This window comes from Zonotrichia leucophrys, chromosome 12 (genome assembly GCF_028769735.1).
Source record: "Zonotrichia leucophrys gambelii isolate GWCS_2022_RI chromosome 12, RI_Zleu_2.0, whole genome shotgun sequence".
Lineage (NCBI taxonomy): Eukaryota > Metazoa > Chordata > Aves > Passeriformes > Passerellidae > Zonotrichia > Zonotrichia leucophrys.
The window spans coordinates 14,838,939-15,063,008 of NC_088182.1; the positions used below are offsets into that span (position 1 = coordinate 14,838,939).

At 44.1% G+C, this 224,070-nt stretch overlaps 11 protein-coding genes and 4 non-coding genes across 32 annotated transcripts; 9 read left to right on the forward strand and 6 right to left on the reverse strand.

Annotated features, from left to right (window-relative positions):
• Positions 1-1,287: 1,287 nt before the first annotated feature.
• On the forward strand, positions 1,288-52,551 carry STAB1 (stabilin 1). 3 transcript variants are annotated; one of them, XM_064724418.1, is made up of 70 exons: positions 1,288-1,316; positions 2,398-2,533; positions 7,909-8,045; positions 9,497-9,612; positions 10,704-10,789; positions 11,817-11,886; positions 12,693-12,788; positions 13,240-13,356; positions 14,092-14,288; positions 14,475-14,608; positions 16,275-16,402; positions 16,616-16,707; positions 17,621-17,743; positions 19,216-19,362; positions 19,953-20,015; positions 20,615-20,728; positions 21,116-21,169; positions 21,984-22,064; positions 22,350-22,508; positions 23,394-23,456; positions 24,779-24,880; positions 25,774-25,860; positions 26,180-26,291; positions 26,796-26,979; positions 27,162-27,255; positions 28,142-28,300; positions 29,128-29,223; positions 29,594-29,689; positions 30,290-30,337; positions 31,207-31,337; positions 31,714-31,822; positions 32,068-32,145; positions 32,519-32,620; positions 33,082-33,189; positions 33,666-33,797; positions 33,976-34,104; positions 34,754-34,810; positions 35,614-35,709; positions 36,779-36,974; positions 37,448-37,543; positions 38,521-38,566; positions 39,213-39,292; positions 39,379-39,504; positions 39,974-40,047; positions 40,387-40,461; positions 41,045-41,164; positions 42,107-42,154; positions 42,275-42,358; positions 42,961-43,107; positions 43,247-43,381; positions 43,956-44,015; positions 44,116-44,292; positions 44,764-44,850; positions 45,316-45,462; positions 45,632-45,697; positions 46,195-46,423; positions 47,047-47,196; positions 47,768-47,872; positions 48,320-48,427; positions 48,583-48,776; positions 49,305-49,449; positions 49,853-49,986; positions 50,280-50,445; positions 50,649-50,755; positions 50,967-51,086; positions 51,270-51,422; positions 51,543-51,662; positions 51,851-51,991; positions 52,181-52,348; positions 52,442-52,551. In XM_064724418.1, the coding sequence occupies exons 2-70, from the start codon at positions 2,453-2,455 to the stop codon at positions 52,490-52,492; spliced, it is 7,833 nt and encodes a 2,610-aa protein (XP_064580488.1). In that variant the 5' UTR covers positions 1,288-1,316; positions 2,398-2,452; the 3' UTR covers positions 52,493-52,551. The 3 variants fall into 3 exon arrangements, with proteins under 3 accessions (XP_064580488.1, XP_064580490.1, XP_064580489.1); XM_064724420.1 differs by having other exon boundaries at positions 43,959-44,015; XM_064724419.1 differs by lacking the exon at positions 1,288-1,316 and adding an exon at positions 1,371-1,388.
• Positions 52,552-54,732: 2,181 nt separating this feature from the next.
• NT5DC2 (5'-nucleotidase domain containing 2) lies at positions 54,733-80,387 on the reverse strand. Its single transcript, XM_064724421.1, has 14 exons — positions 80,021-80,387; positions 72,838-73,022; positions 72,043-72,117; positions 70,199-70,254; positions 68,401-68,494; positions 64,782-64,910; positions 61,706-61,766; positions 61,358-61,460; positions 60,778-60,879; positions 59,483-59,564; positions 56,385-56,471; positions 55,831-55,971; positions 55,535-55,599; positions 54,733-55,077 (listed from the first exon to the last, which is right to left on the reverse strand). The coding sequence occupies exons 1-14, from the start codon at positions 80,262-80,264 to the stop codon at positions 54,816-54,818; spliced, it is 1,686 nt and encodes a 561-aa protein (XP_064580491.1). The 5' UTR covers positions 80,265-80,387; the 3' UTR covers positions 54,733-54,815.
• Positions 80,388-80,481: 94 nt separating this feature from the next.
• Positions 80,482-82,406, forward strand: LOC135453196 (ubiquinol-cytochrome c reductase complex assembly factor 5). The gene is made up of 3 exons (XM_064723986.1): positions 80,482-80,562; positions 80,786-80,970; positions 82,073-82,406. The coding sequence occupies exons 2-3, from the start codon at positions 80,820-80,822 to the stop codon at positions 82,147-82,149; spliced, it is 228 nt and encodes a 75-aa protein (XP_064580056.1). The 5' UTR covers positions 80,482-80,562; positions 80,786-80,819; the 3' UTR covers positions 82,150-82,406.
• A 3,516-nt stretch (positions 82,407-85,922) lies between these two features.
• PBRM1 (polybromo 1) lies at positions 85,923-142,873 on the reverse strand. Of its 16 annotated transcripts, none has more exons than XM_064724349.1 (32): positions 142,738-142,873; positions 140,313-140,435; positions 139,171-139,323; positions 138,339-138,436; positions 137,644-137,791; positions 135,260-135,400; positions 134,512-134,628; positions 134,041-134,109; positions 133,195-133,293; positions 132,686-132,771; positions 130,066-130,164; positions 128,450-128,541; positions 124,890-125,106; positions 119,319-119,460; positions 118,751-118,848; positions 115,759-116,035; positions 115,012-115,117; positions 113,206-113,848; positions 112,154-112,365; positions 111,194-111,379; positions 109,806-109,963; positions 109,011-109,277; positions 107,486-107,631; positions 107,038-107,195; positions 106,188-106,371; positions 104,816-105,026; positions 102,228-102,429; positions 98,306-98,464; positions 94,494-94,649; positions 92,194-92,264; positions 90,203-90,419; positions 85,923-89,038 (listed from the first exon to the last, which is right to left on the reverse strand). In XM_064724349.1, exons 2-32 carry the CDS (start codon positions 140,349-140,351, stop codon positions 88,866-88,868), a joined length of 5,124 nt encoding a protein of 1,707 aa, XP_064580419.1. In that variant the 5' UTR covers positions 140,352-140,435; positions 142,738-142,873; the 3' UTR covers positions 85,923-88,865. The 16 variants fall into 16 exon arrangements, with proteins under 16 accessions (XP_064580419.1, XP_064580417.1, XP_064580416.1 ...); XM_064724347.1 differs by having other exon boundaries at positions 139,171-139,326; XM_064724346.1 differs by having other exon boundaries at positions 140,304-140,435.
• GNL3 (G protein nucleolar 3) lies at positions 142,856-150,235 on the forward strand. Its single transcript, XM_064724363.1, has 15 exons — positions 142,856-142,991; positions 143,218-143,276; positions 143,373-143,510; positions 144,130-144,243; positions 144,408-144,491; positions 144,731-144,866; positions 145,327-145,430; positions 145,691-145,826; positions 146,288-146,375; positions 146,760-146,943; positions 147,891-148,033; positions 148,693-148,829; positions 149,304-149,536; positions 149,718-149,799; positions 149,889-150,235. Exons 1-15 carry the CDS (start codon positions 142,979-142,981, stop codon positions 149,975-149,977), a joined length of 1,740 nt encoding a protein of 579 aa, XP_064580433.1. The 5' UTR covers positions 142,856-142,978; the 3' UTR covers positions 149,978-150,235.
• Positions 144,921-144,993, forward strand: LOC135453467 (small nucleolar RNA SNORD19). The gene has a single exon (XR_010441865.1). It is a non-coding gene; the product is annotated as a small nucleolar RNA SNORD19 (small nucleolar RNA).
• LOC135453468 (small nucleolar RNA SNORD19) lies at positions 146,119-146,189 on the forward strand. Its single transcript, XR_010441866.1, has one exon. It is a non-coding gene; the product is annotated as a small nucleolar RNA SNORD19 (small nucleolar RNA).
• Positions 146,618-146,693, forward strand: LOC135453470 (small nucleolar RNA SNORD69). Its single transcript, XR_010441868.1, has one exon. It is a non-coding gene; the product is annotated as a small nucleolar RNA SNORD69 (small nucleolar RNA).
• On the forward strand, positions 147,198-147,274 carry LOC135453469 (small nucleolar RNA SNORD19). Its single transcript, XR_010441867.1, has one exon. It is a non-coding gene; the product is annotated as a small nucleolar RNA SNORD19 (small nucleolar RNA).
• A 1,169-nt stretch (positions 150,236-151,404) lies between the features above and the next one.
• Positions 151,405-158,130, reverse strand: GLT8D1 (glycosyltransferase 8 domain containing 1). Its single transcript, XM_064724463.1, has 10 exons — positions 157,978-158,130; positions 156,357-156,412; positions 156,156-156,254; positions 155,503-155,719; positions 154,780-154,897; positions 154,164-154,248; positions 153,839-153,951; positions 153,157-153,323; positions 152,910-153,022; positions 151,405-152,270 (listed from the first exon to the last, which is right to left on the reverse strand). The coding sequence occupies exons 2-10, from the start codon at positions 156,370-156,372 to the stop codon at positions 152,080-152,082; spliced, it is 1,119 nt and encodes a 372-aa protein (XP_064580533.1). The 5' UTR covers positions 156,373-156,412; positions 157,978-158,130; the 3' UTR covers positions 151,405-152,079.
• A 21-nt stretch (positions 158,131-158,151) lies between these two features.
• SPCS1 (signal peptidase complex subunit 1) lies at positions 158,152-160,955 on the forward strand. The gene is made up of 4 exons (XM_064724464.1): positions 158,152-158,361; positions 159,413-159,472; positions 159,783-159,869; positions 160,770-160,955. The coding sequence occupies exons 1-4, from the start codon at positions 158,326-158,328 to the stop codon at positions 160,890-160,892; spliced, it is 306 nt and encodes a 101-aa protein (XP_064580534.1). The 5' UTR covers positions 158,152-158,325; the 3' UTR covers positions 160,893-160,955.
• Positions 160,956-161,519: 564 nt separating this feature from the next.
• NEK4 (NIMA related kinase 4) lies at positions 161,520-174,935 on the reverse strand. Its single transcript, XM_064724462.1, has 16 exons — positions 174,748-174,935; positions 172,022-172,288; positions 170,870-171,067; positions 169,926-170,033; positions 169,110-169,264; positions 168,341-168,482; positions 167,076-167,501; positions 166,622-166,675; positions 166,265-166,405; positions 165,362-165,487; positions 164,963-165,026; positions 164,460-164,566; positions 164,271-164,359; positions 163,447-163,649; positions 163,182-163,315; positions 161,520-162,502 (listed from the first exon to the last, which is right to left on the reverse strand). The coding sequence occupies exons 1-16, from the start codon at positions 174,838-174,840 to the stop codon at positions 162,410-162,412; spliced, it is 2,400 nt and encodes a 799-aa protein (XP_064580532.1). The 5' UTR covers positions 174,841-174,935; the 3' UTR covers positions 161,520-162,409.
• Positions 174,936-176,015: 1,080 nt separating this feature from the next.
• On the forward strand, positions 176,016-196,010 carry LOC135453414 (inter-alpha-trypsin inhibitor heavy chain H3-like). The gene is made up of 22 exons (XM_064724447.1): positions 176,016-176,118; positions 180,034-180,057; positions 181,190-181,356; positions 182,365-182,469; positions 182,894-183,056; positions 183,712-183,822; positions 184,289-184,414; positions 184,824-184,940; positions 185,692-185,860; positions 186,179-186,304; positions 186,547-186,728; positions 187,719-187,904; positions 188,210-188,349; positions 188,747-188,921; positions 190,890-190,950; positions 191,411-191,434; positions 192,314-192,364; positions 192,738-192,851; positions 193,424-193,628; positions 194,706-194,878; positions 195,361-195,472; positions 195,571-196,010. Exons 1-22 carry the CDS (start codon positions 176,029-176,031, stop codon positions 195,698-195,700), a joined length of 2,751 nt encoding a protein of 916 aa, XP_064580517.1. The 5' UTR covers positions 176,016-176,028; the 3' UTR covers positions 195,701-196,010.
• Positions 196,011-198,530: 2,520 nt separating this feature from the next.
• On the reverse strand, positions 198,531-215,808 carry ITIH4 (inter-alpha-trypsin inhibitor heavy chain 4). Its single transcript, XM_064723849.1, has 23 exons — positions 215,710-215,808; positions 213,612-213,772; positions 213,106-213,210; positions 212,023-212,185; positions 211,813-211,923; positions 211,600-211,728; positions 210,614-210,730; positions 209,870-210,038; positions 208,759-208,875; positions 207,107-207,288; positions 206,528-206,710; positions 205,810-205,949; positions 205,056-205,204; positions 204,604-204,636; positions 204,207-204,254; positions 203,935-203,967; positions 203,445-203,498; positions 203,117-203,155; positions 202,531-202,644; positions 201,721-201,895; positions 200,196-200,350; positions 199,370-199,472; positions 198,531-198,885 (listed from the first exon to the last, which is right to left on the reverse strand). The coding sequence occupies exons 1-23, from the start codon at positions 215,782-215,784 to the stop codon at positions 198,810-198,812; spliced, it is 2,631 nt and encodes an 876-aa protein (XP_064579919.1). The 5' UTR covers positions 215,785-215,808; the 3' UTR covers positions 198,531-198,809.
• A 2,788-nt stretch (positions 215,809-218,596) lies between these two features.
• On the reverse strand, positions 218,597-222,307 carry MUSTN1 (musculoskeletal, embryonic nuclear protein 1). The gene is made up of 3 exons (XM_064724104.1): positions 221,951-222,307; positions 219,137-219,257; positions 218,597-218,939 (listed from the first exon to the last, which is right to left on the reverse strand). Exons 1-3 carry the CDS (start codon positions 221,957-221,959, stop codon positions 218,833-218,835), a joined length of 237 nt encoding a protein of 78 aa, XP_064580174.1. The 5' UTR covers positions 221,960-222,307; the 3' UTR covers positions 218,597-218,832.
• Positions 222,308-224,070: the final 1,763 nt, after the last annotated feature.

A 224,070-nucleotide genomic window follows, 5' to 3' on the forward strand; every position in this document is an offset into this window, starting at 1 on the left:
AGAACAGATTACTGAGTGGAACAGTAATTTGGGTTTGTTTGGCTCATTTTTGCTTCCTGTGCTGTTTCTCTGCTGGTGTTGCCATCTTTGATGACACTGCCAGCTGGAACTGCTGCTGAGAGCACTTTGGCTTCTGTGCACTGAACATTACTAATGGCTCTTGGCCACCTATTAATTTAGAGGTGGTCAGTGATTCACCTTCTTACTAATTTCCAGAATCATGAAGATCCAGAAGTGTTGCAGATTTTGGTGTTCCAGCTCCAGCAGCGGTGGTGAGCAAAGTTTCCATTCTCTCAGAGCAGCTCATAGGCAGTGGCTGAAACAGAGAGTGCTTATGCTGCTTGGTCAGGAAAGCAGGGTCTAATGACAGATGACCTTTTGATTTTTCAGTTTATTCTTTGCTGTTGTACAATGGCACTACTCACTGTTTGCATTTTTAGCCTGTATATTGCTTTTGTATTGCTAGTCTTTAATTGAGGTAAGGTCAGATAAGGAAGCTGGCTGTGAACCTTTTGATGTTGCTGTGAATCTGATTTATTTAATTCAGACAGGAATTTCAGCAAGCATTTCTCTCCCTTCCTGGTTTCCCTGCAGTAGGTCAGATACAGTGATGATAAGCAGCAGTGGAAAGCCCTGGAATTAGTCTTGGTGTGTTTTTCTTGCCCTGTACCATTTTCAGCGCTGAGCCATTAAAGAATCCACTGCACCTTCCAGTGCCCCTGGGTGAGCTATTTTCACCTTAAAAACTTATCAGCTATTTGTGGATGCTGGCTTAAACTTAATCCCTGTGTCATCCAGCCAGTTCTTGGAAAACCCAACAATCTTCACCATCCTCCTGGGGCAGCATGGAGCAGAGGAGCAGCCTCATTCTTGTGTTTCCATGGCCAGCTCAGGGCCGTGACTGCAAGCCAAGAAAACACTGTACAGCTTTCATTCTCTCATTCAAACGAGAGTGTCCCCACTGCCCATTTGTGACTTTCCCATCGCACCAGAAGTGGCTGAGCCATGGTGCCTCTGCCTCATTTTGAAGACCTTCAGGGTACCAAATGGTTTCCAGAGCAGTGTGAGCCCTCTGACCCTGACAGGGTGGCACCAGCCGGCAGTGACAGTCCCAGGGCTGCAGTTGTCCTGTGGCAGGACAAGGGGGCTGAGCTGTTGGGTTGAGCTGTGGGCTGGTGCTGCTCACATGGGTTGCAGTGGATGGTTGTGCCTTATCTGCTTCCTGTTAGTGCAGGATATATAGCAGGGCTGGCTGTTCATCATGCTGCCTTTCCCTGTAGGATGAAGGCAGAAGTGAAGCACAGCTAACGGCAGCAGTAAGTACAGCGCTTCCTGTGCGCCTCGTGCGTTACAGCATGTGTGGCTTTGGGGGATGCAGGGGCAAAAAGGTATTAATGCTCTCATTATTATGTAAACACAAAAATGGTTCCATGTCCTGGTTTCATTTAAGCACCTTCATGTGCTATTAATGGCTAGAAAATATGAAGGTGCCTCATCGCTTAGTGAGATTTGTTGCTAACAGAAGCAGTCCTTAGACTGCTCAGGATAATGGGCTCTCTTGGCAGGGCAGGGAGACAAAGAACATGGAAAATCTGTCAATAACCAATTCTTTGTAAAATTCAAAAGGAGAACGTAAATTGCAGACTGTACCTCATGTTAGTGTGTATTTTTTTTTAATCCTGTTTTGGGACTTTCCTGTTCTGAGTGCTATGGAAATGCACCTTGGATTCATCAAGCTGTCAGCAGAGTATTTGGAAATTATAAATTTTGCCATTGCTGCCATAGCATCAGCTTTTCTTGCTGAGAAGTCAACTATTTAAAATAAAAATATCGAAGCCTGCCCAAAGTGCTTGATTGATTGATTGATTGATTGATGAAATGTGCTCCATTCCTGTTCTGAAGCACAGCCTGTCACTCACATTGCTTTGTTCTTGCAATACTTTGGCATAGGCAGTGCTCAGCTCTACCTTCACTTGAGGTGTTATGAACATATTCACATCAGTGGCAAAAGGAAATTAACTTACCCTTCATGAATTTATGGTATTTAAGTTTGCCCATTGCATTTGCCTTCTGTTAAGCATACAGTTAACCTCTTTTCATTCCAATTAGTTGAAAACTAAGGATTTCCTTCCTTCTGTTTTGAACTGATATGTAAGAGGAAATCCGTAGATGTTCCTGTTTTGAGTAAACCTTTTACTAAGGAGTTCTGCTTGTGCATTTAAAAAAAGAATGGAAAGAAAAAGCTTATGTTGATTCAGAAATCACACTAGAAGTAGCAGATCCATTTCTGAAGGCTTTGCAGCCAAAAAGCACAGTGCAAAAATGCTCTCTCCCTGTTTACTTTTAACCTCTGGTTTGTCTTGGATCTGATTCTTAGTAGGCGGTGTTATCTTACAGAAATTGCAGCCTCTCTCGCCACCCCTTTTGTGTAAAGGGTCCTGCCTGTAAAAGCATGAAAATGCATCCTCCTGGATTGCTGTTTTTCTTCTTAGCAGCATGCTTCAGTCCCACAGCTGACTGCCAGAGTCAGAAGGTAAGTCTGCGGGTCTTTGTTTAAATGGTCATTGAAAAGTTCTTCATATTTGGATGGTAGCATGTTAGGAAATAGTCCTCTCCACAACTCTTTTTTTTCATTTACATTTAGTTAGGTGTAGAATAAAATCAGTAAAAACTGTAGGGCTGTGAGGTATCTTCTCTGTAGTCCAAGCTCAGGAACTAAAAATAAGGTTGAAGGGAGCTGCTTGAGTTTTAAATCAGATTAAATTCATGTCTGTGTTCAGCACTGAACTTGAAAGAAGCAGCATCAGAGGGAAATGCTCGGCATCTTTGTCTTCTGCTAGTTTCAGTATGTGGGACAGGAACTTTGTATCCATCAGGACAGATCCATAAGTTTCCCAGGAGAATTTTACTTAAAAATAACTTTTACAGTTCTCGTCAATTTGTCCCTTTGCAACAGTTTGTTTCAAGTATATTTCCCAAAAGCTCCTCAGTAAGGATTGTTGAATACTTTCCATTTTATTTCAATTTTGTTGATTTTCTTTTGATTCCTTCCCCTCTGTTCTTGTGTTTAGCAGCAGCACGTAGGAGAATGTGTGATACCTTTGTAGATCTGTTCTCTAGACTCTGTGGTGAGGCAGCCCAGTTCCTGTGGGCTGGAATTCACACTAATTCACTTTATATTGTCTCCTGCCATCCCCTTCCTCGTGTCCTGCTGTTGGAGGAGTGAACTGGCTGCTAAGCCCAGAGTGTGGGGGGCATTTGGAAATTCCCTGGGGAGGAGAAACACCCTGTGTAGGATTGTCTTGTCTTGAATGACACAGCAGGGCCTTGTGGGGAATGGACACAACTGTGAGTCTTAAGGACTTGATTTAGAAAAAGCCAGAAGACTGGAAAGGTGCTTCAGTGTCAGACCTTTGGGTGGAAGCTTCTGTATAGACTCTTTCATGAAAGGGCCATAAATGAATGCTAGGAAGGCTTGTAGGATCATGATGGTGACTTGAGCACAAACATGAAGTGTTTCTAGGGGTGGATTTCACCTGTCTGGAGACGTGGGTTCCAGGCAGATGGATTTCAGGTTGTGTCCAGAGGCATGGGCTTGTGTCTTCAGCTGCTGTAAGGGGAAATGTAGATCTCTATGCATGGACACACTTTGTTTATCTCTGCAATCACTGAGGAGTCTGGCTTGGCATGAAACAGTTACATTATTAGGTATGAGTACCCACTTACAGAGAAGTTAAACATTTTGAATCACCTCTGGAGCAGTTTACTTAACCCAGGAATAACTCCCTTTCAGAGTTTTTTCCTCAAAAATTCCCTTTTTATGGAGAAAGAAGCGAAGCATTTGCAAGGTTATAATAGGAGATAAGGAAAAATGAGGATCTAATGAAGCTTTCTCTGGCAGTTTAGAAAACCCATTGGATCTGATTGGAATAAAAGTGCTGTGATTCCACAGGAGGCTTTTCTTGGCTCACAGGGGCCATTGAGAGAGGAGAGATTGTGTGCTACCTGTTTATCACTGATGTGACCTCAGGACTCAGCTTTAATGGTTCAAACATGACAGTGACTCTTATTCTGATTTGGTTTTTCCCATACTTCTTGCTATGGGTTGGGGAAGATGCAGCAGATGTGAGAACCACAGGAGTTTTTCTGCTGGGAGGAGGCCAATCCCAGGCTGTGCTTGAGGAGGAATGGAGGCAGGTGGGAAATGAGGAGAGGGGTCTGAGCATCCCCATGTTCCCAGTGCTCTGCAGCTGACGTGCTGGGAAACCCAGGGCAACAGTAAATCTCACGTTTTGTGATTTCTGAGCTTGACTCTTCATCTTCGCACTACAAAGTGTCTTCCTTGAACAAGTGTGAAGAGTTTGTGTGTCCAGGAGCTGCTGCTCTGTTCAGCTCCAGTGTTATTGAGAGCTGCTTGGGGAGGTTCATGGCTATAATGACTCGAGCATGTGTCTACAGCTCTGTTTTGTAAAGGACAAATGCCCTGGAAACTTGGTGATTCATTAGATAATGGCTATTTCCAGAACTGGCTCCCAGGATTGTTGGAGCCGAGCATTGACGTCCAAATATGTTTTTCTTTCTTCCTTGAGATTTTTACCATGCAGAAGGATTTGTGTTATGGTTTGGGAGGCAAAGATAAAGAGTGAAAATGAGAGGAATGAAACTAGCCCTTACGAAATACTTCCCAGCTTATTCTCCTGAGGTGGAGTACGAGAAATGAGCACTTGAGAAGTGAGGGACATCTGTTCAGAGAGGAGGGAAGGAAACATTGCAGCATCCAGAAGCTTCTCTGGGTCTCAGCTGAGTGCAGAGAACAGCGGTAGCTCTTGCACAAGCATTTGAGTACAGGGAGAGAGCACAGCACAGCCTGGAAGAGAGAGGCACCCTGGCTCTTAACTTCTTTTGGTTACAGCTGAATGTCTTCTGCTTTAAAATTTTTCATTTTGGAGATGTTTGAGAGCATCAGTCCTCCTTTCCTGTTCCTTTGTACACAAACTGTGAGTCCAGGCTCACAACATCACCTGATCAGAACAGTGACTGTCTCCAGGCAGCACTGCTGCATCACAGGGACAGATATTCCCTCTTGTCACTTCCTTTCCAGTGGTTTTGCACTTAGGAACCAGTCAAAGATAAGCCCAAGGGAGCAGTTCATCTTTGTTTTCCATGAGGCTGTGCCCCAGGAGCCACTTCTGACTCAAACTTCTGTCTGTCTTTCATCCTTTCCAGAATTTGAGTATCCAGACTGTTGCATTTATGTCCCTTGATTCCATCTTCTGCTTTTCTAAGAAGAAAAACTCTCCAGAAAATGACTGCTTCATCAGTTCTGTCACTCAGATTAGAAGGGAAATATTTTTTTTAATACTTTTCCACTCAGCTGTTTTCTTCCTCTTTCCTCCTGCCTGTTGCTGCTGACACAAGCATATTTCCTTATAAAAAGGGGAAGGTCTTACTGGAAAGCTGCCTAAGCTTATCTAGTGTCCCAGTAGGGTGGGGGGGATTCCACAATAACTGTCTTGTCTTAGAGGTCTGCAAGTAATTAAACATGCCAACAGGGAGGACTGGTAGACATCCATCTCTCCCACTCTTCATTTCCATTGAGAAATGGAGCCACACTGATGGAGAAAAGAGAAGGGAAATAGAATAATGTAAGAATAACATGGTGTCTTCCTGCACCACCATGACAGAGAACACATCCCATGGCCCAACTGTGTCTGATGCCTGAAAGTACATATGAAATAGAAGGTTGGAGAATTTTAATTTAGTGTTTTGTGCTCTATGTTTAGTGGTCTTTTTGATACAGATAGGGTGGCTCACATACCTGGTAGAGGTTTGTGGCATAATTCTAACTCACGGGAAGGAGCCCACATTTGTATTTCTTGCTCAGGCATCTTCCCATTCCTTTTTCTGAGGCATTGTCTCAGGAAAGGCTAATGCTGGGATTTGGTGGAACCAAAAGGGCTGGAGCTGTCCGTTCTGTGGGATCCATGAGCCTGGCTTCAACTGGCTCCTTTCAAAAGCCCAGCTTTAATCTGGAGTCCTCATTTAAGATCCAGTCAGATGGTGACCCCATCAATGGCACTGCTGATCTTTAGAGGCAGAGTACTCTGGAGGCAGCACCTTGTTTGTTCATCCATATTGTTTGTTTTCTTCTCTGCTTTGCTCCATGAAAAATGGGAAATCTGCCCGCTCTGTGCATAAGGAACAGCAAAGCTGATCTCTGTTCTGCTGGATAATATCAGTAAAGCTGGTGCTCACAGGAGAGATGGAGTTGGTGGATCTCAGATTGGTTTTGAGCTCTTTATACTACAAGGGAGTCCTTGACATAAAAGATTCCTAGGGATTCTGCTGCCAGGGGAACTGGAGGTTGCTGTATGGTAGGAAAGCCTCAGAAGCACAACTAGAAGTTAATATCCATGGGAAGGGCAACCACAGCCACAGAAATAATTTCCTTCACTGGGCAGCATTCTTGCATGTATGGCTGCAGAAGGTGGATCCATAAACATGAGCAAAAGCTCAACAGCTCCAGTCAGAGGGAAGGAGTCGGGAAATATTCCAGGAACATGTCCCTGTGGACCTGGGACTTGAGGGTTATCTCTCAGGAGGTTTTCCTGACAGGGTCTGCTGCCTATCATCTGGGAGGGCCTTCCTGAGCTCTTGATAACTGATGGGAAGCCATGGGCTTCCTCCCTTGCCTTGAGGCAAATGTATGTATTTAGGCTTAAGTTCAGAGGAAGCAAAGCTGAGATTGCTGATGGGAATCCAAAACAAGGAGTTCTGGGGACAGGAGGGCTGCTGCATTAGCAGCATTGTTCAGGAATGGCTTTAAAATTCCAGATCAAGGCCTCTCCCAAAATTTGATATAATGTTTTTATTTTTAGAAAATACAATGCCTGTAGAGGCACAGTTGAGATGAGCTCTGGGTTTTTTCCAGTCAATGACCTTCTGGAGCATACACAGCTCATGCCTCTCAGCTTCTCTCTGTCATCAGCAGTGGCAAATACTGTCTTTTTTCAAAATTACCAATGAGGTTTCCATGCAGTTGCTTGCTTCCAGAAGTTTAGAAATTCAAGGAAATGCTTTTGGAGCAAAATCACAAGTTTTAATGACAGGTTGGCATGTGATGATGATCATTCACTCTTGAGGCTGTACTTTGTCTTCTGTGTTTCTCTTGGAAAAGCAAGGTTGTGCAGGGGTGCAGGAAAGCCCTGTGAGGAAAACTAAACCCCTAAAGTCATTCTGGTTGGGTGGAAGGACTTAGTGATTTATTCACCAGCCATATGATATATCCAAGTGTCCTACCTGATCTTCATGCCAATGTTTATGGAGTCCTTCTCACTTGGGGTCAAAGCATTGAGGTGTTCAGAGGGATGCAGAGCACCTTTCCTTTTCATCCACCTTTCTGTGCCTCCTCACAGACAGTTGCCATGAGAAATATTTCTGTGAGCAGCTCCTGGCTCTGGGAAATAGACTGCACTAACACAGTCAGCTCTGCAGGTCCATGGAACAGCAATGAACTGGACTTTATCAGTGGCATGGAAAAGATAAATGCTGTGTTGCCTTTTAATTCAGCGTCTTCTGGCAAGGGCTATTAATTTAGAGCTTGTCCTCACACACCAGTACTACATGTTTGTAAAAGATCAGCTGAAATTAGCAGTGCAGAGTTGTGGTTATTTTAGAAATGGTTAGAAACTTTGCTGTGGGTCATAGGGGAAGATAAGATAGCTGTGATCTGCCCTGTTGCTTCTAGCTGAGATCCAGTGGACCCAAGCATGCAGCACCTTGACAGGAGGGTTTAGTGATATCTAACTCATGGTGCAACTTGATAAAGATATTACAAGATTGGCAAGATAAGTGCCTGGGATAACAATTTAATCTGGGGCTATTTCCCTGCTGTTTTTTCTTTTTAAGTTAAAATCCATGCGGTGCAATATCAAGACGATGTTCACCATGAATACAGCGTGTACTTCTTGTGCTGCAGTGCCTAAAATGTTGTGTCCAAGAGGCTGGTCAAGGACCACCCAAAGACCAGGGCTGGGGGACTGCAGGTAAGGCCTGTTTCCTAACTGTGTGATGCTTTTGGTGCAGCCCTGCTATGCAGGGAGTAGTGTGCTCCTCAGGAGAACACACACGTGGGTTTGAGCTGTAAAGGTCCATGGAGTTCTGTTTCAGATGGGTTTATGGCCCCTATTATTGTTGCTTTTGTCTCTCTGCAAATCCCACAGACTTTTGGCTGGGCAGGTTCTATATACACAGAACAAATTAAATGACAATAACCTCTTAACTTGCCCCAAATAACCTGAGTTTGTTAATCCTGCTGTATAGCAATTTAACAGAGGTCTGTCTAGCATAAAAACCTGTTTCAGACCCAGAATTCCTTAGTGGCTTATTAAGAAAAAAAATTAATGATAGTTCCCCTTGTATATCCTCCCAGCTTCCAGCAATAATCCTCTGAACTTTTAACCTTCCTACTTCACTTTATGACAATTGCTTGTTCATGTGTTCCTTGCTCATACTCTGTTGAGTTTGGCAGGTAGGAAAAGGATGAAGGAAAACTGAATTTACTAGGAGGCTTTTGTAAAATGAAACACTATAGATTATTGTTTGTGTATGTATTCAGCAGTGAATGTTAACTGTTAATATAAAGCCCCATTGTCTGCTCTTTCTCTGATTCCCTCAAAATACTTTAAAAATAGTGGTGGCAGTTTTGCAGTTTATAGCAGTTTTTGCGCACACACAGGAGTCAGATGAAGCCAAAGCAGCAATGCTATTGAGACAATTTCCAAGTTCCTTTTGGGAAGGATGTGGTGCCAAAAATAAAATGAAGTGTAAGAATAATGTGAGTCTATGCAGCTTTTCTGAGTGTTATCTACTCTTGTGGTGGTTGTTGGATGGACCCAAGAATAGTTTTGTACTGTGTACGTGCAGAACAGGAGGCACTGCCACCAAGGACTCACCCTGTGTGTGGAGGGGGGGATGATGGGTTCAAAAGAAGATGCTTCCTTGAGGGATTTAAGGCATTTGTCCAAGATTTATTAGAGAATCTGTGAATAATATGGCTATTAAATCTAAATTTACTGCATTTTGATCTGGAATCTTCAGTAAAAGACATAAAAGGATGAGTCCTGAAAGGAGATTTTGTTCTTTCAAACTTATTTTAGATGTGAAGTTGAATGGTGAGTCACCCTGGACATCCTACCTTTTTTTTCTGTGCTGTTTAACCCTTCAGCACCCAAGGTTTCCATCCTGATGCAAGATCCTGTCTCATGCCCAGTCCATGACAGGTTTCTTCTAACCAATCTCTGAGGCTTGAATCAATGGGCCTCTTTAAAAGAGACATAACTGGAGTGAAAGCTCTTGTGTGTGTGCATAGAACAGGGATGAGGGCCCTGCCTTCCCTTCAGAGCTCAGGGCACTGCAGTGGGATTGCCTAGAAACCCTCAGGTAGGTCTGTGCTGGGTTTGTGGTATAATCATAATCTTGGATTATTCTTTTTAAGATACTCTGTCAAGTTAGGAGAAAATACCCTTTCCCTGCCAGGGTGCCATCGCATATGTAATAAGGAAATTGAGGAGAAAAAGTGCTGTCCAGGATTCTGGGGTACAGAGTGCTATGGTAAGTTTTGGGGTTTTTTACAACAACCTTCAGCTGTTGAACAGGTCAAACCAGTTTTAATAGAGGCATTAAATATATATTGAGGTTATTAATTTTCATTATTCTTTGAACACTCACAAGGTCTCCATTATTTGTCTGGGAGCATATCTGTCTGTTCAGCACATTATCTCTTTGCTCCAGATTAGTCGAATCCCCTTACATTTAACACATAACATAACCTCCTGTGGTGGAACTTCCTTTTGTCTCTTCTATAAAAATAAACTTTTGGAAAGGGATGTTTTTGTTCCTCTTTGCAAAAGTTTCCAAAGGAAGAGGAAGATCTTTCTGATATCCCTCTTGTCTGCAGCGCGTGTGCCACGTGTGCTGCTCTATAGTCTGGAGTCAGTCAGCTGTTCAGCCACAGAAAGTACTTAGCAATTCCAACCCAAGGTGAAAATAACAATCCCAGAACTCCCACTCAGATTTATGCCAAGTAATGAGAATTTGTTTTGTCTTGTCTCAAAAATCCAAAATCGAGACCTACTAAGCTGAACACTTCTCACGTGTTTGACTGACAGAATATGGAAAGGCCCCCTCCAGTTCTGCAGAAAATGGGAGACTGTTTGAGTGCTTGAGCCTGTTCTCATACTAGCTTTGAATAAGCAACTAGTTTAATCAGGGAAATTACAGATTTCAGAATTATCAGAAATAATCCTCAGAATCTGGAGGTACCCCACTCTAAAGATGTGGAGACCCTGTTTTTCTGGGCACTCTTCCAGCTCTCCATGAAGTCAAGGAGAGCTGAAAATGCTCAGTGTCTTTGCAAAGCAGGCTCCTGTCTGTTCCTAGCTCCAGAACTGCCCTCACCTCTCAGTGCTGCTGGCAGCAGTGGCCCAACCTCAAAAAATGTTTCAGTGCCTTTGTTGAAATTTAGTTATGGCTTGTTGGGGCTTTCCTTAGACCTTTCACCTGTGGGCCAGTGTTAGGCATGCTGGATAATTTGCTGGTGAATTGACCTTTGTTTTGTACAGCTGGAATACCTGGGGCAGGAGGAGATGGGAAGGTGCTGGTTGTTCAATTTAATCTCATCTGTCCTGTCTCTTACCTGCTAGAGTGTCCAGGTGGCTCTGAAAATCCCTGCAATGGCCATGGGACATGTTTGGATGGTATACAGCAGAATGGGACCTGCATCTGCAAGGTGAGGGCATGATTTTCTCTGAGGGTGATGTGCTTTGTCGGAGGGAGTTGTTTGTGGGGTGTCTGTGCAGGAGCTCTGGGTGGAGGCTGCCCTTCTGCCTGGAAGGCATTTGCAGCTCCTCTCATCCCAGCATCAGTGTCTGTGGTTTTCCTGCAGCATTGCTGTTGTCAGCAATAGTGCTAAAACACTGTTGGTGATGGTGTGGAGCTGGGAAGAATCTCAAGGGTGAAATAAGGAAAGAATTGCATTAATTTAACCCCTGATCAGTTGAAATAATTGTATCTGTCCATGGCTGCAAGAAGCCCTGAAACGCTTGGCTGTTAATGAACTGTATCCAGGTAGGCAGACTCCCTCTCTCAGGAAAAACAGGAGAGATGAGAAAGAATTTAGGGCAGATATTTTTTTCTTTTTTCTTTACTACTCCAGACTTAGTACAAGCAAAGTATAAACAATTGAATTGAACGGAATTGAGCAGTGCTTCTAAAATGCATATGGTAATGAATCAGTGTTAGACTTGAAACTTTCCCTGATGAACTGTATATTTTTACAGCATTCTTAATTAACAGCTCAAATCCTACCTCTTGGACCCGTGTTTGAGAAAAGTTGATTTTGGATTTAACTCAAAGACACCTTATATCAACTAAAATGTATGCTGAAAGTCCCTGAGCCCTGTAAAATCAGTGTAAAAAATCCCACTGGTATCAGTGACCTCCAGATTCCTTTTTCAGACAGATATCAGAAGCCAGCTGGAACTTTCCTGTCTGTCTGTAATTAGGACATTATTTGCTCAGTGCCCAGCAGAGTTTCCTGCCATTTGCATGCCCTCTGTGTGTCAGCTTACACTGGGATCTCCTTCGCCACGGGGGCTGTTTAGTACTGGAGCACTGAGCAGATCAGTTTTCTTCTTTGTGTTGCTTCAGATATCACAGAAAATCAAAAATGGGGAGAGACTTTAAACTGTAATGATGTGTGAAACAATAGAGTGATACAGAAAAATAATACCTGACACATTTTGGGGCCCTTCTAGGAGCAATACAATGGGTATGGCTGCCAGAACTGCCGGGATGAAAATCGATTTGGCCCAGACTGTCAGTCAGGTAAGAACAAGTCATTCAAGTGAAACCTCCACAAAAATAACTGAAAACAAGGAAGGAGGAGGAAGAGGTTGAGTGAGGAAGGTGCTGGAGAGGGAGAAAGTGGCAGAGAGCTGGCAGTGTTCAATAGCAGATGTCTGGGCATTTTGTCTTTCTGCACTGTCTTCTGTTTTCTGCACTGTCCCACTAAGTAAATAATCCTCAGTCTCTCACTCAAACAGTCCATTTTTCCTATTGTAAATCTCTCTCTCTCTCCCCCCTTATCCAGGCTGTCCCACTTTCCTCTCTCTTTCTAGCCAGGCCATTACCTGCATCCCTAAAACAACCCACACTCACTTCCCAACTGTTTTTCAGACTCCTATAACAGCTCCACTTGTCTCCCAGCTTTTTCCTTCCTTCCTCTATAAAAACATGATTACAGACCATGCTGCCTCTCATGTATGGCAATTTGGGAAGTGAATTATGGCAGTGCAGCCTGGCTGTTACAGGAGCCTTTTTTGTCTAGCTCCTGCTTCCTTGTGTCCACACACGTGAGATAGGTGTGACCTTGGAGGTTGTACCCATGTGTTAAAACAAACATCTGAAAAGCTGGTCTAGGTCTTGCATTCAGAGCTGCTCTTATCTCATCTTCTTGAGCTCAGGACATGCAATTTACCCTCTCAAAGCTCTGACTGGCATGGCCATATTTTAAAAGGAGCTAGTGGGTTATTGTTGGGAAATCAGGGTGCCAAATGCCAGGGCAGCTGGCCAGTGTGTTCCTGGAGCCCTGGCAGCCCAAGGGCTGAAGCTTTGTCTGACTCCCCTTGCAGAGTGTGACTGTGTGCACGGGGAATGCAACAGTGGCGTCGCTGGGAACGGGAGCTGCACGTGCCATGGAGGCTACACAGGCCCCAGGTGTGACCAAGGTAAACACACTGGTGGCTGCAGAGGGGCTGGGAGAGCAGCCCCATGATGTGGGCTAGGGTGTCCCTAAAGCGGCAGGGTGGCACTGAATAGGTTGGGAATGTAGAGGAAGGATGATTTGAGCACTGGAGATCAAGATAGAGGGAAGAGCTGGGGTCTACTCTTGGGTCTACCCACTTTGTGACAGGGGTTAAGATGTACCATCTCTGTATGCCTCTTTGCTTTCTCTGGACACCAGCTAGATCTCTTCTCTCAGCCTTGGGGGCCCTGACTACCTAGGCTGCCAGCAACTTAGAGCTGCCTGCACTGCTCATATCCTCTGGCTTTTGTGCCAGTTTGGGGTCCTCGGAATCCACATTTGCCTTCATTTCCCGATATTGTGTGAGGTGAATTATATCTCCTACCAGTGCCCCACATGCTCAAAGGGAAACTCTCTTTGCTGTGTGACTGCAGAGCTCCCCCTTTGCAAAGGTGTGACATGCGAGGCCAACAGCGAGTGCGTGGTGAGGGATGGCACAGCCCTGTGTGACTGCAAGCTGGGCTACAGAAAACAGGGCAGCACTTGCCAAGGTGAGAAACTTCTCTGTGACCCTAAATGGCCCTGTTTGGGAAAAATCCTGTCACACTGCTGTCTGCAGAGGAGTTTGGTTACTGTGAACACAATGCCTACTTCACTGCAGAGGTTTAAAACCCATTTTTTTCAGGAATACACATAACATTAAGGGCTAAGCTTTTGGCTCTCTTCTCACTTGGTCAGAAAAGTAAGAAGTGAATTGGAGTTTCAGGTTCCATCCAGCACTCACATATAATTATGCACTAAGTAGTGACAGAAGGATGTTGGTGAGTCTGAACCAGTTAAAAAGTGTGGAGTCAAAGGAGCTCTTCACTGATTTCAAATTCAAGTTTTTGAATTGGTTTCCTTAAAAGAACGTTGATAAGATGCATATGATCAGGTAGCTATGGATAGATGTTTTCACTGGCTCTTTACAGGTTTTGCTGACCAAACTGCAGTTTCATGTATTCTCAGACATGATGCAAATTCAGAACCAATCCAACCTTCCTCTGTCACTCACACTTCTGTTACTGAAGTAACATGGAAAATGTGTCATCCAAATTCCTCAGAATAAAAACCCCCAAATGTCTGCTGTCTGGAATGATTTCATTCCCTGTGAAAATTTAGAAGTTTAACAGTACAAATTCCTTATGCTCCATTCTTTCCATGCCTTACAGTGTGCTGTGCTCCATTAAGTGCTGTTTTGAAAACAGAAGTTTGGTTCTGCTCACCTCTAATCTCTTTAATTGCAGCTCAGGATCCTTGTACTCCTTCTCCGTGTTCCCCCTTTGCTGTATGTAAAGTCCTTGGACCACGTACATATGAATGTACCTGCAAAGAAGGATTTCAAGGAGACGGAAAGATTTGCCAGCCCATCAACCCTTGTGTTGACAACAATGGAGGCTGCCCAGAAAACTCCACAATTTGTGTTTACAGAGGTCCAGGAGAGGTAAGGGCAATAACAGCCAAAATTGGCCAGGGGAGATCTTCTCATGAACTGATGAATGTGTTGGTCAAATCTGCTCTCCTCACCTCAGATTATGCAAAGGGAAACCAGATAGCTCTTTTGTAGGATTACTCACAGAGTAAAAGATGGTGAATGCAGCACTGTGATCACTGTGTTTCCTTCCCTTAGGCAACGTGTGTTTGCAAGCCTGGGATGAGCAGGAGACCTCCTTCATCCGAGTGTTTGGCATTTCCCAGCGACTGCCGGCAGTACCTCTGCGACGTGACTGCCACCTGTGAAATTAACGCTCAGGGGACTCCTAGGTAAGCCACTTTGAAAACTGCAAATGAAGAAGCTTTTCCTGCAGCTAGAATGGAAACTTGGTTTGGATGAGCTGAATTTTGAAGAAACTGAGGGCGATCTCAGGACTACAGGCCAGAGTCACCCTTTGAGAAGAACCTGTTTGTAACAAACCTATTGGAAGAAGAGTTTGACATCAGTCATTGTAAATTATTGCACATGGGCCACAAAATGCTTTCAATCTGGGGTGGTAGAGTTTTCTTTGATGTGAGCTGGAGGTGTAGCTCCCCAAGCTAGTGATGGTAGAAGCTAATAATCAATCATTAAAAGGGAGATTGTGGTTGTTTGCTCACATTTGCACATATTTGATAATGAGGAATAAGACTTTGTCTCTTCTCCCAGACAGATCTGTAAGTAGTAAATATATTAGGTTTGCAGAGTGACAGAGAAGGGGTAAGTTGAGTGAGGAAACACCAGACTTCACGTGGTCCTTTGGAGCAAAACACCTACAAGTTTGCACCCATTAGATGGGAAATACTGCTGGATGGAGGATCATTTTTGTATAATGGCTTCTCAAACACCAGAGAAAACTTCCCTGAGAATTTTGTGTATTTTCAAGAAAAGGTGGAGCTTTTCTGAGACATTGAAGAGGGAAAGAGCAGTCCCATCTCCTCGATCCTTCCTTCTCCAATGCTGCTAAAACTATTAGCATCCACTTGCTCATTGTGTGCTCCAGGCCAAGACTGAAACACAGAGACTTCCCTTTCTGAAGATGTGCTATCACAGTGCAGGACAGAGTGTTCAGTGCAGTCCCTGCCTTACAGATCTGTTCCCCAGCAGCTGGCACTGAGCCCTCTGAGGCTGGACTGGAGTCAAATTCCTCCCCTGTGTCGCATGTCTTTGCATGGCTGACACAGAAAGAGCAGAGCTGATACTTGGACAAAGCCCAAACGGGAAAAAACAGCTTTGGTAGTTTCTGAGTGATGACTGCAAACCCGTGTGAACCAGGACAGAGATTTTCACATGTAGATAAGCTTTTCTGGAAAAGTCATTAACCTGTATGGGGCCCTCAGTGAGCTCCAGATGAACTGTAGCTACCTGGTGTGCTTGGGCTGGCTTCTCCCTGCAGCCAAGGGGTCACACAGGGGCTGTTTGATAGATCATCACATAGCCTGTGGGTTTTATGCATTACCTCAGATTTTCAGATGCTGAAATTACTACAACTGATTAAATATCTAATTAAAAGAGGTGCCAATAATTATATTGTGGCAATCTGTACTCTGAACTTTAGAGCAGACAACACTTATGTTGTTTGTATCTGAGAAAGATGCATCTCCATTCTCTTTGGGTAGATACAAATTGGCTTTCCGGGCAGAAATGTGAATCTTTTTTCCTGTCACTCAGTTTAGGCAGAAGTTACTCAGCATCCCTGGAAGAGTTCAAGGCCAGGTTGGGTGGGGCCCTGAGCAATCTGGTCTGGTGGAAGGTGTCCCTGCCCATGGCAGGGGAGGTTTGAACTAAATGATCTTTAAGGTTCCTTCCGACCCAAACCATTCTATGATTCTAAGATGTGGGAACTGGGATTGGTCTTCCAAGTGTAGATACTGACATGTTGTTCTACTTGGCAATTGTTGAATGTGTTGCAAACTGGTTTACAATGGTTTGTCATGTTTCATCCTTGCCTCATAGCTGTGTGTGTAAAGAAGGGGAGATTGGAGATGGGAGAAGTTGCTATAAAGATCTCTTGGGTGAGATAAATCAGCAGAATTTGCGAGGAAGGTTTATAAGGAAGCTCAACGTCGCCAAGAAAATGTTTGGTAAATGCTTTTTTATTTTGCTTGGGGGATGGAGCAAGCTGGGGACAGGGTAGCAGTGCCAAACTCCCTCTGCTTCCTTGTAAATGAATACTTGTTGCTTGCACCAGGCTGATACTGCGTAGATTGAATTGTGCTGTTAACAAGAGAAATATTTTTATTGCTGTGGTTAAACCATCACTGCCTAACTAGTTCACACTGCCCCTCTTTTTACAGCTTCTGGGTGCTCAACATTGCTGACTAAATATGGGCCCTTCACAGTCTTTGTACCATCCCTTCTTCCCATTCTTGACAGAATGGAATTCAATGTAAGTTTTCTTGATTTTAGCAAATTTTTGTCTTAAAGTTCTTTCCTGTTTCAGCTCTGCAGCCTGTAAAAACTGATTGACACAAGAGAGGAACTTTGGCATGTGCTATTTATAGAAATCATCTCTTGGGAATACTTTTCATTGTCTGGTTAAGTTGCAGCCTTATAGAGGATGTTACATCCCTCACATTATTTTTAAAAACTCTATTTCTTTCTTCAATACTGACAGAGTTTTTTTGTTTGTTTTCAATGTCAGGAAAGTCACTCTTCTGTATGACTGTTCTTAAAACTTTAAGTGGCTTTTTACTACCTGTGGGTGTGACTTTCAAAAGGGGCCAACTTTTACATCAATGTATTGGAAATTCAAACTGTGGTTAAAAATACTAACTTCTGGATCCATAGAAAATGCATCAGGAGAGGGCCCCAAGTTATCCAGTCAACCTGTTCCCCAAGGATCAGTTTCACCTAAATCAGTATGGACAGAAGATTTTTCTAAAAAGCAGCAATGATGATAAGTTCAGAGAAAAAATGAAGAAGCTAAATGTAATTTCAGCAGATTAGACCACCTGCATGGTCCAGCATAGGCAAAGATTGCACTTGGGGAGCTTTGGCAAATTTTATAATCTGGAGCATGCAAGGATAATTTTTAATTTGTCCAAGTCCAATGGGTTTCTGTCCAGAGGATTGCTCTAAAGTCACTTGCAGGTCAATCAATCTCCGTCTTGGATGTGCAGAAAAACAGGAGAGTTTTCCAGGGTGCTACTCCAGTGAATCAAAATGAAGAGGAAAGTTCAGTCTTGTATGCTAAGAATTTCTGTGAGTGTGTTAGCTGGGAGAAAGGTGGTGTTGTGGTAAATGAAGTTTTTGAAAGAACATGTAATTTTTCTTTTTTATGTGGGCTTTCCTCCCCAAAGGACACAGTTGCTGAGCAGTTGTGCAAAATGCACATTGTTCCTGGTCTGCACTTGATAGAGGACATGATAAAAGCCAAGACTATGTGGACCTTGTCAGGACATCAGCTGACATTCAGTAGCCAGGTGAGGAACCCCTGAGGGTCTGGGGCACTGTTTTCACATAGGACAGGCTGAACATGGTTTCCTTGATGGGCTTTCTTCACCAGAAAACCTTTTTCTGTGATCAAAACAAGAAGCTCCTTTGTGTAGTCTAAAGCAAGGTGATTTAAGACCAGACACCCCAAGCAACCACATCTCCTGTCTCACAGACAACCAAGAATCTGACATGTGAATGGTCTTTCCATGCTCTCTATGTGCACAATGTTCCAGAGGAGAGACCTTTTCCCTATACTGTCAGCAGCTACAATATCCGTGTGGCTGATGTGGAAGAGGCAACAAAGTCTCCCTTCAGAACTGAATGCTCCCTTGGAGTTTGTGTGCTTGGACACAGCCACATGATGAATATTTCCTCTTCTAGTTTCTCTTTTCCTCTCTATTATATTGTCCTTAGTCGTCCTAGCAAAGAAGTTTTCATTGTTGTGTTCTGACGTGGAAGGCTCTTTTTTCCTTTTCCAATTGACTCACATTTTCCGGTATCCACTGCTCTCTCTCTCCATCCTGGGCCTTTCCTGCAAACCCACAGGTGGCCAAGGGAGAGAGCCCTGTGTTTCCTCCCTGAGGATCCAGCCTTGGCCTCGAGGTCTAGGTCATAATACATCAAAAGGACAAAGCACTATTGGAGCAGGGGAATCCGAACTGAGTGTGTCAATGCTCCTTTTAAAATTCTTTCCTGTTTGTTTACTTAGGAGCTTTTTGATCTGGGAAGTCTGCACTCCCCTTCCTTTGTTTCAGACTCAGTCCTTGGTGATGTGAACTGAAGTTTAAGGCAGGGAGGAGCAATTCAAAATGCGCATGGTGAAATGAGTAGCACAGGAAAGCTGTGCTTCCCTGAACTTGAATCACAGCTGCAGACCAAGGCTTGGATGCTTACTTTGGGACACTCTCCCACACAGGCTGCAGGGCATGGATCCATACAAAGTGAAGGCACCAGACACCTGCCTTGTAATTCAGTGAGCCTGACTGCTCTGGACTTGTTATGAACACTCCTTGTAGGCACAATGAATTAATAAAAGCTGCAGTCAAAGCTGCACTGCCAGGATTGCCTCCAAATCAGCTATGCAGTGGTCAGGACATCCTTTTGTGATCCAGAGTTGTGATCAAGCCTTGCTCACACTCAAACTTCATTCTGGAGCAGGGTGTCCCAGATGAGGTCTTTTTTTACTGTATTAAGACTTGAAAGTACCACTCAGGATCAAAATATCACCCAAACTCAAGTAGGGTGGGATGCTTGTCTTACACCCAGGCCATCCCTTACATTTACTTTTTCAAGAGTAGCTCTGGCTGTGCCTTCCCCTTGCTGAGCCGTAAGGACTGGTTTATAGCTGTATCATGGTAACACAGATGAAACACAAGGAAATAAATTATCATCAATATTATTGTTATTGTTATGGTGATTACAATTATGATTATTAATTTTTATTATTATTATCACCCAGACATACATCAAATCTTTCCGGTATCAAGATCTGCCAGGGGAACTGTACAACATCTTGCAATCAAACCTCCCAGCAGCCAATGGCATCATACATATTGTCAACAGCCTCAGGAAAAAAACCAGCCCTGACAACATCAGAAACCCACAGGTACAGAAGCATTCATATTTATTTTCTTCTATGGGGCAGCAGAATAAACATTTTTTTAAAAGCAATTTTCATCATTAATCTTCCAAATCAGTGAAGCTTTCTTTTAAAGGGGAAAGGCTATTTATTTTGTCTTCATTTCTGACTAGGCCTGTTAGGTATTATTAAAATACCTTTTAAAGTAGCTAATAGTACTGCATAAGCTAGATAAAAATCTTGCAATGGTGCTTTTACAGTGCTTGGATGAGAAGAGAATTCTACTTTCATGAATAAAATCATAGCAAATGAGCTCCTCTGCTGCTGTATTTAACAGAATATGTATCTTACAGGACTAGTATTGAAAAGTATTTTTCACATAAAAATCAAACTCACATTTTCTTTAATTGGCCTGTAGTGCATTTTGAAATTATAATCAAAAAGTTGTCTGTGTGTTAAATGAGAACAAATAATCATTAGATTGTGCCCATCCCTTTGAGGATGATGGTCTCCTGTAGATCTTTACATGCAAACCACAAGCTTGGCCTTCCAGTATTTGTTCAGACCAGTATGGCATCAGCCCCAGCCATGTTTTTCCTCTTTGTATCTTCTTGCAGAAAACCATTGGTGAGATCCTTGCCTCAATGGAGATTTTCAGTAGATTTGAAACTATACTGGAGGTAAGCAAGTTTATATCTGCCCAAGAAGATATGAGGTATTGCTGCTATACAAAACCAGCTGCTCATTTGGGGGGAATTTTGAATGGCATTTAAATACATCTCAGTGCTTTGGCTTCCTTTCTGGATCTTTTATTCTGTGCCATTTTTGGTCTTTATTTTCTTATTTTACCTAAGGAAATGTAATGGAAAATATTGGAGTTTTCACATTTGTAAGGGATCTGGCACAAGAGTAAGGGTACATGCCTCTTTCCCATCTTCCCCTTGTCCCTGCAGAGTTGTTCTCCAGAGCATATTTAGTTCTTGACCACAGCTGAGTGTCTCTGTGTTTAAAGCATGCAGGGAGCATTAGACCAGAACTCCCTTGTTCATATTTGCTGTGCTCCCACCAGTGGTTTCCTTGTCCCAGCTGTGGTTCTGTGGCACTTACACTTCTGTTCTATCACACCCCTGTCCCTGGTGTCCAGTTGCCTCTTGCACATTTTGCTTTACAACAGATCTGCCTTTAATATTGAGCTGTTTAATACTTCCTCTCACTTCTGCTGGACCCCCCTCAGTAACCCATGTTAGATCCATGATGAAATCTTCTGTTGTTTTTGCAGAACTGTGGCCTGCCTGCAATACTGGATGGACCAGGCCCCTTCACTGTGTTTGTACCCAGCAATGATGCTGTGGATAAGCTGAGAGATGGAAGGCTCATTTATCTTTTCACAGAGGTGGGAGCCCATAGTACTGTAAGGCATCCTGAGCTGGCTGAGTTGCCCTGGGCTGTGCTGGACTGGCTTTGTGCAATGGATCTGGTCATTGCTGAAAGTTGTTCTTCCTGGGGGTGGCCAAACCATGTCTTTGTTTCTGTAAGGCTCTAGGAGAGAAGTGGGGACTGATGGAGCTTACAGGTTAGCCAGATTGCTTAAATCTGGTGTTTGACTTTCATTCCTCACCCAGCTTTGGGCAGGGGAAAATGAAGGAACTTATTCACCAAGTGAATTCACTGCTATAGACATTGGCATTGTCAATCTCTGATTAGAAGGAAATGTAGTTGCTTCCTCTTCCTCCTGAGCATTGAAGGGGTATCTAATTCTCATGTTCTCTTCTTTCCTTAGGGCATCAATAAGCTCCAGGAGCTGGTGAAACATCACATCTACACTTCAGCAGCGGTAAGGCAGGCAGCTCTGACCCCAGAGCTCCTTCAGAGCAACCCCTTAGCAATCCTTTTGTCTGACAGAGAGGTCTCAGTGTTGATGACTTCAGTTGGTGCTTCTGGGACTTCCCCTGGAGGAGCAGAGATGTGACTCTGCAGGATCTGATGAGGCAAAGTGTTTGCCATGAAAGGAGTTGCCAAAAGGGACAGCTGTGCTCTCTCTCCATGAAGGAACTCTTGAGTTTTCTGGAGTGTTGGTGCTCCCTAGTTGGATGGCCTTTACAATGAAAATATTGTCCAGCAGAGTTTGATGCTGTTCACAAAAATAAGAATTGTCCGGGTTCTCAGAACTCTCTACTCAAATAGTTACATTTCTAAGTACAGAAGCTGCAATTTACATTTTTTTTCTGCCTTAGAGCTTATTTTTTCAGTCAAAATATGTTCTCTATTATGCTTCTGGCTGAACTTTCATTGTTTATTGAATATGTCCTAGAAAAAACCATTATTAGTCTGACCCTACTTGCAGCTGTATTAGCAAGAGACACTGCTAGTGGGACTTGATTTCAGTAGTGCTGGACAGTTACCTAAACAAGGAATGAAAACCAAGGCAGCTGCTGTGTTTGTGGTGCTGCAAACAGTTCACACAAAGTCCTGGATTACCCTCTGACCCATTGCTTTTTTTTATGGTATTTCATGAAATGTAAACGTTAAGTCGCCTTCAGAAGTTTCTCAAGTGGCAGGAATCATGGAGGGATTCTGTAAGCTACACTGAAATTACCCTTTTCATGGTCATTTTTCATGGTACACCACCCCCTTGTGTTTTATTTCAGGTGGCAGTAGAGCAACTGATAATGATGCCACACATTGTTACAATGGCTAACCAGATACTTACCATCAACATCAGTGCAGATGTAAGTGTGAATCAAAACCCTTTGGGGCAAGCCCTTCTGTGCTAGGAGAAAGTCTGCACGTGGTTCTGAACTATGTGGTTTCAGCCAATCTCTGCTTCCTCCTCTGCTTAAAAATCTAGTCTTAAATGAGGTCATTGAATTAATTTGCTTCTTATCCAATCTGTAACTCCACTAGGAGTCTTGACCATTTGTGTGGTTTCCCTTGATGCTGTGAACCATCTGCTTCCCACATTGGCTTTATGTATTTGATCCTGTCTAATGGGCTAAAATTGTGTTCTACATCAGGGAAGAATTCTGATGGATGAATCAGGGATCCCCTTAAAAATGCGAGACATTGTGGCTTCAAATGGTATTATTCATACTTTGGATGGCATCTTCATCCCTCCTTCAATCATTCCCATTTTGCCTCACAGATGCAATGAAGAGCAACATAAGATTGTGATGGTAAGTCAGCTCCTTCCATTCTCATGCCCAAGCACAGCTGGTGCTTGCTGTGCACCCTACACTCACCTGGAGGGCCAAAAGCAAGCTGTGCAAACTGCATTTGGGAAACGTGGTCTGTCTGAGAGTTCCCCTGGTGTGAACTTTGGCAGCGCTGTCAGTGTTTCTTCTGCTTGCACTTGGCACTGCTTTCCTGCTAATGAGCACATGTTCCTTGTAGGTTGTTGTTCTTTCTGTGCCCCCATCCAGCCTTGGATTCCAAAGTACAAAATTTGCCTTTTCCTTTATGTGATCTTCTTCCCACTAGAGTTGCTGATTCAGCTGACAGTGCTTTGTTCCCATCTCTGTCCCACTGGTGTCCTGTAGCCTGGACAGGAAGCAGGCATTCAGCAGCAGGACCTACAAATGCTGTGCAGTATTCTCACACAAACTGTTTCATAGACCTTAGCTGAGGTGCTTGCTCCCCAGTTTGATCATTGGTAGCTTACTGAGGAAAGAAAATGAGACCCTGAATTTGGATTTGGAGAGACACAGTGAATCCCAAGGAGCCAGAGTGTCCACATAACTTGCTGATTCAGCGAATCTTGCTGCTTGGATTCCCAAAGATTTCCAGCCTAGCAGGATGCCTAGTGGCAGAGAAATTCAGAGAGTGCAGATAGATCCCAGCTTCAGGCAGGTGCAAACATCTGCTTGGACACATGAAGATTTTATTTAAGTGATAAACTTGGCTCCTTTCAGAGAATGGAAACTGATAGTAGTTAAATATTTCAGATACATTTTGTGTGGTTTTGGATATATGTACTGGGAACAGTAGCTCTGTAGCATTCTTGGCATGGGAAAGGGGTTCCTTTGAGAAGATTACATTTTTGCCTCTTCTTTTCTTAACAGGGCACTTGTGTGGATTGTGAAGCACTCAACAACAGCATTTGCCCACCTGGCAGCAAGGAAATGGTAAATATTTGTAGTTATTTCTGTAATTTCTTTGCATAATAACAAACAGGCACACTGACAGTTTCTGACTCAAGCCACTTTCAAATAAATAGGGAGCAGGAAAGGCAGCCAGCAGAGAGGCTTGCTAGGGGGTCTGTATCCAAGCCTTGTGGTCCCAAACTGTTGCCCACTCACTGCTCTGTACACTCTCTTATTCTGGAGTCTGCTTGATGAATCAATGTGGAGCATGGTGAGAAATTCTGATCTAAATGAAATTGTAGACTTGCAGCTTTTAGCACTTCTACTCTGCCTCAGGCAGAGCTTTCCTGCCCACATGCAAGGTTTGCCAGCTGCTCCAGAGTCTCAGAAGAAAACCTGATTCCACAAGTACCATCCAGTACTGCCTCTGCCTATATCACAGCCAGAGAATCACAACAATCTCTCTGCTCTGCAGAGGCTGAGAAACAGTTTGTTCCTGGCCTGTGTTCCCTGTTGATTCAGAGATGAGCAGAGCTAGCTGAAGGTGGAGGAAGGAGGAGTGTTGCTGTTTGAGTTATCCCATGCTGAGGTTAGCAGAACAGCAAGTTCCAGGAAATGGCAATGGGAAGGCCAGACCCAAGATGTTGTTTGTGAAAGCCAGAGAGGTGCTCACCGCCCTTAAACTCTTGAGTGTCCTCTGAGAGGTCTGACATTCAGAGGAACTTGCTAATGCTGTCTCAGCATGGATGTCTGAAGTAGAGATCTACAAAATCACCAGTTTCTCATTTGCCTCTCTGACTGAGGCTGACAAAGTCAGAATCACCTGAGGCCCAGTTCTACCTGTGCCCAACTCCAAGACAGGTCACTGAGCATTGTTCCAATGTTATTTGCAACCCTTCCTCTTATGTCTTCCTCTCTTCATCTCACCTTTGTCTTTTTCCTTCCCTCCCTCACTGTGTAATTCTCTCCTTACTCCTTCTATTCCCCACTATTCCTCCCTCCTCCCCTGTCCCCTCTCCTATCTTCTTCCTCCCCTCTTTCCTATCCTCTATTTCTCCTCCCTGCTGCCCTTATCTCCTCCTGTCTCCTCTCCCTCCCTTCCTTCCCCTGTGCTTGCTCTCTCCCTTATCACAGATGCTATTGTTAGAACTAGAGGGCAGCACCTTGGCTCAGGCTTGGGGACTCTTGGGAGCAGGAGGAGGCCACTGTGTGCCTTGGTCCATCCTAGGCCTGCCCCAGCTGTGTGCTGCTCACCTTGACTCCCCAGTGAACTTCCCCAGCTCAGAGATAGGCACAGCTGCTCTCTGCAGCAGAAAGAGCCAAGGGGAAGGTGACAGTGCTGGTGGCTTGTTTTGTTTGTGCAGGAACCAACACTGTCCCCCAAGGAATGTGTTTACATCCATGATCCACAAGGCCTGAATGTCCTGAAGAAGGGGTGTGCCAGGTACTGCAATCAAACCATCACGGTGAGTGGTATTTAGGAACACATTCCCTCTGGGACAGCTCAGTTCTGCCCTTCCTCATTCACCAGGAGCAGCTCTGACCTGAGGCAGGGGGCTGGATGGGAGCAGAAGGAAAATGTCCCCAGGACATCACATAAATGAGCTACCTGCTTTTCCTTTGTCCAGGAGAGCACAGGGTACCAACCTACTGCAGATGTTAGAAGGCAGCTCAGTTAAACCTGCAACAGCTAAATAAAATAAGGAAGCCATGATTGTTAACTGGAGTGTGCCAGCTTTAGCATTTCTCCCAGAGGAAGCTGAGCACAGAGAAAGTGCTATAAGCTGTGAAGTGATTGCATCCTGTTTATGAACCACTGTCAGATGGTTCAGGAAAGTCTGTCTTAGTCAATTTATGGACCTCATGTTTGTGTGCAGATCCTGAGCTCTCGCAGTGCCAACTGTATGTAATGATTTGTGGATGTTTCATTAAATACTGCTGATTGTTTGTATTATGATTGTTCTTCCTTTGGTCAGTCATGACAAGGCCTGCTATCTAGGACTGCTCCATCCCTCCTCAGTAATGCAGTTCTGGGCAAGGATAAAGTAAAAGTGAGTGGACCAGTGCTATTAAAGAATTAAAAGTTCATAAAAAACATGCATCCCATGTGTTGAAGTCACAGAGTAAGCAGAAAATAATGGTTTGTTCTGAGAAGAATTGGCTGTGAGCAGGAAAAGGTCATTGTTGAAAAATAATTTAGATGCAGGAGCTCCTAAGAAACACAGATGCTAAATACAACATTCTGTTTCCCTCCATGGCAGAGACAAGGACCAGAATTTGAGAATTATGAGCACAGGAGTACTCCAGGAAATTCTTGTTAAGTCATGTCATACCTTATCAATTTTGCTTTTTTTTTCAGCAACCTGGATGCTGCAAAGGGTTCTTTGGTCCAGACTGCATGCCATGCCCTGGGGGATTTTCCAGCCCATGCTATGGCAGGGGAAATGTAAGTGTGAAGGAACCTTCTGCATTGCAACGAGCAGGTGCATCAGTGTAGTTTGAGATAAGTACAACTCAGAGTTTGTGCTCCAGGGATAACCCCACAGAGGTGGTAGCAGAAGATCCAAGGAAAATTACATATATTTAGTGAGAATTAGGTTATGACTGTTGGGCACAGCTCTGGCTGTGTGGGATCTTGTATTACTACCACCACTCTTCAAAGTCCTGTTTGTTACTGTGTGTATCAAAGTACCTTTGGTGGATATTAATGCCTTGGCATTTCTCTGAGTTTCAATCACTTTGGTTTTTTCTTGTTTTCCTTCCAGTGTAGTGATGGCATTCAAGGGAATGGCAACTGTCTCTGCTTTGAAGGTTTCAAAGGCACAGCCTGCCACATCTGTGCAAACCCAAACAAGCATGGCGAGAACTGTGATGAAGGTTAGTAACTCTGATGGAAAGACTAAAGGAAAATTTAGAACAAAGATAATGGTGCAAATTCATATATATGGGATTCCATTCTGGCAAGACCAGCATCATGAAAGAAGTGACAGAAATGTCATCATGTGTGTCCCTTCAAACAACAGTGGAGAAAATATGTTTGATATGAGAGTGGTGATATTTCAGTGATGAAACATCAGCCTAATTTAGATCTCTCCTGTTAGGAAACAAAAGAGAGTTGACAATGACCTTGAGCTTGATAGCCTAAATTTGAGTCTGTTCTTACAGCCTATAGAAAACATAGACCCAGGCAGTCTCAGGATCTGTTCCCTGGCCAGGCTTGATTTGTGATGGATGTCTCTCAGCAGACATCCCCTCTATCAAAAAAAATAATGGAATGATTATTTGGTGCCACAAAAGATTGTGAAGGAAAGTTGGAAATCTATGACTGTGGTGGATTCTGGGCTTTCTGTACTCACTGATCTTACTGCATGTCCTTGACAGATTGTGGCTGTGTCCATGGTGTCTGTGACAACAGGCCTGGCAGTGGGGGGGTGTGTCAGTCCTGGTCCTGCAAGGAAGGCTTCACTGGGAAATTCTGTGACAAGACCTCCAGGAACTGTGGCCCCAGTGGGCTGTCCCAGTACTGCCACCAGCACGCTGTCTGCAGCCTCAATGACACAGCAAGGTCAGTCTGTGGCACATTCAGGGCACATTGCCACTGTACAGGGCTGCCACCCCTGTGGCTGTGTGTGTCTGTGTGCTTGGTGCACAGCATGCTTTGAGTGACTCAGCCAGCCTGCTAGCAATGAATCTTGCTTGCTTGAGAGACTGCTCTACCTGTGTCCCTTCTGTGTTTATACTTTTAAGGTGCATCTGCATGGATGGATATGAAGGGGATGGGTTTTCCTGCCAGCCCATCGACCTGTGCAGTCAGCCAGGACGAGGAGGTTGCTCACAGAATGTAAGTGGGGTCAGATTGAAGAGTGAGAGGCAGCTCCTCTCAATCAGAACAGGGATCCAGGGCTCCTGGGACTGTTATACATTTTGTGGGCTAATTTTTCCTGTCTGTCAGATGAGGTGGAATAACAAGTGCCTTGGCATAGTCATTGTAAAGATGTCAATCATTTGGGCTGTGCCAAAATGTGACACTCCAAGGATAGTTTGGCTGGTTCACACCAGATATTTTATCAGCTGCACAGATTAGCTGTACAGATAATTTTTTATTTGCAATGATATTCCCCTCAAGCTCTTCTAACACGTTACTTTCTCTGTAGCTTAACTGTGAGATCCAACACATATTCCCAGTAACCATCAACACTACATTTGTGTCCATGTGGTGCTTCATGTTGGAAATTACTGCCAAATGGTCAAACCTCATCATAAATTAGACCCTTCAGTTAGAGGAAGAGATTGGGCCATATGCAAGAGAATAGGATGGCACTGGGTACAAAGTAGGTCTTTTCCTGAGGGAGATCTGCCATCTATCATTGATTCCATCTCAGACATCCAGGCAGGAGATTGTGGTCCCCCTCTTCAGGGAATACTTTATTGTGTAATGGAAGAGCTTTACGCAATGATAATGAATGAACGCCCTGTGAGTTCTGAGTCACCTTAGACACAAGTGTCTACCTCTCTGAAAACACAAAATGTCTCCAGAATCACTTCATTATGAAATTTTCTATGACTTTTCTGGAGAAGATGCTTCCACCCCCAGTTCCCAGTGTTGTAATCAGAGTCGGTCAGTCAGAAATTCTCCACAGTGTGAGGAAGGAGATTTGTTGCTGTGTTTTCATTGCACTCTCTCCCTTCTGCCGGGTATAATTCCTTCTCTGTCCCTTCTTCTGAAGGCCCTGTGCACCAGTACAGGCCCTGGCACTGCCACCTGCCAGTGCAATGTGGGCTGGACTGGGGATGGCAAGGTCTGTGTGCCCATAGACAACTGCATGCTGGAGAGCAGAGGGAGCTGCCACCTGAACGCCAACTGCATCTACACCGGGCCTGGGCAGGTATGAGCAGAGCTGAGCAGCCTGGAGCTGGGGCTAACACTCCCTCAGCTGCTGTCAGGTGGCCTTGGACTGCCACAGGCAAAAACTGGGCTGGCCAGCAGCCATGCTTGCTTGTCCACTGCCAGAAACAGCAGCTGCAGCTGCAGCGTCACAGTGCACTTGCATGTGAGGTGCACTGGTGTGCTCAGGAAGTGCTTGACTCTTTGTGCAGCAAAGGGACAGGACTGCACTCTGTAACACAGCTTGACCATAGGCAACAGCTGCTGCATGGCCCTGTCCCAGACCACAGCATTGAAGAGCATGTGAGCTGTTCAGTCTGTGCAGTCTCTTAAAGGAGGAGGAGGAAGGTGCACGGGAGAGGAGACTTCTCAGGGTGCTGCTTCTCGCCCTGAGCATGGGGAGCATTGCACAAGGTGCTGAAAAAAGGTACAAAAGCTGTAGCAGATTTTAGTGAGGTGAGATGTGCAAGTACTCTCCAAGATATCTTCAAAGCAGGAAGCTTTGAAATTAATTCCTCTTTCTGCCATTCCCAAAGTCTGTGTCATTCCCTGAAAACTTGGAAATAAAGGAGGAAACCATCATCTTCAAGTGACCCCCACAGCCAAGCAATGCAGGGGATCAATGTGCTTAAGTAATCTGGCAGCTTGTGTGCTGTGATAGAGGATGATGCCCTGCTAAGGAAAAAACTCCACATTTCCAGGTCTTGAGGTACCAGGAAGAAAACTTGGGAAAATAAATTAAGGATAAGTTTTGCTGCCTTAGACATGTTTTGGATAGTAATGAGGATGCTCTGGTAAGTCTATAAAACTGAAATGTCTTTCTTGCAGAGCAAGTGTGTCTGCAAGAGGGGCTATGCTGGTGATGGCTACAGCTGTGATGCCATCAACCCCTGCCTCATGGACAATGGTGGCTGCCATGACCTGGTGAGTAGTTAAGGAGCTCTCCTCAGGCTGGCATGGCAGGGCTGGCTCACCTGCTCACTGACAGGTTTTGCAGCAGCCATGGCATTGAGAGAATTGCAAAGGTTTATGATGTCATCTTACTGGCCTGCACTGATGTGCTCCAAAGATGGATCCTCAGATTTTTGTGGGTCCACACAACCAAAGCAGTCAGCCAGGCTTGGCTGCATGAGGGGAACACTCAGTGCCGCCATAAAGGCAGCAGGGGGAAGGAGTTTGTGTGTGCTACTCTAGCCCAGCCCTTGGAAAGCCAGAATTCAATTCTGAGATGGGTGTAACACTACACAACCTGTGTTTGCTCTCTAATTTCTTCCTCCTTTCCTTGTATTTGCAGGCTACCTGTGTACCCCTTGGTGGAGGAGAGAGATCCTGTGTTTGCTCTGAAGGCTACTTTGGGGATGGCATGACATGCTATGGGGACATTCTAAAAGTTAGTGAACAGCAAATGTCTGAGCCTTTTTGAGACTGGAGAGAACTGGCTCTGCTCTCTCTTTGCTTTTCCCTGTTACCTGAGTTGACTCCTACAGCATCAGTGTGAAGCCCAAGTGTATTCCAAGGCCACAGGCACAGAAGTGATGCCAGCACTAATTATTGCCAGTGAAAGCATAATTTCTAAGCTGCCTCACCCCTGTGCAGGCAGCACCTGTCCTGTGCAATAAGTCATCTTTCCTTCATTGTTAGGAAAGTTTTTCAGGTCAGAGCTGTCAGGTCCATTTTTTGTCTTTAGAAATATCAAAGGCCATTGTGGATTCAATCTTTGGTCCCTAATACACATGAACTCATTGCAGATGAGTTGAAAAGAGTTTGTTTAATTGGAAATATATATTTTTAATGGCTGAAGTTTGTTTTTAGAAGTGCCCATCTCTCCTCACAATACATGGTGCCTGTAATGGTTGTGAAGTGAGAAGAATGTTGAAGTCATTGTTGCCAGATTCAATATTGCAAAGGGCTCCTCTCCCCCACCCCTAGTCCCTCAGCCCTGTACCCTGTGCTCAGCAGAGCTAACTGTTCTGTTGTTTCTATTTGAAAGGAGCTGGCCAGGAATTCCCACTTTGTAGGCTTCTACAACTGGGTTAAGGTAAGAGAAACCATGGGACACCCACATGGATAAGTTCTGTGGAAGTGAAGTCTGTGAATGAGTTTGTTAGAGGACAAGCAACTCCATTTACCTTTTTCTTTAGAGAAAACAAAGCAAAGCAAATGAGAAATGGTTACAGAGAAGGCATGTGGAAAAGCTGTGGAGTTGTGGTAGAATGAGGGTCATGAGTGTGTCTTGCAAGCTTTGTTTCTCACACAAGAGGAAGCTGGGGCTGTGTTACACCTAATTTTCATGGTTGTATCACCTGAAGTTCCTGGCCATCAAAAAACAGCACAGAAGGGGAAGCAAGGGTAGCATTAAACACTGTCTTTCAGAAGAGCACCCTTTGGGACATTAGACTGCAGGTTTGTTCCTTTTCTCATTGCTGCTTCCCTCCCTCTATGTGGGAATAAGAGAGATCCTCCAGAGACTGCACTAAGTGTGTGGAAACCCACTATGATGGACAGCCTCTAACTTGAGCTTTAGCTCACCTGACCTGCTGCACAGAAAATTGCTTTTGCCAGCAGTTACCTTGGTCCCTCCCCCAGAACTGATGCTGGGCATTCAAAAAGGATTATGGATATGACTGAACGTGTTTGAAAGAAAACTGAATTGGGAAGGTAGAGCTTAAAGCAGCAGGTCTTCCCTTGGCAATGAGGTGCCAGCTGTTTTGGCCTAAGCATCTGTGGCATTTCTTGCTTGCCATGCCCAGGAGAGGCAGGCGACCCTGCTGTGCTGCTGAGCACTGCCCTGTTCCTCCACATCCCTTTTACATGGCTGTGAGGGTGGGATGGCTGCTGGGGGTATTTTGCACTGTAGATGTGGCAGTGGCGTGTCTTATTTGTTCATTTTTGTGCTTTGGACAACAGAAATCTCTCTTCAGCATCCCAGCAGGAGCCAATGTCACTGTCCTGGTGCCATCAGAGGCAGCTATCAAGAACTTGAGCAATGCTGACAAAGATTTCTGGTTGACCCCTTACACGCTGCCATTTTTAGTCAGGTAGGAGGAGCCTCCTGCCTTTGCTTTACTGGGCCAAACAACAGTAACAGAGCCATGAAATGGGTTTTTTCTTGTGCATGACCAATGAGGACATACCTTGAGATAAATATAGAAGTAAATTTAAATATCTAGCAGGTAAAAAAGTACATAGGCATTTAAAACATACCAGACCACAGACCATGGGAAGTGGGTTTATTTTTCATGTATTTGCAGAGAGATTTTCCCAGTCAGATGGCATCAGAACAATTCTCTCCATTGTTCTCACAGGCTACAGTACTTCCTGTGGGAGATGTGAATGTTGGGTGGTATGGTCTTATCTCCCTGTCATTACCAACACTTCCCTAATCTTTTCTTTATCTGATTTTGTTCCCCACAGAGCCCACTTCCTTGAAGGTGTCTTCACTGCTGAAAAGCTCAAGAAGTACGGGCCAGAATTACCCACTCTCAACCCACAGACCAGATGGCAGATAAACACCACGAGTGGCGTAAGGCTTTCTTACATAAGAAATGTACCAATCCCAAATTTAACTGCTGAGGGGCTGCTATTCCCAGTGGGGAGCCTGGGTGGGACACTGGTGCCCTCAAACGCAGGCATCGTTCACAAACCGTACCCAGATTAACCATGTGCAGCCTTGGATGAACAATTCCTAAACCAGGACAACAATGTATTTGTTTTGCACTTGCTTTGCACTTCCTGATCCTTTTGCTTCTCCCTCTGGTTCTTGTGCAGGTATTGACCATCCAGAATGCAACTGTAGTTGTGAGTGACATCCCTGCCAGCAATGGCATCATCCATGTCCTCAGCAAGGTATGTCAGTACAAGTGGCACTGGGAAATGCTGCAGTTGCAGCAGCAGGCCTGTGTAGCAGCCTCTGTTACAGGGCCAAGGAGCAACACATGTCTGGATGGTTAGGAAAGGATATAAAGGCAAAATATATGAGGTTGTCACAAGGTCCTGACAGATGTTTCCTGTGCAGCAGTGTTCAATGTTTAAAACATTTGTCTCCAGGACCAGTGGGAGGAGAGTTCCCCTCCTCTTGGCTGGTAGAAGAGTTCAGGCTATTGCAGGACTGTGCAAACTTGAGGCCTTTTAATTGCCTTTCTTGCAAGCTGGGCAGGAGTGCAGTGAGATTCCCCTCAGCCCCTTGCTCAGCCTTGCTCTGTACCTGCTTTTTCCACAGGTTTTGTTGCCGTCCCCAGCAGATATCCCCCCGAGCCCTCCTGGTCTGCAGGAGCAGCTCAGCACTGTGCCCTCCTTCAGCACATTCCAGGAGTTGCTAGAGGTAAGCACTCGAGGTGAGCACAGCTGTCACTGTCACAGCAGTCTTTGGAGCAAATGCCACCTACCCCTGTACTGGGGGACATAAATTTGGGCTGCCTGGTAAGAAAGGGAGATTTTGTGTGTCCTACATAAAGCTTTTGAGCAGCCAGAGTTGCATAATTGCAGTGAGATCTCTCGATCACTGCCATGTGTTACAGTGGAAGATGACCTGTCACTGCAGGTGCTCTGATGTCTGTACAAGGCAGAGAAAACCAGAATAAAGAGAAGGTTTTTTCATAGCTGGGAATCTGCTCTTATGTCAGCCAGGACAAGGAACAAATAATCAGATGTGTATGGCTGAGTAGAAGTTGTACATCCCATTTTCAAGCTTTTCCTCTCGCCTTTGTAATTGATCTCACGTGTGGTTTGGGTTTTAGTGAGTACAAGGGTAATTGCTAATGTTACTGTTTGGACATTTTTTAGGAGTACCAGCTCATTGGGAAAATTGAGTCCTCTGAACAATACACAATTTTTGTTCCTGGAAATAACTCCATTGAGGAGTACTGCCGTGCTGCCAATGTCACCCAGCTGGTAAGCTCACTGCTTGAGTATGTGTTGTGGTGGGTTTAGGGGCAGGTACACTGACAAATAGTAAACAAGCTCAGGGATTTCAGCATGCATAGGAGATGAATATCTGATGCTAAAAGCAGGGAGAAATGTGGCAGAGAAATGAGAGGATTTCCAGGGGTGTTGCAGCGGACCTGAAAAGAATATTTGGACCCCAAGGGCAGAGTAAATTAGTATGTGGATAGATGGCACAACATCTTCCACTTCCTGGCTGGCTGTGGCAATTTGCAGACTTCTGAAATGTTCCAAAAAATATTAATGGGTTCATCAAGTATCAGAATCATTAAGTGTGATCAGTCATCTGTTACAGAGAGTTACTAGGCTCTGTGAGCTTAATTAGCCATTTCAGGTGCTTAGGAACATGTCTTATGCCATATCTCTGACAGAATTTAATCTAGGAAGTCAAAAGACTCCAAAACTTTGTATTTTTGTGGATTTAGGACAATGAAACAGTGCAGTACCACATTATTCTGGGAGAGAAGCTCTTGCCTGCAGACTTGAGAAGTGGAGTTCATAAGAACAGCATGTTAGGGCTCTCCTACTGGCTGATGTTTTACCAAAACAGCACTCAGGTAAGGGAGGCAGGCGGTTCTGGATTGACCTATCACTTCCTAAGGCTGGTGACCCCATACTCCCATTTCTCTTTTGCACACCCTCACAATTTTACTGCTGGACTGTCTTGGAGCTGCCAAGCAATCCATGCAAAGGAGTTGAAGGTTATTGTCTCAGCTGCTATCTCCTCCTTTGCAGAAGTTTGTCAATAACATTCCTTTGGATGGGAAGTCCTTTGAGACGAGGAATGGCATCCTGATTGGGGTGTCCCAGGTGCTCCAAGTCCAGAAGAATCGCTGCACTGCCAATACCACCACTATACTGAGGGTAATGCTGATGTCCAAGGAGCTGACACCATTTCACAGGGTTCCTCCACCTGCTGAACCAAACTGATGGGTAACAGACAACCTTCCTTGGCTGCCCTCATGGATGAGGCAGTAGCTTGTGGTGTAACCCCAGATGAGCCTCATGAAATGGCACATTGTGGAGATTTGGCACCTCCTACCTGGAGATTCTGTATATCTAATGCAGCTCTTGTGCAGATCATGTTCAGCTCCCTTGCTGAGCCTCCCAAATACTCAGCTGTGGAAGGAAAATCCAGCCCAATTTTTGCATGCCATGACCACAAGCTCCCTTAGAAAATGCTCCCTACTTTGCCTGGGAGTCATGGCCAAAAGTCCAGCTTGTGGCTCATGGCAATTAAGCACTAAACCTGAAGATTGCACTTTCAGACTGCCTGCTACAGAAAAAAACCTATTTGCAGCCTTGTGTGAAGGAACCCCAGGGCTACAGAAATCCCTGAGATTCAGGAAAGGTGTGGCATATGATCTCTTCTTTGGTGTTTTGAACCACAGAGATAAAAACATCTTTGTCCCAGGCAGCAGCCTGTAGAGCAGCATTTGCAATTCAAGATTAGTGTCCTGGTGTGATGTGGGTGAGGGCACACTGGTGACTTGTCCCGTTCTCTGTGCCCTAGTCAAGGTGCGGCAAGTGCGACAAGGGGATCAAGTGTCCTGCTGGATCAGTTCTTTTGGTGAGTCTTGGATTCATGGGACAGCTCACAAAATGGTTGCAGATAATGCTTTGAGATCCTTTTATTGCTCTATAGGTGTCACCTTGATATCTGAAAAAATGTGCCCTTGAGTCCTCTGTGGCTCATCCATTGCCAAGATTTGCAAAAAAAAAGCAGAAACCAAGGGAGAGTTACACAGGCAAATCATGGACATTAATCATGAAGCTCCACCCTGAGTGGCACCAGGTTTTGCCTGAATTTCAGGAGCCGTTTCGTTTTCCCACTTAACAGGGAAGAAGAACTGTCTTTTTTAAAATTTTATTTTATTTTGTCTTTGACTATTTTGGGATTATCATCAAGGAAAGCCAATTTAAGGGCGCCTGTAGCAATTTCCCTGTCTGGAGCATTGGTTTGTTCATGCAGATGGGCTGGTTGTCCCTGCAGCTTGTTTGTGAGTGAGTGGCAAACATATCCAGAGAGGAAAATAACTAAGCATTTAATTTCCATGCTGGCTGTGAAATGCCTAGCAGCTACATGTGGCTTTTTAGGCCTTGCTGCTTTACCCTATACCCAAAAATTCCCAATTCTTTTCTTCTCAGTATGCAGACTAATGTGTACCATGGGTTTGGCAGGTAAAAAAAGACTCTGTGTGGTGACTTCACATCCAGAGATGCTTCATTGGTCTCAGCTCTGGATAGCTCAGATTTTTAGGGCTATTCCTGTCAGATACAAAGCAAGAACACTGCCATGTGCACAAAAATGTACACTATTTGTCTAAATATTATAGTGTCTCCTAAGTGTGTCTATGTTGATTATATCCTCAGGAGCCCCTTGGAAGAGGGAATCTGGCTAAATGCAGATTGCGCTCTGCGGGTGCAGGAACAACGGGCTGCCACTTCACCTGTGCAAAAGTTTCTCTGGTGAGCAAAACACCTGCCTCTGATTCATTTTGGCAAAAGCAAGATAGATGGGTGTGAGAAGCACAGCCATGGGAGTGCAGGCTGTGCTGAAATCCTGGCTGTGTTTGTGCCATGGCATAGCTGAGACTGGGGCTGTCTGGGAATCGCTCTCTGTCAGGAGGTGGAGGGCACTGGAACAACAAAAGATCTGCAGAAATGTCTGCACCGTGATGGATTGGGACCTGCTGCTTCAGTATTGTTGCTCTGGGTTTTGTCCTGCAGAGGAAGAGAAGGAGTTGAATGTTTGCAGTCTGGTTTCCTAAGGAAATGAGGCATGAGTGATGGTATTCTGCTTGTGCCTGTGCCTTCCCAAATAACTGATGACTCATTGGAGCCAAACCAAAGGGAGGGGCAGAAGGTCTCACACCTCATGTTGTGTGTGTTAGGGCCTCTACCAGTTTTGTGAAAATGGGTTGCTGGAAGAAAACACTTAAAGAGAAGATGGTGAAAGAAAGGTTTGTGTGAATTGACATCTTATAGGTGTTGCAGCATCACTTGGAAAGTTTAGAGGGAATGGGAAATTGAAAAGGGAGAAGAGGAGTTAGACTTACTGTACTCACACAGAGTTTCAGTCAGCACTTGTACCTCATTTGGCACTTTTGTATTGTTTCATTAGATGTTGTTTCTCATCATCTGTAATGTCTAACTTTGTCCTGTCATGATTTTCTTCCCTCCATGGGTAGACACAGACAGAAGTGAGAGCAGTTAAATCAGGTTTTGGAACCAAATCACCTCCTGCCAGAGCCTCTCTCTGCTCTGAGGACACAGGCAGGAGACAGGCTGGAGGGGCACAGGATATTTCAGTTACTCACCAAAGGGCCCCTGTTTCTCAAGGGCAGTGCAGACCTTTACATGAAGCTCTGGACAGCAGAACATCTCATTTCAGGCTGTTCACTCCATCCTACCTGTTCCTTCCATGTGCTGTCAGAAATTATGGCTGTCACACAGAGAGGGGAACCGAGCTGTGCCGTGTCTGTGTGCACAGGATGGCTCACCCCAGCTTGTCAGCTTGTTCCTGTTGGTTTTCCAGACGTCCGTCTGCTGCCCCGGCTACTACGGGCACATGTGTGAGATGTGCCCCGGGAAGCCGGGCCGGTGGTGCTCGGGGAACGGGGAATGCCAGGATGGGCTCCAGGGCAGCGGGGAGTGCCGGTGCCTGGAGGGCTTTCACGGCACCGCCTGCGAGATGTGTGAAGTGGGACGGTTCGGAGCCGACTGCAAATCAGGTGACGCTGATGGCTGTGACAGCTTCGCTCTGTCAAACTGCTTGTAAGGGCAGAAAGGTGGACACGTCTCAGCTCTCAGGGGGGGTGGTGGGAGAGCAGAAAGGTGCCAAGTCTCTGAGACAGGCAAATGGCTGCCAGATCTCTGAGACAGAGACAGCAGGAGTGAGCACCTGGGGCCAGCCAGAGGAGTGGCCCCATTTGGCATCCTCAAACCAAGCATGTGCTGTGCTGTGCTGCTCTTCCTGCTGCCACCCAAACTACAGCAAGCACAGGCAGGTGATGTCCTCCTGGGCTTTTTGGCCTGGCAGTGAGGGATCAAGAGCTGATACTCCTGTGACTTTTTCTTTTGATACTCTTGATGGCAGTTTGATGAGTTGGATTAGTAACAGAGCAGACGATGAAATGGCAGCAAGGCTCTGCTGGTGAGCCCTGGCTGGTTTGGTTTGACAGTGGTGTTTGTACTTCCCCTGCAGAATGTGCCTGTGACAATGGCATTTGTAACGACGGACTGCGAGGGGACGGGAGCTGTGAGTGCTTCCCGGGCTGGACGGGCCCCACCTGCCAAGAAAGTACGTGAGTGTGAGGGGCCCCTGGTGTACCAGTGGCAGAGAAATCTGAGGGATCCTATCGAGTTTTCAGAGCAGCTCTGGCTGCTCTGACCACAGAGTCACATGTACTCTGCATTCCCCCAAAACATTTGCAGACTCTGCTTTCTCATTCCTGCACACAAGCTGCATTTGCTGTGACTTCCCCAACCATACACAAGCCCTTGAGTTATTTTGGTAAACCAAGAAAAGCCTACCCCTGTTTCTACCTCCACTGAGGTTAGAGGCACCTCAAAAACAGCCCCTTGCTCTGGGAGAGAAATGAGAGCTTCCAGCCACATTGGGTTGGTCATGACTCCTGTTGCTTTCCTAAGAAGGTGTCAGGGCTTGATTTGAATTTTCAAAAGGCCCCAGTGTGTTTGCTGAGCTGCTTTTTCTGCTCACAGATTGAGTCACTCAGGTGAGCTCAGGCCGTGGTGTGCAGTCTTCAATAAATCTGTCATTGTGTGTCAAAATAATACGTTGAAGATGGATTTGGGATTTTGATTAGCATTTGGATGAGGAGAAACCTGAGCTTCTAAATACCTTGAGATTTTAAAGGTTTGCACATAAGGGTTGATTTTATTGTGAATTTAGAAATAGAAATCAAGCAGAGCTGTCCTATCTAGTGTAAATGTCAAGCATGAAAGCAGTTCATCTTTTGCTTCAAAAGGGCCAAAGCCAAATGGCTCTGTGTTCTGGGTTAACAAGGTTTCAGTCCTTGTTTTGTTCCGACCAGTGCAGAGGCCACACAGATAAAATCAAGTTGAACCATTAGCTCAGAGAGAGAACATCAAATTCACTCCCTTGCAAAGTGCTAAAACATAAATCCCATGAGATTTTCCTGCTGCCACATAGGACAAGAGAGTTAGCATCACTCCTGGTTTGCAGGCTCCTTTTCTCTAGATGGCAGAAATGGCCCAGCTGAAAATTCCAAGTTATATTTGTATTTTCTCTTGCAGGAATCAAGATTGACTTATGCAATAACACTTGCCATCAAATGGCCAAGTAAGTGCAGAAGAGGGGCTGAGTCATCCATGTGTGTTTGTGTGAGTTTTACACAGAGGTGATTCAGGCTTAGGGTTTGGCAGAGGGCTGGCAGAAGGTGCCTATTCATCAAAGATGCAGAATTGTCAGTTCCTTTCTGGGAACTCTCTTTGGACCTGAGCCACATGTAGTCTCCCCAAGGATTTTGTCTGTCCAGGCATAAATCCATTCTAAGTTCCTTCAGCATGAGTGGATGGCAGAAAGCAGAGATTCCAAGGTACTCCAAGGCTGCCCTTATTCATGGAGCAAGTCAACCAGCCATTTACAAACTCTTTCTGCCCTCCCAAGGGATGAAACGGGGCTGGAATGTCTCCCCCATGCTCCCTTTTCCATCCATTATCCTGACTCCTTTTTTAGGCAGGGACTCTGCCATCCCCCTTGCACCCTGCAGAAGCCCATGGGTGTGGTGAGGGTGCACTGTGGGAGGCCTGGGCTGGACACCAGCTCCTGCCCAGCATGACTGGAGTGTTTGGAGCTGTAAAGGAATACCTGGAATGTGCCTCCTGTGGTCTCTTGCATGTGCCAGATTTGAACAGTGCTTCCCACCAGCTGAGCAAATCGGGAGGTGTTTATCAGCCAGTGATTGTTTATCCCTGTCTTGTTTCAGCTGCCTCAACAGTTCCACAGATTCCCAACCGACCTGCATCTGCTCTGCTGGATACACAGGGAATGGGACCCACTGCACAGGTGTGTCCAGCAAACACAAGGTGAAATAAATGGCAGGAAGCTGCCAGAGGAATGATCACTCAAGCTCCTCTTGTTTTTGGTCACAGAAATAGATCCCTGCACTATTGACCACGGTGGCTGCTCCGTGCATGCTGTGTGCACCAAAGTGTCCCCAGGAGAGAGAACCTGTGCTTGCAAAGAAGGCTATGCTGGGGATGGGACACTCTGCATGGGTGAGTGCTCAGGCTGTGTTTTGGGCATAGCAGCATCAATACTGAGGGGAATTTCAGACTAAAACACCAGAGTTTTGGTCTCAGACAAAAAGATTCCTGCAAGGTTTCCTGCTCTTATGCATGTCATGGAGAGGCCCAGGGACAGAGGGTGAGGGCAGTCTCCCACAGTGGTGCTCTGGGTGAAGATGGAGCTAGGGGGAGTCCAGTCCTCTCATATTCTTTAAAGTACACGCAGACAGGCTTGGAATTTTCTGTGGCAGATATGTCACAACTCAGAGACCCATATGTGTCAGGAGTAACTTTGCAGTTGCACCCTATTCCTTTGCTATCACAAGACACTTTCCCAAGAAACTGTTCCCCAAGCTGGAAAAGTTCTCCCTGTTGTTTTCCCAAAACCTCTTTGGATCACCAGTTCCCAGCTGCCTTGAGCAGCCCTCAGCAATAACTTGACCTTTTTGTTTTGCTGCAGAAATTGATCTCTGTCTGGAAAGCAATGGGGGCTGCCACACCCATGCAGAGTGCATCAAAACAGGCCCAAAGAAGGTGAGTGTGTGAAGTGGATGTCAATGTTATCATGGAAGTTGTCACAGCTGTCACTAGAGACAGTTCTGTCCATTGCAGTGCCCTGCTTTGTGCTTACTCCTTTCCATGCAGAGAAAGTTCCTTGGAAGAGCATGAAAACATTGCTGTTTCCATGAGAGCAGATGGCTTTGCTGGCCAGAGGCTGAAGGCAGTCCTGGGTTATATTTGTTGTGGACACAAGCTTGGTTATTCATGGAGGCAGCAATGGTTGCTACACCACATGCCTCCTGTCCAGGGCAGCCCGTGTGTGTTTCCTTTATTTGGTCCAAGTTTGAGCCCAAGGCTCTGTTCTCCCTCCAGGTCGCCTGCAACTGCCTGCCTGGTTACAGTGGGGATGGTGTGAGCCACTGCAACCCCATCAACTTGTGTGAACAGGTATGTCAGCATTGGGCTGCTTCCAGAGGTGAAGGCCACAGCCTGGGAGTGTTCCTTTCTCCCAGGAGTTAACAGCAGGAACAGTGTTAGCCTGGTTGGTTGGAACTGAAGTTTGGCTTTTCCACATACTGAAGGATTTCCTTGTGTGTTTGGTCTCCATTGCCTCCTGCAGTCACTTGCAGTTGTGTCTGTCACCCAGCATTCCCTCAGGGTGGAAAGAGGGACATAGGGTTGGAGGCATGTGGGCTTTTTCCTTTGTGTCCATTTTGTGTGGGATGTGCTCAAAATCCTCAGAGTGTTCTGTGCTCATGAGCATCACTGCCATGTCAAACTGTCCCTCTGAATCAGGGGCTTTGTCATGGACCCTGTGTTCCAAAGTGAGGTGTAAAAGTCTTATTTCATGGGAGGATTTGGTGCTGGGGAGCCCTTGAGAATTTGGGTGAGGTTTATTCTAAGGCACTAAACATGGGGGAGGGATGGTTTCCTTTCACTGGGCTGGATGGAGTTTGCAGCTCCCACACGCCAGCAGCAGTTCAGGTGCTGGGAGAAGCCCCTCCAAGCAGCCTTTTTCTTTCCCTGCCAGAACAATGGAGGCTGCAGCCCCTTTGCGCTCTGTAAGTACACAGGCCCTGGCACTCGGAACTGCACCTGCTCCTGGTACAACATTGGAGATGGCTTCACCTGCCGTGGCAAAATGCATCAGGTGAGAGGCCTGTGCTGCACCTTCTGTGTCCCCTGCCCTGCAGCAAAACCACTCCCTCCTCTCAGATCTTGGGGTCACATTGACACGTGTGTGGTGTGGGAGAGGAGACAGGTGCTTTGAGCAACCTTTCCATAAATCATAGGTGTGTTTGGTGTGCCAGCTATGGGATATGGCAAAGTGACTTTGCTCCAAAGGGAAGGAGCACTCTACTGCTGTCAGCAACATTGGCCGTACCTCCAGGGGACTGCTTGCTTCATGTCATAAACAAATGGGAGTGATCCTGTTTTTTCCCAAGACAACTCACTTCTGCCCAGTGGGATGAGGGCAGGTGTCCCCTGAGGCCATGCCAGGACTTGGGGCCCAGCCTGGAGGGCAGCAGTCTGTGTCCAGTTCTCTGCCAGTACAATGGCTGTCCTTGGGCAAACTGGTGACCTTTTCAGGCAGTGGCAAATAAAGCAGTGCCCACAGCAGAGCCATGAGAAAAGAGGTGGACTGTGTGTGCCTCTGCTCTTACTGAAAGTCAATGTGGTGAGGAGAGAGAGTTTCTCTTCTAGGGTGTGTCTGCCCTCTGGACAGCATCCCAGAACTGGCAGTGGCAGCACAGTGAGATTAAAGCAGGGATTTTGTGAAGCACTCAAGGTGTCCCATGAGCACAGGGCAGTTACGCATGAGAGGTGCTGCAGGACCAGCAGCTTTCATCTTCTGGTCACTCCATCCTGCAGCACTCATGAATGGTGCAGGCAGAGCTCACTGCAGCATCCATGTCACCTGTGCCTGCAGAGCTGGGGAGGGAGGGAGGGCAGATACTGTGATGTGCCAGGAGAACTGCTGTCTCTTGGGGTGGGAGAGTGACCCAGAGTGGAAGGAGCAGGTCACTGTGCTGGTTGGGGATGAACCAGTGGAAGGGACCCTGCTAACACCAGCTGATTCCCTTTGTTTAAGGAGCTTGGAAGGATTCCGGAAGCATCCATGTTCTTTAGGATGATACAGGTTGGTGACAGCTTTGTCATTGTCTGTGTAGTAAATCCCACCTAGAGCTTTCTGCAAAGGGTCTTGCTAACTGGAACAATGTTTTCTGCTTCTCTTCCCACAAATGCTCTTCTGACACAGGCAGAAAGCATCAAAGAGCTCAGTGGGGCAGGGCCTTTCACTGTCTTCGTCCCACAGACAGACTTCATAGGAAACAGCACAGTGGTAAGTGCCCTCCCATGCCAACAAACAAACTCTGTCGGGTGTTTGACAGCTCCAGTTTGTGGCAATGTCCCCCTGGGACTGCTCCGCCCAGTGAACCAAGGCTAAGGGGCTGCACCATGGAGAGTTACACTGATGTTCTCCATCAGTGTAAAAGCAGAAGTTTGGAGGCATCCCACTGAGGAGACAACCTGGACAGGGGTGGACATATCTCCTCTTGTTGGAGATGATGTCTTGTGGGCCTCAGAAGCACTGTGCTGGATGACTGGTGTGTGGGGCCCTTGGTGCCCATGGGGCTGGTAACAACAAGGCTCCCACGCATCTGTGACTGACCCCTTACTCCTTCTCAGGAATAAGAGAATGGCAGCTTTTTGGTGTCAGTGTGATGGAATATCCTGACCCCATCACTGACTAGTCAAGCTGGTTGAAATTTCCCAAAGCTCTCAAATGGTTTTGTGCCTTCAGTGTGTTTTGGGGGGACCATGTTCCCTTCAGGGATGAGTCAGAGGGAACTCAGGCAGTCCAGGTCTCCCTCTTTGGGGCTGGGGGCCCTGTGTGCAAGGCAAAGTGCCCTAGTGTGACCTCACTGTGTTTTCTGTCTGCAGTTTGAGGAGTGGAAGAGCAGAGGCCTCCTCCGGGAGCTGCTTCGTTACCACATGGTGGGCTGCCAGAAGCTGCTCTCTAGTGACCTGGAAGGCCAGGAGTCCCTTACATCTTTATCTGGCCACAAGATAAAGATCACAGTGAATGAGGTACTTCCCTTTGCTGTCCCATTTGTCAGGATGCCACCTTTCCTGTCGTGTGAAGGCGCTGTGGCTGTGGCAGGTGGCCTGCCCGGGCCCACAGCACGGTTCTGGCTGTGCAGGCCTCAGCAGGGCCCCTCTCTCTCAGAATAGCATCACTCTCAATGAGGAAGCCACAGTGCTCACCAGTGACATCGTGGGTGTGAATGGGGTTATCCACTTCATCAACAAGATCCTCATTCCCAGTGACCTGGTGGGCCACAACATCTCAAAGCTCTCACAGGTAAGGCTGGAGCCGTGCCCTGCTCTCAGGGCTGTGCTCAGGGACAGGATCTCTCTCCCAGCAGAGCTGCCTCAGCCCAAAGCTGCCTGGGCTGCTCTTCCTCCCTGTCCCTGCCTGCCCAGGGGTTGTCTGAGGCCGCAGATTTGGCTTGTGAAGGTGACAGCATTTGTGGGATATTTGGAACATAAGGAGCCTTTTCCATCATGAGGGAACAACAGTTCTGGATGTAGGCAGGAGGATCTTGTCCCATGCCAACCATTACACTCCTTTTCCAGCACAGAGCAGGTTGCAGCATGAGTTTGCCAATGTCTCTCAGTGACTCCTTAAGCAAGCATTAGGGGCATATAGAGCCTGCATTTTACAGAATATAACACATTTTCTGTGCAGCACAACAGAGTGCTGGAATTCATCCCAGCTCCTGCCATAGCAGTGTCTATCCAGGATGAATCAGAAAAGTGGTGGCTGCTGAATGCCAGCCCTTTCCAGGCCAAACCATCAGCACGATGGTGACAGAGATAAACTTGTGTTTATGGGGAACCCTGGGTATCAGTTTCTTGCTTTCCTCCCTGTGCAGCAGAACATCACGGAGGTGGCCGAGGCCTTTGGGTACAGCATTTACAGCAAGCTGCTGCAGGTGAGCCGCTGCCCCCGCTGCCCCAGGGAGGTGCTGCGTGCCGGGGCACGGTCACGGTGGGCTCGGGGCTCCCCCCTGGTGTCGCTGTGCTGTCGGGCAGGACGCGGAGCTGCTGCCGCTGCTCGCTAACCCCGTGCACAGACCCTTCACGCTGCTCTGGCCCACGGACGCCGCCTTCAACGCCCTCCCCGAGAGCCGGCAGAAGTTCCTGTACCGCAGGGAGCACCGCGATGTGCTGGCCTCCTACCTCAAAGCACACATCATCAGGGACACCAAGGTAAACGGGACAGCACACAGCTGCCAGGGCCACACGAGGTGCCACTGTCTGCGGTGGCTGTGTCAGAGAGACCTTGCTGAATACTCTGCTGCCATAGAGCACACAGTGTATCTCTTGTCTTGAGAAGACCCAAAGCTGTTTGAGCACTACAGGCACCTACAGCATCATGGTGAACCTCTGGTGGCTGAGCTGAAACCTTCTGTCATCAGCTCCTGGGGAGCTGCAAGGCTCACAAACAGGCTCCTGTGTATAGGGATATGAGTGAGGGGAGAGTCCAGATGGGCAAAGCCAGGCTCTGCTTTTTCACACTGGCCTCTCACTGTGCAGGAACCTGTACCACCCACACCAGCTTCAGGGACTGCCACATGACACCCCTCTGAGGCTGGCCACTGACCCCTGCCCTCACCATGTCTTTACATGAACTGCCAGTTTTGTCAGTCTCTCCTTCACATTCTTCTTTTCCCCTCTTAGATTGTTGCTGGTAACATGCCCCAGGTTGAAATCGTACGATCCATGCGCGGCTCCTTCATCTCATTCAGCTGCAGCAAAGCCCACGTGGTGAGTGTCGGTGACTCCAGGCTTGGCTTCCCATGGAGCAAGTGTCCCTGGGCATGGCCATGGGGCAACTGGTGCTTCTGGCAGGGAGTGGACACAGAGCTGGGGTGCTTGCAGGCTGGAACACCCCCTTCCCTGGCTACAGCTGGGCTGTGGAGAGGCACAAGACATGGCCAGCTGGCAGGGGAGTGCACAGGTGTCTGGTACCTGTACATGAATGTCACAATGACCTGGCTGCATGGTGCCACAACCTTCAGAGAGCACGTGCTGCGTGGACAGAGGCCATCCTTAGGAGACGTGGCTGTGAAAAGTGTAAAATGGGAAGGGTGGTCAAGGACACATGCACAGAGATTTTGGAGTTCTTGGAGTGATTAAGAAGCCATGGCAGCCTAAACTGAGCCACTTTTGGGTGGTGCAGCCAGGATGTAGGATGTGCTAGAATCACAAGTTCCTTTCTTCCTGTGTTAGGGGGAGATTCTGCTGGAGAATGGTGACGCCACCATCATCCAGAGGCACATGGAGTTCAATGGGGGCATTGCCTATGGCATTGACAGATTGTTGGACCCACCGGATCTGGGATCTCGGTGTGACGACTTCACCCTGACTGAGCTGCCGGTGAGCACCTGGGATGGGCTGAATGAGGATCTGGGCCACCCATGCAGCCTGTGCCTGGGAACAGGGACCTCTGGAGGGCTTGCTGCCCTTCCTTGGCAGAGCTCTGAGCAGCCAAGAGAGGCAGCAGCACGTATTGAGTTGTTGTGAGGTTTCTTTCTCCCCTCCACAGGGATCTACAGAGAGCTGTGGACTCTGTGGCTTTGAGCCACCCTGCCCTGCTGGCTCCGTTCAACGGGTAAAGCTCACAGTTTTGTCACCAGGGAGGCCCATAGGTGACAACCCCCATGTGCCCCTCATGTTTTAGCAGCACAATGAAGACTCACCTGTGTGTGGCGAGCCCTTGGCTCAGTCACATGGTCCATGCCTTGCCCTAAGTCATGCAGGAGCTGGGCTGAAAAATATGGGGCCCAGTGGTCTTTGCTGGGTCAGTCCTGCGTGGGTGACAGTGGGGGTGGCCCTGGGTGCTTTACAGCAAAAAAGCTCAACCTGGGAGTGGCTCAGGGATCCCACGATGAGCAGCTTTGGGAGGCAGTGGCTGTACCCCATTGTCAATGCTGGCTTCTGGCACAACCCTGAGGTTCCTCTGGGGCTCCATTGTCACCAGCCAGCCCCAGCATATATCAGGATGCCTCTGTTGCTTTCCATAAAACTGAATGAGTGGCACAAGAAAAGTCAGGGTGAGTTATCAGTGACCAGTGTGGCAATGTCTGTGTTCTGCCTGTTTCCTCACAGGGGGAAACCAAGCGCTGCTACTATTATGGAAATCAGCCGCTGAGGAACGCCTTCCTGTTCCACCACAACTCTCTCCTGCGGCCGGCCTGGCCCCCGCACTCCCCGTGGGACCCCTTCAGGAGACACTTCTCTTCCAGGGGGCCTCTCAGACGAGGCTGCAGGAGGAGCTGCGTGTCCAGCCTCCGGGTCCCGCAGTGCTGTGCCAACCACTATGGCCGGGACTGCCGGGGTAAGAGCCACGCCCTGTCCCGCCCGGCCCTGTCCCCTGCGAGGAGGTGACATTGCTGGTTCAGCACACCCGACATCCACGAGAGTGCTTCCCCAGAGAAGGGTGGGCAAAACCCCAGGCGGGGAGCCCCAGCCTGTAGAGGGTGCAGGAGCAATGCCCTGAGATTATGACAAGAAGTTCCCTTTCCTTGGAGAATTTATCTTGTCTCTGCGAAGAGCCCTGGGCTGCTGGGGGTAGCTGTCAGGCATGTCACCTCTAGACATTGTCAATGCTCAACCATTCCCTGGCATCTGCCCTCTGTGCCACGGGCAGCTTTCACATCCTTGGGTGAGTCTGCTGTTAGTGTGGGGCAGAACAGCACAGACCCAGCACACCACAGCAGGGCTTCTTCCCAGGCTGGAAGCTGTGCCACATTTGTCCCTCTTGCCCCCATTCCTAAGTTTTCCTGTCATGGGATGTCCCCAGCACTCAGTGCCCAGGCTGCTGAGCTGTCTGTGGTCCGAGCACCCCGTGAGCAGCAGCTCCGGGCACCTGGTGTGGGGTTCGGGGGGTCAGGGGCAAAGGGACCCTCCAGCACAGCGTCCCTTTGTCACCAGAGCCTCACTAATGTGCGCCATTTGCAGCGTGCCCGGGAGGGCTGGAGGCGCCGTGCAACAACCGTGGGACCTGCGATGACAAAATCGGCGGCTCAGGGGTCTGCAACTGCAGCCAGGAGTTCATCGGGACGGGCTGCGAGCTGTGCGCGCCCGGCAGATACGGCCCGGAATGCCGAGGTACCGCGGCTGGGCGGGGCTGGGGCACCGAGCCGGCCGGACAGGGCAGGGCTGGCCTCGGCCCCTCGCAGCGCACGGCTGATAACGCCACAGCATCAGAACCCTCCTCGTTTGTCGAGCACAGCTGAGAGCCCCGGTTTGGGAGAAAGTATTTCACTGTGCTGTGAGCTGGGGGATGCAGAAGTTGTGATGAACTCCGTACAGAAAGAGCACCAGCTGGGTCATGCTCAGCAGGGATCTGTGCCATGTGAGACAAAAGCAAAGAGAGGGAAAAGAGAATCCTCCATCCTCCCATCCCAAACCAGACCTCCATGGGGCCTCAGGAAATGTTTCAGAGTGAGAAACACATTCCAGAAATGCCCAGGGGAGAGGACTGATGGGTACTGTGGGTGCAGAGGCTTCTCTTCCTCTGTGAAGGGCGTGTGTGACAGGGGGCCAGGACTGGCAGGAAGGGATGTGTCAGACTCCTGTGCCCACCTTCACACCTGCCCACAATGCCACATTTCTGCCACGTGGCTGTCCCAGGCCCTTTCACCAAGGCATAAATGCTGCGTTTGTCTATTCCTCACAGAGTGCAACTGTACTGAGAATGGTGTGTGCAATGGAGGCCTACACGGCGACGGCTTCTGCTTCTGTGCCGAGGGCTGGACTGGGGAGCGCTGTGAAACCAGACTGGGTGAGGGGTGCTCAGCCGTTCCCTGGGACCCACCTGCTGCTCCCTGGGACCTGCTGCCACATGGCTGCTTTCCTGGGCGCTGTTCAGAAAGAGCTCCAAAAAGGAGCTCTGGGTTGTGAGGGTCATCCCAAGATCTGCCACATGCTGTTGAATTTCACAAGGGTTGGGGTGATGAGGAAGGGGCAGATGAGAAAAGCTCTACTGGATCATGAGCAAGTCCCTGGGCTCAGAGGTGCTCCAGGCAGGGCTTGAGGTTGAGGTGAAGATCTGAGGTGTGCTCAATGGAGTAACAAACCTCTGTGTTTGGGCAAGGCATCTGCAGAAGAGAACGGGGAGTGAGAGAGGTGGGAATGTGGGGTGGGTGGCCTGAGGCAGAGGCCGGTGGTGGCAGCCGTGCCCGTGTCCCAGCCCTGCGGTCACTGTGGGCCGGGTGTGTTCTGGTTTCAGTGGTGACACCCACCTGCTCTCCCCCGTGCCACGCCCAGGCCGCCTGCCGCGCCGGGAACCTCTGCGAGTGCGACCTGCACTACGAGGGGGACGGGAGGACCTGCTCAGGTACGGGCTGGGCTGCAGGGGGGCGGACACGGGGCAGGACAGCAGGTGACCGTCTGCCGATGGCCACGTTGGGCTGATAGCCGGCAGGACAGCCAGGCTGACCCCCAGGACACCTCATGAGATGGTTTAGTTAACCCAGGATTTCCCTCCCGCAGTGATCGACATGTGCAGCCAGGACAACGGGGGCTGTGCCCGGCACGCACAGTGCTCGCAAACGGGCGTGAACGTGTCCTGCGCCTGCAGCCCCGGCTACCGAGGGGACGGCTACATCTGCGAGCCCATCGACCGCTGTGCCGACGGCAGGAACGGGGACTGCAGCGAGCACGCCCTCTGCATCAGCACCGGCCCGGTGAGCGCGGCCCCGAGGGCCGGGGACACCGTGTGCCTGGGAGAGCCACCCAGCTGGGTGCCCGGGGACAGCCCTGTGACAGTGTCCCCCCTCCTGCAGTCCCCTGCCCCTCCTCTCCGGTGCCCTCAGGGGCTGTGCTCATCCTGGGGGTGCTTACCAGGGAGGGGCTGTGCTGCTGAGACAGTTCTGGGGCTGAGGCCATTTCCCCCACTCTTCTGTCTAAGGAGCAAAAGCTGTGTCAGTTGTGTCATTCCTGGGCTGGTTTGGGGGCTCCTGGATGGTCCTTCAAGGACAATGCTGGCTATTTTTGCAGAAGAACCAAAGCTGATCACCACAGGCCAGAAGATAGGCAAGGACTCGATGTGACATTGCCTGGGTGTGGGGGTAGCACAAGGCCATGTGGCCTTTCACAGCTCTGTCTCAGCCTCATCAGGCTGTAGAGGCATTCTGAGGGCTCATCCCCACAGGGATGCAAGGATCCCCAGTGTGTTTGCGCTCACACAATTGCCCCCCTTCCCTTTGCTGCAGAACGAGCGGCGCTGCGAGTGCAAGCAGGGCTATTTTGGTGACGGGATCCAGTGCCTGGAGGTGGCCGTGCCCCCCACAGACCGGTGCCTGGAATCCAATGGGCAGTGCCACCGTGAGGCCATCTGCACTGACCTGCACTTCCACGGTGAGTGTGTGCTCAGCCCTGCTGGCCAGGGACGGTGCTCCATGGAGAGGCCACATTCCCTGATCCTCCACCTCTGGCCTGGAGCTCCCCTCAGGAGAGCTGCAGGGTGGGATGGCCAAGGGGACAGGGGCTCATCTCTGTAGCTTGGCATGGTTTTCACATTTTCCTACATGTCATATGGGGAGGGTGAGCCATGGAGCTTGTCTGCTCCATGTGACGTGGCCTCTGGTGGCAGTGGCTCCCGTGTGGGAGGTGAGAAGCTCAGAGGAAGCCTCTCCCTCACTCATGCCCTGTCCACATCCCATCCTCCTTGGCAGTGCTGCCCATGGTCACACACGTGGCTGCCCAGGGAGGTGGCTCAGTGTGCCCTGTACTGATGCTCCTGGGCTCTGGTATTTTGCAGATAAGACCATGGGTGTGTTTCACCTGCAGTCACCCCGAAAAAAGTACGACTTCACCTACGAGCAGGCTCAGGCAGCCTGTGCTGCAGAAGGCGCCTCCCTGGCCACATTCCAGCAGCTGGGAGCAGCGCTGCAGGTCAGGGCAGGGATGGCTCTGTGTCCTCGTGGGGCTGGGACAGGCCATGCATCTCCCAGGGCCAGGGGGAACATGTGGGTGGGGCCTCTCAGCCAGGCCCTGTTGCTCCATCTACATCCATGAAACAGGAGGGCTGGTGGGTCTTGCCAGGCACACTGGGATGGGACTTGTGACCATGCCCAACACTTTGGGTGCTGGGGGTATGGTGGGTGAGGTACAATGGGAATGTTCATTGGGGCAGAAAATCTGGGGCGGAGCTATTTTTAACCTAATAATTGGTTTTCCTCTTCTAGATGGGATTCCATCTGTGCTTGGTGGGTTGGCTGGACAATGGCACAGCTGGATACCCCACAGCCTACCCCAACCCCAGCTGTGGGGCCGGCCATGTGGGCATCGTGGACTACGGCTACCGAAGCAACCTGAGCGAGACCTGGGATGCGTTCTGCTACCGGGAGAAGGGTGAGGGTGCCAGCACTCCCCTGGGGACAGTCCTGTGTCAGGGCAGCAGGCAGGAACTGCCCTGGAGCGGGGCAGGCGGGCACAGCCCATGGCCTCTCCCCATGGCCATGTCCAGAGGGAATGTGATGAGGGTACCAGAAATCAAAAGGTGCTTGGTGCAGCCAGCACTGGCAATCCCATCACAGCCTGGTGTTCCTTTGCAGACGTGACCTGCAGCTGCCGTGACGGCTTTGTGGGAGATGGGTACTGGTGCAGTGGGAAACTGCCTGATGTGCTCGCAGACCAGGAACGCTTCTCCACCTTCTATTCCGTAAGCAACACTGTCCTGGTGCTGCAGGAGCAGCCAGGCAGGGAGGGAGCAGCTGGGAAGGGAGGAGTTGGGGTTTGGGCTGTCTGCAAGGCAGAGGCTACAGACACAGAGGGGGTTTCTGTCCAGGGCTGGGGGGTTCCTGGGCTGGGGAAGGGGATGGCATTGTGCTGCCAGCAATGTGCTGATGGGGAAGATCTCCCATCTCTTCCAGATGTTGCTCAACTTTGCCAATGACACAGAAGAAGGACTGGATTTTTTCATGTATTTGTCTGATGTCTCTGCTCCCAAAACTCTCTTTGCCCCTCTGAATTCTGGCTTTGCAGACAATGAGGTAAGCAAGCAGGGATGAACTGTCAGAGCCCCAGAGGAGAGGAGGTGTCAGCAAAGCTAGCATGACAGTGTGAAATAGCTTGGGGAAAGAGGAGCCTGGCCTTGGCTGGGGCTTGCACAGTAGCAGGGAAAGGGAGAGATCAGCTCATCCATTTCTCACCCCTGTGCACTGGTGCTTATTCAGACACTGACAGGAGAAGAACTGAAGCTCCACGTGTCATCCAGCAATGTCATCCTCTTCAGCTTCAACCTCACAACGGGCACCATCATCCCATCCCAGTCAGGATATGACCTCCACGTATCAGAGCTCCCAGCAAGCAACAGTACAAAGCACTCAGTAGGTTTAGCCTTGGCAGAGGGCAAAAAATGCCACAAGTTTTCATCACATCTCTTTTGAGACAGGGAATGATGGGGAGCCTTTCTGGGTAGGTGAGGTCACCTGTGTCCTGTGCTGTAGGACGCCAAGGGGCTCAATGACACGATGATTGTGGAGTGGGACATCGTAGCCTTCAATGGCATCATTCACGTGATAGCAGAGCCGCTGAGGATCCCACCGCCCCTTGTTCACCTTGGCCAGGTGAGTCTGGGGCACCAACAGGGCTGGCATCAGGCCTGGGGATGATGTGACAGAGTCATCCCAAGACCTGGCCTTGTCGTCTGCTCCTGGCACGGCTCATTTTGGGAGGGCTGCCCACGGTCCCAGTGCGGGGCGGTGCCACCGCTGTGCCGGGGCAGCGCCGTCAGGGAGCCGCTGTTTTGGCACAGGTGAACGGTGCGGGGCCGGGCGCCGTGGCCACGGGGACGTTGTCAGCGCTGTGCTTCGCGCTGGTGCTGCTCGCCGGTGCCGGCGCCGCCTACTACTGCGTGAGGAGGCGGAGGCAGCAGGGGCAGTTCGGGTACTATCAGGTACGGGGGGCGAGGGCGGTGGATGGAGCCGGGGGTCGGGTGGATCGGCCGCGGCCTGTGCGGGGCCCCGGTGGCTGCGCGGGAGCGGGCGGGCCGCCAGGGGGAGCCCGTGGGCGACAACGGGCAGGGTGTGGGCGGGGCTCTCCCGGCCCGGTGCCGCAGCCCCGCCCACCGCCGCTCCCGCCGCAGGCCGATCTCCGCGGGGACGAGGAGCACGAGGAGGAGGAAGAGGAGGAGGCGCGGCCCCGGCCGGAGCGCGCGGGCCCGCGCACCGCCAGGCCCCGCCCGCAGCGGCCGCTCGTGGCCATCCCCAACCCGCTGTACGGCGGCCACGCCCCCGACTACGAACCGCTGCACGTGAGCCACGCCCCGCCCCGAGCCCCGCCCCGCTCTCCCTCCGCCCCGCCCCGAGCCCCGCCCCGCGCTCACGCCGCGCTCTCTGCCCCGCAGGACCCGCCCCTGGTGGACACCGGCACCGACCCCCGCGGGTTCCTGCAGTGACCCCGCGCGGCCCCGACCCGACCGCACCGCACCGCGGGGAAATAAACAGCTCACTGCCACCGGCTGTGTCCGCGCCTCCCTCGCCGCCCCGGCCCCGGCCTCCCACCGCCCGCCCCGCCGGTACCGGCCGCCCCCAGCAGGTGGGCCCCTCGTGTCCCCGCCCCCGCCTGTTATAGCCCCATACGAGGAGCCCCGTTCAGCCGCTGACAGACACGTACGGCCCTCCGTGCTCACGTGCAGCATCCTCGGGGCCCGCCGGGCCTCGCTCCCGTGCCCTCCCACTGCCCCGTGGTGAGGTACGAGTCTCGTCAGTCACACCCCGAACACCCTTTGGGACACACCTTTCACCTTTCGGGGTGCCCCCGGCCTGCACTGCCGCTGTAAGGGCACCGCTGCTCCGTGCTGCTCGCCCCAGCCTCGCTGTTCAGCCCAGGCTGCCCTTGGTCGTGACCCCAGGCAGGGAAAGGAGCGGGTTAGTCAGTTAGTGACACATTCTGCAGACGTTTATTGAGCTACACACTACACACAGCACAAAGACAATGCCACATGCACCTACTACAGGTGTTTGATTAGAGCAGCCACGTTAACAGATTGTCCAAGCCACTGAGTTGAGCACAAGGCATCTTGAAAGTGTGCGACAGGCTGGCACATGGCACAAAGACAAGGCAGTGACACACAAGTGACAGACTGACAGGCCAGCCTGGCACAGCACTGGGGAGGAACAGATAGGGGAAGAGAGAGAGAGAGTGTGTGTGTGTGTGTGTGTGAGACTCACTGAGGGTTGCTGACACACACAGCACCTTTCTGAGTCACAGGTCCTGGCACAGGGTCCTCCACACTGCCCTGGTTCCCTCAGCTGCCCCCACACTGACACACCCAGCCCCTACAGCTTACAAGCTGGTGCCCAGCTCCCTCCAAACCCACAGCCCTTACCCACTCTGCAGTCACTCACTCACCTCCTCTGTGCCTGCTCACTGCCAGGCCCTTTCCTCTGTCCCCTCTCTCCTCCCTGTCACCTCAACACTGACTGCCCCTGAGCAAGCTGGCACTGTCAGCCTTGTTGCCATCTGCAAGTGGTGCAGCAGTGAGGGGAGGAGAAGGAGGATGAAGGCACTCAGTATTGCCATCCCTTCATCCTGTGGCCATCACTTCCCACACCAACCAGCTTTCTGAGGGCATGAGCTCCTGGCTCTTAGGGCCAACCAGTATCACAGTGGCACAAACTCCCAACACCTCCTTTGCACCCCACCTGCCCTCTGCCCCTCCCCAACACCCTGCATGGCCCTGGGAAATCTGAAGCCTGGACAGGACCAGCAAGGCCCTGAGCCAGTGCAGAGCCCACTTTCTGCACCTCCCATCCTAAACCAGCTCTCACCTTCCTGGGCCTCCTGCCTGTCACCTTTGTCCACTTCTATAGACTCTGGCATCACTATGAGCATCTCTTTGCTCTTCCTCCTGCTGAGGAGGCACCACAGGGCTTTGTCTGGCCACGCTCCCCACAGCACTTCACACCTGCCCCTCCTTAGGCCACATCTCAGTGAACACAGATGGAATGTCACCACCTCTGCTGCCAGCCCTACACCTTCCCTGCAGGGCTGAACACATCCCTCTGCAGCTCACAGCAGACCACACCACATCAACTGCCACAGTATTGATGTCACATGGCACCAAACCCCAAAATACCAACAGTGCACAGCCTTAAGCTTTCTCAAAAAGCAGCCATGTCCCCAAACAGTAACTCTGAGACCCTGTGACCTACTCCCACACCCGAGGCTTGCACATCCTGCCCAGTGACCCAGCAGAGTCCCCAGCAGCACAGACCAGTCTGGTGGGGAGCTGGACAGGTAATGCTGCTGCTGCTTTGCCATGTGATGCTCTCACTGATGGGCTTGAGTGCTTGCCCAGCTGGCAGCCCTGACCCTCCGTGTCCATCTGCAGAGTCACTCATGCTGCAGTCCCAGGCTATGGGGGCAGCTGTAGACCTGACACACCTTGTCACACCTCCCATGGGTTGTTGTCACCAAGCACTGGAGATGTGGAGCTCCGTGCCTGAGCCACGTGTCTGGGCACAGAGCAGGGAGGGGCAGTGTCCCACCACCAGCACTGGTCCCTCCATCTCACCTACTCCTAGAGAGGACTCCCTGCACAAGCACCCATCCTCTGTGCAGCCTGCAGTGCACTTCAGGGAAAGGGATGGAGCCAGTGAAGGGAGGAATAAACACACCATCTACACACACACGCAAGTGTCAAACGCCCTTTAGTGGTAGACAGAGGTGCTGCCGGCCCCGGCCGCGCTGCTGCTGCTGCCTGCAGTACCTGCCCTTCACCGGATGTGCACCATCTCCTCCAGGAAGGGCGTTTTCATGCAGCCCGTGCACAGCTGATCCATCCAGAGCGGCGCCTCGTGCTGCAGAGGGGTGCGCCGGGGGTAGAAGGTGAAATTCACGTCGTAGTTGAGCAGGCAGCTGATGGAAGCCATGTAGATATCAGAGAAGCGCACCAGCCGGCGGGAGAAGTACGTGGGGTTGTGGAAGGTGCGGAAGATGCTTCCAAACTGGGGGTTGAACAGGTTCTTCGTCAGAGACCTGAGAACAAAGAGATGGTGCTCTGTAGCTAAAACTGTGGTCACAGATTCTTCCCACTCCCTTAGCCCGGGGCCACTCCATTCCCTGGGCATCAGGCGATCACCCCAAGAACGGCCCTCCCGAGGATGTGGTGCAGGCCAGTCCCTGAGCAGTGAGACTGATGAATATTCAGTGCACTCGTACTCCACTGTTATGGGCAGTGTCAGGAGCTGTGGGAGCTGCAGTAGCAGACAGCCCACCAGCCTCTCCCAGCACTCCCCTTTCCCACCCTGCCTTCAAACCAGTCCAACCTCCCAGCCTGCAGCACTGCGCTGCTGCATGGCCCCCACCCAGAGGCAAGTGACACCAGGTAGGACCAGAGTCCAGCAGCTGCAGCAGCATTGTCCCCAAAGCAGGTTACAAAACAGGGCCTGGGAGCCCCCAAGAGACCTCACAAGTGAGGGGGGGAAATGCTCACCTGATCTCCTGCCGTTCCTTCATCCACTCCAGCAATACTTGCTTAGACTCTGCATCCTGATACATCTGCAAAGACAGCAGTAGAAAGCATCACATCCATCAGTCCTGCAGGCTACTCCTCAGCTCCCTGCAATTTCCACTGTAACTCACAAACCCAGAGCCCACTGCACCAGGAGGAGGATGAGATGTTTTTGAGAACCAGGCAAGATGGTACATCCCCTCATCCCCATGCTAAACCCAAAATTCAGGCTCAGAAGGCAGCACATAACCTGTCCTGCTCAGGCAGGAGCTGCCTACCTGCATTCTCTCCAGCAGCCCTGTGAGAGCCTGCTGCCAGGTCAGGGAGTGCATGTACTGCTCCGTGTTTATGATCCGGATCTCCGTCTCCAGCTCAGGAACGATGGCTCCCGTCCTCCAGCCATGACGCAGCATGAGGTCCTGGAGGTCAGGGTGAAAAAACAACCAAGAATTCAACATAAAGACTGAAAGCCAAACACAACCCTGGTTCCTAGAAAAGTGGGTTTGTTCCCATTTCTCGTTCTCAGGGGACAGCCATCCATGGCCTGTGCCAATAACAACCATCTCCTGGTCACGAGGATCAGAAGAACCTACAAAGGTGGGATCAATACAAACTGCTCTCAAATTCACACTTTACCCACACAAGGTACTTCAGGAGCCTTTTCTCCAGTGCTTGCCTCTGTCTGACAGCAGTGGGGAAGCCTGTGTGTCCTGTTGTGGGGGGACACCCAGCAGAGCCCTGAGCACTCAGAGCAGGCCCTGCCTTATCTCCAGCCCCAGCAGCCATGTGGGGTTGCTCCCAGCCCACTGGAGGGCAGAGACATTGCACTCACCGCAAGGTCACTGTACAGATGGTCCCCAAAGTAGAGCACTTTGGATCCACGCCAGCCTGTCAGCCTCAGGAAATCAAAGAGGTTGCCCTGCAAGTGACAGGAGCACAGAGTGAAACGTGGGTACGGGCCCCTTACCCCAGGCAGGTGTGAGCACTCTCATGGGATGTCAACCCCATGTGCTGCCCCACCATCTACACCCAGAGCTTTCTGTCCTTTCCCACCTCCCTTCACTTTCTTCCTATGTGAAAATTCCCCGTACATCCCTCAGATTTTTCTCTAGCCTTAAAAAAGGCAAAAATTCTTCCAAAGGGCAAGTTCTGTGGTCTAGGGCACAGCAAGTCAAGAAGACAACATGGTGTAAAAACGCAACAAAAGGAGGCAGTTTAGAGGCCAAGAAACGCCTAAATTAGAAAAGCCTGAGGATGGGCAGAAAGAACCCCTGGTTTAGAAGTTGTTGGTCTCAGGTGATAATGATTTCACCTCACAGGGTGCACCAGAGGGAAGGTGAGCACTGCCAGGCAAGGCTTCTGGAGTCAGGAGCTGTTCTACATCCCTGACCACCATCCCAACCCCAAAGATTAGCAATACCCACATGTCCACAGGAACTGTTTAACCAAGCCAAAGAGCCAGGCAGCCTGCAGAGATTCACAGCTGAGTAAAACAAACCAAACCCCAAAGCACCAGCTAAAGCACAGCAGCAAGCAGCTTTCAAGGCTTTCCAAACATCCACACATGCACAGAAGGCACTTCAGGGACTACCCTTACATCTCCACACGAGTCACGAGAACAAAACCCACTAGGAAAGGAAATGGGCCCATCAATGCCAGCAGACCAGCACATGCAGTCAGTGTGAGCCCGAGGCACTCAGCAGCAATCCCTCTGGCCAGTCTCCAGTGGCAGGAGGGAGACAGTGCCACCAGCACCAGCCTGGCCAGAAAGCCCCCAAACACAAGACAGCCCCCAGCAGCCACTGGCAGCTTGCTGAATGCACAGCTAAGGCTGCCCAGGACCAGGGTGCTGGGCCTTCTGTTCCTGCAGCATCCCTGGAGCTGAGCAGACTTCCCTTAACAGCACAGAACAGGAGCAGGCAGCCTCTGCACTTCTCAGACACAACATTGCTGCTGCTCACATGAGGCCTGCTCAGAAGCCATGGGCAGAGGAGGAGATGGAGCACAGCCTTGTAAGGAGCAGAGTCCTCTTGCTGTGCTCCAGTCACCTCAAACAGCAATGGCAGGAAACTTGTGCTTGGAGCTCCATGGAGACACAGACCTGTTCTGACACCTCCAGGTCCTGCCCTCCTTTCCCCCAATATCACAGATCTGGAGAGGGAAGGGAGTACAAACTTGGCACATACAGAAAACACCACATCTGTTGGAACAGAGGGACTAGAGAGCATCACTTCCGCTTCCCAGTCCCTAGGGCAAAACACCAATCCCTGAGGTCCCATTCATGAGATACCCACAGGAAAAAAAACACCATCCAGCCCTGCTTCAGGGGACAGGAACAGCTCAGGAGCCTCTGGCAACATCCCCAGCACAGCAAGGTCCATGGCCAGTGACACTTGCCAGAAAGGATATTGTGACACTCCAAGGAACCAAAAATCCTGGACACAGGGTGGGCTACCACCAGGATACACCCAAAGAGCCACAGCTAGGCAACAACCTTAATGCAGTCAGATAGACATGATGGTGGAGAAGAACTGGACAGGAGCCCAAAATCCTACCCAGCCCACCTTCCTCCCTCGTATTTTCCCTTTCTCAGTGCACCATTCAATTGGGTGAGCAACCTGAGGCCACAAGACACAGGTGGGTCAAGGGCAGGATTTAATGCAGCAATGAACTCCATGGGTGAGGTGTGCCCTTTCTCCTGAGGGAGCTGCTGACCCTCTGGGAATGAGCTCTGCCTGCATGTTCCCAGCTCTGAGCTCTTGGCAGAGCACGGGACACCAGCCCAGCACTTTGGCAGACCCACCAGACAGAGGTTTCCCAACAGCACTACTCAAGGACATGACCTACTCTGCTACAAAGGGTCAGGTCCCAGCTAATTGACTGAAATCTCACTAACAGCTTCTTCCCATGGGATTGGACAGCTCAAATAACCAAGAACAAACCGTCCTAAAGGCAGAGGCAGCTTGTCTCAGGGGACAGACCAGCTGCAACACCCAGGGCAGCAAGCTCACCAGAGCTGCAGCTCATCTTTGGACATGCTGGTCCTTCCAGAAGGGGAGAGTCAGGAGCCAGGCTTTGTACTCTCTTTGATGCTTTGTACCCTATTGGATCACTCCTGTTTCTTTATTCCTTATTTCTTTATTCTACACAAGTCCACCTTTTCCAACCTTATGGAGAACAGTTTGGAGTGAGGAGTGGAAGATCTCTGCATGCACAACAGGTTTCAGAGAGCTGTGCCTTTTTAGCCTCAACTACCAGAGCTGGGAGCCCCTCCAGGACAAGAGTTTCAGGACCAGAATCAGAAGAGCTGAGGGAAAGAGTGCACAGTTGGCCATGCTGGACAATGTCAGAGCAGAGCTGCAGAGCTCCCAGGGTGAAGGTTTCACTGTACATGGGGGCAGGGGACATTCACTGGCCCCTCCCACACATCCAGGGGATGTTTCCCTTCCACCCCACCTCACACAAACAGGGCAGCAGCAGGGACAACCCAGCCTGGCAGAGGTAACTCAGCACAGCTTCCCCTGGGCAGAAAAGCAAGTACCCCACACCTTAAGTGACCTGGCCCTGCTCTGCCTTTCCCATTTGTCCCTGTCCTTCCATGCCTAGTGCCAAACCCATGCTGAAAGCATTCTGGGGGACAGTGTCCTACCAGGCAGGGAGAGCTCCTGGGGACAGAGAGCACCTCCCACTGCCCACAGCCAGCACAGAGCCCAGAGCCCAACACCCTCTACCTCCACAGATGCTCTTTTCAAGGACTTCTGTGTTCTACCTTTCAAACACCAACCATGAACAAGTGTCCTACAGCAGAACCCATCATTTCCCCTCACCCTGACCAAGCAGATTCTCCTGTTTTTCCAGTGATTTCCAAAACTGCAGGTGTGCTCTAAGTCCCCACCATTTCAGACTCCTGCTTGCCCCCATTCACTTTACCTCTTTGTAGATCTTTCCCTTCTCCAGCTGGTTTATTTTGTCCCACTGCAGTGAGCCTTTATCATCCAGTTTTCTAAAAGGTCTGGGGAAAAAACAGGGGGAGATGTAAACTTCTTTTGATTTTTGTTGATTGTTACCCAGCAACCAGAACATTTGAATCACAAAACTTGTTTACCTATGTTACAACTTAAAATAAAAGCTCTATATGAGTTCTAAACGACCTTCTGGGCTTTCTGCACTATTTTCTCAGGGGAAGAGAAAGTATGAAAGGGAAATACCTTTCCAAAATACTTCCATTGACTGTAATCATTTCATGTCAAAATCCCTAACAATTCTTCTTGCTTTCACATACAGAGAGGAGGAAAATAACCATAATAACTCCTTCTGAAACGCCAAGGCCAAGAAGGCTTTGCCATGAAACACTTTGTGTGCTCTTCCAACCTGGCTATGCCCCAGCCCAACAGAGACCATGGAATGTCCTAATAGGATAAAGCAAGTCTGCAGAGAGAATGGAAAGCAGTCCCCATGCTGAGTTCACCAGGTGAACTGAGCTGTCTCTTGTTTTTCCTGAGGACTTGCCATGACATTCTCCACTCCATGAGTGCACCAGGCAGCTGTAGGTTTTATTTTCAAGAGGGCCAGATCATCATAGCTCCAAGCTGTGCTTGCAAAGCACATCACCCGCAGCCCATGAAAAAAACCTTTACCAGGCCAGCAGAGCTGATAAAGCCATTCCATAGGTTTACTCCAGCATATGCCAACAGTCTGGGTAGTGGGGGAGGAAAATACATACAAAGGAAAGAACAGACCAATCCCCTCTAAGCAGACACAAGTACCCAAAGCAAAGAAGCCAAAGAGCAAAGTAAGGACAGCAGCCTTTCTATTGGCAGCTCCTAACTGACCACAAAACTCAGCTGCCACATAAAAAGGCTTCCAGAACTGCCAGTTCCCAAACATGTATCCAATACAAACAAGATCCCAAAAAACCTCAAAAAACAAACCACACAGATACTTGCTGTGGGGAAGAGGAAAAGGAAAGATTTTGTCATACTTTCAGGACAAGAAATGGCCATCACTCATGCCAATTTTGGAAACACATTCTCTGCTTGGCTCTACACATTCTATCCACTTACTCCCAGACTGGTCAATCCTTGCCTCCTCAGAGAGTATCTGAGAGAAGGCTGAATACCTCCTGGAGGCAGACTGTGCTTAGCAGGCAGTGCTTCCTGGCAGGCCAGAGGAGCAGCTCCCTGCAGGGAGGGCCCAGGCCCGGGCAGGGTGCCCTGCACACGTACTTGCGGCGGTCGGTGAAGAAGTTGGGCTTGTCCGCCTGCACAATGACCATGTCGAATAAATCCCGCCAGTTCTTGCCAACCATGTGCTTCATTCCTTTGTCCCTAGGGGCAAAGGAGCAGAAAAGTTAACAGATCCAGTACTCTTTTTTTCACCCAACATTGCATCTTTACAACAGTGTGCCCTAAATTCACTCTTATTTCAGTAACAGAGAAGCAAACAGACTTGTGAACCCCCCAAGGCTGTCTCATTGGATGAAGTATTGATGCTGTGCTCTGTTTCAAGCTGTCACACACTTTCTTCTGCACCACTGGAAGCCCAGGGAAGTCTGTGACACATCAAACACTGCTAGAGGCAGTGTCAGCTCTCTAATGTTGTGGCCAGCCACAGCTTTGTAACTTCTCCAAAAAGTGAGATCAATGCTGTGGGTGCAACACTCACCACAAACAGTTCCCAGAGAGCTCCATGACCACTGCCACAAAACCCTGTCCCATCCAAATTCCAGGTGCTCAGAGGAGGGAGTGCCCTGCACAGCTCTTGCTGTGCCATGGTGACCCACTGATGAGCAGTAATGGTACTCACACAAAGCTAAAGGGACTGTTTGTGATGAGGAACAGCTTCTTCTTGTGGTTCACCAGGCGGTTTAGCACAGCATAGATTTCATCCCCATGCAGGATATACTGCTCTGTACCAGAATGAAACACACAGCATCCATCAGAACACTTTGGCACAAGTCATGACCACATTTCTATAAACCAAACCAAACCTAGCCCCTATACCACTAAAGATGCAAAAGTTCAGAGTTAGATCCACCCCAGGCAGACAGGCAATGATCCACCATGGTGACAAAGTGGCCTTCCTCATCCCCATCAGTTCTACCTAAAGAGGAAGAGACAAGTGAATTTGGCACCAGAGCTCTATTTAACTCACCCATATCTTTTTCAATCCATTTGTACATCACTCCTTTCACATGAACATCTCTAATTGCATCCTAAAGAAAAGAGCAGGGGGGAAAATGTTTCAGTTTTACAACATGGCATTCCTGTTTCCCAGCATGCAAACCTACTGCCACCACTGAGGCCAAGGCAGTAATGACACATCCCCTCCTTGCTGAATGAACAAAAGCTCCATCACTGCAAAGCAGGAGAGCCTGCCCAGCAAGGCTCACCAAGATGCCTGAAGAAGAACAGGGTGGCTGGCTCAGCTGATGCAGTGTAAGAGGGAAAACCTCAAACCTTATCTGTGGAAACACAAGTTCCTTCCTGCTCTTGGAAACGAGCACATGTTACCCCACTGGTTCCAAGGCAATAAGGACTGTGCCACTCCAAACCATTACTGTCCCAACACTGTACTGTCTCACACACCAGGTGGCTTTTCTTCCCCCTGTGCTTGTGGAAGCTCTGCCAGGTGTGACCCAAAGGACAGGAGTGAGGACAGGCTGAGCAGCAGCAGAGGAGAGAACCTGTGATCCCCAGGGCTCCCCACAAGCCAAGGAGGGCCACAGCTCAGAGCCCTGGGTGACCAGTGTGCACAGGCAGAACAGAAGCTCCCATAGCAGGGTGGCACCAAACACAGCTGGGAGGGAGGCAAGTTAAAACAGATGTTGTCAAGGGCATCCAAATATCCTCAATTTTCCAGGCCAGAAGCCAAGATACAGCACAGTTTTAGACACACCCAACTGAGATTCTGCACAAGTCTCCATCCAGCAAGATATGCCAGACCCACAAAACCATTTCCAGAGCAGCAACACAGTTTGCAGTGCTTGCACATGCTTGTTTGAACAGCACTGTTTTCATCCCTGACAATTCACACAGGTAAAAACTGCTGCCTTTCCCCAGGACCCTTAAATCCATATTACACCTGTGTATGCTCCTTCAGGAGCTGCCTTTTCAGACTGAGTCCCACACACCACTGATATCACTACAGTAACATTGCCACACAGTCAACTGCTCTCATGGCAGTGCTGGGGAAACCTCCTCATGACCCCAAAAAAATTTCCTTCAGAGCTGGAGAGAACCACAATTTACCACTTAAAAGGGGATGATGAAGGTGGAGGCATAACCACTTCAAAATGGAGTTTCAAGAGTTTTTTTTCCACCATGTGGATTTGAAGGGCAAAAAGGCAGAGGTCACATCTCATTGCCTTATTGGAAGGAATCTGAAAAGAGGGCAGGAGCTCTGACAAGAAAACAGCTTTCTCTTAACTAGCACTGTCACTTAAAAGCAAGCAGAACTTTGGACTTGTGCCAAAACTTTTGCAGAGAAGAAACATTTCAGTGTGCTCTTTCCCTAAACTGCTGCCCTCCAAAAAAGAAAATAAGAAAAAAAAGGGAAAACTACAATGTTTCTGCAGGTAAAATCTTGGAGCCTTGGTAGGCATCAAAAAAATGCCTTGAAGGGGAAGCAGGGTAAGCTGCACATTCTTACTCTCAAATATGAAGTGACCAAACTGGTGTGACAGGACTGCTTTAATTACATGTCAGCTTCAGCCTTTGCCATAGCCCAGGGTCTGCCCTTTTGACTCAGTGCAGTGCCTGCAGCACCCAGCCTGCTCCCAAACACACAGTGCAGTGCCTGCAGTACCACCAGGAGTTACAGCAGGGTGTCAGGCTAAGCCAGTGCTGTCCTCACAGCCGGCTATGCAAGTCCTCTGCAGGCACAGAGGGATCTCTGTGCTCGTGTTCACAAAGCATTTCTTTGCACTTGAACTTGGGTACTGCAAAGGGATAAGTTTTGCAAAAATGTTTGTTTTTCCTCACTGTACAGGAAAAAGCTAGAACTCTTCTGGTGAGAGCACGTGATGGTCCCTAGTTTCAATACAGATTCCAGGCACTGCCACAGATTTTCTGCCACAGCTCTCTTCTTTGCCTACTTTAGTTGTTCCTCAGGGATGACCACATTCTCCTCCAAAAGGACAAAGCCAGGATTAGCACTGAGCAGTCTGAGGGCTGGACCACACCAGCTGCCCTGCATAGGACATGAATCAGCTGTGGCAACCATCCCCCTGCTCTCAAGATTTCAATTAGGAACACAGCCATGTGATCTCAATAGAAGATACTTTGATCTCAAAAGAAGATACTTTGATCTCAAAAGGCCTCAGGAGTCAGCTGTATGCCCTCTTCACATTTTCCCCACCCCAAGAGAAAAAACAACACCCTTGAAACATGTTAAGGTCTTGTGGGAAATGGGCTGGCAGGTTCCTATCAAGCACCAACAGAAGGTCAGGACACACAGCTGACAGGTGGATCCTTATCACAAGGCAGCAGCACAGACTTGGAGCCCCATTTCCCTCCCAGAACTGAACAGCCAGTGGGTGAACATAAGATCCCCACAAGGTACCAATCAAAAACCCTTCTCCATGGAAAAGGGAGTGCAATAAGGAAAGTGTGTTGTCTGTTAGCATAAGTCACCCAGAGCAGCAATCTCAAGCACTTACATCTTGTCTACAGCATGAACTGAGAAGTCAAACAGCCCCAACAATGCTGATAATCCCACACAGCCCTTTCAAGTGCCACTTAACAGCTTGGAGTAAATGACACATGAAAGCTGGAGTCACCACTGGATCAGACTGTGCAGCTGCAAGGGGTACAGGATCCTCAGAGCGAGCCAGGACAGGTGTTTTACAGCAATCACTATATAAAGCAAACTGTTTGGTACACAGCTTTTCTCTTTGACAAATGAGATATCAAGGAAAACAATTTAAAAGTCTGCAGAACCAGAAAACATTTACACAAGCTTTGTGATATATTTCCCATGGAGGGACCTTCAGCCTAAGCAGCTTAGGCACTCCCACACAAGATACACCAGAAACACCAGCTCTGTAGTACAGACAGAGCCCAAACATGTTCTGAAAACACAGCTTTGAATATTCCCTGGTAAGGCTTTGATCTCAAGGGACAACAGAGCTGTCATATCAGGCTGGTCACTGCAAACCCTTGGGTTTGGGTGCTGCAGAGCTCACAGCTCTGATGGGTGTGAGCTGTGGGGCAGTTGGCATTTCACTTACAGATATGTCTTTGTAGAGATGCACCTGGTCAAACTCAATGCCATGGGTGATGAAGTAATCAATGACTGAAGAGAGCAGTGTCATTTCAGGGAGAGAAAAAATGTCCATAAACTGCTTAAGTGATGGACCCTGGAAAACAAAAAATAAAAGGGAGGTATTAGACCAAAAATACTGGAAAAAAATAGTAAAGCCAACAAACAAACTCATATCACCCAGCATCATCTGAAATATATTCCAGGCTAATAACAAGAAAAACACTAGTGTGGGAAATCCCAGTCACTCAGCAAGCAGCCCTCTCTTCTCAACCAAAACACCAACCTTGAAGAGAGAGAGAGAGGTGTCTCCTTCACATAAATATTTACACAAACCCAGCACCATTAATACCACATGGTGAAGATGGAGGAAGCAGGGAGTTGGTGCCAGATATTTTTATTTCAACCTCTGCTTCCCACCTGGACTCTTGGCATTAATAGAGGTGCCAACAGACAATGCTCTGCTACAGCAGCAGACAAGGGCCTTGCTAAAGATGCCACATTGCTCATCTTAACCAGGCTACACAGGACACCAAGCTGCTCAAACTCACATTGAGTGAGATGTCAGAAGGCAGTGTAAGAATCACTCCAACAAGCCATTTGTCAATGCCTGTGTGTCACTAGAGAAAGCCCAGAGGAAAAAGAACTGCAGCTCACCAGCAGTCAAGTGGAAATGGACAATTACATCCTGACCAAGGAATAACTCCCCTTGCATTAGGCAGAGCTGCAGCTCTCACACACATTTGCTATTGTTATTGCCTCTCAATCACAAACCTATCAGCAGGCCAAGAGCCAACTTTGGCCCCAGAGAGGCTTTCCAGTAAAATAAACTTTATTTATTCTGCAGATACCAGCTGTGCAGAGGACTGCAGTAAGTCTCCCTTGCAAGATGAAGCTGGGATCAATTTTTTCATTTTCCATTGATGAAGTTTCAGACCAGAATGGGTCAATTACTAAGGTCCTGTATATGGGAAGTAACTTGGGAAGCACAAAGACCTCCCCATGAACCTGGTCACCAGCAGTGCCCTGGCAATCCAGCTCCATCATGTCTGTGCATGGGCTTTGAGCAATCCAGGACTGAGAGCTGTAAAGCTGCAACACTGTAGGAGAGTACTGACCACTTCAGAAAGTTTGTTAGAGCTGTGTGAAACACAGACATGAAAGCAGCATCCAGAAAGCCACAGAAGGTGCAGATGATGGAAGCTGATGGGACCCTGCTGCCTAATGACAAACGTGGCCCTGTCATGGCAGGATGTGTAACAAGAGAACATCTCCCATTTAGTCTGGCTGGTCTAAAGGCAACACCTGGGGCAATAGAAATTGGGGTCAAAAGGGCAAAGGAATAACAAACAGCATTTTGCTTGAGGTGTATTACCAAAAAATGCTGCAATCAAAAGCTATGTTGGTGTGCTGAGGGTTATAAATTTTCATCCACCCAGCACAGGACAATTTCACCTACAGCAGAAGACAACACAAAGGGCCACATACCACACATGGTGGTGCTGCTTAGGATACTCACTGACACTTCTGTCCATTCTGATGTCTGCTTGCTAAGGGAATATTTCTCCCATAGCAACACCAAAAGTTTCTGTAAACAGCCTTCATCTTTTTTTCCTGTTCAGAGATTCTGGGAAAGAAGCAAGAGGGACAAAGCCAGGCAGTTCCTACTGAAATAACTAGGTAGGGGATTTAGCAGAGCAATGACCTGTCCTACCTGTCAATACCTGAATTACAGAGCAGACAGGTAAATGTTCAGTGTTAACAGCAAAGATTTACCTGGTCAACTCTGATTTAATTTCTGTGCCTTGTGTCATTTTTCTACAGGGCAAGTCCAAGCTCTCCCAGTTCCCTTTAATGGCCTTGACTTCCTTAGGCAGACATAGTGACAGGAGTTGTGACAGAAACTGGACTGTGCTTTCAGAATGTTACATGTGCTTTTTCTACAAGTCCCTTGAGATCTCCACCTTCCTTACAGGCCATCACATGCAAAGCCACACCAGCTGCTGGTGTTGGGATGCTGGCAGCTGTCACACACTCCTGCTAACAGAGATCCAGGAAAACACTTAAGGGATTTATTGAAGTATTTAAGTAAATACTTAAGTATTTACACACTTCAGCCATATCAGTGCCACTTCTCTTGTTCCCTGTTAGCAACCCTCCTGTTGCTCATCCAGCAGCATCAGCATGGCAGACTGAGGAGAACAAATCAAAGAGCCCTGCTAAAGGCTCGCTCCTCACCAGTTCACTGCACCTGCTCACACCAGCAGTCATCATAACCCTCCTTTCATCTTTCTCACTAATGTGGGAAAATATGCCCCACTGAGTGGCACAGGCTGAGCAGACATTGCTGAATGCAAATGTTATTAATTGTAAATACTTTTGTTCTCTTTGGGATCCACCTATTAGCTCATGGAGTCTATTACATTACTAGGAGAGGAGATTCACCTCTTCACAATGACTAAGCTGATGTCTCTACTTCTGTAGCCAAATTTTTCAATACCAGCTACAGGAAAGAAGAAAGCACCTGGTACATACAAAGCACAAAAAGGCACCTCAGCATAATCACCTGGTCCTACAGAAAGCCACAACTGGAAGCAGGTTTCATGTTTACAATAATTTAAAAAGAAAGATGAAATCAGCTCAAGTCTAGCAGGAGTGAGGAGAGTTGCACAGGAGGAGGCCAGTCAAGGGCAGTTTACAGACAGATCAAATTCTAAACAAAAATGTCCTATTTCAAAGCTGGAAACATCATTGAGCTATAAACAGAGTATATACTTATCCAGAAAGCAACCACTCAGATTAATTGCTCCCAAGAGAGAAAGAGAAAAATCATGCAGGGACCTTGCTGGAGACTTCACAGAGCAGACTCACAGGGGTATTACAGAGGAAGTGTGCCCTTCTCCTTCCAGCTTCCCCTAAGGCACCAGAACTGAGGCAAGAAACAAAGCAGCTCTGGGAGAAGGGATGTGAAAGGTCCTGCTTGGCCACTGTGCCTCATGAGACAGTCAAGGAAGAAAAATCTCTCCCAACTTCCTCTAGTTCAGGCAACCAGAGGATTTTTACAGCCCCTACAGACACAATGTCAGTATTTTACTATCCCTATACTCATGGACTACAGCCCTATAAATAATATCCCCTAAGCAGTTCTGAAGGAGTGTGGAGGGAGATCCTTAACATAAAGGGAAAAACACCCTACCCAAAACCAAAGAGAGAAAGGCACAGCAAGCACCCAATTGCTGCTACCCACAGAGACCTCCTCCCCAACAGCTCACTGCAAACACTGACTGCAGGCTGCAGGGGTAGCTTGGGAGCCAGATTTGGCCAAGGAACAAGCAGGGAACATCTCCCTATCACTCTTCAAAGCCATTCAGCTCTAGGCCAATAGCCCTGGTATTTAAAAATGCTTTGCAGATGTCTTTCAGATGCTAAACTGCTAAATAACCTCTGGGGCATATTCCCACTAGAAAAAAAAAAACACACTGCAGCTCGCTGGGGACCAGCCTTTCCAAGGGAGGCTGCAGTCATTGACATGTGCATACAATTCCCTCTGTGTTGCAGCTGTCCAAAGAGCTGGGGGTTTACAATACCTTGCCATAGAAGTCACTCATCTGGTACAGGGGGATGTGCTGGGTACCACCGTAGAGTTCAATCACCTCTTCATCAGGCACCGGTTTGAGCCCCCTAGACACAAAACAAAGCAGTTGGCCAATAATCACTGTCTGTGCAGTGCTACAAACAGTAGAGAAAAACAGGACAGGGCAAACAGGCTCTTTCCTAAAAGTCAAAAATTCCTCCTGCTCAAAAGAGACAGGCAGAGAGCCCAACAGCTCTAAAGATTCACATAAAATCTTTCCCAAGACATTCCTCAGATACCTCTTTTGCTCCTACAAGTTAATTGAGGGGCTTTATCCACATTCCAGCAGAGTCCAGCCAGAGGCTTCTCTCTGTCTGCTGTCAGTTTGCTGACAGGACTGCCCCACAAAATCAGCCCCACGGCCTGACTCGGGCAGCACTGGGTAACTAACTTGGTTTGGAGATGTTGCTTCCAAGAGATACATCACCTTTAATGAAAGGTGTAGGAAAAGGCTTCCTGAAAACAGGGTTTCCTTCTTATTCAGTTTTCCTAAACAGAACCAGATCTTGACTAAGACCATTCAACAGGGAAGGCTGCATTTTCAAAAACACCCAAACCAGGAGTATGGCTGATCTGTGTAGTTCATAACATCAGGTTATCTGACTGCTGCAGGTCTTGCCTCTTGCACAATTTTGATGACTCTTTGCTCAAGCAGTCAGCAACTTTCCCTTTCTCCTTTTCTACTCAGTTATGACACAGCATCTAAGAAGTTAAATGTTGCCTCAGTTGTGCACAAAAGCAAAGGAAAGTTTAGAAGTGCACTCCAAAAAAGATAGATACAAAAGGACACTAGGGAAAAGAAAAATTAAAATGTGTTTTCACTAAAAATCTCTTTATGAAGCTGAAGTAAAATATGGAGCAGTACAAACTCCTGGTCCCCTCACCCCCCAAACTGGCACTCAAAGAAGCCAATTGTCTCTGGTTATGAAACTTCCTTTTTAATATTCTTAGAGTGTTTACTGTAACTAAAGCTTAACAGCAAAAGGGCAGAGATCAAGGAAAAAAACACACCGGCTTCCATGCTCAGGAAATACAACATAGGATTTACAGGAGATTTGCTATTGATATTTATAAATTACTACTTCTCACACACCAACCCCACTCCTCTTTGGAGCAAGGTATTTTCTCAGTCTCCAGTCTCACAACTTGTAGGAGAAAAATTTGCTCTGCACTGTATCAGCCACTTATCCCAAAGCACACCCAGCTCTTTTTGGAGAAATAAAGGAAAAACAGGACAATCTGGGACTTTAAGTGAGTCCAGATTCTGATGCATTATTACTTTATTGGCATGCCTGTTTTGCTTTAAGATGTAATTTGCACATCCAGATCACTCTCCAAGGCACAGCAGAGCACTGTTGGGACAAACTCCTGCCTGGAAAAGGCCCATGTGTGGACACACACAGAAGAGCCCTTTCCTATTGGCTCTGTTTGCTCTGAGGTGTTAACCCAGCCATGCTGTAGCTGCAGCTGAAACACCAGGCAGTGTACGTGACCAGATGTGCTATTAACCTTTACAAAAAGCTCCAGGTCTTCCCACCCACACCCGGCTTGAAATGCTTGAGAAAAATTAACTCCTTGCAATTATATGCCAGGTAAGCATTTGAAGCAAGAGCAAACAGGCTGAGCCAGACAAGACTGTGCTCTGCTCAGGAAAGAAGCAAAGCAACCTATGCCATGAACATAAAGTGAGATGTAGAAATCCACTGTTGCATACATAAGCATTTAGAAAGTGATTTTCAGAACTGACAGACCTATATGCAGTCCCCAGCTGGACATAATGGAAAGCATCAATCTTCATGAGGAGACTCTGTGACAAGGGATAAATATTTACTGTTAGAACTCAGTTATTGTTAAAATTTCCACTAAAACCTTATTCAAGTTTAAAGTTCCACACAAATTTCATTCAGAAAATAAAGTTCAATATGAGCGTCCCACATCTATGCACTTTAGACAGCACTTATTCTCCAGCTACTTTTAGACACACTTATTCATACTGTGACTTTTATTGGCCTCTCTGGCAAAAGACCATCCTTCTATGAGCCAAAGTCTGTTATACCCCAATTTGTAGACAGGGATGCAGTTGAAAAACAGGGACAACAATATTTCTGTGACTCAAGACAGTCTATTCTTATCTCCCTTCAAGAAAACACACATTCCAAAGGAGCTGTGTGTGCACAAACCTATTTCCCCCCACCTTTATCTAAAGCAGAACTAAGTGGGCAAGTTTTATTTCAGAGCACAGCAGCACTCAGTCATTTTCCTCACACAAGAGCTCTCCCCTCCCCAGCAGACATTGAAGGAAAGATGTTCAGGAGCACACTAGCTGGTAACAGAGCTTTCTTTGCATTTTTACTATCAGATTCCCCTAATCATGAGCCATCCTTCTCCATCCATCACTGAAGCTGTAACACAAGTCCTTGGGATGGAAGCAGCCTCACACTAAACCCACATCACTCCACAGCTCCCACTGGAACGTGGCATTGAACTTCTTCCATCAGGATACAATATCAGTGCATCTTGTTACACTGTGGGCAGAGCTCCCAGTAATCTGTGAGGAGCGCAGGCAAATATGCTGAAAGTTGTAGACAGGCATAGCCCAGATTTCCGTGTTTTTTGCAAACTCTGATCCTGAGAAAAGAGAGTTTTCTACTTTCCACTCACTCAAAGGGTGCTTTGCTTGCCCAGGCCACTTGCCCGTGTTTCTCAGATACAGCAGCCAAAGATTCAAACAGAGAAAGAACCTTCAGTTTCCCACAGATCTACTTCTTGCTTTGTAAGGCCAGAGGCACGAGGGCTCTGCTGCCATGCTGTCTCCACAGTTAGGACAGAAGACAGAAAATCTCAATAGTTTTTTCCTTCATTCTCCTTTTTCCCTCCTGCAGGAGGATAGCACACACACTCCAGCCTGCACTGTCTGCTTCTCTGAACTCACTCAAACTCAACATACAATACAGCTTCTCCAGTGAAGCAACTTTCTGTGCTGAGCTCCCACCTGACTGCCTGGCTGCAGCAGCCAGCATGACATCACTGGGCATCAGGGAATGGGGCCAAAGCACTAAAAGGGTTAAAGCCAATGCCTGCACTCTGCTGTCTGTGTTCTTAAGAAGTATGCATCTCAAGTAGCTTGGATCTTATTCCAGGCAGTTCTATTATTCAGGGTGGGGGGTGGGGAAGGCTTCCCAAAGCATTCTCCTGGCAAGTCATTTCTATTATTAGAGTAAGACATTATGCCTCTGCTCCTGGCAAGTACTTGTAGATGCAGGACTGAGTTTTGTTGTTTCAATTTCCTGAAAGACAGAAATGATCACATAAACAAGCTCAGTTTTCTATTAATTAGCCTGTGGAAAGAATTGACTTTTAAATTGGCAAGGCTGTTTAGCAGAGGCCTTTGCTAGAATGTCCCATTCTGCTGGAGGCCAGGCTGGCACAATAGACATCTTTCTTTGGGGAAGAACCCAAGCAGTGAAGAGCCCAGCCAGCCAGACTCACTGGTCATTTGGTGACAGATGTTATTGCAAGCAGTGACATAAAGTATTTCCACTAAAAACATAACAGAAGAAAACAAAGCCAGGAGAGTGAACTTTGTACAGCTTACCTTTTGTACATCATAGTGAAGTCCCCGTATGGCAAACCCTGGAATGTAGTCGTACTTCCCAAGCCCTTCTGGATACTGGGAACACAAACAGTCATGTCATTAGAGCATAAGCACTGGATAATCAACAAAATCATTTCACCTGTTGAGCTTCTTTAGTCCTGCCTAATTTTGCCCCTTCAGCAAAGAAAGTGGATGAATGGAGCAAGACAAAGGGATCAGGATACCCCAAACTAGTTTTTCTCCTGCAAGGGACAGTAGTGAAAAAGCATCAGATTCACTGAGGCAGTGAGGACACTTCTTGTAATCTTTGCACATATTTTTAAAGATTGGCACTGCAAAGCCCCTCTAAACAGAAAGGCAGGATGAGAAAAAATGCATAAGCAGTCACCCATTGCAAACAGAGTGTCTGTTCTGGGACATGCTCTAGGGCATCATCCCATCGACCAGCACATTCCAAGTCCTGCACAGCTTCAGAGCTGGCCCATGATTTATGTTCAGCCACCACGTGCACCTCCAACCAGCAATCCTGTAGGCATTATTTCCATAGCTGAGTACAGCTGACCTGGGCTTTTTTACACTAAGGCTCCCACTCTACTTTATAAAACCTCAGGAATGTACATCATATTAAATAATAGCAAAGGAAATTAATTCTGCAATCAAAGATTGTGAAATATTAAGTTTATCTCATTAAATCAAGTAATTGACTCGTGGGCACAATGCCTGCACAAGCATGTCTGGGGCATTGCAAAGACAGCAGCAAGCTTCATTGAGTGGAAACTCTTAGCACCTCATTACCTTGAATTGTTCTATTAGGATATCTCTGGCAGTGTTGAAAATCATGGAGTGCAGTAAATTAGAATACTGTGCTAATGTGTAATCGTAGTCAAAGCCATAGATCTCCACATCTCCCAGGCTGATCTCATTGTTAGCATAGATGGCGGCGGGGTTGAGGAGATTGCAGACTCCTGGTGGAAGGAGATCTAAAACAAGGGAAAGGGGAGAAGTTAGAGAAACTGAGAGCATCACTGAAGTTTGGACTTTTTGTTCTGGACCTGACAGCAGCTGGAAATGCCACACAGCAGCAGCAAAGAGCACAGAGCTGCTGTGGAAGGCTGCTGCCGTTTGTTCACTCAAATAACGTCCCCGTGAAAAAACACACTGTAAAACCTCTGGCTGCACCTGGAGATAAAGCTCTGTAACCATCTGCACAGCCAGACCGACCTTTTGTGTCAGGAAGCCGCAAAACAATGCCCCCAGCTCTCTGGCCTACATGAAGCAAAGCAGACCCGAGGTTTTCAAGTGTCAAATTTCTGTCTCAGAGCAGCTGCAGTTTCTGCAGGCTTCAATGGGAAAGGCAGCTGTGATAAATCACCAGAAAAACACACACCCCTCACAAGCAAACAGGCTCTTGGAAAAGTCTAGATTACTCCAAATCTGAAATTTTGAGGTTTGTCTTCTGGCATTTTTTGTTTTTCACAGATGCAACCAGACTTCACAGAGAAATCCTGTGAGTACCATTAGGACTTTTAAAATTTTTGTATTAATTGGCAGGAAAAACCAAAGTACAAACAGCTACATGTAAAAAATACCCCACAGTAAGTTATGCTCCTGGAGCATGCAATGCTGATAGCAGCAAGTGATCTGCTTTCCTCTGATAAACAGCTGTGGGCACAGCTCAGTCCTCACATGAGGTTTGTCACTGCAAAGCAGAGTTACTGCTCAAGGTGCTTGGGAACAAGATTCTGCTCCCCAGAGCACTGAGCAAATGGGGTTCAGTGACGAAGCAGCTAAAGCACCTGGATATAGATCCCTTCCCAGAGGCAGTGCAGAGAGCAGAGCTTCCACTCCACTGCAATGGGAGAGGCAGAACAGATCTTCCCACAGGCTTCCCGCTCCATGAGGGCTGGCCCAAGCAAGAAAGGGCAATAAAAATAATTCTTTGTGGTAGGTTGCCTGGTCACAGCCACACTGGGGGACAGAGGGGAAGGAGATATTTCCTCCCTCCTCAAAGATGGGTCGTTTTCTCTTTGAATGATAAAAGAGCAGGCGTTTTCCAGATCCTACTCAGCAGCAGTGGGTAGGATTTTTTCTTTTCCTACCTTAACTTTTGGCATTTAGCAAGGACCCCTGTCCTGGTTCTTTAGTGCTTCCTTGCTATAAAACCAAGTTCCATCTGTGTCTAGGACAAAAAATACGTTATTAGAAAGAGATACCAGCCCTTCCCAATAAAGATTTTGTCTGGAATTATAACAGAATTTAGGCAAAAGGTTGAAGTTCTTTTGTGAGCTCTAATTCAGAGAGGTAACCAAAGAAATAGATTCAAATATTTCTAAATGTTTCTTTTGCAGGGGGAAAAAAAAAATCACTGTTACAAAACATACCCTTCCTTCTCTCCTAACTGACTTCCATTTGGCCTTCAAATACCATTCACCAGATCATGTGGCAAGGAATCACTAGAAAATAAAGCAGTGCATTAAGGCAGGAGGGCTGACTTACTGGCTACACACCAGGAACAAAAGCTCTCTGTCAGGGCTCTGCTGGTGGCAAGGTTCCTGGAAGAGGCTTAGGAGAGAGGATGCAATCCAAGTACTTTCCACTGAGATTTTAAAAGATGGGAAATGTAAATAGGATTCAGATTATCACAACTTTCCTACTTTCATCATAAATGCTCTTTGCACCATAAATAAACAGAGCTCCACTTCCTGTCCTCGCCCCCAGTCAACTTGTGGCAAGACCTTTCTCTAAGCTTACACTGGGATTTGCTGGGTGTTATTTTTCTCCCTCACAAGAAAAATGATGACACAACCTTAATCATATCTCAGGGGAAATGTGCAGGGCTTTCCTCTTCTATTAAAGCATTTTTTTCTTTCTATGACAAATGCACCCAACTCGCTGCTACAGTGTCCCTACAGAGAGATCAAGCTCTTCCAACATTCCCCTTTTGCTAATATATTCTGGACAACACATATTGATAGCCTGAGAGCATCACAAAATACCATTGCCTGAACCCCATCTCTCTTTTCACAGAAGAAAAGAGAATCTTCTAGATTCAACCACACATGCCAGCCACAACTTTTGCAAAAATATCAGGAAAAACTAAGGGAGCAGTGGGATTTTGTAACAAGGAGAGAGCAGTCTGAGCTTCACCAAGTTCTATCTGTGATAAGCAGCTACTGTGCCACAGCACAACTTATGAAGTACATTTAGACCCAGTGAGTGAAGCAATGCTCCTCCCTGCCAGCCTCAAAGTCACAGAGCCTCTCTGCTGTCCTCTGACAGCCCAGATCATTTTTCCCCACTCACATTTTGTCATTCACTTACACAGCATATTCTCTCTTACCTCCTAAGGGCTGAAAAAGGATGCACACAGCAGCCCAAATGATTTACACCCACTGCTCACCCAGAACATTCCCTACGTTCACTTCCCCAAGCACCACACATGTCCTTGTTGTGTTTCCTATTCCACATCACTCACAACTTGCAGCTTGCTCTGTCCACCCCATCATCCTACATCTTGAATTGACAGTAATTTCAAAGTCACTGCTCTTCTGGGAAGGAGAAAATCTCTGTGGTCCAATCTAGAGATTCATGATGCACGTTTGTCTCAGTGCAAATGTCCTTTTGCAGCACCCTCCTCGACAGAGCTGCAGGTCTCCATCTCCTCAAACTCGTGCAGTCTCCATGCAAGTTCCAACTACAGCAGGGAAAAGACACAACCTGGGAGCACACACAAAATCAGTTTCAATACCAGAGCCCAAACACACCTCAGGGTTACTGAGCCAGGCTTCAAGAAGCTTGCTTCAATTGTGTTTGTTTGGGGGTTTGGTTTGCTTTTTTGTGGTGCTTTGTTTGTGTGTTTTTCAAAGACATCCTCCTGGGTGGTTACCAATCCTCAGCGCTAATCAGGTCCTGGGCTGCAGGCTTGGGCGCTGCTGCTCTGCACGTAATCTGCCAGGGATCTTTGTCTCAGATTTCCTGGCAATTGTCAAATCAAAACAAACAGACACCCACCAGAAGCTCGTGAAGATGCCATTTTTCAAGAATGATAGCTTTTGCTCTTCTCCTTTGCCAGGACACCATAAAAATTGCTGGATAGATATAATAAATTAAACAAAACAACCACACAAAACAAAATGAAGGCCAGTTTTGGTTATTAAAAAAGAATAATAATGCCAACTACTCTTTGTGTCTGGGTCCTGACTAGAAAGGCAGACAGTATCAGTTAGTCACTGCCTACTCAGCACTGCACCCAGGAAGTCTGCTCTGAGGGAGAGGCAGAGTGAGCACATGGGAGGACGGTGTGGAAAAAGTTGCTCTTGCACTGGATGCAGCCCCAGGAATCTGCCTGCTTGCACAATCGGCTCCTGTCTGCAGCTCCGACTGATTTTAGGGAAGTGCTGCATGTCCACGGCACATGATGAAATTCAGCAGCAGACCACAAGAAAGCGTGTTTGATCTCTTACACCTAGGTGTAAATGCAAAGTAAACACACAACATCTCCTTCATTTTCCCGCTGTGAGAACCTGGGCAGCTGCTGAAATCAGGTGTCTCTTCCCAGGCAATAACGCCCATTGTTAGAAAGCAATAACCTCAATCCCCAACAGGAGCAGAGATGGAAACAAAGCAGGTAATTAACTGTGAGCAGACACTACAGACACCATCTGGCCCCCTCTGATGTGAAAAACGCTCCGGGCAGGAGGTGCCAAGCACGTCTCCTGCTTTTCTGAGCTCCCGGGGTGCCAAGAGCATCCTGCAGGGAATCTCCCGTTCTCTCAGCCTCAGATCCAGCCTGTTAGTGACGAATAATGCACCAACAGGGCAACTCACCCGCGTCTCACACCCTTTGTACTCCCACAAGTTCAACCCAGCAGAAATCTGCACTAATTTCTTCCTAAAACAAGCAAGGAAAAGAAGGGTACAGAGAAGCAGATGGCCATCATCCTCCACATTCTTCATGAATCAAAAAGTTTCCCTTGTTCACACTAAGTTGCTTTCTAAAGACAAACTGCCAGTTTCCTCCCTTCCAAGTACCCCTTTATCCTTTTGAAGTGTTGTTTTGTGCCATTTCCTGCAAAGCACTCCCACCAGCCAAAGCAGATAGGGTAGGAAGAGAAAAATATTATCTAAAGACCATTTAATTTCAGAGGAACCATGTTAAAAGACCTTGGATTTATGCTATTGTGCCTAAATATTTTGGGATTTCCTGCCAATGAAATCTACATTAACTAAAAGCAATATTAAAAATATAATTTCATTCTAAAATTACACTTTTAAAATATACAAAGGCACTAGAGAAATGCTAAAAGAGTTCTTCACAAGAAAAATGGGTTATATCCAAGAAAGCAAAACTGAGAAGTTTACATAACTGATCACTCTTCCAGTTCTGGCTGTTCTCACATTTAGCCATTCTCAAACTTGTCATGCAAGAAGTTTGCAGATATTGTAAAGTTCCCCAGGAAAGCTGAGTTAGTGTAGCCACTGTTTACAGATTTGGAACACCTAGGAAAAAACAGACACTTGCTTATAACCAAAGCATCACTGGCTTGGCTGTCCCGATGTTTCCTAGAGCACAGGACTTCAAAGCTGACTGAGAGAGCTTATCAGCCTTCCTTGACATTTATCACATCAGAAAACAGCAAGTCTTGCTCAACTCCATCCCACTGACTAATGTGAATGTACCTTTCCTTTTGGCAGGAGAAAAAGAAAAAAGCACAGTAAGTGCCTCAAATTTTTATCCTCAAGTTTTTGCAGGTAATGAAATTTGGTCATTAGAGTCAGTGTTGCAATAGGCAGGGGGATAATACAGAGAATGGTTTCAAGGCAGAGAGGAAGTTTTACCTCAGAGGCACACTCTGTGCTGCCACATTGTGCTGTCATTTACATCACCCCACTCCAGCCTGGCAGAGCAGAAATGTCTTTAAAGAGTTGAGAGCTCCTTGTGCCTCTCCTCTGGCCCCAAACCTGCACCACCATTGCACAGAAACTCGTCCTGCACATCCTGCCCCGTCCAGCTCAGTCAGCATTTGTGGTGCAGAAATGCAGCAGTGCTCCATGGAGCTGGAGCTAAGCAAGGGCTGGGCTGAAAACACACCATGAACTCTCCTGGCAGAGACTCACTCCAAACCAGTGACAGTCACTGACAGCACAGGACAGGGACTGCACAAAGGTGGCATTTCAGAGGGGGAAGGGGAAGGAGGCACCACAGGAGCCTGCCCAAACTCAGTGCTGGACAATACTGAGGAGCCAAGCACAGACACTCACCTCACACCAGTTAGAAACCAAGCCCAAAGGAACAGACTGATGCCACATTGTGCACCACTGCTCAGTCATCAAAGCAACAATTAAAACTTGCACCAACTCTGTCTCTTCCTGGCAAGATCTGAATAACAGCACAGTCTTGAAATTTTAGTTTGGGGAGATATTCTTTGAACAAACGAGGGCATTATTCAACATATCTGATGGCTTCTTGAAGGTTTGTGAAGAGTCTGCTCTGTGACACTTGGGCTACTTCACCTGACTTCATTTGGCATTCACTCCTGGTGATTACTGCTCCACCTCAATTAAAAACTGCATCTCTTGCATCACACCAGAGTTATGTGAACACAAACTTGACAATCTCACATAGCAAAGCAAGCATTCTGCCAAGAGACCGTGCCACAGTCTATTAGCACACATCTGCATTTATGGCTTCAGTCCCATTATGGAAAAGACAATAATGCCTTTGAGGATAGCAAGGTCCAAACAGCAATACAAGCACTGCAAATTGGAATTTCTTCCAAGCAGTGGGGCTAAAACCACAACTCAATCTTGGATGGTATCACCAAAGCCCCAGTCCTCTGTCAGCATCCTGCACTGCCTTCAACAGCGCTGGGAAAGGAGCTCCCATCCTGGAATGCAGCAGCCTGAGCACCCAATGGATCAGCAGCCAGTTCCTTTGGGTTTGTGCACCATGAAGGACTCGAGATTTGATGTCAAATCCAGCGGACTGAAAGATGGGGGAGGAGAAAATGACAGACCTTGTCGATCTCAGAACAGGGAGAAAGTTCTTCCAGATGCCTAGGGCTGACTGCTGTCCTTATCCAAGCTCTTAAGTAAACAAAAGCTAACAGAGAGTTCTGTAAGAGCAGGCACAAACTCACTGCCTAGCTCTCTACAGTGCTTACCTTCAGAATTTCAAGAATCAAGAAACCAACAGGAAAAAGTTCCTTGCCCTCATGTCATTAAAGCTATTTTTAGGAGAGTTTAATACAGTGGAGGTCTGCTGCTGCCAAAAAGACTAAAATCCTGTTTTACACACAGACAGACTTGGCGAGCAGTCTGAGTTTTCACCTCGCTTGGCAAGATTTCAAAGTACCCGACAGAGCCAGATAACTTTTTGGTGAGAGAAGCAGAATCGCACTCCTGAGCAGAAGGTGTGACACATGTGGAACACAATGAGCTGAACTGAGCTCAGGACCAGGACCCATCCCAGGAGCTGCAGCATCAGCACTCTCCAGGCTCACCCCTGCGCCAGTGGCGACTCGGATTCGTCACCCTTCACTCAGCATCGCCATCTGTTTGTCCGAATCTAACGCGATTCCGTGTGCCAGCCAAGGCAAACTGCAGAAAAAGGCAACAAGCCCTTCATTCAAGACCATTTGCCACGACAAAGCCGACAATGGCCAGTTATGAAAAGTCCCATGTACCCTGCATGTCCTGCAACGCTGAGTCCAAACGGGGATCTGCACAGAAGGAAGCCCAGGATGGGGAGAGGAAGATCGAGACCAGATTTCAATGAAATAAAACCATCCCAGAGAGCCGCGGGCCACGGAAGATGTGGATGGGGATGGCCGGGGAGAAAGGCTCCTAACCCGGCATCTGCGGCACGGGCACATCCCAGGACTGCGGGGCGGGCAGAGGCACCGAGATGCGAAGAGGAGAAAGGAGAGGGAAAAAGAGAACGTAAAGGCCGGCCCGGCAGGACGTGGCAGCCCCTTACCGTACACCAGCTTCTTCATCTCGTGGTACCTGGCCCACAGGTAGGTCTTGGTGTCCGCGCCCTCGGCCGGGACGGGCTGGCCGCCGACTCTGCCGGGGGCCGCCGGGTGCTGCTCCCGGGGCTGCCCGTGCCCTCCGTCCCCGGTGGCTTTGTGCCGGCAGCTCTGGCAGGACACAGCCACGGCGAGGAGCCGGGGGGCCGCGCCGCCGCCCCTCCGCAGCACCGCCGAGCCCAGCGCCGCCATGGCCCCGCCGGACGCCGCACACCGCCGGGGCTGTTTCGCACACAGCCGGGGCTGCTCCGCTGCGCTCCCGGCCCGCGGCGGCACCGGCGGGCGGACAATCCCCGGGGCTCGGGGCCCCGCTCCGCCCACAGGGGCCGGGCCGGGCTCGGGGGGCGGGGCCTAGCCCGCACGGCTCCGTCACTCCAGGCCCCGCCCTCTCCCCGCCCCGGCCAATCAGACGAGGCCCTGCAGGGGGAGGTCACGTGGCACTCGGCGCGTCCTTCCGTCCGGCCGCGCGCGCGGGGCCCTCGCGCGGGAGGTGAGCGGCGCGGGGTCGCGCGCGGCGGGCGCGGCCCTGATTGGCTGCGCGTTCCCGCCTCAGGGCAGGGGGCGGCGGGGCTGCCATGGCCGAGGGGGCTCGGCCGGGCCGGGGCTGCTCCTCGCCCGCCACCGGCTGCGGCCGCGCTGTGACTGCAACCGCGGTGTGACTGCGGCGCGGCCCGTTCCGCCTCTCACACGCCCCCCTCTGTTCTCTCCTGCAGCCGCGAAGGGCGAAGGCGCCGGTGCCGCCCGGCCATGCTGGTCAGCGAGAGGCTGAAGCGCCTCTTGAGGCTGGTGCCCGGGGAGCGGCGCTTTGGCTTTTACAGGTTCCTGCCCTTCTTCTTTGTGCTCGGCGGAGCCATGGAATGGTTCATGATCAACGTCCGCATCGGCAAAGAGACCTTCTGTGAGTGCGGGGCCCCATCGGCCCAACAGCAGCGCGGGCTCGGCGGGGCCCGGCCTGGGGCGCTCCGGCCGCTCCTGGGCAGACACCGCTCCTGCTCGGGCAGCATGGGGCACTGCGGGCTCTGCCTCCCCAGCAGAAACACACAAAGATCCTGGGTTTAGGTACTGAATAAAATTGAAAGAGGATACATTTAGATTGGATATTAGGGGAAAAATTCTTTCCTCTCGGGATTGCAAGGCACAGATTGCCCAGAGAAGCTGTGGCTGCCCCACCCCTGGAAGTGTCCAAGGCCAGGTTGGATGGGGCTTGGAGAAAACTGGTCCAGCAGAAAGTGTCCCTGTCCATGACAGAGGGATAACCTTTAAGGCCCCTCTCAACTCAAACCATTCTGCAATAGTTGAAAAAGACTCCTGAGGTTTGCCAGCGTTTAAGCAGAAGTGTGGCATTATGTGAAACGTGACTTCTACAATTTAAAAAATAAGAATGAAAACAGCTCAAGAGAACTTGGCTAATGGCATTTAGTTTGTGTAAGTTAAAGCATTTATTTCTAATGTGACATTCCTCCCCTTAATAAACCCTGCTAGAAATTTTTGTGTACTTCACTGAAGGGATCAGCTCAACTGTATGTGGTGTTGGGGAGCAGGGAGGCAGGAAAAATGACTGGGAAGACCATGGAGGTGGGAATATTCCTGTGTTTTGTTGATATAAAAAAGACTAAAATACTGAAGTCAGGCTGGAAGCCCTCAGGCATTGACTTCATGCCTATAATTTAATTTCCCTTCAGCTAGTTAGGGCTTTTGTGATTTTAATTACCCTCGTGGGAAAGTAGACAAGAAGCAACTGTTTCACATTGGAAACTTAGTTTTCCTAGAAAAACATTTCATTGGGACTGATGGGAAGAACTTTGGCCTATATGGGAGAGAACCTGAGCTATTTTAAGTGGTAATAAGGATTTCTGTTGGCTTGAATTTCCAATTGCCTGTCAGTCAGCATCTGCAAGAGAAGTTTGGACTGAAAAGTTTATAAAAAGAGATGACAGGATTCATGTATTTAACACCAGCTTGCACTGGGAAAACTCTAAAACAAACATCTTTTTCTGCAGATGATGTTTACCGTAGGAAACAATCTGAAAGACAGTACGAGGCAAGGATGGAGAAAGGGGAATTTTCAGAAAGCTGAAACTCTTCAAGGGGGAGCTCCTGAGTGCTTCAACTGTACAAGTGCCAAAGCCACAGCACTGCCACGTTGAAGGTGGGGGAAGATGTTGGCTCTGCAAGATGAAATGTGATCCACACATGTGTAATAGACTCAGATGGTTCTTCCATATCTGTAATATTTGTATTTAAATGAAGTGAAAATTTCGTTGTATTTGGGCCTCTGCCCCTAATTTAATGCTTGCTTAGTGCTTTTAAATAAAGTAAACTGAGTAAACAGTCTGGCTGTTGCTTTTGTTTGCTTGGTGAAACACTTGGAAAGAAACATTACAGGGTGCATCCATCTCAGCATAATGGAAATAGTAACTTTGAGTTAGTTTCTTTTGTACTTACAGGAGCTGCTCTGGCAGCTGACTTGTTTTCTTTGCAGCGTGGCACAATTGTAACTGGATAAAGAGAGCAGAGATTTGCTGCTCAGTGTTTGCCCAGCCCACAGTGTGGAGAGTGAGCCGTGTGTGGGGCTGTGCTGTGCTGCCCAGCTCTGACAGGGAGCACAGCAATGTGCAGTCCTGGCACCCCTGAGGGGTGGGAATCCTGTCCCCAGGGCATGAGAACAGGGTGGCTGCTGTGTCCCAGCAGGGTTTGCTCCTTGCACAGGGACACTGGGAGTGCTGTGGGGTCGGTGACTGGTACAGTGTAATCTTTGGGGATCCTGCTTTGATACAATTGTTTAATTTCTGGGGGTAGGGCTGCAGGCTGAAGGTGCAACAAAGAAGCCAAATCTTAAGATCAGCCTAAAACCAACCCCAAGGGAGTTCATGCACTCACAGGGGTTCCTGTGCTCCTCCTGCCAGCCTTTGTAAGCCTTCATCAACTCAGAGACAGGGGCAGCTCTGTAGAGATCAAGGTGCAGGTTCTCCACTTGCAAAACAAAGGGGAGCCTTCCTGTTGTGCCTTCCAAGGACTCAACCTGGAGGGTTAGTGCTTCTTGGGTTTTCAAGGGATAAAAGCTGACAGAATTAAAGATTGACTATGTCACTGCATATTTTGACTGAGCAGCAAGTGAGTAACTTGAGGAAAGCCTCTATTTATTCCTCTAGAATAAGAACCTTTGACTTTAGCTCCAAGGTAGAGCCCAAAACTCATGAACAAGCTCATTTTGCAGTCACAGACCATCACACTGAAGTCAACCCCGACTGTAGCAGTAAAGAATAAAGCAATAATGAAAAAGCCAGATTTTGAAAACTCCTGAGCTTTAGCTTCATGAGATTTTATTTCTTGAGCTTTTTGAAACTCTCTTGTGCTCTGTTGTCATAAAACAAGTTAAGTTTTTCAATATATGGGGTTTTTTTTCAAGCAAGAGCCCTGTGCCCTAGTTATTTCTCTGGACTCAGGAGCCTGATGTGAAAACTTCCTGAGGCTTCCCTGAAGCACTCAGAGTGTTCCACAGGCAGTGTGAGCCAAGCCCAGTTCTCACTTCAGACCTCTTGTTTTGCAGTGACTGTTTCCCTTGGCAGCTGAGAGCACCAGGCACATCTGGAAGATCTCAGGGATGTCTCCAGCCAGGTGAACAGAGGGAGGGAGGCTGCAGTCACTCACAAGATGTCTGGTGTCAGGAGTTCCGTGTCACTGATGCTGCAGGAATAAAATCCTCTGAGTGGGCATTGCACCACTTCAGGCAACACAGAGCTGTTATCACAGAATATGAAGCTTGACATTTAGAAATCTGAGCTGCAGTCTCCAATCCTCAGTGTGTTTGCTAGTGCTGACCCCTTAGCATTTTTAGATTTTGCCAGTCTCTCACTAATGCTGGAAATCAGAATAGCTGCAATTCCCCACTCTAAAATTCCAGCCCATTTCACCACAGCCAAGCAAACTCGGGGATTTAGTATCAGTTTTAAACTACAGCCCATCTTCAACAACCAAAGCCTTCATTTGGTTTTGCAGTTTTATTCCTGCTGACTTCTAACTTTGTGCTCTTTGCCTTCCCCAGTACTTTCTGACTCTCATATCCCTGTCTCCCTCCCTCCCTGCAGCTTCCCCCATCCATCTGCTGTGGCAAAGGGAACAGGGAGGAAGCAAGAGCTCTCCTTTGGCTCAGCACTCAGGCTGCTCCAGGCTGCTGGAGTGAGCCAGGGTCACAGCTTTCACTTCCAGCCCTGCCACCTCCAGGGCTGAGCACATCCCTTCCTTCTGCAGGGAATTCAGCTGTGTCCACCTGGAGCACAGCTCACACCCACCAACAGCATTTCATGTGTTCTGCAATGGCCACAGCTTCTGGGTGAGACTCAGCAAAGTAACCCTGCTGCAAGCTTTCCAAACTGTGCAAGTCAGGGCAAGATTGATACCAAGCATGGAAAAATTCAACTGAGTAAGGCAGCAGCAGTAAAAAGTCACCTGGGAACAAACAGTGATACCCACACTCAACTCAAGCAGTGCTGCTCACCACTCCAGCATTCGAGAGGGGACAACTCCACCACCAATCCAGAATGCTTCTGTGGAAAAAATGGATCTGTTGATCATTCCCCTGCAGCTGTGCACACAAGGATCTGCTGAAAAACCTGTGGTGAGCCAGGGAAGAGCTGAAAGAAGTTATGGTCAAGGAAGGGTGTTTGTGCCATCCTGCATTCCTCCCTGGCTGCAGCAGTTTTGTCTATGCTTTTCAAAAGCAGCAAAAGGAAGTAACAACCATCTGATGTATTCGGGAATCTTTCCTTGGTGTAAATCTCTTCCTGTCATCAGTGGAGGCATGCTTTCACTTTGGAGTTAATGCACATTAACTGCAGCTGCATTCTGCTCCTGGCTGTCCCCAGCTCCTTCAGAGAAAGAGGAAAAAAATCTTCCTGCCACTGGTGGGATGCATGCTACTTCTGAGGAACTTCCTGAAATCATGGATGCTGGTGCTTTATACCCAAGATGAGGGTCAAATCAGACTCACTGGCAAATGCAGTTGGCAAATTTAATATGAGGTTTCATTCATCATGAATCAAAATTTCACTGAATCAGAGCTCACACAACGTTCAGTACCCAGACATTCTGAAACTTCGATTTTGTGCACCTGTAGCTAAGAGCTCCATACATTTATGGTTGATCTTTAGTATCTCAGACTGAGCAAATAAGATGTGGAGGATGATTAGAATTAGTTTCCTCTGGGCAACTGCAACAGAAGGGTAGAAGTGTTGTGAAGCTGGCAGCCTGTATGAAAGGCAGCATTTATCCCCCAGGCTGAAAACATGGCTGTGTGTTAATTAAGTAATGCTGTGTTCTGACTGTTTAAATAGCTCTGTAAATTGTATGCCAGGCACCTTGAGAGGTTCCTGTCACTTAATTTTTCTTGAAGTTTGTACAGAAAATTTCTATCCTTGGTTCTAATTGAATTGTGTAAAAGATGCTTTTTCCATGTTACTCATCTAATTCCCTCTATTAAACAGCCACATGAAAGACAATCCTGAACCACATTAGCTTCCATATGAAATTAAAGCTTGCTGTTTATTTTCAAACCAATTAATAAGGGGGCATCTGGGACTGACTGAATCTTACCGCCTCCACTCAGCTGGTTCCCAGTGCTTCAGCTATTTTTCAAGGTTCACTGTTCAGCTCGTGATGGCTCAATTTCCAACACAACTGCTCTTATCACCTACAGGAACACCTCAAAATACACAGGTCAATAGAAAAAGGATATTTTATCCACACACAAGCACACATGTACCAAGGACTTGAGAACATCTGGATCAGCTACAGCCAGAATTACTTGAAATAAAATCCTAATAGAAATCTTAATGGAACACTCAAACCTGGTTAATCCAAAACACTTTGCAAACTATTTTTATTCAAATTAAAAAGACTCAGGTAAACAAAGTGATGGTACATACATGTTATAAACCTGGTTAGCAGCTCAGCCTTCAGCAGTACAAGATCTAATGAAAAGCCAAGCATGGATAAACCAGGTACAAAAACATATGCTGAAAAAAAGTCACCAACATCAACGTTTTGAATTTTTACACAAACAGTAAATTTTCTCATGGAAGGGAAGGACTGAGGAAGAGAACAAATAATTATTAGTTGTCTCCAACTGGTTTATGAAAATACCTGTCCTGGTTTTATCTATTTTCCACTCTCACAGAAGCCAACCATTGCCCACACATCCTTTTATTTTAATATGAAAGTTTTGTTTATGCCAGTACAATGAACGGCAGTGAAAAACAGATGAGGGGCTCAAACACCCACAAAGAGAAAAAGAGACAGACAGACATGTCTTTTTTTTTTTTTTAAACCAGAGTGAGAAAAGTTTCTTTTGCTGGTTTTGAATTCTAGACTGTAGCCATTATATCCTAAATTTCACTGCAATCGACTGAAATGCCTCCAGTATAGAGAGAAACGATTTTGAAATAAATAAGGCTTAAAATAATTGATCAGGGCCAGCCCAGTGGCTTAGTGGTAGTGCTCTGCACTGCCTTGAGGGAGGAGCCAGGTTTTGTTTGCACTTCCAATCTCTTGCTCCTGGGCCAGAAAGAGCAGTGAAAGGAGGGATTCAGCTGCTCGGCAGGAGAGAGCCAGTGCTGCACATCTGCTCATCACTGACCTTCAGATAAATTAAACATCTGAGTTATACAGGCTCCAAAGGGAGTCCCATCCAGTCCTCAAAAGAAAATAAATAAAACAATAATTTAATTAAAATTCATCCCAGGTTCTTTGGTGTAATTTTTGTTAATGCTGAGGAGTAGGAGAATCTGGTGGTGTATTAGTACAATCCATGATAGTTCCAAATAGTCAAAAACTAGGATTTTGCTGCCTGATTCACTTCAACATCCCATCTTTGTGGCTAAAACCTGCAAAACCTATAGTAACATAAACACATTTCATAGGGGTGGTCTAAGACTATTCAATTTCTACTTTATTAAATAAAATTGGAAATTTACAAAGGCCAGTAAAGAAGTTATGTACCATGGGTGTGCTATTTGTAGAGTTCAAAACTGTCATTTCCCTCTATGTTGTTTTGCTCCATTTCCTTCACATCCATTGCACATGTGACCTAAACTAACTTTAAGTGCCTATTTGTAATTACCTGGGGTATTTTGTGCAATGACTGGAAGATTGCAATAGGAGAGGGAGAAGAATTGGCCAGTAAAATTAAATCACAGTTTATACTTGCAAGGTCACTTCCCTCATGAGTATTAATTACATCAGCAAAACAAAGCCCAAGGTATCCAGTATTTGAAGGAAAATATTTAATTTAACCTTCTGCCAAATATACTTAAATGAAAATGTTCTGTACCAACAGACTTTAGAACTCATTTCCACATGATGAACATCTCTAGCATAAATGAAGTGTATCAGTAAATAATTTCATTTGGGCTGAGTTGGAGTGCCCACATTCCTGCTGACTTTTCCCAAATTCATAGAGCTTTCCCAGTTACTTAAAGCAATCCAAAAGTATTAATTCTTTTTCCAAAATTAAATAAATGAAAATATTTACCTTTAAACAAATAACTTTGTAGTCCAAAAGGTTGGTTAGTTGAGGACAGGTAAGTTTTTAGCAGAAGGCAGCCACAGCCTTGAAATTTGGCAAGAAGAGTCAATACCTACTTTACTTAGATAAAAAAAAAACCAAAAAAAAAAACCAAAAAAACCCCCAAAACAACCCCAATCCCAAACCCTTTGAAGGCTGCAATGCAAGTACTCTATTTCTCCAATGTACTGGGTATGCTGACCTTACACATACCATACAGCAGTATCTTACTTTCAAGTTAATTTAAGCATCAAATTTAACTCCAATTTGCATTGCAAAACTTTCACTAAGGTTAATGAATACACTTAAAGAAAGCATACAAAAATGTCTTACAATGCCCAATTGTGTGAATTTCAAAAAACATCACATTACTTTACTAACAGAACAACTCCACTTTTCTCCCCTAACTTACCTTCCAAGACCTGGGCTGGTTCTGAGTTCTGTGAGCCTCTTGCAGCACAGACAGAAGCTCCCAGGGAAGGGAAGGAGCTTCCCTGTCCCACTGCTGGGTGTTGGGGACATCACAGAACCCCCAGCACAGGCCATGGCAGATGAAACACTTCCCCTCTAAGGGCCTGCCAGCACAGGGGCTGTGTTACTGATTTAGGATCACAATGGCCTCGGCTACACAGTTAAATAACTGGACAGGACTGGACAACATGAGCAGTCAGGACACCCTTGTCCTGTCCACACCAGCACTTCCAGGGCTGCTGTGGCCCACCCAGCTGCCTCAGTGTTGACTTGGAATGCCAATTCTCCTTGGTGCCAAAGCACATCTTACCTTTAGCTTCTTTAAAGAGATCCTCCCTGTTCACACCCGAGCAGTTCTGCCCGAAGTGGCCAGCACACACAAGCACAGGTACACACATTCTCATAGGATGTAAACTATGACTACTTCACATTCCACTGTATCAATCTGTAAAGACTTTGTTTTCCTTTTTTTTTTTTTATATAAAAACAATGGCATCAGATTCTCAGCAATAAAGTATAAGAAAGATGAATCCTTGACTACACTCAACCAATTATGAAATCGCCTTTCAAACAAAGGAAACATATGCAAAAAATCTGTGTATTCGATAAAGTCAACTTAATATAACAAAAAGTGAAATATGCTTATTAAAAGTGTCCTTATATAAAAATGGTCTTGCAATGTACAGTAAAATGCAATACAAATTATTGTTGGTTATCTCTTGCCACCCAGCAAGCAGAGCAGCCATTGTCCTGGGCTGTGCCTACACGTTCTCCAGGTTGTAGGCCTGGCGGATGTTGAGGGTGTCGCGCAGCATCAGGTCCCGCAGGCGCCACAGCGCGTCGGCCATGGTGGTGTGGGCGCCCTTGCTCTTGAGCCAGTGCGAGGGCAGGCGGCTCTCCTGCTCCTTGGACAGGTGCACGTCCCGTCTGCGTGCTGCAAAACCAACAAGGGCTCCATTACCTCACTGTCACACCGCGTCCGCTCCGGCCAGCTACTGACCCAGCCCACGCGGCCTTACACAGACAATGCAAAGACCAGAAGCGCTCTTTTCCATGTGGGGACAAATGTCCTCTGATTACTGACTTGGGAGGAGACACCTCAGGCTCTGGTGACTCCCCAGGTGAGAAAGAGGGCATGACCTGATGGCAGGGGGAGGGGAACATGACTCTTATACCCCGGAGGAGGCTCACAAATGTCACACACATCTTTTATGAACAATCCTTTCCTTGGCATTCTTTCCTCCTGAGAAGCTGAGAGGCCTCAGGAACAAAGTGTAAACAATGATTATCTGCTGCTGTGGAATGCAACAGGTGGATCTGTGATTGGTCTCATAGACTTGTTCCTAATTAATGCCCAGCTAGCTCAGACTTTCTGTCTGAAACACAAGCCTTTGTTATCATTCTTTCTTTTTCTATTCTTAGCTAGCCTTCTGATGAAATCCTTTCTTCTATTCTTGTAGTATAGTTTTAATATAATATGTATCATAAAATAATAAATCAGCCTTCTGAAACATGGAGTCAGATCCTTGTCTTTTCCCTCATCCTCGGACCCCTGTGAACACGGTCACACACAAGCAATGGGATATAAGAGGGGATGGGCAGGGGGAAGGACTGACCAGGGAAGAAAGAGACCACCAGGGTTAACACTTAGGGGGGAAAAAAGGGGAAGACCATGAGGTCATAGGATACAAATCATGTGAACAGTGCAAATTACCGAAACACCCAGTGCAAACAACTAAGTAACTATTTAGTGCAACACAACACCTCATGGCTTATTCTAGAGAAAGGCAAATGTAACTCTACAATGTAAGGTATAACACAACACCTCATGGCTTATTCTAGAGAAAGGCAAATGTAACTCTACAATGTAAGGTATTCTACTTTTGCTCCTAGTATTTAACCCCATACCATTGAGCTTAAATCTTAGGTTTATGCAGAGCTGGTGGAATTTGCCCGTGGATAACACATATACTCTCAATCTGTTGATCTATCCTTAGGAATTAATTACATGTGTATGTTTTAATAAGCAAACAGCAGATGCATGTTGCATTTTCTATGAAAGCAAAAATAACGGGTTATGAGGAACCCAAAGCCTTACCTGCAAGGGTCTGGTCCCACTTGCTGATGCTGTTGGACTCAGCACTGAGCCCCTCAATGTATTTCAGGTAGGCTTCAGAATGGAGGAGCCTCTGTGTCTTTGGTGGCGGGGACACGAACATGGGCGTGCTGGGCTGCTGCATGACGGGCTGGCTGGCGGGGCTCTGCCCGGGGTACGGCGGCGGCGCCTGCTGGCCCGGCGGGCCCAGGATCCCGATCTGAAAGGGAAACCAGCCAGGGCTCACACCCAGGGCACTGCAGGCAACACCCCAGCCTCGGGGCAGCCTCCTGCAATGGAGCTTCAACTGAGCTCATGTGCAAAAGCCTGAGGAAATTTCCCTGGAGATGCACGGAGAAAGGAAGTGCAAACCAACCATTCATACTCAACAGACATTGTTCATATTTCTGATTTATGTAAATATACTCTCATTTGTAGCCATGTTATTTTCTGAAAAATCCCTTCCTGAGGATTTTTTCCTCCTGAGAAGTTGAGAGGCCTCAGGAACAAAATGTAAACAACGATTATCTGCTGCTGTGGAATGCAACAGGTGCATCTGTGATTGGTCCCATGTGGTTGTTTCTAATTAATGGCCAATCACAGTCCTGCTGTCCGGACTGTCTCAGTAAGTCACAAGCCTATCTTATAATTCTTTTTCTATTCTTAGCTAGCCTTCTGATGAAATCCTTTCTTCTATTCCTTTTAGTATAGCTTTAATGTAATATATATCATAAAATAATAAATCAAGCCTTCTGAAACATGGAGTCAGATCCTCGTCTCTTCCCTCATCCTAAGACCCCTGTGAAAACCGTCACACTCATTATCATCACCGTATCTCTTCTAACCTTAATTACACCTTTTATCTCCTTTTTGTTTCATTTCTTCTCCAATTTGATCTGAAATACTGTGGTCTATGAAGTGCAAAATTTAACTCTAACACATCTAATCCAAACTGATATGGATCCTTGGATAACTGGGTTATTTCCACAGAATAACTGTCAGGCAAAAATCTCAGGCAGGAAAATTGCCAGTCATACAGAAGAATTCCCACCACTGTGCTTAACCAGCAGCCCAGCAGCACTGAGAACTCTTAGGACAGACATCCTGTGGTCTGGAATAACTCACTGTCATGACATCAACACTTTACCACTTAACTTCTGGTAGTCACAGAATCACAGAATAGTTTGGGTTGAAAGAGGCCTTAAAGCTCATCCTATTCCAACCCTCTGCCATGTGCAGAGACACCTTCCCCTAGACCAGGTCACTCCAAGCCCCACCCAACCTGGCCTTAAATGACTCCAGGGGTGGGGCAGCCACAGCTACTCTGGGCACCCTGTGTCAGTGCCTCTGAATAAATAACTTCCTCCCAGCATCTAAGCTAAACATCTCCTCTTTTAGTTTAAAACTATACCCCTGCCTCCGACCACTATCTGCCCATGCATAGCCACCCTCATTCCTTTTCTTTAAAAATGATGCAAAAATTTGGTCAGTAAAATTTGGAATGTTCCAAACAGTAAACCTGCATTAATCACTGAGAAGAAACATCAGATCATCACAGTTACCCAAACTCATAAATTGTGAACTGCCAATGAACATTTGCTTCATCAGTTTGTGAAATATGAATATTTTTTACCTATTCATCAAGAGCTGATAAAATGGGCAGTGTCCTCTCTGTGTCACAAAGCATGCAAAACCTAAACTATCAGCATTTTCACACTATGCTGAAATGACTCAGTTTAGTAGCAAACTAAGACAAAACACTGCCTTGTTTATACTGAAGTTACCTCACTGGACCAACCTACTGACTGTAACAATTCCACCATCAAATACAGACATACACTCTGAGATATTAACTGGTTCTAAACACATCAGAATATTTCATTTCTGTTGTCCTTGGGAAAGCCTGTGTGCATCCCTACATGTCTGAACTGGGATGTTGCTCAAGTGACAATTCTGAGCCTTAGAGCCTCATAAACAAAACAAAAATGACTCACCTGCTGTCCAAAAGGACTTGCTCCTGGTGCTGGAGTGCCTACCATAGGGGACACATTTTGGCCTATAACACCTATATTCCAAAATATAAAATAATTAGTCTTACTTCAGAGCAGTGACAAATACCTTTTTGGTCTTCAATAGCAGAATTTATACTTTGATATCACTGCTCACAGTTATTTTAAGTAGACGTACAACATTCAAATACCCCCCTCACCCCTGATAAAAAATTTCACAAGTTTCTGAATGAAAAAAAACAAAAAGCCAACATGACAACTACCAAACATTGATATATGGCCTGTTGAATTATTTAAGTTAGAGAAATGCACACTGAATAGGTTTTGCTTTTCAGGTGTTTTTCATGTTACTTAGTGATTGCCTGACTGCATCTTTTCATTTAGAATATATTTGGCTACACAGGATCTTCCTGAAGTCCTTTCCTTTAAGAAAGGAAATGCTGATCTGCTTTAGCAACATTTAACATTTCCTTGTGTTCAGTTTTGTAAAATATTTTCACAGCAGGATAAAATTCAAGCCTTTGCCCAAATTCTGTTACTTCTCACTAATACAAACTACATACAACTTGCAGGTTAAGCTGCAATAGCCTTAAATAAGAACAAGGAATATTTGAAATCAATGTCAAAAAAAAAAAGCTGTTTTTCTCAAGCATATTGGGACTCCTCCCTCCTGCATAGAGTGCAGCACAGCTGTATCAGTCTTACATACAAAAATGTACAGATCTAAATGAGAGTCATGCAGTTCCTGACATTTGACATACAGATGCTTGGAAGTTATGTGTGCTGCTGCTTTTCTTTCTGTTTGTGCCACTTCTCATGCTCATTCATTGGAAAAGCTGCAGACTAACTGTGCTCTTCCTGAGGTTTAATTTCCATGAATTAAATGCATGATTTCTATATCAGTGATCAAAGGATGTGCCACTGGGTTTCACTCACTAAAGGGTTTTTCAAGCGCACTTTCCATTTGATCACAGCTCCCATTTAAATGTATCTGTCAGAAGTTGGGAAAAACATTGGCAACACAAGCCTTGGGATTGGTCCAAAGGGAAGGAAGGGCTCTGGAGGAGGGCACCCTTCCCAGCATCAGAGCACAGCTTCACCCTCAGCCTGCTGTGCCCAGCTCAGCACCACTCCACTCCCAGACATTGTTTCTTTGCTAATGCACATCCTGTCAGTTTTCCACACAAACATCCAGCCCACGGCAGCGGGAACAGCCCTTCAGAGGGATGCAGTGTCCTGGATTCACCTCCCACATGCTTGGCTGCTGCTGTGCTGCTCCCTCTAGGTGCCATGGCAGGGAATCCACAGCCCAGCCAAGCTGCAGGGCGGTGCTGACGGACTTCAGAAACACCAGGCAAGCAAACAAAACCTCCCCAACTCACATCATTTATGTACAGATTCATAAAATTCTTAACAGAGCTTCTGATAAACACACTTGCAAGGGGGTAGGGAGAGGCAAATGAGACCATTTTGTCCACAGCTTGTTTACTGCTGAACAGAGGGATGGCACATCTTTTTCACAGGCACATGAGTTATCAGAGGTAAAAAATGAATCAGTAGGAAACAGGAAGAGAGGCCAGACAAATGTTTTTCACCTTAATTGGGACATATTAATGGCATTAACATTGGCAAAATATTTGTTTCATTTAAGCCTCACTTTTCATCAAAAGTGTGGCAAAAATACAGTAAATGCAGAAGAAATGCTCTCAAAAATCAATTCAAGATTTTGCCACAGAGAATACTGAATTCACACGTGTTTCTAGTCACTGTTTCATTAGCAAGCTTTAAGCTGAACATTGTTTTACAGTAACACATCACTGCCCCAGTGGCCAAGGAGTCTCACATGACCAGGCTCACTTCAGTGCAGACTGACATTAACACACTGAAAAAGACTCTGGTAAGGAAAGAGAACAATAAATTTCATTTATAAGCCCACTTCAAATAAGAAAAGGATGAGTGCAGAGACACTGTTCAAATGACATAAGGATATGAACAGGCTGATTTCACCTTTTCACACTTCTGATAAACTCAAGTACAATCACCAGGGCTTTTTTGGCTGGAACAAACCTCCTGCTGGAGCAGCACCAGTTTCTCCAGCACCCTCTCCCTGAGGGTTCACTGGCCATGCTGCAGTGTCAGTGCTTTGCACACCCCTCACATTCAGCAGTGCTGCTGCTCACAAACCAAAGGCACAACCAGAACAAGCTGCAGAGAACTCCTGTAAGAATGGGTCAAACCAAGTACATGACAATGAAATAAAGAGGGAATGAGGATGAGGCTCTTACCGGGTGCTGGGATGCCTGGGATGCCTGGCATACCTGGCGGGAGTTGGTGGGGTGGGGGCACCCCTGGGTGAAGTGGCTGCATGCTGCCCATGCTAACAATGCCATCAACTGGGCCCTGCAAAGGTGGCAGCACCGGTGGATAGCCACTTATCATGCCTTGAAGGACACAACAAATTTCAAACATGCATCAATAACATGCAATATGGTCTACACAGTATGCACAGACATGCACTATCCACACACACACATAAAAAAAAGCACCTTTAGTACAGCAAGACAGTACTACAATTAGTATCTTGCAAAAAAAAAAAAAAAACCAAAACAAAAACTAAAAATAAATATGAAACACTATACTTTTGATGAATTAGTATTTAGTGTATTTGTATGCTTCTCACAGGGCAATAAATGTTGAATATTCAGATATGTTAACACAAGGAATAAATTCAGCCACAATTAAATGTTACTAATGCAAGCAGTTTTAATACAGCTTAAAGCTCTGCCATCGGCATACAGATTGCAAACACAACACTGACTGGCCAGCCCTGCTCTGTGGGCTGCTTCAGAGGCCACAAAAACCAAATCCCAGACATGTTCCTGCAGTACACATGCAAAACTGATGCACAAAAGTCCTACAACATTCACATACTTGAAACTAATGGCAGTGATGGGTGATTTTTATTAAACCATCTCCAGAATGAACTAAGGCAGTAACACAAATGTTAAACTTGGGTTTAAAGTGCTGGGCCGCAGTAAGTTACACTCATGGCATTAGATTGAAGTGAAAGGACTTAAAGGAGCACCTGCAGTCCCTCAGAGAAATTCACTGTCCATGTCTGCAAGGTGTCTTTAGAGGAAAATCAGTGACACTGCAAACACTGTATTGTGCTGCTGCTCAAAAATTTTGTTTTCTGCATGTACAGGAAGAAAACTGAGAGCTTTCTCTGGCTTTGGCTCAGATTTTCTGCTGTCCATGTAACTGCACTATGCTTGTTAGGCCCTGGAATGTTTAATTTAAATGGATGCATTGCCAGGTAAGCAAGGAAAGGGGTTGGAAAGACAATGAAAAGATGACAGAGGACAGAAGCAGGTCCAGAGAGATGAGGTTAGTTAGAAATGCAGATTTGCTGGGGCATCTACAGTCTGCTCTAAGAAACCACCAAGCCTTTGCCACACTCCCTGTAATTCACAGAAGAAACTTTCAAAACAGAGATTTCTGGAATGAGACTGGTCAAAAACCCTCATTAGTTCTGACTGAGAACAAAGCTGTAACAAGCTCAGGGTCTAAACAGGGAGAGCAGCTACAAAATAAAAGCTAAACCCATCACTTCCTCAGGATGTTATAGAAGCAAGAAACCTCTAATACCAAAAGCTTTACATGGAGAAAACAACAGGAAAATAAAGAACTAATCTCCCCTGAGACCTCATTTTCCACAGGGCACCAAGACTGATATGTGAAATATGCTGTAAGTACCTATTTCAAATATCTGGAACCTTATCTGTACCTCTTTATTACAGGGAAATCTATATTTCTAATGGAGAAAGGAAAAGAAGAAACACAACAAAAGCCTCCTTGAAGAGCTCTCACACTGTAGCTACTGCCTGGTACCTCCAGTGCACCTGAGCTGCTGACACCTCTTCAGAGCAGGTAATGCACTTCTGAAGCTTTCAAACAAACAAACAGAAAACTCTCCAAGGAATCAAACCCATATTTATCAATCATGGAAGCTTAGTTCTACATTTCCAATTAAAATACTCAACAACTGGCTAATAAAGGTGCCATCAAACCTCCATGAGAAATAACTTCTTGTAGCTCATTCCAAGCAAGAGAAATCATTTTCTTACCCCATGTATGAACTGCAAACTTTTATTTTAAACTACCAAACATGGCCAAACTATTTCCAGCTCCCACAACTGTGATTTAGGATGTCTTTGAAATTACTTGTTCTCCTGTTTTTTTATTATAGCAATATAAGATAAGTAAACTTTTGCAATACCTAAATGTAGAAGACAACCAAAGTGCTGCACACTAAGAGAAACAAACTTCAGAAGGCTTCCAGATTTCCTGGCCCCATGGGCCATAAAGAAGTTCTGTGATGGAGAAGCTCTCTGAACTAGCAATCCAAGGATGGAGGATGTCAAAGAGGTCCAAACAGAACAAGATACTTCCAAGTAGGACTTGTGAAAACCAAAAGATGAAAGATTGTGTTTTTCTAATGGGCCACAGAAGGAGAACGAGTTTAAAAGGATCTGCTCCATCATCTATTTTAAGAAAGTATTTCCCAAAGCCAAAGTGAAGACTCTTGAGTGTTGACCTGCTCAAATAAGACAACGACCTGAAACAGAGTTTTGCTGCCACAGGAAATAAGGTAGCATGTGTAGCTGGCAGAATGCACGTTTTTGGGTAAGTTTTAAGGAAGTGTTAACAGCAAGTACCACCATCCATCAGCACCTGCCTCCAAAAACTGGAAAAGTGACTCAGTGCCAAAAAACCCAAGCACCAAACTAAGAAAACACAACCACAAGAGGATGGTATTTCTATATATTCTAGATTGAAGTAAATTATTCACAAAAGAGATCAGCACTGGGAAACTCTTTTTTCCCCCTCCTTTTTCTTAATATATGCACAGATAAGTGTACACACACACACACAAACATACACCAACGGCAAACAGTTCAGAGGGAAATTACCATGAACAGAGTGAAAAAAAGCCAAAAGAAAAACACAACTCAGTGTAAATAAATGCTTTATAACCTGGAGATCATGACCAGCTAAGGAATGTGCCTTCAGTTAAACATCAATGCAGCCTATTTACTGAAAGGGGATTTAGAGATTGTGATGAAAAACGCTTCAGGCTGTCAGCTTGAAATAAGGCCACAGCCTGTGAGATGAGAAAGAAAAAGAAAAATGACAAAAGAATAAATGGAATAATTGGAATGTCTTAAGGGAAAGTTAAAAAGACCCCAAACTCAAACCCAGATACTCAAATACTCAAATACTCATTTTTATCTACTCAACACTATTTTGACCTTGACTGAAGCAATTTAATTCTTATTTTAATTAGAAACCGGGGAAGGAAAACAACCTATCAGGTCACACCTAATTAATTTTCTCACCCATGTATGGCTGATTTCCATACAAGAATCTTCAGTGGACTACATTGTCTTCAGATCTGATCCTGAAAATACTTACTCTGAGCATACTCCCTATGAAATCAAGCCGGATTACAACTGGTAAGGAGCTCAACACCCAGCAACAGGGACCTCGTGGAAGAGTTCTCCAAGCTCAGTTCTATTCTGAAAAATAACCTGATAAAACCAGCAATGTCGTCATTTTGTCTTTGTTTCTGCAACGGCTCTAGATCCTGGTCTGCTCTGCTTACCAGTGCCTAGGAGGCAATTCTACAAAGCTTTTGCTTGGATTTAAAATCTGGGTTAGACTCTGTTGGCCTCTCACCTCCCTGATCATTAAGCCCCCAACAATTTCCCTCCTGCTTTAGCCCTGCCACAGATGCTGCATGCACTAGAAGACTATTTAGCTGCTGGCCTCCTGCCACAGCAGGGCTGAAGGTGAACTCTGCAAGGCAGAGTGAATAAACACGACTGCACACCACCAGAACAGGAGCACTGCACGAGGAGGACCCTGCTTCCCTGGACACCAGGCCACTGCTGCACTAGGCACGTTCATCATGAAGAAGGACTGAAGAGTTTGAGCTTTTGCTTCCAACGTGACCCAAGAGAGTGTTTGTTCAGAGTTATGAAGGGGGGTTGATAAAGTGGATGAGGAAAAAATGGTCATAGCTCCTACGTTTTACCTGCAACGGGTGTCAACTGCTGATTGAGCATTCCCATTGGTGTTGGTGGCGGCACCACCCCCATAAGAGCCCCGACAGGAGTGCCTGCCCGGGGGGAGGAATTCTGCTGCTGTGCTGCTCGCTCTCTCTCCTGCTGCTCAGCAACTTTAGCTGCCCGCTCTGTAAAAGTATTTTAGATTTTCAGTTCTGTTTTGTAACCCAGACTTTCAAAATATTATCTGTTCATTAAAAAGGACTAGTCAGACACTGGCATAGTTTAGTCAAATATAAAGTAGAACAGATGAATCTTTTTTATACAGCATATGATTTGATTTCATGTGGCTGCAGCTAAGACTTTTAGAGAACCTTTCATGAAAAATATTCCACAAAGTTTTATCTCTTTCTAAAAAAAAATAATTAAAATAAATAAGAAAATAAATTTTTAAAAAATTAAAATAACAAATTTGATGATAATAACACCAGTGTTACCAACATGAAGCAGCAGTCCAGCACTAGGCTCGGTCCGCACTAGGACATGGGAAAACATTCCCTGTTTTGACACCACTGGCTCAGCCAAACCAGCTGCAGCCAAGGCCAGCAGCTCTTGGGTGGATCCTCTACCAGCTGCTGTGGGAACTGAAGCCCCATGTGTGCCAGGTGTGCCCTAAAGAATGCTGCAAAGAGCAGACAGCAGTGCCAGCTGGTGGCACGGTCATTTCTGGGCTCCCCATGTATTTTACTACTGATGCAGCTGAAGAGTGGTGGCAAAATAGGGGAGCACTTGTAAAGTTTCCCTAGTGCAGATTGGTCCTTAGCTTTTGGAACATAGCAAGCAGCAGTTTGACAAACCAAAAATATTTTTCTCTGCCTCTTTCTGTCATTTCCCCGTTTGGTCCCCTATGAGTTACTTGTTTTTCTGAAGATGTCTAACTCACATTGTGCTGCTCACTGGAGGTCATGTGTGTCCTTTGTACGATGAATCTGGTCATTATCTCAATCAAGTCTCTCACTGTGACTGCAAGAACAAAAGATCTACTGCAGGGTAATCTGACCAGAGGACAATTTTATATTAAGGGAAGGGCAAAGGGTCATGGGAAGAAGAAAGAAAAAAAACAAAACCCAAGCAAACAAAAAAGGAGAAATACTGAATGCCCACTCCAGGTGCTTTGGGGGCATGCAAGTTCCTGCTTCGTTTACTCTGAACGTTGTGTCTGACTGGCACAATGAGGAACAAGGAAGAATAAATGGATGCAGAATACATCTCCAGCAATTTTCAACAACAATGAATGCAGGGCCATGAGTTCTCTCTTGCAGTTGGTGAAAGATGGAAACTGCACTAAACCAGCAATCAAGGTCCTCTGTCAAACGAAGGCTAAGAAGAAGTTCATCAAGGAGATTAAGTTATGCATCCTGCCAGTGTTACTCGCCTCCTCTAGGACATTGAACATCTACCACACTTTTGATTCCTCTAGAACCTGTTTGTGCAGCTTCTAGCACTACTTCCATACACTCAAAGACCAGTTTCATTTCCAAAGGCATTTCCTTCCTTCTTCCCACTTCTGCAATTTCAGGCAGTGATGACGACGCAGAGAAACTCCTACATTTATACAGGCAACTCAGATGCAGCTGAGCACAAAATACACAAGATATTTAAAGGCAGATCCTGAAGTAAAAAAATGAGAAAATCCTTTCCAGAGCACAGCAAGCACTTTGGGAAAAGATGAAGCAGTTGTTCTGACTCTCACCTACTTTTGGCCAGCTAAAAAACAAAAAATGGTCAGACAAAAGAGGCACAAGAGACACTCTGATGAATGAGAAATTACTGCTAAGTGTTCAGCTTTATCAGACTTCAGAGTGCTGAGGTTTGAAGAAGGACCTGACATAGGACAGTACTCAAGTTTTACCTAGCCCCTTTCCATGCCCTGACTGCCACAGAAGTCACAAATGGAATAACACTGCCAAAGGGAACTGGAGGAGATATCTGAAAGTTCGGCCTAAAGCATTCACCCTAAAACTCAATAATAAACCCAAATCACACAGGCCAGGACTTGAGATAATTCAGACATTTCCAACACATCTCAAGAGACAGGGAAGAGACCTTCTGCTTTGAACAGAGTTTTTCCTTACAACAGGCTTTTCCTTCAACCCCTTTTACTTTACTTTATTTGGCCACGCAGGCACTTCCAACACAGCCTCTTCTCAACTATTGCTAGAAAACCAACTAATACCCTGAACATAAACCAAACAAAATTTTCAGTGGGTCAAAGTGGATCTAAAATGTAAACTACTTCTCACTAGAAAATGGCAGCACCCTTTTTTTCACTGAGATGTCAAACCATGCCCACTCCCTGCTCCCTGGTTCACACCCACACCAGGGAACACTTGAATTCTGACTCGTCACAGTGGAAGGAGTGGAGTTTCTCTCCTTTCACACATGGTAAGCAAACACACTTTGGACACTATGTTACCCCATCCCAACCCCTCAAAACCAAGTAAAAGTAAGTCTAGTTCAGGGCAGACACCAAGCCAGGGAAACTGCAGCTCAAACCCCAAAAGCTTTGGAAAATTTGAATAGAGAAGGAAGATTCAATGGAAGCACACAGACAGTCATTAACACGGTGGACAAACAGAGCCTTCCTGCAGAAGTGCAGGACTTCAAGCTGCTCTAAGCAAGGAAGCAGTGACATGCCAGCCATCCTCCTGCTGAAGGATGAGGCTGTAAGGAGGCATCTGCCAATAAAAAGATCACACATGCACCTAGAAGGGTGTAAAAGGAAACAACTACAGAACAAAGTAAGGCCCCAGCAGTGTCACAAGGAAAGAGCGTTACCATTTCCCTTTCCAGCATCTGCAAAGCAAACCTGCACAGAGCAAAGGGTGCTGTGCTTCCCTCCAGAGCTGCAAAGAGGTGCTACTGAAAATCAGAAAGGACTGAGGTGGCTGAGAGTGGACAGTGACAGCATGCAAGCTTCCAGCCTCAAGATCAAAGCTGCCTTTAAGTTATGAGTGTGCAGAAAACCTATCAAATCTCATTTTCAAAGTTAGAACTGAACTGGGCCATAACTTTCCCAGATGTTGAAATGTTCCTATCCAAAGGAGCATTTTTTAAAAATAAAGTTGCATCAATACAGTGGTTAATAGTGTTGACATGCTATTAACTAGAGAAGTAACTATGGATGTTAAACCCATGTGTTTGGCTTGGGTAAGGGCTGGCTGTTAAAGATCAGCTGTATTTTATTTCAATCAAATAAAAGTTAAAACACAGTGACTATTTATAAGAAGGGAGGGAAGGAATGGAAGGAAAGGAGGGAGGGAAGAAAAGGAGGAAGGCAAAGAAAGGAAAGGAGGGAAGGAACTGAGGAAAAGAAGGGAGGAAAGGGTTGAAAGATAGGTCTAAAGTATCTCATGATTATGAAATATTCCTAGGCCTACTTCAGGATACAAAATCTCTCAACAAAATGAGTTACAACAGTTGATTAATACTGTACTGAACAATAGGTCATATTTACACTACAGTACTGTTAATAATGAACTTTCCCCCACTCCCCTGTAAGCCTTTCTTACCTGCTGCTACAGCTCTCAAGAGCTTCTTCTCCAAAATACCCCTCAGTCCTTCTTTAAGGAAACATTGACAAAATATTTTTCCAACTGACTTCTAGCCCAGGAGCTCCATACCCCTTCACTTCTAATTTGTCCCCATTTTCTGGGAATTTGCTAATTTGGTTATTTGTGGCAAAGACATTTAAATTATCAGTTGTGCTCTACATAACTGAAATATGCTCTTTGCTCCTCTTCAGCCATCTCTCAGTAAGAACTTCTCTTTAAGGTACATCCAGAACACAAACATAAATATTTTCTTTTATTAAACCTGTCATCTGAACAACAGAAAGTGTTGAGAAAGAAAATAGGCAGAAAAGAGTTCAGCATCTCAGTTTTTACTTACCTTCATATTCTGCTTTCTTGTTTGCTTCCAAGTTTCTCCACTCAGTTCCTACAAGTCTGCTGAGCTCTCCAAAGGAGTAGTCTGGGTGCTGAGCTTTAATCACAGCTCTCATCTCGCTGCTAAACAAGATGTACCCACTCATGTTGATCTTCCTTTTTGATCCCTCCTTCTTGGTGCTGCCCTTAACAGACTTGGGAGTGGACTGTGAGAAAAAGCAGTTATGACCACAAGTGTACAAAAGAGAAGGCCAGAAGAGAACAAAAGGAACTGTGTCATGGCACAGATTTCCTCCATTGAGCTGTTCAGAGATGTTGCCAACACGAGTTGAGTAAAATATTTTATTTGCCACCTCACATTTTAAAAAAATGCTTCCCCACTTCCTCCTTTGCCTTTACAATCCCTACTCTCCCTCATTCCACCTTCTAAATGTTATTCTGCCTGCCAGATCTTCCTTTTCCTCCAGTGTTCACTTCTCATTACATAAGTAGCTGTTTGTTCCTGAAAAATCAAAGCCCAGTTTTGTTGATCTCCATTTACCCACACCACAGATTCCCAGCATGTTCTTATGTCGGTGAGCAACAAAAAGTCTGCTCCTTTGCTTTTCCTACTATGGATGTTCCCAGTGAGAGCTCCTTGATGTTTTCAGCCACCAAAACATGAACCTTCTATACTGAGATACAACAGCTGGAGCTCCTTTTTGAAGACCCTTCCACCTATCTTTGTCACAGACCATAATTCATTCACACTCTGACCAGCATGACCCATAAAGGTATCATCACATCAAAACCCTCTGAAGGCCTTTCTCAGACCCCAAACATTACAAATCTGTCACATCTTGAAAAGTGCCATTGTTTCCAAGTACCTGGTGGAGGCAAAAAAGGAAACAAAAATACATTCAACTGTTTCCTTCCTCTCCTGAAATTCTGACCATGTTACTGACGCCTCCTACTTGCTGCTTTGACCCCACAGTTCAACACTCTCCTCTCAGCTAAAAATAAAGCTTTAGTAACACCAAGATGCTTAAAAACTCTTGCTTGTCAATTTAAACAAGATTAACTGAGGCCCATTTAAATGTAATTCCAAACATCACTGTACTAACTTGCAATACATGCTTGAAGTTTTCATTATGAACATGAAGACTGGGGGAAGTGAAGAAAACTCCTCACAGGGTTTGGGATGATACACAGGGCAGATACAATTCCATCCTGACTTCTTGGGCAAGCCACAGAGGCACAGGGAGAGTTCTCAAACCAAAGAGAGGAAAATCTAATTATACTTTTGGCCTTTGATACATCTGCAAATAGAGAGCTACAAGTTTACCAGCTGTTTTTAACTATATAGTTCTTGCAACAGTTTTGATAACAGTAACCTAATGAAAAAGCCTTCCCATCAGTTTGGAAGGGCAAATAGGACTTGGAGAAATCATAAGAATTCCAAATTTGGTTCCTGCATTCTCTGTTCTTTTCCATCTCCCATCCACACATTTTTAAAAGAAGTCTTCTCCATTGGAGCCAGATAAATGTGCATTTACTTTCAGACTTGTTAAAAGAAGAAACCAACCAGGACCCTCTTTCATGCTTTATCTTAGCCATTGCTGAAGCAAACAATGAAACTGCACATCTTTTTTTTAAGTACTTTGACTTGATTCACAGCAAACTGCAGCAGGAAAGCATCACCCACCTATCTGCCAAGCCCCACAACACCACAGTCACTTGTCATGTCTCCTCTTGGGTGTTACAAGAGCTTCTTTGTTGGCAGAAGAAAAAAAAGTTTAAAAGTTCTGGGGTTTAACAGTTGCTAGATAAAATTCCACTTCTGCTGGAATACTCTTTAAGAATTTTCAAGTTGCTTATAAAATTCAGCATGTTCAACAAGAGCAGTGAGCAACCTTGCAAGGGAAAATGCATTTGGTGGCTGCCCACGTGGCAAAACATCCCACTCAAACCAGGCAAAAGCTTTCAACTTCAGCAACTCTTTCACAACATCCAGAGACATTTCTACCCCAGGGTGACCTCCTTTCAATGTAATGCAGCAGAAATCCACACTGCTGGCCCCAAAAGAGTCTGGAACTCCCTCCTGTTCCCAGCAGATCATTCCCATTGACTCTTAAAGACTGGCATTAAGTTGGATGTGGGAGTGTGGTGACACAGATACAGGGTTTAATCCAGTTGCCAAGAAACTTTTTTGGTTAGTTGAATTTCCAGCTAACACAGTTCCTCACTCTGCTTCCACACTCAGTTACACAAATTCCAGGCCTTGTGTAAGAAAATTTGTATTTGAATTTTATATAAAGACCTGATACTTCTGAACAAGTATCACAGAAAATCCTATTATTAGAAACAATACTAAGACATAAAAATGTACCCTGGGTTTTCCTCAACTGAATGATCTCCTTTAAAAGTATTTTAATGGAATGAAACACTATCACCTGGATATCATATTGGAGGTGCCACATTTTGTGCAATTTACTCCATGCACTTGTAAAGTATAAATCCTTTTTTTGTATATAAAATGTTACTTTCTTCATTTGGATTGGTTAAAGAATGTGGACTATCAAGGTTTAAGGGCTCCTGAAGCAAAGTCCTTACCTGGGGTGGAGTATAAGGCATTATATCCAAATCACTGGCTAAGGGGGCCTGAAGCTGAGGCATAGAAGGTGTTTCAGTCATGTCACCTTCCTCTTCTCCCATCTCCTCCATGTCCTCATCACCTCCTTCCAACTCTGCAAACTTTGCTTCCAGCTGCTGAATCTTCTTTTCCAGGAGAGGAGATGGCTCTTTCTGAGGAACTATGGGTTTTCTGGAAGGTGGAGGAGGAAGATAAAAAGCAGCTGAGAACGGACTCATACCTTACTGGAGAAAGAACTTGTTTTTTGAAGAGAAAAATCAACTTTTCTTAATTTCTGACTGAACAGTATAGAAACAAAGGTGACTTGAGACGTGCCTAAGCTTCCTTTGATAACCCTGAGCAGAACTTATTTTGTGTCTATGGCCAGTGTCCATTTAAGTCACTTGTCAGAAGGATTTTTTATGAGTAAGAAGGAGATTTCAATACAAGTACTGAATTGCCTTCTATTGTAGAAATTAACACCACAGCTTCCTTAGACTTCACATTTTACTTAAATGAGACCTCAATATTCTTATTTTATTAATATGAATGTTCACCAAAAGATTTTCCCTACTCATAATGAGGACTTAAGTTTTTTCACAATATCCAAGAGAATGTACCAATCTGATAAAGACTTTTCTTGAAGTCAGAGGAAGAAAAAGAAAACACCCATTAAGACCATAAAAAGACTGATGCTATCTGCATTTCTTCCCAAGAGTGTGGTTATCTGAAATTACACCTCAGACTTCTGTGGATGTCCTGGGTCAGGCTGGGATGGGGTTAATTCCCTGCACAGCAGCTGAGAGGTGCCTTGTGTTGGATCTGTGAGCCAACAGGGTGGATAACACATCCTGCTGTAATTAGTGTGAACAGATCAGCCTCAAGGCCCTTCCTTTTCCCCATTCTGTGCTCCAGCAGGCTGGGGCTGGGCAGTGATTTGGGAGAGGAGACAACCAGGACAGCTAAGCCAAACCAACCAAGGGGATATTCCACACTCTGACACTGTGCTGAGCAATAAAATATGGGGAGAAGGAGAGGACAGGGTACATTCAGGGTTATGGCATTTGTCTTTCCCAGTAACACCCATTACAGGTGCCAAGGCCCTGCTTTCCAGGAAACAGCTGAACATCTGCCTGCTGATGAGAAGTAGGGAATTCATTCCTTATCTTGCTCTGTTTGTGCAATGTAGCTTTGCTCCACTTTTCCAACTGTTTTTAACTTGAGCCAGGAGCTTTTCTTCCTTCTGCCCTTCAGATTCTCTCCCCTACTCCAGACCAAGAGGCTGGGTGGGGGCTTAGCTGCCAGTCCATTACAATCCAGAAGAGTGTTCCCTCATTCCCCTCACATTTTTACCTAAAATAGTATATTTCATCATCTACAACTTTCGCAGACAGTGAAAACCTCTTCAAGCCCTTGAATTTCTTCATTTGTTTGTCGCTTTCGTTGTAGCGGCTCTCGCAAAGAAAAACATCGTTTTCGGAGATTTCTGTTGGTCTGCACGAGAGGAAGTCTTTGAATGACAGAACGACACACTTTCCTGCAGAAATGAAAGAGCTGGGTAAGAAGGCAGCCACACTTGCAGGTTTTCTTTTAGAAGTGTGGAAAGTCCATTTTTTTGCCTGTCTTGTAAGTGTGGAAGATTCCTGGCACTTGGCGCAACTACGGAAAATACATCAATTGATATCACAGTAAAATAATGCCACTCACAAGAAACCTACAGCAACTTAATGCAGCCTTTGGATTGCTTTTAAGACCTAGAGAACCCACAAAATCACAAGGCCCCATGATCACTGTCAGTTACCATATTTATCACAGCAGCATAACTCCAAAACAAAGCACACAGCCATCATCTTCTGCAACAAATCAAATTCCAACCTCCTACTCCTCCTTTCAACTCTGCAGGTAATATGTGCTGGAGTTATTGCATTATTATGCAAGAATAATGGAGTTTTCTGTTCTCTGGCTGCAATGTTCACTTTCATATAATACAGGTCATTCCCTTATTGTAATAAAGCTTCCTAACAGTGAATTCTCACCACAGGTCCCACAGGTAAGAATGCATATTACAAACTCACTGAATAGTATCTCCTCCCTCCCTCAAAGAAAAAGATGTACTTGGAATCAAGCCTACACCTAGCCGTCAATCACTTCAGATTGGGTAGGAAAAGAAGATGTACATCAGATTAAGGCTGTGAATAATTACCCAAAATGCAACTCATGGGACAGGTCTCCTCCAAGTTACTCAAAAACACCTCCTTCTTGTAGAACATTTTAGTTGGCTCATGCTCAGTTTCTTCAGGATGTATAAAGATTGGACCAAAGAAATAAGCGGCTCCATCTCGCACCCACATCTTCTCAATTCTGCAAAGAAACCAAGCCAGCAACACAAATGAAAGGCCATTTCTCCCAGATGAAGCAGCAGCATATTCAGGAAGACCATCAGTGGAAGACAACTACAGAACAGCCAATTCCAACTGTACAACCAGACCAGGTTTTTATCAGGCAGCTAAAATTCCACCTCAATCTATCAACACCTTGTAACACTTCACTCACATTCTTTCCCACCTTCTTTTATACCTTTTTACAACCAGCCCCTCTTTCATCCAAGTTATTTTTACAGCTGTAAACTGCAAACAAGAAGCTGCCCCTACCTCCCTACTCGAGGCCGCACCAGCCCGTGGGATTTGATGAAGACACAGTCCCCAACCTTCAGCCACATGTCATTGTAGCAGAGCTGCTCAAAGTAATGGCAACCTGGCTCCCCATTGGACATTTCCACTGGAACATCCTCTTTGTCCTGCAGGAGAGGAAGCATTTAGACACTTGAGGAAGGAGGAAAACCAAGCACAGAAATAAAGAGATGTCAGGTACTGGTAAAAGGTTTTGCTCTATCTTTATGTTAACAATAACAGGTAAGCACTAAGCAGAGACGTGTGTGCAAAAGTTTCCTGAATTAAAACTGCAAAGCCAAAGATACCCTCCATGTCTGTCACAAGCTTTCCTACTTCACAAAGCTCTAATTTTGCTACAATAGTAATTTACAGGTCTTTTTTTTTTTGTTCTAGTTCTTCCAAGTAAACTGGCCAAGCAAAGCCTTCTCAGCTTTGATGGTTTGAAGCCCAGTAATGTGTTTGGGAAGCAAGAAGTGAATATATGGCCAAGCTAACAGACACAAATGCAATTATTCAACTCTCTTATACAATAATGTGAACACTCCAATTTGTACTGCTTACAAATTCATACCATCTGCCCTATTTAAATTTCTTACTTTTTAGTAAAAACTCAAATTGTGCCTCAGTCCATCTTTCAGCCTGGGATTCCAGAAAGCCAAGGAAACACAGGCTGTCTCACCAAGGCATGGAAGGAAAAGATCCTATGAGTTTTCATTCTCTCAGTATAATTAATTACATCTTTTGCCATGAATACATATACTAATACACACTAGGTGTCTGGCAAAAGCTGACAATGGGTATGCTGGGTACTGTGTTCTCAGATTCTATTAGAAAATGCAAAGTGGATTTTTCAGGGGGTTTTTTTAGTGATTTATGATATTTTATGAGTCTCTTATTTTTTCATGTCTCTAAATTTATTTCAGACAAAACTAATTAAATCTAACTGATTTTAATACACTTACCTAAATTTATTTGTTTTCTTACTCTAGGTACAATAAATGAACCATTTTATCCACTATGTCAGACAGAAATATTCTTAAGGATTTTGACAACAAACTACTTCATTATCAACCACAAACAGGCCACAAACATTAGAATATTATGTGTTACTTTCTGCTGCCTAGCTACTGCCTGTTTTACTGAAATGCTACACAACAAAGCATTTCAGCACTGCCATGAACTAAAATTAACTTACAGTTCTACAGGTTCTTTAGGCTTAGGGCAGGCCTTACAGTACAAGTGTAACTTTCTGGAGTGGTAAAAAAACCCAAACTAACCCCATCACAAGAAAGAGCTTGGTAACAAATATTTACACAGTTTATTATTTTCTGTCTTTTTATATTTTGATTGTGTTAATTTACAAATGTCTGTAATATAATTTATAACAAAACTATTATATTCATTTATATTTCATTGTGTCTGGATGTGGTGAAACCCAAGCCATGAGGGCTAATATTTTGTCATTCTCTATCTGTCAAATACAATCAAGGTTCCCCTTGCATACCTTTTCAAGATGAAGGATACTTTCTCCCACCTTACTGTCCTCCAGTGTTTCACTGTGCTTCTCCTCATCTACTTTGTCTGTATTGGCAAACACAGAAGCAACTCTGACCACAGGCAGGGGCACATCTCGTGGGACAAATCTGACAGAGCTCACGGGCATAGTCCACAGTTTAATCTTCTTAAAAGACTTTGTCTTCGCAGAATAGCGCGACTCACACACGTAGACGTCCTCATCTCTGAAGTTTTCAGGGCACAGTTTAAAATATTCCTGCAGATTGAAGGAAAAATATGAAATATTTCAGCAACACCCACACTCCACAGACACACAGTGAACTCCTTCTCATGGCTTCAGTTTATTCTATGCTTCTGTCAGAAGCCTTTTTGCTGAGTTCTCTTCTTCCCAGAATAACAACAAACAAGAGATCTTGTTTGGAGAAGGAGCTAATCCAGTACAGGTTGCATGGGAGAAAAGTTAGGTTTTATTCATTTCCCAATCCCAAGTACAAGCTCTGCAGCCTGAAATCACCTTCACAAGATTTCTGAACTTTGACTTGGGAAAAGGACAATTCACCAAGCCAGGGGTGATCATAATCACAAATCAAGCAGCACAGGGAACCTCCATCACCTGGGTGAACCCCATATTTCAGGAAGAAAAGAAGATCCAAACAGCCCACAGAAGCAAGTCCTATTTTATTTAGGTATAACTGGAATGTCTCTGTGTTAGAGGGCCTACAGCTCTACAGGAAATAGCAGAAAGCATGACTTGTTTTAGAAATTACTCTGAACAGTCTCTCACCTTGACAAACATGACCACACATTTGCCTAAAATTTTGCTAACAGGAACTTTACTGTAATAATCACTTTTAAAAACTTCTTTCTCCAGGAATTTTCGTGTTGCAAGATGAAAAGTTTCATTTGGTCGATAAAACCAGCAGCCATAGAGCCATTTCTCTCCTTTAAAACAGAAAACAACAAAAAAGAAAGAGAAGGGAGATAAAAAGAAAAAAAATGTAAAATTACATTTTCTAGTGCATGAGCCAAGTAAGAACAATTAGCAATTGACTTGAATCAAATAGCCATGTAGTCATTTATATTAGGAGCAATCTGCTTTTAAATAGGAAAATAATCAACTTTTCAGAAAAGGAAAACAAGTTATTTTTAAAAGCCTGACAATTGTTTTTTCTCCACTAAATCCTGACTCAGCAAAATAAAGGAGAAATTTGCTCTTATTTATAGATCTTGACTTTCTTGAAATGGCTTTGAAATCCACACAACAATCACCTGATTATTTAAAGAATCTCAGCTAACTGTTTTTCAGTTGTTAAAGAACTACTTCTTTCATTTTATGCTGTGACAAATGATGTGATAAACTCAAATTGATGACAATGATTTATAAAGAAGTTACAAACACGTACTTTTTTTCTAAATCAAAGGAAACCTGTGCCCATCTTTGGTTCAGATTTCTCAGCACAAAAACAGTGCTCTTCTGTACCTAAATTACAAGGAGTCCATGCTACTCAGAACCCCATCCCTTCAAGGCTTACAATTTGAGGGTAGGCAGAAATGAACACCAAAAAAAGCCCAAGCTCTCTCAAGAATTTTCTGTTTGCAATATCCTTTAGAAAAAAGGAACTCAGAAACAGCAACAGAAAAATACTCACTGGTTCAAACAGTTCTGCCAATAAAATAAGTAACATCTACATAGGAAAAAAAATCAAACTAGAAGCTTGTAGCATTCACATTCTCTGAAAAAATCCCTTCTCCCAGGATTTTTCTCCTAGAAAGCTGAGAAGCCTCAGAGAAAAGGAAAACAATTCTTATCTCATTCGCTTCTCCTCTGTTTTTCTCATGTGGAATGTGTTTGGAGATTGTTTCATTGGATTCTGGTGTGAGTTATTTTGACTTTTTGGCCAACTGGTGCCAAGCTGTGTCTCTGGAGAGATTCACCGGTTTTCATTATTAGCTTTTTAGCATTGAGTAAGTATCCTTTCTGTATTCTTTAGTATAGTACAGTATTCTTTAATATAATATAGTATTACAAAGTAATAAATGAGCCTTCTGAGAACATGGAGTCAGATTCATCATTTCTCCCTGCCACAGGGGTCCACGCAAATACCACAGAAGCTTAAAATTACAATAATAAAGTTTCACTGCAGTGTTTTCCTGCAGTAAGGCCATCCTTACCAGCTGAATCTTCCCACAGCCTCTCAATGCAGACAATGTGAGGCTGCAGGCTGCTCTCTGCAGGCTCCACATACACATAATCCCCCACGTGGTACATGCTGTTCTTGAAGCTGCAGTCCTGGCTGTAGGTCCGATGCAAACTCGACAGCCCAGCTGATCCAGAGGAATCTTCACTCTTTTCAGCTTCTTATTTCAAAAAGGGAAAATCAATGTTAGTGATGTCATAATTCCACATTAGCTGAGATTCTTGGTGTCAGTGCCTCACTTTGAGCCTGGAGTTACCAGGCTTTACTGCTGCTGACATCTATGAGGGAAGATCAACCATGTTAGAAAGATGATTTGTGGACAAAACTGCCAACAGCTGTGCTCCTGACTGTGGAAAGGTGCAATTGGAGAGCTTATTTATTCCTTTAAACATGGTGCACAATGGAGCACGGACAAACAACCAGGAACTGTGAAATAAAGGATCTTCAAGTTACACTTCATGCCCTACAAAACAGTGCAAGTCCACTCCTCTGCACGTCCACAGTAGCCAAAGCACAAAAGGTTTATCAAACCTCAGTTCTTCAGTAGTGTTTAAAGCATGATCATAGACAACACCATCAGTACTTGTCAGAAAGAAAATGACTAAAAGATCAATGGGAATAGTCATTGTTAAGTTTATTATCAGCAGAAAGCTGAAGTAAAAAACTACTGTTTTTTTTTATCATGTTCTTGAAATAATACTGGTATCCCAATGTATTCTGATGCAAGAGTTCACATAGGGATAGTATCTACCTACATCTCTTTCTTAAAAGCTCTCTGGCCTATGAATAAATCACTCATAACTTGAAAATAAAAGACTGGGGGACAAGCTGACTATTGAGGTCCTTTCAGCAGGCAAAGCTGCAGCAACACATTATATGTGTGGGTACATTTTTCATTTGGTACATTCAAAATATATGAAACAAAAGTAGTTACCTCTCTTCTCCTCCTCCCTTTTGAGCTTATCCTCCTCTATTTCTTTGGGCAGCTTTTCCTTCTTTTCCTTTTCTACATCATTGTGAAGATGCTTGGTGGTGTAGCTGAGAGCAGGTGACAGCAGAATCTCTCCATTTTTACACAGCTCATCTCGAATTTTAATGAAGAACTGCTGAAGTTCCACTGCATCCTCATAGATCTCTGAATCAGTCCTGTACAAAAACATGAGCAACAGAGTAAAACTACAGTTTGTGCAGGGTCAAACAGGAGCCTAAACACACCCATCAATCACCACTCTGTGATCAACTGAAAGTTTCACTCTGCCAATGGATTTCTCTGCTACTCATAAGCAGCAGCAGAGACTGGCCTGAAGCCATGAAGCATTAAGTGATGCTTCACCTGTTAGTCCACTGCCAATTTGCATTATAGTTCACCCACAACAGTATTTTGGTATACACCAGTGCTGAAATGCCAGGAAAATCAGAGGTAAGTAGCTGTGACTAAGGCTACTTGTCACTGGACCTCCACAATTTATTAACTTTTGAAAACTTGAGTAATAACAGTACTATTAACAAAACTGACTTATTTTAACTATCCATACTCCTCTTAGTAGATGTTTTAAGATCATTTTTTACCTCCTGTCTTCACAGTCAAGCTCTCACCTGCACATTCCCAAAAAGGCTACTGAATTCAAGCAAAGCACTATGAGAAGTTGCAAGTGCTCATAGTTTTCACACCATAACTCAACCAGGTGTGACTGCTCCAAAAGAATAATTCACTATTTGAACAGTCAGAGAACAGCTCTCTTTACTTTTTCAATGTCAAAAGGTGCTTCTTTGAAAGATTATTGTCAAAATTACCTCTTAGCAGAAAACTAACTTCTTCCTTGTTTTCAAATCAAAGCAAATGTTTCACTGAAGACCTGACAGAGCTTTTGAGATTTAGTTTTAAAAACACCCATATCAAGGAGAACAAACACCTTAAAAAACTTTAGTCTAAAATTAAATACAAACCTCATGATAAAGATACCTGAAAAATAAGGGTTTGCTCACCTGTTCATTCTCCGGGCCCTCTCCAGCACCTCAAACATGTTCTCCTGGAACAAGTCCAATCTTCTATAGCGATTATTTTCAACGTTTTTTCGGATAATATCAAAAGTCAGAGGAGGTTTATTTGGGAAGTTGGGATCAACAGCAGGAATCTCAGCTAAGGAGTCACTGTAGCATCTGCCCTCATCATCCTGGTGGCTCATAACGGATACAAAGAGGTTATGGATAAGTTCCTGAATCAGCAAAGTGACATTGGGCACATGAGAATCCTCATCTCCTTCTATTTCTCTCCGAGTTTCAAGCAGAACCTTGTGGAGCACCAGGGCATCTTTATAAATCAAAGACTCGGGCTCGTTGTACGTGCAAGCGTTATTGAACATCATGACAAAGTCCTCCACCATGGAGTCGATGTCCTGGTACTTATTTGCCATCATGTGGCTCCTGATCTTCTCCATGTCCACGGGCTTCTTGATGGTGACGTAGTAGTCGGGCAGCTCGGCGCGCGAGGGCAGCCGCAGGAAGATGGCGCTCAGCCGCCGCCCGCGCTTGTCCGTGTAGTTCTTCACCGCCTCGTACACCTCGTTCAGCTTCTGCTGCATCGGGGTCATGTACTTGGACTTCTTGGGAGAAATGCCACTTTTCCTACCTAACACCACAAAAACAACAAAGGAGTTATAAAATGGCAAAGCAGAGAACTTGCACGTTTCTTTGTCCAGAAAATTGTTCATGGGAGAAGCGCTCCATGGTGTGAGCCGAAGCCTCACAACACAGAGCCTGTTCCAGGCTGCAGCTTTCTTTGTTTTTCATAACTTCTATGAATTTTCTTTTTAATGTTCTTTTTGGCAAACACAGAGTATGTTGCTCCATGCTCCACCTGGCAAAGGCCTCCTCAGGCTTCAGCATGGAAAACATCTTTTCCTACCTAACATCATTAACAAACTCCTCTAAACTCATTTTGGTCTTCCAATTCTCCATGAATTTATCTCTGCAGCTGCTAAATATCCTGTCATCACAGGGTTTGGCTATCACTAAAATTAAGTATTCAAAATATGATTCCTTTATGACATGTTTATGCCAAATTAGAAAGGATTATTATAAGTAATATGCAAACTAAGGCCTCCCATGGCATTATCAGGTTGGCTTTTTGACTAATTCAGGATCTTGTTACTGCACTGCACCTGTACTCTACACCTGTGCTTTACCCAGGAGCTGCACATTTAATTTGCAAGAAGACTGTGTGCAGTTATTTTCTTTAAGGTTTTTGTGCAGTTTTATCCACCTCAGTTTGCTCAGCTCTGAACACATATAAACAGAACATAAGATTTGAGTAGTAGCAAGGCTGTAAGGGCAACAACTCAAGGAACTACACTTCCATGCTCTTCATGGCTTTCAATAATCTGCCAAACAGGGTTCACTTTTTTTAATCATCCTGTGGAAATCCCAGACATTTAACCAGCGAAATGAAGAGATTTGCTCAATTTGAGAAGCCCCTTACTTGACTGACCACATATTACACCATCTAACATTTGGATAACACTGTATGACTAAATCTTACTCCTTCCACCCATTCTCAAGTCTTTTTTCTTCACTGTAAGTTATTTTTCTTAGAAAACACTACATGCAAAAACTTAATTATATTGTAAAATACAGACATGCCATTGCTATCAAGATTTTGAAAATACAATTCTACTTTCCTTGTAAGTGTTAACAACTGTGCAGAACACATCTATGTGTAAAAGGAAGATCTGTTCACCTGTATTGTGTTGTAAGTATTGAAATGAGATAAGGCAATGGACAAGGTTGTCTTACTTAGCTTTAGTTTAGGGGATGCAACATCATCATCTTCAGCCAAGGGTCCCAGCTCTTTCCTTTTTTCCTTAAGGATCTTTTCCAGCATATGGGCATCATTGTACACCTATTAATCAGTAAAATAATCAAAATCCAACCAAAATAAAGTTTACTGTGTTTACTAGTTAAGAACTAGCTCCTAAGAAACACTTCAATGTTAGTTTGGAAAAGCAGAAAGCAAAATGGAGTATTTTATTTAAATAAATAAACCTTTCTTTTTAACTGACACAGGTAAGCAGAACTGATGCCACCCTCTAAATCAGGGAGCTACAAATGTTGAAAAAATTATTCAATTAAGATGCATCTCTATTCCAAAGACTACAAAAAGGCAAGGGGGCAGCTGTGTTATCAACTTCTTCCTCAAACCCTTCTGCTGAGCAATGAAAGATCCCTTGAACCACTCAGATTCCATCAAGGTACAAAGGACTAGAACAGTCCTGGGTCTTCAAGCCCTACCCTGATGATGAAGTGCAGCTGCTGACCAAGTTCCTTATTAGAAACAGCTGGAGGTTTCTTACCACCTCCCTGTTCCACATCATTTCTGCTGCCTGAGAAACATCACAATATAGACATGCCCAACAATATACTTTAAATGAAAACCATATCCCTTACAATAATTAATACGTGTAACAGTCGCAGTGAAGCCATCCTAAGAGCAGTTGATGCCTGCAAGACAGCAGAGAGTGTGGCTGCTGAGCCCAGCAGTACCTGGGAGCCCTCCTCGTTGTAGTGCCTGGCGTTGCGGAACATGAGCTTCATGTCCTCGATCATGGCCTCCTCCGCCGCGTACTTGTCATTGCGGATGTTGTGCTCTATCATCTTCAGGTCCATTGGCTCCAGGATGATTTTGTAGTAGTCTGGATAGTCCTTTTTGGATGGTTTAACCATGAACAGATCACAGAGCCTCCTGCCTGTGCCGGGCTCTCGAGCTTCCAGAACCGCGTTGTACAAGATCTTCATGCGCTGCTTCCGGATGTTCTTTTTACTGTCGGGTTAAGAAGAACACAAAGAAAAGAATAAATGTCAGGGGTTCCTATCCCCACTTCCAACACCAATATCGAAATGATATTATCCTCTACCTTGAAGAGACAACCAGGACCACCTAAACACACACAAGAAGTTCAACATTAAGACCAGAATTTGCAATTGACAACAGCATCACAATCAGGAGCCTGACACAGAAACAGGAAATGACTCTTCCAGATGATTGTTCTCTCATTGACCCTGAGTTCAAGTGTTCTACAAAATAAACCAACTAACTCATTTTTAAAAGTGCAAAGGCCAAAAGGAGCTCTGAGCACTTTCCAGATGCAGAGAAAACAGACCAGTCAGGATCAGGCATCTGAATCCAAGAGCTCAAGATCCAGAGTGAACAGGGTAAAAACCACCAGTCAGTGGTGGCTTTTACCCTCATGATTACTTCTGGTGAACACAGAATATCAAACACATGAGCTATTTATCTCAGAGTAATTCTGTGCATTCTTCAGTACCAAGTAAGGATACCAAGGAGGCAGTAGAAAGAATTGCTTAAATATCTGTCAATCCAAATGAAGTCAATAAAGCTCCCCAAGACTGCAAGCCCACAATGGTACATGCTATCCCCACAAATGTTACAGTCATCCTGTGTGTAGCTGTTATGGTTGTCTCAAGAAATTTGACAGCACAACCAAGACACAGCTTATCATAAAAAAGTACATGGCTCCCTGCACACATAGTACATGGCCTATAAGTAAATTAAATGAGGGAGAGGAAAATTCATTTCAATGTATAGTCTCAGCTCAGATACTGTGGCACTGAGCAATACACTCACTACAAAGCACTTGTAAACAGGCTTCCAATCTGCAATCTCCTCAAGACTTATTCAGGTAGTTATAACTTTGACTACTACATTATCTGCAAAGACAACAACCACCACAAAAAATTACCCTCAATTGCAGAATGTGCAAAATATCCCGGTACAACTTATTAGAAACCAAACTGCAACACAGATTTGGTGTGGCAAACATGATGTGGCTCTTTTCATTACACATTTAAAATAAACCTAATTCAGCATAATCTCATGCCTCAGATATCTCTTACTCCTTGGTGAGATCAGCAAAATAACTAAAGAAAACTAACAACAAAGAAAACTCAAAATATATGTTCTATATGCTAAACATTACCACTGTTGGCAAATGTTGGTTAGTTGTTCCCACTAGCAGCTGAGCAATGCCAGAACACAGACATGTTGCCAAATCCCTCATTTTCATGTGTTTCCAGGTTTTTCTCACTCATTTCAACAGATATAGGCAAAGCAAAACCAAAGCAGAAACAGAAATAAAAAGGCCTGCCAATACTCAAGATTCATGTCATGCATCTGATACATAAAAGGGGACATTCAAATAACTTTCTTCTGGGTAACTGTTATTTTCCCAACAGGATGAATTTTGCATGGGTTATTGGTTTCTTCTTCCAGCAACATTTTAGAATTCCTCTCATTGCTTCACTTCTGTGATCAGCAGCATTTATGATCTTTTCCTTGCTATCATTCAGCAAGTGAATGGATAACAAGCATCAAACTGACAACATCAAAAGCATTTTCAGGTGCTCTTCAGGCATTATTCTGATCTCCCTTGCCTACCAACATGGGGAATCCCTTGTTCCCTTTTCTCTTTTATTGTTCTCAGATGACAGGGCCTGACAGATTTTTTCCTTTTAAGCATTTCAGTAGTGTCTGGCACGAGGTGATCAAAAGCAACATGGGGTTAAAAGGACTCTGATGACAATTTGACTTGCTTGATTAGGTTAGTACTTCTTTTTGAATATGAAGATCACAAAGCTAGTGATTTTTGCAATTTGTTCCTTGATTACTTGGTTCTGTGGTCTGCCTTTCCTTTCCATTAAATTTCTTCTTCCTGGCACCCCTAGACTGCACTCCCTCCTAAACCCATGTTCATATTTTCCCTCTGAAGCTTTTTAACTAATGTACATTTCTCCATTTATTTGACTGTTCTTCAGTGACTCTCTGCTGATGCTCTAAACCATTCCCTTCCTCCCCCCCACAACTGCTGTTCCTTTGACAAAACAAGAAATAGAAATATGCAGGAAGCCAATGCTCATAAGCAACACCAAAGAAAGATGCTGAAAGATTGCAATTTTATATTGGCTGTTGCTACCACTGCAATATTATCTGAGCTGGACTTTACTTCAAATGACACCATAAGGCAGACTAGAGAAACTCCCTCTTGCTGGAGTGAAATGTATCACTAACATTAATTAAAAACCAGCTACCACCATAAAGAATACCTTCCAAAAGGCATCATTATGCTCAATAGAAGAGTCTATTGCAAATCACTGGGAATTTGGTTTATGTTATAAGATCCTAAGTCATCAACCTCTTATAATCAGTTTATCTATTTGTCAGGCTAAAATAAAACAACTCTCCCCAAAAAATCCTGAAATCTGCTGAGAAAATCACTGAGTTCAGTGCAATTACAGTGCCCATTTTACTTATTGAACTGATGTTGAAAACTGCCAACTAACAGACCAAAATTGGGAATTAATAGTCAGCAAATAGTTTTGAATTAATTAGAATCAACACTTAGTGATGTTTCAGAATTACAAATCCTTACACAAATGCTAAAAACCATGGTTTAATACTCTCTGTAACAAAAAGAGATGCAGCAATGTTATGTCCTGCAGGAACTACAGAAGCAGATACCTTTTCCTTTTTGAGCTTCCAGTATCAGATGTAGCAGAAGAAATCATGCTGTCCCCATCCTCAATGTCATCTCTCCTAGCAAGCTCCTTTTTCTTTGCCTGAAAAAAGAACAAAGACCTGAAGCCAAACTCATTGCTGGACACTTAGAGAACAGAATTAAAGAGCAGTATAGTTCTTTCTAACTGACAGAACAACTTTTGAGGAACCAACTTGAAAACAATGCCATTTCAGACTACAGCACTTATCTGGAACACTTAATGAAATTTGAAAGGTTTTAGCCTTATTCAATTAAAGGGAAACTCAAAAGCCCTACATCATCAATTTTCTCACAATTTAATTAGGTTGGGAGTCATAGTAAGGAATGAAGTGGCTGCAAGAAATCACAGAAGGCAGCAGGTGTGCTGAGGAAAAATCACTTCATGATGCTCTCCCTTCCCATACTTCCCTCTAAGCAAGAAAATACTTCTGCAAATAAAGGGCTACTTAAAAATTATTCTGGAAAAATATCCTTTAGGGAAATAAATTTACATGTCAAGTTCTATCCTTTTGCTTGTTCTCCTCCACATACCTGCATAACCTGCTGCATTTTCAGCACCCTTTTATAGATGGCAGAATTGGGGACATTGTAGCGCTTGGCATTTTCAAACATCAAATTCAGATCAGCCTCCAACTGATCTAAAGTTTCATACTCATGGTTCTTCAGCTTGGTTCTGCAAAAGAGAAATATTAGTCAGCTAATTTCACTACACAGTCCAAAACAGTCCTTTAATATCCTGATTTTCATGACAAAGCAATAGTGAAAGAGCTCTAACTACAGAAATGGGATTTACTTTTTGATTCTCTAGTAACATTTTCCACTTGTAACTAGACTAGGAAAATGTATCTTCTCAAAGAATGGCTTCAGCAATTTGGAAGTTGTGGAGCCTGAACTCCTGTTTTCATACTGGGGTGAGATGTTACAGGTGAGGCGGCAGCACAGGCTGCGGTGCCCCTGAGCCCTGACCTCAGGCCAGGCCAGCTCTGCACAGCCCCAAACGCCACCTCCCTTCCATCAATTCCACTCATCTTCTGTGAGAGCCAAAAGCAGCCAGCACCTCTCATGTTAAACCCTCCAATCTGTGCCTTCCTTTAAAAAAACACCTGGTTGTGGACTGGTGATACAGCAAAGTGCACTTCACCTGACAACACTTACAAGAGGAGTAACAACAACAACAAAGTCATTTTTCACATGCTAAACACATGAATCAACATGAGTTAATGCTCAACTTCATGTGTTTTCTTACACAATGCTGGAAGTTCTAGCCACCTTTTTCAAAACCTTCCAATACTTCATGACACACAGCAGAAAATACTAATCTGCAGCAACACAAGCCCCAAACTCTGTCACAGCTGCAACTTCCTCCTCCTCCTGCCTGCAATTCCAGCAGCCACACATCACCTTTGCACCCAGCCTGGCTTCTGCAGCACCTGGCTGAATGTGCCCCTGCCTGATGGAGCATCATCACTACCATGAAATAAATTTAATATAAAACCTTTCAGCCCCAAGCTTGCTCCTGCTTATCCACTACCCAACAACCAAGGTACTGCCATCTGATTTTAAGCAAACCATTTACATTCACAGCTGTGCTCATCAAAGGCCTGAAGCAAAAGTAAAAACCCCACTTAGACTGAATGGTTTGGAAAGTGATAACTTCCAACCAGGGACATAAGAAATGAAAAATGTACAGGCACAGAAGTGATCTGTTCTAGCCTGCAAAGAAATTCCTCTCCTACCATTCTCTGTGCTGCTGTTACCAAACAATAGGATGATTAATTAGGTAGGTTATTTACATAAGTATTTCAAACAGATTTAATTACACTCAAACTCAGCAGAACTCAAGCCTCATGACTTCTCTGGATTTAGAGGATGAAGTGCAGCTACTCACAATAAATGTTTAACAAGCCATCTCACCAATCTTGGGAAGATAGGATTTTATAAACATCAGTTTATTTCACAAAGTGAGGCTGAAACTAACCAAACTCATGGCTCTACAGAAAGCCACTGCCAACATAACACAAATCATATACTAGAAACTAAGAGAAATTTCTGTGAAAATTATTGACAGTACCTGAAAGCACGAGTAAAACTAGAAAGAATTTCCTTTTATACAAAATGACTTTTGCAAAATGAAGAAAAAAAAGTTTAAAAGTAAGGCTACAGTTTCATAAGACCACTAAGCCCAAAACAACACTGACATGACATTTAATTTGGTTGAAATCAGAATATTAATTAAAAGAACACTGTAAGCTGGCACTCAACTCCCTAAAATGCCTACTGCAAACTCATCAGTCCATCAAGGTGGAATATCTGCAAGGAGTGAAGGTGAGACATACTCTTTCCATATAACCAAAAGATCTATTTATTAGACAAACACTTAGCCTAAAACTTCCCTACTGAAAAATATTCAAACACCAGGATAAGATCAGTTATGCAACTTATTTTCTTTTATTCAGAAATGGAAGTGCTAGTCCTGCCTCTTGAGGAAAAACAACCCACTAACAAAGAATGAGTGGGAACAAGAGATGCATTTGACCAATGTCCTAGTGAAGATGACAGTCTTCTTCTAAAATATATTGGGAACCTTCTTTACTTGAACCTGTGATTTTATAAACATACAACATGCACTGAAAGTACTTCCTAAGGTAGGAAAACTGGTTACACAAACAGAAGATTTCAAAAATATACAATATTCACCAAATAATAAGTTCTATTAAGTGACAAAAGGAATGAAAGAAGTCCTAAATCTCAGATAAAGTGAAAATTTACAGTGTATTCAAAATATTACAGGCATAATTTTCTCTTCCCAATTGACTCATTTATGAATCAAGCAAACAAAAACACTGAAGTTCTCCATAAACCCTTCAAACTTTAGTCCAGGCACCAGTCTCTTATGCTTCAAAATTAGTTCCACTTTTTGATTTGCCATATTGCTAAAACTGCTTAAGTTATATGGCAAAATATCCTTGACCAGGTGATGACATTTACTATAAGCTCCACTCAAATAATTTATAACTAATCCAAAACCACCAAGAGCCACCACAAAATTCAGGAGAACCGCAACACATCACATAAATGCAAACATTTAAATTCTTGTGTCACAGAGCATTGTCCAAAAAGGATCACATTCATTAAGAAAAATTGATTTGAATTCCCCAAAAAGCAGCTATCACACAAGCCCAAGTGTGTTAGACACCTGATCCTCTCACATTTTTAAACCTCAGCTGCAGCCCCAGGAGCAGCAGACACCAGGGTGTGCTGTGAAGGTACCAATTGCAGTGCCTGTACTCCCACATGTGTTTCAGAGAGAGCTGCTGCCAGGGCATTCCCTGGCACACCTTCCTCCTCTGGGATAAAAAAGCCTGACCCACTTGCCTAGGGGATGATACTTCCCAACACTGTAAAATTTAATAAGGAACAGTGTTCTTGTAAGCCTGCCAGGATCCAGCACTTGGGAACTGAACTCATTCTCCTGCATCTTCCCCTGACTGCTCCTGTGGTTATTTGTAATTAACAGAATTTCTCTTCCCCAGCAATGCCAACTTTGCATTAGGCACTTTCACCACATGTCAATGCCATAGCTTTGACAGCATCATGCCTTTCTTTTTAAATAGGATTTTCTTGTTCTCCAGCTCTGAGCTTTGCTCTCTTTGAGGCAGAGAATTCTCATCAATGTGCTCAACACCTGCTGGGAGGGATGAAGGGACAGCCAGGGTCACCTCAGCTGTGTCACTGACTGGCCAGAGGTGAGCAGAACAAAGGGGAACACAGGAAATTTCAGCTGAACACAAATGGTTTTCACTGGGAGGGTGCTCAAACACTGGCACTGGCTGCCCTGGCAGGATGTGGAGTCTCCATGTGTGGAGACCTTCAAAACCTGACTGGGCACAGTCTGGACACGAGGCTCTGGGTGACCCTGCCACAGGGCTTGGGCAGGATGGTTTCCCCTCCAACTCAGCTGTTCTGTGATCTGGGAGCAGCAAGGCAGGAGGAAATCAGGAGACAACTAAAAGCCATCAGCATGATTACCTCCCACAGGCAGGAACAGCCCAGGATCAGCACTCAGCTCAAATGACTGAGAGGCTGGGATAGGTAACATCTCATTAAACCAAAACACACTCACTCCCTCTGGAAATCATGAATTATTTTAAAGACTTTTCCTGCTTTTAGCACACACAAACCTCCCTGAAACACATGACTAGCTGTAAAATTTCAACAGCCACACATTTCACAGCTGGCTCTGGCAGGACAGCTGAGGCAGCCAGATGCCAGAGCCCAACAGACATGAAACAGGAATGGCAGGCTTCACTCCACCTCCTTCAGCCTCTCACTGGGACACTGAACTTTCCTGTCCCCATCTGGGAACAGAGGACATGCTCTATTTATGGACATCTCAAAAAAAATCCCCAAACCATCACCACAAGAAAAGAAGGGAAAAAGCCCTACAGAAAACCAAACATCCCAAACCCCATAAACAATCTCCACCCCTAATGAGTGGCAGTTCTGAATACCAAAGACACATTAGCACTATCAGCAAAGCCACGAGGCTTCAGTTTTCCCTAAAGCCCATCAGTTAAGAGCACATATGCACGACTTAAAGGCTTCTGAGGTATAGTAAAAGTGAATATTACAAGGTAATTTAAAAGACAGCTGAATTTCTGAATTTGCAGGAAATTAGATTCTACAAACATTGTACTTTAATTTGTGAGCCTCAAACACTATTTCTAAAAAGCCTGGCTGTTCCCTTTTTTATTTTCTAAGCCCCCAGACAGTAAGTCAAGTTACTTTTTTCTACAGTTCTTCATACACTGGTATGGAATTTCTGTGCTGCTCACACAGCCAGATGCAACCTGCCTACACTGTAAGGAAAGCAGAAACGCAGCTGCCTCTCTATGGCAAGTTACTTGTTCTATAACTGATATCAAGGATAGTTTTAATGGAAAATCTCTCCCAAACAAATCTGTTTATATATAATTTGAGCCACTACTTTTAGGTAGATTCAGGCACACAATGTCAATGATTCTTCTTAATTTCACTGTTTGGTTCTTTTTTCATGAAGTACATTTTGTGCTTTGTTCAAGGCAAGACACTTTCTTTGCCACTATTACAGCTGTACTAACACATAAGAAAAAATGTTTTAAAGCCACTGATGGGAGAGATAACCAGGGTGGCAGCTTTTATTCCCCAGCACATGCAAAACACCCTCTGACAAGATAAAAAACCAAAAATCAGCTTTGTTAACTTCTGATTTAATGAAGACCCTGCTCATTCAACAATTCCATCAAGTCTGACAGAGTGCATTATGGTACAACTAAAATGTACAGACCTGTGCATCAGAGTGGGTTACAGAGGGATGAGCAGTGGGAGGGTGCAGGGCTCCCTCACTGGGGCTGAAGGATTGGCACCCCCAGGGTGTGGCTGGGGCAGGGCCTGGAGCCCCAGTGCCACTGGGCAGCACCATTAAAGCCTTGTAATGCTCCCAGGACCTGCTCACACCCATCACACTGGCTTATCCTGAGCCACCAAAGAAAGACACTGCTCACTTCACTCAGGTCTTTAATCTGACAGCTGCACTCTGGCAGCTCACAGACCTTCCATGGCTCACACATTTATAAATGCTGGCTTCAGTCCAGACCAGCCACATCATCATGAATATAATTATTCTCCACAGTTACACAGTGACCCAGACAGGAGGATTGTAATTGCAGCCATCTTCCTACAATTCACACTGAACACTTTTAACTTAAAGAATATGGCAGTAAGAGGTAATCAAGCCATCAGGTCAGGGAAAAAGAAAAATGGAGTTATGCAAAAACTTTCATCTCTGCTGCACATCTAGCCTTCAGAATTATTCATATGGCAATTTTCAGGCACATTACAAATGAAATTCAATGAAAAATAAACCAAATATCAGCCATATACCACAGCTGATCTAAAGACTGATGCAGACTGAGCAGAAACAAGCAGCAATCAGATGTATAGGAGAGATGGTGCAAACACTGCATTAGGTACCAACAACTTGGCCATAAGAGAAGATTCTGAGAATAAAAGAAACACTTGAATAGTTTCACACCAGATGTAGTTTGCATTCTGTTCTCTTACCTGATCTGCTGCAATGAAATGGGTGTTTTAATCTGCTGATAATAATCAGGATACTTTTTCTTGGAGGGCAAGTGGAAAAAGGGTTCAGAGATGAGCTGGCCCTGGTTATTACGGCAGCTTCTCACTGTGTCATAGAGCTGGTACAGGGGATTGGAGGTGTCCATGAAGGAGGTGATGCTCTCAGCCTCAGACTCTCCCTCTTCATAACGAGCAGCAGCTGCACAGAGAGGAAAGAAAACCAGGAAACTCAGCAGGACAGCTCAGAGTGGGTGTTTTGGTGGATAAAGGTGTAAAGCAGAAGGAAAGGAAAGCCCTCTCTGGCAGTCAGATTCACACCTCAGAAAATGACACAACACACATCTAATGAGCCTCAAGCTGACAAAAAAAACCCCTTTATTGCAATCCTTTACACAATATTAATCACAGCTCAATAAAAAATTGTGAAGCTTAACAGAAAAAAATGATACTAAAGCCTGATGATTCTCCTCTAACATATACAGCAAATGAAGAAGAAATAAATGTTTTACAGTGATTATACAATAAGCCTACAAAATTCATAGTAAGTGTTTAAAAATTTCATAGCAAACTTTTTTGGTTATCTTATTTCAGGATTAGGATGAATGAAAGAAAAGCTATGAAGAGCTAACACTTACTGCAGATAAAATTAGGAGAAACATTACATGAACAACAGAAACACATCAGGAAGGAGAAAACACTGGCACTGGAAACAGGATGGGAAGCAATAAATGGCCAATCCTTCTACACTTCTAAGTCACATGAACAGTGCACTTTGCACCTTGCAGACAGACATGACATAAAATCTACAAGGCTTTGCACATGCCAGAGTTAAATTATTCACCCCTTTTCCCCTCTGAGTCTGGCAGATGACACACTGAGTCACTCAGCTACACAGCTCTCCAACACCAGGTTTCCAGCTGGCATTTCCATTACTGCTCAGAGGAGGCTGCCACAGCTTCAAGCTCTCTATCCACCTTCAGTGAAGTCACACAGAAATGGTGACAAAGCCAGGGCACACTCAGAGTGTAACAACACTGCTGTCACTGCTGCTCTGCAGCCTGACACCAGATCTGCACCAGTGTGTGGGACCTGCCAGGGTCAGAGGCAAAGCTAAAACACAAGCAGGCATCAGCAGATGTGCAAACATGCACTGAGGATGTGCATTACTGACTTGGGGAGACACCCAAAATTATCCTAATGATGCCAATCAGCATCACTTAATGACCCAGCACCTACTACACCACAGCAGGAGCTGGACAGAGTAACTCAGGTAGAAACAATCACTGGAGCTACCACTGAAATCAGCTGAAGTTTCAAAAATAGATTATGGTTTAGTTTACTCAAACAGTCTGGTCTGTTTACTCAAATTGCTCAGTTCTGAGCACTCTACCAAAAGTAAGAAACAAACTGAAAAATCAGAATAACTTGTTTCTGTGAAAGAGAAAACACAAAGGGACCAGTCAAGTATTTGCTGTTCTCTGCTGTGTGTGAGCAGCAACAAAACAGTTCAATACCCTAAATAAGAAATGTACTTTCACTGTGTTGAAAGGAGGCATTCAGTAAAAAGAAATCTAAGTAAATTAGATATTAATTAGTTATTTTAAAATATACTAAAATAAAGCATTTATGTATTATAGTTTGACTGTATTTTATATTTACATAATACACAACTATGAGTAAATATATACACATTATGGTCATAGATATAACTATATTTACAATATATACAGCTGTAAATAAATATAAATAAATATACAGCCACACTTTCATTATAATGCACATGTTCTTTAAAAGTGATGTGTAAACATCATATATTCTTACCTATCTAGAAAATTGTTCTGATCTCCTAATATGAAACCTGCTCTATTAAGAGCCAAAGAAGAATGTATTACTCAGGCCAGAAGACAGAAAAATTATTATTTTTGCAATAATAATATTTTTGCTCTTATAGAGCAAACAATCTGATGCAAGACTGTACTTTCTTTAATGTGCAGCAGCACCAGGTCCCATATCCCCAGCAAGCACTGGCAGAGAGGGACAGGAGGTTGTTGCCCTTTTGTGCTGCTACCACAACTACAGTTTGCAGATAGCACAAAAACCCCACTGTCTCCTCTGTGGTCCCAGAGCACCCAAACAACAATGAAAGCTCCATGTCCAACTGAAGATGGTTGCCAGTAAAACCAAAAGCAGCATCCAGTCTTAAACCATCTCTAAATGAGACAGTAAAAACAAAACAGCCTTGTTTACAAAATTAAATACATGCCAGTAATACATAATGACCACCTAGGCCTGCCTCTGTAGACTGATAATGAGGAGCAAGGGAGCTGCTGAAGCTGCTCACAACTTTTACACTGGGGCTGGAAATGTTCTACAAGCTCCACCACACCAACACCATCTGCAGCTGTCAGGATAAACTCTGTTGGAAACTGATATTGTTCATTGCTTAGGCAACAGCTACAACCAAAGAAGCTCATAAAGATTCAGCTCTCTGCTTCAAGGAGAGAGTTCTATTAATGTTCAGTCATGCAGCCTTGTTCTCATTTATTTTAACAAGCATTAGAGGAATGAAAAGAAATGAGACAGCAGAGCAATTAATAAAAATATCACTTGGTTTAACGAAAAGCCCTTGTCACCCAGAGACTGGCAGCACAGGGCTGTCCAAGTAGTACACTGGAAGCACAGAAAATCCTAGCGGGGGACAGGTCTGCTAAAAAAAAAACATTGCCTCTTAGGTGAATGCAATAAAGATAAGGGAGCTTCAACAGCAGCAAGGCAAAAGCCTCACACACAGAGAGAGGTCTTACAAAAAATTACAATAATGTCCATAGCAAAGGTGGCACCAGAAAGTGGTTTAATCAGTGCAAGAATTTAAATCACTAAAACATAAAAAGCTACATGTTTTTATAGCATTACAACTTGAAAAAATAACAGTTAACAAACAAGCAAAACCCAGCTAATAAATATTCCCCATACCTCCCAGAAAACAGCTGCTCTGAAGCAGTAACTGAACTCTGAGCTAATCAGGAATCAAAATGCTTTTGCTTACAGCAAGAGCTAAAATTCAAAAAATTCTACATACCCATCCACTAGAAAACTGTGTGGAGTACAGCTCAATTACCAGGTAAGAAATAAATGCCCCAATAATACATATTGAACAGATGCATCTTTCAACATCATTGAAGAAATAATATAAACAAAAAATCAAACAAAGAAGCAATTCCAGCACTACCAATCTCTTTTGCTGCATGGAGCACCCAATGTCTTCTCCAGTATCTCCCCTTCTGTTCCATTTTAGAAGGAATAAAAACAGGCAACAGCTCCCTAAAGCTTGGGTAAATACACTTGGAAACATACAGAAAACTCAAAGTATGCCAGCAAGTTTGGCCTACCCTATTTCACTAGCTGTAAGACTCAAAGGAATCACACCCTGAGTACAAAATATTTTTGAAATAAATGTCTCTGAGTTTATCAGGAGCTCTACAGATTTGATCATGTGAACATTTTAATGAAAGGAATTAGAGAAACTGCATTTCAGCTCCTACCAGCCAAAGCTGCATCCTCATCGCTCTCTGATCCATATTGCAGTGCCATGGTTATTGCTGATAAACGATCCCCTTGGGCTGATCTTTTGTTGCTATGAAAGAGAAAAAGTAAAGGAATTTTTTAAAATGAAAAATAAAAAAAAAAGAGAAAATTATAATGAAAAAATAAGGAAAGGGTTATCACATTAACCATTAACAGTCACCTAAAAGTGTGTGAGCAAACAAGTCATGACTCCATAAGCAGGAACATAGCTGTGAGTAAAGAAGGCTGGAGCCTTTAACAGGAGAAATTCTTACCAAGCCATGAGTCTGTCTCTATTTTATGAGCTGGTCCATTCAACACAGTCAGAAAACTGAGCTTCAGCCTACTACCTTCTGTCCTGTTTTGTACACTTGAGTATTTGATTGATTGCAAGAGAAGGGGAATGATAAGAAGTCTCTCCCAATTAATAACTTTAGTTTTTGATCCTATTTTATTGGGATTTGTCTACAGGAAAGAATTCAACACACTAAAAGCTGTATATTCTATCTCCTCCCATTCCCTCATCCCCACATTTGGCACTTTCAGCCCACACAGTGCCTGCACATGAAGCAGCCTCCTATGCTTAGGTGGAGTAACCTGGCATCCACACTGGCTACAGTCTCATCTGGGCTTCTTCAGCACCCCTCTCTTTTGTCCCAAACCTGGAGCACAGCATTTCATACCACACTGCATTAGCTATGCCTGACATTCTCTGCCTTTTTACAATATCAGCTCTTTAGGCTACTCCAGAAATGGGCTCAGCCTTGTCCTGCAGGGGCCAAGTGAAGACTGGACAAAAGCAGATGGGCTGAGGGCATGCCTGGGCCCTGCACTCTCCCACACACCTTTCCTGCCTTTTGATACAAACACACAGGTATCATTTCCTTAGTGTGTGGGCCATCCCTCTAAAACATCCACTGAGCTCCTTTAGTCCCTGACCCTGGGTTCCATCTGCCCCTGCAGTCGTGCAGGGCAGCAGTGCTGGTGCTGGGCTGCTGCCTGATGAAGCCACTTCTGCTTCTGTCCTTGCTGTGCTTTGCCTCTTTTCACCAAAAAAGCTTCATTCACCTGGGTCATTTATATTGCAGTACCACTGATAGGGTGTGCAATCCTCACCTGGATCATGAGCACATCCACTTGTAGCCCCTCTTCCCAAAGGCCCCTGGAGCTGTAATTCACCTTCCCACTGCCAGTGCAGATCCACAAGGGCCACTCCAGCCTCAGCAGGCTGAGCCAGCCTGGCTGCTGTGCTGCTGTTCAGTGGCCCTTGGGGCCATGGGCATGAGGCACTTTCACAAAGAGATTCTGGGCCTGAGCAGCAGATCCAGGCCCAGCTGAGCAGCCCAGGTGGTTTTATCCCTTTATCCCTGTGCTGCAGTGTCAGCTGCTGTAGCCACCCCAAGGAGCACTGCCAGCATGGACTGCACACACTCCCCAGTCAGCAATAACCACACTATCAGTGTCTTATCAGCATTCATCTCATCCTAATCCAAAGCCCAGCAGCACAGCAGGTATGAGGAAGAAAATCAAACAAAATTCAGCATTTCCATACGGTGAGGACGCAGCTTTTCCTCCAAGGGCACAATTTACTTACCGATAATATTTGTTAGAAGAATTTCTCTCATCCCCAACACTGCCTTTACCCTGTGAGGAAGGACCTGTCAGCTTGGAAGCAGCCAAATTTGATGCAGTCCTTAAGGCAGGAGAGGCAAGCCAAGGAAAGGGGGGAGGAAAAAAAACAGGCCCACCTTAAACCCATGAAAAGATGCAGCAAGAAAAAAAGCTTTTTACAGAATCACTTTGATAGATCAGCCAAAAAGTTCAGAGACAGATGTTTGGAAGCTAAAAGATAAGTGAGATCCTTTCAGTGCTCCAGCATTTATGTGGATGTTGTTTATAAAGTCAGAGGAAAGTAACGTTCAGCTCAAGCATTGATAGCTGTACACACAGCTCAGCCTAAACAGCAGTGAAAGCAGCCAACAAAATGTTCCTTAGCATCCAGATAAAGCCAATCATACAGGTCCAGTCATGTTTATCAACAGCTAAAGTCACTGTCAGGTTGGCTGACAGTGCATATTATCAAACAATTCCATTTTGTCACTTTAAGGGAGGACAGTTAAATGCACCCACAAAGAGCAGTTTAGGATGGCAAAGGAGACAATGAGCTCTGCAACAAAAACCATGATTTTTGACACAGAAGCAACATATAAAGCTCATGTTAGTAGCATTATGATGATTTGAGTTTGAGCCATCAATGACAAAGAACAACAGATGCAAATTCAGAAGAAAAATATAGAAAATGCACTTGAAGTAAACTTATGAGGGAGTTTTACCCAAATCAGCAATAGGTAAAGAACTCCCCTTTAACACAATTCAACACTTAGGAATTTAAATAAGAATAATGATTCTGTGAAGCAGATTCTTGAGAAAGAAAGAAAGAAACAAAAAAAAGAATGGTTCAACAGAAAAAGCAACCAGTGAAATACACAATAGCAGTGAAAGGTTTGGTTTTCATGACACTTTTCTTATCCACATTTTTTCTGCATCCAGCCCAGTATTATTGTAGCCTGCTTCATGCATTATTTTTTCCCCCAAGTCAGAGAAACAAAGAAGGGAGCTGTCAATGATTCTGATAGATTACTTCAGGATTTGAAGGTCTGTTGAGAACACAATGCACAAGAGGAACATCTAGAATAAGGCAGCTGAGAAGTGGAAATGGGTTGGCAGTGCAAGAGAGGAATTCAGCTAACAAATATCAGTGTGATTTATCTGTCATCCCTTCTTACACAATCAGATTTTAAAGAAAAACCATTGAGTCTCAGAAAAAAATATGACACACACCCTGACATGCTGAGCTTCATCAATGGCCAACAGTGACAAAAATGAAATGCAATCACAATTCAAACAGAAAACCTCTATGCTTCTGGGTAGTTCTAGTTACTGCAAAGCAAACATATATGGATGTTCAGTGTCTGTAGAATCCAAATCTTCTGCCACTACACATATTTTTATGAAGGAGAATCATTCACCTATGTGTCAGGAATTACTCCTTAAAGAGTATTTCTGCTTTTTATTTTTATATGCTCCAGCAGTGATTCACCCAACCATGGGAAGGATGCTGATGCTAAACAAACCAACAAAAAAAAAAAACCACTTCTCAAAACACCAAGCAGTAAAAATCAACCAGGCAACTTCCACTTCTTTCACACAATAATTCTAGGCAAAGCTTCTAATACTGACACCATATACACAGAAAAAATGAAACTACCTTTAAGTTAAGTAAGGCAGTGACAGTGTTTCCAGCTGTACCATACACACCTTGGCAGGAAATGCCAACAGTGGTTTCCCAGCACCAAATACCAGTAAACAGCTCAAACAGATAAAGAAATTCCACCTTGTAAGTTTTCAAACTCCTTGAATGGCTTGCAGGACATTGCTTATTATTTTTGAGATAACTGACACAACTCACATTGACAAATAATATCTAAACCTACTCTTGAGTGTTACTTGTAAGTAAAATGTTTATATGAGAAGAAATTTAATTGCATTTCAGTTAAGAAACATTTATAATGACTGCATCACTTCTCTGTACACTATGGATTTTCACAGGAAGAAAATGCTGTTTCCTAAGTAAAATCACCCCATGAAACAAATAGAGCTATTAATTCTCATCAAGTGTTTTATACCTGCATATTCAGGGCCAAATCTCTGCTTCACTGATTAATAAATCTGGATCTTCAGGTTCCTGTGCCTCTCTTCATAGCTAAAACTGCTTTTCAAACATGAATGGATTTCCCTCTAAGTATCTTTTGCCCAAGGTTCTGTTCCTATGTTTCTGCCCCTAACTGTGAGCTCTTTGGTTTCAGTTCCTAACAAGGTTCAAGAATATCCAGCACTTTTCAATAAAAGAAAGCATCTTGTTCCTCACTATTCATTTTCTGTTATTAACTTATAAACATGTGGTGGAAATTTGCCATAACCTATTAAACATCCACTGACAGTATTTTTCATAACCAAGTACATCACAAAAATATTTCACTGTAGAAGTATTTCAAAGAAAAAAGCTTTCTTTCAAAAACTATTTTAACCAATGTACAACTTATAAAACAACACTGATTAAGTGTTCAAGCCATTATTTCCCACTACACTCTCCACAGCACAATTAAAGGAATGTCAATAGAGGTTTTCATATGAGATTATAGAATTTGCAGTACCTCATTCGGAGACTTGACTTGGCCAACTCACTGTGCTCAATCTCAGCCTTTTTCATATTAAATATCTTTTTAATTGCATTTGCATCCTGTCAATGAAAAAAGGATTTTTTGTTTAATGTTGAAAGTGAATAATATTGTAATCAGATATATCCAGCAATCGAAAACAAAAATTAAGGTGTTTTTACATTTAGATATAAAACAATTTTGCATGAGAAATGAAGCATGGAACAAAGTGTGCCTGAAATACTCCCACACAGTATTTTTACAGTGGCCTGAAAAAACTGAATAGAAGACCTGAGCAGCTTCAGGCTAGGCTCATTTTTTTGTCACGGTTGCACAATTCTACAAAAAGCAATGTAAAAAAGAAAAACGCACTAAAAGCTATTTAAAAAAAAATAAAATCAGGGTCTTGAGAGCTTTATGCTCAAGACTTATTTAAGGATCAACCAGCATAGAAAGTAGTCAAGAAAATCTGAACTCAAATCACACTATGAACAAGTGAAACTAACCTTGAATACTTGGGATCCAGGCTCATTGTAGGTTTTGGCATTCTTTGCCAGAAGATCTATGTCCTTGGCCATGGCATGAATGCTTTTATAAGTTCCATTCTATACAACAAGAAGCAGAACTGGTTAAAGTGGCAACTTTCAGACAGCATGAGAACTAAGCCAATAGTGAAAAGCAAAGGAATTCATATTCAGTTAAGGGAATGTTCATAGAAAAACAACTTATTTGTAAAGACAACAGATAAGTACCTGGAAAAAGTAAACAAAGACAGTAGCATAGATATATGCTAAGTCTTTATAAAGCTCATGAATGCTAAGATTGAAAAAACACTTAAAAGATAACAGTACCCTTATTTTGAAGAGCTCTGACAAAATGCTGTTTTAACTTTATTCTCTAGTTCAATCAGTCTATGTCCTATCCCTACTATGCAAAATGCTAGAATTACAGAACAGTATTTCAAATTATTGGAGAAGTGAGATGAAAAATGCATCAGTACAAAACATCTATTTATAGCACCAGAACAGAAGTAGGTGATGATAATGCACAACCAAGCCTCAGCACTCAATGTTTTACATGAGCAGCACTTGTCAAGGAACTGCTTTAAGCCATTAAACATCAAGGAACCCGAGATATTCTGGCTCAAAGCCAGCACTCCACAGCTCACAATGCCTGATCTTCCACCCAGCACCTTCTGCAGCACTAACCCAGCACAGAACTTTGAATCACCACAGTGTGCAGGTTTCCTAATAGCAGAGGGAAAGCTCACTGCCTTTCCTGCCACCATAAATCCTGACTTCTAACAATTCTGTTAATAAAGGCTGTACCCTGACACATTAATATGTTCATACCTGTATCCTCTGGGCAATGGTTTTAAGATCTATGGGTTCCTTTATTATTGCATAATAATCTGGATATTGCTGGAAAACAGAAAGAATTTATGTATTACTATAAACAGTCACAAAGGTTTTATTCTAACAGCTCACAGAACAAGCCATTAGATGAATTGAAGGTAAGAACAGTGTAAGCCTCAAATGAGGCAGATACAAGGAATCAATAAAGTGACATAAAAGACCAGGTCTGATTGAAAATCCATGGTGATGGTTTTCAGAATATTTATTCTGCTGGTTAAAACTTTCACCTCAAAACCAGAACATCACTGTTCTGAAACAGAGCAGTACAAACAGGTACAGGAGTTTGCCACTGATGAGGCAGAAACAGAGAGCTGCACCCTGAGTGTGGCCATCAGAGCGTGTAACATCAGCTACAGAAATGTCCAGGCTTCCAGCTTAGCACACAACCCACATTACTGAAATACTCACCACTTTAGAAGGAAGTTTCTGAAACAGTTCACTTATGAGTCGTCCTGAGGGGTTTGTGGCAACAGCTATAGCATCAAGAAGCTGCTCCAGAATTTCCTTCAGGTAACCTGGAGATGACTAATGTAAGAAACAAAAATTACAGAAAGTAAGTTTTACTAGCAGCCAGAGTGGAGGGCTTCAAGTTGTGCTGAATGTTTCAAAGGCAGAAAAAATCAGCTACAAAATACAGATGCAACTTTTGAAGACAATATTGTTTGTGCAGGAAAAGGTACACTAAAAAACTCTAATTTCAGCTTTACACTGCAGACTGTCAGACACACATCACAGTTACAGAAAATGTGCATCCCAACATCACAAACACCAGGCTAGCCCAAATTTCCTCTCATAACACTCCAGGAACAGCTGCACTGACTGAATGGGGCACCTGCTGATAACTGATGTCATTAGACACGAATGATGCTTGCAATCAACCTCAATGCTGGCATGAACTCAAGCACACTTCATATTATTCCAACTAAACCAGAACCATGCTTTACCCATATCAGAAACCCTCACAGCTTTTTTTGCTAGGCAAAAGTGAAACACACACACAATGTTGTGAAGTGATGAACTGATAAACTTGCACAAGAAATACCCTTTGGGGCATAATTTAACAATGAAAATGTTACTCAATGAATTTCACCCTCTCAGAGTCGGCTGACATCCACAGTTACAGCCTCCCTTCTACAGCTGTCATGCCCACACTTACTAATTCAGAATTTGCTTGATTGTCATGTCCTTCCTCATCATCATCATCATCCTCAGCATCACCTTTCTGAACAAATTCATTTTTTGTGCGCAAATACAGCTCCCACAGTTTGCAGGCAGCTTTATATTCAGGAGAATCTGGCTGTAAAAACAAATCAAATATTACAGTCAAAATTCAGGGCACTCTCATCTGGAGAAAATTTGTAAGTTACCAGCTGAAAGTTATTAAATATGAGCAATAGAAAACTTGGGAAATTCCTGCTTCATTTGTTCTTTGACAGAGGAGTTAAGAATCACAATAAGCACTAGAAAATATAACCTGTATCACTCAAAAGCATCCAAGCCTTTCAGAAAACTTTGCAATAAAACTTGCTGGGTTGAGGCCTGGACAAACCAACTAGATGAATCTGAGAAATCATTGGCTTTTGTTGAAGTACACCACCAGCATTTAAAACAGATTAAATTTCAGTATGCCAGAAATCTGATTTATGCCAATACTGCTGTCATTGTGTGGCACTTGAAAATGAACTTCTATAGAAGAATGCCAATAAATATCTTTGAAAGCACTGCAATGGTTTACACTCAGCATTAACTGGGCAATTCTAAAGAACCTGACAACATGCTACCACCTGGGTACACCTCTGGATACATCTTTTAGAAGAGGTAGAAGCATTAGTTAGAAAATTAACTTTTAAAAATACAGAGCTGATAGTGGCAAACAAGCACGTGCCTATTACCCACTACACAGAACAAAGAGAGCTTTTCCACCCATGTATTTTTCCTTCCCTTTCCTCTGTCATTTAGGCTCTATTTCAGGTATTCCTGCTGATAATATCACCTTATTACTGCTGATTGCATTCTTCTTACTTCACTCTCTCAACCTCTGACAGCTTGTAATACAAATGAGAAACCAACATGAGAACTGTTCTTAATCTTGCCTTATTAGGCTTAAATATTCCCAGCATATTAGACCAGATGTTGCTTATGAAGAGCAGATTTTTTAAGGGTATCCTGCTCCACAAATCTGCTTCCTTCTGTATTAATGCAAGATGCTCAGGAGTGAGAGACTTGACCAGAAATACAAAAAAACCCCAAAGGCTGCAGCTCTGCTGGAGCGCTGCCAATAAAACATCTGCTGCAACAAAGACCTTGACAATCAATCACTGTCCCTGGTTTGTCCATGCCATGGAGCTGCCTGGGGAAGGTAAAAGGTGAAAAGAAGAAGAGGTTAAGTTTGTGTGCCACAGCTCCATAAATCTCTGGAAATGCCAACATTCCTTCATCCTGCAATAATGGATACCTATTTTTAATCTAATGCAAGATCTCTATGACACAGTTAAATTTTGAGCCCATAATTCTATAGGCAAAGGCAGGACACATTCTGTAAAACCCCAGTCATTCTCTTCTGCCACCAACCCATTAATGTTGGGGTTTTCACACTGAGTGCCTTGCAAAGCTCCAGGAGTACAAAATGGATTTGGAAATATTTGTTCTTTTCCTCCTGGAAGCAGAATGTAGAAATGCATTAAGCCACAAATCTGTTTCGAGAAGCTACTACACACACTCAAGTGAAACAAACACTGCCTTTCTGGATGTCACCTGGCCACCCCAGCTGGGTTATTCAGAAGGAACTCATTTGGGTCATCTCCCAAGCCAAAGATATGTGAAAGGCAATATTAGCAGGTTTAGATTTGCTGTATCATCTCATTCACCACATTCAACTTCACTGGTTTATGGATTTAACATGGCCTTTCATTAAACAAAATTAATCCAATTTTTTCCCCACTTCCTTATGAAAACTACAATAAAACCCATTAGTATCCATAATAAAACACACACCTAGTTTGGGGGAATTGCCATGGGGGTTGTCTTGATGACATTACATTCACATCTATCATCACTGACCATGACAGTCATTGTGCCTTTTTTTTATTTTATTAAGTGGCAAATGGAAGAGAAAGATTCAACACTCCTATCATAAGTTTGCTGCGAGCACAAACTTTTCCTTCTGGGAGGAAAAAAAAAAAGAAATCTTTCTCCATTTCAAAGGTGGAGAGGGTGTTGTAAACACAGAGGATGTTGTAAAATGAGGAGGCTTCGACAGAGGAATATTTTTCTCAGTTTCTATTTCGATTTTTGCTTTTGACCTCTTTCGGAAAACGAAGATGATCCCCACATTACTTTATGATTTTCCACAGAAAAATTGTTATAGCAGGGCATTTTAGAAAGATACAGTCAACATTATGGAAATTTATGCAAATAACTGCAATACGTGCTGTTTTCAATAATACCTCAGCCTAAACTGAAAAGGTTTTGGCCAAACCAAGGCAGAATTTGAACATCTCTACTCCTCTTACAATGGATTTGAGCCTTTAGTTTGCTCACCTTATAGTAAGCCTTTGCATTGTTAAAGAGAAGCTGGAAATCAGCAGTCAGCACATTCACATCATCATATTCCTCCATCTTCAGCTTTTGTTGGATTTTCATTAAATCAATTGGCTGAGAAACCACTTCATAATAATCTGGCTGATTTCTGTTGCAATGACAAAAACAGGCATCATGTTCCAAGCAGTAAAACCCAAACCACAGCACTAAAGCTTGTGCACGTTTATGACTAAATAAACCAAAGAAAGCTCCAATACATTTCTGTTACAGCTAAAAGATGTGTGCAGTGCTCTATCAGTCAGCTCACTTCATGTACTGTTACTGTCCTCAATTTTCTGAGTTTAAGAGAAAATTCAGCCTTTTACTTAGCTACTGCATTTTCAAGGGTCACTTCTATTGACCCTCCCAAGCTGTGTCCTTAGTATTACATCCCACCACTTATATAGAATATCTTATAATCCAAGGCATGGATGTTTTAAGCAGGTAATACAAATTAATTCAGTGTATCCTTTTTTTTTCCTGAAAAAGAGCACCAATGTAAGCACATCCCACTGAATAATTAAATCAAACACTGATGTGAAATGATGGCAAATTTAGCTTAGATTTTTCACAAATTATTGCTGAAGTATTTATCAATTTCCACTTGTCCCTGATTAAATCTCAGGTTCAAGGCTTAACCAGACCTGTGGCCTCACCTTCTCTTGGGTGCCCTGATGAAGAGCTCACAGAGGAGCCTGCCCTGCTCATCTTTGTAGTCTCTGATGGTGTTGTAGAGCTCATGGCAGACAGCAATCTGAAAGGCAAGAACAATGAAATAAGGAAAAGGGAGAGAATTTTCAGGAGATAACAAAGAAAAGCCTGCTTACAAAGGGAAGGACAAGCTGCCAACCCACAGCATGCTCTAAAGTGAGAAGCAATTGGAGCACCTCACACTTTAGCAGGATACCTGACAAGTGTGCCAGGTACTGCAGGATCTCCATTTATTTTTTGAACACAAGGAGCTTTATTTCAATACTAATTCTAAGTAAAATACCCAACATGTAAATTAATTCACTGCAATTCTCTCCAGGTTACAGGCATCTACAATAACAACAGGGGTTCTTTTGCAGTTAATTAACATTAGACTGCTCATGCACAGGCATAGCAGAGGCATTGTACACTTCAGCAATCACTGCCTGTGCTATTCCCCACTCATCCCTCTGCATTTGCTATGCAGACAAAGCTCTCTACTTCTGCACATTATGATTTCAGCTCATTCTCCAATATCCTTCCATCTGCTAAAATTGTCAGCAAAAAGAGAAAAGCAGCAAAATCAAAACAGCAAAGAAAAACATGAAAGTGGTGAGCCAGGACCAAGGCAAAGCCAAAGATGAATGAGGTGCTAAACAGAGCTCAGCCAAAGCAGGAACAGTTTCAGGACCAGTGTACACGTGCAACATATGGTCATTAATTTTACAGTCCAGCATAATCCACACAGGGATACAGCATCCCCAAGAAAAAAGGTGCCATCAGTAAGAAGGTACTAACAGGATCTACAGTTGGGAGGTTGGAAAGTCTCCTCCTCTTCCTGCTGGGGCCTGGAACATTGGTGGAGTGATGGGCGTCGTCGAAGTCGCCGCCGCTGACGCTGCTGGAAGGAGAGGTAGCTCTTCGCCTCTTGGAACCCATGGAATCCAACTTCTTCTATAATGAACAGAAACCTTCTTAAAGCCCTGGCATTGCATCCACACCCTCTGCTCAGAGCTACCCACAGAGCTAGCAAAGCTTCACATGATACATTTGCCAAATGCTATTTCTGTAAACTCCAACTTGGTGGAAATTCCCAATGGTAAAGGGAAATCAAAATGCTCCTGCAGTTTTATAATCATCAATGACAGCAAGGTCAGAAACCCCCAAGCTCACACTGAACTGGCAACTCTTCACAGAATATATTCTTAAACTCCACAGTTTCATACCCCATCACATGCACAACAACTAAGCAAAAATCACTGTTCTCAACAAAAAAGCTGTACAGAGACACATGCTCAGTTCTGGTGCAAAAGCTCTTCATTCCATGTCAAACTAAAAAACCACAAAAAACAAACCAACAAAGAAAAAAAGCAACCAACCAAAACAAATTACAAATGAAAAGGGCGACAGAATACCTTGTGTTACATTCAAGTGAAAAGAAGATCTGGATCACCATGGGACCTCCCACTCCCACTTTCTGTGTGGGATGAATGGCTCAACCATGGAAAAGCAGGGAAAGCCCCCTCCTCTTTTGGCCAGTTTTGCATTTACCAACACAAGCAGTGACAAATGAATAACCACCATCCAACAACTATGGTAACTTATGGAACAAGTTGTTGGCTCTTTCCCAACTTCCAGTGACAGCATCAGAAAAGTATCTTTATTTGGGGCCATCTCAAAGGCTCAGGACAGAACAGATGCATCCATCCCTATCCCCATTTTCCAACCAAACCCAGGGACTTCTTTTAGGAGGCACTCAGATGATTGACAAGGTATGGCAGCACAATATAACTGAATTAAAGCATTTTTGTTAGAGACAGAGATAACTGCAGGCACACACGTGAGATGAATAAGGGAGGAATAATTAACAGTTAGGAAAAAGAAAAGCAAAAAGCCAAGGCAGAGGGATGGAGACACAATCAATAATTTACCAGATTTACCAGAGTAGAACCAGCACCTCGAAAAGCCAATCTCCTCATAGTGTCTGACGGGCAAGCACAGATACTGCGAGAAGGAGACACTCTAAGAGTGCCAAACCAGTAATGGTGTTAGTACAGCCACAACTGGAAGACAAGAAAAAGGAGAGAGAGAGGAAAGAAAATTCAGAGTAGGTAGATAAAGAATAAAATCAAAGAATAAAGTGGATAATTACAGTGACAGGGAAAAAAAGCAAGAAACAGAAGGCAACTTTTTTTAGCCCAGCAGAAACTCTACAAAGTAATTTTGTACACAGAATGCTAGACACTTCTGTCATTGTCACAGTAAAAATACATTTCTCTAATGTTCCTGAATATGCATTACAGATTTCACAGCCACTTGCTAGAGAATGATTCATCAAGCAGAGCAGAAAGTAAACAGAAGTGATACCTGACCTGAGAGTACAAACCAGAAAGCTGTAAGTTACAGAATGCAAAGCAGAAAAGTGCTTATAACAACATAATCTTAAGGTCAACAAACACTTAATAAACTCTAAGAAGATGCACCTCCAACACTCTTCAGAACAGATCTTTATATTCAGAAGTAAGCACTAAATATGCAGCCATACACTAAAAAAACGGTTTCAATTTCTATGCAGTCTCCAAGCCTGATTATTTTCACAGAAATTCCATGTGAAATATACAGAACCATTTTATGGCAAAATGTTTGCTTCTCTGTAGTTCTTCCAACTCCTGCCTTCAATCAAACCCCAGAGAGGTTCTCTTCCTGTTCAGCACTCTGGACATTTTCATAACATGACATGCAGAGAAGCCCTGTGGTTTATCAGCAGGCAATTCATTTTGGGAACTGACAACAGCCTCAAGCCTTGGCACTGCTTTCAACTTCCATCTGAGGGCTACAGTCTGGAGAGGCTGCACCAGGCACATGCTGGGAAACACAAGCCCTGGGTCGTGGAAGAAGGGCAGAAGGGACCACCAGAATCAATAATTCTGCTTCAACCGGGAACCCAAGAGCACACTCAGTCCAGTCCCATCCTGAAATAAAGATCTGGGAACCTCCCTGCCAGCACCTGCCTGCAGGCTGCACATCAGCTGCTGATGTCCACTGTTCCAGGCACATTGATGTGGCTCTCAGCCATACTCTGACGCTGCTGTGATCAAAATACCCTCACCACTCACACACAGCCTCCAAAACACGTTTTTCTCCTCTAATAACCATGCAAAACACTGATCTGTCTAGACAACATCACAAACACTCAGTGAGAGACCTGCTGATGTAACACTCACTGAAGGTGAGGCTCCAAAACACAAACTTCTCCCTAAACTGCCACACTCCCAAGCACAGAGAGCTCAGCTGTGCACAGAAACACAGTTTTACTGCAGAACCTCTCTCCCTGGGCTGCTTCTGCAATTGCACTGCTGGCTCACAACAGTCACACCAACAATCTCCACTGCTATCAATGAGCACCTCCAATGCAACAGGAGCTTGAGCATCTCCTCGGTAATTCCCGCACCAGCCAGAAAAATGTCACAAAACCACAGCAAGGAATTACTAATTCACAGGTACACTGATATACACAACGGAGAAAGGAAGGCTGTCTCTCTCAAAAGCTGTACAGAAGGACCACAAGTGTCACTCCAATCTCCCCACACCAACAGGTTTTACACACGTCGGACATCACATACTTAAAATAAAACATCCTAGCACTCTAGAGGTTCATTTTCTGCCTCCTGGCAAAGAGCTAAAAACCAATAGATACCACGGGTAGTATGTATTGCCATCAGGATCTCCCACGTTTCACCAGAAACACGAAACACGGTAAATTTAGCCAAGGGAACAGGGGAGGGAAACGCAGCCGGAATCTCCCCCGGTTACCAATCGCACTGAAAGCTGCCATGGGATGGGAAGAGGGGGCTGGCAGGGACCAGGCACGGTGAAAGGGCAAAGCTGGGGAAAAGCGAGAGGGACAACACAGCCACCGCTTTATCCACACCGGGACAAGGAACAAAGACACCGAATGTGTGATTGCCCCGAGGCGGCGGAGCCCCAGCCCGGGAGCTGAGGGGTTATCCCCGGCAGGAAACAAAAGGGAAGCCCTTTCCCGGCTCCGGACCGTGTCCCGGGCCCGCCCCGCGCTGCCGCCACCGCGGGCAGGACCCGCCGCTGTGCCCGGGCCCGCCCCGGGAGCGGCCGTTGTCACCCCGCGGGCCCGGCCCGGCGCCGGCACGGGGAACACGGCGGGAACGGGGCGGGAAGGAAGCGCTGAGGCGCACCCGGCCCGGCGACACGGCCCGGGGCGGGTGACAGGGGCGGGCGGCGCTCGGCGCCCCGGGCCCGGCGCGGCCGCTCCGCGCTCGGGCGGCGCCGCCACACAAAGGGAGGCAGCGGCCTTCAAGCTCCGGCCCGCGCCCCGCCCGCGCCGCTCACCCCGCCGGCTCCGCTCCGCCTCCCGCAGCCGCGGCCGACCCGGGGTGGGTGCGCGGGGTCCGCCCGGCACGGCCCGTCCCGTCCCGCCGGTACCGCCCGTCCCGACACCGCCGGTGCCGCCGCCGCCGCTGTCGCAAAGCGCGCCCGGCCGCCCAACGCGCCGAGCCCGCGCGACACCCCGGCGGGGCAGCGCCGGCGCGCTTTACGGCAGCGCCCGCCGGCGGGAGCACGTGGCGGCGCCATGAAGCGACCGAGTGAGCGCCGGGAGCGGCTCCGGGACGGGACGGGCGGGGACGGGACAGAATGGGCCTGGATGGGCGCGGGAGGCGGCCCAGCACCGGGGGGTGGCGGCCGCTCGTGGCCAAGCGAGCGGCGGCGATCGAGGGGGCGGGAATCGGGGACCGGGGGAGCGGCGGCGGGAGCTCGGTGGCGGGGATGTGCGTGTCGGTGGACGGCGCTGACGGGCGCGGTGCCTTGCAGAGCTGCGGAAGGCGAGCAAGAGGCTGAGCTGCCACAAGCGCTACAAGATCCAGAAGAAGGTGAGGCCCGGCCCCGGTGCCGCGTTTGGCCGTCCCGGGGCCGCCGCGCTGCGGTTCCGGGCCTTGGGCTGAGGAGGTTTCTTGTGCCCGCTTCAGATCAGAGAACACCACCGGAAAGTCCGGAAAGAGGCCAAGAAACGCGGACACAAAAAACCCAAGAAGGATCCCGGAATTCCCAGTGCGGCGCCGTTTAAGGAGGAGCTTCTGCGGGAAGCGGAGCAGAGAAAGCAGAGGGTAAAACACAGTTTGTGGTAAATAGAGCAAAAACCGCGACCGTCCCTCTCTTTGAGGAAGCTTTGTGTGCATAAGTGAGCACTCAGAGGAACAGTCATGGTGGATGGTCCCAGCAGACTCGTGCTTTGGAAAAATGACGTATTTATTTCCAACGTTGTACAGTGTGCAACGCTGGAAATATGAGCAAATCATAATGATTTGCTCTTTTATTTTTAACTTTTGTTTCCTCACTGTGCACGGGAACACGCTGGAAGGGTCATTTTTAATGCAGTCAGAATTCCCTGTGGTGCTGGGATACAGAAATGTCCCATTAGAGTGCTGGGAGTTAAATCATGGCATTATGGGATTACACAGAAAATCGGGATCTGCTGTCTGCAGGGTGGACTAATGTGACATTTGTCAGCTGTAGGGGAGGCTGCAGAGCTGCTCTTTTGGGATCAAGCTAATGCATGGCTGCCTCTGGGTAGGATGCAAAAAAAAAGAGTTCCCAGAGTCCTGGATAGCCAGAACTTCTAACTGAGCTGGCTCAGGAGCTTGGGTGAGCAATGGGGAGAAAGAACATTCTTCCTTACCACTTTCAAAGATGTCTTATCTGGCCTGGGGTTTTGTTTGCAATCAGCTTGAAGAACTGAAGCAAAAGCAGAAGCTCAACAGACAGAAAGAACATGAAAAGAAGAGGAAGCTGGAAGCTAAAAAGAATGCAGCCACAATCAAGGAGAAAGCAGAGGGACAGGTAGGGGTCCTGTCCTCTATGATTTTGATTTCTTGAACCTGTAGAAGTCATTCTGAAACTGAACCTTCTTAAGCAGCATGTTACAATTTCATGCTGAATGTACATACAAATATTAGGCACTAATTCTCATTTAAATAATTTCCTTTTGTTTTTATTTGCTTTAGGAATCCTCTGGCAAATCTAAAGGAAGGACTAAAAAACCGCTGAATAAAAATTCTAAGAAATCATTCTGCAGGGAACTCACAAAGGTGAAATGCTTTAACTATTTTTATATCACTATGTGAGCGTCAGCAATAAGACCACATGTTATTTTCCTTTTTTTGTATTACTGTTTAGAACACAAAGTTTGTCTGTGAGAAACTAGAACACTAAATAAGGGATTTTACAACAGAAAATATTAACAACTATTTTTCTAAGCCACAGCTATACCAGAATTGTCATCTGGTCTGTAATGTCGTGTTTAAGTCTTGTCTTTTTTCTGACCCAGGTACTTGAGGCCTCAGATGTGGTTCTGGAGGTTTTGGATGCCAGAGATCCAATGGGCTGCAGGTGTCCTCAGCTGGAGCAAGCTGTCACTTCTTCTGGAGGGAACAAAAAGCTGCTCTTGGTTCTGAACAAAATTGGTAAGAAATACAGGTTTTCTCACAGTGTTACTGGCACTGTGGTTTTTGGTAGGTGAGCTATGAAGATTTTAAAGGAATCTGACATTTCATTGAAGACATGAGATCCAACTCTGAGCTCACTAAAAAGGCTGCAAATTACCAAGTACCAGCAGCTAAGTAAAGAAAATAAAATACCAAGAGCAACAACAAGAGCAAAGGGAACTTTGTGGTAAAGTAGCCTTTGCAAGGATTGTGGGGTAGCCCTTCACAGAAGATCATTCTGTACATACAAAGTCTTCTAGCAAGACCCCAGCATTAAAAACCTAATACAGAGGCCAGAAATGTAATTGTGATGTGCTCTGCTAAGGCAGATACCCTGTGGGCCTTTGGGGAATGCACTCAGTCCTTTATATTAGAGTTCTCAGGGTATTTGTCATGATAAGGTCAATTTAAGGAGTGAAAGAACTGCTCTTCTTTCCAGATTTAGTGCCAAAGGACAACGTAGAGAAATGGTTGAATTATTTGAAGAAAGAGTTTCCAACTGTTGCTTTTAAGTCAGCAACAATGATGAAGGACAAGACTATGGTAAGAGCACTGCAGGCTGTCCCATGAAGAGGTCATGTGTTTGCAGTCATACATGTTGAAACATCTTTAAAATTCCTTTTCCCCTGGTTTAATTGCACTTCTGGGACTGATGGATGTGCCTTTACACTTTGACTGAGCTTTGCAGTACAGTGGGGGAATTCTTACCACTGCAATTACAGTAGATGAATAAATCTGTGTCCATATTTTGTCTTCCTTAATAGCTCCTGACCATGGGGTTTTTTTGCCTTTGACTCCTGTAGCAGGAACAGGTCACAAAAAGACATGCACGTGTTGATTTCTCAGAAACCTCTCAGTATTTTGGAAGCAAATGCCTTTTGAAGCTTCTCCAAGGGTATGGCAAGACCCAAGACAGAGCCATTCAGGTTGGGGTGGTAGGTAAGTGTTTGGAGAAACAGGAGGAGTTTTCTTCTCCCATAAAGCTTTGGGATCCTGTATTACTGGACTGAGTAAAACTGCTAACACCTGGTTTGCTAGTGAGCTTTCCAGGCATTGTTCTTTGATCCAAGGCTCCCAGTGTTGTAGTGCTTTAGCTACCAGGGATCCATGGTGCACTTCCACAGGGATCTGTGGGAGCCCAAGGAAGGTAGGATATGTGCTCCACTGGCACTGCCTGCCTCATGCCTGACAAAAATCCCATGGAATGCAGCACTACAAATCCTGCAAGTGTGAGAAATGAGGATACATTCTTTGTCTTATTTCTGTGAAGACTTCAGATCCAACTCTGATCTCACACTGATGCTTACCTTAGCAAAGATAACTGGTAGAAGCTGTTTTGATGGGTGTTAAAAAGCTGTTTTCTTATTTACCTTAGAAGGATTTATGTGATTTTTCCTCAGGTTTCCCTAACGTGGGAAAGAGCAGCATAATCAACAGTCTCAAAGGAAAACGTGCTTGTAATGTTGGCCTGACAAGAGGTGTTACCAAGTAAGCTCAGCCTGATCAAAGCTGTTCCTTTCCTTGTTTGTTGTGTTTCAGTTACCATGAGTTTGTGTTTCAGTCCATTAGGGGCAAAGCACACCAGTGTGGAGCTTTAAATGCACATTAAAATCTGCAAGATGAAAGGTATTGCTATGTATGATGCAAGCTCTCTCCTTGTGTATCCCTTATCTACACAAGGGATAAACTTATGTATAAGCTTGATGTTTTATTTGTTTAAATGTCTATCCTACACAAAGCACATGATGACAAAACATTGAAACTGACTGTATGAAGTACATTCAATCCAACACTGAGCTTTGTGTCTTGCATCCCTCACCATCACCAGTCCTTCACTGATTATCTGCTCACAGTGCATTTTCCTCTGAACAGGTCCATGCAAGCTGTGCACCTTGATAAGCAGACAAAGATGCTGGACAGTCCAAGTATAATTGCAGATCCTTCTAACAGTGCCCTTGCTCTGGCCTTGAGAAGTATCATAGACCCTGAAGGATCAGACTCAGCAGTTGTGCTTGAAGGAGTAAATGCCATAATAAATCACTGCAGTAAGCAGCAGGTGAGCTCCATCTTTTTTCTATGTCTCTCACTGCATCAGACTTCTCTGTAGGTTTCTTAGGCCCAGTAATGAAAGTTCATTTTGCTGTAGCTAATGCTGATAGTTTTTGAACTGCTTTCCTAAGCATTCAAAGTGGGAATGCCAAGGGTGATCCTTCATCCTTACAAGCAGAAGGCAGAACAGCATGCCACAATCCTGACAGCCAGAGTAAAGAGCATTGCTTTTAAGACCTCATCACCACACAGTCAGAGAGTGAAAAATGATGATACTGCTTGTATGCTGCCTAGGTTACAGTGAAGACCTCAGATCCAACTCTGATTTCACTCTTGTTTCAAGCAAATTAACCTAAGCCTAATTGCCTTTCAGTTCTTTGAGAAGAGTTTTCACAGACCAGTGTGCTGTCCTGTTGCAGCACATGTGTTTGAGACAGCCACAATACAGAGTATCCCCACACAACTTCAGCAAGCTTCAGCCCACACACAGTAACACCTCACCTCTTCAGAAGGCTTCAAGCATCTGCCTTTCTTGTTCTTCAGCCCAGCCTTTTATCCCCTCCTGTTGATGCCCTGCCCCTGTGTGCCCTCTGCTCCCTTTGGTGGTTGGGCAGTGCCCCTGGGCACTCCCTGGCTCATTGGTCAGTGCTGCTCACCTGCTGCTCACAGCTGTGCCCATTGGGGATAATGCTGGGCCACAGCCCCACTCCCAATCACCACAGACTGTGCACCTACACTGTGTCTGCACACCCACGAGTCTGCCTGAATGGCAGATGAGTTTGTTGATGAAGTAGGCATTTTACTTTCTAATGTTTACTCCCACGTGTGTGAGAAAAACAGCTTTTCTCTTACTCTGTCCTCACTTTTATCCAACTTTATTTGCTCTTTTATACTCCTAAAACTATGAGAAGGATGAGCATCTCTTTCTGAATGTGCCATTTTCTTTTGCCCTAGGTAATGATGCACTACAATATCCCAGATTTCAGGGACCCTGAAGAGTTTTTATCTTTACTGGCTCAGAAGAGGGGCATGCTGAAAAAGGGAGGTGTTCCTGACATAGAAAATATGGCTAAATTAGTGCTTTGTGACTGGACAGGGTATGTATGCTGTGAACTTTGCTCTCTGCTGCTCACCTTTTTCTCACTGTTAATCCAGCACAGCAGAAGCACTGAGTCCAGCAAAGTACTTAAAAAGGAGAGGCTGCTTTTTTCCCTTCCTTTCTCACATTTCACTTGGGTAAAGAGCTGGATTGTCCATCAGATTTAGAGGATGCCATCCACAGATAATTTTCTGAAGTAGTGAAGGTTACACAAGAAGAGTCAAAGCCTGTTGCACATTACTCCACAGCCAGTGTCTGTAATGGAAATGTGCTTTCCTCTCCATACCAAGTCTATGTTATCCTCTTCTGGACAGGAAAGGATATGGCAAACTTTCTGTGGAAATTCAGGGTGGTTCCTATATTCTGAGGGTAGGAATAAATGTAACTCAGATTCAGTAATTGACTGTGATTATCTCCCTTGCTGAAGTGACTCAGCTGCTTTTACAGGCAGGTGATTTGTGGTGACAAAATGCCATTGCATTTTCCTCTCAGGAGTGGGCTATCCCCTTAATACTGTTGACAACTTCAGAGTCAGATTTTAATATCTATTGAACTGCTGTTAAATAGTTATTAGTTTGAGAGCTTTGTGCTCTGGGTTTTATTTTTAAATACAGTGGTTTAATAGTTGTTTTTTAATGCTGATTTTTATTTTCTCAGAGCCAGAATAAAGTACTACTCACAACCTCCAGGATCTCAGAAACCACCACCCTATCTTACAGAACAAAAAATAGCTGAAATGCAGGAAGGCTTTAATTTAAATAACCTAGAACAAGAAAACAGCAACACTGTTCAAGGTAGGACTGTTCCTGTAATAGACTACCATTAACCATAGAGTCACAGATTGGCCTGGCTTGGAAGGGGCCTTAAAGTCCATCTTGTTCCAAACCCCCAGCTGTGGGCAGGGCCACCTTTCACTCTGACCAGATTAGTCAGAGCCCCCTCCAGCTTGGCCTTGAACATTTCTGGGAACTCTGTGCCAGGGCCTCACCATCCTCACAGGAAAGGATTCTTTCCTGCTATCTAAACTAAACTCACTTAGGTAAACTTACCTATACTCAAATCCAGGTTTTCCAGCTCTTAGCAGTTTTCTGTAAATGCCTCAGGGAAAGCTTTTCTCAGAGAATTTCCTTGTCTTGATGGCAGAACCCTGTGTGGGAGCCCTGTCTGGCAGGGAGGGGACAGAACTGCAGTGTCCCCACTTGGGGGCTGGGCATTACCTCTGTGCTGAATGACAGGGACTGAACAGACACTTGCTGTGTTTTCTGCAGCTTTAAAGCACCCCAGTCCAGCAAGCAGCATTGCTTTTCAGTCAGCTGGAATGACAAATGGGACAATAGAGGAAAATAAAGTGATAGAGGAAGGATCAAACTGGAAAAACATGGAAACAAGCAAGGAGGAGGAAGAAGAGGAAGAAGATGAAGAAGAGGAGGAAGGGGAATTCACAGAAAGTGATGATGATGATGAAGATGATATGGAAGAAGATGATGATGATGTCAAAGAGGTAAATGAGGGTTTCTGTAAGATTGGCCTTTTCTCCTGAATTAAGGAAACAACATTGTTCCGAGTCACTTGGCTCAGCTATACAGGGGGCCATCCACACTTTCCCCAGGCTCTGTTAAGTTTCATTTGCATAGGAGATTTCATTAATGATGTTGAAATAATGTCTGACCTCTGACTTGTAGGAAAGCCAAGTTCAGGTCACCAGAAAAGCAAAGCCTGGAAAACACCAAACAAATCCTACAAATCCCAAGGAGCAGAGGGCAGGTGTGTATTCAGAACCCTGGCTCAGGGATGGGCTGTGGTACCTCCAGGATTTGCGCTGGTTTCACTAAGACACGTTTGTCTCTTCTCAGGAAATGAACGTTCCAGATCACTGTCCTTCAGCTTAGACAAACCAGCAGATGAGGATGATGCCTATGATTTTAATACAGACTATGTGTAACAAACCAGGTGGGAAGCACTGTCTGGAGAGCTGCTGCTGGCTTAAAGAGCAGTCAGGAACACTGGGCTTGCAGCACAAGCTGGAGGATGCTGCAGAGCCAGAGCTGCTGCACAGACTCAGCTGTTGCTGGGTCAGATAATGTACATAATAGTGCATCTCCCTGGATAGTTCCAGATTTTATACAGGTCTAGGAAACTGTTATTCAGCTTTGTCATGAAGTTTATTTCCTATATTAAAGCCTATTTTAAAAATTCCTAATAGACTGGTAGTCTGTTCATTTTGCCTTATAAAGTACCTTTCGAGGATAAACCCTTTGTCTTTCAAAGATAACTGATAAATGTTTCATTCTAGCCACGTTCAAACAACAACTCTGTTTTCCTAGAGGATTACAAACACTTTACCCTTAGAGCATGACTTTAGACAGTGCCTTTTCAGTACATTTTTGCAAAACATCTCCTGTGCATCTGTTTTCTTCCTAAAACTGAAAAGTATGATTTCTGTGTTCTTTGATAAATAGGTGTGTTTTCCCTCAATGTCTGCTGAGGCATAGATTCTTATGGGCAGCTTAAAAAGATGTCAAGTGCATACACAAACAGGCAGTTCCTTTAAGCCTGCTAAAACCCAGCTTGCTCAGCTGAATTGCATTGGTGTCAGCTAATCAAAGTAAAATCTTTCAAAATTGATAAGTGAATTTACTTAATTACTCCTAACTGCTTCAAGGACAAGAATGGTTCTTGTTCTAATGGTTCATCAAAACCCAGGAAAAGAAACAATAGGTAACAAACCAGATCAGGGTATCCATGACAGAAACAGAACTACAGGCAGTGACTGCAATGAGAGCAGCAGTTTGAAATCCTTTTAAAGCAGAACTAAAACCATATTCACAGTCAAGGAGTCCTTTACCTCTGCTGCCCTGTGTTTCAGACCAGGCAGGCTCAGCTGTGATGAACACAAAGCCTTTTGTCTGAACATCCTCCACCAAGGGCTCTTCACAAGCCTGAGTGCAAACCTCTGTTAAATGGAGTAGTTGGCACAGTGGCTGCAGGGATATAGCAGCTGATAATAACTATCACTCAATAATACAACTAGAAAAAACAAACCAACTTACCTTAGCACAGGTGATGGGCAGCTGGCTGCAGAGGGCACAGGCTTCTCATTTGATGAGTTCTCAGATGGGGAAAGGCACACCAGGAAAAGCTATAGCAGAGTGTAGCTCACTTGATATGAGGAACTCAACAATAACAAAATTAATCTGTAATTAATACAGCCTGGTCCCCCAAATAAGCAGTTTGTACTATTTTAGAATTAGGTTGCTTTCACAAAGACCACATCAATTCACTTTGGCTTTAATCACTTGCTACTGTGCACAAAGGAAACACTTCCTATATCAAGACTGGAATTAGATTGCCATTTACCTGAGGCTGGAGTCAGCATGTTACAATTAGCTTTATTTTTGAACAAAGTTTCATCCATCACTTTCCAAAAAAATTGGTTTAGTGTTCACTGGCAGTTAAAACCATTTTGCATAGTGAAATAATACTCAAAGGATTAATCTTTCAAAAAGGATTCAATTTTGCAGAATTCTGTAAGAAAGACTTAAAGAGAAATGGTTGGGAGGATATTTCATGCAAGGAAGGGTTGTTGAGGGAATTATTTCACAGGATAACAAAACAAAACAAACAACAAAACCCAGGCAGCTCTTAATTACAGTACATTGTTGTGCAAGATTTGCTGGTGCAAGCACCAGCTGGATTTGTATCTTGTTCTTAGAAACTTTGTTTCTGTAATTGACAAAATGATCCCCCACTAGAAGACTTGTAGTAAGGAGCAGGAGAATGCAACTGAAATGACAAAACAAAAAAGTGCTCGTTTGTGGAGATCTTCCCTTGTTTTCTGGGGTGCTGCTGGAGTAGCATCGTGTGTCACACAGGTGACAGGAGCCTCCTTTGGACCTGTGCATTTCAGAACTGCACCTGAACAAGTGCATCACCTTGTGCTCCAGAAGGCAGGGTTGGCTCTGTAATACAACTTGGCTTAAAGAAAAATATTCTGCTTGGCTCCAGAAGTTCCTGAGAAAATGTCATCATTTATTCAAATGGACTCTACTTTGCTTCATAGGCCTCCGAGTGCCTGCGGATCAGGTTGAACTTGCCTGCAGGGTCAGGGAGATACCACTTCTCCCAGACTTCAGCATAGGAAGCTGTTCTTCCCCAGGGTTTGAAATGTCCATTCCAGTGGAGCAGCTTGGCAGCTTCCACAAACTGAGGAGAGTACCTTTTCCCAGCACTAGACCCTGCAATTGAAAAAGAAGCATTAGTGTTTGAAATAAAGGCAGCCAAAACACCAATGTGCAAGATGTTAATTTCAAAACAAAGGATTTAACAAAGGAAATCTTATCATTTATGGGGAAAGGAGGTAATAGGGGAAGCAGAAACAAGGGCAAAGTGAAAAACAATCAGGTGCTACTAAATGTCACTTTGATCTCTCTGTGACTATTTTCATACACTGCCTTAACTTCCAAATTCTTTAAAATCCAATTAACACCCAGATGAATTCAGCAGCCTATGTATTGTTCATCAGAAACATAACCTGAAAACGCTCTCCCAGCACTGGTGTTTCATCACTAGAACAGACATGAATGTCTGCCCTTCTCAAAAGTTTTGGAAGAAACACCTTTGATCGCATCAGATACAATATATTTGTGGAAAATTAAAAGAATTTTGAGTAAGTCAGTTCAAGAACTAACCCCCAGCAGCTTGAAAAAACTCAGGCCCACAAGCCCCAAGATGGAATTGCAAAGCTGTTTTACCTAAAGAACAAAGGACAGATTAGGGGAATAAAATCTCCTTTTGCTACATCATCATCAAGATGTCCAGGTGCAGCCCTGGAAAAACCTCCTGGGGGAGCAGCATCACAAACACTGCATACGTACCGAGGTGTCGGACGTTCCACATGGGATCAATACTGGAATGCTGCTTGTAAAACACAATTAGCAGGGGAGGTGTTGTGATGCTGCCAGCCAGAGTCTTACTGTAGAGCTCCTCTCTGGAAGTGGAAAGGATGCTGATCAGTTGATTATTCACTTGCAGCAGAGATACACACGCAGAGCCCTCTGTTCAAGAGGGAAATGCCTCCAGCAGAACCCTGAGCTGCTGGCAGCCCTAGCCTGGGGTACTTACACCACATTAAGTGCCATCCACTTCTCCAGTTGTTTAGTGATGTTCTGTAATTTCCATTCAGTCAGATTGGCAACAAAAACTCCAGGATTGAAAGAGCAGGTGTTGGCTTTCATGGCAAGCTTTCGGATGGTTTCTTTCTTGTAATCTAAAAACCCAATGTAATTGTACTGGTGGGGGGGAAAGAGAGAAGAAATTAGCTTAAAATACATGGGGAAATTCCTAAAGAAAAATTCTGCACAACTCATAGCAGACAGGTGTAAGTTGAAGTTGTTACAGTAAATATCCCTTCCTTTAAAATGAAAGAAAGCTTAAGAGGTGTAACATTTTAAAAATATGATTATGTAGACTACATTTTTTAAGGAATGCTGCATAGTCTTAATAATTCCATATAATTAATATGGTACCAGTCTCAGCTAAAGTACTTTTTATACATTCAGAAATGAAAAATTGTCCCTTCATTGTTCTCAGACTTCCTGCTGTTCCACAATGAGAACTGCTCTCATTGTAAAGCACAGCAAAAATTGCAGGTAATTTACTGTGCCTGATCAGAAACTGCAGGTCCCATTTGTAAAACTGGTTTGGGCAGGGAAAGTCACATTTAGGTTTAGGTTTCAGCATTTGGAGCATTCCCAAAAGCCTGAGATCTACAGTATTGTTATCACTGAACAAGACTAAAACTAACCTGATTGCCTGCTCCACGGACAGCAACTTTACTACTGGTTGAGTCACAGTCATCTGAAAATGCAGCTGCATGTCCAGGCTTCAATGGGGTGTTGTAAAGTTCAACAATATCACCTGGAAAATGGAAGCAAGCACAGGAAAATCAAAAGCAATCCTGACTAAGTGCCAAGTTAGGCTTTGTTCAGTCCATTGTTAGCAGATAAAGCTATTCAGTTTAACTCAATTCACTCATATTTACAAAGTTTGTACAGAAATGTTTGAGTTCTGTGAGAGATAAGATACTGACCTCAGCATAAGGCCAGTGGCAGCTAACAAAGGTCCCATACCTTGCACTATTACATCATCATCCACATAGATGACCTTCTCTGCATGAGGTACAAAGCTGGGCAAGTAGAACCTTGCAAAAGTTAACTGTGAGGAAAGCAAAGCAAGAGAAGTGGAGAATTAAATGAAAAAAATGTCCAAATAAATGTGAAATTGACTGATTTTTCTGGTACTTATCTATAGCATTAATGTCCAAGACAACATCTATAGAGGAAGTAAAATAGGCAGCAATATCCTACAATTTAAAAGTTGCATCAATTCCTGGTTTACCATGAATGTATGCATTGATAAACTAACTTTGAAACTGGTCTATATAAGAATTACTTATTTCTCCACATAGATCTGCAGCATCTCTGAGGTGTTGGCATGCTTGACATGCCAGCTGCAGTGTTTCACTGTGGCTAGCAGCAAAAAATGATCCTAGGCATGCATATGTAGATATTCAAATCCATCTCTCGCTATCCAGATACTTCATTTTACTGAAATTTAGGGATTTTATCAAGAAATTGCTTCTATGATAACAGACTTGGTTTTGATCTCCAGTTGGGTTCAAAAGCCAACATCAAAATATATTGTTATTAACTACTAATTGCAAAAAGTAATCAGCATCATCCTCACTGGTTTGAACTTGTCTGCCTTTTGGGGATCCACTTGTACTTTGCCTTCTAAGACACGAGGGTCAAAATCCAGAATCCGGTACCTCATGTTTTTCAGAGGAGGGATCCTCAGCCACATCCTGCAAGCAGGAGAGAGGCACAGATCTTGTTAATGGCACAAAATCAAGGGAAAAGCAGGAGACCCAGCTAACAGTGACACAGATCTGGATGTGGCCACTCTTTCCCTGCCCTACAAACACATCTGGGGTGTAATTGATGCTGCCATCAGTGCTGTCCTGTGTGGCCACTGGGGCAGTCCAGGGTCAGCACCTGCACACCTGGGACATGTCAAAGGTATGAGGTCACTTCTTGCTTTATCAGAAATACACATTCCTGTTAGCACAGGCCTTTCCCAAAACCATCAGTGTGGACAGAAGGGGATTAGAATAAGAGGATCAAAGAGCAATCTACAAAAATGGAGAAACACGATTGCCAGCATTTGAATTGCTTAATGAAATGTAGAAGTACCTTTTACAACAAACCCCCCACTGGTTGGACATAAGCCCATTGGAAAAGATGTTTCTTTTCCATCCCTGAAACCTGCCCAGGAGGAATGGTGGGACTCCCACAGCAGCCCTGTCAAAAAGCTGCTGGGACTGGGAGTCAGGGGAGTGCAGCTCCAGGGAAAGGCAGCTTGGCTCTCCTCTCAGAAATACAGGTGGGAATCCAGTGAAAAGATCATTACCTCAGGTGATCCACAGTATCATTCAAAGTAACAATGTGGAAAACCACGTTGGCTCTGGTGTTCTGGTAAATGCTGTTCATGGCTGCAATTGCACCTCCCAGCCTCTCATCCGAGGCTGCAATGACCACAGGAATCTCCTTGTCATTCCTCTCATCTGCCAGCCTCTGGGGAGCTGCAGGGATGAAATCTATAGGCTGGAGTCCTAAGGGACTTGGATCTGTGGAGTAAAAATGACATATGTGTTTTTATTATTATATATTATTATTACCACACTAAAATTCCCAACACTTCAATTATTTCTGTTATACTATTGGATGTCTGAGCAGAGGTTGGATTACAGTGAGCCAGTATCAAACACTCAGAGCATCAGCTTTTGAGAATGTGAGATGCTAATGAATAGAATAACACCATATTTACAGAAAACTGCACACTTTTTACCACACATATTCACACACAGTACAAGGTATTAAAAGGCTGAGCTACAGTAGTCTGCACTTGCCTTTGGTCCCCTCTGCCACACCTATAACCTCATTAACTTCCCTCTCCCATTCACCCAAACCACGTCAGAGGTTCTGTCTGGCCAGAGCAGGTGTTTTCCCACCAAATCTTAAAAATATATATATTTTTTAAAATTAAAATAAAACCCAACATACCTGACAATTCCCGTCTCAAGAAGTCACTGAGGCTTATGAAGTTATGATGAATAACTAGCAGAAATATGACAACAGCCACTATAAGGATGGAAATGTTCACTGAAAATTAAGAAGAAAAATCTTTATCAATATAACCAGAGAACAACTGAGAAACTCAGATACAAAAGATATTAAAAAAAACAGACAAGCATACACACATACCTTTCCTTAACGTCATTTTTCTGTTCTTATTTTATTAGCATAAGGTTCCTGCAAATCTGCAAGAAAAAAATACAGCAGTCACTGTCAGTGCATTCTTCCATGAGGCACAGCACACTATCACCAGGAGTGTCACAACAGCTTCAGTGTCCAAGGCAGTGAGTGTTTCCCTCTGTCAGTTTTATGACACATAAAACTATGTCACATTTTAAAAAGTGAGTATGGTCTCAGGAAGTTCCTGACTACAACCAGAGAATCACAGGATGGGTTGGGTTGGAAGGAATCTTCAAGATCACCTGGTTCCAACCCCTGCCATGGGCACAGACATCATCCCAGCTTCTCTGGGCAGCCTGTGCCAGGGCCACACCACCCTCACAGGGAAGAATTTCTCCTCAATACCTCATTTAAACCTGCCCTCTGCCAGTTGGAAGCCATTCCCCCTTGTCCTGTCATCCATGCCCTTGTCCAAAGTCCCTGGCCAGCCCCTGGAAGGGACTCTAACAGATCCATGTCCTTCTCACGTTAGGGACCCCCTCACTACAATCACATACCTAAAGAAGATCTCAGAGATAGAAAGGAGACATGCAGATCTTGCCACTTCACTGACAGAAAAAGGCCAAACTCCTTCTGCCAGTCAAAACTAATCTGAAAGATCTGGAAAATTATATATGTTTTCTTTACTGTGGCAACTACTTATTTAACTATCTGAACTGGAAAAAAACAAGTGGGAAAGAAGGCAGTACCATCATGTTATAGAAGTGGATAGAAACACAACACCAATGCAATTTCGGTGAGAAATTCAAACATGCTTGTTCATTATTTAAGGGTTGAGGTGAAATCAGAACAAGAGCTGTGTATCCTGACGTGTGAAGGAGCTGTCAAATGACACACAGAAAGCTCCTTAACAACACGCAAAACTGCAGAAATGGTGAGAGACTTGCGAAACCCCTAAATGAAAACCCCTCAGACTGTGCTGTGGCTGTTACATGTATCAGAACACTTTCCTCCCGCTGCTGCAGACACATCAGCGGAGCGCAACAAATCCCTGCCCTGAGCCCTCCGAGCACCGCCGCGCTGCTGCCACGGGGCGGGACTCGGAGCTGGGACTGGGAGCACAACGCCACGTCCCGCCGGGCGATTCCCAGCGCCGGGGTTCAGGCGGGCACGGACACGGACGGCGCCTCAGCGACACGCGGCAGCCGGGCTCGGGACAGCGACAGAACGTCCCCTGCACAGGGATGGTCACGGACCACAATAAAACCCACACCGCGCCGCTCCGCCGGCTGCCTGCAGCGCACACGGCGCTCCCCGGGCTGCTCTGCGGGCACAGCCCCGCTCCGGGGCTGGCGGGCCCGTGCCCGACTCTCCCGCACTGCCCTGGCCCCTCACGGACCGTCCGTCCGCGCCGCCACCGCGGCAGCGCGCGGGTGCCCATGGGTGCCCGCCCAGGTGCCTGACCGCCGCCAGGCACCGAACCCGCGCCGCCCCCACCCCGCCGCGATACCGGGGCCGCGGCGGCGCCCGGCAGCTCCGTGAGACGAGCCCGAGGCTGGGACGGGAGGGCGGCCCGCGAGCCGCCGAGTCAGTGCGGGTTTCCGACAGGCGGCTCCGCGGCGCCTCGCACCTGCCGGGGAGGGCGCCTCCGCCGGGGTCCTGCGGGGCGAAGCCGCCGTTGCCGAGGGGATGCGTCCCGGCGGGCTGGGGGGAGCGGGAGCGGAGCAGCCCCGGAGCGGCGGCGGCGGCGCGGAGGCGATGGCCGGGGCTGGGGGCGGCACCCCCGGCCGACGGGGCTCTGGGCGGGGCGGACGGGGCGTGTTTCCGGCCAGCTCAGCAGCCGTCTTCCGCTCCGCCGCGACCATCGCCGGTAGCAGCGGAGAGGCCGCGCCGCGCCCCGCCAACAGCAGGGCCCTACTCGGGAGCGCCGAGACGGCTGCCAAGAGGAACGGGAAGAAGCCGGAGAAGCGCCGCCGCCATGCTGAGCGTGTTCCGCTCCATCCCCACGCAGATGGTAGGGCCCGCTCGGGCCTCGGCACCGGGGCACTGCGGCGACACGGCCGGTGCGGGTTTCAGTGTCCCTGCACTCACGGTGACACGGCCGGTGCGGGTTTCAGTGTCCCTGCACGCACGGTGACACGGCCGGCGCGGGTTTCAGTGTCCCTGCACGCACGGTGACACGGCCGGCGCGGGTTTCAGTGTCCCTGCACGCACGGTGACACGGCCGGTGCGGGTTTCAGTGTCCCCTGCACGACACCCGTGTACGAGGCACGGCCAAAGGGATGCAGGATGAATCCCTGTAATTCCGGGTTTTGACCTGCGAGTTGGGACTGTCACGCTGTAAAAGGAAGCTGTGTAAGGGAAGCCCCTCTGTGCTTTCCTGCCTCTGCTGCAGGACAGAAGGCAGCGTGTGCTCCCAGAGTTTTCTAACATCATGCAAACATAGATTAATTGGGTTTGGAAGGAACCACTGGAGATCATCCAGTCCAACCCTCCAAGGCAGGGTCAGCTGGAGCAGGAATGAATCCAGGTGGATTTGGAATGTCTCCATGACCTCTCTAGGCAGCCTGTCCCAGTGCTCTGCCATCCTCAACATAAAATTCTTCCTTCTGTTGAGGTAGAACTTGGTGTGTTTTAGTTTCTGACCATTGCTCCTCATCTTGGTGCTGGGCACCACTGAAGAGAGGTTGGCACCATCCTGTTGGCACCCACCCTGGTGACATTTATCTGTCAGCCTTCTCCAGGACACAGGTGCCACTCACACCATGCCCTCTTCTGTGGTGATACAGCTTTACTTAGTGATGTTAAGGTGACTACAATGGTATTTTGAACTTGCATTACTTACCCTGATCAGACAGTGCTTGCTTCTGTTTCTAGGTGATGTGGCCAAGCCTGCAGAGGAGGTGTTTTCAGCCACTGTAAGAAAAATAATTGCAATCTGGTTTGAAAGTTGAACAAAAACGCTGAGAACCCATGGTCAGGTAGACTGTAGGATCTAACCTGAAAGAGTTAAGTGGGCAGGTCTGTGTTTTGAATGACTGACTAAGAAGTGTCTCTTTCCACAGGACTACAAGGGCCAAAAATTAGCAGAACAGATTTTTCAAGGAATCATTCTTGTCTCTGCAGTAAGTATAGTAGGCCTGTGGGTGAGAACATGAAGGACTATTTTTATTTTCTGATCTTATAAATATTTTTCTTATTGTTTGGGGTCACTAAAAACTTTAAACAAAGAGGGGCTGTCATGGATTAAAACTTTCTGCTTCCCATCTTTTACTTTCATTGTTGGCCTGCACTTTTAAAAAGGTTTGAAAGATGTACATGCTTTTGAAAAACCTGTATTTTCCTACCTAAATCTACCCCCTGCCTCTTAATCATATCATGGGAAAAGTCTTTCTTTATTTAAAGTTTGAATTTTTTTAATGTTTGTTTTTCCAGGTAATTGGTTTCATCTATGGATACATCACTGAACAGTTTGGATGGACTGTCTACATAGTTATGGCTGGATTTGCTTTATCATGTTTGGTAAGAATATTTTTCCCCAAACCAAAAAACACATGCACTGTTTAATCAGGAATAATTGCTAAATTGAGGGGCTGTCAGACTAATGTATGCTATGCAATTCAGATTTATAAATATTGTGCTTCCTTTGATCTGCATAAAATGCTTTGCAGCCCATTAAGTGCTTTTTTTTAAATGCTAGCAGAATTTTTGCAATTTAACACCACTTTTGAGTTCATTTTTCATTTCAATTAAAAGTCAGAGTTAAGTCCAGCTGACAGCATTAGTAACAGAAAGGATAGGGAGGCTTTCTGTGCAGTAGCAGCTTGGCATGATAATTTTGCAGCTGTCCCCTGCTGCCTGAGGAGACAATATGGAATTTCAGGAGTAATTACTTAACTATACATGAGAGGTGTCCCATTCCTATTGGGGCACTCCCAATAGTAAAATAGTAAATAACAGTAAAACCAATCTGGTTTTACTTGTGGTTCTTACACCTCTCAAGAGCTCAGATACAGCACAATTTGACCAATCACTACTCAGGACACCCACACACTCCACTGTTTTGAAAAGCCCCTGTAATTCTCTGGCATCATCATCATCCATCTGCTCCTTACTTACCTGTGATGCCACAAGAGGGGAGGGTCTCAGTGCACGTGGGAGCTGCTGGGAATGCTGGTGTCACCTCAGGAGTCCTTTTTACCTCAGGGTGGGTGCTGTCCTTCTCCTTGCAACAACCTGGGGTGCTTTAGTCACATACTTAAGCGTGACTTTGCAATGTAAACTGTAAATGTACATGAAACTGCAAGAGTTTTTTAAGGACTAATAGATAATGAGTTAGAGATGAAGATTTTCGTCAGGAGCTGTACAGAGCAGCCCCTGAGCACCCCGTGTCCCTGTTGTGACTGCCTCCTCTGCCCTCAGCTGACGCTGCCCCCGTGGCCCATGTACCGCCGCAATCCCCTCAAGTGGCTGCCGGTCCAGGAGTCGGGCACGGAAGAGAAGAAGGCAGCAGACAGGAAACCAAAGAGACATTCCAAAACCTAAAAATGATGGTGTCCAGGCTGTTACTTTGTTAAGTTTTGTTAAATTAATTTTCATTGAGAAATACTTCTTGGCTTAGTGTTTGGGTTTTTTCTTAGTGCTTTGTATCCATCCATGGGTACAACCAAGCTCTGCAGGGAGCACGAAGGCTGGAAATTGGGGCTGGAGGTTCAGGGGAGGCTCTGGGAACAAAACTATGGGGGGGATTAACTTCAGAAGGCTACTGGAGGTCACATCTTGAGTATTTCACGAAAAAGGAACACAGTGAATAAAATGAATTCTAGTTAAGCTGTTGCCATAGCCTAAAAGATTAATAAACAGCTGAACTTCTACTGTAATGTTTCTAACTGTGTGTAAAGCAAGTTGTCAGTAGTGCCAGGTTGTAATAAATACTGTGAAAAGGTATATACCCCACAGTTCTGAAAATAACTGTTCCAGGATTGGAGGATACAGAGAGCCAGTTTTTGTTTAAAATAAATTTCCCTGGGAAGAACAAGTAAGAATTGCTCTTGAAACATTGTAACTTGAGCTTGTAGTGTGTGAGCAGGATCCATAGGAATGGCTCTCGTCAGTAAGCTCCCTCACAGCTGCTGGAGGTTACAGTATTTCAGCTACAGGCAGGAAAAGAGACAGGTTTATAATTTTATTTTACAAATCCAATTCCATTTGACTTCTTTATTATTTAAAAAACATGTGCTTTTCCTGCAGGTATGGTACACAACAATGCCTGGGGGCTGTAGTGAGACACTCTGGATTCAAACAAAAAGAAATAAGTGTTTTATCTTTTCCCTAAGAGATTCTGCTCTTGGGCACTTACATTCCTAAAAGGAATTAGTATTTGTAAGGCAAAGGGATTTCTCCAACTGGAACCATGGTAACCATGGCTGCATTCCTTTCAAACATTTTCAGACTTACTTTATCCAGATACCAAATGCTTTCCCCACCTTGGTGACTGCCTCAGCAACAAAACACAAGAGCAAAGTCTCTCCTTACAAGCAGTACAGCTGCCCCCTTCAGCACTTGGACTTGGCAATTTACACTACCTGAGGACCTTGAGTTCCACAAAAATTAGTAATTGTTTCTTCATGCTAAATTTTCACAACTATCTGATGTAATAGATTAGAGTTTATCACATCAGAGCCTTGGCAGAGATTTTGTTACTGTATTTAGTATGAGACCATACCAAAAACCTTTTGCTATGACAAATTCAAACCAGAACATAATCTTTTTTGACACTCCTTAGCATACAAAACTTGGTATCGACCCCTATGGGAAGCAACTTTCTAAGAGAGTAAAAACTAAACTAAACTAAAGAGCAACTCAGAAGTTTCTCTTCTGAGGAAGTGATAGCCTGGTTCACATTTTAACATGAAAAATATTACTATGAACTCATAACATTTCCTGCAAGTTCACCTCCTTATTCCAGCAAAGGAGATCAGTGGATGAATGTGCTTTGTAGGCTGGTCCAGTCTATCAAAGGAGCTAGAAAACAGTTCTTTTGTCCAAGGAAAGGATTCTGGTCAGAGCTTCACATTTTCTTCAAGGAATTTGAGGTGCCGAGCCTTCGCACTGTAACTGACGTACTTGTCTCCCATGTGCTCCCGCAACTGCAGCTGTTAACACAGAAATAAACCCACATTTACTGGCACTGAAAAAAAGCAGATGCTACCTAAATATTAACAGAGAAATACCAAAGCAGTCAGCTCAAAGAAGCATGTGAAGCTTGGCAATGTGGATGAGAGAGAAGAAAAATGAACACTATTGCTGTCTAAAAGCAAGAGACTTTCAAATCCCACCCAAAAATTTAAAATGTAAGATCTTCACAGGTTACAAATCAAATACTGTCTAGGTAAGTGTAACCAAGTTTTGAATCAAAGGAGCTGAAGGTATTCCTTGTTCACCTCTATTTGGGATTGATGTTAAATTATTTCTTATTTTGGACATAAGGAGCATAAGGAAAGTAATGTGAAGGCAAACATTTGAGAGACAGAAGAAATTATTACTGGAGAAACAGCATAAAATTATTAACAGAATAAAATTATTTGCATGCCTCACACCTTCCCACAATTCTAAAGCTCTGATGGTTTCTGAGGAAGTTGGGAGTTGAATGTAGTCTACATCTAGAATCAAACTTAAGCATGAAAATTACAATATACTTAGGTCCTTGCCCACCCATGACTACATAAAGATCTTCTGGAATCAAGGTTTACCCTATCTCAATAGGATAAACAGCCTGCTCAATTATCTAGGTTTATAAAGAAATTAAACTATTTTATCATGGAAGACATTCACCTCTCTTTTCACTTCATCATCTTCTTCCATGATTCTGTACACTTTCTCAAGAAGTTTCACTCCCAATCCTTGCACCACATCAGATCTCAGGATTTCAACCATTCTCCTAATCTTGAAAGGGACCAATGACATATCTATTAAAAATAAAATACAATTTAAAAAAATCAGTGCAGTAGTAATTACTTTCAGTACAGACAATTTTCATATTCTGCAGAAGAATATGGGACAACTCTAAGTATTACCACAGAATCCCAGAGAAACAGACCTGAAGGAATCTCTTCCATTTTTAATTCCTCTGATTCATCAGGTGATTTTCCATGCAAAATCAAAGTATCTCGATACTTTCTATGAAGTTTAAACTCTGGGGCTGGGGTCGAGGTTACACTGCACTCAGAGTTCTCCTTGGAGTCCATTTTCAGTGTCCATGTCATCAGCTGCACCAAGTCATTCATTTCATTCATACTTTTCCTAGGAGAGAAGGAATAAATAATTCAGTCATCATCATAATGCAACTTCCACCCGCATTCCAGAGCTTTCAATGAGTATATTCAGGTCCTAATAAGTATTCCATGTTAAATTCCTAGTTGTGGTGCAGTTTTATCAATAGCAACATCTGTACTATTTCATTTAACAAAGGCTCAGAGCCCAGCAAAAACCCCACAATCCTACTGGCTACTGCTGACTCTGGTAATGCAGCAAATTGCATCCTTTGAAAGCTGCTTACACTGACAAAAATCAGAGATAAATTCAGCCTCGTTTACAATGGAAAGGATTCACATTGGCACCTTTTAACTTGTGCTTTTAATGCATCCTGACAGCAGATGCCCTTTGGTGCTGGAAGATTGTTTTCTGGGAAGCTGCAGTTCACAAAACCATCATACACAATCCCATGGCCCAGAAAGTTCAGCATGGGAAGTGTAGAGTTACAGAGAGACAATAATCAGTGTGGCTGTTTTCCTCTATGCATCACATACTTCTTCAATCACTCACTATGCACAGCTAAAGTGTGAAAGCCCTTTTATTTCCACTCCAAGTCAAAGTCCAGTACAGCAGTGAAAATTCTTGCACAGTATTAAACAGAATCCTTACTTCTCCTTGGAATCACCATCAGACTTGTCTGTAGAGCTTGTGGAAGAGCTTAGCTCATCATCAGACAGGCAATGGGCTTCTCTCTTTCTCTAAGGGAGGAGGGAATAAATAACAAGAATTCTAATAATTCTGAAAGTAATTCAGCAATATGGCATGTATTACTGTTCAAATACTTTTGACAAAGTTTACCTGAGAAATACTGGGATCTAAAGAGGACTGAGGAACTTTAACACAATTTTCCACATGTGACTTTGCTTCAACTGCTGCACCATTTGATGACTGTCTCACTGGAACCCCTGGATGGATGACATTTTGACAATATTTACAACTAAGCTGTGTGTATTCTGAATTAGTTTCATGCTCATGCAAGAAAAAAAATCTATCACCTAGCAGAAGGCAGGCAGAGAGGTAGGTATTTTGCTAATAGAAAACATTGAAACTTCTGTTTGAAAGTGAATATTCTACATTTTATGTACATTTCAAAGACAAATTGTCAACACAGAACACAACTGACATAACTAAAAAGCAAAAAAATACAGACATGTTAACAGAACTTTTTAATTAACACAGAACTAGCCCCTTAGTGCACTGTTCTGAAGATGGCAGTGAAGAACAGACAAGAAGTTATAATTTCTTCAGGAAAAAGTTATTTAAAATAACATAAACTGTTCACATATAAACATAAAAATTACCAGAGGGAAGCATCTCCCGAGACTGTTTCAGCCTCCTCCGTTCTCTTGCTGACAAGGGCCGCTCCTTCAAAGGAAGTTAATTTGATCTTAATTTGCAATCACCACCATGGCTTTTGTTTCCTAATCACCTATTAAGCAAAAAATCCTTTTCAAGGGTTCAGAGAGTGGGAGCTATTATTTAATGCTTAATTATTTATTACAGAATTGTCTTCAATGAGACCAATCTGAACTCTAGTAAAGGGGCTTCTGACCTCCTAGGCTCAGCAAGGCTCATCCCACACTGAGCAGGGCTTCCAAGAGGCAGGAACCTACCCAACATTTCTTTACTCACTGTGCACACACAGAGAACAAACTGCTCAGAAGGATTGAGACAAAAGCCAGACAGTTTTCATCACTAACCTTTGGAATGGCTGCTTGGCTGGGTTTGGCACTCTCTGCAGGCTCAGGGTGCTCTGCACCCCTCTGGGCTGTCTTTGGGGTCACATCAGAAGGAACAGGTAGAGGCCGAGGAGAAACTGCTCTGAACTTGACAGAAAAGTGAGCAAGAATTTTTTTTTTTATTGAAAGTTTAAGTACCCTGCAATCTAGAAGACATTCTTGCATGGTAAAGCTGGATGTCAGAATTTTGAATCCTATTGGCTTGATCCTTCCCTTTCCCCATCTCTGCTTGCATCTGTTTCCCTTCTTTCCATCCCTACATCTTATCCCCCTCCTCCCAGACTATTTTTCAGCCAATGCCTTTGCAACAACTGTCCCCACCCTCAAACAGCAAAACCCAAAGAGAAAACCAGGTTATCAATGACCAATCACCCTCTTCCATAGCCTTGTGCCTTTCCCCAAAGAAATCTCCCTGCTCAGGGTGGAGGAACTGACAGGAGCTCTATCCTGTCTGCAGGCCAAGATTTTCCTCCTACAGTTTGCACTCAGAAGCTCAGGGCAGCCATTACACATCTGTTCTAAAGCACTACTAAGCCACTACCCACCACAAGTAGCCTTATCCACAAAGGTACTGACTTGTAGTCAGAAGTCCTGATGGAATTTCCTAGGAAACATTGCAACCCAGTAAAGGCACAGCCCATCTGGCACACCCACCTCATCCCTGAAAGGTACTGGGGATTTTCAAAGATTTACTCAGGCTGCTTCTAACAGTCACCTTCAGTGATCTGAAGTCATACAGACACACATGAAACAAGAACAGCATTAAAACACCCACCCTTTTTTAGAAAATAGGTCCCACGTTTAAAGAGGAAAAACACAGGAGTCTTAAAGGAGAGAGGAGAAGTATTTTTCAAGTATCTGCACCTTCTCTGAGCAGCCTTCAGCAAGCTCTCTCTTCTGCTGCTGCTGCCATGGGAGAGAGGGTTCACTGACAGAGCTGTGAGGCTGCTTGTGCAAGGTCATTTTTCCCTGAGCATCTCCTGAAGCTCCATGACTGACATCATCCTAATAAGTAAAAGCATTTTTTAAAAAATGCAGACCTGTCACTTCCAGATTTACACATACACACTTAAAAAATAATCAAAACAGGCCCCTTTACTATTTGGATTGCAACCACCTTAACATAGCACAGGTACAAGCACAATAAATTCTTATTTGAGAGATAAAATACCTGCTGTACCAGCATCTTTAGCTACTAAACCTTCAAAGAAGGTCACTTACTTGAATTATAACAGGAACAAAGGGTGCCAGCAGCTTTTCAGTGGAATCCAAGCTCTACAACAAATGATTTCTCATTAAAAATCTCATGGTAGACCAAAATGCAATGAAAAGACAATCACCACCAATTAGCCCCCTGATCCAAATCAAAATTATTCAGGCCTATTTACAACATAGAACAAAAGTTACAAAACTATTCTTACTCTCTCTGTTCACAGCTGGGAATGCAAATTTTTTCCCTGTAAAAACAGAATTCCAATCATCTAGATAGATACAATCCCAAAACTACTTTACCATATTGCCTTTGCAAATCTGACCCCAAGGCTCCTAACAACTTAAGAATCTCAATAATTGCATCAGCAACATCCTACTTTGACAGAAAAACGTGCAGCAGCTCTCTAAATTGTAAGAGCTGGCCACTGGTTAAATCTACTTCAAATAAGCATAAATGCATTACCAGGTCAGTTTGCTTTTGGTCTTTTGATACAGGCTGCAGGAGTTTCAAAGTGTCATCCTCATCTTCTACAGAATCAACAGAAGATGGCTTTGATTCAACACTTTCAGCTTTAAAAGCCTGTCTTGCTCTTTGCTGCTGTCCATTTTCCTTAATTGGTGGGTTATTAGATGTTATCTTAGAATGGCCTGGACCATGTAAATGCTTTGCTTTATTATTCTCTGGAATACTCTCACTGCCACCCTTGTCACTGCCATGCTTCATCCTTTCAGACAGGGGGACATCAATGTTCACTCCACTGACTGTAGCTATGGAGTCTCTCAGGCTGGTCAGATCATTTTTGCTTGGTTTTCTTTCCAACTCAACAGCTGGTTTCTCTGAGGGATAAAATTTGCTGGCTTTACATTTGCTGATGCAATCTTCTTCATCCTAGGATTAGAAGAAAAACAGAAAAGTCATCTTTTGCATTTTACACACATATGAAAGAATTCTCTAAGCACTAAAGAAAATCAAGAACATACCAGGGCACATAAACTTAAAGGAAATTATGATCAATAACAAATTAGGAGCCTCAAAAAAGTCAAAATCTGCATTTTTAAAGAGATACAGATTTGCAAATGGCCAATTTCAGGTACTGGTTTATACACAGAGAATACACCTACTTTCCACCAGGACCATGAAAGCAAAGTTGTACTCACTTGGCTCTTCCCTAAGGGAGGAAAAAGCACCAAGAGTTTTTAGGATGTGCTCCACCACATATATTCAGGATTTCAACACTGAAAGCTCAAACCCAGAACAGAAGACTTTTTACAGAAAACAAAAAGCATGCACAAGATTAACCATTACAAAAGGTTTGTTGTAACCACTGGAAAGAATTTCAACAATAAAGAATTTTGGTTGTGACTATAAATAGTTTTTAAATATGTTTTTGACTGGAAAAAACTATTACCACTTGTCATGAGATATTGAAAAATTATTTGACCCCAAATACTTCCAAGAGTAATTCACATAAAACCAGGTGTTGTTTAGTTGACATCTTACAGGTCCTGCAATTAGCTTCACTGATCCACAGGTGTTTAATTACTTCCACTCTTATCTAAAAGCATTTCCTTCCCTAATATGAATTTTACACATTGCTGGGATTCAGATCTAATGTTCTCAGGGATGCTCAAGGCACTTGTTATAAAACTGAGGCTTTTATCTAGAAAAAGCAAGAAGGATTTGGGTTTTGTTGGCTTTTTTTAAGGTAAAAACCCCCCATATCTTACAACTTTGTATTTTCTGGCTTGCTCAGAGGAGTGGTTTTGGTGTGGAACATTCCTGCTGTGAGATTCATTCTTTGCTGAGATGACAGAACAAGGGTCTTTAGGTTTAGAATCCACTGTTTTCTTATGATTCCTAGCAGCTTTCCTGTGAAGAAAATGAAAGTTACTCATTCATTAACTATCAACAAGGTTTTAAAATATTTCTTTTGATTATACTAATTAAAAAAAAAAATCCACTCCACTAAAGAGTTTTCATACAAAGAGTATCAGATACTGGGATTTTTCAATAGACTGTGCACAACAATCTCATTTTCAATTCCAGAAAAGGATCATAAAAACCCAATTCAGATTCTGCCAGCAATATACACCTTTCTGCAGAGCACCAAGGTCAGTTCTATCTGGAAGCTGTAAAATAACTGACTAAACCTGACAAAGAAAAATAATTATATCAGTGTATATCAAAAGGAACTTGGTTTTTCAACACCCAGATGATAAATGGCCTCAAGAATCACATGGAAAGGTGTGTGCTTTCTACCAATTCTATATTTTTAAGCACTACAGAGTTTTATTCTGCATTTACAGAAAAAAATATTTTCCACTCTAATTCCCTCATATTTCTCAAAGAATTCAAAGAAACTGATGTTCATATGCTTTGTAGCTGCCCATAACAAAACTTACTTTATCCTCCTACAAAACCCAGGGAAAGCTGTAAAAAACAGACAACAGCAGCATGAATATTTTGCACAGAATCACTCATGTGAAAATGTCTTACGCCTTTGTGGCTTCCAAAAACAAAGCAATCTGCTGTTTGATGTATGGTTGTCTCAGGATGCTTTTCACACTTGGTCTCTCCTCAGGTTTTTTACTGAGCATAGTTTGTATTATTGCTACCAGCTGTGGGCTGTAATCCTTTGGCATGGGTGGCAGCTGTGAAAGGAAAGGGAAGCCTGATATTATTTAATATACTCATCAACAGGGGCTACTTCTAGAACATTTATGTGTGATCATTATGGTCAGATACATAAAAAAATATGTATAAAAAACAGACTTATTGTTCAAATGCTGCAAGTTACCCAATTGCCTAATGGTAAACAAAATATTGAAATTCCAAGTGTGTGGATAAGAACTGCTCCTAATTTTATTAATATGACCAGTAAAAGTTCTGTAAATAGGCTTAAAAATTTCTATAAAATAAATCCACATTCACTTCATTGTATGCCAAAGCAAGAGGACACTTAAATAAGCTAATCTTACATAACAGGAAAATGCCATCACACAGTAATTTAATTTTTATGGAATGTTTATGCAAAACCAGAAGCAAATTAATAAAGTAATCTCAGAACTTTGAAAATTACTCAGTATATTCATTAACTTAAGAGGTAACAAGAAACTTTAGCCATACCTACAAAGGAATAACTCCCTTGATCTGGTATCACATCATCCACCACCACAAAACAACAGTCTTACATATGATGGTGTACATTACATGCAAGTTTTTTTAACTCCATGCAATATTTCTGATTAGAAAAGATCATCTCAATTTCTAGATAGGAAACCCAAGCACCTATAAAATTTTAGGAGATTTTACCTTCCCTTCAATGATTCGATAAGCCAAGGAGTTCATGTCCTTGGCATTGAAGGCGTGTTTCAGTGTGGCCATCTCATAAACACAGCAGCCCAAGGCCCAGACATCAGACTGAAAAAAGGGGAAGAGAAAATGTTTGGGAACTTCTTAGTAATTGTACAAGTTTTATCTTTGGACCTAGTTACCTGCTTTCAAAGAGGCTTTTAGTGGCACTAAGTTAATTAAGCCCAAATTCCATTGCAAACTTCTGGCTTCAGTCTCACTCTTCTATTTTTAATGTTGATCAAGTCAACTATTTCCTTAAAAATATCCCCAATTTTTTCCAAAAGGAAGTGTAGAAATTAGCCATGGGAAATGTTGCTTGTTTCCTTTTTTAGTAAAATATCCATCCTAACTGTAAATGAAAAATCTTGGTTTTTCATTGGAAGAAGTTTCCCCTCAGTTCTTGCTCACTACAGACACTCATATTTATGGTGTGTTTACAGCAAGTGCTGAACTTGTTTGCTATGTTCTGTTGTATTTTAAATTCACAATAACACAGCTTATTCCTCTCATTAAAATTTCCTTTTTTTTTTTTTTAATGCTGCTGTTATTTCTAATAGAGCTTTTGAGTGTAAATCTTCCTGTCTGGTATATAATAAATTCAGAAAGTGCATCTCTAACACAGGCTGATATTTCTGTTCCCATTCTCTGTCTCTCCAGCTGTGAGAGGTACAGGCAGCCTGCTGAACACCTTGGTTGGGATAACTTAACATGTGCTCTGAATTCCTAAACACAGTTCAAGAACTAAACATTCCTACAAATCTCTCTCCCATTTTTTTGTTTGGTATTTGGGAAGATGAAAAAGACTTGGAAGCAATAAGAAACCAAAATACACAGGTAATGATTTCAGACAAACAAAGTAATGAGGCTCCTAAGAAAATAGAAATGACATTGTTATACTGTACCTTGTAGTTGTAGGGTTTGTTAGAGAAGAGTTCAGGGCTCATGTAGTACGGGGTGCCTATGAGAGTGCTGGCCATGTCATACTGGTTTTCCAACACCCTGGCTATTCCCAGGTCTCCCACTTTGATTATATTTGTTCGTGTCAGGAAAATATTCTGAGTTTTAAGATCTCTGTGCAGAATGTGCTTTTCATGTAAATACTATGAGGAAAAAAATCATATAAATAAGGTTAATCAACTTTTAACTGTAAAATCTCATTATACAAGTCAAAGGAAGAAAACACAAAAGCAGAAGAAACACAGGAATTCCTCTCAAGGTCAGGAGTGACCTGCTAAGACAATAGTGGTGAAGTAACATTAAAAGTGACTGATACAGGCAGGGGCCCAAAACTTGGCACTGCTTGAACCAAATCTCCCTGTGTGGCCTTTATAAATCAGCAGAAAAGGAAAAATAAAAATGTAAAGTTAAGACTGTAACTCACTTTCTGCTGTTTTCATTTCTTGACAATCTTAGTCCAAAAAATTTCAGGGGAAATTATGTGAGCTTTGTGTAAATAGGGAAGAAAATTAGTCATAATAAACAAAAAGCAGTACCCATAATTAGTCTATTTTTGATCATGACAGCAAACTTTAAGATAGAATTTTCTGTCCAATTTCTTATTCTTTAGTGTTAACATCTATATCTGGTCTTTATTGCTGTAACAATTGCCTTTAAAGTTTGCTAACCTCCAATTGCAAATTTAAAAGAGTAGCATAAGGCTTAATAGAAATGATGCATTGGTAGCTAAATTTACCACTAAAAACAGCAATAATAAGACTGAACACAAAATGCTTCTGAAAGAATATGGTTAGTTTTTTCCCCCAAAAACTCCATTTTGTAAATTTAATGTAAACTTTCAAACCAGAGAAGCATATCAGACAACAGTTGCAAACACCCCTGTCTATTGTGCTACATAAAATATGTCAGCAATTTCTTACTTAAAATAGTTGATTTGACTGCAATGATCCATTTTTAATGTACTAATAACCATTATAATTAGGTGCTAACCCAGCCAAACAGGAATCCAAAGGCAGCAGCTTAGCTGGAATTTTTAAATACAAAAAAAGTCAAATTAAGCTTCTATCTGGCAGTGACAAAATTCCACTTCATTGTACCTGCAGTGCCATGGCAATCTGCACAAACCACTCCACCACCCGATTCTCAGGCAGGAGTTTTCCCTTCTGCTCCTTGAGCTTGTGGTAGAGGTCTCCTCCCTCGCAGAAGCCCATGACAATGTAGAGGTGGCCATCGTCCCCCTGCCAGGACTCTCTGTAGGTGACAATGTTGGGGTGTCTCAGCTGGGACAGCAGCTGGGCCTCCTGCTCTGCTGCTCTCCTCTCGCGGCTGGAAGCACTTCTGAGGTTTAACTTTTTGATGACATACTGTAAAAGACAAGGCAAAGTGTATGGTAAGAGATGAAAGTGACTCTGCAGAAGCCCTGGGGAGCTCCCCAGACCTAAAGGAAATGCAGTATTTGAAATATCCACTGATTCATCTACATAGAGGCTGCAGTTTGGATGAAAGTTATCCAGAATTTCTTCTCTTCTACCTTTTCACCATAAAAATGGAACAGGTGTGTTCCATTCATCCACCTCAATACAACTCTGCTCAGGAATTTTGTGGTGTTTTGCTTTCTTCTAACTAATGTTCACATTTCTCTTTTTCTCCCCACTCTCACTTTAAATGTGTGTCTGTCACTCATCTTTTAAGCCTGAAGTACCTGTTTGTGCACCACAGTTACTCTCAAAAAGGCCACATCAATAGTAAACTTAAATATATATAAAGTATGCAGTCATGTGCAAACAAAAGATAAAAGTCATCTGAAACAGACAAAATGTCTTATGCTCATTCCTAAATTTCTTTTATTCTTCATTAAGATGGGTCAAGAATTTCTCAAAGCTACATACAAAAGTTGTCATCTACTTCCTTAATATGTGCTACATTTTATGTAATTCTGAGGAATTTCAGGTTTCAGCAAAAACATTAATGAAGTTGAAGATGAGACAATAAAATCCATAGAACACTTTCATCACCCACAACACCAATATTTAGGTCTGACCTGGCCCTAATCCTGATGAAAATTTTGTAGGACACCACTTCAGGGCATCAGCTTTCCACAGAACAATCATGTCATGGTTACACTTGAACCTGCTCTTATCAGAGAGATTGTAAATCAAAACTTTTAAATATTTTTACTTGCTGAATTTTAGCATCCTCAGAGATGCTTCAGTGTCTGCTCTCCAGGCTGCATCTATTAATTAGCCCAGCACATTTAATTAGTGCTGAGGAGATGGCCCTCTATACCAAGGGAACCAATTACCCAGGAAACCCACAGCACATCATGACTTTGTGTTTCAGATAGAACCTGTGATGCTGCAAAGCTTCCAGGAGTGTGTAATTGTGTACAGCATCACTTAACTTCAAAATAAAACAGAAATGCTGCAAATACTGTGGTCTGTGTGACAAGTCAACTACAACTTTGGGCATGGAAATCGTTTAAGCTTATATCAGCAGCTTTTAGAAAATATACACCAAAATGCAAAAGGAATATATATTAGCCTTACTTTAAACTTGGCATTGATTATATTTAGTTTAATGAGCATGTTTTCCCGGCAAGATTCTCTGCTGAAGTCTATTGCAATGCTCTTCCACCTTATTTGATACCAAATTGTGTATGAATTCCAATTAGGTTTGTTTTAAACACTTAAAGCTACTTGGCCTTCTCCACAAAAATCCAGCATTCAGTTAATAGCAAATATGGTTAAATAAGACACAATTTCTTTCACAGAAAATGTGGCACTGTGACAAAACTCCATCAAAAAATCCTGATCATCATTCTAGAGAAGAAAGTTTGTAAAAATTGGCAAAAGATAAAACACAGTAAAGCACTCCAAATATTTATCATGCAACTACAAACAGGAAGAAAGGCTAGTTTTAATGATCAGCAGCACCACAATGAAATCCAAGGACCTGTATCCGAGTGAAAGTGACCTCCATGCACTGTTTACTTTTGGGGTGAGGTGGGGTTAGGATCTCTTTGAGGACATTGGACTGTGCACGTGGTGATGGCCTGGAGGGAACAAGTCCTTTCCTCACTGCTACCCAAGGGTCACAGGGATTCACCTCGGGATTCCAGGCAGGGAACAAGTGCCCTTGTCCGGGAAGGACACACCTCTGCTCCCTGCTGGGCACAATCCTCCTCCAGCATCTCCAGTAAAAGCCCGGCCATAAACTCACACAGCAGTTCCTGTGGCACTGCTCTCTGAATGTTCTCCGTCCCCATTCCTCTGCCCTCTCGCATTCCCTATCGAACACCTCTGCTTTGGCCAGACTAGACAGATTATTCCAGTTCTCCAACAAAAATGCTTGTGCTTCTACTCTGACACAACCAAAACCTTCCCGGGAAGAGTCTTCTCCACAGCTTTAATAAAAGTTCTTTTAGACAAAGGAAGATAACAGAAACAGCAGCTCGGGTGGCTGCAGCCCTACCCCAACACCTGGTGATGGTCACAGCTCCACTCAGACACCAGATAATGGTCACAAAAACACCCTGACACCTGGTGATGGTCACAGCTCCACTCAGACACCAGATAATGGTCACAAAAAAACCCTGACACCTGGTGATTGTCACAGCCCCAGTCTGACACCAGCCCCACCTGCACCCCGACACGATGCCACGTCCCTGGTCGTACCCAGGGTGGGTCAGGACCAGCAGCCACAGCCGAGCCAGAGCTGGGCGCGGGTCACAGCCGAACCAGATGCTGCGGGACCCCCGCCCAGCCCAGCCCAGCCGCGCTCAGGCCGAGCCGTGCCCCTGTCCCGCGGCCCAGCCCCTCGCTACCTGCTTGCGGTCCTGGCGGTGCCGCGCCAGGCTCACCTCCCCGTAGCTGCCCTTGCCCACGGCCCGCAGGAAGCAGTAGGCAGCCAGGGGCATCCTCCCGCCGCCGGGCCCGGGCAGCGCCCGCTGCCATAGAGATGCCCGGGGCGGCCGCGGCCATGCAGCGCCCGGCGCGCAGCTGCCCGGCGCGGGCGCGGCGCCGCGGCGGCCATTTTGGAAGCGGGCGCGGCGGCCATGTTGAGAGCGGGCAGCGCGGCTGAGGCAGCGGGGCGGGCCTCGCCGCGGCCCCGGGACAGCGCTGTCCCCGCCCCGGCCCGTGTGAAGCGTGGGCTCGGTGTGCTGCTCCGGGACATCCCTGTGCCGAGCCCGGGCCAAGGACGGCCACAGTTGTGCTACAACACGCCACCTGTCATGAGCCGTGGCAGGGCGCAGCAGCTCCGCAGAGCTGTCCCGTCCCTTTGGATGGGGTGGAGAATTGGTTAAAAAATCCTCAGAGCTCCTCCTGGAGCTCTCCCGTGGCTGAGCGTGTGCAGTCGTAACACTGGCTGCAGGAAAACCAAAAAATAAAATGTTTTGCTATCACTGAGCATGTAACCCCCAGTCCTCGAAGTCTGTCTTTCATTAACGGGTGAAATGAACCAGCTAAAAAGTTTAAGAGAGAATTGATCATGGTCAAGGTAACAAACGCAGGAGATGCCCTGCAGCTGCACGGTCAGCATGCAAGATGCAAACTTGGGAGCTCAGACCTGGTTTCAGTCACTAAGATGAATAGGAACCCATGGAATGGGGAGTTTCTAGGTTAGACAGGATACATGTCAAATAACGGTACCTAAATCGGGGACCTGAGTGATACGGAGGATTACAGGGGCGCTTTTGAAATGGAGCTTAAATGGCTTTCACAGACTGCAAGCTCTGTTATGGCTGCAGTAAATTTGAGCCAGGGAAAGCCTTTAAGGAAGTATCAGAAAGATGACAGTTTTCATTTGGGAAAAAAGTGGGTCTGGGGTGGAGATTAATCTCAGTTGCCAGTACAGAAATGGCTGTGAATTTCTGTTTGGAGCTATTACATAGAAGAGACACTGCTTAAATATTCTGTAAATTCTTTAAGAGATTTTCTAACAGTATTCTGTAGATTATACTAATTCAAAATTCAGCGCCTGATTTTTCCCAAATGCCTAATGCTTAATCCCACTTCTGTCATTGGGTTATTTATTAACACTGGGTAAACAAAGCTTTATATATTTATGCATATCATTCCAATTGGAACCTCACTTTTTTTCCAAAATGGAAAAGAATCTATTGCTTTGTATTTTAGTATTGATTCCTACCTTTGCATCCTCAGACTTCTTGCTGACACATGTCAGAAACATCAAGGTAAGTAATCAACCACGTGTGGGTTGTGGGTCTCCCACTCCTCAGAGATTAACTTCTTGCAGTTTATCAGCATTTATCAGAGACTTCATACAATGCTGGCAGCAGGAGCTCTGTCTTCTCTGGTACCCCTGGACACAGGATAAAAGCTGGAACTCAGACTGGTTGATCTCTAATCAGCCTCAGTTTACAATCAGTTCTGAAGTGCCTCTCTCTTTCTTTTTAAAACATCCCTTTCCTCTGTTTTCCCTGTCATCACCACGTAATGGTGACATGTTTTAGTAAAATATTTAAATGTGTAAAGTAATCAGTGCTGCCAGAGAACCGACTTTGGCACCTGTTAAGGAATACCATGAAAAAGATGGCTCTAAGAAGCAGAAAACAGAGCTGTAACATGGCATAAAGATAAATGCCCACAGTCCAAATGACATGGTAGAGTTTTTCTCAAAAGATTTCCATGTTAGCACAACATGAGATACATCTCTCAAAGGAGCCATTCTGGTTTTGACTGGATCTCTGAGTAAGTGCTACCTGATGTTTTGCCTAATTTTCTTTGGTTTTCTTGCTGGCCACTAGCCCTCACTTCCATAAATTATTTCCCTCTCTGTCAGTGGCTGTGCACTCTGGAAAGTTACAGAGGGCAAATCTCTTTAGGGAGCATTCTGAGTTACTAGGTAGAACAGGACAAAACAATTTGTGGTTAATTGCTGTTGATGAGGTTATGATCTTTGCCAAGCCTTTTTCTTTGAAAATCAGGATAGTAACTTGCCTAACTTCTAAAAGTCAACATGAGATCTAATGCTGCAAATTGGAAATGCCATGGATTCCTATTATTTAACCATCATGTAGCCCAGATATAATGTAGCTTTTTCCTTCTGATTACTGTAGTGTCTGGAGTTCTCTATGTGTTTTACAATGTTAAAGCCTTTCTAAATGGAAGACTGCCAAAGCTCTGTGCAATGCTCCATCTATGCATGCAGAGCACTATGGAAAAGCCAGCTGATTCTCCCAGTTTTGTTCTGTACTTTATGCAAATGTGATTTGATTGAAATGGAAGAGATTGCTCTGTAGGGTGAAGGTCTCAGTGCCCATCTGTGTCTTGGCCCCTTTGAGCAAGCAGTATCCAATGCTGAAGCATGGCTGGAATTCTGGCTGTCTGGTGACTTTTAAGCTGTCAAAGCTGCTTTTAGAGCCCCAGCCAGGTAGACACAGTTGGCAGACCCAATTCTGCTGAAAATGGAACAAAAATCCTCATCAGTTCCCTGTTCCTATGAGCTGCATTATGGGCTCTTCTCTGTGGCACCCAATTGGCATCACTTGGGGTCATGGAATCTTCAGTGCTGCTGTAGATTCAGAGATAATTTTCATGCCTTGTTTTCCTATGTAGCATTTAGGGATATTTGCAAATACCTCGTTCTGCACTGTGGATTCCCAGAGGTCACTCCAAGATAACTGTACAGTCTTTGCTGAGTCTTTTAGTCCTGCTGTGGTTTAGTTTCCCAAGCTGTACAATCAGAGCTTCTTTCAGCAAGTACTGTAATCGAGTCCTGTTTTCCTTCTCTGTTTTCCTGGGAGTTCAAATTTCTTTTTTACTTTCCAATTTCCATAGATTCTTTGCACCTCTATTCTTTTCTGCTGCCACAGCAAAACAGTATTAAACAAGAAGTTTGTTGCTGTTGCACAACTGAAAAATATTAAAGTTCTAATAATTGGTGCACCTGGCAAATATGTGAAAATAATACAGAAATACTTTATCAAGTAACAATTACCCAGGGTAGAGGATGTTAATTCTCATTTTAGTCTAGAATTGCATCATCATTTTGATTGGCTTTTTGCCTATATAGCTCAGAATGACCTTGATTTAGTGATGGCTCAAGGTACACTCAAGTGAATCATTAAAAATGAAAAAACTCAGAACAAAATCACAGATTTAGAGTCACGTAATCCCCTCCCCTGCACAAACAGGGTCAGCTAGAGCAGGTAGCTGGGTGATGTCCAGCTGGATTGATTATCTCCACTGGAGATCAGCCCAAGTGCAAAGTGAGTAATGCCTTTCACAGAGAGATTTTTCTGTAGTTTCAATGGAAATTGCAGAGCACCCCTCAAAATATTTACAGAATCAAAACAGAACTACTTCAAAACCACCACTGAAGCTGTGATTCTGATAAAGAATGTGCACAACAGCAATTCTGTAAAACTCAAATGCAGGTACAGTATCTTTCAGTTTGGAAGCAGTAGTCAGAATTGCAGAATTTGTAGCTACACATATTTTTATAGGTTTATATATATATTTTTTTTGTATTTTGTATAAACTGTGTGGTAATTCCACTGTAAGGAAAAGTTTGCACCAAACAAACTGACATTTCACAGAGTTCCAGCTTTTCATTTCCCAAGGTGCATACCTCAGTTTGGGTATTGTAAGGGGAAATGACAAGCTGTAATGACAGTATGGATACAGAAAAAATATTTCCAGTATTAGAAAGGTCAGATTTGAGTTGGTGCACACTCTATACAGGCATTAAAGGAATGCATACATGCTTGTGAAAAGGAGAGATGGACACACAGAAATCATCTGGATGGCAGTAACAGTTTGAAAGATGAACCTAAAGGAATGCACACTGACATTTTTTGCCAGACTCTTACAGCAGAAGAGAAGCTTCCTCCCTCAAACTTTGCATTACCACAGATTTAATATAGTGTTTTGAAAAAAATCCCAAAATAAAGAAAAAATAACCCTCTGTATTTCAGTTTCCAGCTGGGAAAGGTACTGAAAGCCTTAAGTGTACTTGAGATGTGTGTCTGATTTGTTGTGTCCTTACCCCTGCCTTTGATGGAGCAGGTGAACACAATTCCACAAAATGTGACCCCCAGGGCTCTTGGAGCCAGATGAGATAAGGTGTTTGCAGCTGAGCTGATGGGAATTGAGTTTCACAAGCTGTTATTTTAACAGCACTCAGGAAGTTTGTTCAGTGCCTGTCCTCTCTTTCAGAACAGAGTACGAGATACTGTTGTACAGCTTCTGATATTTGCACTACTCTGGGAGCAAATATTTGAAAAAAAACCCTCCACATTTTAACTGCTTGCTTTTTTCCCCTCCATGCAGCTTTTTGTAGTGACAGCCCCTCCTATCTAATCCTGCTGAATTACCTTCCTACCTGGTCATGTTAGGATGAGAGGCTGTTGGGCTGAAATGGGAAAATTTAGGAGCCTGAAAAAAGTGTAAGGCTGCATCTGTATGATAGTTTGGATTTGTGTGCCAGGAAAAAAACTGTGCACAGTGGGTTTTTATGATTTGGTACAATTCTTATTTTTCTTTCAAAGGAAAATAAGTTTGAAAAGAAAATATGTACTGCAGGACTCAGATTTAGGAATTCTCAAGAAAAAGATGTTACTATGAGGACAAGATATTTTGGTTTTACTTGAGGTCACCATACAGCCAACCCTTACCCAAGGAAGACCTATTAAACAGATTTTAGTGTGTTCTTTAGTCTCAATGACATTTAATTATAAATGGCCCTGAGCATTTGAGCCTCCTTTCCTCTCATTCTCCCTCATGTTTCAAAGGTCTATGCGTATTTTCAGCTGGAAGAAGACACTTTTTTGTGTCTCATGAGCAACATAAAGTCAGCAACATTCAAAGTTTAACTTGCCTTTCAAAAACACTGTATTTAGGGTACACAAACATCAAATGAAAACCAAAAGATTCACCAAAGCTGGGAATGCCATAAGCAAAATAACTCCGACCCGCCTCATATCCCTTGCTTGCTTTTCCCTCAAATTTACTTCAGTTTATTAATGAAGATCTTTCTCAAACCTGGACTTTTAATTTGTGACAACTACACAGATGCTAAGAGATTTATTTCTAAATGCAGCTTTCCTACCTAATCATGATTTTTTTCCTTTCTTTTCTCTTTACAGAAGCGAAATGCTGATAATGACTTGGTGAGTAAGGTTTGGTTTTGTCTGGGCTACCAAGATTTTATAGTGACAAGAATATTCTTACTGTGTTCACAAAATGTTTCTGTGAGTCCAGTCTGAGCAAATGGATATTTCTGAGTGTGTGACAAGGAAAACTGCCCAGAGCTGCCTGTTTGGGCAGTAGGACTAACTAGACAGTTGCTTTCCAAGCTCTGATGGAAGCTCCTGGACAAGGAAAGAGAATGAACAAATGATTTTTAATCTCATTGTATTTGAATAAATACCTAAGTTCTTTTGAAGTCACCTCCATATCTCTAACAGACTTTCATTCTATGTTGGTTTTGTTTTTACTTTTATGTTGCAGCTATTGCTAAGGAAGGCAAGAGACCTCATCTCTGGGGCTGATTCCACTTGGCACTTGGATTCCCCTTCAGCAATGCTTAAATGCTTTGATTGTTTGGGGACTTTCTCAATTAATCAGCAGAAATCAGACCCATCATAAAACCTCCAAAGTTCCTTCCAGTGCTGGTTTTGCTGCCAGAAGCAGACCTTGCTGTGGAGTTCCTAATGGGAACATCTGTTGTTCCTATGCTTTCACTTAGTGTCCAGAAACCTTATACCTGAACATTCAAAGAAAATAAATATTGCATTGCCCATTTCCTTGTTTAGAAAAGACTGAGCTCCAGCTGGGAGGAAGCTGAGAATAACATAAAACGGAATTTGGAGGCATTTGAGCTATTTTAAAAGAAGAGGATTACTTACATCCCTGCTCTAGGAGTCATCCACTCCTCTGATAACCACAGTCACTAATACAGTGAGGCAGCAGTAAAGAGCTGTGCTCTTTGAATAACCATAAAAAGTCACTTACTCAGTAGAGAAAAAACCTGTTCCTATAATGGCAGTATTTTTGGTGGTAGTATTTTGTTAAAGTCTATAGTTATGACTTGTGGAATAGCACCATCATGTCAGTGAAATAGATATCCACAGAAACACAGCTGTGCTCCAGTTCTTATATTAGGTCTTTCTTTCTTTTTGCTTCGCAGTGATCAATGTACTGCTGTGGTTTCCTTTTAAAAATATGATCACAACTGATTAATACACACATAAGTGTAACAGCTAGTGCTCTTTTTGTCTTTTTTCATTTCTCAATTTACAGGTTGTCAATGGGATGGAAATCTATAGCATGAAAATTGATAGTAAAGTGACTTCCCGCTTTGCACACAATGTCATCACCAGCCGAGCTGTCAATCGTGGAAATGTGTCCAAAGAAGTTTTCTTTGATGTTGATCTCCCTAAGACAGCCTTCATTACCAACTTCAGCATGTGTGTAATCTTTACAATATTGTTAAAGAAGACTAAAAATCTGTGCTAATTCAACTGGGAGAAATAGAACCCGAGTGTTCATTTTTACTTTGCCATTTGAATAGATTTCTAAATACCTCCTGGGTAATTTTCTGGTACTATTAACTTAACATGCAAGATATGTGGAGAAAGGCAAACATTGGTACATCTGTAGAAAAGATGACTAATTTTCAATTATTTCTATTCATCATTATGAATAGAAGGGAACCTTAGGGAATGTGGGACCTTTCCTGCAGATTCATCCACCTTTTCAGAAATGCCTCTTACTTACTGTGGTATTATCAAACCAGGAAAGTTCCATTACTTCATTTCCCTGATGGCATTATAGCTTAATTTATCTCTTCATTTAAAAATCATATTTGAATGAAAGGCAGAAAGTAGAATTATTCTTTTACATTTGTACCTTTAGTTGCAATCATGTGCAGTTCTCCACCATGATGAGGCTTGATTCAGTTAAGCACATCCATCTCTGCTGATCACACCGTGCCTGCTTTATCTCCAGTGAAGAGGAGCACTAGCTTTAGGACACAAACACTCATAATGCATCTTAGAACTTCTTTGGTAGAATGAGGTGATGAGAAATGGCTGCTTAGTCCTCTAAGGAGCTCAAGGATGAAATGCTCCTCTGTAGATGATGACATCTGGACAGGTGAGTCACATCCAGAGAGTTGGTTTGCCATGAGATGAGATGAGACGGTGAAGCTGCTGAAGTGCAGGAATATGGCAGGTGTAAGTTGTGTTGCTGCAGCCCAGTTTTGATCTAATTCAAAGTAAAAATTGGTTTAGATTCTTTTGTGACACTGAGCACAGAGCTCTTCATTCCAGCTGAATTCTCTCAGGAGCCTGGCTTCAGTGAAAGGGCCCAAATCTTGACAATAGCAGGTCTCTGAAAGGTTATTTGCAAACAAATCAATAAAGGGAGAATTCCTGTCACAATCTTCCACTGAACTAGGACTTCTTCATCTGCAGGACAATTGATGGTGTCACCTATCCTGGAACTATAAAGGAAAAAGAAGCTGCAAAAAAGCAATATGAGAAGGCTGTTTCGAGAGGACAGACTGCTGGTCTTGTCAAGTAAGGATCATGTCCTGTGGCTTCCACACCATCACTCCATAGCAGACTGTGAGATTGGAAATGCTGGGTTCTGGCACTTTGCTGACATTAAGGGACAAAAGAACAATCATTAAGTTATAGTTACAGTAGCACAAATTGTAGAAAGGAAATACAGCCTCTGACTGCACAAGCACTGTCTGCAACTATGGAAAGGCTGTTCCTGCAACTTTCACTGGCTTTGTGGGGCCAATTCCTGGGATTAAGCTCAGTGGGAAACTTGAATAAATTCTACAGGTTGAGTATAATTTTGAGTATTGATTGATGATTTTTAGCAGTATATAAAAAAATCCCATCTTTGTTTTACTTCTTTTTGAAAATCATATGCCACCAACAATAAATACCATGAAAGAGGATAAAGATCTTTTTCCTACCCACTTAAATACAGAGCTTCAGGAAGAAAAACAGAAAAATTCACTGTCTCAGTCAACATTAAAGCAGCCAGTAAAGTCACTTTTGAGCTCACATACGAGGAACTGCTGAAGCGACAGTTTGGAAAATATGAAATGTTCATCAAAGTGAAACCAAAGCAGCTTGTCAAAGATTTTGAGGTAAATGGCAAACTGATCAAATTTGACTTTAATTTAAGAATTGATGGAATTCTGCATATCTGTTAAAAGTGGAGTACCATGGTCATTCCCATTGGTTCACAGGTGAGCTAAAGGCCATGATAACATTTCTGATAACTCATTTCCATGAGTCCCATGGGGACCACTTTAATGCAGGCTTTTACTTGTAAACCTGACAAATTTGCTCATCTACTGGGCACTCCAAAAGAAATCCTGAATGAAAAACTGAAAAAGCTATTGCAAAGCCTTGGAGTAATTGTATATACCCTTACAGCATAAACTCCAGCTTTCTCACTCCACTGTGAAACAACATCATCTTTAAATTCTGGGATACTGCAGCTTTTTGTGTCCATCTGCCTTGATAGGATGCTACTATCTAGCTTTCCAACAAGTCATATTTCTATTAAAGTTTACTTATTTCTAGCTTTGTTTTTAACTTCTGTGTTTGAAAGGGTCTCTGGCTGAAGATGTGTCCACCACACAAGTGTAGATTTGGACTGCTATTATGTATTACAAAAGTAAATTTCTTTATCTTTATGAAAATCCCTCTTTCACATCTGTAGTTACTGATCCTCCTGTAAATGGTTGATGTATTGTGGTTTAATTAATGACAGTAAATTTTTAATTAATATTTCAGATTGAAGTAGATATCTTTGAGCCACAGGGTATCACTGAGCTGGAAGCAGAAGGAACATTCATCACCAATGAGCTACAAAATACCATTAAAAAATCTTTTTCAGGAAAAAAGGTAAATTGATTACTGCATTCCATGATTTACTTATTATGGTTATAATTCCGAAATAATAATTTCAATGCTAGCAATGGCAGCAAGAGGAAACCTGAATACCAGTAAGATTATCTCTTATAGAAAAACTGAATTACTAACAAGTAGTTTTCCCTTATATGGGGGTAGTAGAATTACTAAAACACGCAACAGCTTTATCAGAGGTGTTGGTCAGAGTGAAGAGCTGAGCCAAGGCAGGTGGGGAAGTAATCATATGGAGAAGCCCCTGGATAGCAGCCTTCATGTGTCAGTTACCACCAATAAATTTCTAAGTACATATGGATTTGTACCATCTAGTAGCTAACTCAATAAAACAGGTTATTCCTCTGTCTGTGAAAATAAATATACCAGATTTAAAAAAATGCAGATGTGTTCTGTAGGAGATTTTCAGCTATTAAGGGTCAGATCTAAGGAAGGCTTTTCTTTTCAGGGCCATATCTCTTTCAAGCCAACCCTCGACCAGCAGCGAAAGTGTCCAAGTTGCTCAGAGTCTGTCTTGGATGGGGATTTCACTGTAAGATATGATGTGAAGAGAACAACTCCAGATAATTTGCAGGTAAGTCTAACAACTTGAAATTCTGAACTGTTGAACAGTTGAACTTGCACAGTAAAGGTCAGGGAGCAGCAAGGGCCAGCTGTTTCCTAAGGCAGCTGAGTGGGAGCGCTCAGTGGGCTCTTCAGGGGGGATCCAAAACAGTGGAGCCCATGGATAGGAACAGATACAGGTGTGACACAGCTGGAGACAGGACACTGTAGCTGCTCTCACACTGTAGCTCAGTGTCTAAAGGCCCAGTCTTGCACCTAAATGACACCCCTGGGCCCATGGATAGAGGTGAGACTGATCAAGGCCATTAAAACTTTTTAGGCTGCTCAGAGGCTAGACATTAAATGAGAGTAATATCTCCTTTATCTGTTTTACCTTTATAATGTACCAAACTTTTTGCTGGTGGTGTTTTCTTTTTCAGATTGTCAATGGCTATTTTGTACACTTCTTTGCACCAACAAATCTTCCAAAGCTGTCCAAGAATATTATTTTTGTATTGGATACTAGTGGCTCAATGTCTGGAAGAGAAATAGAACAAGTGAGTTATTACATTACTATGGAGTTCCAGTGAAAGAGCTGGAACAAGGTGCTGGGAGGGAGATGGTGCTGGAAGGGACATGATGCCTTGGAGTGCACATGTGCTGCTCAAGCTGTTACAAAGTGGCTCCATGGTGTGACCTCTCTAATGCCCAGTGCCAGATGTACTGGTTGCAGTGTTGCTGTAGAACAAAAATCTATACATTAAGCCTTTATTTACTTATAAATGTCATTAGTTCAAAACTCTAAATATCAGCATTTCCAGAGAGTGCTGTCATGTGCTTGACAGTTCCAAAATAAGCTGTGCATACAGATTATGTGCATTTTCTCTGTTCACTCTGTATCTGGGAAGCAGTAGCTCTTTTCAGAGTTATGACTGAGCTAATGTTTGGAATTTTCAGGTTTTGGTGCTGCATCAAAATATCCAGGGATGCTTGTTTATGAGCTTCTCCATTAACCTAGCTACCCATTTGCCATGCCAGCTTATCTCAGTGTAATCAACCAACTATGACGGGAAAACGGATTTTCATCTCAGCTGCAAAGATTTACCAGATGTTATTGCTGCTGACTTCCCTAGAGTTACTCTGAAATTGACACAGGGACTGGCAAGAACAGAACAAGCTCAGAATTTCTGCAATATATACTGTGTAGGAGTAAAAAATAGCCCAATGCTGAGAGATTAATGATGTCAAACCTGTAAGCACATATCTCTTGAATTTTGAATCATGTATTTAAATCTCTTTGCCTTACAGACAAAAGAAGCACTGCTAAAAATCCTAGATGACATTAAAGAAGATGACTTCTTCAATATCATATTATTTGATAGTGAAATATCTACCTGGAAAGAAACATTAATCAAGGCCAGTCCTGAGAATTTGGATGAAGCGAGGAAGTTTGTTCGGCAAATTTCTGCTCAAGGCTGTAAGTATTTGACAGGCCTTGCCAGTAGGTCATTGTGTAAGTTAATTTATTGATTGATTCTGAACACAATGCTACAGTTTGTTGGTGTTTCAGATTGCTGATGAGGCACTCCTGAAGTTCAGTTTTACTCAGAAAATGACATCTATTTCTCTTTATGTTTCTGAAGTTCAGATACTTTTCTATCTAGACTTGCCCCTGCTTGTAAATCCAAATCTTTCATTTTCTGTAATGAAATGAAATCTCTTCAGACCCCAATGGAAAATGAACCTTTACTTTGACAGCCTTTGCTAAACCTGAATTTCTTTGTCTACCTCATAGTGACAAATTTACATGGTGGTTTGATGAGAGGAATTGATATTCTGAATGCTGCTCATGAAGAAAACCTTGTGCCCAAGAGAAGCGCTTCTATAATTATCATGTTAACAGATGGTCAGCCAAATGTAGGTAAGTTTGTGTTGGATGGAATAATAAAGATAGTTCATTAACTAACAAAAGATGCTAGTTAAAAATGACCTTCATCTTTGACTTCTGGGTATTTTCATGATTTGAACACTAACAGAATCATAGTACTAAATCAAGCTTTTGGTAATGTCTCCTAAGAAATCTGAACATGCCAAGTCACATTTGATTTTGTGATCATTTTATCTATTTTGAAAACAACTCAAACATGTCCTGGTTTGATGCAGGTGTATCCAATACTCAGGAGATTGAGAAATCAGTGAAGAAGGCCATTGATGGCAGATACACCTTATACAACCTTGGCTTTGGCAGTGGTGTTGACTATGGCTTCTTGGAGAGGATGGCACTGGAGAATAAAGGGTTGGCCCGTCGGATTTACCCTGACTCTGATGCAGCTTTGCAGCTTCAGGTGAAGTAATTACCATGTACATGAGTTCAGAGGTACATTAGGTCAGATAACTATTCATGTTCTTATTTTCAAATAATCAAAATCCCAGTGTGTAATCTGACACTGAGATGCTCCAGAGTCTGCTGTGATCAGAGTATTAAAATCATAGAATAGTTTGATGTGGAAGGGACCTTTAGCTGCATTTAATTTTCCCTTTCCCTTATATAAGCAGGAAGTGCAGGGACAGTAAAAGGGACATGCAGTGGGGTATGGCAGGGAGTTTCAAACTTGGCATAGGGTGACACAACTCACAGTTCTGAAGGACACTCTGGTGGAATTGCTGCAGTCATTGCATCTCCTGCACCTCACAGATCATGTGGGTAATGTCCTGTCAAGGGGCAAAAAGAGTAACAAACCATAAAGCTCTAGATATTCTTTCTTAAGAAACTCACTGCAAGCAGGTGTATCTTACTTCACTCCTGAGGCATTTTAGAGTTGTATAAGACATGAAAACTGGTATAGGCCATACAGGGTAGTCTTTTTTTACTTCTCACATTCCAGTAGCTGCCATTCAAAGAATTCATCAAAGAATTAGATATTAGATTTCATTGCAAGCTCTGATAAAATCAAATGCCCAATCTCCTTTGATTATGTTGCCATGTCAGTCTCTGCAGAGAAGAGGTGTAGAAAATTATCTCTATCAAATAACAGGAGGCTTGGTATCCCTCTTGATTTATATTGATGGAACTCATCATCCACAGCACATTGTTCTCAAATATTCTTCCTTTCTCTTAGCAAGACTGAAGAGTTTGTATGTCCTTTCTCTTTTCAATTTTTTGTAGATTTCTAGGCTTTACACTCTGAGATTTAACTAAATGTCTAAATATTTCTTATAAAAACCCTTTTAGTTTTCATTCCTGGAATAGCAGGACGTTTCTGGTTACAGATCTACCCATGAACTAAAGAAACAATGATAGTTAAATGTTTTCTTTTTTTCTTTCAATCCTACAGGGGTTTTATGATGAGGTGTCAAATCCCATGCTCATAGATGTGGAGTTAAACTACCCAGAAAATGAAATATCAGACCTAACTACTAACAGCTTCAAGCATTTCTATGATGGGTCTGAGATTGTGGTGGCTGGGCGCTTTGTAGACAGCAACCAAAACCATTTGTCTGTGGATGTAAGAGGTGAAGGTGTAAGTATGGATTTCTTTGATTTATGTAAGCTACACAAAATCTCTGAATGCTGCTTTTGCCTCCTTTTTGATGAACAAAAATGCCATGTGAATGTGGAATACTGGGTTGTGTTCTGTAGTGTACATCTCTAAAATTCCCAGAAACAATGGAACAAAATTCCTCATACAACACTGGCAATTTTCTGGTGTAGAACCAGACCGGTTTTCAATTTCATAAGATTTTCAGGTGTGAAGGTCTTAGTTTTTGGGAAGTCCTGTCAGTCCCTGGCTACTTGTGATGCAGAGAACATTCTTACTCCCCACAGGCTCAGGATGCCCTGTCGTACACTACACAGCAAGGAGCTGAGCAGACAGCTCAGGCTTTCCAAGAACAGCAATACATATTTGGAGAGTACATTGAAAGGCTCTGGGCTTATCTTACCATTGAACAACTCTTGGAAAAACGGTAATTATAGCTGGAATTATACCTTGGCTCTGAACCCCTCACAGCCTCTGAGTCCTGCAGTTTCTAGGATGTGAAGCTGACATTCACATCCCACTGAGCTGCCAATGGAAAATCGTGAAAATCAGTGAGGGAAATCCACCACGCTATTCTCCTCCCTAGCCTCAGAATTCATGTTTCAGGTTGCAAAGGAAACAATTTTAAATTATTGTAAGTATAAAGCACAGTTTTGCCTTTCTCTTGGACAGCCAGTAGAATCAGAAGTGCTCTTAAGCTGTAACAGTTATATCTTATTGATAAATTGCCTGCAGAGAAATTACTTTACTTTAAAATATGTAATCTGACATGTGGTGAGTGATTCAGTAATCACTGATGCTGGGAGTCTCTTTCTGTATTTCAGCATTACAGCCACAGGAGAAGAAAAGGAAAACCTTACAGCTCAAGCCCTGGCTCTCTCACTAATGTACAAGTTTGTAACACCACTGACATCCATGGTGGTAACAAAACCAGAAGAAGATGAAAATGAAGAGGGGATTGCTGATAAACCCACTGAAGGTATAGACATCTTCATAATTGTACTGTATTTGAGAAGCTAAGAGTTCCTTTGATGTTGCCCTAAAGAAAGGCTTTCATGTGGGCACAGTTTTAAATATGTATCTGCAAAATCTACTTTCCAAGCCAGGCATGTGTGTGATTTATGCAAAATTACTTCTCACTGTAAAGCTCATTTCCATCAAACTATCCTTCATTACTAAATCATATGGGCAAAGCACTATAAATTTAAAATAAATGTATTTTAAACTAAATAGAAAAACTATTACAGAAAAAGACCCTGAAAACAAGAAGCATTTCTAATCTAATAATCCAGCTATATTCAGATGACTTACCATCACTTTCTCCTTTATTTTTCTACATACTTCAGCCTAGGGATAGATGTAACCTCTTTCCACATGAAAAGGGAAAATTTGCATGAGCTCTTCCTCAGGCAGGATATATCAGGCTGTAAAAAGATTGAGATTACTTATGTAAAACACAATAGTCATATATATATTGCAGAAAGAGAAGGAATTATATTGAAAACACAATCTGTCTTCAACTCCTCTGATACTTTAGCTAATTATGAACTCCTTGCTCAGTGAAATATTCTTTTTTCCTATAGTTCAGCCTCTCTGTTTAACTCCTGTGTATCAAATACACTGTTCCTCCTTCTCTTTGGCCAAGGAAAGCAGTGCTCTGTGCTCAGTGTGCCTCCCAGCCATCCTAACCTCATCTCCTTGTGTTGTTTGAGCCACCCTCATACCACAGATCTGACAGAGGCTTTCCAGTATCTTCTATCAGAATCCTTTATTTTTTCTCCAATTTTTGTTTAGAGCCCCTGAAAGTTCCTTGGAAGCTCTGTGTGGGCTCTTTGCTGCCTTCTAGATGAAAAAATTTCTCATCTCCTGATTTTGGCATAGGAACTTAAGGCATTTTAGCATAACAGATACTGGAGATTGGTGAGGTTTTTTCTGCAGCAGTAAGTCCTGAAACCAGTGAATTGCTAAGTGCCCTTCAATTCTGAATCATTCTTCAGGCACTCTGCTGATGAATTTTTGCATTATTTTTCATGACTCCTATAATGGAATACTGACATAAAACCCCTTCATAATTAATTTAACATTCAAGTCACTACACAACATAATGACTTTAAAGTTTGCAGCTGGTCTCCATAACATGGAAACCCCCAAACATGTGACAGAAATGACATCCACTCAGTCATCCTAAGTTCTTTGCTTTCCCTTTCCAGGTATTTGTAGTATAAAAGCTCTTTTCTGAACCTCTTTCAAAGGAAATCCTCTCTGTATATAGATAGTGTAGAGCAGTAATAGGAGAAAATACTCAAAGTTCTGACCCTGTGTAAGGAAAAAACCCAATTTTACTCACCCTGAAGTCTCAATTCACAAATCAGTGTACTGAATCATCCAGTCAGTATTAACAGAATCATCCAAATGCCTGGAAAACCACAAAATAATAAAACCAGTAAGGAACATTTTGCAATATAGGTATGGCACAACAGTAAAACAGTTCCAAATAGAGCTCTTGTCCCATACATAATAAATTGCAGTTCTACTGCCCCGCATAAAAGCTTTTTACTTTCAGTACATTTCTGTTTGATCTACAAATACTGAGTTTTATCACTGGGAAAATGGCATTTAAAAATACTAAAGATAGCTGGTTGAGTTTTCAAACAGTTAATTTTTTTACAATGTTTTATTAGGGTCATAATCCTTCCTGTTTAATTGAATAACTGAAACTGTGAATTTCTCTTTTTCTTCCTTTTACATCTTACCTGCCCATGGTAACAGCTGAAGGTATGTGAATTTTTCTTAAATTTACTTAATGTTTTTAATAGAAATGAATTTTCTACATTACTTATTTGATCTAGGATGCAATATTTTCATAAAGTTCAGGAGGAATGAATCAAGATCATGTTATGAATAGATATACAAGTTTTCAGATGTAAGTAGTGGTTTCAGTTCAGTTCCTGTCTCTGGTGATTGCAGCATCCCATCACCCAGAATTCAGGCCCAGCTGCTCTCCAGGGCTGCCCCCAGGGCCTCCCAGGTACCTGTGTGTAGCAATCTCATACAAAGATACCTTCATCCATGCCATGATTGCCACTTCTAAAGCACAGAGACATCCTGACAGAATTTCAGATGTAAAAAGAGCAGAAGAATAGAAAAATGTGGAACCAGGCAGGCAATTCTTCCTTCCCCTAAGTGCAGTTTAGAAGGTGGCACAGAGGTGTCAGAGAACAGCAGGCTGTCCCAGTCCCAGAGAGAGCAAACCCCAGGCTCTTGGAGATGTTACATTTGTGCTGGGAAGCAGGGTGTGCTTTCAGCCCCTTCAACACTGTTGCTTTGTAGCACTGTTAAATAAATAATTTTTATTTTGTAATATTTAGAAATTTATACATAATTACAAGATTTTTGGGTTGGTTTTGGAAGGAGGAAGGAATGAAGTCGGTGAGATTGGGTTTTGTTCTTTGTAGCCTCTAAAATAACATTTTGTTTCATTCAAACAGGGATGTTCACAGGTCCTTTGACGGGTAAGTAATTTAATTTACTTTTCTGAATGGAGCAGGATCTGCCAACTGAAATTACCACAGGCAGAGATGCTTTTTCTGGCAGTTGAACTGGACTTTGACAAATACTACCAAATTCTGCTCACTACTGAAAAAACACTTAAAGATTGAACAATAGGAGGTGACAGAGCTTCAGCTAAATAGTTTATAGGGAGTAAATACCTGTTCATAAACCATCATTTTTTCCTGAAAGCTGTTTCCCAAGAACAGAGGATGGACTTCACTTTGCATTTCCTTTGGAATTATATAAATCCAGGGACTCTGATGTCAGCATCTCTGGCTAAATTAATGTGTTCAGTCATTTGTACAAAAAGCATCTGTTTTATTCAAGAGACAGCAACTGATCCACCAAATTGCTGGCTGGGCAATCCTGGAAATGGGAGAGTTAGAACTATGGTTTTACTATGGATATTAGTGCCAATCTCTCTCTAGTTTTTTCAAGTTTTCACTGAAAAGACTTAAATTCATTCTGGAAAAAAAATAAAACAAACAAACAAAACCAACTCAAATGTCAAAAAGTCAGAAGTTTTCAATGGATGATGTTGCATTTCCTTGCTGACAGTTTAATCCTCAAGTCTGAAATATTTGTATCCTACAGATAGATTGCTTGGGCTATATGGAAACCCTCAGAGCAATTCAGACTACAAGTGAAATCTGTGTCTATCCTGAAGGTTTTTTTGATTCAAAAGCAGAACACAAATTGTCATTCCATGGATTACATGCTTTAAGAACTAGGATACAATTACTGATTTACCTAGCATATTAACTCCCTGACATCTTCATAGGCCATGCAATTTTCCATTTTGGTGGGAGTTTTTCTCACAGCTTTCTTTCCTTCTGCAGCTTTACCAGTCCATCACACATATGCATCACCACCCACATGGTATACCAGCGGTGAGTAGTTGGGGTAGTGTCTGTCTAGGAGAACAGAAGAGGGTATTTAAGGCTAAATTACACAATTCTTATGAATATTTTCAATATTTCCCTTCCATAACAGCAGCCATTTTTTAAATTTTTAAGGGGCAAGTATTTTAATTTACTGTTTAAACATCTCTTAGTGTCTTCTAAAGATCAAGTAATTGAAATTATGTGTGGTCATTTTCTCAGTCCTCCTTCCCATCAGTAATTTTTGTGTTGATAACTGCCTGTTTACTGTTAAATAATTTATATTTAGTTATTAAATTTAAATATTAAGCAACATTAAAGGCTCATGTGCAACTTTGACTCTGTGTATCACTATACAGACACCTGTGATTTGCCTTTACAGTTGATGGAGATCCACACTTCATTATATCAGTGCCACAAAAAAAAGATGCCATTTGTTTCAATATCAATGAAAACCCTGGCATGATCTTAAATTTAATAAATGACCCAGTTACAGGTGAGTTTTTAACTTTTTTTTCTTTTAATACAGGATACTTCTAACAAAATGTGTTTAAAGGCTATTTCTCTCTCTATAATGCATAAGCTTTTTTTCCCAGCAAAGCTAGCAGGAGGTCCTGTAGCTATGATAGCTTACCATTACCATGACTGTTTTCACTTCTTGTAGCAAAATGAACTTTTAAACTCACTTTAAAAACCAGTGCAAGTGTTGAGAGTAGTAATTTGTCTCAGTGAGTTGCAGTAGAAGCAATAAAATAATCCTTAGGTCACCAGTTTGTGGAATACCTGGGAAAGAGAGACTGATGTCACTCAGACTCTGTACCCATCACAAACCCTCTGTGCTTAGGGGAAAATTGAACTTTTCTCAACAAAATGATTGTTGGCTTTGTGGAAATTCACAGAACAACCCACAGAACATTATTTTGCTTTGGTACAAATATTCACAAGTAATTCTGATCTATTTTTCAACTCGTATTTAATTTCTTAAGTTGATAAATTTTCAAGACACTCCTTGACAGCAGTTGATCAGGTCCTGTCTATAAAACAATATTTGTTTTATTTCTATATTAGGCATCACAGTCAATGGAGAACTTATTGGTGATAAGAGAGTAAATAGTAATGCAAAGATCCAAAACTCATATTTTGGAAAACTTGGTATTGCAAATAAGCACCTGGATGTAAAGCTGACAGTAACTCCTGAGAGGATCACAATTGAGAATGGTGATGAAAAAACAGGTTTCACCTGGCTGGACTCAGTCACCTTGCAACAAGCAGGGTAAGACTTAAAGAAAGGGTATCAGGCTCTTGTACTACTTTCTACTCTACTTGAAATATTTTTAGATGTTGATCAACAATAAACTTCCAAGATTTGTGCGGGAATCTACAAAAGCAATTGATTCAAGCCTTGCTGAATTCTGCTCTCTACTTTGTTGTGTAATTGCTGAATTATTCACAAATTTCTCTGCTTGAAATAAGTAAATGAAGACTTTTCCCTGATCTTCTATTGCTCTGACTAAGGTGAAACTAGATTTGGTATTGTGCTTTGTACAGCAGCATCTTGCAAATACTTAAAGAGTAATTTCAGACATAGTGTGTAATCTTTCAAAGGCATAATAGTGTTCCAAAAGCAAACCTCCATTTTAAAAATTGAACTTGTGGCAGTTACAGAATTGGTATATTTTTTCTTGTCAGCAGGTATATTTCTCGTGGGATCTATTACAGAATCATTTATACCTGTGCAAAAGGTTTATAGAAGGAACAGGCAACATTTTCTCTTCCTCCTCCTTTACATTTCACTATGTAGAATAAAATCCCTGCCTTCTCAAGGCCCAGCAGTGCAGCAGAAAGAGCAAGCTCTCATTCCTACACATGATTTTTTAATTGTGATAAACATATGGATGATATTACTGACACAATCAGAAGCAAATCTTCCCAGCACTAAAACAGGCAACTGGGAGTTGATTTCTCTGAAAGACTAAAGGAAAAAGTGTCATGTAGCATTCAGGCAAAGAACTGATGGTTTAATAATAGAATTTCTATCATTGAGCATCAGGTGCTGTATCTGCATATCACCAACCTATCTGTAACCAATTACACTGTTAAAGGACAGGTTTTGCTAAAAACATCTTACTGAAAAGTTAAAGGCCAGGTAGCCTTTTCCAGTGTCATTTAATATGATTCTGTGACTGTCTGTGAACACACAGAGAGAGACTGTGAACTAGGCAGCAAACCCTCTCTCTTAAAAAGCCCTGAGCAGTTTATAAAGCTACATTTATTTTTTTCTTCTCACATTTCTTTCTGTTGCTGTTAACTCTGGTAATGTTCTAAATCATGTTTTTCTTTTTTTCCTCAGTTTAACTTTGATAATTAACAGGAAAAAAAATCTGGTGCTCTCAATGGGCAGTGGTGTCTCATTTGTTGTTGTTTTGCACCAAGTGTGGAAGAAACATCCCCTCCACCAAGATTTCCTGGGACTGTATACATTGAAAAGTGATAAACTGTCTGAACAGACCCATGGATTATTAGGTATGACTTTGTTTAGTGTTTCCCTGCTGGTCTCTCCTTATGAGGCTACATCATTTATAGATAGAATATTGTACTTGTGCTGAGAATAACCACACTCAGAAAGTTAAGAAATCAACTCATGGATTATTTGATTATGTAAAAGCTGAAGACTTGGAAAATATGTAATAAATTCAACAGAATAGACAACACACCAGGTGATGATGTCTTGAAGGATATCTAGAAAAGACTGTAATTGTTCTATGCAATCAGAAACTGGAGCTGACATGCAGATGATGCTGATACAATTCTGTGTTATAAACAGGAAATAATACCAATAATACCTCAGGCATATGTTCAGCCTTACCTGAAACTTGGTGTTTGCTTATCCAATCCAATCTCTGAAGGGATATGAAGCCAGCACAGGAATGTAGAAATTCTGGGATTTCTGTTTGGTTTGCTTCTGTTTTAATGTCTGAAAGGGTAATTTTAGCTTCTCTTTTTAGGACAGTTTTTCCGGCCCGTTGACTTCACCATACTTGAAATTCATCCTGGCTCTGATCCCAAGAAACCAGATGCCACAATGATTGTTAAAAACAATGAACTGACAGTAACAAGGTACAAAATAATGAAATCCTTAGGTAAGATTTAGGCAAGATTGCTTGTCCAGGTGCAGTTCCTACCTCAGTACTCCATGGCTGTGTTTTCCCTTTCAGGGGCTGGCAGAAGGATTACAGAAGAGATCCTGTACACGGGGTTGATGTTCCCTGCTGGTTTGTCCATGACAATGGAGCTGGGCTGATAGATGGTGTTCACACAGATTATATTGTTTCCAGTCTCTTCTAAGCAACTTCCTCCAAATGCACAGGCAGACAATATTTGTCTGAAAGAACAGTATTTTCAATGTATAAGGTCGATTCAAAGCATATAAGCATACATGTTTAGCAAGGACAAGGTATGATGGATTTTCATAAAGAGTTTTAGTGTGCATTTGATCCAATCTGAAGGGCAAGATCCCTCATCCTCTGAAGTGAACTCTTTATTAGGTTTAAAATTCTGACTTAAAATGGTACTTTGTTACATAACAGAAACCCTCTACCCAATTTTTAATCAATATTTGAGTGTCAGGAGTGATTAAATAAAAGTATCAATACTCAGTGTCTGGCTCTGTTTTTCTGACAGCTCAATGTTCTCATGCCAGTTTCACAAAGCCCAGAGTGCCAGATGCATTTTGAAATTGAGTACAAGAGGACATCTGACAGCCCAGCCCAGATTTTGGGATAATCCCATGGTATTTGGAACCACCTGAGCTCTTGACTGTGCAGAGCTGAGGGCTGCTGCCAGCACAGGAACTGACTGTTGGCATCCAGGAATTCTGTATTTTAGCATTTTAATTTGAACCTCTCTTTGGAATGTCTGAATCTTTATAAATTAATGAAACACCAAGGTTGCAAGCAGCACTCACATTTGAATAATGATAGTTCTTTTGGTCTGTATCTTTCTTGAGGAAGACCCTTCTTTCTGTTCCCATAAAAGAATTAATGGACACATTCAGGGCAAGTGCCCCATTTATTTATATATTCATTTTTTACTGCAAGAAATTGCCAGCTCTTACTTCTAAAGCAAAACACCCACCCAACCAAAAACATGTACTATCCCTCCCATATTTCTTATTTACTTCAAGATTTATTTTAATCAAATCAAAATTTGATTAATTTTGATTAATCAAATCAAATTTTCTGCGGAAAAGCAGAACATTCCCCAACAGTAGTAGGACAAGGAAAGTCATTGTGTGGAAAACTAGAGTGCAGAACACAGAGAAAAGAGGAGTGTGGGGGGAGAAACAGGTGATAGAAGATATGGTAACAGCAAATGTAGCTAAAGGTAATGGAAGGCAGAGAGAAGCAGCAGACAGATGCTCACAGTTAGATAAAACATTTACTCCTCCTGCTGATGGCTGCTGGTTAAAAAGAGAACTGTGGGGCCATATCCTGTGAGATATGCATAGGTCTGTTACATATACACTGACACTATTTTGTATTGGAATTAGAAATTACAAAATGCCAAATATTCAGTACTGCATCTACCTTCAGCTTCTGAGCAAGGAAAGGGAATATAGGAAATCAGAAACCCACCAGAACTCACCTTGGGGCTTGGAAAGCACAGGAGGAGAGTGACTAAACAACATATTAAGACACAATTCAAGTGAAGAGTGGAATGGAAAGCACAGTGCAGAGAGCAAGCAGCACTACATGGATATGGCAGCTGCAGCAGCCAGGCACACCAGCAACTTTGGGCTGCTGCAGAAAGCACAGAAACCTCTGTCAGCACAACTTGTCTATTCAAAGTCAGATAAAATCTTGGAACAATGTGAGGAGTTTCTATTGTACCTTAATAAATTCCCTGGCCCAGAGCTTCTTTGCAGCAAGGAGAAGTGCATTAGCAGGGCAGCAGCTGCCTGTGACAGCTCAGCACTGCAGTGTGAGTGCAGCTCCCAAGCATGGCCTGGGCCTGACTGAGCCTCACACAAAGCAGAGGGTGCCAGGTGAGATCTGCCCCAGCCTTGAGCCCCTGCTGCCTGCTCAGGGCTGCTTGTACCCCTGCTGCTGGCACAGACACCCCACAACTGAAAGCAGGGAATATTTCTTTTACAGCAACTCTGCTGATATAACCCCGGACCAACAGCTTGTGATTCAAACCCCAAGTTCATCTATAATGGAATCAGATTGGGAAGCCTGCTTTTGATGCAGTGAAGTGAGCAATCTGGTACTTCCAGTTTCCAAATTCCACAGTTGGTCATGTAATTTGTGCAGCAAAATCAGCACCTTGAAAGTACAAGCAATTCACAGAAACATATCTTGGCATTGTGTCTGCACAGTTCTTTCAAAAAACAGGCTTCTAATTACACAGTTTGTTTTAGCTTATCGACTTTGGCAAGAAATAGTTTCTCTTTTAGTACATTGCTTTAAAATAAAAAGGTTTTTCCAGTAATCTATTATTGGCATGATAGGAAGAAACTTCTGTTAAACTGCCTATAATGCTGGCATGTTTACAAGTTCAAAGATACAAAGGAACTGAAATTCTAAAACAAAATAATTTTGGAATTAAAACTTACAAAAAGCAGAAGACTGAAACTACAACTTGGATATCATGGGCAGAGGCTTCTGTGTGTGTGTTTACTCTGCAGTGTTACCTCCATGCACAGCAGGTTGGGTTTGAGATGTTCATTATTTGTAAAACATCTTCCAATGTTTGCAAAATGTATGAAATGGAGCCAAAAAAAGCTGCTAACTTTTGGGGTTGAAATGCAATGTTTTGCAATCTGAGGTTTTGCAACCAGCCAATGGCTGTTCTGCAGATGTTTCCAAAAGGGAGCCTCAGAGACTTTGGCAACAATGAACCAGAGCACAGCTGGTGTGGGTTTGCATCACCCCATTCACTGCTGATTCCATGAGCTTTGAATGGTCTCACAGAGCAACCTCCAGGCAATAAAATAGAAAATGAGAGACATGGTAAACTAATACTGCCTCAATCTTCATGGTGTTCTCACAAAATGCATGGTTCAAGAACACCATCATCTATAACTGGATAAAGTCCTAGAGATCTATTACTGTTTGCATGACACGTTTGTTGGCTTGGATGATTCCACTACTGATTTTTCTTTGGAAACTTAAGTCCATGTGTCCATATCGAGCTGTGAGCTGATAATGTCAATTTTATTTAGTTCATTCACATAAATCTTCAACAACAAAACCACATTGCAATTAGAAACCATTTTCAAATAGCAAACACGCAAGGACCGTTATATCTTGAAAGTATAATTATTTCAAGATAAAACATCTGTGACACATATATAGAGCAACAGTAAAGCTTTAACTGTGTGGTTTTCTTGATGAAAGTACCAAAAATACTTGGAAGAGCTTCATTTCCATTATTTCCTTCAAAGATTTTTTTCCTAGGGAGTTAGCTCTATTGACCAGCAGGAAACAGGTTCACTGGCTGACTCAAGCCTGTAATCTTTCTTGTACAACCTGAAATGAAATCAAAACAAGAGAAAATGTGATAACACAATCGAGGGGCAGGGTCAGAATTGCCCTGATGTGCAGATGGTACCAGGAGTCAGAGGCCTGGGTGGGCAGAGCTGCACCTCAGCCCTCCCAGGACCTGCAAACTCACACTGTTTTTTCCCCATCACAGATATGTGCTAAAAGCAGTTGAAGGATAGAAAATTTTCCTCATGGTAAATCCAACTGAGGGAACACTCTCCAGGCTAACAATGCAAGCTGTACCCCCAGGGTGTAATTATTTCCCCCAATGAAATAGGAATCTTGAGCCCTGTAGCATCACTTAAACAACAAATGTAAGCTTTTGGGAAAAAATTAAAATGCAAGTTATTTACACCAAAGAGGTGTGTCCTTACAAACACTCCCTCAGTTTCATTTCTTTAGATCTCTGGTATTTGCTGATAAAATAAATCTTAAAGCACACCCCCTCCCCTCCTTCCATATCTGGTACCTGGAAACTTTGTGCTCAGATCCAGACACTCTCAGGAGTCTTTCCACAGCTCTCTGATCATTGTTGGAGTTACTCCCAAATTGTGCTTTTGAATAAAATTGACCTAAGCAACAGACATAGAAATAATTAAAAATTACAAACCGGCTGAGTGTTGCTGTTTGTTTAAGCCAAATGGCAGCTCTAACACCAGGAGAGCAGCTCTTCATCTCAGAAAACAAACCAAAGATCAAGTTTGGATACTCCATTAGCAAGATTAGAAAATTCCTCTGTTTCATCTGTGATCTGCTGTTATCCCTAACGCTCTCCATGGAAAGGTTCAGCCTTTCTCTGATGGTTTTTCACAATTATTTCTTCCTTGTAGTTTTTGGAATACAGAGCCTCCCTTTTTGCAAAGTTTCCAAAACAACTTCAACTTAGGTCCCACCAGGATTTTTGGAGCCAAGATGTTCAGGAGCAGCTGGCTTTCATTTCCTAACCATGATTGTTTACAATTTTATGTCCATTATTTATAGTCTGTTATTTGACATCAAATGGATTTTCTGCATCAGTCATGTCATTCCACAGCACTGTTGAGGTTAAGCCCAACTATTATTTCTGTCTTATTTTAACATCTTCTAAACCCACAATGGGCTACTTAAGGTGAGTGGAAAAGCATTATGTTATGTGTTATGTTTCTAGAGTGAGACCTCCCCTTTTTGGAATTGCTGGGCAGTAAAAGTTGAATGTCCAAGAGGAATAAATTAAACGCAAAGTTTCTCAAGAACTCCCTGACTGCAGTCTCATTTCAGGAGCATTCTTTGCTGCACACATCCATGCTGATACACACCCAGAACTCCAGTGACTTTGTCTGAAAAACGGTCGGTGTTCAAGAAATAAAGCCCCAGGAAATCTTCTGGAAACCTGACCAAGGAAATTTTTACTGTGACCGTATCAGGCAGCGATGCTGTAACACTCTTGTCCTTTTCAACGGACACTGTCAGCCTAGGAAGTAAATTACAAAGTTATTTCCAAGAAGAATGCGAAGAAAAAATATATATTTAACTAACTGATATTAATTAATCAAAATAATTTCACTTTTGCCTTTTATCTCTTTGCAATTGCATTTTCCCTGATCTGTTTGTAGTTATCTTTAAGCTAGAAAATATTGAGTAGAATATCTTTTCTCTCCGTGCTGCACAACGGGTCTTGCAAATATACTAGGGGACAATTTTTTGCTGATAAATACATCTTATTATCCATAATGACAAGAAATGCTTGGATGGGAAAAAAGCCTTCTCACTATTTTAATGAGAAAAAAGGTAGACTAATAAAATAATTCAATCTTTTTTTAATGAACAAGTCAAATTTTTTTTCTTGGGTATTTCACAAGTTTTTCAGATCTTGCCTTTCTTCTGACCCATTAATATTATTGTGATCCCAGGTGGCCTTGGAGAACACAAATGTCACTGTCATTTTGCTCCCTGCAGACAGGATTAACAAAGCCACCCCCAAAGTGCTGATGCAAGTGCTCGGGTGCTGGATTGAAGCAGGAGGATCATTCTGCTTGGCAAATTATTCTGGGACATAAATCCAGCCAGCTCTTGGCTGTGTTTGGAATGCAAGGATAATTGAAAGCAGTTGTTGTAGGAGTTGTTATTGTCTAGAACTGTGTGTGTGGGAGCAGCAATGCGTGTCCTGTCTGCCCCAGGCCAGCAGGGGATCCTTGTGGAGACTTGTTCCAGCAATATAAAAAGGGCTGGGGGAACCAGCTCCACTCAGCCCTTCCTTGGGGTACTGAAGGATCCTGCTCTAATTACTGCAACAAATGAAGTCTGCTTTTAAAGTATTCCTTCTCCTACAGTGGAGATAAGTTACAGACAGCTATTCCAATGCTTAATGCCTGCCCATAAAAAAATGTCAGCTTCCCAGATGGGAGTTATTGCTAAAACTGCAGAGAAAGAAAACCCCAGCCTGTGTGGAGCCAAGAGCTGTATAAAAGGGACAGTAAATGTCAAAGCCATCACTGGCAGTGCTCGCTCTGCCCTGGAGGAACACAAAGGGGCTGCTGGTGGCACCAGGCTGCTCTGCATGGCTCCTTTGCTTTGGAACATAAATACATGAACAGCAGGCTGATGGTGCAGTTGTTCTGGTTCTCTTTACACAGGCATGGAGAATTAAAATTAAACTTATTTTCGTCTCCAAATTTGAAATGGGGGATTATGAAGATACTCACCTGCTACTCACACTGATATACTTGCTGGAGAAGGACATTTGGAAGTGCTTACTTCAGGTAAATGGGAAAGGAGAGGCCTGAATGAACAAAGATCTGACACATTTTCAAGTTTAGGAAAAGACAGGGAGATGTTTCTTACCCCTGGATGGTGGAGGAGGTTGACGTTGTCCATGACAGCCAATTGTTGTTGTTATTGTGGCTTACAAGGATTGCATGAGTGTAGACATGGATTTGCACAGGGGGATTCACATAGTTGATATCAAACTGCACAAAGTGATTTATTCCATCTCCAAGTGTCCCCATCACAGTGAATCCTTTAATACAAATGTGTCAGGTGATTCCTCTCTTAAGGTACAAGTGATCTTAAAAAACCTGCTCCAGTTTTGTTACTGAAATGACTGCAGGGTCTCAAATCTACTTTTGTGGGGCACTTCTGGGTGTAGCTCCACATGCCCCAGGTCTGTGGTGGGGTCACTAGAGCTGGATAACCCCATGCTTCCACCTCCTGTACACAGTTGCCTGTGTTCCATAATCAGAGCAGGTGCCTGGTGCCTGGGCCATGGCTCCTCAAGGACAGGACCACAGAAAATCAGCTGTGCACCCAGAGCATGCACCTTTCTGTTGGCACACAGGGACCACAGGGTTTAAGGTCTCTGCACCCTCCAAAGCCCCAAGGGCTGGATAGGAGAACGCCCTAAGGACCAGGGAGGATGTGACACCAGCAGGAGAAGAGGATTCTCAGCCAGATCTGTGAGAAGTGCCCCCAGCTGTTACACTGTTAATATTGCCCAACAGAAAGGCAGAATTTACCACAGCCTCTCTGGTCAGTGCAAGGCAGCAGGTGTGAGATGGCTCTTCATGAGAGAGGCTTATTCCCAAAATCTCCAACTGCACTCACAGACCCAGTGACTCTCCTTACCTTGGTATTGGGGTAACATGGATCACTCACCTTGCTCTGGATCTGACAGCAGGGGGACAGAGGTTTGTGCTCTCTCATCAATATTTAAGCAGATTCTTTCATTTTGTCTGGGTAATTGCAAGAGAAGTTGTGGATGTTCACTGGCTGAAAAGAAAGAAGAAAAATATCAGCAACAAAAAAAAACCTAGCCTCTGTGCTGGATAGGTACAGCAGAAATAATTTATAGATTTATGCCTAAAACAGTAGTTATAGCTTTTAAATGACAGAATGATTAAAAATAAAGTAATATTGTTGAAAAGCATACCAGACACAGCACCTTGATATGAATGAAACCAACAGATTTTAAATATAGAGTTTACTAAGGACAAGAAGCACTTAAAAAGGATCAGGCTGAAGATGTGCTGTACTGCATTTCTTATATCCTTGAGCCAGGGAGGTCTTCTCATGGAGTACAGGAATACTTTCTGCTTAAATGGAAAGAACTAGCCAAGGTTAGCAAGAAGTGGTAAAAGGTTTTCACAGAGTTGATGCAGTCAGAAAAAGCATTGTTGCACGAAGAAGTGTACATTACAGTTACATTAGAAATTGAAATGGGTATAGGATGTGTGTCACTCACCAATAGGTTGTGCTATTTTGGCATGTCTGAACCTGGAAACTGAAACAGTCAAAATTATTAAGAAGAGTTTATTGAAACATTTTTCTGTAAGTCAGCTGATGAACCAGGACAAATGCTGTAAAGAAAGCCTTTTAAACAGAGCTCTTCACTGACAAGTGTGGAGAGCTTGGCCTAAGAGGAGCTGTCCCAATGGGGGAAAAGAGCACAAGGACGGGCCTGTGCTCAGCTGCAGCTGTAGGGGGGTTTAGAGCTGTTTTCAAGGGTCACTGGGCAGTGTTGAATGCAGCACACCCAGCCCAGCCCCTCTGACCCCACTGTGAGCAGCTACCTGTTGAAAACATCTTCCTGTTGCTGCCACTTTGGAGCTCAGAGCGCCATCGATCTGAAAGAAAAGGGTTTTCCCAATGTTTTGTTGCTTTGGGTTTATGCCTTGCACCTCCCTCCCCACACTTTCAAAGAGGGAATCTGTCCTGCTGTTGTCCACTGACTTTTCTGGATACCCTAGAACTGGTGAATTAATTTGTTCTTAGCTCCATTTCTTTCAGCTTACTAATACATGCTTTTCCATATCTTTCACATTTATTTTCATGAGATATATTTTTTTTTAATTCCTGAAAAGGGACTAATATTGTTTTCAAAAGTTTATAGTTCATTATAAAATATCTGAGGACTGAAATACATATAATAAAAACTGAATTGTATATCAAGTGGGCATCTCCAATCCAACTGCACTTATATACAATATGATTGGTATGACCCTACATATGAAATGAACTTTATAGAATTATTCTGAGGAGAAACAGAGGAGGAGTACTTACCAGCAGGTCGCCCACCCCTCAGTGCAAATGCAACTGGAGAGAAAAAAATAAAAGAGTATCTGTGTTTTACTCATGATTGCATGACATCCCTTAGAGGAGAGGTTCTGCTATTGAACTCCCCAGCAGCACTTTGAAAGAGGCAGCTTCTAGAAACAGGGCAGCATTGTGATGCTCTCGATACATTTCTGTGAAAGAACTAGAACAAACCCAAGGTTCTTCACCTATAAAATTATTATTCAAATAAATGCAATTTCCAGAGAGGAAAAACATACCTGAATCATCCTCCCCAGGCATTCTTGAGTGGAGTCTTTGGAGAGATGCTTCACACGTGGTAGGAAGAAACAGAAAGCATCATTAACAATATTGACTTGAAGAACTACTTTTCCTCAAGAGCATAGATAATTTTGACCTTTGAGACTTTCTGAATGGAAGATTTTCTCCCTTTGTCCCTGTTATCCACCTAAAACCTGCAAAGACTGTAGCAGGCATCGCTTATAATTTACTTCACACATTTTTTCCAATCTCAGATACTTCCCCCTACAGAACAACCACCATGAACTCTTCTGTTTGTTTTGGTTTTTGTTTGTTTGTGTTTTTGTTTTTGTTTGGTTTTTTTGTTTTTTTTAGAGACTATGAAAATATGCTGCTGGAAAAGAAGAAAACACTTACCACCTGCTGGAAGTTTCCTGGGCTTCTCATTATCTGTGAAGAGGAAGAGGGACAGATGAGTGTCACAGAGTCAGCACTGAATTACTTTACCCATGTGAACCAGCAAACTGGGACAAGGGCTTCAGGTGATGATGTTTTCTGGGCTGAAGGATGGGTATATATAGCACTTGCAGAACTCTGACTGAGGCCATATTTCCCCCCCCTGCATTCATAGTAACAGCTATTAGACTACCTTTAGTTAATATTTAAACAAACTATTTTCCATTTCCATTGAAGTGATTGTTTCATCACTTCACCTTTCAAAACAATCCTGCATGTTTTATTTTGTAAAGAAGCCAATCCCTGAACTCCTGCTGCTGATTTGCCTTGTTACATCACTATCAAATGAACCTAAGTGGAAGTCAACAACAGTGAATCAAGAAGAGCAGAGCATTTCAGGGGGCTGTTTTTACCAGCCTCAGTTGGTTTGTTTGCCAGCTCCTCCTGCTGCTGGGGTTTGGTGACCACCATGGAAGTGAGTGGTGTGACAAAGCTGTACCGCAGGGACAGATCCAAGGCTTGGGCCTCCAGGGCCTTCTGGTCCTCTTCTTGGGCTGAAATACTAAAGTCTGTGTTAATGATGGAGCAAAAATGTGTAGGGACTATGAACAAATCATCTTCAGATTCCTTCATGCATTAGCTGTGTCTCCTCAGATATTTATTATTGAAGGGTCAGTAGTTTTATGGGGATAACTCAGCTGTTCCTGTGCCTGAAATTATGGAAATGCTTCATTCTTTGCAACATGTATGGTTTAAATACATAAAAGTAATAGATACATGGTCTATGAAGTATCTTATGGACATCCATATTGTTCTATTCCCTAACTATTGCCATTTCCTTATCTACAGACAATATTTCTGGGTGTGCAAGAACAGCTCCACACAACCCATACAACTGAAATATATTTCATAGTAATTTCATGTAGAATGTGCTACATTATGTGTTCATATATATATGAAATTGAATGCTGTAGTGCTACCATAATCTGAAAGGCACTTCATGTTCATCATACAGTAAGGTAGTATTCTCCCAATATCTTATGTTTATGGTACCATCTGAAAAAATGTTCCTGTTTCTTTGTATTTCCTGTTCATATAATTTGTGAATAAGGAATTTGTGCTTTGAGAAGTTACAAGTTCGTTATGTGAGGCATTAAAATCTCTTACGCTTTTTCCAGAAGCTGCTGAATGGTCAAGTAAGCCCACAGTCTCTCTATGAAATTCCCAAAGATGTATCTTTGATTTTGGAACACTTGCTCCTTCTCTTTGACATTTGCTTCTTCCTTAAGAGTCAAGTTACTCGTGTGCTGAAGTGGGAGAAAACTGACCATCAAAAGAACAGCTCCATAAACTCATTCAGCTCTATAAACTTCATTTATGGTCACATTATGAGACTTAAAATCTTTCAGTACCAGCCGTCCTTCAATTTTGTTCTTTCCCATTGGAAAATGCATCCCCACAGTATCTAAAAAGCATGTATTTTAGATCTGTATTTCTGCACTTGACACAGTGATGATAAAAGGAGTTAAATTCTATTTCAGCATTTTTGAGAAGAATAATTGAGATTTCCTACTTCATTGTAACAATAGAATCCTAAAAGTGCTTATAAGGCTAAAATACTTGAATTTTGTTAAAGAATTAGCAAAACTGAATTAAAATTTCTGTTTACTTATTTGTGGATATTCTTCAAGGTTTTTCTTTTGTAGCAAATTCAAGAGAGAGTAATTTTAACAAATTACCTGAGAGATCAAACAATGAGAAAACAGCTGAGAGCCCAAATGTAACAAACATATACTAAACATAAAACACTTCTTGAAGCCTCCTATTGTGCCACAAAAGACAGAAGGGAGAGATGTGTTTCACAATTAGTAAACTAAACACTTACTGACTGAGCTTTAATTTCCACTGGCAAAAGATCCAGTTCATTGCTAATTTTTCCAGACACTATAATTTCAGATCCTTCAAAAAACAGCTTGAAATTGTTCTTGGTTAATCCTTCAATGGAATTTTCTGGATACTGCATTTCAATTTGCATTAATATTGGGGTAGCCACTTCTTGATAAAAGCCCTAAAGAAGAGCAGTAGGACAGAGAACACACACAAATGACAGCAAAATTGTGCAAAGCAATATGTTGAATGTCTAAAGCCCCCTTAAAAAGCTTTTTCTTTAGCAGTGCAAGACTACTGCAAACTCAGAAATTGTCCACTTCCCCTAGACAATTTCTCTTTTTGTAGTAGAGAAATGTGTGAGTTTCCCAGTTTGTCTGAATGTGGCTGATTTGAAAACTTTGAGTCATGGATAGCATGGAGAGTACAAACCCTCAGATACCCCAAAATTGCCTTCCCCCCTCAGCTGAAGTAACAGGTAAACTCAACCCCAATATTTAATCTCAGAAAATCTGTGATTTTGCTGCTAGAAGTAGATATAAGCTGAGGCTTTCCTGGCACATTCCTTACTCCTGACCTGGAGCTGCAGGGCTGCATCAGCATTTTCGTAGATACGCCGTGCTATTCCCCCATTGCTCAGGGCCATTTTCTCCAGGAATTTATAACTGACATCAAACCCAAAGCCAAGGCAGAAAAGAGCATAATTCCCATTGATTGCTTTCTGAACGTTTTCTTGAATTACTTCCACATTTCTCTCACCTGTAAATGAAACAAAAACACCATTGTGGGTTTGGGGCTTTTCAAGCGCAAAAAGACTGCAGCAGGTTAATGGAAAATACTGCCTGAAGTTTTTTAAAATAATTCAGAATAAAACACTAAAAAAATAGGGGATAGAATGATAGTAATGAAATTGGAACTGAAAGCACAACTCTGCATGTGGAATGCCAGAACGTGATTCTCCCCTCTTAATGACTTTTATTAGGTTTTTCTGATGTTGTCATGGCTAAGTGCAAAATATTTTATAGGATTACAGGGCCAGAGGAGGTTTTTAGTAGGGAAGGGACACACACTACAAGTTAACAACATGAGGGATGGATACACTTCATCAAGCATACAAAAGACAAGTACCATCCATAAAAATTATGTGTGTCAATTGAGAGAAGAATGGATTAGTTAATGGTGCAATTCCAACAAACTGCCAATGAACTCAGCCATGCTTCTCTCCCAGCCCCTTTGTGTGACAGAGGAAAAGATTTTCACACCATCACCTTACTCCATTTGAGGAGCTGCTGATGGCCATGTAGTCAGAGTTTTTCCATCAGCATTTCCAGGCTGAAGCTGTCACTGCCTGCAGCAATACCATGGGAGCAGCTCAGAGTTTTCTTTTTTAGCTGCTTTGTTAAGGAAGGCAGTGCAGGCAATAATGCCTGACACTCCACCCTGGCCTGATTTCTAGCTGCTGGATGTGGGCAGCACTGGAGACTCACTGTGGCTGTGCTGGGGAGGCAGCACTGTGAGCTGAATTTTATTAAAAAACCCAAACAAAATCAAGAAACCCCAAGGCAGAATGGCTCACACAATCTAAAAGGCAGAATGATCTTATTACAGACTTACAGATGAAGTACTATTGCTGACCTTGGAGTGATGCTGGTGCTACATTAAACTAAGACAAACTCCTATTCAAGACAAGGGAGTTTGTGCCATTGCTCTGGGAGTTGCTTATTTCACCTGATAGTTCAATCTCAATCCTTTGGTTTGTGCTGTCACAGCTGATCACTAATTAAGACATAGCAAAGAATACAGAACAAGAAGCACCTTGAAAATATCTTAAGTTTGGGGCACAGAGGGTGAAGAAGCACAAGCAATATCTCTCAAATAGGACTGTACACAATATCCGCAAAATGTCTGTATTTTGTCTCTAGGTATTTTACTTTTCTATTTCAGCTGTGTTTGGAATATCTCCAATTGCCTGTGTTTATAAACTGGGAAGGCAACAGTATGCAGCAAAACAATTTCCAGCTGAAGGATGTGCAGTCATGGGCAGGCAGGCTGTGCCATCACAGCCCTCAGCAGAGCCCTCTCATAACCCCCTCTCCAGATCCAGCAGTAGCTGGGACTGTGCATTCCAAAGCTCCTCTAAAACACAGGCTAGGTCTATCAATATTGGGATGCAAGTGTAACAGATAAAAATCCCCAGAAGAGGGAGGACCGTGCATGGCATTCACTCACCAGAAGTGGGCTGGCCGTCAGTCAGCAAGATAATCATGGAGACGCTGTGCTCCGGCAGCCCCTCGGCTTTGTCCAGCACGCCCACGGCAGCCAGCAGGGCACCATTGATGTCTGTGCCTGCAATGAGAGAGCAGGCATTGCTCACCTCAACAGCAGAATCTGCAGAGATTGCTGCCCTTCCTCTGCCCAGGCCCTGCAGACTTGTTTGAAGTTTTCTGCAGGAAGTAATCCTTCTGAGAGAGGAGGATTTAGGGACTTAGCCTACTGGACTTAATTACCGGGTGTTATATTGCTGCAGCAGTGCCCGAGTATTCTCTTGGGAGGATTTTCCACACATATGTCATGGGAAATACAAACATGTCTAGAGCCATTAAAAAATGCTTAAGTAAACATACTGTCATCTGTTAACCTATCTTTAAGAAAAGTTTCCCTGCCTTCTATAAGAAATCAGAGAAAAGAGCTGAGCATGGGTGGGTTTATTGGTGTTAGTGCCTAGGGTAAGGAAACTTCTGCTCATTCTGACAGTGTAACATTAAAGGGAGACAGAGCCCTTGAGCTGTGCTTAAAACTAAATAATAACACCAAGCACACTGATTGGTGCAGCAACTGAAATGCCATGTCTGTTTTGCCTGTTTTATTTTTGTGGCATGGCTTACCTTTGAGTATAACTTTGGATGTTTTTCTTTTTGGTGTTTTTTTTTGTTTTGTTTTTGGTTTTTTACAAGGAGACGCTTGATATAAATAGAAAAAAAAGTCAGCAAATTGCTATCAAATGTTGAGTGAATTGCCATTTTTCTGTAGAAAAAGTGTGCTACCGAGGAATCTTCTAATTGTCTCTGTGATAAAAATTGGAAACATTACTTTGTGGCTTTGGTTCATAGATGTGCTGCAAGCATCTCTTATATACCTATGACTATATCTATCTCATAATGTAGTCACCAGTCTGACCACTCACAGGCTTTCTTTCCCACTCATCACTTATAAGCCTTAAAAACTGACCTGCTTTATTAGCACTGCTGGTAGCTCTGGGGCACTATATAACTAATAAAAATCATTATTTTCTAAGCAATTAATTGCACTGGGTGCATATTTGTGGCTACGAGCACTGTACCTCCCCTGGCAGTGAGAGTCTGCACCAGTGCTGCAGCACTGGCCACGTTCTCCTCAGAGGCTGGCAGCAAAGAGCTCTTCCACTCCACCACTTTGTGGTTGAAGGTGATAAAGCTGAAATGATCTTCTTGGCGGAGGTCCTGCAAAATCTTCAACAGGGCATCCCTTGTCTGTTCCAAGGAGAAAACAATGAGTTTGATAATTTCCACTTCTTTGCCAGAACTGGGATTGAAATGACAGTGTAATAAGGGAGTTCTCTACAGCTCTGTTCCAGAGGCAGCCCTATGCCTTTATTAAACTCTAATGGTATGTTTTAGGTTGGGGCCATCAGAAATAGACAATTCACTTAACCTACAGACACAAAATCCAAGCTATGAGGGCTGTAGGGGGGCTTGTCTGCTCTTAAACAGAGCTACATACACAGTCATCAATAAACATAAAAAACAGATAAATTAACTCTCTAAGCTTCATTAAAGAAAAATACAAACACAAGAAGTTCTGCAAAAATACAGAAAGTTCTCTCTGCCTCAGTGTTTAATATCCATTAATATGGTTGCATCAGACAAGAGTTACTCCTTAATAACTTCAATCTATGCATATGTATTTTCAAGCACCTCTATACCTCTGAACCTTTTGCTCTGTACAAAACCAGTGTGCTTCCAATGAAAAGTTCCCAGTTGCTTCCTCAGAAGGCTGGGGGGTGTGTGCCTGCTGCTAACAGAGGTCATGCTTTGAGGGAAGTTACCTGTTCAATTTTTCTGCCTGTCATGGAGCCACTTCGGTCTATAACAAAGATGACATTTTTGGGAAACACTGGCATTTCTTGGGGTGCAAAGTAATGGACAAAATACCCATTGACAATCTGAAATACAGAATGTGAAATCACCCATAAAAGTACATCTGAATAAATAAAGAATAAATCTTAACATTCTGGCACAGCAAGAAGTGGGAAGCATGCTCAGCATTCTGCTCTCTCGATAAGCCCAAATAAAAGAACTTGAATTAAAGAAAGTAAAATGTATTTCCTAGCTGGAAGCAAGATTGTCTGTAGAGAGAAAATTACCAGAGAGCAGCATGCATACATACATATATATTAGACATCTCAGTGCCATAAGTATGATATATGCATATTATCACTGTGTATCACATTACCTCTTTATCATTACCTATGAGTACATCTCTGCTGTATGACTGTGGCTGCCACCTTTTAGCACACCCATGTATACTTCATTAGTGAAATGATATGGAAAATACTCTATTTTATTCCCTGGAGTAGGCATCTGTTCATAAATATTTGTGAAGTTCCTGCTGTATTTAGTTATTACCTCAGTTGCCACAAAAAACAGAGACCAAGCATCATTTGAAGTGATATAAATCACATTACTCTAAACTTCATTTACAGGAAGCCACAAATACACTTTTAGAGGAGACAAAATAATAATTAAAAAAGACTGTAAAAAACCATCTATGAAATACCAATCTAGACTGGGCATTTGAGTAAGATTTGAAATACTGATTTTTTTTTTCCTGAGTGATCCTTTTTTTCAATATACCTGGATGTCTCTGGGGATTACTGAGTATCACCCTCAGTTCTTGCTGGCCCTGGATTAATGGGAAGAGATTTTCCTGTCATTCTTGGTGTTTCAAAGCAAATGTTGCTGTTTTGCTGCTTTCACTTCACATCCATACTTATCTGTGATCTAAAAGCATTTTCATTTATATATTTTTTACCTGTATATCACCTGCAGTGGCTTCTCTCTTAACATCATAACGCACAACAAAATCACCATTGAGGAGCGTTTCATCAAGTTCAGAATTTTTCTTCTGTTGCTCTAGAGTTGGCTTAAATAAAATATGAGCCTGCAAAGCAATCAGAAAGAAACCTCTAAAGCAATATAACTTAGAGCAGCCCCTGGCAGTAACCTCTGGCAGCTGCTGCTTTACCTTGGTTTCATTCTGCTCTTTGGTGAGTGCCTCAGTTAACTCGTTTGTCATGAATGTGCTGTCTGTCTCCAAGAAGTGAATGCCCTGGGGCTCGAAGATGTGCACGTCAATCTGACAGCAGGGAAGTGAACATCAGCGTCTCAGAGGGAACATGGCTGTGCTAAAACCCACAGCACTGCTCCCTGCCCAGCCCTCCCCAGGACAGCTCACCTGGAAGTGCTTCACGAGCTGCTTGGGCCGGACCTTGATGAGCAGCTCGTACTTCCCCAGCTGCCGCTTCAGCAGCTCCTCGTAGGTCAGCTCAAAGGTGACTTTGCTGGCAGCCGCGATGCTGACAGACACGTGGAACTGCTCCAGCTTTCTGTCTGTAATTCTGGGGGGAAGAACAGTGATTTACCTCCTTGTGGTGGCTGCAGTTTGAAACAATTTGCACACTTTTGTTGTGGCCCCTCTAAGGGGCCACATGGGATAAATAAAAAAAAAAGAATAGCAGTAAATATTTTTCATCATAGAGAGGATTTTTTACATTGCAGGTGCTATTATGCACATCACATATTGAACATTACATCAACATGTCATAGGTGCAAGCTGAGAAATGGAGCAGAAACCCCTGCATACCTCAGAGTGAATACCTGTGGAGCACAGATTAAATATACCCTGAAACTGTGATATCTGTCCAAGTGCCGCGGTGCTCTGTGCTTGCAAGGAGCCAGACTCAGCACTGAGCATCATTCCAGCATGGCAAGGTGCTCTTGAATGACAGTGACCAAGGCTGGATGGAGCTCTGAGCAATCTGAAAGGTGTCCCTGCCCATGGCAGGGGGCTTGGAACTAGAGGATCTTTAAGGAGCTTTGACCCTGAGATTAGCTCAATTGGTCAGAGCATGGAGCCAGTAACACTGTGGCTGTCGGTTCCATCCCTCTGTGGGCCATTCACTTAAGAGTTGGACTTTGTGATCCTCATAGATCCCTTTCAAGAACATTCTGTGATCTGTGATTCAGTGATTCTATGACAGCAAGTCCCAAGGCACTGCTAAACAGGGATGCTTCAATGGAGCCCATTGCAGGACCACCTATACATCACATTTATGTGAATTTATATATGCTAAAAATACATATATATGTATATACACACACACAAAGATACACTGTCCCTCCCACCAAGAACCCAAGATTGATTTTCACTGATTTGACCCCACTAGGATGTGGCTATCTCCAGGATTTAATCTGCCCCCAGCCAAACAGGAAGCCAAGGAGGGGTGTTGGGGCTGCCTTTCTCAGAATAACAACATACTTGACAAGGCCAGCGCTCTGTCCTTGCGAGACTGCCGAGTCATACTCGTTTTGAGCAGCAGCTTTCTCCTTTATTATTCCTGGGTATACTTCACCATCAATGGACCTGTTTGGTTTCCATGAAAATTAATTCATATTAGAAGGAATGCACTGGGGAAAGAAACTCAACAGAAGTTTTTTGTGGCACTCTGGGCATGAGCAAGGGATGCTGGCTCCCTAATCCCTTCCCACCCAGAAGGATGCCAGGAGCCACCACCACAAAACAGTCCTTGTCCTTGCAGAGTCTTGAGGAGGCTGGAGCAGGAGAAACACTACCACTGAGCACATCCATCACCCACCCTATGCAGCAGGCAGCCTGGCCCTGGGCACCTCTTTTCTATTTGGCTGCTTACTACTTAGCCCCACAGAGCACTTTCACAAAGAACCCTCTTTGTGCTCCTTCTTTGAGCAGAAAATGAACCCCCCTCAGAGCTGCCTCCTTTACACTGCAGGTGAGAACTGTCCTACATGGAGAAGTTGGTGATGAAGGCTGTCTTGGGTAACTCCACTTCAAAGGTGGCTTCTCGGGACTCATTGGCTCGGTTGACAATTCTGCTGGTGATGACAGTGTGAGCAAATCGTGATGTGACCTTGCAGTCCACGTGGAGGCTGTATATTTCAACAGCAGGCTGGAAAAAAAAAATAAACAGACTGAGACAGAAACACACAGGTTTTTCTCCCAGACCATCCTTACCTGGATGATTCTGTTGGAAAAGTCTGATGAAGAAATGACCTGTTAGAAAGCCTGGCTGGAACTGGGGAGGGGATTGTTCTGAGCCAGTCTGCTTGTTCCCATCTTTGCAGCCACAGCCACTGTCCCATGCAAAGCCTGCAGCTACATCTGCACATCTGCATTTTGCTGTTCCACAGAAGATTCTGTTGAGCCTTTTTCTCTCCTTGGGGTACAGTGAAGCTGCTGCTGCATCATCCCATGCATTGCCCAAGATTTTCCTCAGGAAGATCAGAAACCCCTTTAAGCCTGACCCAGGGAAGGTCCCTGGTTTTTGTGCAACTGTTTATTTGCTCTCCCAGCTGTTGACTTTGCTTCCTGTTTTCCAGCTTGGTATCTTGTGTCCCACAGGATGTTTAGCAGGCTTGAAACCTCGCATGGCCCTCCCAACCCCTCACTGGTTACACAAGCTGAGATGCCCTTTGAGCACTCAGCTTTCTCCTGGTCTGGTTCTTCCCCTGATGGCCAAAGGAGGAGGGCACCATTCTAGAGCTGCCTGGAGCACCCCAGAGGGCGGCTGGACTGAGAACTGCCTGGAGCACCTGCCTACGTGGACACCTCCATTTGCATTTGGGATGTCTCTCTAAAGGCCCTACCCATGTTCCAGCAGTGGCACTAAGAGGGCTGATCTGGGCATCACCAGCCTCACAACAGTCCAATAACTGATTAAAATAAAAAAGCTCAACAACAAAGAATATCTTTGCACTTCTATTTTTACTTTTCCAGCCTCCAAGTCTTTTGAATGGCTAATTATCTTTAGCTATTTTGATAATTAATCTCCTGTACTTTGCTTGCCAATTAATGGCATCCAGTGGCTTCTTCTCCATTAGGACACTGGCTGAAATGCAAAACTTGGCTGCCCTGCCATACTCAAACCTGCCCATGGCACATTCAGAGTGAGGTTTTCCATAAGGAACACCAAGCCCCAAGCTGTGGTTTGTCCTGTGCAAAATTTACCCCGTGCAGAATCTGCTCTGCTGCCACGTGCCCAAGGGATGCTGCAGGGAGCAGGACCTGCATCTCCTGCACTTTAGGCTGTGGGCAGCACAGCCCAGGGGTCAGTGGGATGCAGCGTGGGGAGGAGCTTTGCTGTGCAGAGAGGGAAAGGAAGCAGAGAGGACCAGCCCCAGGCACGTACCCACAGGCAGAGGCACTGTGGGCCCCACACACCCCATCCACGGCTTCCTGCAGAGATCTCAGCTGCCCCTGAAGCAGCCACCAGGCCTGGCCCTGCCCCCCAACACCTGCATTTCAGTTCCACTTCACTATCTTCTAAATGGGCACAATGGACAGAGAAATCTTCTGACCTAAAGCTTCCTTTTCCTCTTCAATATTGATGTTTTTATAATGCCATCAGTCACCAGTGTGATAGTACAAAAGAGAGTTTGCTCCTCCAGCCAGTGCAAATAACTTTCCACTTCCCTCTTTTCCTTTCCACTTCCCTCTTTTCCATTCCATATTTTTTATTAAACACTTCTCAGAAACCTCCTGGCACTGCATAGTGCTTGTTAGGTCCTGTGTCAAGATCTAAACCTCATCCAGGAGCCAAAACAGAGTTACTGATCTCTCAAATTTGATATCTTACATTCTGAAGGAAGAGAATCATCAAACACATCTGCAAGCACCTCCTGCTACATTTGTACTACAACAACCCAAACAAACAATCAAAATGACCTTAAAAGGACCCAAAGCTCTAAAATCTCCACACAACCCACCCAAGTCTCCCTGGGAGGTGGTTACCAGAGGAGTTACCTGCACTGCCTGGCCAGTTACCACATCACGACCGCATCAGCAAATGAGCAAATGAGATATTGATAATAAAAATAGAGCAAATACCTTCTGATCATTAGTTTCTGCTAACACTATGAGTGAGGAAAAGACCGTCAATGCAAGCAATGTTCTCTGCTCCATTTTGGAAAAAACCTAAATTTCAAATGAAATCTCTATTTATCTTAATCAGTTAATGAGTAACACGTACTTGGGGATATCATGTAGGCTTTGAAGAGACACAGAAATGTAATATTTACCCATTAAACATAGGTAAAACTTGGACTTGGTTAATGCTTATTTTTCCAACAGATCTTTGCTCTTAAACATTAGAATTTTAATGTTTCCTAACACATACAATTAGGAAATTTCTATATTTTTTTAAAAAATTAGATTTCACTGTGTCACATGAAATCCCTTGGGCAGATGACTTGGTCTGTGCAAGAAGCTGCAGGAATCTCTACCATATTCCACAGTAATAATTGGAAAGAGCACATCCTTAACATTATCACAAGCACTTCAGAGATTTGGAGATTGCCAGGGCAGGCAGCATTCACATGAGATATTACAGCTGATGGCTTTCTCAACCTTTGTGCCTCCCTGCCCAACTGGCCATGATCCTTGGTAGGTAATCCCATTCATTGTCATAAATTAACACAAAGATCCTGTGGAAATACAAGCATCTGTGTTTTCTTCATGCCTGTTTTCCAAAGTTTCCATGTGGAGAGCAAGCTTCTAGTGGTCTCAGAGTTGCAAGGAAACACTAAAGCACAGCTCAATAATTTATTACTTACCAGACATCTACAAGTTCACTACAAAGAATGTGCTAAGCACAGTCTGGTCTTACAAGCTTTGTGCTTTAAGTAACTTTAAAAAAAAATAAACTTACTCCTTTCAGGCAGACTGCTTATACTACTTGCAAATACCACATCCTTTATGGCAGGACATGTAAATATATATCTTTTAAAGAACAAAAAATTAAACTGCAATACATTCTATTAACTTGTACAACTCATGTAATGCTTTAATCCCTTAAAATACACAGGATTAGACACTTAGTGGCCTAAGAGCTGCAAGAGCCAAAGCTTTAATTAAGTGGATCTGTCATCAGTTTTCGAATGCTCATGTGTAAGATCACACAGATGTTAAAGAGCTGCTTTTGCTGCACAGATTTAGGCTGCAGCATCGGCTCTGGCCCTCTCATTTTTTAGATGAGGTCCACATTAAAAGACAGGAAGACCAAAAACAATGTCCAGTCCTTATTGTCACACTTGGAAGCAGCACAAGTAAACGAACGTGACAACATCCTGGAAATAGAGCTGTTTACCAAATCCCCCTTCTCTGGCAGACACCTTAACTTGGCTTCCCTGTAGAATCCATGTGGGACACAGAGGTTTCTGTGCTTTATTAAATCAGCACCAACATATCCAAAGCAGGGTCTGAAACACAGCATCCCCCTGTCCTCCTACCCCACCTGCAAACCTGCAATAAGGAAAGTGACAACATTTTGCCCTACTTGTCCCTTGCCACCATTTCTATTACTATTGAACAATCTCCTTCCACCTTCTCAACACAGGCTAATTAAGCAAGGTTTGTTGAACTCAGTGCAAAGGCAGCTCCAGTATTATCAGGGCAGGAATTTTTTCCACTGTGACTTTTTTCATGCTCTAGAATGATCTTTCTTGGAAAAAGGCTCTGCCACAGGTACATACCTGTGAGGAGCCTGTGCTCCATGGAGAAATTGTGCCCATAAAGTGAGGAGGTGGGGCCTGGGCTGCTCTTTTAAAGTGAAAAAAACAGGGCAAGGCAATGCACCAGGAATATCATTAAAGAAACTTTCCCCTTAAAGCCAAAGGATTTGCTGCTGCCTTAAGTGAGCTCCTCTCCACAGCCTCTCTGGGATCTGTGTGGGCATTGTCAAATTTTATCTGTCAGGTGTTTAGGACACAAATGCCAAATATGATGCATTTCATGGTGCACAGAGAACTTTGGCATCACTTTTACTTCTTAATCATGTCTAGTCTGTGTAAAATAAAAGTAGTTTATTTTAACTAAGGTGGCATCTGACTTACCATCCCCCAGACTGCAGAGACCCAGGGTGTGTGGGAAGCATGGCAGGCACCCACAGAGGTTCCTCTGTGTTTTAGCACAGATATCCAGCTGAGAGGAAACACTCTGGGGTTTGGGAGAAAACAGGTCTGGTGTTTAATGCAGCAAATTAGGAAGCAAACAGCACTGGGAAAAAACAAGCTTCCCCTCAGAGTGTACTGGTGTTGTACAGAGACACTCATTGGGTACTCATGTCCATGGTAAGGCAGGACATGGCGGCTGGGTCTGGCACCCCACTTCTCCTGTGATCCAGTGGGACAGGAGGAAAAAGCCACTGGGGAGCGAGCTGAAATCCCTCCCTTGGTGCTGGGACACTCTGAGAGCCGGGCCTCTGTCCTCACAGCCGAGCTGCATAAAGGGAAATCATGGCATTGCTGCCCGGAAGGGTGTGAGGGGAGAGATATGGGGGAGAACTGCGAGGGGAGAGCTATGGGAGGGAACTGTGAGGGGAGAGCCATGAGGGGAGAGCCATGAGCGGGAGCTGTAGGGGGAGACCCGTGAGGTGGAAGCTGTGAATGGAGAGCCATGAGCGGGAACTGCGAGGGAAGCGCCGTGAGGGGAAGCCGTGAGGGGACAGCCACCACTCTGTGCCATGCAGCCACCCTGAGGGCCCTCGCCAAGGTGCTGCTGTAAGCAACACAGATCTGGGCGAAGTCTCCAGGTTTCTGTGCTGCCCCTTTGATCAGCTCCTCCACAGATCCCCTGGTGTGAAGAAATTACACTGATACTGTGTCATCAGGGTATTTTTTCCTTGCATTTGACAGACAAAACCATCACCTGTAGTGCTAAAGTGCCCACGGAATTAATCTGAGCCCCAAGTGAAGTAAGTCACCACAGTGTGCCAAGCTGAGTCCAACAACCTTTTTTATTAAACAATTATAGCAAACATTATCCAATATATAGAAAGAAAGCATGTAATAAAAATGAACATGGAAGTTTTACTCTTTGACATAAGTATATTCACTACTTAAGGACTTACAATAGAAATTAGCTACTTCAGTCTACAGTGACTTTAGTGCAAGGAACAGAAATTTTGAAAAATGTTACAACAATCATTTTGGTGAGTCATGTCCAGCTCCACCGTCAGCCAAAGACGCTCTTGGCTGGTTCGTCCTTCGGTTTCTCAAAGACTGTTTCACCCCCTGTCCGAGCCCCGCTGAATACGGAAGGTGCTGCGGAGCCCATTTGTTCTTAGAAAAGAAAACCAGGAGAGACAATCAGTGAAATACCACCCAAATTCAAGGGAGTCAAATTAGTGCTGCTGAAATACATATATATATTTGATAAATACTTCACTTGTCCACCAGATGAGGAGCCCTTTCACTTGAAAAGGGCAATTAAGTCAATGTTTTACTCTGCTTAATTGCTTCCAGTCGAGGAGACTTACCACACTGCCTCATCACTTGGTAGGTTTTAGATTTAATTTCCTGGTTTTTAGCAAGGTTTCCTCTGGCTCCTTTGAGGTCTTCTTCCTTCACTGGAGGACGCTTCTTTTTCACGGGGGCTGGCTAAGAAACAGACCCACACATCAATATTTTGTTTTCAAAGCACAGGGAACAAAGCTGCCTCCACCCAAAGGCTACAACATACAGAGTTGCTAACACAACACTTCACCTATTTCAGTTCTGAAATTACGTACTCAACTACTTCAGATCTTTCCATAATCACAATTTCACTACCCTTCCCAAAATCAGCTACCATTCTTACTGCTCTAAAATTGTCTTTTTTTTGTACAGCCTTTGAAAGAGCAATGAAAGAGCAACTTAATTTAAAAAAAAATCTTAGATTTTTCTCTGTCCACCTCTACCTGCTTATTCTGCAAGTACTGATTGGTAATTCAAGAACCTGTCCAATATTTGGAAAGGAAAAAATCACTTTATTACTAAATTGGGCTTGTGTCTACTTACTAATTCTTTGGATGGTCAGAGAGATTCCAAATTTGGACTTGGCTTAAGTTCAAATAAATACTTGACCCATGGTTGATAATCTTAAATTTAAGGAACAAAAGGATCTGAGCACTCAACAGGGCTCTCTACTGAACACATCTAAAGCCCTGGATTTGGAACCCAAAGAAGGAGAAGGAAACCTAATACAGAAACAGATGCATCATCAGGCGGTGCACTGCTAAAGCCAAGTACTAATCTGTTCACAGTTTATTTCACTACAAGGAAACAGGGATAACATTGCTTCATCAGCCTACCCCATCTCTAAATTAGGACTGCCCAGTCAGACACAGCCCCACTCTGCAGCAGCCAGCACCATAAGCATTCCTCCATCAGTTTATTATTTCATGGACGGATTTTCAATGTCCCACCAGGCAGCCCTCATGGCAAGATTCAGGGGCACAGAGATATGATCAAGAGGAACAGAAGACCCCCACACTCCAACTATAATAGATTTGCACACTGAAGGATCAACAAGAAACTTCTCTGACCATCAGTACATACACAGGGCTTCTGATATTTGGGTTCTGGCACTGGTGGAGCCACTCAGGCACTGCCTGTGAGGCTAAAAGCAGTTGTGGAGGGAAACAAATCCCTCGAGGCTGGAGCAGCGGGTCCCAGGGAGCCTGCAGAGACAGCGCCTGCATGGCTGGCTCCCGGACGGGTGGGCTGGCTCCTCTGGAGCCTTCAGCACGATTTCTGCCTGCTGCAAATTCCTGGGAATGCTCAGAATAGCTCACTGTCAATGCCACTCACATGTGTTGTGGGAAACAAAACATTTACGAGATCTCTGGGGAAAACACTCATGAGTAGCCAAAGCAAGCAAGGGGAAAGGGTGTCAGCAAACTCTTTAAAATTCACAACACCTAGTGCATGGTTGTTCAGCTGGTGAACCAAACATCCCCACAGCCAGGAGTCACCTGTCCTTCTGGAATGACAACTGGCACATGATGGGAACAGTCCCTCATGCCCATGGCACGCTCCACAGGCAGCCAACCCAGGAAGGGGAAAAGCCCCTTGCTTTAGGAGCAATGTGAAATCTGTGAGGATCCTTCACCCATTATTGGTAACAGACACTAACTGTGAGGCTTCTACCCACTGGGACAAGGGAATTCCTGGGGACAGGGGGAGGAAAGGTGGCTCTTGGCATGCACAAAGATACAGCAGGCTGAGCAGAGCTCTTGAATGTCACCCAGTTATTTTAAAATAAACCGTCTCATGCTTTGATCGCAGAGGATTTTCCAGCAGGACAGTTGCTGTGGATTAGTCGGCCTCAGCTGAAGAGCAAAGCTGGTGCACAGAGAGGTTACGGTGAGCCCTGGCCAGCAGCTGCCACTGTCACAGCCCCACCATTGCTAACTGCTGCCAGAATTTCCCAGCAGGGGTTGCCAGGAGCCATTCCTGGCACGGGAGTGCAGCCTCTGCTTTATCTCCTCCTGTCACAAGACAGAAAGTGCTACTTTACAAGACATACAACTGGGTTTTAAGTACTATTTTCTTTGGAGTAAAGAAAATCAGCTGAACTGAGTTACAGTCTATGGCTGAAGAACTGTGCTCTCCTACTTGCTCTGTGCTCCTACTCTCCATCACACTACTCCTGTAAAACTCATGCTGAGGAGAGCTCTGCCAGGCACACGCAGCTTGTGATGCAAATGTAACATTTACCTGAAAGCTCACCATTTCTGAGCTCGTTTCAAGAGCACTTTGAAACACTGATTATTGGGGCATGCATTAAAGACAAACCATTAGTTATAAAATCAATATAAAAGTGTTCATTTTATACAAAATTTCAATCTCAAATATCTTATCCTAACCCTTAGAATTTTCAGTCCCACTCTTTTCTCCTGCATGCACTAAGCTTTACACAGTGAGATTTCAGCACAGCCACCTCTTTGCAAAACAGAATTTCAGAATCACTGTCTGAGAAAGTGTGTTAGAAAGGCAGAGATTCCTCCATCTGTGAAACATCCCAACGCAGAGCAGGGGAAAGGATTTTTCCCTTTCTACACAAATAAAAATATTTAAGGTAAACCAGAACATTTTAAAGCTAAATTAATTAACCATGTAGAGAGCAGCTGCTTTCCTTCCTAAGTATGTACTTAAAATATTTTAATCACACAAGTCACAGAGCAGTAAAGCTGAATTCACTGGCTAATGGGAGGAACTCGCTAAAAGCTTTTCCAAGCACAGCATCCAAACCAGCAGCAGGTTTGCCAGGCGCCGCTCCGAGGGCTGGCAGCGCACAGATGTCCCCGTACCTGTGACATAACTGCGGCGCTCCCTCGCTGAAATCCCTCCCAGGTCCTTCCCGACTTTGTTTAAATCCAGCCCGTGAGCTCTGCGAGCGCCTGTTGTTTTCCTGGACTTATATAGAGCATCCGAGTGAAGTCAGGAGCTGGCTCATGTTCCCGCAGCAGCGCGGGATGACTCGGGCCGGGTCGGCTGCTGTTGTCCGAGGTTTATTCCTGGCGATGACTCGGGCGTGCAGCATTCACCGCGCCGGGCTGACGGGGGCAGCTGCGGCAGCGGGGAAGCCGGGGCCCTGCAAAAACCTTCCCGGGGAGTCCGCTGGGGATCTATTTATAGCTTTAAAAGGCAAAATGTTGTTTTGGACACAAAATTGACTCTGAACTGTCTTGGGGAAGGGAGGGGAAAAAAAGAGTGAGCATTGCTTTCCCAGCATAACAAAATATGTATTCTCTAAAGATGATACAAACCTGAAGTCCAAAGCATAACTGTGCCCTGAATCACTTGAGCTCAGGGATCTTTAACAGGAGAGTGTTTCATGTCTTTTGGAAAGCTAATAAAGTAGGTATGGTTTTACCCTTCCAGCTCTATCTCTGATCATGCTCCAGTGCTGGCTCTTACACAACTGAGAGAGTAAAATCACCTTCTACTTCCAGCATGACCAGCAAGTTTAACCATTTCACCCACATCTGTACAGGAACAGCTTACTCAGACACGGATAAACTCGGTGTTCCCCACTGTACTTGCTGACAGCAGGAAACCCTTTCTCAGAACTTTTAATATTTGTTCTCTACACAATTTTTTAATTAAGTAAAGCCCTGCCATCTCTGAGCATGAATTCTATTTTTCAATACTGGGAGAGGTTTGAGTAGGAGAATGCTTCCCTTTTGGTTTTTTATATGAAATCTTTACATAAATCAAAAAAAATCAGCTTCTGTGACTGCACTCAACACCTACAAAGAACCAAGACTCCAGCCAGGTGGGTTAATGTGAGAAGGGCAGGCATGGCAGACCTCCAAACACCTTCCACTAGAGAGATCAACTGCTGTAGTGGTAGAAATCTGCCCTAGCCTTTCCTCAGGCTCTGCCAGTGCTTTTAGGGTACAGAGAAGCACAAGAGTAACAAAAATTTGTTTTTTACTATGAAAATATGACATCAAACCACAGCTCCAGCGCTGTACGAGCAGGACTGTGGGATCTGTTGGCTATGAACTACTCCCCAGGCCTCCCAATGCCCAAACTGCCTTTAAGCTGAACTCTTTCCAGGTCTGAGATCTTCTCCTTTATTGGGGGAATTATTTGTAGGCTAAAACGCAGCTTGGATGTTACGCCCGTAGCTATTCCCTAGCTTGATTTTCTATTTTAAACCCATGTCTTAGTAATGCTTAGAAGAAGCATTTCTGCAGAGCAGCAGTGCCCTTAGTAGGCCAACAAAACAGAAGAATAAAACATTGACCTTAGAAAAAACAGATTTTTTTTCTATTGTACAAAGCAATAGTTCTCTACTAAGATGTTTCTCTACAGTCCCACAAGCGTCACTATTCTATTATGACAGCAAAATAACATTCTCCGTGTTTAAAGCAAATATTTAGAATTCAGGACACTGAACTATTATTTTCCCTTCAGCTTTCAAAATTGCTTCACTTAATTGGTACTGCATATTCCTCACTCAAAAGCAACAGAGTTGTGCTTTCATAGCAATTTAATCTATACAAACAAAATCAAACCACTCATACCTTGCTTGCCATTTGGGCAGGTGAATTGCTTAGAGAGGCAGGCAGCACATCCTGGGGTTTCTAGAACATCCCCAAAGCCTCGAGAGTTCTGTTCTCTTCAATTCCATTTTCTAAACCAGCACAATCATATTCTTGCATAGATTATGGGCTATTTTTCCTCACAAAGAACCCAGCCTAAATCAACAGTTACTTAATTTTTAGAGTAGAAATCCTGTTCACCTGGTTGAGGTCCTTGAGATCTGTTAAATGAGACATAAATGACAATGGAACACGACAGCTCATTTATCCAACAGTGGCTATTAAAAATACAAGTTGTAAACTTCCACTGTACTAGGAATTGTGGAAAACTCCTTTGCTGGAGGAATGGTTCCAACTGAAATATGGCAATGACCATA

What these genes read in the sequence shown, in the direction of transcription:
- STAB1 (XM_064724418.1), top strand. Translation starts at nt 2,453, where the DNA reads ATGAAAATGCATCCTCCTGGATTGCTGTTTTTCTTCTTAGCAGCATGC. An exon ending in ACTGCAATCAAACCATCACG is followed by an intron (nt 24,881 to 25,773) that starts GTGAGTGGTATT and finishes TTTTTTTTTCAG; the next exon opens with CAACCTGGATGCTGCAAAGG. An exon ending in CTGCCAATGTCACCCAGCTG is followed by an intron (nt 33,190 to 33,665) that starts GTAAGCTCACTG and finishes TTGTGGATTTAG; the next exon opens with GACAATGAAACAGTGCAGTA.
- ITIH4 (XM_064723849.1), bottom strand. Translation starts at nt 215,784, where the DNA reads ATGGAGCAGAGAACATTGCTTGCATTGACGGTCTTTTCCTCACTCATA. An exon ending in CAGAAACTAATGATCAGAAG is followed by an intron (nt 213,773 to 215,709) that starts GTATTTGCTCTA and finishes TTTTTTTTCCAG; the next exon opens with CCTGCTGTTGAAATATACAG. An exon ending in GAGGGGTGGGCGACCTGCTG is followed by an intron (nt 203,499 to 203,934) that starts GTAAGTACTCCT and finishes CTTTTCTTTCAG; the next exon opens with ATCGATGGCGCTCTGAGCTC.
- PBRM1 (XM_064724345.1), bottom strand. Translation starts at nt 140,351, where the DNA reads ATGAGGAGATTGGCTTTTCGAGGTGCTGGTTCTACTCTGGTAAATCTG. An exon ending in ACCTCCCAACTGTAGATCCT is followed by an intron (nt 138,437 to 139,170) that starts GTTAGTACCTTC and finishes CTTGCCTTTCAG; the next exon opens with ATTGCTGTCTGCCATGAGCT. An exon ending in ATCCCCTAAACTAAAGCTAA is followed by an intron (nt 113,849 to 115,011) that starts GTAAGACAACCT and finishes TTGTGGTGTTAG; the next exon opens with GTAGGAAAAGTGGCATTTCT.
- NEK4 (XM_064724462.1), bottom strand. Translation starts at nt 174,840, where the DNA reads ATGCCCCTGGCTGCCTACTGCTTCCTGCGGGCCGTGGGCAAGGGCAGC. An exon ending in TTTTTGGAAGCCACAAAGGC is followed by an intron (nt 168,483 to 169,109) that starts GTAAGACATTTT and finishes TTTTCTTCACAG; the next exon opens with GAAAGCTGCTAGGAATCATA. An exon ending in ACCAAAAGCAAACTGACCTG is followed by an intron (nt 166,676 to 167,075) that starts GTAATGCATTTA and finishes CATTTGTTGTAG; the next exon opens with AGCTTGGATTCCACTGAAAA.
- LOC135453196 (XM_064723986.1), top strand. Translation starts at nt 80,820, where the DNA reads ATGCTGGTCAGCGAGAGGCTGAAGCGCCTCTTGAGGCTGGTGCCCGGG. An exon ending in CATCGGCAAAGAGACCTTCT is followed by an intron (nt 80,971 to 82,072) that starts GTGAGTGCGGGG and finishes CTTTTTCTGCAG; the next exon opens with ATGATGTTTACCGTAGGAAA.
- GNL3 (XM_064724363.1), top strand. An exon ending in GCTACAAGATCCAGAAGAAG is followed by an intron (nt 143,277 to 143,372) that starts GTGAGGCCCGGC and finishes TGCCCGCTTCAG; the next exon opens with ATCAGAGAACACCACCGGAA. An exon ending in TGATGAAGGACAAGACTATG is followed by an intron (nt 145,431 to 145,690) that starts GTAAGAGCACTG and finishes TGACTCCTGTAG; the next exon opens with CAGGAACAGGTCACAAAAAG.
- GLT8D1 (XM_064724463.1), bottom strand. An exon ending in GATACTGTGGATCACCTGAG is followed by an intron (nt 154,898 to 155,502) that starts GTAATGATCTTT and finishes TCCTGCTTGCAG; the next exon opens with GATGTGGCTGAGGATCCCTC. An exon ending in TGGATGGCACTTAATGTGGT is followed by an intron (nt 153,023 to 153,156) that starts GTAAGTACCCCA and finishes TTCCACTTCCAG; the next exon opens with AGAGGAGCTCTACAGTAAGA.
- NT5DC2 (XM_064724421.1), bottom strand. Translation starts at nt 80,264, where the DNA reads ATGGCGGCGCTGGGCTCGGCGGTGCTGCGGAGGGGCGGCGGCGCGGCC. An exon ending in CAGCTGGGGACTGCATATAG is followed by an intron (nt 68,495 to 70,198) that starts GTCTGTCAGTTC and finishes TTTTGTGTCTAG; the next exon opens with GGGGCTCAAACCGGTGCCTG. An exon ending in TGAGTGACTTCTATGGCAAG is followed by an intron (nt 64,911 to 68,400) that starts GTATTGTAAACC and finishes TTTGTTTTCCAG; the next exon opens with GGTCCATCACTTAAGCAGTT.
- MUSTN1 (XM_064724104.1), bottom strand. An exon ending in CCAAGTGATGAGGCAGTGTG is followed by an intron (nt 218,940 to 219,136) that starts GTAAGTCTCCTC and finishes TTCTTTTCTAAG; the next exon opens with AACAAATGGGCTCCGCAGCA.
- LOC135453414 (XM_064724447.1), top strand. Translation starts at nt 176,029, where the DNA reads ATGGAAAAGAATCTATTGCTTTGTATTTTAGTATTGATTCCTACCTTT. An exon ending in AGCTTGTCAAAGATTTTGAG is followed by an intron (nt 183,057 to 183,711) that starts GTAAATGGCAAA and finishes TTAATATTTCAG; the next exon opens with ATTGAAGTAGATATCTTTGA. An exon ending in GTCACCTTGCAACAAGCAGG is followed by an intron (nt 193,629 to 194,705) that starts GTAAGACTTAAA and finishes TTTTTTCCTCAG; the next exon opens with TTTAACTTTGATAATTAACA.
- SPCS1 (XM_064724464.1), top strand. Translation starts at nt 158,326, where the DNA reads ATGCTGAGCGTGTTCCGCTCCATCCCCACGCAGATG. An exon ending in GCTCCATCCCCACGCAGATG is followed by an intron (nt 158,362 to 159,412) that starts GTAGGGCCCGCT and finishes CTCTTTCCACAG; the next exon opens with GACTACAAGGGCCAAAAATT. An exon ending in GATTTGCTTTATCATGTTTG is followed by an intron (nt 159,870 to 160,769) that starts GTAAGAATATTT and finishes CTCTGCCCTCAG; the next exon opens with CTGACGCTGCCCCCGTGGCC.